The sequence below is a fragment of the Pinus tabuliformis genome, chromosome 2_1, assembly GCF_031772625.1.
Source record: "Pinus tabuliformis cultivar Carrire ecotype Pingquan chromosome 2_1, CPIR1, whole genome shotgun sequence".
Classification (NCBI taxonomy): domain Eukaryota; kingdom Viridiplantae; phylum Streptophyta; class Pinopsida; order Pinales; family Pinaceae; genus Pinus; species Pinus tabuliformis.
The window spans coordinates 324,054,947-324,343,304 of NC_142299.1; the positions used below are offsets into that span (position 1 = coordinate 324,054,947).

General features: G+C 37.5%; 3 protein-coding genes across 3 annotated transcripts; all 3 read right to left on the reverse strand.

Moving 5' to 3' along the window:
- Positions 1-59,277: 59,277 nt before the first annotated feature.
- On the reverse strand, positions 59,278-59,754 carry LOC149200151 (uncharacterized). The gene has a single exon (XM_089400867.1). It carries the CDS (start codon positions 59,752-59,754, stop codon positions 59,278-59,280), a length of 477 nt encoding a protein of 158 aa, XP_089256993.1.
- A 3,001-nt stretch (positions 59,755-62,755) lies between these two features.
- LOC149200152 (uncharacterized) lies at positions 62,756-63,553 on the reverse strand. The gene has a single exon (XM_089400869.1). It carries the CDS (start codon positions 63,551-63,553, stop codon positions 62,756-62,758), a length of 798 nt encoding a protein of 265 aa, XP_089256995.1.
- A 9,405-nt stretch (positions 63,554-72,958) lies between these two features.
- On the reverse strand, positions 72,959-180,149 carry LOC149200153 (uncharacterized). The gene is made up of 4 exons (XM_089402619.1): positions 180,080-180,149; positions 141,204-141,316; positions 75,977-77,023; positions 72,959-75,223 (listed from the first exon to the last, which is right to left on the reverse strand). The coding sequence occupies exons 3-4, from the start codon at positions 77,018-77,020 to the stop codon at positions 73,505-73,507; spliced, it is 2,763 nt and encodes a 920-aa protein (XP_089258745.1). The 5' UTR covers positions 77,021-77,023; positions 141,204-141,316; positions 180,080-180,149; the 3' UTR covers positions 72,959-73,504.
- Between the last annotated feature and the right edge of the window lie 108,209 nt (positions 180,150-288,358).

Below are 288,358 nucleotides of genomic sequence, written 5' to 3' on the forward strand. Positions count from 1 at the left end.
TGGAAGAGATTCGAAACCTGCGTAAAAGGATGGAGACAATGGAAACTGCTCAAAGGAGAGCACCTGATGAAGGAGATGCTAGTGTTGCAGAAGAATCTTTTGAGGAAGAAGAAGAGGATGAAAGCGAAGCTACCAAATTTCTCAAAATGTTGGCCAAATTAAGTGGAAGACCAAAGGTGGAAATACCTTTGTATGACAGGAATCTCAATGTAGAAGATTTGATGGACTAGATCAGTTCATTGGACAGGTATTTCAACTATAAGGAGGTTGATGACAAAAAGAAGGTGAAATTTGCAGTTACCAGATTGAAGGGTCATGCAGGTATCTCGTGGGATGAACTACAAACATCCAAAGAAAGAAAGCAGAAGCCCAAGATCAAACAATGGGATAAAATGGTGAGTAGGTTGAAAGGTAAATTCATGCCAAAAGATTATCAGTTACATCTTTTCAAACAGTTACAGAATTTGAGACAAAAGGGGATGACAGTCAAAGAATATACAGAAGAATTTTTATAAGTTGAGCATTAGATCACGACATGCAGAGGATGACGTAGAAAAGGTAGCCAGATACATCATTGGCTTGAGATATGACATACAGGATGAAATCAGCTTGCTGAGTCTAAAGACAATTGAAGATGCCTATCAAGCAACTTTGAAAGAAGAGGAGAAGATGTTGAAGAAACAAAATCAGAGAAACAGAGGGAAAATTTTAGCAAGGGGTAGAGCAACTAACATATCGAGATTTTAGCACCCTCAGGGTGAAGCAGGAGGTTCAAGTAATAGACCACCATAGAGAGGAGACTTTAGTGGAGGAATAATTGCACCTAGAGGAAGAGGTCAAGGAAGAGAAATTCAGTGTTATACATGTGGAGAATGGGGACATGGATCATGGGACTGTCCTCATAATAAAGCAACAAATCAATGGAATGTGAATGTGGTTAAGGCAAAGGAAGAAAAACCTCAAATTTCAAATAAGGAAGAATCACCCGAAGTAGGAGAATCTTTGTTATTGAAAAGGGTATTGCTTAAAGTAGAGAAAGAGACAGGAGAACTAGCTCAGAGAAAGAGTTTATTCAGAACTACATGCAAGTCCAAAGGAAAATGTTGTAAAGTGATAATTGACAGTGGAAGTACTGATAACCTGGTTTCTACAAAAATGGTGGACAAGTTAGGATTAGTGAAAACAGTACACCCTACTCCTTACAAAGTATCATGGCTGCAAAAAGGACATCAGCTTATTGTGATAGAACAATGCAAAGTAGAAATCTAGATTGGTACTTATAAGGATGTGGTATTATGTGATGTAATGCCAATGGATGTATGCCATGTATTGCTGGGAAGACCTTGGCAATTTGATCGGAAAGCTATACATGATGGGAGAAGAAACACTTATACTCTAGAGAAGGATGGGAATAAACATACACTACTGCCATTGAAGAATGAAGCAGACAAAGAAGCACCTGGAAATAGTGTTATGTTGATAAGTGGGAAAGAATTGCTGCAAGAAGTCAAGAAGAATGAACAGATACATTTTACTGTTATAAGGAGACCTAAGGTAATTTTGACTTCCACAAACTTAGATGATTTATCTGAAGAAATCAAAACTATTTTGAATGACTTTGTTGATATTATTGTGGATGAGCTAACAAATGCATTATCACCAATCAGGATTATTAGTCATCACATTGATTTAATACCTGGAGCAAGTTAGCCAAATAAAGCATCATACAGGTTAACTCCTCAAGAGAACACAGAAGTTGGGAGACAAGTGCAAGGACTGATGGATAAGGGATTAATCAGAGAGAGTCTTAGTCCATGTGTTGTACCAACAGTACTCAGTCCAAATAAAGGAGGTGAATGGCGTATGTGTATTGATTCTAGAGCCATAAACGAGATTACTATCAGGTATAGATTTCCTTTACCACACATTGATGATCTGATGGATTGTTTAAGTGGGTCAAAGTATTTTACTAAAATAGATCTGAAGAGTGGATACCATCAAATAAGGATTAGAGAAGGAGATGAATGGAAGACTGCATTTAAAACAAATAGTGGGATGTATGAGTGGTTAGTGATGCCTTTTGGACTCACTAATGCACCCAGCACATTCATGAGATTGATGAATGAAGTCTTGAAGGAATATGTAGGCAAGTTTGTCATTGTTTATCTTGATGATATTCTAGTTTTCAGTAGAAGCAAAGAAGAACATTTGGAGCATCTTAAGTTGGTTCTAAGAACTCTGCAGAAAGAGAAACTGTTGATAAATCTGAAGAAATGTAGTTTCATGAAAGAAGAATTAATCTATTTGGGGTTTGTAGTTTCTAAAGAAGGTCTAAAAATGGATCCAGAGAAAGTCCAAGCAATTTGGAACTGGCCTATTCCAAGAAACATATTTGAGGTAAGAAGCTTTCATGGTCTTGCAAGTTTTTATAGAAAATTTATCAGAAGTTTTAGTCAGATTTGTGCACCAATTATTGAAACAATCAAAGAGACTAATCATCCATTCAAGTGGACAGAAGCAGTAGACCAAAATTTTAAGTTGCTAAAGAAGAAAATTACAGAAAAACCAATTTTAGCTTTGCCTGATTTTGGAAAAGTTTTTCAAGTTGAAACTGATGCTAGTGGAGTTACAATTGGAGCAATTTTAAGTCAGGAACAAAGACCAATAGCATACTTTAGTGAGAAATTAAATGAAACTAAGAAGAAATATTCTTCTTATGATAAATAATTTTATGCTATTGTGCAAGCTTTAAAAAAATGGAGACATTATTTGCTACCAAAGGAGTTTGTATTGTTTTCTGACAATCATGCATTACAGTTCATAAACAACCAACCAAAATTGAATCAGAAGCATGCCAAGTGGGTAGAATTTTTGTAGAGTTTCATTTTTGTGATCAAACATACAAGTGGTAAGCTGAACAAAGTTTCTGATGCTTTAAGCAAGGTAAATTTCATTGTGCAAGAATTAAAAGCTGGGGTTGTAGGATTTGAAGAAATGGTTGATATGTATAAAGATGATGTAGAATTTAAAGATATTTATGCAGTTGTACAAAATCCAGCAGCTCATAATAGAAGCCAGTGGTTAGATTATCTTATCCAAGAAGGTTTACTATTTAAAGGTAACAAATTGTGCATTCCCAAATGTTCTATGAGGGAAAACATAATCAAAGAGAAACAAAGTGGAGGGTTATCTGGACACTTTGGACAAGACAAAACGTTTTCTAAGGTAAATGCTTTTTACTACTGGCCAAAGATGCAAACTAATGTTAAGAAATTTGTTGAGAAGTGTAGGATCTGTCAACATGCTAAGGGGAGAAGCCAAAATACAGGATTGTACCAGCCATTACCAATACCAGACCGGCCATAGGATGCAGTTAGTATGGATTTTGTTTTGTGATTACCTAGAACTCAAAGAGGAAATGATTCCATTTATGTTGTGGTAGATAGATTTTCTAAAATGGAACATTTCATTGCATGTAAAAAGACTAGTGATGCAACACATATTGCTAATATGTTTTTTACAGAAGTCGTAAGGTTACGTGGATTGCCTATAAGTATTGTGTCTGATAGGTATACACATTTTGTTGGGAATTTCTGGAGAACTCTTTGGAAGAAACTAGGTGCCAACCTTAGTTTCAGTTCATCATATCACTGTTGGGTCCCTATAATACTAGTGATTACCCCATTACTATTGTAGTTATACCCCTTATTAATATTGTTGTGCCCCTATTGCCCCCATATTGTTATTACTGTGCCCCATAGAATCCCTCTATTGTTATTTTTGTGGCATTATATTATTATTGTTAGGTTGGCTGGATTATAGTGTGACTCCTTAGACTCCTATATATAGAAAGGAGGTTTTTTCATTTAAATCATCCAAGAATTGTTCATTTATGTAATTTAAAGGAGGTTGCCCCCTCGAAGAGGCTGAATTCTAAGGCGTTGATCTATCTTTTCTATCTTTTCTTGAGCTAGTTTCATAACATTTGGTATCAGAGCTTTGGATTCTAGGGTTTCGCTGCTCCAAACAGGTCATCGTGGAATTTTCGCTATAACTTTTTTTATGCGATGTTTCAGAAGTTGAAAAAAAAAACCCATTTGAGAAGAAATCATGTTGAACCTCGGGTCCAAATTTCAGAGCTTTTCGCGCTATATTTGCAGAGATATGAGCTGAGGAAATTGGTCTTTTTGCAGACTCCTGAATTACATTCCAAACAGGTGACCTGGGGAAAATCATCATAACTTTCTTTCTGAGCATCGGATTGAAATTTCGTAAGAAGGTACAAAAAAAGGATGGACGGTAGTTTTCTTGTATATATTTTTCAGAGTCAAAGGTCGAAAATAGTGACACGTGGCACTTCATACAAGTTCGCTCTACTGAACTAGTCTATAATCAGGTCAGTGCGGGAGATTGTGCATAACTCTTTCTTGGAGAATCAAATTTGGATCAGACTAGTGGAATTGGAAAGAGGATACAGAAGGCTACTACAGGTCACAATTTCAGAACTGGATGATTCGAAATTACAGAGATACATCAGATTCAATATCAGGCTTCTACAAAGTGAAAAAAGGTGTGTAGTTTTTTTTTTTTTTTTTTTTTTGCGTAAGCTTGGTTTGAAGGAATTCAAAGGGCATAGTAAAGCATTATTATCGGTAATTGATGCCCCAAGGAAAAAAAATTCAAACACCTAGTAAGCAACCTGAAAGCTCTAGCATGACTTATGAAGAAGAGGAAGAAATGCAACATGATATAGCAAAATTACGAGACCAAGTGCAACAAGTGTCACTTGCACAAAAAGGAACAGAATCTAAGATGGATGGTTTAAAGAAAGATGTAGAAGCTAAGATGGATGGTTTAAAGAAAGGCGTATAATCTAAGATGGATTGTTTAAAGAAAGGCGTAGAAGCTAAGATGGACGATTTGAAGATAGATTTGAAGACAGACATGGAAGAATTGAAGAAGTTGCTACAAGAAAGGGTCACTAATGGTGAAAGGGTAGTAAAGAAAATTCATGATGAAAACAAAAGAAATGTTAATCATGATTCCATAGACTCTAATGTTGGATCAAAGACCCACCATATTCCAAAAATAGATATGAGTAAGTTTGATGGCAAGGATCCCGTAACATGGATATTACAGATGGAGCAATTCTTCGATCTCAATAATGTGCAAAACACACAAAAGGTACGTATGGCAACTTTATATTTGGAACTAAATTAGTTTGTATGGTATCAATGGCTTTTCTCTTGTAAACGATCTATCACTTGGGCAATTTTTACGGAAGAATTGATAGCACATTATGAGGATACAAAAAGCAACACTTTTTTTAGCCAATTGATAAGTCTCAAACAAAAGGGTTCAATAATGGAGCACATTGAGGAGTTCCAAAAATTGAACATAAGGGTAAAAGATATTCCAGAGGAGCATAAGATTGATGTATTCATAGGGTCTTTAAAGGATAATATCCAACATGATGTTCGCCTTTGGGAACCTGATTCATTAGAGAAGGCATTCAGGTTAGCAGGAAAAATGGAAAGCAAAATTATGGCAACCAGGAAGCATACCACCCACAACTATAAAGACGGAAGTGTTGTTGCCCCTAGCCTTCCACAACCTATAAGGTTGACACCACAAAAATTGGAAGAACAAAGAGCAAAAGGGCTTTGTTACAGTTGTGATAGCAAATACACTAAAGGTCATAAGTGTACTGAGAAGAAATTATTCTACATAGATTGTGAAGAGGAAGAAGAAAAGGAGCAAGAAAGGTCAAAAGAAGAGGATATACTCCAGGAACAAAGCCTAAATGAAGAACAAATAAATCTGACCATATCTTGTAATGCATTGGCGGGAATTACCACTCCTCAAACCATCAAGATAGAAGGACAAATCAAGAAGAAAAAGGTAATAGTGTTGATTGATTCAGGAAGCACCCACAATTTTATTCATTGTAAGGTAGAAAAAGAATTGAATTGCTTCCTATATCCAGCACCAGAGTGTCAAGTGATGATTGCAAATGGAGGAACAATAAATTGCTCTGGAAAGTGCCATAATATCAAGCTATCCATGGGAGAATATGTATTGACTAGCCCAATGCTTTCCATTCCAATGGGAGGTGCTAATGTTGTACTAGGAGTCCAATGGCTACAATCCTTGGGTACAATAGCTTTTAATTTTCAAGAACTTTTCATCAAATTTTCTACGGAAGGAAAGGAAGTTGAATTAAGGGGTATTGCAAGGAAACTAGGAAAGATAATCAGCTCTAATGGTATGACAAAGCTTCTAAAAAAGGAGCAAAGAGGTGTAATTGTACAATTATGTTCGCTAGATGTTTCCACATCAGAATCATCTATTTCTCCAGATCTCCAAAAAGTCCTGGACAATCATTCCAAGGTATTTGAGACTCCCAAAGGTCTCCCACCTATGCGTGATCATGATCATGCTATTCATCTGATTCCAGGAAGTGTTCCTCCAAACATCAGGCCATACAGATATCCCTATGTCCAAAAGAGTGAAATTGAACGTATGGTTGCAGAAATGCTAGAGGCTGGTATAATTCAACCGAGTCAAAGTTCTTTCTCTGCTCCAGTAGTATTGGTGCACAAGAAGGATGGATCATGGCGCATGTGTCCGGATTATAGGGAGCTCAACAAGCTCACTATTAAAGATAAGTTCCCCATTCCTGTCATTGATGAATTACTGGATGAATTGCATGGATCAATTTACTTCACCAAGTTGGATCTTCATTCAAGATATCATCAAATCAGAATGAAGACTTAAGACATTCTGAAAACAGAATTTAGAACTCATGAGGGTCATTATGAATTTTTGGTCATGCCTTTTGGCCTTACCAATGCACCTTCAACATTTCAAGGTTTGATGAATTCAATTTTCAAACCATTCCTTAGAAAATTTGTGTTAGTATTTTTTGATGATATACTAATCTACGACAAGTCTTGGAAGGATCATGTTGAACATGTTGACAGGGTGCTACAACTATTGGAGGAGAAACAATTATATGCAAAAAGATCCAAATGTTTCTTTGGAGTCCAGGAGGTGGAATATCTGGGTCATATTGTATCTCATGAAGGAGTTAAGGTAGACCCTAGCAAAATTAAAGCCATTAAGGAATGGAAAATCCCCACATCCATAAAGCATTTGCGAGGATTTCTCGGGTTGACAGGGTATTATCGCAAGTTTGTTAAGAATTATGGGAGAATAGCAGCACCTCTAACAACATTATTGAAGAAAGATGCATTTTCATGGACTCCGGAAGCAACAAAGGCCTTTGAACATCTTAAAGAGGCAATGTGCCAAGCACCCGTCTTAGCTACACCGGACTTCACAAAAACCTTTATTGTGGAATGTGATGCTTCAGGAAATGGAATTGGTGTTGTTCTAATGCAAGATGAAAGACCCATTGCTTTTGAAAGTCATCCAATCAAGGGAAAGTTTTTAAGCAAAGCTATTTATGAGAAGGAAATGTTGGCAATACTCCATGCACTTAAGAAATGGCGACCCTACCTAATGGGAAGACACTTCAAGGTAAAAACGGATCATGATAGCCTTAAATACTTTTTAGAACAAAGATTATCCTCTAAAGAGCAACAAAAGTGGGTCACAAAGATGTTGGGTTATGACTTTGAAATCATCTACAAAAAAGGGAAGCAAAATGTGGTGGCAGATGCACTCTCAAGAAAGGATGAGGATGTGGAAGCATTGTTGTGCGCCATTTCTATTATCCAACCAAATTGGATAAATGAAGCAAGGGAGGAATGGAAGAATGACGAAGAAGTGTGGGCACTTATTCGAAAGTTACAACAAGATTCCAGTATGTCTGATACATTTAGCTGGCAAAATGATTCGTTATGGTACAAATATCGCTTATTATTACCTCTGTAAGAATTCCCAGCTAAAACAAAAGATTCTTATGGAATTGCACACTTCTCCCTTAGGAGGGCACTCAAGATTTCTAAAAACTTACCACAGGGTTAAGAAGGAATTTTTTTGGGATGGCCTTAAATTAGATATTCAAAAGTTTGTGGCGGAATGTTTGGTTTGCCAACAAAATAAAGTTGAAACAATTAAGACACCAGGTCTATTACAACCTTTATCCATTCCAAGCCAACGTTGGGAGGAGGTTTCAATGGATTTTATCACAGGTTTACCCAAGTCTGAGGGAAAGAGTGTCATCATGGTGGTAGTTGACAGACTTACCAAGTATGCACACTTTTGTGCATTATCACATCCATTTAAAGCCAATACAGTTTCTACTGCATTTATGGAAACAATTCAAAAGCTACATGGAAACCCAAAGATTATTGTAAGTGACAGAGATCCCATTTTCACTGGAAATTTTTGGACAGAATTATTTTCTTGTCTTGGTACTTAGTTAGCTCATAGCTCATCTTATCATCCTCAATCTGATGGGCAAACTGAGATAGTAAACAAATGTTTGGAAGGATATCTTCGTTGCTTTGTATCTGATAAACAGACACAATGGGTCAAATGGTTGCCTCTGGCTGAATGGTGGTATAACACTTCCTTCCATACAGCAACAAAAATGACCCCATTTATGGCACTTTATGGGTATCAACCACCATCCATCACATCATATTTAAGAGAAAATTCTAAGGTTCAGGCAGTGGAACATCACATTGAACATCAACAACAAGTCCTCCAACTCTTAAAGCATAACCTCGTGATGGCACGAAATAGAATGAAACAACAGGTAGATCAACATCGCAGTGAAAGATGTTTTGATAAAGGTGATTGGGTATTCCTACGGCTACAACCATATAAGCAAATGCCCCTTAAGCAAGCTAAGAAGGATAATAAATTATCACCAAAGTATTATGGTCCGTACAAGGTGTTGCAAAAGATTGGTACTATGGCATACAAATTGGAGCTTCCTACAGCTTCTCGATTGCACCCAGTTTTCCATGTTTCATGTTTAAAGAAGGTTATAGGCGACAAGCTCCCAGTTCAAACAATATTGCCAGAACTTGACGAGGAAGGAAAAATTATATTGGAACCGGAAGAAGTCACAGAAACAAGAACTCGACAGCTACGAAATCAATCAATTTCAGAGTATCTTATCAAGTGGAAGAACTTATCGGTGAAGATTCCACATGGGAGGATGAAAATTTTATGCAGAAGTATCCAGAACTACTCAAGCATTGAGGACAACACTTTTTTGAAGGAGAGGGGCATGTTGGGTCCCTATAATACTAGTGATTACCCCATTACTATTGTAGTTATACCCCTTATTAATATTGTTGTGCCCCTATTGCCCCCATATTGTTATTATTGTGCCCCATAGAATCCCTCTATTGTTATTTTTGTGGATTCATATTATTATTGTTAGGTTGGCTAGATTATATTGTGACTCCTTAGACTCCTATATATAGAAAGGAGGTTTTGTCATTTGAATCGTCCAAGAATTCTTCATTTATGTAATGTAAAGGAGGTTGTCCCCTCAAAGAGGCTGAATTCTAAGGCGTTGATCTATCTTTTCTATCTTTTCTTGAGCTGGTTTCATAACAATCACCCTCAAACAGATGGAAAGACCGAAGTGGTAAACAGAAGCTTGGGAAACATATTGAGAAGTTTAGTGTATCAAAATCCTAAGAAGTGGGATTTAGCACTTGCTCAAGCTGAATTTGATTACAATGACACTCCAAACCGAAGTACTGGGATGATTACATTTTAGATTGTTTTTGAAATGAATCCAATAGGTGTTTATGAGCTCAGAAATTTGGGCAAACAGGAGACAAGAAGTGTAAAGGACGAAGAGTTTGTAGAGAAGATGCAGAGACTACAAGAAGATATCAAAGACATATTGCAGGAAAGCAGTGGCAAATACAAACAAAGAGCTGATATGAGGAGGAAAGAAAAATAATTCCAAGTGGGAGATCTAGTGATGGTGTACTTGAGAAAAGAAAGATTTCCTCTTGGGACTTATAATAAACTAAAAATGAAAAAGATAGGGCCATGCTGAATTGTGAGGAAGTTTTCAACCAATGCTTATGAAATTAAGTTGCCAGAAGATCAGAATATCACCTATCTTCAATGTTGTAGATTTATATCCATATAAGGAGACAGAGGCAGAGTTACAGAAGGAACCTACAGAAGATGAAGTTCGGACTTTAAATTGGGAAGAAAAATGCAAAAGACAGTCAAGAAAGATGTGGAAGTTGTTTTGGAGAAAAGAGTATCCAAAAGAACCAGAGGACAAGATTATTTTCAATATCTAGTCAAATGGAAGGGACAGCCAATGGAGGATACTAGTTGGTTAACAACAGTATAATTACGAAAGTATGAAGTCAATCCTGACAGTTTAATGAATGATTCTTTTCTTCCTCGGGAATCTAATGCAGGAGCATCCAGACTTAGTCAGTAATGTGATTGTATGTTCACATGTTGTGGCTAACGTGAGATGAATTTCATTGACCTGAGTGGTCAAAATCAGTTTTAGTATAGAGGGTTGGATCTCTCGAATTGATCTTTATCTCAATTATTGTAATAATTAAATCATTGTATTATTTTTAGAATAAGAGATAAGTGTTAGAATAGGTGTGTCTTAGAGCTTGAGAATAGGAATTCAATAGTTGATTTGATAAAAATAGAGATTGAGTAGTCAATGTTGTTAGGATAGGATTTGATCCATAAAAGAAAGAAAGAAAAAAATGTAAGATGGATCAGATGGAATAGGAGAAGGAGTAAGCAATTGAGAGAGAGAGATAGGGTTTGCGAGTGAAACAGAGGTCAGACAAATTGTTGTAATCGAGCGAGAGGGCCAAGACTTTGTAATTTATATGTTATTGAATAATTGATTAAGTGTGGTGTTGCGTGTTATTCCTGGTGCAGAATTTCTCTTGAATCTGTGTATCGGTGTTTTGGACCCTAATCGGGTATTATTTTCTGTTTATGCATTTTATTGATAAGTCATAGTCGGTTAGCATTAAGGGTTATTCCAGGCTTAAGCGCTAAACCTTTGTTAAAACGTATTTATTAAAAGCGCATATTAAGCACGTGAGCAATATTCCCAAGTGGTAAGTGGTATCTCGTGCGCTTAAAGAATGGTAAATGGTATTTCTCAAATTCACGCGATTAACCTAAGCTGGTGACACGTAGCACGGGAAAACCACTTTTCTCGCGCGCTCTCGACCTGATATCGATCGTGCTAGACAGCGCACGATATTGCACAGTAGTCGTTGGATCAGACGAGATCGATCGACGATGGAGATCAGCCAGACTAGTTGGCGCACGATACATCGCAATATCCATAGGATTGGGTAAACAAATCAATGGTGCAGATTGAGGCACTTGAGAGCAGAAAAGTCAAAGTGGGACTGGAGATGATTGTCAGCTTAGCGGGACCGTCGGGAGGAACTACACGTACATAATCTTATTAACGCACAACTGATTGGTTTTGAAGTGAACCATTAGTCTAATTGTAGATTACCACTTCAATTTTGGTAACAACTTCCACATCATAAGCACTCGATTTACTTTTCAAAACAATCTACCTTGATATGGTTCTTTTACAATCAATCCATGCCCAACAATATAACATATGTTCCTAGTAGTATCACATTGAGGCCTACCAAAACGTGAATTCTATTTAATTCAATTGGGAAAGCCTTCACCCAATACATGGCCCTCTTCTTTATTCACATTGCTAATTGGATTAGCAAGGGTTCCTAATGTGGTTTAATTGGAATCGTTCCACAAGCATCGATCTTACGTAACTATAATTAGAACCAGGGTCAATAAAAATAGAAATAATTTAATCACAAATATTACCTTCCATCTCAATTATGGAACCCTGATGGTCTGCCTGTCGATTGTCCAATGTTTTGTAGATCTTGGGCATACTATGTTGATATTTGTAGCTTGGGAGGCACTCCAAACCGTAGGCTAGAGGGTTTTGGAGGAATGGGATTCCCAAATGTGAATTATGGGCTAATAACCCCAAACATATGGGTGTGAAACCATGAGGAATTTGAGTGATTTAACACATGGATGTGTTAGAGGAATCTTAGAGGAGAAAGGGGCAATGAAAATCACTCAAATTGAGGTGTCAATCTTGAGATATGAATTTTTCTGTGTTGTTGATGGGTTTTTTGGCAAATAAGTCAGGTCGCATTGGTGTGTTTTTGTGCCACAAGAAATGTTAGGCGACACCACATGAAGGTTTATAAATAGGAGTGAGGAGGAGCCTAATTCCTCATCCAATCATCACACTTCTTTCTCGTGTGAAGCCAAGCAAAGAAATTCGCGATTATAGGAATTCAGGTGTGATTGCAGAAATTCGTTATTGTAGGAATTCGAGGTGTGATTGCAGGAATTCACGATTATAGGAATTCACACATGATCGCAATAATTCACGATTACAGGAATTCAAGTGTGATTACAGGAATTCACGATTACTGAAATTCATGTGTGATTGTAGGAATTCAATATTATAGGAATTTGCACGAGATTGCAGGAATTCATGATTACATAAATTCACATGTGAGTGCGAGAATTCATGATTACAAAAATTCATAGTGTGATTTCAGGAATTCATGATTGCAGAGCCAAAGGGAAGTCTTACTCAGATCCAAGGTGTTTTGGAGAGAAAAATTGAACGTCTTCAAGGAGGAAGGGTGCAGGATTGGGGTCCTAGAAGAGGACAATTTGTGGAGTCTATCAGCAGCCAAGAGGAAGGGTAATCATAGTGGTTGGATGCCCTAACCAATGAGTAGATGCTACAACATGTATTGGACACTCGTGTTCTGTTGGAGGGTAGCATGAGAGTGGACCAAGTGTAGGACTAGGAGAGACAGTTTGTTGGATCTCATAAGTCTGATCAACCAAAGGAGCAATTTTTTATAGCCCAAGTTCATCATTGGAGAAGCGAAATTTGATGGTCATAGGTGGAAACCCTCCTGTCCTATGTTAGTCTTCATTGGAGCAACGTAGGAATACTATAGTGGGAATGAGTCCCTGAGTAGCCGAGGAGCAACATTGGGCAATTGTGTGTTGTTCATAAATGGAGTTATGAAAAAATCAACAAGAGTCTCGATGTGTTGATGCATTGATGGACGAACGATCAATGAGAGAGTATATTGCTAAGCCAAGATTCAGTGTTCAGATGGACTTGGAGCATTGACAGAGGCAGATGCTGCAGATAGGGAGCCGAAATACATGGCAGATGTGTACATTGTACGACCAAGACAGTTGTGAGGAGCTCTACATTAGCTAGACGATTAAAGTATCTTGTATTGGGTATATTGGTGGTCACTACAACAGACACCAAGCCCTAGTTGTTGTATTCTTGTACTAGTGGATGTATGAGGTCCATTATCCCTAGTACAAGATCCCTAGACTGTTGTATTACTCAGTTGGATTAATATAACAAAGTTGGGTTATTGTACATAACTTGTGCAAAAAGTTGTGCATATTTTGTGCACTAGTATATTTACTGCATTTTATGTTCCTTTGTGCAAATTAGACTCATTTTGATACTTGATTTGGTAGTGTTAGTGATTTAAGACTCTATCCTAGACACCAATATCGTGGAAAAACAAAATGGTTTCATAGCTACTTTGAAGGGCCAATGAATTAGAGTATGCACATTGAAGTAGCTCAAAGGGAGTTGGATTGTCTATATCATGGAGCAAAGGATCCAGCCAAAGACATGGAGATGTGGTTAGGATATGCTACATGGTGAGATGGATTAGGAGTTTTGGTGGATCAGTGGTGAACTTTGTGCACTTTAGTATGTTGTGTGGAATTTTACAGATTGTGGACTTCCTATGTCTTGTCACAGATGGTTGGGACTACTTGAGGGTTTCTTTGGCTTGGATGAGAATAGTATGATAAAGGTGGATTCATTTGATGGACTGGAGATTATCAAGATTGGATCGTGATGTTTCATATTCAAGATGGGAGGGATGTGCATGAGTTGTGTCTGATCCAGGAGGATGAGTGCTTGCAGGAATGGGTTGCGGGGATGATGTTTTGTGTTCAACCGTAACTTTGACTGACCATGCAAGACAGAATATCAATGATAGGTTGAGCCAATGGAGATCATATAGACTCAGAGGGAGTCCAAATTTAGAGGGAGCATCCCTATGGAATTTTGAGGTCTTCATGTTCAGATGTGATGAGAAGAGGCACTACTGAGATTGCAAGGTTTGTTCTAAAGAATATGTTGTAGTGATTGTTGCCAAGTGGGCTAGTGTCACCAGTGATGATGATGATGGAAAATTCCTCGTGTTGGAAGTACCTCCCTTGCTAAGAGGGAGTGTTGATATTTGTAGCTTGGGAGGTACTCCAAACCATAGGCTAGAGGGTTTTGGAGGAATGGGCTTCACAAATGTGACTTGTGGGCTAAGAACCCAAGCTAGTGGAGTTTGCATCGAAGCATATGGATGTGAAACCATGATTCATTTGAGTGATTTGACACATGGAGGTGTCAAAGGACCCTCAGAGGAGAAAGTGGCAATGATGATCACTCAAATTTGAGGTGTCTATCATGAAATATGATTTTTTATGTGTTGTTGAGGGGTTTTGTGGCACATAAGTCAAGTCGCCTTAGTGTGTTGTTGTGCCACAATACATGTTAGGTGAAACCACATGAAAGTGTATAAACAGGAGTGAGGAGGAGCCTCATTCCTCATCCAATCATTGCACTTATTTGTCATGTGAAGCCAAGAAAAGTAATTCATGATTATAAGAATCTGGGTATGATTGCAAGAATTTGCGATTATAGGAATTTGGGCGTGATTGCAGGAATTCGCAATTATAGGAATTCACGTGTCATTACAGGAATTCGTGTGTTATTGCAGGAATTAAAAATTACAGAAACTTGCATTTGATTGCTGGAATTCACGATTATAGGAATTTGTGCATGATTGTAGGAATTTATGATTACAAAAATTCACATGTGATTGTAGGAATTCGCGACTACAAAAATTCGCAATGTAATTGTAGGAATTTGTGATTGAAAAGCCAAAGATGTTAGGTCCCTATACTACTAGTGTAACCCATTATTGTTATTAGTGCAACCCCCTTATTGTATTATTGTTCCCATATATTGACCATGTTTTTATTATTGTGCCCATGCAATATTATTGTTATGTAGGCTCTGATTGTATTGGGACCCCTTAGACTCCTATATATAGAAATGAGGTCTTGTCATTTGTATCATCAAAGAATTGTTCATTTGTGTAATGTAAAGGAGGGTTCTCCCTCAAAGTGGCTGATTTTTAAGTCGTTGATCTATCTTTTCTTATATTTTGTGAGTTAGTTGCATAACATTTGGTATCATAGCTTTGGATTTTAGGGTTTCGCTGCTTCAAACAGGTCATCATGGAATTTTCGCTATAATTGTTTTTCTATGAAGTTTCATAAGTTGAAATTAAAACCCATTTGATCTGAAATCTTGATGAACCTCGGGTCTGAATTTCATACCTTGTCTTGCTATATTGTGGGAGATATGATCCAAGGAAGTTAAGGTTTTGGCAGGCTCCCGAACTATATCGCAAACATGTGATGTGGGGAACATCGTCATAATTTTCTCTCTGAGAATCCAATTAAAATTTCGTAAAAAGTTGCATAAAGAGGACAGATTGTAATCTTTTTTATATCGTTTCTAGTTCCGAAGGTCCAAACAGTGTCACATGGCACTTCGTACAAGTTCGCTCTACTGAACCAGTCTATAATCAGGCCATCGTGGGATATTTGGAATAACTCTTTCATGGAGAATCCAATCTTGATCAGAGTTGTGGGCTTGGAAAGAATACTCAAAGGGCTACCACAGGAAGAAATTTCATAACTTGGAAATACCAAATTATAGAGATACAACAGATTCAATATCGAGCTCCTACGAAGCGAAAAAAGGTGTGTAGTCTTTTTAAAATTTTGTATAAGTTTGTTTTGAAACATTAGTTTGAAGTAATTAAAAGGGCATAGTGAAGCAAAATTATCATTAATTGATGCCATGAAGAAATAAAATCGAAACACCTAGTAAGCGACCTGAAATATCTACCATGACTCATGAAGAAGAGGAAGAAATGCAACATGATATATCAAAATTACGAGACCAAGTGCAATAAATTTTACTCTCACAAAAAGTAACAGAAGCTAAGATGGATGGTTTAAAGAAAGGCGTGGAAGCTAAGATGAATGGTGTGGAAGCTAATATTGATGGCGTGGAATCTAAGATGGATGGTTTAGAAGTAAACATTGAAGATTTTAAGAAAGACATGGAAGGTTTGAAAGGAGGTTTGGAAAGTTGCTTCAAGAAATGCTTCCTAATGGAGAAAAGGTAGTAGAGGAAACTCATCATGAGAACAAAAGAAATGTTAATAATGATTCCATAGAATCTATTGTTGGATTTAAGACCCACCATGTTCCAAATATAAATATGAGGAAGTTTGATGGAAAGGATCCCGTAACATGGATACTACATATGGAGCAATATTTTGATCTCCATAATGTGAAAAACACACAAAAGGTAGGCATTGCAACTTTATATTTAGAACCCAATCAGTTTGTATGGTATCGATGGCTTTTCTCTCATAAACAAATTGTCACTTGGTAAATTTTTATCGAGGAAATGATATCACATTATGAGCATACAAAAAGCAACACCTTCTTTAGCCAATTGATAAATCTCAAACAAAAGGGTTCAATGGTGGATCACATTGAGGGATTACAAAAATTGAATATAAGGGTAAAAGATATTCCAGAGGATCACAAAATTGATGTGTTCATAGGGACTTTAAAGGATAACATCCAACATGAGGTTCACCTTTGGGAACATGATTCATTGGAGAAGGCATTCAAGTTGGCAAGAAAAATTGAAAGAAAAATTATGGCAACAAGGAAGCCTACCACTCACAACTATAAAGATGGAAGTGTTGTTTCCCTTAGCCTTCCACAACCTACAAGGTTGGCACCACAACAATTGGAAGAAAAAAGAGCAAAATGGCTTTTCTATAGTTGTGATAGCAAATACACTAAAGGGCATAAGTGTGTTGAGAAGAAATTATTTTACATAGATTGTGAAGAGGAGGAATAAAAAGAACAAGAAACATCAAAAGAAGAGGATATACACTAGGAACCAACCCTAGAGAAAGAAGAAATGAATCTGACCATATCTTGTAATGCATTGGCATGAATTACCACTCAAACTCTCAAGATAGAAGGACATATCAAGAAGAAAAAGGTAATAGTGTTGATTGATTCAGGTAGTACCCATAATTTTATTCATTGTAAGATAGCCAAGGAATTGAATTGCTTCCTATATCCAACGATAGAGTGTCAAGTGATGGTTGCAAATGGAGGAACCATAAATTTCTCTGGAAAGTACCATAATATCAAGTTATCCATGGGAGAATATGCAATGAATAGTTCAATGTTTTCCATTCCAATGGGCGGTGCTGATATTGTACTAGGAGTCCAATGGCTACAATCTTTGGGTACGATAGCTTTTAATTTTCAAGAACTTTTATTAAAAAAAATGGGAAGGAAAGGAAGTTGAATTAAGGGGTATCATAGGGAAACCGGGAAAGATAATAAGCTCTAACAACATGACAAAGCTTCTAAAAAAAGAACAACGGGGCGTAATTGCACAATTATGTTCACTAGAGGTTCCCACATTGAAATCATCTATTTCTCCAGATCTCCAAAAAGTTTTGGACAATCATTCCAAGGTATTTGAGACTCCCAAAGGCCTCCCACCTATTTGTGATCATGATCATGCTATTCATTTGATTCCAGGAAGTGTTCCCCCAAACATCAGGCCTTATAGATATACATATGCCCAAAAGAGTGAAATTGAACGTATGGTTGCAAAAATGATAGAGGTTGGTATAATTCAACCTAGTCAAAATTCTTTCTCTGCTTCAATGGTATTGGTACACAACAAGGATGGATCATGGTGCATGTGTCTGGATTATAGGGAGCTCAACAAGCTTACTATTAAAGATAAATTTCTCATTCCCGTCATTGATGAATTATTGGATGAATTACATGGAGCAATTTACTTCACCACATTGGATCTTTGTTCAAGATATCATCAAATCAGAATGAAGATTGAAGACATTCCAAAAACCACATTTTGAACTCATGAAGGTCATCATGAATTTTTGGTCATGCCTTTTGTCCTTACCAATGCACCTTCTACATTTCAAGGTTTGATGAAATCCATTTTCAAACCCTTAGAAAATTTGTGTTAGTATTTTTTGATGATATACTAATCTACAACAAGTCTTGGAAGGATCATGTTCAACATGTTGACAGGGTGCTCAAACTATTGGAGGAGAAACAATTATATGCAAAATGCTCCAAGTTTTTCTTTGGAGTACAAGAGGTGGAATATTTGGGTCATATTGTATCTCATGAAGGTGTTAAGGTAGACCCTAGCAAAATTAAAGCCATTAAGGAACGGAAAATTCCCACATCCATAAAGCATCTGCGAGGATTTCTCGAGTTGACAGGGTATTATTACAAGTTTGTTAAGAATTATGGGAGAATAGTAGCACCTCTAACAACATTACTAAAGAAAGATGCATTTACTTGGACTCCAGAAGAAACGAAGGCCTTTGGACATCTTAAAGAGGAAATGTGCCAAGCTCCGGTCTTAGCTATGCCAGACTTCAAAAAACCTTTATTGTGGAATGTGATGCCTCGAGAAATGGAATTGGTGTTGTTTTAATGTAAGAAGAAAGACCCATTTCTTTCGTAAGTCGTCCAATCAAATAAAAGTGTTTACACAAAGCTATTTATGAGAAGGAAATGTTTGCAATACTATATGCACTTAAGAAATGGCAACCTTACCTAATGGGAAGACACTTCAAGATAAAAACAGATAATGATATTCTTAAATACTTTTTATAACAAATATTATCTTTAGAATAACAACAAAAATGTGTCACAAAGATGTAGGGTTATGAAATCATCTACAAAAAAGGGAAGAAAAATGTTGTTGCAGATGCACTCTCAATAAAGAATGAGGATGTGGAAGAATTATTTTGTGCCATTTTTATTATCCAACTAGATTGGATAAATGACGCAAGGGATGAATGGAAGAATGAAGAAGAAGTGTGGGCACTCATTCAAAAGTTGCAGCAAGATCCCAGTAAATCTGATACATTTAGCTGGAAAAATGATTTGTTATGGTACAAAGATCGCTTATACCTCTACAAGAATTCCCAACTCAAGCAAAAGATTCTTCTGGAATTGCACACCTCTCCCTTAGGAGGGCACTCAATATTTTTAAAAACTTACCACAAGGTTAAGAAGGAATTTTTTTGGGATGGCCTTAAATCTGATATTCAAAAGTTTGTGGTAGAATGTTTGGTTTTCCAACAAAATAAACTTGAGACAATTAAGACCCCAGGTCTGTTACAACCTTATCCATTCCAAGTCAACGTTGGAAGGAGGTTTCAGTGGATTTTATCACAGGTTTACCCAAGTCCGAAGGAAAGAGTATCATCATGGTGGTCGTTGATAGACTTACCAAGTATGCACAGTTTTGTGCATTATCTCATCCATTTAAAGCTAGTACAGTTGCTACTGCATTTATGGAAACAATTCAAAAGCTACATGGAAACCCAAAGATTATTGTAAGCGACAGAGATCCCATTTTCACTCGGAAATTTTGGAGAGAATAAGTTTCTTGTCTGGGTACTTAGTTAGCTCATAGCTCATATTATCATCCTCAATCTGATGGGAAAACTAAGATAGTGAACAAATTTTTGGAGGGATATCTTCGTTGCTTTGTATCTGATAAAAGAACACAATGAGTCAAGTGGTTGCTTCTAACCGAATGGCGATATAACACTTCCATCCATACTGCAGCAAAAATGACCCCATCTATGGCACTTTATGGATATATCACATCATATTTAAAAGAAAATTCTAAGGTTCAAGCAGTGGAAGATCACATCGAGCATCAACAACAAGTTCTCAAACTCTTAAAGGATAACCTCACTTTGACGTAGAGTATAATGAAACAACAAGCATATCAACATCGTAGCGAAAGAAGTTTTGATGTAGGTGACTGGGTATTTCTACAACTACAACCATACAAACAAATGTCCCTCACGCAAGCTATGAAGGATAATAAATTATCACCAAAGTATTATGGTCGATACAAGGTGTTACAAAACATTGGTAGTATGGCATACAAATTGGAGCTTCCTGCATCTTCCAGAGTGCACCCAGTTTTCCATGTTTCATGCTTAAAGAAGGTTATAGGTGAGAAGATCCCAGTTCAAACAATATTGCTAGAACTTGATGAGGAAGGAAAAATCATATTGGAACCTAAAGTAGTCACAGAAACAAGAAATCGATAGCTACGAAATCGATCAATTTCAGAGTACCTCATCAAGTGGAAGAAATTGCCCGCTGAAGATTCCATATGGGAGGATGATAATTTTATACATAAGCATTCATAACTACTCAAGTGTTCAGGAATACACTTTTTGAAGGAGAGGGGCATGTTAGTTCCCTACAGTACTAGAGTAACCCCTTATTGTTATTAGTGCAACCCTCTTATTGTATTATTGTGCCCATATAGTCCTCATGTTGTTATTATTGTGCCCCATAAAAGCCCACTATTGTTATTGTTGTGCCCCTACAATATTATTTTTATGTAGGTTGTGATTATATTGGGACCTCTTAGACACCTATATATAGAAAGGAGGTCTTTTCATTTATATCATCAAATAATTGTTCATTTGTGTAATGTAAAGGAGGTTGCCCCCTCGAAGAGGCTAATTTTGAAGTTGTTGATCTATATTTTCTTCTATTTTGTGAGATGGTTGCATAAAAAAAGAGAAGACTCGCTCAATTCCAAGGTGTTTTGAAGAGCAGAAGTGAATGTATTCAAGGGGAAGGGTGCATGATTGGGGTCCTGGAAGAGGACAATTTGTGGTGTTTGTTTGCATCCAAGAGGAAGGGTAATCATAGTGATTGGATTCCCTAACTAGTGATCAGATCCTACGACATGTATTGGACACTTGTGGTCTGTTGGAGGGTAGCACGAGAAAGGAACAAGTGTAGGCCTAAGAGAGGCAGTTTGTTGGAGCTCATAGGTCTGATCAACTAGAGGAGAAATTTTTTATAACATGTTTTCATCATTGGAGAAGTACCATTTGATGGTGATAGGCGGCAGCCCACCTGCCCTATGTTAGTCTTGATTGGAGTAGCGTAGGAAGACTATAGTGGGAAGAAGTCCTTGAGTAGTTGAGGAGAAGTAGTGGGAAGTTTGAGTTCTTCACAAATGAAGTTGTGAACAACTCAACAGGAGTCTCGATGTGTTGATGCATTGATGGACGAAAAATCAACGTGAGAACAGATTGTTGGGTCGAGATTCAGTGGCTAGATGGAAGTGGAACATTGATAGAGGCATATGTTGCAGATGGGGAGCTGAAGGACTGGTCATATGTCTACAAGGTACGACCAAGGTAGATGTGAGGAGCTCTACATCAGCTAGATGGTAAAAGTATCTTGGATTGGGTATATTGGTGGTCATTACGACAAACACCAAGTTCTAGTTGTTGTATTCTTTTACTAGTGGATGTATGAGGGCTATTATCCCTGGTATGAGAGTCATATACTGTTGTATTATTGAGTTGGATTAATATAACGAAGTTGGGTTATTGTACATAATTTGTGTAAAAAGTTGTGCACATTTTGTGCACTAGTAGATTTACTACATTTTATGTTTTGTTGTGAAAAGTAGACTCATTTGATACTTGATTTGGTAGTGCCAATGATTTAAGATTCTATCTTAGACACCCGTATTGTGGAAAAACAACATACTACGTGCCACATCTCTCACAAGTTGTGCTTCCTGTGAGTTGTACAATTTCAAACTAGTGTGTTAGTGTTGTGGGAAACCTTTTCTCAAATGTTTTTCGCCACATATCTTTCACCTATATGGGCCCTTCCCATAACTCTTTCCTCCTTCATGAGTACAATAGTATTTGCCAAGAGTGTTGAGCCTTCATTGATTCTCTTGAGTAACAGGGACTGTATGCCATTCATTAATCATTTTGTGCCTCTTTCATTTGAACTTGGAATTGTTTTTAGACTTCCAATTAGTTTTAAACTTGGGCCTACACTTGAACTGCTCATAAATCTGTTTCAACTTTCATATTGCATCCTCCAATTTTTTGGGCACGTTGAAATCAATCCTATCCTTGAAGGATGGTGGCAGTCCATTGACATATCTTGGAATCTTTGATTTTCCTCTTTAACATAAGAAACATTCCTTAATAGTTCCAAAAATTTGGGGGTGTATTCATCATTTTTCATATGGCCCTATTTAAGCTCATGGAATTCCTTTGCCTTGTTGTCGAAATATCTCTTGGATATATACTTTTTCCTGAAGTAAAGGGTGACGTGTCCTAAAGGGCCACAATCATGGATCTTTATCACATGAAATTGGAGTTAAGGCATCGTGAGCACTGAAGTTAGACGCCAAGATTATATGGCACAACCAAATGAGCCATCGAAAAGAATATTTGATAAGAGATAGGGTTGTAGTACTAAGCCCACACAATGGTTAATAAATATAAGGGAGTTCTTCCACCACACTATTATATGAGTGCTCTGCCAATATGAATGGTATTCAACCCATAATCAGGTGAAGGACGTGCCTTCATGTAAATCATATGTAAGTGTATAAATGCATGTACGTAACCCACAAACACAAGAACACTATCCTCCCAAATCTTGAGAAAGAAAAAATGCACAGGACTTACAACAATTTCTATAAGCAATATGGAAAATAGGATAGGGACTTTCCCATTCATAATCTATGAGGCTCTTTAGATGAAACTAAAGCTTGCAATAACTGAAAGGTATGCAAGCATCTTAGACTAATAATAATAAACAAAAAAAAAAGTTCAAAATAGTTTGGAGTTCTACCAGCCCCCTTGGAATGATAATTACATAAAATGAGCTCGTGAATGCATACAAGAATCCCTTCCATTACCCAAAATTATTATAGGAATTCAACATTCGTCAATGATGGAAGAAATCACATTCCTTATTAGGTCACAAACATAAACCAACACATTAAATCAATAACAATCCAAGCTTTAAGCCAACACAGTAAACACATTTGAACATCAAGTGCAAGAGCTTGAGTAACACTTATCTTATGGTCTGAAAGGTATGGAAATTGAGATCAAGACTGAAACTCTCCACCCAACCATAGACACGCTACAAATACTATAAGTTGTAGTTGTCACCCCCGAGCCAGATTCCAAAACTTGAGGTGGAGTGCTTTTAGAGGACCACACCGTTGAAACAGGATATCACAAGGCCACACTCCCTTCATCCACCAACTACACACACATAATCTTTCACACTCTTCAAACATAATCACATCAATGCCAACATGCCCAATCATAAAGAAATTTAACTCAATTTTAGGAGAAGAGAGTCCACAATAAGGAAGGTTCTTCAATGGATAATTTGTGGATGGGTCAGAGATCACTCTCCATATGGTCTATTAGTGACTCAAGCACCAAAACTTCATCCCCAAGGAAACTCCTAGTGGATCTTCAACCCTCACAAGCACCAGAGTGGCTCTCCCTGTTGTGGCCACCAGCATCCCCCCTCTTTGTTTGGTATTAGCAATAACACCAAGCAAATGGGGACCCTTAATAAAAAATCCAAAAAACATTTTATGAAATTTTTTGTATTTAACTCCCTAAAATTGTATCGCATCGCGAGAAGAGAATGAAACGTTTTCCTATGAGTATAATAAGCTGCAAAGAAGCGACGTGAAATTCATCGCATCGCATACATTATGAAGCGCTCTTAAATGAAAAAACTTAAGGAATCTCCGATGGCCGATATGCGACGTCGCATATCGCAACATCGCGTAAGCAGCACACAATGATTGAATGACTAAGCGCGATCTGCGATCTGCTGCGATCTGTGATGAATGTGATTTGCGATAAATGCGATCATGAATTTCTGCGATAACACATCTTGACGACGCGATCCGCGATGCTGCGATGCGAGTCGCAGAAATCACCCATCGCAAAATTTCCTCGCCGCAGTATTCAAGGAAAGTTGTCCGTAGACCAAAATTGGGCGCGCGCCTTAAAAGAAATTAATGATTATACGCCAAAGTATTCAAGAAGGATAGTTTTGTGTTTTTCGAAGAGTCAGTTCGTTATGGGTGTCATGATTATGCATTCATTAGAGCTTAAAGCTTTCATGTCAATCTTTATTATCATTACTCTTTTCCTTTGCGTAAACTGTAAGACAGGAAATAACATAAAACAATGTGCAAGAAAAATCTAAGGAAAAGGGGAAAGCGTCAATGCTCGGAGAACAGAGAAGAGATGCCTTCACAAACGGATGCCGCATGCAACAGGACCACAGATTCCAGAGTATCACTCAACAGATGCTGATGTCAATAGGCCATCCAAAACTCAGAATCAAAGGCGCACAAAAGCAGCATGTTTGCAAAAGATCCTGAAGCTTATGCCTGGTAAAGCAAAAAGAAAAAAGGCGCTAAAGAAGGAAAACGCACCAGAAAAGCCCGGAACAAAGAACGGAGGCAGTTTTCAATGCAGAAAATTGTTCAGAGAGCAAAGTCCCTAACTTATTCAGTCATTCGCAAGGCCGGAAACTGAAATAGCAAAAGCAGAATCAGTTTGAGAGAAATTTGGGTTATTACCAAGTATACACGCAGTGAATACACCCAGCCAGAGGAAGATTCTCGAAAATATCTTCTAGTTTACCAGAAAGTGGTGCCAGCGCTTGTTATTTCTATTTTCGTAGCTCAAACGAAAGCAGAAGATGACCAGTCGACTCTTCACAGGCGAATGTTGCATGCTTGCAGCACTAAGGAGCAAATACAGAAATGGTTAGGAATTAGATTCAATTTTTAGAAATAGTTTTGCTTTAGCAGAAGGGCGGTCATTTAAAACCGTATCCTAAATTTATGTAATTAAGTTAATTAGTTAGCGGTATTTAAACCCTTCTCAGGCATTTGGAGAAGGGTCCAGAAATTTGTCAAAAAACTTGTCCTCAGAACATGCACTTTTGCACCCTCGGAGGGGGTTTTTGATGAATGGTTGGATCGAGATTTATTAATGTTTGCATTTGCTATCTGCTACTAATGTTGCACTTCTGTACTCTTAATAGATGTAGAGCAAGGAGAGATAAATCATTGTTGCTTGAAGCTTATCAGTGGAACCAGTCATAAATGGTACTTTTATCTCTTGACCATTTCTGCTCATATTCTTAAAGTGATATACAGTTTTCAGTTGTTTATATGTTACTGCATGAATGTGTGAGTTACCATTTGGCACTTTTGTACGGTGGAGTCGTTCATTTATGTTTGATATATGAATAACTTATTATGCGATATGCTGTTCACAATTGTTTTTCTTAACTTTTTATGCAAAGTGGTTTATCTTAATTGATTTCTATTCTTATTATAGCTGAATGATCTTTATTACCAGTTATTGTTTGAAATCTCTTTAGATCGCATAATAGAAGCAATGCATCCCGGGTTAGCGTAGATTAGATGTGTTGTTTCTCATTAGATTACAATAGCATAGAGTTAGTTTAGAAGTTTGAATTAAATTAGCTTTAAGTACTCTTAGATCAGCATCATCCAACTCTACACACACACACCCTTAAATTGGGAAACTAGTCCCATTATCCCCAGTCGGACCCGCTATACCAAACAGATAAGGAGCTGCCAACCAAGGTCCAGACCGGGTGGGTATCCCCCTTGTTGTCGACCCGATTTTCGGGGCCTCAACATATTTGGCGCTAGAAGGAGGGCCCGAACTATGAATGGCACCTAAATCAAAATCTAAATACCATTCTGAGAGTAAATCGCCCTCATCAACTCCCCCGACTTCCCCAGTACGTTTAAATCCAGAGTCAGAAGTCGCTCAAGTATTAACCGCTGCTACATACCCTAATATTTCAGACCAATCTACCATTGAACCCCCTGAAGTTCAAACTCTGATTCGCAAACTCCAGGGATTTTCTATTTTTACACAGAGGTCTAATAAATCTCAAAGCAGCGTGACTTCACAGTACAATCCTGCTCATCCCCTGACCAGATTAAAGAGTGAAAAATTTGGCATCCAGCCAACTGAATTCCCTCTCCCCACCAGGAAAAGAGCAAGGAAAACACCACCAGAGTCTAACAGTGAGACTCTTTCATCTACATCGTCCATTTCAACTCCCTCACCGCGAAGTCAGCCACCCACATCTTCATTCCAAACCACTCATCCATCTTCCACAACCCCTCCTCTTCAATCATCTAAGATCATAATATCTTCATCTTCCCAGCCTCAGGGATCATCCTCTGCACTTTCATTTACTAGCAGCTCAACAATGGCCCAGTCTCCATGGAACAATCCTGGGGCAGTTTTAATGCCTCCACCCCTGAGCCAAATACCGGCCCATCCTGAGAAATGGCTACCCAAATTCAATCCAGAAGTAGGCATGCTAGCTGAAGAGCACATTAATAATTTCATGCTTTCTGTCAATCTCAACGGAGTTACCAACGAGGATGCTGTTGTACGGCTTTTTCCCTATACAATGCAAGGAACGGCCGGGTCATGGTACTTTTCATTACCTTCCAGGTCTATCACAAGTTGGGACATTTTTCAAAGTCAATTCCTTACCAAGTTTGGTGATGACAGATCAACGGCAACGTTAATCAATGACCTATCCAATCTTAAAGCCGAGGCTAGAGAACCCATCAAAGATTTCAATTTACGGTTCAATAAAATCCTCAACAAAATTCCCACTGCTTCCCAACCCAGCGAAGAAGTACGATGTGAATGGTATATTATGGCCTTACCATCAAACTTAGCAATCTTCGTGGATAGGGCAAATAAAACAACCTTAGTTGAAAACCTGACAGAGGCGATAGCAGTAGAGAAACGCGTAGTAGCCCTGGAAAAAAGATCTGCGATAGAGGAACGCAAATCTAAGAAAGTCACCTTCAAGGAAGACTCCAAGAAGAAACAAACGAAAGACCCTTTCGATTTGGAAGGATTACAAAAAGTATTAAAAACCATGTCCAATGAGATGATTGACATAAAAAAACTAGCAGAAACTTCTTCAAAAAAGCCCTACAGAACTTTTAAAAGAGGTCCTTCAATGGATGTGAAACCACCCAACGCTATCTCAAATGTCGAATCCGAAGAAGAGGAAGAAGAAGAGAGTACCACTGAAGGGCAGACTGATGACGAAGAAGTTGTGGAACTACAAGGAATGTGGGATTTCATCCTCCCACAAGAAGAAGATCAAGAAGCATTTCCGGTTAGCACACGAAGCAAAAATCAACTTGATCCTCCCCAAACTACCCCTAAGCAGAAAGGCGCAAGCCCTGCAGCAAAAGATAAAGTCGCAACAAAGAAAACGACCGCTAAAGCGACTCAATCTAGCCCAGTCCAATCAGATCAAACACCTCCATCAAGAACACTAATAGTGTCGGATGAAATGGAATACAATATTATTGATGACATGAAAAAGACTAGGGCTAATATCACTCTTTATGAATTGAGCAAATTGAAACATCAACAGAAGATAATGATGAAAGAATTACATGTCATGCCTACTACATCTTTGCCTACAGCTGTAGCTTCCCACAACATGGGAAGACCTCCAACCAACACGATCAATAAGGTTGATCCAAATGACATCGCCTTGATTGGAGGAAGATCAAGGTCTCACACTCCCCCTTTTCTTCTCACTTATGAAATTTTCAATAAAAATGTGCACAATTGTTTGGTAGATTCTGGTGCTTCAATGAATATTTTACCCAGATCAATATGTGCCAAGTTGAATGTTCAACCACAAAAATCCGCAGTGCGCATAGTTCAGCTTGATCGATCTCAAGTCGAAGTGATTGGTGAACTTAATCAAGTGACCATAAGACTGTCGTCTAACCCGAAGGTATGTCAGGTTATTGACATTCTAGTAGCTGATATCCCAGAATTCTATGACTTGATTCTTAGCAGGGATTGGTCCGAAAAACTCCATGGATACTTCTCAACCGACTGGTCGCACATGTGGTTACCCTACAATGGTAAACCGAATCAAATAAAGGTTGAACGAGAGTTACACCAGAAGTACATAGTAACGGAATTGGAGGGAGAAAATGAAGCAATAGCATACAACAGCAGTATCATAGGCAATTACTCGGTAGATTCTTTCCTCGGCAATTTCAATGCTCATACATCACCTTACTTAGAAAATTCAGTTTTGTCCCAGGTCGAAAATTTTTCCCAAACTGATAATTCAAAGTGTGTTAATTTTTTAGATAAACCTGTAAATACATCTTCGTTTTGGAAATTATATTTTGATAGCTCTAAATCTAACGAAGGAGCAGGAGCAGGATGCGTTCTGATTAGCCCAGAAGGAAATAAGACCATGCTTACGTGCAGACTTGAATTCAATTGCACAAACAATACAGCGGAATATGAGGCCTTGGTGCAAGGCCTATACAAAGCAATCGGGTTGAACGTCAAGTACCTTCAAGTCTTCGGAGACTCTGAGATTGTCGTCAAACAGGTACGTAACACCATACATTGCCTATCAGGTCATTTGAAACACTATCAATCTTTAGTACAAGATCTGACTGAGCATTTCATAGCATTCAATATTTCGTCAATCCCAAGACTCCAAAATGCGAGCGCAGACCTTTTAGCTAACGTAGCCTCTAGACTTATTCCCTCCGAAGATTTTAGTCCAGATAGATTCTCAATAGAATTAATCTTTAGACCGTCCATCCTTGACAACATTACAAACTGGAGAGTATTCAATGACGATCCTGATATTGTAAATTTCCTCACTTCTGAAGGATCCTACTCCAATCAGATAATTGACGAAGACCATCATGATCGACAAATACAACAAGATAGCACTGATAATGCTATACCTAAATCGGTGGTTAAGTTGGAAGACTTATACGATTTGAAAAGTCGGTTTAAAAGGTCTACCAATTCTAAGCTCTACAGTTCAACTCTGAACTACGAATTAGTAAACCTAGGAACCGATGATAAACCACAAAACATTAATCTAGGCCACAACCTAGCCCCTGAAGAAAAACTAGCATATATTCGTCTTTTGAGACAATACAAAAATGTTTTCGCCTGGAATTACGATGAGCTGAAGACATACGACACTTCTATCATTCAACATACTATCCCTATGATTGACAACGAAAAACCTGTCCAACAGAAACTCAGAAAAATCCTCCCCAATTTAGAAAATCAGATAAAAACTGAGCTAAATAAGTTATTAAAGGCCAGAATAATTTTCCCCGTCAGACATTCCAAATGGGTCTCCAATATGGTACCTGTTAGAAAGAAAAACGGAGATATTAGAATCTGTATCGATTTTCGGAATCTCAACAAAGCCTGTCAAAAAGACAATTTTCCCCTCCCACCTATGGAGCAGATATTACAGGCAGTAGTAGGCTCAGAATTAATGTCTTTTTTGGATGGATTTTCAGGATACAATCAAGTGCTGGTACATCCCAATGATCAGTTAAAAACCACATTCCGAACTAAATGGGGCACATACGCATATCGGAAGATGCCATTTGGTTTGATCAATGCCGGCGCTACATTTCAGAGAGCCATGGACATCGCATTCAAGGGTTTAGTCAATAAATCTGTAGTAATTTATCTGGATGATATAACAGTGTACTCCAAGAAGCGAAGCGACCATCTCAAAGACTTGAAACAAATCTTTCAACGATTTTTAAGGGATGGGATTTCACTTAACCCAAAGAAATCTTTTTTCGCATTAAGTGAAGGAAAACTTCTAGGATTCATAGTGTCAAAATCTGGTATTCACATTGAGCCTGACAGAATCAAAGAAATTTCTGAAATATCCCTACCTCATAACAAAAAAGCCATGCAATCTTTCCTTGGTCAAATCAATTTTGTGAAGAGATTTATCCCATATTTTTCACGAATTGTTTCTCCTTTGCAAACCATGATTAAAAAGAATTCAAATTTTAAATGGGGTCAAGATGAGCATGAAGCATTCAACCTGATCAAACAAGCTATCATTAACGCTCCATCTTTAGCAACCTCGAATTTTTCAGAATCTTTTATCTTATACACATTTGCCTCAGAGAAATCATATGCCGCGATTCTAACTCAAGCAAATCAAGAGAAAGCGGAAGCTCCAATCCCATTCTTTAGCTCGAATTTACAAGGTGTTGAACTCAACTATTCAGACGTGGAGAAACAAGCATATGTTGTTTTCAAAGCGATCAAATATTTCAGACCTTTCTTACTTAAAGCCCATACTAAGGTCATAGTACCGTTTCCAGCGGTAAGAAATCTTCTAATACAGAAGGATGTGGGTGAAAAAAGAGCAAATTGGATCACCGCTTTACAAGAATACAACCTTGAGATCAAACCAGCAAGCATTGTGAGAGGTCAAGGCTTCTGCAAAATGTTGGCTGGAGCATCGCAAATTCCTGAAAATTCATCTGAAGAGGTACAAATGTATGAGGTAAGCCTAAACGATGCAGAATCATTATATGCTGACACCATTTATTATCTTAAGAACGGGTATGCTCCATCACACCTGGATCACACCAAGAAAAGAGCTCTGAGATTGAAAGCTAAACAATATCAGCTCATAAATGATGTTCTATTTAAAAGGAATTACGATTCTGTGCTTCTTAGGTGTCTTGAGAAAACTGAAGCCGAAAAGGTTTTGCAGGAACTCCACGATGGACCAGCAGGCGGACACTATGCAGGAGATGCTACTGCACATAAAATCTTATGTGCAGGATATTATTGGCCCACGCTGTTCAAAGACTCACACAGTTACGTGAGGAAACGCCAAGTCTGCCAAACTACTGCAGGGAAACAAAATAAATCGTCCATGCCACTACAGCCGGTAAACATCGAGCAACCATTCAGTCAGTGGGGCTTGGACATAATAGGTGAGACTCGCTCCTCACTCTTCTAAGCAGCATAGATACATCCTCACGGCAACAGACTATTTTACTAAATGGGTAGAAGCAGTTCCTCTCAAGACAGCTAATTCTGAAAACATCATTGAATTCATAGATCAATTTATAATCACTAGGTTTGGATTGCCAATGGCTTTAATTTTTGATAATGCGTCATACTTTTCTGGGAATGCAATGACTGAGTTTGCACTTAAAAGAGGGTTCAAACTGAAATATTCGGCCAACTACTATCCGCAAGGTAATGGATTGGCTGAGTCAACAAATAAAAACCTAATCAGGATTATTAAAAGAACAGTTGACCAGAACCAAAAGAATTGGCACAAAGCTTTGGTAAATGCTTTATGGGCAGATAGAATAACGAAGAAAGCTTCAATCGGCACTTCTCCCTTTAATTTAGTTTATGGGAAAGAAGTGGTTCTTCCAACTCACTTAGTCATCCCCTCTTTGTCTTTAGTACAATACATCGATGAAGTATCTACTTCCTCCTTACAATTAAGACAAATGGAAATAATTAAATTAGAAGAATGATGAGAACAAGCTAAGAAAACCCATGCTCATCACCAAGCGCTAATAAAATCCTCTTTTGACTCGAGCATAATGACCAGAAAAAAATTTCAGATGGGAGATTTAGTTTTGAAATGGGATAACGCTAACGAAGAAAAGGGCAAACATACAAAATTTCAGAAGATGTGGCTTGGTCCTTTTCAGATTGTAGAAGTCATAGGCCCATCAACGTTTGTGTTGCAGGATTTAGCAGGTAGAAGGGATTCTTTGCCTGTTAATGGGCAGATCCTTAAAATATATTTTCCATAGAATATTATTCTTCTATTTTGTAGGATAGTTTTAGTTTTAGTTTTTCTTTTTCTTTTCTTTTCTTTCTTATAAATAAAACCAGTTGTAGATGGTTACTACAGGGGTTCACGAAAAAGACACCAATTCTCTATCAGATTTTGAGCTTTTTCGCCTGTACAAGTAGCAAAATTTTTCGAAAAATCTGATCTTTATTATTGACAGATAGAGTTAACTTTAGCCTAGATATGATACTAGTTTCAACTTCAAAAAAATTGATGAAAGCAACCATTGGCAAAAAATTGTTTTATATCAGCACAATGAAGGTATCAATAATAAAATAAATATTCTCTGTAAAACTGTTGTTTTCAAACTCTGTTATTGTCGTCCAGAGCTTTCTTAAGGAAAAACAATGACTTCCTCCCTGCTAAAGGAAATCGCAGCATTCAGAGAAACAATCCAAGAAAACACTATATCTCAAAGAATAAGAGGTCTCATCACGAGCCGGCTTATCATGATCACAGATATTATAACTTGCTGACTTTGCCAATACTGTCCACCAAAACAGGGCAACGACTCAAGATTGTTGCAATCAAAAGACAAGGGGTCTCATCACGAGCCAGCTTGTTCAGCAAAAGTGTAAATCAAGTGAATGACTGTGTCATAATTTGGCCACCAAACCAAGACATTGTTCTTTAGAGAATAAAAAAGGAAAAAGTGTCAAAATGGGTTTTTCTCTGAAAAAGTTGTAAATAGCCTTAAGCAAGATAAAGGATCATTGCTGGGTAACAGGTAACCCTGTCGAGGCTATGGACGCCTGCTGGCAGTAGAGGCTCTACCTACGACAAATGAGCATATTTTAAAAGCCAGCACACAAAGAAGACCTTATTTTATCGTTAAAAGACCAAGTAATGTCTGATGTAAATACAAGGACAAAGCCTGAGGAAGCAAACAATTGGAATAGAAAAAGGTTGAAACAAAATATCATTGATAGGATAAGGCATAATGTACTCTATCTGTCCATAACGAAATTTAGACTTATGAAAATTTTTCTGCTTTGGAAGTTAAAATTCAATAGAAAAGCAGAGATAACTGGTTCTTCCCAGTGAATCGCCATTGTTGTGGCCACCAACAACCGCCCTCTTTGTTTGTATTAGCAATAACACCAAACAAATGGGGACCCTTAATAAAAAATCCAAAAAACATTTTATGAAAATTTTTGTATTTAACTCCCTAAAACTGTATCGCATTGCGAGAAGAGAATGAAACGTTTTTCTATGAGCATAATAAGCTGCGAAGAAGCGACACGAAATTCATCGCATCGCATACATTATGAAGCGCTCTTAAATCAAAAAACTTAAGGAATCTCCGATGGCCGATATGCGACGTCGCATATCGCAACATCGCGTAAGCAGCACACAATGATTGAATGACTAAGCGCGATCTGCGATATGTGAAGAATGCAATTTGCGATAAATGCGATCATGAATTTCTGCGATAACACATCTTGACGACGCGACCCGCGATGCTGCGATGCGAGTCGCAGAAATCACCCATCGCAAAATTTCCTCGGCGCAGTATTCAAGGAAAGTTGTCCGTAGACCAAAATTGGGGGCGCGCCTTAAAAGAAATTAATGATTATACGCCAAAGTATTCAAGAAGGATAGTTTTGTGTTTTTCGAAGAGTCAGTTCGTTATGGGTGTCATGATTATGCATTCATTAGAGCTTAAAGCTTTCATGTCAATCTTTATTATCATTACTCTTTTCCTTTGCGTAAACTGTAAGACAGGAAATAACATAAAGCAATGTGCAGGAAAAATCTAAGGAAAAGGGGAAAGCGTCAATGCTCAGAGAACAGAGAAGAGATGCCTTCACAAACGGATGCCGCATGCAACAGGACCACAGATTCCAGAGTATCACTCAACAGATGCTGATGTCAATAGGCCATCCGAAACTCAGAATCAAAGGCGCACAAAAGCAGAATCAAAGGCGCGCAAAAGATCCTGAAGCTTATGCCCGGTAAAGCAAAAAGAAAAAAGGCGCTAAAGAAGGAAAACGCACCAGAAAAGCCCGGAACAAATAACGGAGGCAGTTTTCAATGCAGAAAATTGTTCAGAGAGCAAAGTCCCTAACGTATTCAGTCATTCGCAAGGCCGGAAACCGAAATAGCAAAAGCAGAATCAGTTTGAGAGAAATTTGGGTTATTACCAAGTATACACGCAGTGAATACACCCAGCCAGAGGAAGATTCTCGAAAATATCTTCTAGTTTACCAGAAAGTGGTGCCAGCGCTTGTTATTTCTATTTTCGTAGCTCAAACGAAAGCAGAAGACGACCAGCCGACTCTTCCCAGGCGAATGTTGCATGCTTGCAGCACTAAGGAGCAAATACAGAAATGGTTAGGAATTAGATTCAATTTTTAGAAATAGTTTTGCTTTAGCAGAAGGGCGGTCATTTAAAACCGTATCCTAAATTTATGTAATTAAGTTAATTAGTTAGCAGTATTTAAACCCTTCTCAGGCATTTGGAGAAGGGTCCAGAAATTTGTCAAAAAACTTGTCCTCAGAACATGCACTTTTGCACCCTCGGAGGGGGTTTTTGATGAATGGTTGGATCGAGATTTATTAATGTTTGCATTTGATATCTGCTACTGATGTTGCACTTCTGTACTCTTAGTAGATGTTAGAGCAAGGAGAGATAAATCATTGTTGCTTGAAGCTTATGAGTGGAACCAGTCATAAATGGTACTTTTATCTCTTGACCATTTCTGCTCATATTCTTAAAGTGATATATAGTTTTCAGTTGTTTATATGTTACTGCATGAATGTGTGAGTTACCATTTGGCACTTTTGTACGGTGGAGTCGTTCATTTATGTTTGATATATGAATAACTTATTATGCGATATGTTGTTCACAACTGTTTCGCTTAACTTTTTATGCAAAGTGGTTTATCTTAATTGATTTCTATTCTTATGATAGCTTAATGATCTTTATTACCAGTTATTGTTTGAAATCTCTTTAGATCGCATAATAGAAGAAATGCATCCCGGGTTAGCATAGATTAGATGTGTTGTTTCTCATTAGATTACAATAGCATAGAGTTAGTTTAGAAGTTTGAATTAAATTAGCTTTAAGTACCCTTAGATCAGCATCATCCAACTCTACACACACACACACCCTTAAATTGGGAAACTGGTCCCATTATCCCCAGTCGGACCCGCTATACCAAACGGATAAGGAGCTGCCAACCAAGGTCCGGACCGGGTGGGTATCCCCCTTGTTGTCGACCAGATTTTCGGGGCCTCAACACTCCCCAATCAAATAGAATCATCAATCCATAGGCTCCTAGTGGGTTCTTCAACCCTTCAAGAAATCCACTACTCTCTATGATGCTTATGCCCAACAAGCCTCTAAGAACGTTTTTCAGTTAGTGTTTAAGTTCTCTCCAACACTTAGCAACAACAATTCGAGATGTTGCATTCTCTGTGGTCTTCCACAACAATTCTCAATGCTCTTCTCTGCATTTTTCCTTCCTCTTTTTGTAGCTGCTTCTATGCAAGAGAGATTTATTTCTCTCTGTGTTCTCTTTTTTTTGTAAAACTCCTCGCCTGATTTTTCCTTTCTTATTCACTGGCTAAATGCCTACCTCTTCCCGAGGTTCCACACAACCCATTATAAACTTGAATCATTTTGTCTTCTATTGCTTACTATTGGAGCCTAAGGACACCTGGTCCTGTCCTTTTTTTGTTGGTTAAACTTATTACACAATCAACTCATTTAATACCACTTCAACCAACACATGTATTCCGTTAAAATGCACAAAACTTTTCTTTGGAAAACCCACTTCTTGTTGTAGAATTTTATTGATAGAGTTTTGAGAAATTAGATCAAATACAAGGAAAATTGTTTCACTTGAAAACTCACTCGTTCTCACTGCTAAACTAGCTAGAAACACCTTGCAAAACCTTGACCTCTGCTCCTACTTCCTTGCAACCTTTCTAACCCAATTTCCCTGTGAAAATCTCTTCCTATGTCCTAGCATAATCTAACCCTTATTATTTATGACAAAACTCCTAAATCATAGCGTAAGATTTCCCTATTTCTTAGCACTGATCTCCACAAGAAAGTTGATCTATTCAATGTTGTGTATAGGCTCCTCCTAGATACATTGTCACAACACGACTCTCTCACACACAAACTCATGCATACAATAATGAATAAATCTATGCCTTGTTTTATAGCTTCGATCCATGCTAAATTGGGCTAGTTCAAATTTAGAACTCGAGCTCTGGTAGTGAGTTTGAGAGTGTTACTCACTCTCCTTCCAATCATCACTAGAGTTGTTAACTCATTCTCTCTCCAATCAACATTGGATATCTAACTCACTATTCCTTCAATTAATATTGAAGACCCAACTGATTCTAATTGAACTCAATATTCCAACCAATCTTGTAGTTAAACTGATGAAGACTTCCACTTAACTGAAGCTCCAACTCTACGCATGAAATCATGATGATTATTCCCATAAACTAGAAATGAACTCACCACAACTGAAGTCTATCTCTTGAGGATAAATTGAGGTATTCACTAGCTAAGGCACAAGCCATAATACCTTGTTCACTACATTTTCAACACTCCCTCTTAGTGAGGAATGTAATTCTGGAAGAACCTCTTCCAACTGAATCTATCTTCAACACTACTACATTCTTCATTGTTGTAGTATCTCCCTCTAAACCAGAATACTTCCCTGTGGAACCTGATCTAAAGACATATTCTTTCTAACCATGATATGTGAGTCTATCACCTCATACATAAGTGTCATGTATCTTGTGTATCTCTCTGGCTACTTACTCTAGTTGAAGGTAGTACTGGGAGATTCAAATCTCTTCTGATTCTCCATAAACAAATATTTTGCCCACTTGGCTCAAACTCTCCCTATACTGGGAGTCACTGACTGAGTGACTGCCTGCACTCACCCTGGGCTAAGCTCCTCATCATTCTGCTGGTTGGCCCAATTTCCAACTAGTTGAGACTCAACTTGAGATATTGGCTAAGGCTCCATCTTGAGAGCTCTATCTTGCTCTCACTCAAGCATCACTTCTCTACTCTAAGAGATTCGTGCATTTCTTCTCAAGGCTACACCCATATCAACCTATAGTAAGCATGTATTCTTCTTCCTTACACCTATCTACTTCTTACATCCAGAAGCTAAGTGCTAGAGGTAAGCCTTACCTTTACTAAAGATGACGTCATAACTCTTGTCCTCAAGGGTAGCTACCGAAACAAGATTTTTCTTAAGGCCTGTAACATAAAGGAAATCTCTTAGATGAAGAGGATTACCCGAATCCCTCTGAAAACTGACAATACCAACTCCTCTAGTTGCATACATACCATCATCTCCTAGCTCAGTCTAAAACTACATGTCCTTCTCCTATAGGTGTTTGAAATACTTCTTTTTCTCAGTCATATGGAGGGATGCTCTTGAACCAATATATCACACGTTATTTTATATTGATATTTCCATGCAAGCAATCAATGAGAAATCTTTCTAGAACTAGGCAAAAAAGGCATCTTCCTTTGTTGATGCAACTACATGATCCTTTCTAGACTCCTCCTTTCAGTTGGGACACTTAGTAGCATAATGCCCAAACTCATGGTAACGGAAGCACTTGATATTACATAGATCATTTTCTTCTTCTCGCCCTTCGTACTAGACATGGCCTCTCCTTGGCTTTACCTGCCAAGGCAAAGTTCTCCTCGTCCTCTATCTTTGTTGATCTACCATATCTGGTCCATCTATCGATTTCTTCTTGAATGCAATCACTCCATAACCTTTCCCAACTAGGAAAAGTCTCTCTATCACTAACTCCATCCTTGAATTATACCAAGACTTATGAAGTCCTAGTAATGCAAGGCTCACAAGGTCACTTTCTGGTACAATCACATCTGCACCACCTAGCTCATCTCGAACTTGAGTGAAATTTGAAAGATATGTGGTGATGAGCTCATCTTTGCTCATCCAAATAGTTCGTAGCTTCTCTTTGAGAGCAATCTTCCTCGCATCACTGGAACCCTGATACAGATATAAGATGGATTTAAATATATTATATGTTGTCTTCTTCTCATGGATATGAAGAACAATATGGTCTCTAACCCCCTCTAGAATGGTCCTCTTCACCTTGGTGTCATTATTAGTATGTCGGGCCAACTATTGAATACCTTGAGGTGGCGTTATCACTTTCTCGATAAATTCCCCCGCCCCATTATTCAATCCTTCCATGCACAGAAATTTGAGGCTCCCTCTAAACTGTGATCTAACCTTAGTCCTAGGAATTCCATACTACTACCTAAGGAACTTCTCTGCTCTTCAAAAAACTCACAAACTAATTTATGCTCTTCACAAATCTATCTCTTTTCTTCACAAACTGATATTTGTGTGCTAATATTTATGTTGATCCCTACTCTGATACCATGTTAATTTTCCATGAAAATTCACTGCTATGATGAAGAATCATAAACTAATTTCTTTTCATCAAGACACAAAATTTCTCAACAATAGATAAGCAATGTGTTAAACACATACATGGCAGCAACAGAGTATGAATGATAAGCATGAGAATACATCTATTATTGACATGATATACATTTATAGTACATGGTGTGACCCTTGGATTCATATTCCAAGTGGTCTCTTGGACTACCTTTGGTTGTTCATCTTCCACACCAACCCTTAGAGGATTAGGTGCCCAACATTCCCCCCCTTAATCTGAAAGGATATGTATGATTCCAAGAAGAGGTCTGTAATACAAAACGTGCAAAAATGCATGGCAACACTAGGCTGAATGTGCTCTCCAAAATGTTGGTATCAAGGGAGGTGGTTTAAGGATGACCACCAACACTGAAATGCTTAGTGCAGTGCCCAGAACTCTTCCAGGTCTGGCAAGAAGCTGAGGTCTTCTGCTAGAGGAAGTGTTCCTGGTGTTTTGAAAAGGGAAAACTTCAACCATGAAAGGGAGGTCTCACCCCGCACAAAAGGGAGAACATCAATCTGAAAAGGGAGGTATCAACCTGTGATGGTTTAAGGATTACCACCAACTCTGGAATGCTTAATGTAATTCCTAAAACTCTTCCAAAACTGGCAAGAAGCTGAAGTCTTCTACTAGAGTAAGTGTCCCCAATTCTTTGAAGAGACATCACCAACTAAAGGCATGCTCAAGGGCATATTTGTCTTTGGCTAAAACTCTGAATTTGGTATGGCAGGTTGTGGTTCAGGCTCGCTTGATGTGGCTTTGAATCTTGTAGATGACCATCACTTCCCCCCTGTCAGATACAAGGTGAGATGATGGAGAAAACTCAACTGCAAGACTATTCAATATTCGAGAACAAATTCTGTTGTATGAGCGAAATATCTTCTTGGTTGTTGAAGCCCATTGCCAAGGAGCGATCCATCCAAGATGAATCCTTTTTTTTGCAGGAGGCTTGTTTCTGAAGCATCTATTTGAAGAATGAATGGTTTTATTACAGTGCTTACATGGATTAAGATTAGAGCGCTTAATAGCTCTAATAATCCATGAATTTTCTCCATTATTCAAACAATCAAATCAACAAATGACCAAAAATGCACTTGTAGAAACAATAATGTTTTTTAGAAAATTAATTTGCCAGCTTTTCAACAGGAATCAAGGCAACTTTTTTTTCTTTTTTTTTCAATGAGTATTTGATTGCTTACAAGGAGATTTTTACAGTAGAGAAAAGTCACCTTATCTCTTCCCTTAAGGACAGAACCCTCTGGAATCCTATTTTAGTCTGAGTTTTGAAGTGACAAATCTGACCCGTGTTCAGCGTTCCTCATAAACAATTTTTTTTGGACCTGTCTGCTCCTTTTATATAGAAAATTAGTCCATTGGACAGTCACTTAACTGAATGTACACACGAATGAAGAGAATTTCTCAGAGAAAGTCAAAAATTAGGGAAACAAAAAGACTTGTTTGATGATCCCATGAACGGAAAGATACTGCAAGTTGTCATGAAACAATGCGGTTTTCTGCTATCCAGGCTCATCCATGGACACTGTAGCGCTAGGGTTGCATGATTATAATGCCATTATAAAACGCCGTAGTCTTTAACGCGACTTTTTGAAAGCCTTTCCGGCGATTTTTTCCGGTGAAAATCCGGCAGTGATTTATGGAAATCCAAGTTTGATAACTAATTTCTGCACAATGAAACTGTCCCAGGGGTTTTTCAGGGTGCTGAATCCGAATATGCAGTTAAAAAACCATTTTAACTGCAACAAATCATGATTTCAGCTCAATTTCTTCCGCCGGATTCCGTCACCGGAATCTCAAAAAGTCGCATTATAGACAACTCCTTATAAAACAACCAATGGATATTGGTACTACCAAGGCGAAGCTAAATGCAAATGAGTATAAATCGCCATAGGATTTTTCAGGGCTTTGCTGCGATTTGCGTCTCAGTTTTGAGTAGCCATGGACGAATCAAAAGCAAGATTAGCACAGCCTCAGCCGGAAACTGAACCTGAGACCAAGAATGAGACTATTAATCTACGGGAGTTCCTAGACGACCTCATAGTTAAAATCCTCTACTTCACTACTACACGCCACGTTTGCAAATTCTCAACCATCTCCAAACGCTTTGTATCCAAGTGTGGCTACAGTTACCAGATCAGAAAAGTCTCCATCGGAAGGAGAAACAACTCCAACAATTGTTTCACTACCTGTGCGGTCTGGAGAATATAGGATGCACTTTTACACAGTGGGAGTCGACAGAGTTATGGATGCTCTCCCACACAGTGAGAGTCGACAGCGTTCAATATGGAGACAACGTTCGATACCAAGCAATTCAGTCTGACACACTTGGAGTAGCTAACATGTGTTGGGAAATATAGAGAAACGCTCATCAAAAAATATAGGGAAATGCTCATCTAAAACCAACACACAAATTTCTCTACCTTTTTAATGTCCCAAGCAGTTATTCCTTTGCCTCAAATTTTCCTCGTTCAGAGTCGAGAGAAGGAGTAAATGGCACCGACTCCACGGTGGAATATGTAATGCTGCAATGGTGGGTTTTGGTTGACCAATGTATGGATAAAGGCCAACGTATGGAGGAATGGGTATGGCAATGATATGGGCAGGTATGGTGGAATGGGCTACGGAAACCATGTACGGAGACAACGTTGCAGAGTGGCTGACTGGAATATGCAAAATGGAAAGCCTAGAAGCGTTGTATATGGAGATAGCGTTGCAAGGTGGTTGACTGGAATATCATAGGAACAGGATCATAAATAGTGTACCTTTTCAAACTTGCAAATAGATTTGAAATTGTCATCTGTATTTGGGCAAGTACGGTGGTATTAAAGGCGGAGAGCAAATTTAAGGTCGTATTAAGGTCGTCCTCTTTAACGTATGGTGAATGGTAAGCCTTGTTTGGGAGGAGGCTGCAATACGTATGACTTGCATTGTAAATACAGAAATCCTAAGTGGTGGTGTAACAAACGCATTCTTTAAAAATCGATGGGAGCCAAGATGGTATCACAGTTAAAAATTGAGAGTTATACAACGTATGTACCACACAAAAAACGCACCGTGGATGGGCAGGGGCAGATTGGCACTTAACACAAATTCCATAGATTGATATGGGAAATACAAGCTAGCGTTTTTGGTGGAGGGGCCGCAACGTATGCGGTGGTATACGTTATGGACAATGGCCCAAACATAGAAGACGCATTCCGAGAACCGGTGGAGAAGCACGGAAGGAATTTGAGGTATGAGTTAGCGTAGATGATCGGGCAGTATGGCAAGGCCACCAAGTGATGTCGCAACACAGTATTACAATATTAAAATCAGGAGTTGGGAGACGACTGTACATATACCTTTCACCGCACCAGTTTCTTCAAACCAAGACTGCTCTAAGGCTACACCACAAATATTTTGCGTAGGGATTTACCAATCTGGTCCATTTCTCCATAGAAACCGTGGTCTATCCTTTTTTTCAAAGACAATCTGTCAGTGGCAATGTTCAACATCCGTTGTAAACCTTCTGACACTTTTGTTTCTCTTTGTTGCGCTCTCGTTTCCGCTTACACCCTGAAATGCAAACAGATATTTTTGGTAGGAAACCAACAAACAGTGTGATAGGTAGAGAAACGGTCTGGTGCATGTTTGTGACTTGACAATTAAGGAAGGCAGTGGGACTGCCTATAGCAAGAATAATAATGGCAGTTACGGCACACATGAAGGCGGCAAAAAGACAAAGCTGACATTTAGGGAGTCCAAGAAACAAGTGACTCAAATTACTCAAATTAGAGCAGGCCATAAATTCGATTGGAGCTCTGATATCATGTTAAACACATATATGGCAACAACAGAGTATGAATGATAAGCATGAGAGTACATCTATTATTGACATGATATACATTTATAGTACATGGTGTGACCCTTGGATTCATATTCCAAGTGGTCTCTTGGACTCCCTTTGGTTGTTCAGCTTCCACACCAATCCTTAGAGGATTAGGTGTCCAACACAGCGGAATAAAATGCAGAGATAAAGATCACAATCACACAAAAGACACAAAACATTTCTTGTGAAACCCAATTAGGACAACCCACTTCTTGTTGTTTAATTTTACCAATAGAGTTTTGAGAAGTTAGATCAAGAAAAATGTTTTACTTTAAAACTCACTTTTTCTCACTACTATACTAGCTAGAAACACCTTACAAAATCTTGACCTCTGCTCCTGCTTCCTTGTAGCCTTTCTGGCTCGATTTCCCTACATTCATCTCTTCCTATTTGCTAGTGTAGTTTGACCTATTTAGGACATACCTCCTAAATCCTAGCACAAGAATTCCTATTTCTTAGTGTTAATCTCCACAAGAAAGTCACTCTATTCATTTTTGCGTATAGGATCCTCCTATATACTCTCTCATAGCAAGTCTATCACACACACAAACTCGTGCATACAAGAATGAATAAATATGTGCATTCATTCTTTTATAGATTCGATCCATGCTAAATTTGGCTAGTTCAAATTTAGAACTCGAGCTTTGAATGCAAGTTAAATGAGACTGTTACTTGCTCTCCTTCCAATCATCATTGGAGTTGTTAACTCATGTTCTCTCCAATCAACTTTGGAGATCTAACTCACTCTTCCTTCAATTAAGACTTAAAACCCAACTCATTTTAACGAAACTCGATTTTCCAACCAATCATGTAGTCAAATTGATGAATACTTCCACTTAATTGAAGCTACAAGTCTACACATGAACTCGTGATGATTATTCTGATAAAATGGAAATTAAATCACCACAACTGGAGTCTATCTCCTAAGGACAACTCGAGGTCTTCATTGGCTAAGGTGTAAGCAAGAAGACCTTATTTTCTACATTTTCAATAAGGTATACAATGCAAACATTCCTTAATTCATCCAACATATCAAAATCAGATGGTATTAATTGTTGTTCTACATGTAATTGTTTCTCCACATGTAATCCTTTTGGAAAAGGAGGATCTTTAAATGTAGAGAACTGATTCACTGTAGGGATAGAGGAAGTATGTTTTATTGTTGGATCATCTATTATTTTATTGGGAATTTCTTTCTCATTTTTCTCTTTAATGATAATAGGGGATTCTTTATTAAGTACCATTCATGATATAAGATGAATGTCATTTAGATCTATAGGGGTAATCATGTAAGTTGGAAAATTATGTAACTCAGTGTTGTAAGCGGGTTGAGCTACTTTATTATTTGGATTATTTGGATTCAAAATGGATTGTGCGGATAGTTGATTAGGTCTATGAGGAGTTTATGTAGAAGGAAAATGTAATTGTTGTGGTTGTGGGTTTTTTGTTTGCAGAGGAAGTTGATTTGGTTAAGATTTCTAAGGGTGTGGAGGATATTGAGGATGATATGGTGGATATTAAATATTTTGGGGATATTGTTGTGGATATTGAGGAAAATTTGGCATACCTCCATAATAATGCCCTCACCATCCTTGTTGCCAAGGTTGGTTCGTGTTTTTGGTGGCCATGGTTTCCAAGGTAAAGGGGTATTCCAACTCTATTGTGTATATTTCTAATATGGATTAAATTGCTAAGTAGGATCTTGGGTAATACTTGGTTGTCGTGATTGCCATGGTCTTCTTGGTATGACATAGTAAAGCTTCTCTGCAGTCTCATTTGCTCCATTGTCCCTTTGATACTACCTTTAGTCTTGGTAAGGATGGGAAATCCTTTGTTGCATGATTTTCTACACATATAACACATATTTCAATGTTATCTAAAGGAAATTCACGCAAAGGATGTTTTTTCCACATCTTGGACAAAATATTGAGAAGCATATATTTTTAATTTTTGTGTACTATGGATTTTTAATGTATCTAATTGCTCACTAAGAGTACCTAGAATATCAGTTTTAAAACTTTCAAATAAGTTACTCAATTCAACTCTATTTACTCCACCAGTTGTTGATTTAGTTATCCTAGAGATGTTGGTATCTCTGGGTCCCTTACCATATTTGAATCTTCCTCTTGAAATATGTTTGCATAATTCACAAACAACTGCAGATTTTCTCCTTTTCCCATTAGATTCAAAATATCTATTCACTCATCTCTAATGCCTCTCAGTAAATTAGTTTTTAAAGTATCAAGACTTAAACTATGTTTCTTATCTCTTTTGACATTATAATCAAATCTTTCTACATAATCCTCAAGAGATTCATCTTATATTTTACTCCCTTTAAAAATTTTCTCTTTAAGATCATGATCTATGAAGTAGTCTTTATACTTTTCGAGAAAAGTCAATGCATGTAACATCCCTAGTCAAGAATCCATCTAAAAATATATAAGACCAAGGTCATGGGACATGTATTCCAAGTTCAATGGTGGGAAAAACATCTTAGAGGGGTGTCACTTTGGTTTATTAATGGCTAAGGAAATTGGTAAAGGCTTTGGAAAGGCATGAGGCATTACATTTTATTTATGAAAATAATGAAAATTAGGAGAAAAGAAAGGTGAAATGTCACATGTTGCATGTGAGGAGGAAATTGAAGGAAAATAATGGAAAATTGAAGAAAACATAGGCCTCATTAATAAAAAGGCTTCTAAGGATCAGTTGACATACTTTTGTTAGTTCATTTTTGGAGCTATCTCCTATTCTCTCTCTCTCATACTCTTGGACACTTAGAATTTTCTTGGAGAACTCTTGGAGGATTGTGGAATACTTGGAGTTTTGGAGAAAGAAGGCAAAGGAAGAGCATGAAAGCGCAAGAGGACACCGGGATCAGCGTCTACAATAGGTTTTTCTTGCAAGTATTGAGTTGCATGTATGATTTCCTTGCTATTTTTGGCATGCATGGAATATGCATGTGGTTTCTTGGTTATGATATGTCATTGGCATGGAGGAATGTCTAGATTGACATTGAATTGATTAGCCTTGCCATTTCCTAGATAGCCATGGTGATGTGGGTTTCTTTTCTTTTTTTTTTTATTTGGTTCTCATGTTCCTTTGGTTGTGGGTTGAGTTACTAGTTCTTGGAAGCCTTGGTTGGAAAAATGCTCTGGAAGACCTTGGTGGGTTGAGTTACTAGTCCTGGAAGCCCTAGCTGGACAAATGATATGGAAGCCTGATGACAACTATGGGTTGAGTTACTAGTTCTGGAAGCCCTAGTTGGAACAAACGCTCTAGAGACCTAGACAGCTTGGGTAGAGAGCAATCTAGTGATGGTTAGTGATGTACGACCGTGTGGTGGAATCATTAGTTGAGGGTTGAGGTGGTTGGCCTCTGGAAGCACTGGTTTGGTTTTGTTGGATTTGTTCGATGAGATCCCACATTTATTCCTGGAATATGGCACAAAGGTGACTGGCCGAAAGAGAGGCTTGGTTCAGACTAGTCTATGGTCGGGTGGTTCATGGAAGTCCTAGACCTAGTTGCATTTTGCATATGTTAATAATAGATTCCTTCCTCTTGTAGTTGATGGCTAAATAGACTTGTTTATATGTGGTTTTTATGGCTATTATATCCTTGTTATTTCTATTTATTATATGTTGGTTATGAGCATGTTTTATGACAATGATGATGGATGTCTCTCATCATGTTTTGATTTGTAAATGAATGAACAATGAATATGTGACCTAATAGATGATAATGCAGCTAGCGTGATAAGGCATCAATGTTTCTTAGTGATTCTCAGATAAGTATGAGACCCCTATGCTCATATCTCTTGTTATGACCTGTAGAATGCATATTTGTGACATGTTTGACGAAATGTTTGTCATGGCTAGTAGGGGTCCAGTGAATTCTTTGTTCAAGCATTTGAAATTGTATCATTATTACTTTTTATTTATGGAAGTTTCAGGAAGTTCTAGGTAGTGAACTGAGTCCTGGCCCTGAAAAACTGGCATAGATTCTAGGGTTGCAGGCTCTGAACTAGCTGAAAAAGACCCCAATTGCTCGCATGACCTTGCTTTGAAATCAACTGGAGGGCCCCAGTCACACACATTCCCATGTCATGGGAGCGACTAATGCTATAGGGTAGTGAAGTGTCAAGTTGTCTCAGGGGTTGATCACTTGGAAGGGTTGGTTGGCTCTTGTAGGTTCTGTGACATGTGCAAAAGGCTAGATTGGTTGTGTTGTGTTGGTTCCACTTCCTTAACTATACATGGGGAGTTGAATCATATCACTTTAGCCTCTCATCGCATGTTTACCCCAGTGGACCAGTTAACTTGGGTAAATGTGGGAGGAGGGTGTTACAGAGTGGTATCATAGCATGGTTCAACACTTGGACTAGATGGGCGGAGTCTGTTTGTCATGCATGCATGTAGGTTTTATATGTGTTTGTTATGTATGCATGTTAGTGGTCATTGTTATAGTTGTGTTGACATGTAGGAGTTGATGTTGTTTTGATAGGATGTGGTTGTCATGAGTATATATCGGTTGTATATGCATTTGTTATTCATGTTAGTTTATGTATGTTGTTATGCATGCATTGTCATGGTTATAGTTATGCATGTATAGTAGGTAAGATATGCATTGTGATGGTCATTGTTGTGGTCTTTTGTTATCATGATTCTATTGGTTGTTATGATGCTTATGTGTTGACAGAGATGAAGCAGAAGATGCAGATCATCAAAGTGAGGTTGCAACACTAGACTTTGGGGTATGAATAGGTTTGTATGTTTGGAATGCATGTGTGTGGTTAATGGTTGTCATAAGAATTAGGGTCACTTATATACATGTTTTTCATTTTATTGTAGTGGTGGTTACATGTATGATAACTTCTAGTTGATTAGTGTAGTCATAGGCACATGTGTCGGATAGTCATGAATGATAGCAACTTCTTGTTATATGCATTTTTGTCATTGTTTTATGTTAGTTAAATTGATGATTATGTTATATGTTGTTTCTGAGTATGCTATATGTTAACTTGTTGATGTTATATGTTAGTTAACTTAATGATTAGGGTTATTTCATTAAGATTTTCATGTTATATGTATCGTGTTGATCTGGATTGGTTTGTGTAGATGGTTATTTTTATCACATTTAGGTGTGAGATGATATACTTGTGATGTTGTGTCGTATTAATCTGGACTGGCTTGTGCAGATGTGATAGCCTCCCCTGAGATACATTGATTTATATGTTTGATTATGTCGTCAATTTGGTTTATCTAGCATGGTATGTTTACAAGTTGATTGGATGTTTGATTAATTGCATGATATGAGTATGTGTCTATAAGATTGCATGAAGGAATGGTTTTGTTTTAATATGGTTGTACTAACAGATTATGTGCTAAGACAGTTGATATGTACTTGAGTGCAAGTGAGTGCTAGTTGTAGTGTTATGATTTATTATTATTAGTTGATTGTTGATTATTCCATGGTTAATAGTCTTAGTAAAGGTTGATTTCAATTACTAGATATAATGTCTTGATATTTGGAACATATGGTTGACATATGTGAGTAGTTGCAGAGAAACATGATTTGCATTAGTGTGACAAGGTAATAGTTGATTTGTTTATATAACTAACATTTGGGTGAGGTGACAGTGCATAGTTAGACTCAATTGCAGCAAGGAAAAGGTGAAAAAAAGGAAATTGGTTGAAAACTCCTTTGGGCTATGTTTGGAAACCACAATTCAAAATGAATGAATCCTTTGAATGCAAGAAGTCTTCTTAACCCTAATCTTGTCTGAAATTATGTGGATATATGCTATATTCATGGACATGTATTTGACATATATAACAATTGGCATCCAGTTATAGCTTGATTTGTCAAGGAATTGGAGTTCCTTGAGAAGTGTACATGTTTAGTTGCAAGGCAGCGTGCTTGGCGCAAAAGGGTAAGGTAACAAGTGTATTTTTATGTTTATTTATGTACTGATAGTTATGTGTTTATGGCAGTATGATGCAAGGGATTTGTTGGGAAAGGTTAATTGAGGTCAACTGAGGGTGAAATTGATGTTGTGGTGGAGGTGAATGGTATGGATAAAATTGATATTTGTATTGAGGATAGTGAGGGAAAGATTGAGGATATGGTGGATTTCCTTTGTAATGCTCTTGCCAACCTTGTTTCCAAGATTGGTTTTGAGATTGGGATTGAGATGGCAAAGGTTGCCAAGGCAAGGGTGTTTTCCAATTACTTTGAGATTGTTGTGCATATCCCTAAAATTGTGAAATAAGATCTTGCATCATATTAGGTTGATGACGTTGTCATAATTTTCTTAGAGCTACATAACAAGATTGTTCCATTGTTTGATTTTCTCCCTAGTAAATTGCCTTTAATCCTTGTAATGATGGACAATCTTTAGTAGTATGTGATCCTGCACGAATTTCACAAATTTTAATGTTATCAAGTGGACATTTATGAAAATCATGTTTCTTTCTACATTTAGGGCAAAATATAAATGAAGTAACATTCTCAAATTTTTGTTGGTTTTTCGTTCTTAGCATATTAATTTGTTTATTTAAATTACCAAGAATATTTAGCAAATTGTTAAGTTCAGTTTGACTTACCAATCATGATGTCGATTTATTTAATCTTGTCGTAACTGGATCTTGAGGGAATCTTCCATACTTTACTTTTCCTCTTGATATCTTCTTGCATAGTTCAAAAATCTCTTGAAATGACAATTGATAGACATCTCCTTTTCCAACCAGGTTAATAAGATCAATCCAATTATCCTTTATAGCATTTAGTAGGAAAGTTTTTAATGTGTCTAATCCTAACTTATACAATTTAGATCTTTTGATATTATAAGTAAATCTCTCCACTAAATCTTCTAGGCTTTCATCCTCTTTTTGTTTCATCTTAAAGACTTCATTTCTAAGTTCATAGTGTATGCAATAATCTTTATATTTTTCCCAAAATACTCTTTTCATATCATCCCATGTCCTTATAAAATTTGTTCCTAAAGTCATGAACCATCTAAGATCTTTATCCTTCAATGTTGCCGGAAACAAATTCAGTTTTTGAATGTGTAATGAGTAGCCATAAGATCTACGAATTATTTCAAATTAAAAAGAAAGGTTCTCGGGTCTTCTGACCTCATACCTTTGAAGTTAGGAAGTACAGATGGAGGGATGTTCTTCATATAAACATTGATATCAGTTTCTTGAATGGGAAAATCAAAAGGATCTTCTTCATTATCATCATCTTCAGTCATTTCTTCTACCTCCTTTGTCAGCTCTTCTTCTACCTGCAAAACTAGGAATTCATGATGTGGATGTGTGGCTCTTACTACACCACGTGATATAGCGGGGGTGGTATATGATTGAAGTTTTTGTTTTTTAAGAAAGAAAAAGGCTCCTATTTACACCTCCCCGACAACAATGCCAAAATGTTTGTCAATTTAATTGTCTTAAATTGCTTACATAAATTATCAACCGGAGTTGGTAAACTTGTGAAGTGTAACTGCACTATATATGCTAGTATGTTAGAATCCTCTTTTATTCATTTAGTTTATTGATGTGATGATTGAGTTTTGGAGATTACTTCTAAAGATGCTTATACTTTTATGTCCCTAATAAAGTGAACAGATTCAATCTTATGACTAAATTCTTAATCTTGATGAAATTAATAAAAACTCAAAGGAGAATCTAATTATCCAATCTAATGTTAGTTGTTAAAAGAAGAATTATTCTAACTAATGTCCTAACAGTCTTTTGCATAAAAATGGAATTGAATTCTATTGATGAAAACCATGCATCTTTTCTCTCATACTTCTAAAATGGAATTTTAAGGAAATGAAAACTTGTAAAGAAATTACTCTTTATGCTAGAAAGAAATCACCCATAAATAATCGCTCAAATTGCTGAAAATGAAATCACTCATAACTGACAATAAAAATTGCTCTAATTTTTGACAAGGAAATCAAGCATAACCTGTAATGAAATCACTCAAAGACTTGCAATCAAATCATTGATATTCTGAAAGAAAACTGCTCATAAACTGAAATGAAACTTATGAAGAGGTCTACAAAAATTATTATGTATTTAACGCCTCAAGAGAAAAGACTTAGCAAAATAAAAATGATTCTACAGCATGTGAGAAACTACATCAAATGATAAAAAGGAAAGCTACAACAACTATGTCAAATGACGAAGGAAACATGTAAAACTGGCTAATTCAAACAAATAAATAAAAACATAGAAATGGACCTTCATTGTTTGCAAGGGCCCTCCACAAACAGGAGATTTCAAAGTGCTAAACAGGCAATCAGCGACGTATCCAGATCCTCAAAATAATTTCTTCAATTAAAAGGATGAAAACATATTTTTAACATGACACTGTTGCATTCAAAAATTACACACACCTTTATGTTTCAATGGAGTGTTTATATAGTGATTACAATGTAACTTCATGGAGATTCATATGGCTAAAGATCAGAACTGAATGGACACCTGGTTGCCACGAATTTGATGAAGCACAGTCCATTCCAACCTCTGTTTGCTTGACTGGGTGTTTATTGACACATGGGTGCAATGTTTGCTCACGCAACCTGCAAAATAGGGCTCCAAAGAACCTGAAATATCTCCCAAATAGTAACGAATTCGGGAAAACTATTCTTAGAGAACATAATTGGGCCCGTTCTGAACAAAACTCATGTTTTTGTTATTCAAGATTCGCTTTCATTTGCTCAGAAAACACGTTTGAAGTTGACTGGTCAAAATTGTTGTGATTTTCCCTTGATCTTTGCCTGGAGGTCCACACGTGCGAGCTGGGTGGAATTTGACCAATACAAATCCATATTGGAGCTTCTAGAAACCAAGTCCAAGTGTCAGATTTCATTCTAGAGTGGTGCTACTACCTCAACCATGGAGGTAGCTACAGAAACTTGACAAATCTGCAACAACTTTAACTTGCTAAACTATCATTAGTAAAACCTTGCAAATTTCTTCTTAATTCATTAAAAATAATGGAAATAATAATAATAAACCATGTAAAATTATGAAAAATTGGAAGTCCAAAAGGATTTGCATGGCAAAGAGACTGCCATGAAATCTCGAAGAAGGATTAGGTTGAGATTTCCCTTGGAAGCATTGGGAACCCATGCGTATTGAGTCATGGTGTTTGTTGCTAGTCTTGTGCTTTCAGTGTTTTGGTGATTTGCTTGCACTCAATTTGTGATTTTGTTTATGTCTGGTGCATGGCCATGCCACTTTATTTGTGGTGTCGTATTTCTATTGGTTTTTCATGGTTTTGTTCTTGGTTTCTTTTGGTTCTTTCCTTTTATGTTTTGAGAGTCTTGGGTATGTCCCTGTGAGCACATCAATCCCATGCTCCTCTGGAATATATTTTACCCTTATATTCAAATTTTGGAATTCCTCAATGTACTCCACCAGTGTACCATTTTGTTTGAGATTTATAAATTGGCTAAAGAAGGTGTTGTTTTTTGTATCCTAATAATGTGTTATCATTTCCTCCATAAAAGTTGACCAAGTGAAAATTTGTTTATGAGAGAAAAGTCATCGATACCATACAAACTGATTGGGTTCCAAATATAAAGTTGCAATGCGTACCTTTTGTGTGTTTTGCACATTATGGAGATCGAAATATTGCTCCATCTGCAGTATCCATGTTACTAGATCCTTGCCATCAAACTTCCTCATACTGATCTTTGGAACATGGTGGGTCTTCAATCCAACTTTAGATTCTAGGAAATCATGATTAAAATTTCTTTTGCTCTCATCATGAGTTTCCTCTACTACCTTTTCGTGATTAGGAAGCATTTCTTGTAACAACTGTCAAACCTCCTTTCTAACCTTCCATGTCTTTCTTCAAATCTTCAATGTTTACTTCTAAACCATCCATCTTAGCTTCCACACAATTCATCTCAGCTTCCACACAATTCATCTTAGCTTCCATGTCTTTCTTTAAACCATCCATCTTAGCTTCCACACAATTCATCTTAGCTTCCATGTCTTCCTTTAAACCATCCATCTTAACTTCTGTTACTTTTTGTGAGTGAAATGTTTTGCACTTGGTCTCGTAATTTTGATATATCATGTTGCATTTCTTCCTCTTCTTCATGAGTCGTGCTATAGCTTTTAGGTTGCTTACTAGGTGTTTCTGTTTTATTTCTTTGGGGCATCAATTAATGATAATTATGCTTCAATGTGCCCTTTGAATCATTGCAAACTAATTTTTCAAACCAAACTTATGCAAATTTTTAAAAAGACTACACACCTTTTTTCGCTTTATAGGAGATTGATATTGAATCTGTTGTATCTCTGTAATTTCGGATCTCCAAGGTCTGAAATTTTGTCTTGTGATATCCCTCTGCGTCCTCTTTCCAAAACCACCAATCTGATCAAGATTTGATTCTCCAAGAAAGCGTTATGTCAAATCTCCCACGATGACCTGATTATAGACTGGTTCAGTAGAGCAAACTTGTAATAAGTTCCATGTGTCACGTTTTCGAACTTCGAACCTCAAAACGATACACAGAAAACTAAAGTCTGTTTTATTTCTGTAAATATTTACGAAATTTTAATCTGATACTCAAAGATAAAGTTATGACAATTTTCCCAAGGTCACCTATTTGAGATGTAATTTCGGATCCTGCAAAGACCCTAGCTTCCTTGGATCATATCTCTGAAAATATAGTGAGACAAGATCTGAAATTCAGACCCAATGTTCATAAAGATTTCGGCTCAAATGGGTTCTAATTTCAGCATCTGAAACTTCTAAAAAAGCAAATTATAGCGAAAATTCCACGATGACCTGTTTGAAGAAGCAAAACCCTAGAATCCAAAGCTCTGATACCAAGTGTTATGCAACCAGCTCACAAAATAGAAGAAAAGAGATATCAAGAACCTAAAAATTAGCCTCTTCGAAGGGGAAACCTCCTTTACATTACAAAAATGAACAATTCTTGGATGATACCAACGACAAAACCTACTTTCTATATATAGGAGTCTAAGGGGTCACAATATAATCAGAGCGACATAACAATAATAAAGTAAGGGCACAACAATAACAATAGTGGGCTTCTATGGGGCACAATAATAACAATATGGGGACAACATGGGCACAACAATAACAATAAGGGGAAACAATGAATATAATAATAAGGGAATACACTAGTATTACAGAGAACTAACATATGGTGTTGTGTGCATGATTGTGCAATGGTATTGTGTGCAAGTGGTGTTGTGTACATGTCATGCATGTGGTGTTGTGTACACGTTGTGCAAGTGATGCTATATACATATGGTTTTGTGTACACGTTGTGCAAGTGGTGTTGTGTACATGTGGTATTGTGTACAGGTTGTATTGTTGTACATGTGGTATTGTGTACATGTCATACATGCTATGTTGTGCACATGTGGTATTGTGTGCATGTTATACATGTTATTTTGTGTATGTGTGGTATTGTGTATGTGAATTGTGTAGTTGTGGTATCGTGACATGTGTATTCATTGCATTGTACTTGATATACGTATATGTATCATATTGTGTTGTACATCGAATGTACATGTATATCTTGTGTTGTGTCGTATACTAGGTGAAGGTGTAGGTGTTGTGTCATACATCAGATGCAGATTTATGTGTTGTGTTGTACATCAGGTGTAGGTGCATGTATTGCATGGTGTTGTATGTCGTGTGTGGTTGTATGTGTGTAATGCACACTATGTGTATATGTGTGTGATTGAAGAAAAGGCACTGGGTGTTTGTCGAGTATGGCAACTGATCCGATGTGCATACGAAAAATACATAAGATAAAGGTAGAAGCTAAGGATCGATTAAAGGATAAGTATCAATATTTTATTTTAGTTTTAATTATGCATGTAATCTATGATTATGGTTTATGATGAATACATGTGATCTATGACTCTGATTTATGATGGTTACTTGTGATCTATGATTTTGATTATGATAGTTGTGTTTTGAGCTAATTAGATGTGATATGTTTACATATGATATTTTAACCAAACAACTAATTTGACTTGTTGTGACAAGAATTGAACATAATTGCAGGTGTAACTTATTGACGAGCCACCAATGAGGTATGATTTTAGTTTATTTCGATTCGTTTTGAGTCTACTGGAATTTATGTGCTTGGTATAGGAAAGCATGAAAATACCCGGTTGGGTGGTTGAATCCGACTGCGAGAATTAGCAGCATCAGTGCAAGGAATTGAACAAGAAGGAATATGTTGGTAAAGCACTTAAATAGTAGGGTCATTGTGGGACATTGGTGCCTAATAATGTCCATTGATTTCCATGAGCATGCTATGACGGGTATGATGGTTTTGAGGAAGGGATATTCCTTGGTTTTTGGACCTTCCGATGCGAGGAAACCTTGCTAAGGGAGGGGTCGCCCGAGGGACTGTGTAGCAGAGAAGGGGATGCACCCAGAACTTGGAAGGTGTATGACTACATCAAAGGGAGTGACAGGAATGTTCAAAGAACTGTGTAGCAGAGAAGGGATGGTCGAGGATGGATTTGTTTTGGTCATTAGCATTGCTAGATGGAATCATATGCACATTGGGAGTGTGCCTTCAAACAATGAGTTGGTAACTGTTCACTCATAGGACAAGTGGTGCAGGATTGTAGCGCTAGACATTGGATGCAACTTTGACTTTGGTAGTGGGTTCTGGACCACTTGTCTGATTTCTTTTTTTGACTTGGGAAGGAGGTGAATCTTGGTATTAATTTGAGGGTGTAAGTGTGAGCCTCTGGATTCCCTTTTTGTGGATGCAAACATCGTATCATTTTATTGTTGGTTGAGAAAATGTGCATATGTGTATATGCATGTATTATTGTAAATATTGTATCAAGGTGGATTTATAAAGATCCATAGACAGTTTAATTATTTTCTATTTGAATCAAATGTGTATGAGCATATATGTGGTTATTATTGTAAATATCGTGATGAGTTGTGTTATAAAGCTCTAACAAATGGTATGATTGTCATATCTTCAACAGTGGTCACTGTAAATATTGCAACGAGTTGTGTTATAAAACTCCATAGGCAATATTTTTTATTTTCAGTGGTTTGTTGGTTTATAGGTGTCACTGAACATCAAGGACGGTGTTCCCTTAAGGGGGAGGGTTCTGTAACAACCCTGGTAAAAAATCCATGTAAAATATATAAGACCAAAGTCATGAGACACGTATTCCAAGTTGAATGGTGGTAAAAACATCCAAGTGGGGTGTCAGTTTGGTTTATTAATGGCTAAGGAAATTAGCAAAGGCAATGGAAAAAGCTTTGGAAAGGAATGAGGCATTAGTTGACATTTTTTTATGAAAATAATGGAAATTAGGAGAAAATGAAGGTGAAAGGTCACAGGTTGCATGTGAGAAGAAAATTGAAAGAAAATAATGGAAAAATGAAGAAAATAAAGGCCTCATTAATAAAAAGTCTTATAAGGATCAGTTGACATACTTTTGTCAATTCAGTTTTGGATCTCTCCCTCATACTCTTGGACACTTAGAGTTTCATTGGAGCACTCTTGGAGGGGTGTGGCATACTTGGAGTTTTGGAGCAAGAAGGAAAAGGAAGAGCAAGAAAGCACAAGAGGACATCGGGATCGACAACTACAACAGATTTTGCTTGCAGGTACCGAGTTGCATGTATGATTTCCTTGCTAGTTTTGGCATGCATGGCATATGCATGTGGTTTCTTGGTTATGATATATCATTAACATGGAGGAATGCCTAGATTAACGGTGGATTGCTTAGCTTTACCATTTCCTGTATAGCCATTAATGAGGATCAGTTGACAAAAGTCTGTCAACTGATCCTCATTAATAAAAAGTCTTATGAGGATCAGTTGACAGACTTTTGTCAATTCAGTTTTGGATCTCTCTCTCATACTCTTGGACACTTAGAGTTTCATTGGAGCACTCTTGGAGGGGTGTGGCATACTTGGAGTTTTGGAGCATGAAGGAAAAGGAAAAGCAAGAAAGCGCAAGAGGACATCGGGATCAACAACTACAACGGGTTTTGCTTGCAGGTACCGAGTTGCATGTATGATTTCCTTGCTAGTTTTGGCATGCATGGCATATGCATGTGGTTTCTTGGTTATGATCTATCATTGACATGGAGGAATGCCTATATTGACGGTGGATTGCTTAGCTTTGCCATTTCCTGAATAGCCATGGTGTTGTGGGATACTTTCCTTTTGTTTTTTGTTTGGCTCTCATATTCCTTTGGTTATGAGTTGAGTTACTAGTTCTTGGAAGCCTTTGTTGGACAAATGTGTTGGAACCCTTGTAACAACTTAGGTTGAGTTACTAGATCTAGAAGCCTTGGTTGGACAAACGCTCTGAAAGCCCTTGGTGGGTTGAGTACTAGTCCTAGAAGCCCTTTTTGGACAAACGCTCCGGAATCCCAATGAAATTTGTGAGTTGAGTTACTAGTCCTGGAACCCCGGTTGGAACAAACACGTTGGAGCCCTCAGCAACTTGGGTAGAGATCAATCTGGCGATGGTTAGTGATGTTTGACTCTGAGGTGGAATCACTAGTTGAGGGTTGAGGTGGTTGGCCTCTAGAATCCCTGGTTTGGTTTTGTTGGATGTGTTCCATGAGATCCCACAATCATGCTTGGAATATGGAATGGGGGTGACTCGCTGAAAGGGAGGTCTAGTTCAGCCTAGTCTATGGTTGGGTGGTTCGTGGAAGTCCCCGACCTAGTTGCATTTTGCATATGTTAATAAGAGATGTGTTCCTCTTGTATTTGATGGGTAAATATACTTGTTTATATGTGGATTTTATGGTTGTTATATCCTTGCTAATTTTTTTGATTATATGATGGTTATGAGCATGTTTTATGACAGTGATGATGTATGGCTCTCGTCATGTTTTGATTTGTAAATGAATGAACAATGAATATGTGACCTAATAGATGATAATGCAGCTAGTGTGATAATGCATCAATGTTTATTAGCGATTCTCATATAAGCATGAGACCCGTACACTCAGATTTTTTGTTATGACATGTAGAATTCATATTTGTGACATGTTTGACAAAATGCCTATCATGGCTAGTAGGGGGTCTAGTCAAGTCTTTTTGCAAGTATTTGCAATTGTATCATTGTTTCAATGTTACTTTTCATTTTTGGAAGTTCTGGGCAATGGCCTGAGTCCTGGCCCTTAAAAAGTAGCAAAGATTCCAGGGTCACAGGCTCTGAACTAGATGAAAAAGACCCCAGTCGCTCGCATGCCCTTGGTGTGAGAGTGACTAAAGGGCCCCAGTCGCATGCATGCCCATGTCATGGGAGTGACTAAGGCTCTAGGGCAATGAAGTGTCAAGTTGTCTTAGGGGTTGATCACCTAGAAGGGTTGGTTGGCTCCTATAGGTTCTGTGACATGTGCAAAAGGTTAGATTGGTTGTATTTTGTCGGTTCCACTTCCTTAACTGTACATGGGGAGTTGAATCAGATCGTAGTAGCCTCTCGTCGCATGTTGACCTCAACGGACCTGTTAACTTAGGTAAATGTGGGAGGAGGGTGTTACAATGTATCTCATCCCAAGTTCTAACAGAGTTTGTACATAATCCCATAAACCATCATAAAGAACCATCTTTAAGAGTAGCAAGAAATAAATTTAATTTTTCATAGCTTTGACACTACCTCAAGTTCTAAAATAAAATCTTCAGGATCTTCGGTTCTTAACCCATGAAAATTTGGTAGCACAGAGGGTGAAATATTTTACATGCTCACATTAGTTGTTGGGTCCTAAATGGGGAAGCCAAATTCTTCTTCTTCTTCTTCTTCTTCTTCTTGATGTACTTTTCTTCTTCCATTTCCTCTAGCTCCTTTTCTAGTTCTATCTTTTGTGCCAGTTCCAACTCAAGTTTCTCTTGTCCCTTCTCGCCTATTTTCATCCATTGATGATTCTGATGTATGAGAATATGGTGGTTCTTCAACTGAGCTTTCTATAATTGGTTTCTCTTCAAACGAACTTTTCCCTGTTATAGTCTCTTCAATTGGTATCTCCAATTAATGTCCACGAAGTACCTTTCATGTTGGATGTGAGTAGAAAAGCATTGCTTCTGGTGAACATTATTCTTGTTCTTGAGTTCTTTTAGTTTCCTTTAGGTACCTACTTCTACCTGCAAATTTGGGGATGCGTGATGTGGATGACGTTGTGGCTCTTACTGTGCAATGTGTTGAACTAGTTGTGGTGGTAGGTGGATGAAGTGTTGAAGTGATTCTACCTCTAACAAAAAAATTTCCTATTCATGCATCCTAATTTTCATGCTCTATTTATGTAGCTAATTTTATGCCTAAATTAGAAACCAAATTCTATGTACACTTCGCCAACAACAGTGCCAAAAATGTCAGTGAATTCTTTTTTCTTTTTTTTTTAACATCATCGGTTGCTATATTACGTTTCGAAAAAAAGAGGAGAAAATGGGACTGCTCTCCTGTAATACATGATTATTCGCCGAGTGGTGCTGGGAGTGAAAGATTTACAACATCCTCCTGATTCCCGCCACTTAGGCTTTAAGATGAAAGCTAAGCTACTGTATATCCTGACAAATTGAAAAACTAAAAAGCGACATTTGCAGAACATTTTCACTTAATATTAAGGTGATTGTTGTGCCTGACTATGATAGATAAGGAGAAGCCTGATTTGCCAAATTGATACGCCTGACTGCTCCGCACCAATGAAGAGGAGGAGCCTGATTGTTTAATTGTAGATTCTGGTTGATCTGCGACAAAACTGGAAAAGAGAACAATTCCTGAGTGGACCGAGGCTTGATCCTGATGCGGTGCCGTGGGAACTCTGCCCTTGATGCTCTATAATTGAAGGATGTTGCCCGAGTAGAGAATCCATGTGGGAGGGGTGCATACACCGAGCATATACCGAGCGTTATTTTGAGCAGAGTAAGAGAATTTTGAACGCTCCTGAGTCCTTTGTCTATCTTAATCACAATGAGAGAGTTAAGGTTCTTCGATCCTTCCGCTGCGTCTGTCCTTATTGGTTTGGTGCAAAGCTGGTTGAGAGAGATGTTGTAAACAGTCATGGCAAATATTGGATAGTCTCCACTCCGTTGCAAACTAAGCAGCCCTGCGATCTGGCACACGCCTTATTAGCCTGGTTATCTGCATCTTTGTTTAAGCTGCGTAAAACATGATGGAAGCGAAGATCTTTCATATGGTGAGCTAGACTTTGACAGCGGCTTAAAGTCTGCTGAAGGCGCACATTGAGGGGTTCTCTCTTCTGGGCCATGGAACTGATGACCATTGCTGAATCTCCAAAGATGGAGGCTGCTTCGATGCCTAGCTTCCCAAGCTGAAGAAGTCCCTGATATAGTGCCAGGGCTTCTGCCCTGTTATTGGAGATATGTCCTAAACCCCATTCATATGATAAAACAGTTTCTCCATTTTCATCGAGGATCACTCCTCCAGCCCCTGCAGCCCCTGGATTCGACTTTGAAGCTCCGTAAAAAAAAAAGACTGTACCTTTTGGAATGTTGAATCCAGGCAGCAAACTCATTTTCTTTGAGCCTTATTTTCCAGTTCTGAGGGACAGCGTTTTGTCTGTTGCTAGCTATGCTACCTGTGTGCCTGCTGTTGTGTTTGTCCAACAAGGGGCCAATGAAACTTCGTTCTTCCACACTGAGCTCGGTGATGTCTATTCCCCTCTGATTTTTGGCCGATATGATTTCAAGGGCGAGACCCCTTGCTTTACTACAGAGGCTTCTAGCATTCGATCCCTTGTCCTTAAAAAATTTTCAGTTGCGGGCCAACCATAGATTCCATACCATGGTATAAGGGAGAAGGTCCCATACCCTCTTCGCTGTGTTGTTCTTCCTTCTCTGCCAGGGGAAATTCTTTTTCCATTTGTGCAAGATTTCGCCTATGGTGATTTGGCTGGTCCAAGGAATCTGGTTGTTCTGATATAAGTTTCCCCAACATTCTGTAGCAAAGGGGCAGCCAATAAAAAGGTGAGGAATGGTTTCCTCTGCAGCCATACAATTGGGGCAGCGAGAAGGGCCGATGATGCCCCTCCTTTGCAGATTTTCAGCGGTGAGAGTCTTGCCTTTAAGTAGAGTCCACATAAAAAATTTGATTTTTGGAAGGGCCTCGGACTTCCAAACAGCCTTCCAATGATTCCAGATAGGCATCGGGTGGTTGCTGCTGCAGAGGAGATGGTGAGCAGCCTTAATGGTGTATGAAGATCCGGAAGGGTCCCAGCTGAAGCCATCTAAATCATTTTTTTTTACAGGAGCTATGCTATGCAGGTGAGATTGAAGAGCTGACAAGCTGACTTTGAGATTGTTGGGAATAGCAGGAAAGGACCATCCAGCCCAAAGATGGGTTGAAGGATCCCACTGAGAGATCTGATTCAAATGGTGGATACCAGATCTTTCGAAAAATGAGAGGATGGGGTTGACTCCTGCTTGCGTATTGATGGGTTGCTGCCCCATGATTTTGTCCGCTCCAATGTTAATGTTGGCTCCTCCCTTAGGAATTTTGGAGGTATTTTGGGCGATTATGGGAATTGCTTTCTTACATAAGCGCCAGATTTTGGTGGAGTCTCTGTTGGGGATGTCTTGATCGAGGAGTTGATGCCTTGGATAATTTAAATATTTGATTTCCAGGACCCTTTTCCACCATGCAGGAAGACCAGTTATGAGTCTCCAAACAATTTTGCCTCCAAAAGCTAAGTTGAGAAATCTAGGGGATCTGATGCCCAGACCACCTCGGTCCTGGGGCTGAATTACCTGCGTCCATCTGATCAGATTGAATTTTTTTTTATCCTGCTTCCCTCCTTGCCATAAAAAATGTCGAAGGATGCCTTCCATTTTGTGGTGAAAGGAGGCTGGGGCTTGAAGAAGAGTGAAATGGTATAGAGGCAAAGAGGATATACCAGATTTGAGAAGGATGAGGCGGCCAGCTGGGTTCAGCCACATTGAGCCCCACTACTGGACTTTCCTTTTCATCTTATCGATTATAGTGTCCCAAACTTCTGCCCTTAAGTGCCCTGCGCTTACAGGAATGCCCAGATATGAAAAATGAGACCAGTCATAGTTGCATGAGACCCCAAATGTTGCTGCTATATTGTGGAGGACCTGCACTGATGTGTTCCAGCCATAAACACAACTTTTTTGCTGGTTAACCAGGCCGCCAGAGTAATCCATGAATTTGTCCAGAAGGACTTTGAAGCACCTAGCTATTGTGATGGAGGCCCCCCCAATTAGCAGGGTATCATCAGCAAATTGCGAATGATTGATATTCTTGACTCCATTCCCAAATTTTATTCCTGTTATTAGGCCAACTCTCCGATGGAAGTCCAACAATTTGCTAAATGATTCAGCCATCAGAATGAAAAGGTAGGGTGAGAGGGGGCATCCTTGTCTAAGACCACGGGTGGATTGGAAAGCTTCTCCTGGTCTGCCATTGACAAGAGGGGTGATCCAAGGTCCGGTAATACAGGCTTTGATGAGGTTCAGAAAGCCTACGTCAAATCCCATCTTCTTCAGGACTGCAAAGAGATAGGAGTGCCTCACTCTATCAAAAGCGTTGGCCAAATCTAGTTTGAGAACAAATCCTTTCTCATTCCTGGATTGGCTCGAATGAATGGCTTCTTGTACTAGAAGAATGGAGTCAGTTATGTGGCGGTTTGCTATAAACCCCCCTTGGTTTTCAGAGATGAGGGATGGGAGAAAGGGTTTGAGGCGGGAGGCGATGACTTTGGACAGAATTTTGTAGGAAGAATTACAAAGAGATATTGGGCGGAATCTGGTAAATGAAGAGGGTCTGTTTTCTTTGGGAATAAGGGCCAGATGAGTGGCGTTGGTGAATCCCCCTACTTTGCACTTTCGTTGGGTCCACTTTAACATTTTTATCAGATCTTTTTTAATGATTCCCCAGAACGTTTGGTAAAAACATATGGGGAAGCCATCTGGGCCTGGGGCTTTATCAGGTTGAAGAGCCCAAACCGATCTTCTGACTTCTTCCTCGTCAATCTCTTTGGTTAAACTGTCATTTATTTGTTTGCTAATCCCCACAGGCAGATGTTGTAAAAGCTCATTGTAATCCTCCTGATCTTTGGTTTCTGTTAGAAGGTCTCGAAAATGCTCAGTTGCTGTCCTTCGAATGGCCTCCTGGTTTTCTTGTTTGTTTCCTTCAGCATCTATAATGTAGCTTACACTATTCCTTATCTTTCTAGCAGTTGTTTGTTTATGGAAAAACATTGTATTTCTGTCTCCTTCCTGCAGCCACAATTGCCTAGATTTTAACCTCCATTTTAATTCCTCTGCTTTTTTAACTCGGCACAGTTGTGAATAGAGGTCGTCTTCTTGTTGTTTGCTTTCTTGGGTGAGTCCAAACTCTTCTATCGCCTTTTGCGTGCTATTGAGATTATTTTTAAGCTCTTTTTTTTCCTCTTCAGGTTCTTTATAGCTTGTTTTGGCCCATTCTTTAATGGCCTGTTTGGTTCTTTTTAGTTTGGACTCCCAGATGAATCCAGGGGATCCTTCGACATGTTGTCTCTAGGTTCTGAGAACAATTTCGTTTACTGCTGGTATGTTGTTCCAAAGAGAGCTATACCTGAAGGGTATTGGCCCCAAATTGTTGTGTTTTTCCAGCGTGAGCGTGATGGGAAAGTGATCTGAAACAGGGCATGACAGAACGCTGGCATACCCAACCGAAAATCTGGAAAGCAACGAAACGTTAATTAATATTCTGTCTAAACGTTCCATGATGTTGCCTGCTCCAAACCGGCGGTTGCTCCATGTATATCTCCGATTTTTGGGAACGATATCCATTAGATCGTATTCCTGCATAATGTTTTCCAAGCGGGTTCTGTAGTGATCTGCTATGAAAGTGCCGCCTCTCTTTTCATTGGCGTGGAGGATTAGATTGAGATCGCCGCCCAATATGATGTTAGAGCACTCTTCTTCGTCAATATTAGACTTTAAATCGCTCCAGCAGCGATCCTTGTCTCTGTAATGATTGGGCACATATATATTGTAAATAATTACAGTTTGCATGTCTTCTTTGTTTTCTAAGACTGTTTTGATCCAGTGTTGGTTGATGGTTTCCGACTTGTTGTTCCATATGTTATGATTCCACATAGTGGCTATACCACCTGAAGCTCCTCTTGCTTCACTGAAACTTCCTTTAAACTGTTTCTGCTGTTCAATGATACCATTCATTTCCCGCTGGCCTTGTTTGGTTTCCTGCAGCAAAATAATTCCAGGCTTCTCTTGGTGAATGAGATCTCTGAGGGCAACTATCTTGGAGGGGTGCCCGAATCCCCTGCTGTTCCAAGACAGGATTTTTATCATTGCAGGTGTGATGTCCGGGGTGGTGCTCGCCCCCCTTGTTCCTTATTGACTGTTTCTTTGTCATGCTGACTCAGGATGAAGGATTCTATGGGTGTCTGGGTTCCCATAGCGATGTCTTTCTGCGCGTTCTCGTCCCGATGCTGCTTGGCGGATTTCCTGCCCGGACCAGGCTTCTTGTAAGTATCACTCGATCCTCCATGATCTTTAGAAGAGCTTCTGGTGATTCTGTTTATAGGAGGATCCTGAAGGGGCTGAGTGGAGGTGATCAGGGGCAGGGAGGATTTAGGAGGGCTTTGGGGGTGGCTCTCATGGGAGGGAGGGTCAAGGGAATGGCCTTCAGGGAGAGAAAGAATTGAAAAGGGGTTAGATGAAGGGGGCGGAATAGGGGAGCTGGGGGAAGATTTGGAGGGTGCATGAGGGGAGGAGGGAGGATGGCCTTCAGCTGAAGTCGATGGGTCTGCTTCATGGGTGGCTTTGACCAGGGAGGCCGATTTCTTTTTTTTTAACAACTTCCCATTGTTCCTCTTGAGGATCATTTTCTACATTAATAAGCTTAGTACATCGATTTGCAAAGTGGTCGTACTCGTGACATACCTTGCATTTGAACGGGATCTGCTCGTAGTCCAGCTGTTGAATATGGCTCCAGTCGTCCACTTTTAGCTTGATGGCTTCAGGGAGGCCTTTGCCGAGATCCACTTCCACACAGATCCGAGCACAAGCTTGCATGTTGTCCTTGGGCTCACTTCGGTCGACATATTTGCCCACTGCATTCCCTATGGCTCGAACCGAGTCATCCCCCCAGCAATGGAGGGGGAGGTGAGGGAGCCGGACCCAAACTGGGACAGCGCTGGGCACATCAAGCTCGGGATCAAAATCAGGGGTCCATTTGTTGAGATACAGGCCCCTAGAATCCATGAAATAGGGCCCGTTTCTGAAGATTAAATCCTTGTCTTCTTTGGATTCAAAGTGAAATGTAAAATACCCTTTCCCGCAGAATCTTATGGATATTTTCCCTTGTATCTTATCTGACCAGTTTCTCTCAACCCATCTCTGGACGGTTTTCGGAGAGGGCCAGAGGCCCGTGAACTGTCCAATGAGCCCTTTTTCTGCCAGCGAAAGAGCGGCCAAGCAAGTAGAGCAGGAGGCAAGTGAACTTCTTGAAGGCCATCAAGTTTCTTAACAAATTTTGAAACAGCAAGTCGTGGGCGCTGAGGAGGCAGTGATTTTACCAAGTTTGAAAAGGCCTGTTGAATGTCGTTCCCCTCCGGTGGAGCCTCCGGAGGGGCCATAGGCGATGAGTGAAGAACCAGATGGCTGTGTTGCTGAAACCCTTGGTCGCGCGCGTAGCAGCTCGAGCTCTCCCGTCTATTTCATGTTTCCAAAAATGTCAGTGAATTCTATCCTTGAGAATTATGTTACATTTAAATCATCAATCCTAGTTGGTAAACTTGTTAAGTGTAATACATAGTATTTGTAGGGTCGGGTTTCTAACTATTCTATTGAAATTTTACGTGAAAACAAAGTCTAATCTATGAAGAGTAATTTCAATTTAATTCAACATAGTCATGGTCCTAAACATTTTCAAACACTCGCCATGTAAAAAATTTCCATGAGACAATCATAAATTCAATTGGTCATATAACTTATAATTTTAATTCTACAATTGAAGATGAACAAATTTTTATTCAATCAAATGATTCGTATGAGTAACCTACACTACTTTGACACACCACACCAAGTTGTAAGTAATGTAAATGAAAGTTTTATATTAACAAGAAATTAAAGCAATGGAAATTGACTGCAATAAACAAGAACTGAAAACATTAACTAAGCAATGGAAATTAAAACTCACTACAATGAAAAAAAATTAAAAATATTAATAGGCGGCAACTCAATTGGCGATCGCCTTGTTATGAAGTATGATGTAAACCATGAGATTCAAAGTTCAAATCCCTCGTGGATCAAGCCAACAAAAACTAGAAAATATTAACTAACCATAAAAAGTAACTACAATTACACAAAACTGAAAAGGAAAAGTGCAATGCTTTCCCTCACACATGGGACCCTTCCCAACTTGGTTGTGCACTGCTACGAAAGTCGTATAAACCTTGTAATTGCTACAAAATTACACTATCAAATCACTTATAAACTAATAACAACACTTGCACAAGGAATTACTTAACCACCAATAGAGTTTATATTAAAAATATTAGAATGTTTCCCATAACAAAGACATATCTCCTATCATTGAAACAATGAACATGTATACAACTTGAAATAGAGATCATTGAGATCTTTAATGTGGGATTTTAGAACGGTTAACCATAATTTGGATCTTGTGGATCCATAAATTAAAGTTTTCAACTATTATGAGAAATTCACGGTTACACAAATGAATTCTCATATGTAATCTTGAGATCTTTTAGTTTGATTCTCATGGATTTAATCCACAGCCTCCGTTGAGAACTTTGTTCCAAATTGTGTGTTCTGCCACCGTTGTGACTTACTCTACCACCGCCTCATTATACCTTTGACTTTGCTCTCGTGCTAATGTGGAAAGCATCAAGTTAAGTATGATAGGTGGAGGAGCTGGGGATCACCATTTGCCACATCTTCCAACTTATGCTTACATTATATCATTCGTGCAACTATGTATGCCTACAACTCAACTATAGAATCAAAAACTAGCTATAAAATGATTTTATTTTTGTAGCTACAACATTTAAATTGTTTTCTCAAAAGAATATATGAAATTATAGAAAAATAGACACTTTTGTCTTGAATTTCTCTAATCTATAACCCTTCGTAACTCAAGACGTGATTTTATACCAAAATGATAGCATTGGACTGCGAGATGATGAATATCGCAGACTTCTAGATATGATAAGCAAAACAAATGGTGAAAAGATGACAAAATGAGCTCATTCTTGAGACCCAACAAAAAATTATAGTTAGATGGATGTATGACCATTTATTAAATCTTTTGTCAAAAAAAATATTCATGCTTTTTGTATCAAAAAGATATATATACTTTTAAGATTGGTGAATGCATGAGTATGTCTTTAATATTTGTGGATATACTCTCCAAAATTTGAGGGGATGTTGGAGAGATCTTTGGTATCCCCGATATTAAGGATTTTACTCATATATATATATATATATATATATATATATATATATATATATATATATATATATACATGTTATTTCTTATAAATTTCAAAATCAACGATTAATTTTACATAATAAAACATCTCTCTATGTAAAATTAATCTTGAATTCTCCAAAATTTGAGGGGATGTTGGAGAGATCTTTGGTATCCCCGATATTAAGGATTTTACTCATATATATATATATACATGTTATTGCTTATAAATTTCAAAATCAACGATTAATTTTACATAATAAAACATCTCTCTATGTAAAATTAATCCCGAATTTTGAAATTTATAAGCATTAAATACATCAATATTTGTGATGTGATTGATCTCCCTCCCTCCGCCCACTCCCCCGCTTCCCCCCCCCACCCACACACACACATATATAATTTGAAGAATTGTATTCAATGAAAAACCTCATGTTGATGTTAATTTGAGTGCATTCGTAATGTATTTGAAAATTTGCTCTCCATAAAATTCCATCATTAACCTTGGTGTTGCTATTATTGAACTATTGATACAAAATGAGATTAGTGTTCAAGTGAGTTAAATAGCAAAGAAATTAGATTAGGAAGAACCAAACACTTTTTATTTTATTTATGAGGAAAAAGTATTATTTATTTGTTCAGATATTAAATATGTATTTGACTATTAGGCTATTAGAATAAAAATATGTACATAGTTTTAATATACACAAAAAAATGTAGGTCATGCACACAACCACCACAAGCATTAATGAAAACTGTCAAACTAAAAAATGTAGGTTGTCTTATGCCAAAACCCTTGAATACATAGTGTCATCATATTACGTCCAAACTAACATGCACTAAAGCCTAGGAACCATAAGGTACAATGTCAATCATAAACACTAAGAAATAATCAACCCAACAATTGGTAGGTGAAGAAATATAAGAAAACAAAAGAATAATATCAGAGACAATGACACTAGTGGAAAAGGCTTTAAGCCATAATGTATATTCATAATTGTATATTGGTCTTCCAATGATACAAATATATAATACAATGATGAAACCACCTCATATGTTCTCACCTTGACACCTCACAAAAGAGATAAAAAATGAAGAGAGAAAATAGGATCTGGAAACTCTAGAAACATACCTAGGATAAAAACTATATCCTAATATGTGAAATGACTAAAGGTAGTACATTTGGACTTAATGATTATTTAAGTAAGAGACTAACATTTCCCGCCCCCTCCCCGGCCCACCCCCATTATAAGCCCATGCAATAATACCATAAATGCAATGTAAACTAGTATTATCTCCAAATATTCATACTAAAACTCATGTGTTGAGTTCCAATGAAGAATTACCTGAAAAAACCACCAAAACTAGATGTTGAAAACTTCAATATGAAGAGAATGAACCAAGAGAAGCGAATCGAATGCAAGTTTGACACATCCCTGAAAATGCTTGGCCACTCAATCTAATGCCAAGTTGCAATGCAAAAGGATACATCTATCCATTGTTAGGTCAAATGACCCTCCAAATGAACAAAAATGTCTACAACATTGCTCTCAATCATATATCCAATGTATGATTCAATTGCTAAATATTGAACTATAGATTTTGCAAAGTTTACTTGCCCATTTGGCAAATTTTGATGCCCACTGGAAAATTTGATGCCCATTTGGCAATTTCATTGTGTTGTTGTCGAAAATTTCAGCTTGACAACCATCTTCAATTCCATCATCAATTTCCCCCTTTATCCACTGAAAGGAGAGACCACAAGCGGTTTTTGTTTTACCACTAACCATTTGCATTTGATTTTTGGACTCCCCCCTTAAGATGTAGGAGGGTGTCACCATTGTACTCCCCCTTCCAGCCTTATGAGAGTACCATTTTCTTTTCACTTTTCGCTACACCATGTCTTTACTCGAGATTTAATTCTTCCATAAGACTTAAATAATTGTTTGATTGTTGACGACCACTCCCAATGATCAAGCCATCCATAGTCAATCTTCAATCTTGCAAGTTTTTTTCTTTTGGAGCAACTCTCTAATGGATGATTCGTCTTGCCATAATGGTGACAAGGATGGAGATCAAAACAATGATCTTCCATGTGACCAATGCAATTGCAATGTTTACAATTATCGTTTTCCTCATTGCGGCTTGATGTTTCAATTTCCAAAAAACCTCCACTAACAAACTTCATTGGTCTTGAAAATTTGGAATATGCAAGTTGTTGTTATCTTTGTAATATCCTAACCCATGTCAATTTTTGTTGCACTAGATTTCTTCCCATGGTTTGATGATTTTCTTGCAAAGAGAAACTGGATCTTCATCATGTACAACTTCCAGAATGCATTCGAGTTTCATCATTGGTCATTAGTGGTGGGGTCCCATCCAATCATCAAGGGATCCTCATCCACAATATGATCCTAGCAATAATTAGTTGGGTCAAGAGGCTTTGGGTTCCCTCAAATGGCCAGTCCTAAATTCATAAATTGATTTTCATTTCTAGTTGTGGAAAGAGGCAAATATATCCACACTCCCACCTCTAAAATTTACTTGCCTACCAAATGTTGAGCCCTTCTATCACCTTAGTAACATTATGCTCATCGAGGCCAAGAATGGCCAAGTGGATCTCTACAATTTTGCAAGGGGAGACAACCCCAAAAGTCCAAAAGTAGTTGTAAATGCTCCATCTCCCTTCGAAGCTTCCATACTTGCACAATAATCTAAAGGATAAGTTAGAACATGTTAATACATTATCATATCACAAGAAACTCCATGAAATATCTCTAGCATTAAACAACACTTTGTTGTCTAAGTTACTGGAAACGCAAATCCCCGTTTTCGAAACGGAAACAAATATGATCCTTGTCTGAAACGTCGTAAAAACGTTTTTGCATCATTTCAAAAAATCAGAAACTTCGGATTTGGAATTGGATACGTTTCCAAGGGTTTTAAATGGATCCACAAAAATCATGATCGGAATCCATCCTTAAAATGTTAAAAAGCGTGAAAATTTGTAGAGCCATAAATAAATAATAAAAATGAAGAAAATCAGATTTGCAAATAAACTCACTATAAACACAGTCTCATAACGTCTCTTCTAAATCTTTAGAAACAAGACTCCATATATTTATCAAGGATTCTTACTAATAAAAAGATAGATGTTCAAAAATACAAACATAAAGGTTTGATGAATGTATTCGTAAAGAGATTTATTTGAGCGATTAATTTTCAATTTAGTTAAAGTTTTGTTAATTGTCATTGATTTTTTTCTTGATTTCATTAATCCCTCCAATATAACAAATCTTCTCTAGCCAATCTTTTCCCTGCATATAGTGAAGAGACCAAATTGACATTGAGAAGACTGAAATGTTCAAATAGGTCTTAACATAATATCCCGATGGTCCCATGGGCCTTTTAATTGCCATACAAGGAACATAGATACCATCTGCCATACATGACACGTTATTTGAAGGAGTTGGACCCGAAAGCACAAAGGTTGTAGCATTTATGATTACATTACTAATGATGATGATAATATGTTGAATGTTATAATAATCACTAATGATGGTGATAATGTTTACGCTGAATTGATAATGAGATTAGTTTATATTGAATTCATGATGATGATTATGTATTTTTAGATATAGAATCTAGATTCTAAAAGATGAACGGTAATATGAAATTCTTATATATGTCGTTTCCTTGCCATATCGTATCCGGATTTTTGAAAATTTGCCATATCTGTTTCAAACCTTGTATCTGTATTTGTTTCAGTGCAACTTAGTTTGTTTTGCTTCTTCTATAGAAAAAAAGCTCTTCAACACAAACTAGAATCTAGGGAGAATGGATTTATATCACCTATAGGAGATAGTTGCTTAACAAGAAAGTTTTCCATGAAATGGACATATGGAGACATCATTGACATAGAGACTATAACTAGGCCCTTGTTGACTTGGCTAAGGTACAAACCAAAGGGAAATGTTTAAGGTTTCATTTTCTCACATTGGGGGCACCATAGATTTTGCACCTAACGATGTTAATCATTTATCCTCAAACCTCCCACAATAAAGAACCATGTAAAGAGCTTTCTTCAGCTCCAAGGTTGGCTTCAAAAGGTTTCACAAGAAACACAACAATGTTTTCTTCTTGGACCTAACTCACCAAAGCTTATTCAAGCTATTTTGTAATGCTAGTTTGAGACAAATCTATTTGTAGCCTAGAGCAAGCTTATAGTTAGTGAACAATGTGGCACCCTCATTTCCAATCTCACCACTATGTTTACAAAACAAGAAGGCCCAACATAGGAGGAGTATCACTTTGAGATTATGCTCTGTACACTCTCAAGGATAAACTTCTATAGATTGGCCTACCTGATTTTATGTTTATTTCCATCTAGGGGATCCATTCTCTGATTTTGTTGTTGAAGAAGTCCTTGGCTGTCTAAATAGCCCTTTTATACAGTGGCAAGGGTAAAAATCATGAAGACTCCGCGAGGAACATCTCATCATGGACTAGGGGAAACTAACATAAACAATGTTCATTTAATGATAAGTCAAGGTCATAAGAAGACATCTCTCCATGTTAGCCTCCCAAGTACTCTGAACCACAAACATATTAACTATCTTAACATGCATAGGAGTGACAACCAAGTTTTGCAAGGAAATACACTACCAGACACACTTGCATAGTGGGAACCCTTGACTAATGGTATATTTGAGTACAACTTTCAAAGCCTTATTCCCACTCATGCCCTCACCAACCATTTGGCACAAGGAGCTTGGCCCTGAATCCAAGTTTTGATAAATCCCCAACCAGCATATTCAGGAGTGTCACCTATATCCCAAGTAACGCTATGAAACGCTTAGCCATTAGCATTGTTGGCCCAAAAGATGTCCCCCGGAGCCTTTTCCATGCACTGTTGCCCCAACGTAGAAAATAGCCAAAACAAACAGTAATGGACGTGAGCCACAACCAAAAGTTTTGTTCAAATTTGTAACTTAGCTACTATCACCAAAGGATTTGTGACCCACTCATCGATTTTTTTCAACACTCTGCACCACCACTTCTCGTAAGTCCTTGAAACCCACCCTGAAATGCAAAAGGAATACCGAGGAATTTAAATTTCTGACCCAATGGAAATCAAGACAAATTCTAAACAACGTAGTAATATGGATCAGGGCGTTGACTCTGTCTATATCATCGGATTTTATGCCATCACGTATTTGAGCACGAGGCCAAACAAAATGTATCCAAACACTCTATCGTGCAGTCCCAAGAAATCTGATCCTCCAAAATGGTAAAAAAGAGTCATCCCCTGTGGTTGTTCACCATCTAGCTATCATTAAGTTCAGGGATTGGGATACCTTTAACAAGCCCTGCTCCAACCTTATGACAGATCAAATGGCCCAGGACTTTGACAACCAACACGTACAGGGTTCGAGCTAGTGGACAACCTTGCCTAATGGATCAAAACAAACCACCTCATATTTGCATTAATGGACAGGAGCATTCCACAAAGAGGATATCCACAACACCAGTGAAGGATGAGCCAACGCACGAGGCCTTAAACATCGGAATGATGAAATGGCCACTCAACATGGTCACAGGCTTCCCAATTCCACTTTTTTGTTATTAGCAAATTTTTTGTTCAGGTCATTGTGCGAGATGCATCCAAACCCCGTGGTATCAGGGAACTCCAATGATACTCCAAAACTCAAATAGCATGGAGATGCATCCCTCATGGGGTTGCCATCACGTTTTAGAGAGTTAATGATATTGGAAGCTAAAGTTATGGCTTGATGGATTCAGTACATACATAATTGTCCACTTTGAACATGAGGTTCTAGCTGGGATGAGGACATTGATGATAATGACAGATTTCTTCCACACCGTTAGCAGTAAGCACTATGTAGACGATGTAGAGATCATCATCAATAAGAATGGACTTATCATCAAGTAAGAAAGTAGAATATGAAATTTCAAGTTTCTTGACAAACCCGAAAATGAAATTTTAAATGGCTTCAGTTGGCATGGTTCCAGAGTCCATTGTGCCCAGCCTGATACAATTTGGCATATATCTACATGCATGCACATTGCACAACTGCATCTAGTTGGACTCTGTAATGTGGATTCCATATCTGAATCTCCACTGCGAAGAGCCGTTTTCTTAATAAATGCTTTCTGTTGTTTCTATTAATAATAATGTGACAAAATTTATAAGCATTTATAAACAACAAAGAAAAAATTAGGCAACAGAAAAGCAGATCTTAGAAACTCAAATAAGCGTTAGAAACTAATTTACAAATCGCTGGCTACAACAGACCAAACCTGGAACGAGAAACAAAAAGATAAAAAAAAAGTCCAAGAACATTAATTTGCCATGCCGGGGCTCACTAGAACCAAGGTCCATAACTAATCATCATAAAAACATAAAAGATACGCAGATGCAGGGGGTTCATCTTTATCATCTGTTAGACAGCCATTCCCAGCCTTTGCTTGGTAGGTCGGGCTTGGGAACAGTGAATTCCCAGCCATCATCGTTCTGCTGCTGTTCTTCCAGAGGCTTCTCTGCTTCAGAATTTCAAGTGCCGATGGAGGGAACCTGTCCTTCAGTGGCCAGGGAACGAGACTACTTGCCATTCCCTCGCCCGCCTGACCTTTGGTGTGGCCACTCTGCACTCTGAAATTGCTGGGATCAAAACATTTATCCTGTTTCCTTCTACATCTTTTTGATTTTCCGAGTAGAAATGTCTTTGAGCTTTTCCTCAAAGGGTAGGTTTACCCACTTGTACATAAGTAGCCACACTTGTATCCTAGTGACCTATAAGAATGTCACTGTTTTCTGAACTATGAGTATTCGGAGAACGCATTAGGTCATCTTGAACCAGCCTGGAGATAGATTTCATGCGGCAACCATCTGGATTCAAAGTTTTCTCACTACCCTTTCTCCGCCGTTTCGGAGAGAAAAAACCACAAGCAAAAGCCTCCAATGCTTTTGTAGTCAAGGGGCGGACCCTTGTGCTTTGCCTTCGTACATTTTCCTGTAGAATACTTTCATTGTTTTCTTGTGGCTTGATAGAATGGCTTTCATCTGGATCAGGACTTGAGGACTGTGCAATTCCTGGATTATCTAACACTTCCTGAGAATGCCCAGAATTTGCCTCAGAATAAGAAGTTTCTTCAGACTTTGAAGCTTGTGAGACTTGACTGCTTATACCTGAGACAGAATTGATCGTCATGTTTATTGGTTGATCATGGGGTAAGTTCAAATCAGGCACTATCTCAGGTGTCAATTTGCATATCCTAGAATTCTGAGAATTGTTATTGATCTTATTTCCAGAAAGCGAATCTGTACTCAGAGAAGTAGCATTGATGCTTCTCCCGGCACTTGCTTGAGTTGAAGATGGTAGGGATATGCTTATTTCTGATGGACTGGCACCTAAAAGAGGTTCAGGCTCAGGAGATTCTTCCTTGGGATCAAATTTCAGCATTGTTGTTTGATCTTTTGACTCACAATATTCTACCAAACTAGCAGCACTTTTATCCTCTTTGTATTTTATACAGGTAGTTAGTTCCCTCTGCTTCAAGGGAGAGAGCAGGCAATCCCTCTGATCAGGGGTTGGTTCCTTGCACATTCCAAAAATCTCATTCCTCTCACCCGAGCTTTCATGATCAACTACAACACGAGCTGGCTTTTCCAAATTACAGTTCAATGAATCCCCCTCTGCATAATGTGTGCAATGTTTCCATTGCTGAGATGGTAGTATTCCTAAATTGTCTGTATCTTCTGTTTCCCATGACACAGTTTGAGACCTATCAGAGCCATCATCCAGAGGCAACGTCACTGTTTCTCGTATCCTAGGTGTTCCTACTCCTTGTGATGTTAGACTGGTGTCAACAACTGTAAACATAAAGGATTGTACTTTTCTAGGTTGAAGATAGGAACAGGGATGGCCTGCATGCCCATTTTCTTTATCTGCATTCTGAGAAGTCTGGAAGCATTCTGGCTTCACTTCGACTCCTGGTATACCATGCGTGTCTAGTTCAAGCAGCCTTGGATCTGATGCCACCCAGCTTAAAACCTCACTAACAGAATCAAAATAATGAATTCCTTTTGTTAGAACTTTTCTTGAAAACTTCTGTACACCAGGGATCAGAAACACTAAAGGCTGCCTCAATTCATAGGCAGCTTTGTCGGGTTTCTCATAATGCCATCCCTTTGCCAAGAGACGAGGCCACACTGCTTCCCAAAATAAGTCGTATGCTTGAACTTTGCTAAGCCTAAAATATCCAATTACAAACTTAATAATCTCTTCAGTAGAAAGGCTGGAACATGCCTTGCCTGTAGGAATTTCATAACGAGAAGTGCTGACTGGGTTTGTCTTTGTTGGGTGTATGACAGCCGCAGTAAGATCTTCCTTGCCTTTGCCAATTCCCACGGCTCGAACAAGTGCATTTGGTCCTGCTAATGCTTTCAGCTTTGCAGCAAACTCTTCCATAGAAACTCTTCCATCATTGAATGCCTTTGTTACCTGTTTATCAGAAAAACCTGTGAGACCCTATAGCTGTAAGAACATTCAAAATATCATAATAGTAGTAAGGCAATATACTTAGCAACTGGGAGACTTTTTTTTTAAATGTGTTTCATAATTGTATTGAGCAAAAACATAAATCGAGAATATTACGAAAATAAGGACAGCAGATAGGCTATCACCACAAAATTGGATCAAGGGATAAAATATTAAAAGAAAGCCCAAAATCTAAAACCAGACTCCCAAGAACAGCAAATCCCAATGAGAGACAAAACATTGGGAGAGGCAAATGAGCTTCCCTTTACAAATCCTGGGATTTCATACAAGAAGGCTGAGCCTGGAAAAAGTAAACAAAAACATCCCTTTACAGCTTCTTGGGCAACATACAAGGGAGCAGCATATGCCTACGCAAGAAAATTCCTTAAAGTTCATAACGCAGATCTTAAAAAGCAACTCTTCTTACTCAAAGAATTGAGTTCACTTTTGTGAATGCTGTCCACATGTTTCTCATCATAGGTTAATTTTTCATTTAGGTTAATAATCTGGCCCAACTGGATTATTAAATTCAGTTCATATCTATCAGTTACAAGATGTATCATCACATCATAATGCAAACTCTATTTGCACCCCAACACTAAATTGGTGTCATGCAAATTAAAATGTCATATCAGCATTCCATTGATGTATGATTAACGACAGCATACCATTTTTACATTTACACAACAAATTGAATTTTTGACGAGAAAACTTTACCTCTGGGATCTCATGTTTCAAATGCTCGGGTATGTCAGGAATAAGGCGTGCCAACAATTCCTGTTGCCGCCATCCAGTGAAAATGCGTTGGCCTTGGATACACTTTCTGCTTCTTGTCTTTCTAGATTCCTCCCATCTGCAATATGACTCTGTATTGAAGAACTTGCCGTAATAGTGTGATAATATATCCCCCATTTCTTTAGTTTCCACAAATCTTTTCACTGCTTTAAGATTTTTCCCAAAAATATACAGCCCAAGTATGAATAAATCTTCCTCACTTTTACTCCAGGATGCACTTGGGCTGCCAGGCACTATCATGTAACCTTTTGAGCTTGCATCTTCCCCCATATTATGTATTCCTTTCTGCTGAACCTGGCAATTGGAATCAATGCAGTGCTTGTTTAAGTCCAAAAAACCAACTTTCATCTTCTTGACCATCTTCCAACCAACCCTGCCTCTTTTTCTTCGACGCCCGTGACAATAGGAAGAAGTATCAAGCACAGTCTTAGCTGCCCCAGTAGATTCTGTCAGGGTGTCCTCTGGTCTTAAGAAATCTGTCTTCAAACCTGTAATATACATATTGTCTTCTCTGAGTTGGCCACTGTTACTGATTGCATGGGTACATTGATCATTTTCCAGTTCAGATAAATCAACCTGACACAATTCACAATCTTTTTTTATGGCTCCAACTGGGGAAGACTGCTTTGAAGGGAACTCACTATCTGAGAGTGTTCCATTTCCAAAAGGTGAAAAGCAACTTATCTGCATTACTGGCACAGGTAATCCCTCCACAAACAGTAGCTCAAATTCATCAGCATTGTCATCCTTACAGTCCCTACTGTAATTTATTCCCAGTTGATCACAGCCCATTTGCAGCTTAAATGGTGACACTTTGACTTGATAATTATCTCCAATCCGGGGGGTAATATGTGGACTATCAGAGTCATCACTGGAGTAAGTAGATGCTGATGACAGTAAAGGACTTCCACATATTTCATGAATTGGCTCATTCCCATCATTGCTTTCATGAAGAGATGACTGCATTTCCTGTATTGTGAAAGCCAGTCTCTTCATCTAATGACAGTATAGAGATCTGAACAGACAAACAGTTTTTAAGGAGCCCAGCATTATCAAGTTCAAGGCCATAAACAGCAGTAGTGACACACTCAAGTACTTGAAATGGGAAATTGCTGGATAACAGAACAGACAAACTTAGATTCAACACATCAAACAGTGGTTTCATTTTCCTTTAGTCCTAGCCAAATCTGAAAGCATAATAATTGAGTTCAGAGTTAATCTACGTTTGTTTCATCATTAGCATAAGATAATCTTATTATGGTACAAATGTAAGGATCAACTCAGAAATTCATCTAATTGATTGATTGCACAGCTCATAAATCTTGGATAGACTGAGGAAATTCAATACCAAACACTGCTGTAAAAGAAGAAATTCATCTTGACTAGCAACCATGATTTCAATCTTGCAGATGACTTGGAGCTAAGAGATTGAGGGTTCTGTTGAAAATTGAGATACATAGACAGAGGTTTCAGTATTAGGGTTGGATCCTCGGAATATAAACCCATGTCATGGTCCATATGACTCCATAATAATTTCCTAGGGTAATTTTAGCCGTTAGGATTCTATGTTTATCAGGGTTACAATAATTCAACAAGATTATACAACAGCAGTGTTCATTTTTTCAACAGTAGACATCATTGAAATAGCACAAATATTTCCACCGTAATAAATATCTCTAACAGAAATATGATTCCTAACTAAGTTAGGGATGACTGCCCAACCAAACAGTAGATTCGTGCAAACAATTATCACAATATAATTCTGATTTTCAAGATCAATATTCAGCAATTCAACTACTTATCCAATCCTACTGTGCCTACACCAATCATAGTCACTGCCTAATTTCTAAGGGCAAACAGCACACTAATTACAACTCACTGTTTGATGCCCTTGGCCAACTGTGATGGTATGTGCTGTTCCAGTGGGATCCGAATTACTGCCACAGAGATCTGGCTCCTTGTTCTTTACTCCAATATATCACAACATATCATATCTCTGCTGTTTGACTCGCTGTCACATTAATCGGAATTAGGGATGACTGCAGCTGGATTTCACTGGCTCATTGTTACTGGAGATGGCTGCCCGAACTTGACTGATTGTAGAAGACCCTAATTCGTCCTTGATCCACAGAATCCGAGTTGTCCCCTGAACATAGCTGCAGAAACAGTCTGTAATAGGATTCGGCTGTCTGAGGACACCTGCAACAGAAAATTTGGCCCTGCAGCCCGGAGTCTGCCAATGGCCCTGCGGTCTGCAAACAAAATCTCAAACGTCTTGCTGCTGTACCTCTGACTGGGTCTCAGTGCCCTTCTGCTGCATTGAGACTTCCTCAGCCAGAAATCATGGTAACCAGCCCACCGAAATTCACAGAGAGAGATTTGCTGCATATGAGTCTTCCTAGAGAGATTTGATAACCAGATAAACCATCAGACCAAAATCAGAGATGCTCCAATGTTATTGTTGTGCAATTGGGAAATTGTGTATAATCTATAAGCTCAAATGCCTTGAAGTGCTTGAGAAGTAGAGGATGTTAGAACTTTAGAGAAAGGATCTCGTTTGGTTAAAAGGAACTTACCCAACCAAAAAGAAAAGGATGTTTGAAAATTTTCTTTAGTTGAGTCCATGTGATCCAATCTTTTGCTTCTAATGAGATGTCCTAGAAGGTTCTAATTTCATTAAAAAAATGCAGAGACTAGAACCAAGGGTTCTTATAGAGAGGATTTCCCTCATCAAGAATGACAAGTCACCACTAGCGGAAGTCAAAGTGGATAGAAGGTCCAACTCTGAAATGGTCCCCTTTTGGAAGGGTTTGACAGTTTATGAGGCTTTCCAAATACTCTTTGCAACACATGAGCTTTCAATTTTAGAAATAGATGGGGTAATGAGTGCTTGAAAATTAAGGCTTCACTGCACTTTTTGTTCCCATAGGGATTTCCTTGAAATGTAGTTGTGAAGCAACAACTTCCATTATCCATCATTCAAGGGAAATGATTATCCATTTGAAAAACAAATCTAGACCTTCTTTGAAACCAATGATGATCCCTAAGCCTCCATGATCCTTTCGTGTGCAACAAAAACTCCAGTTAACTTGATGGAATCACCTTCTCCCTTTCTACTTAGCACAGAGAAAGGCCCAAGGAAGCTTCTCTCTTCTTGCATAAATAGCAATCAAAGGCACCCAACAAGAGGAATAATAAACATTGGTCACCACTAGCACCTTGGTACAACTCTAATACCACATTTTTAAGGATAAAGGCCTTGTTACCCACCAAAATTGGGTGATCCCTAGGAAAAGATTTTCTCCTATTCATCTCTTCCAGCCGGCAGCCAGCAGACCGTGAGACCCACTTTGTAGTTGATGTGATGTGCATTTCATATCTCTGCCACCTGCATCAGTCATGTGTCCCCTTGCCCATTTGTCAAAAGCACATGTTGGAAGGCGGGTTTCTAATCAAAAGGTGCTTTATTCATTCTACAATCGGGTGCTTATGCTTATTTTTATTTGGGCATTTTGGCATGGATTATGGGGTAAATTGGAAGAAAGAAGGGTCTTGGCCATAGTCTTGTTCCCTCACCTTAAATGGGGGATTAATTTTCAATCCTAGTCCCCTGCGACCTCCCCTAATGGCCCTTGGCTTTAGGAAAGGACATTGGGGATCCATGATTGTAGGTGATGCGTTGAGAGCCATTGGACTCCAAACAATTATAGAGCATCATTCATAGCCATGGGCACCTTCAGCACCTACAACATTCCTCCATTTTCTTTATTATTCATGGGATTATGCACTTTGGACTAACATACCCCTAGCCGACTTAGCACTGATTACATGATGTGGCAGTTGATCCTGGGTCTAGAAGAGGTTTGTCTCATGCCTTGAGACATGGGAGGGCTAGCACCATCTATTGTTACCTTAATGTTGAAGCAGATTTAGGCTTATTCATCACTTGGAGACCCATGAGGCTTAGTTTTGTGCCCCAAACCCACATTTGGGGGCTACAGGATGATTTGCAGAGAGATTTAGAGGCCAACCCCTAGACCTTGATTTAGGAGCCCTCTACACTTGTCTTGGCACTAAAGGAGCTCAACGCATGCCCTAGAAGGGCTTATGATAGCATGACATCAACATTTCAACCCTCTTATTAGAGATTTATCTTGTTTTTACATTAGATACAAGGTTGGCTTGTGACCTTGATTAGGGATTGCCCATTATTTTATTATTGAGGGGCTTGTAGGCTATAATAGACATTAGTAGGACTTGTATTTATTAAAGATCATTTCATTTGATCTGTCATCATCATCACAATTGGAATTCAGCCTATCTAGTGAATTCACACTTGTTCTCTTGTGGAGAATTTGGATCTATTGGATGCATTTTGACATTTGGAGCTTATTCTTGGATATTTCCTGGAGCCATTCTTTGGATAATGGAAGTAATTCTTGCATGTTGTCTTGTAAGTGCACTTTATTATTGAATATCTATTTTTCTATGTCTAATGTAAGAAATTATTGATTCTAGGTCATGGTAAAATTGTGCCCTAATTTGTTGAAAATTAATTGATTTGCTATCTAGATGAATATTGTATACATTACTCATGTAGAACATGTGATGAATAGTCCTAGTGGTGAAGTCATTGTAGATCTCCCATAAAAATCCATTTTTCATTGAGTGGGTAAATGCTTGAAATTTGCTTGCTAGGGCATTAAATTCCGGCCTCCTTAATAACAAGTTTAGCTAACCTAAATCATCCTAGACTCCATTCTCCCAAGGAACAAGGCATTACTCCAACTTATTGGTGATAAATCTCATATTTTACACATCTTTTCTCGCTATTAAATTCAGTCCTTTCAAGGCTAGAGAAGAGAACTAAGGCTTGGTACAAATTTCTAAGGAAGGGTTTTGGTAGTTGGAGAGCCTAAACATTAAGAGGGTAGGGTTTGCCACAAAACCTATCAATTTGGTGGGCATCCATTCCAATTTCATCCATAAATTCTCTTGCCCTAGATGTTTTAACTTTTCCCTAAGAGGGAAACCCTAGTTTTTCTTCCCTCAACTTAACAACTTTCTTGAAGGTTTCATGAACCTTGGCTCACCAAATACACATTGCAAGAAACCCTTTCTCCTTTCCTAGACCTTGAGTTACTCCAACACTCGTCTAATCTATCGAACCCTAGGTCTTGTATCCTTATTTCTAGGACTCTTCATAGAAAGTGAATTGCTTCCTTTTTAAGCCTTGAGCTTAAATTGTGTCTTTCTTGAAGACCTCCTAGTGAGATCACTTCATGCATTCACCCTAGAATATCTTTCATAAGTGATCTCTTTCCTATCAAAACTCCTCCCATCGGTGAAAGCTCGTAAAGAGTAGGGGGTTTTGGTTGTAGTGATAGTGGGCCACTATCCCATTGTTGCTAATAGTTCTAGTTTATACCTTGTAGGGTTTCCCTCTCAAAGGCCTACTAGATTTTGCGGCAACATTTTTGGTGTCGTTGTTGAGGGAACAAAGCATGTGTTTCATCCCTAACAACAATAAAAAACCTCATTTGGCGACTCCATTGGAAGAACGAAGCCTTTGTTCTTCATTAGACCTCAAATCAAATGCTTGTAGGGTGGAGCAAGCATCCTTCAAGGCATCCTAAATTCCCCTTGGCGACTCCTGCATAAATTGATATGAGTAAGCTAATAGAATGTCTATGCTTCATAAGAGGATCCCCGCCGTGGACATCACTAGCATCCCTGGGTACCCAAATTATGTGGATCTCTGCACAGTATTTAGGGAACCCAAGTTTGATGGTGATCTATCCTCTGCAATTAATCACGTCAAAACATTTACCCAATATATTTTAGAAGCCAAGGTGGTTCATCAAGATACTCTCATATATATATATATATATATATATATATATATATATATCCCTTCAGGATAATGACTCATAGTTGCGTAATAATTGCAAGCCTAAGAGCATTCCATTTATTGAAGTACTTATCAAAAAAATTCTTTGCCACGAGGCCCTGAAATCCCAACCTGTTGAGGATACCCTTCAAATTGAAAATTGATGCCATAAAGAGGAAGAGTCCTTTCTAGATCATCAAGATGAAATCATTGATGAAGATGTTGAGGGTGATCTTGAAAGGGCGCATGGTAAGGATTTTGATGAAAGGAGCTCCTTAGAAAGTGAAGTTGCAAAGACCAGCAAGGATCATAGCCATCCACAAGTTGACGTTTCCCTCATGGACCACATAAGGGAAATCTCGGGGTATCCTTGTGATAAAGAGGTGGTACCTGATCTTCCTTATGATGACCAAGATGATGACGAGGTTTTAAATCCTAAAAATCTCCAAATACTTCAAGAGAATGTGAAAGAATGCAAGGAGTGTTGTAGGCAACTAGTCGAGGAGTGCACAGATAAGACTTTCCTATTGAATTTATGTAGTGAGCGAGGAAAGGAGCTCAATGAAATGCAACACAAATATGAAGAGAATCCTACAGGCATCCTTCTCCTAGAGCTCGCTTACAAGAACTAAGTAGTTAACATCCTTTGTGAAGTTGTACAAGAAAGACATTGCAATCCATAACATAACCACTGACAATGTTACCCCATTCCCGAAGAAATCCTAGAGCTAGATGTGCCAGAGCAGGATTGGAATTTGGTGTGACCCTAAAGAAGTCACAAACGAAGAAGATCATTGTCCCCCGAATGGGAAATCAAATGATGAATCTATGGAAGAGTTTTGGGTTGTTGGTTGGGGAATCAACTATGATGGTCAAAAAGAAGAGAGTTCTATGGAAATCTCGAGAGATGATGACCACATCAATCAACATGAGGTATCTCCACTTGCACCAAGTCATGATTTTTATCTTAACGAGTGGAAGAGCCTCTTCTTTATGTTTCAAAGCAATGTTCAGCATGCCACAATTGTTAAAGAAAAGTTTGATGACCATCTTGGGAAATTGGTGGATAGCCCTTATATAGCGAGGATTGAGAAGGATCCTCAGCCCCTTGATGTTAATGACAAAAGGTTTTTCTTCATGTTTGATCGACATAGCCCTTTGTGTACCACTGATGATGATAGCCAAGAGGACGTATGTGATGAAGCTCACTGCCCTAGTTCGAAGGAGGGGTTAACTTCCCCACCTGAAGACAGGGGAATGTGTTTTTCCCAAAGTATGACGATATCACGCCTTGCTCTTTCAATGATGATCGTGACAATGTAGTTGAGTCACCCTTATGCCCTCCTATTATCGCGACCCATTGGAATAATCTTGAGAATGATAAGCATGTGGTGGTGAGCCCCTTCCAATCTGACTCTTGCATTAAGCAATCTTGTTATTACGATCCTCCATATTAATTTTTATAGCATCAAACAGGTGTTTTAGTCTTGACTTTGGTCAGAGAGGCTAAGAAACACTAGAACTCCAGAACCCAAAAATGTTTCAAGAGAAAACACCTACAGATGGCTCAATTAAGTTAATTAATCAATAATTAAATATTTCCTAAGTCTAACTTAGGAAAAGTGATTAATTAACAGTAATTAATTGAGAAAGGTGAGATTTCTCTAGAAACTCACGTGGATCGACTCAATGATGATCTTAGTCGTTGATGAGGATTTCATCATGGTTGTTGGTGAGCCAAAGAGAGATTATAAGATGAGGTCGATGGGGTTAGAAGACACAGTTGAGAGATCGATTTCCTTGGCAGATCGAGTTATCCAGCAGCAACAGCTGAGCAGGGAGGAGTAGTTTGAGCCAGAGGGGAAGCAGAGTCAGTGAAGGGCAGAGACAACGATTCTGCAGGAGATTCAGTTCTGAAGAGGCAGCAGCTGCCAGCAAGTGACAGAAGTATTCCACAGTGAATTTGCGTAGGGGCCACGCAATAGCTTCAGTGAGAAGTTTGATTCAACTGAGAGGAATCACGATTCAGCTTCCAAAGGCCAGAAAATTTTTCCAGCGGGCTGGAGAGTCACTTCTAGCAACAGAGACAGGTAGGAAAGATTGATTAGAGGATGAATAGAGCCACACATGCGAGGGGTAGCGCAGGGATTTCCCAAGGGTTTGGATGGACAGTTTTTCTAAGGTAGCGAGTGTTATGATTGCTTGTGGAGAGAGAATTTTCTCTCTAGTATTTTTATCAGATATTTGTTGATTGGATAGGCAATTGGGCATCCATAGATTGTACTCATATTATTCCACTGTTGCATAATTATAAAACCCTCATCTGTTGTACCAGTTTTCTCGCATTGGGTTTTTCCGAGGACATTTGCCCAAAAATAACTGTGTCCAATTTTTTTGTATTTGCTCTATATCTCTCAGTTCCAGCATTTTTATTTTCCGTAGCATTTTGTGGTGAAAATTGCAATTGTGATTATATCCATTGGTTGTCGTAGCAAATAAACTGCACTTAATTTTTAATTAGTTAGAAGAATAATTTCCAGTTGCTACAATAGATTAGAAATTTCACATGGTATCAGAGCAAGTTTGACAAATTAGAGATAGAGAGGGAGAACTTTCGCAGTTCAGAGGGAGTCTGAGCAAATTTCTTCTGGGTTTACACAAACGCTGGCCAGGCAATTCGAATTGTTGGACAGGGTTTCGATTTGTTCAGAAACAGTTCCAGCAGGCAATAGTGTAGCTGAGAAGCAACTCCGGTGAGCAGAACAGAAATTTGTTGAGCAGATCTGGGCGCAGTAATTTTGCAGCAATGATTGCAAAAGCAGAATCAACACCGAGAGGAAGATAAATAACACACACACATAGATTTTTCTCAGAGGGTTTTTAGATTCAGTTTTCTGGAGGAAATCCTTGATTTCCAGTTGTAGGGGGCAGTAGCAGCCAACAAAACTGCACATTCCAAGAGTGAGTGCGAGTAGCTGAGCAAGCAGCCGAGCAGGAAAGGTGGAGATTCCTGTTTATTTTCCCAATTGTGAGTTTTGTAGAAAATGGCCTCAGTGGGACTTCGAGATCAGGATAGGCTAGATGAAGCCTCGAATTGTTGTATTTGGAAAGCTAGGATGACTTTCCTGCTAGATGAACATGGTCTGAAGACGAATGCAGAGAGAGTTGTAGCCATACCCACAGACCCGCAACAACTAGAGAATTACAATAAGGAGATGGCTAAGGCAAAGCGGTTGATCCTTGATGGCGTTCAAGATCATATAGTCTCACACTTAACGGCCAGGAATACAACCAAAGAAATGTGGGATCCTCTCACATCACTCTACCAGAATCCTTCTGAGAATCAGAAGATGTTCCTAAAGGAGAAGCTGAGAACCACTAGGATGCAGAAGGGAGAAGGAGCTACTCCCTACCTCACCAGTGTTCAGGATGTCCGGAATGAGCTTGCCGCAGTTGGAGAGACACCTCAAGACAGAGAACTGGTGCGTGTATATTGGTTAGCTCTTCTTTTGAAGTTAGAATTCCTAACATACAGATAAGGACTCCCCAAAATTATTCCATAAACATACAATGGAATGACATATGCTTCTACCTCATAAATGAAGTTTGCATTAATAGAAAATTTGAACCGACATTTTTTGTAGCACAAACATACAAAGGAATGACATATGCTTCTACCTCATCAATGATGTTTACAATAATAGAAAATTTGAACCTTTATTTCTTGTGACTTCATATACTGCATATACATCCCAATGGGTATGGATAAGGATAATCATGCACCTCTAGTACATTGTTATCAAAGTCGATGGAACAAGTCAGCCCAACTATTCTGCTACGTAAATCAATCTAACTGATGGCATAAAATGTGAAAAATGTTGTTTCATTATTGAACCAACCTTTTTTCACTGAATTGGTCGACTTTGTACAAAACCATCCAATTCTATACAATGCAACCAAGTACCCTCTAAATGTAAATTTATAAAAAAAAAAAAACAGTGGGCCAACCAAATATTCAACCCTACTAATGCTCTATAATTAATAATATGTTAAATTCTTAAAGTAAAAGTGTTGAGAATGCCACTTTTACTTAAATTTTTAACATTACATTAATTGTTTCACGATGTTTTAGTGGTTCCAACCTCATTGAATTTCATATGGAGATAGTAGAATTTTAGATCCCACTAAAAATACAACAGACTTGACAATTTTTAGGATTTCAAGATTGGTGGGATTGCAACATTTCCATTGGATTTTGTCATGTACGAGGCTACGGGCCCAACATTTAATCAAGGGCACCAAGCCCTCCATGTACCTCGATATTAGTGCCATTGATTGTTTAACTCCTTGATCATGACCTAGTAAAAATGTACCCATCACTCAAAAAAAATCTCAATTTGACATTTGTTTGCCAACTACTATGGTGGTCAGAATTCGAAGAATTTGAGTTCAGGATTTCATCCACAGTAATCATTTTTAATCGACATTTCAAGCCCAAAACAAGACCCACCATGTAATGTTCCCAATTTTGTGAATGCAAAATCACTAAGGAGTTTTGCCAATTTTTTGGAATATTAAATAAAAAGGGGAAAATATTATTTTGTGGGAGAAAGGCAAAACTATATTTTAATGGAGAATGGCGACAAAATAATATTTATTGGAGAAGGAAGGAAAATTATTATTTTAATGGACAAGGGCGGCAAAATAATATTTTATTGGAGAATGGAGGAAAATTATTATTTTATTGGAATGGCGACAAATTATTATTTTATTTAAAATAGCGGCGAAAAGTCTCCTAGTAGAAAATAGCCCCCACCAATAAAATAATAGGAAAAACGAGAATCTAGAAACTAGAGGGAGGCTCTGTGAAGAATTATAAAAGGAGGAACTCAATTGCAAATCATTCTATTCCTATCTATCTCTTGACATAGAAAAGAAGCTCAAGTGAGTTTCAAGAGTTTCAAGCAAAACTCAAAGCTAATTTCAGTAGACTTTGAGTGCCACCCGAGTTAGCTCCTTGGGAAGATTATTTCAGATCAACTGTTGTGTTTATTGCAGAGATCTAATTATCATTGTTGCAGGAGGCTCCGACATTGTGGTTATAAATTGATTGTAGGGCTATAGAAGCTACAAGAAGGCTAAGCTTATCACCATCAAATGGGCCAAATACTAAGCGTTCGAAGATTAATTTCTGAGCGAGAATCAAGGCCAGATTTCATCCAATCCATCACAGATCAGCTGCGCCGAATAGAACTGGCTAAGCCCATATTGTCTGCCATACTAGAAGGAAGTCGAATTACTCAAAACTAAGGAGAAGGTCCTGCAAGCCATTTCCAAATTTAATCTTACTCAGAGATGAGAAGTACCAAGGGAAGCGTCTGCATTTCTCCTTTGACAGTTCATTGAGGCTATTAAAGGGACAAGCTCATCTTGTATCAGCATTAGAAGAGCCGAATTTAATTGCTATTTGCTGGAGGATCGAAGTGATAAGGAGGAGGTCGTATTTCTGATTTAAATGTGCTCAGAGTCTTCAGGATGACCAGGACGAGTTTCTATCCCAAAACTAGTGCCAAGACCGATTTTAATTAAGGAGTAAATTCGTTGAAGTTGAGGCCGTATACTCATTCTTCTTATTTGCATATTTTCCAGGAGTATAGAAGCCAAACTCTTGTGCCAAAGGAACTTGAATTCTCTCCTAGTGGAGAGTTGAGTTGCCTATAAGAAGAGAGGATTGATCTTCTAGTCTACACACCAGATTTCCAAAGAGACCGAATAGTATATTTGTAGCAGTGATCATAGCTTCCAATTTAACAAGGGAGACCAAGTTCTGAATTGAAGGAGGCTATCGTTATATTCAGCGTACAGATTTGGAGACTTTTGCCAAATCCTGTAGTAGCTTGCCTACTCAGAAAGTCGAGTTAATTTCAGAGGCGCCTACAATCAGCGAGTTAATTTCTTACCAGATGGAGCTTGTTCCAGGTGTATTCTTCCCAATGGCATTGTAGAATTTGGAATTTTTGCCCCTAAAAAAGATCAGACTTTACCTTGATAAACAGTGACTTCGCTCTCAATTAGAGCTCTGATTTGCTATTATATCAGTCCACTAATTAATAGTTTATCACTGTGTATTTCTGAATTGATTATCTCTGTGTAAAATGCCTAATTTGATTTGGCATGGTACCCAATAATAATATATTCATTGCTGAAGTTAAAACTGAAGTTTATCTTGTCACCTGAAAGAGTTTGGGTGTGCTTTGACAGTACTATGATAATGCATTGGGAATTAAGTGAAGAAAATGAACCTACAGCCTTATGTTTCTAAACTGTTTGATGAAACTCATCTAAGACAAATTCAGTGAAACCAAAGATTTCAGTGGCAAAATTGGGAATGTTCCAAAGGGGAACATTACACATCATCAAGATAGAATGATTGACATGTAAAGTTTTTTCTATCTTATTTTAATGCTTATAGGGTGATATTGATGATGAGGATCCCAATATACGCAATGATTTTGATGATACATAGGTATTTGTTGTAGCATGATTTTTTATTTTTATTTTTTACTCTAAGAACTATTACCGCTCAAACTAGGAGGGGTCCTATGGAGCTACTACTAGGTCAAGTGGCAACAATGGAGAAATAGCCCACTATCACCTCAGCTACAACTCCCTGCTCTCTACGGACTTTCACCGATGGGAGGAGTCCTGATATAAGAGGAATCACAAGGATAAATAGATCAATGAATGGGTGGAGAGTGATTCCTAGAGCATATTTACAAGAGAGACTCAATTAAATGGTTTACTTGCTTAAGAAGCAAGGTGGCGGGCTCTCTAGGAAGGGGTAAGAGGATACTTAAGCCCAGGTTTGGAGAATATCCCTTGACAAGAAGCTTCCTTGACCTAAGAATCCTTGTGGAGAAATGGCTTCTATGCAATCCTTTGTGGAATTTGAGTTGTAAAGTTATGGGACCACAAAGAACCAAAGTGGACCCAAACTAGGTCAAGGATATAGAATTAATCAATACTAGAGGGGCTTGACCTGTTTAGGGAGGAGAATAAGATCAAAGGACAAATTTTCTTTGATATTGAAATGCAATAACCCAAGTGAGGACACTAACCCAAATCAACCTAGGGAAAGAGATGGTCTTATGGCTAGGGTTTGCGATATCTCGGGATTCCACCGCTGGATTTGCCTCAAACTTGGAGGACCTCTTGATAAAACCCTAGCGCAGTAGTGGACCAAAATTCAAGGGTTTTGAATGGCTACAAAGGATTTCACTTGATGCCCTAGGGTTAGGCCTAGAAATTGGAGGAGATGAAAAAAAGAGGGATAATTTTGACCAGCAAAGGGATGTGATTATCAGTGCCTTGCTTCTTGGGCTTAATGGAGTCAAGATACACCTAGATCGAGAATTTTCATGTGTTAAGGAGTCCTAAGTGACTTTCGCTAGCCTTTCAAGGTGCAACAACAAGGGCATTTAGGGATTTATACTTCGAATTGCAAAAGAGGTGAAGTTTCAAGGCTTTCAACCTATGAGGTGCCTCTAGGAACATTCACCCACTCCCTCAAAGAGCAACACATGCACTAAATCACTTATTCAAAGTCTCCAGAAGAATTTCACATTATTTTAACCCATACAAGAATAATGATAACAATACCATGCATTAGACAATTAAGATAACAAGAATAGCATTAAATTTCACTTACATGAGAGAGAGAGTATATCCATTCATCAACTTTGCATTACAAAGAAGCTCCAAAGACAATAGAAAAATTCCAAACATCATAGTGCATCAAGAAACTCCAAAAATTTCGTCCCAGAAACAAGTGCAAAAATCTCTCAAGAGATACTAATCCAATCCAAGTGATGATGAGAGAAATGAATCACCTCATTAATTTATACCATCTCTAATGAGTTCGATTTGGCTAATTGGCTTAATTAAGCCCCAAATAATAAAATAATGTACAATAATAACATCCCTTTGTGACAAGCCTGCCAAGATAGCTCAATAACATAAAAATAAGCCTCTCAAAAGGGAAAAATGATCAATATGATGAGTTGTTGGGCCATTGAGAAGGCCTAATGAAGTCCAAAGTGTGCCATGGTGAGAGAATGGACTTAAAACATAGTGGACAAGGGGTTGGCCCCTTGTTTTCCAAGCAAGTCATTGTGGTGCTCCCAAGTGGGTGTGGGGGCACAAGGACATCCTCATGGAGTTCCAAGTGGATCAAAAGTGCCTTCAAACCATCTATAAGGGCTAGGATAGTGACATAAGCCCTCCCTTTGTCTCTTGCAGTGAAACACATCCTCATATGAACCCTAGAACATCTGCCAAGTGTATGGTGCAAATGTGGATCCGGTTGGGCATGGTGAACCAGGTGCATCATCCTCATCCAAAAGGTGGAACACGAGCAATCGATGAGTGGTGTTGGGGATCCATGAAATAATCTCTGTTATGGCCAAGGCCCATGGCTCTCAACGCTCACCCTACAAGTACCAATGTGGCCCTCTGGAGGGCTAAGACCCCATATAGGGAGGCCAAGCCCCAAATGGAGACCCACCTGCAATCATACATAAGATCCAAAGCGTCGCCTTGCCCTCCAATACAAAAAATCATTAGAATAATCAAGTAAAAGAGCTTACAAGTCATGGAACCAATGGGGCACTTCATGGTGGCATGCCCTTCCATAGTGGGCTTTGGCATGTACAAGTGTCTCCAAGCTCAATAAGGGGGTTAATCAAGGACCCTATTAGGTAGTTTCAACCTTTAAAGGCGGTGAAATGTCCATGGTACATATATCAGGTGGTAGGTGGCAAATGATATAGTGATGAAACTGAACAGGGATCAAGGGAATGCTCCAAGCCACATGCCATGGTACAAGGGTAGCTATAATAAGGGAATCCCACATTTGGGTATATGAGTGTAGGAGGGAGCAAATCGTGGTACATGTGTTACCCCGGCCTTTGTTTTTCCACCCTTCTTCATATGCCTTTTTCCTTTGATTGATTTTTCTTCATAACTACTCGAGGCTTTAGGGGATGACAGCATGATGTGAAGTATGTAACAGTACGTACCCCTTTTTGACGTGGGGCATTTCATTGCCCACCAGGGGTTGGGACAATCATGGGCTTCTTAATGATGGAGGGGGTTCATCTAGCACCCATAGGAACCAAGGTGATGGCCATGGATAAGGGGTAGAGCTCATGTTTGGCTTTTGCCCATGTGCTAAATTTGTATGTCCCGGCCATCTTTTGCATTTTATGGTACATTTCCAGTTGAGAGTGGCAAAATCATGCTTTTTATTTTCGTTTTAGTTGCATCAACCTCCGAGGCATCGTTCCAAGGCCGACCCAAAGTGTGGACAAGGGGAGGGGGAGGCTAACCCTATGTAGACACATGTGGACCCGAATGGGAAAAGAGATGAACGGGGCTAAGTTGAGTGGAAGGGAGTGATCTATATGGTGTCGGGAAACGGGACCACGCAACCAAAATCAGGATTTCCCATGTCGTGCCAACCCTTAAGCTAATGGACAGTAAAGGAGATCCCACGGGACTAGGGTACAAGGCTAACCACGAAATCGGGCAATGGAGAGACAAATACAGACCTATCCCACTCTTTCCATTGAATCCCCCACCAATCCATGCCCAAAAATGCCCATGACAAGTAAGGAAAATTACTCAACTATACCAATGAAAAGCCATACCTTTGGGATCTAGAGGCCCACCTTGAAACATACAATCATAACAAATGGGTGAGGGACCACATGGTTGGCTCAAGTGGTGGAGATAATGGCACATTCAACTATCTGGTGGTTGCAAGGGGTTGATGGCTGCCAACTAAGGACCATCTAGGAGAAAAAAATTCTCCTATACAAACTACCCACAGGTGGTGGGTAACAAGACCATCTAGCCTCTTTGATTATGTATTTTTAGCTCAGAGATGTATTGCACTAAGTGCTATTTTTTTTATATGCACTCTTATTATACAAATGAGAACTTTTGCATATTTGTGTATAAATGGTTTGGATTCATATGGATGCACATGAATATATATGTTTTTCTTTAAAATTTGAAATTTTTATGTATTTTTTGGTTGACTAGTTTTTTGGTTTGATTTTTTAATTCTAAACTGGTTCCCAGTTCGAGGGGTTGACCAATTTGATGATAGATTCAATTTTGATAACATTGGTCCAATCCAAGCTTCTCAATCAACCAAGCTAAAACCAAATTTGACTATGATCCTACATCAAACAAGCAATATATTGTAGTTTAATTCACTTGAATCTAAATGTGAAAGAGTTAAGTCATCTCTCTTTCCTCCCTTGGGTTGATCCTACTCAAGGTTACCTCTCTTTAAATAATAGCATAGGTCACCTTGCCTTCAACGTCTAAGTTTTCATCCACCCTTTGATCGCCATATACAACTAACAAAGTCTTTTGTTCTTCTTCTACTAATGTTTCGACTATTTAGGCCTCAACTCAAGATGTATTTTCCAAAATTTCTCCTCTATGAGGCCATCCATATTACAATGCTTGTTAGGGTTTTATTTTTCTATTGTAACTACAACTATCTTCTTTCCTTTACCTTTCCGCTTCTTTCCACTTTTTAGGTGTTCTTGCAGCCATATATGTTTTGGCCCACTAAACTATTGTATCTTCTTATCTCCTTCAACTTATTGCAGTTGCACACAACTTCATCAATGGTCTCATCTTTAAAGATCATTACTTGTATCCTAATGTGATTGTGCAAAGCTCCCAAGTACTTAATAAGCACCTTGGACTCTTAAGATATATCTTTAACTAGGTTGCTCTTTTTTCAAAACTCCATTGTGAATTCTTGATCTAGTCGTCCTTGTCTCTGTCTAAGGTAAAGTATCTTACATTTTGTTCCTCCATATATCTAATAGGATAGAAGTGTGAATCATGTACACCTCCCATTTTGTCATCAATGGTCCATTTCATAACCTTCTAGCGATGGCAACACTTTCCTACCATGGCAAAGCATTACCTTCTAATTTTAAACAAGCAAAGGAATTTTTTTGTGTTTCATTAACCTCATGCACATTAAGATCAGCTTATAATTGTTGCAAACATTGATTCAACTTAGGTATCTATCTCACCTCATATGGATTGATGTCAATCTTTGCCACTAGTGTAAAAGGTGCTTGAATCTCATTACATTCCCTTATCGTCTTCTTTGGTTTCTCCACTTAGCTTTTTTGTCGCCTCCACCGTCTTCATTCGAACTAGAGTTGATTCTTGAAGCTTCTTTTCCATCTTTATTTGTACCAATGTGGAAGCCAAGTTAACAACATTATTATTCATATGAGTCACCCCTTTACCATCTGAGACATATCCACGACCAATTGGGCCATTAATTCTCCAAAGAGCTTATCCTAGATTATCCTATGTTGGGTCTCATTGGTCTCTTTTTTATAAACCACAGTGTAGTCTTGAGTTGGTTTTCTTCCTCAACTAGAACCAATTACAGGTTTTAAGGGAAATAACTCCATCTTCTTTCATCTTAATTAGTTTTCTCAACATGCATTTGTAAATCTCCCCAAGGTTAGGAGTTGCATTGTAATACCAATATGACCCATAATCATATGGCCTATGGCCAAAACAATTCATCAATATAGATTTTGAAATATGGAAATAGATACTGTAAAACACTATCAATATTTACTTCTTGTTCATTAATAGCGACTATTATTATTTAACTATGTCAGCAAATCTATTACACAATCACACAAACACAAAAAGCACAAGAGATACGTAGGAGAAAGCCATATGGGGGAAATTCAACTTTGAAACGCTTATTTCCTTAATATTGCTTTTACAATTACAAGGCTCTCTGGATTATAAAAACTGATGAAAATACAAACAATAAAAACTTCCAAAAATTACTACTACTTCTATCTGATTGTTCTTTCCATCTTCAACAAACCATGTCAAACATGGTGCAATCCAACATGTGGGTTCTTCTATTGTTTCTTTCATGGATTATAAAAACTAATGAAAATACAAACAATACAAACTTCCAAAAATTACTACTACTTCTATCTGATTGTTCTTTCCATCTTCCACAAACCATGTCAAACATGGTGCAATCCAACATGTGGGTTCTTCTGTTGTTTCTTTCATATATTAAACCTTTAGTGCAACCTCTACTAACTTCAAATGTAGAGACCCTCTTCCATTGCTCCATGCAACCTATATCATTGTGCCTATAAGCAAGTGGAAGGCCAACAACCTCAAGAAATTATTCAACACCATCTCTGCAAGAAGCAATTGCAATATTCTTCCTAACCAATTACAATCTTATTGGTTATTTTAAAGTTGATTTTGTTAACATAGTTTTTGTTTTGAGGCTCATTTTACCTCAAAATTTCCCTAATGAAGGACAAATGGCTATATGTACATGAAATACCTACACATACCTAGAATCCCATCTGATAGTTATGTGTTGTAAAGGGAGAAAAGGATATCACAAATGAGCTTGACATAAAACATGTGTGTGTAAGGACTTCTCTTAAGACTAGAATGTCATCCAATGCTACAAAAACTAACATCATTCATATCATTTGTGTTCACTCCTACATTCACTCTTGAGTTGAGATGTGACATAGAGGAGTGCGCATTAGTCTTCTATCTTGGAGTCGCTAGGGTTTCTTGGTCTTCTTGGAGCAACTTGGAAGCCTATGGTAAGGGTTTACCAGTGTTCCACGAAGATGCATCCCCCAGGGTAGGGGGCACGCTCCCCACGTTTCCCATGCACCTGGGATGGGTGGATGCCTAGGGAAAAGCTTCCCCATGCCCCTCTTTTGGGGAAATTCACAGATATTCAGGGGGAAACGTTTTCCTAATGTGGGGGACATGTTTTCCAAAAATGGGTGCTTATGGACGTCCCTTCAAAAAGGGCTTGGTGCCCCCCTGAATTTTGTCTAAAAACAAAAATTTATGAGTGGGAAAGTCTAATATTCAACCCTATGCCCCTGCTAATGCTATGTAATTTATGGTAATGTTAAATTCTTAGAGTAAAAGTGACTTAAATCTTTATTACAAATAATTGACTCAGTATGTTTGAGAGTGGTTCCAACCTCATTGGATTTCATATGGAGAAAGTAGAACATTAGATCCCACTCAAAATCCAACAAACTTAATAGTTTTAAGAATTTCATGATTAGGGGATTGTAGCGTTTCTATTGGATTCTATAATGTATGAGGGTATAAATCTAAGATTTAATCAAGAGCACCAAGCCCTCAATTTGTAATATCCCCATTTTTTGTTTCACTTATGATGCAGTTAGGGTGGATTCCCGGGATTTGTGTCAGCTAGGTCACAGGAGCAAGTTACATCATCAATGGGCCCAGAGGGTTTTGGAGGAGTTTTATGGGATCTGATGAGGTTCACTTGCTATATTTCATCATCAAGGTCAATTTCACATAGTTCATTCTTGGTTCCATTGCATTCTAATGACTCTTGTAAAACGAGCTCATTATCAAGCATATTTTAATTAAATATGCTAAATGTGTTATTTGGAGCAGATCATTCAAAGAAACACCTTAGTGTAAAAGCTTCTTGGAACCTGGAAGAAGAGATCTACACGATGGGATGATGAAAAGTGACTTTTAGTGGCCGCAAGAATCATAGAAGCAGATTAATCATTTCATGGGATAAAAAGTGACTTAAATAAAATAAAAGGGAGAAGCTTCTAGAATGAAAATGAAATAATGTTGATGAGAGATCCATCAAGTCTTTAAAAGAGGGGAAAACAAGTCATTGAGATATCTTGGATTTGGAATATTTTCTTTTAAGAAGTTTGAGAGCTTGGTTTCAGGTTCAGAGAGTCCTAGGACAAAAACCCTAGGGTTTCTTGTGTTGGAAAATCAAGGTATTTAAAAGATTAATATTGATCCTCATTACTTGATAATTACTAGTGATATTTGTTGGCATTTATTAATCTTTTTTACTCCTTCATCAAGCAATTATCAAAAACATGAAGATCAAAAAACACAGGGAACACAAGATATAGGCTCCACGCCAAGGCAAAACCCCACAACTGGGAAAACCCAAACAATCCTCTTCTTATAGAATTAGATCAAAATGAGACCTCTAAGACTCAAAGACCAAGTCCAAGACCTCCTCAAGCCCCAAGTCAGCCCTCCAAATGATCTCCTCCAAACAAGACAAAATCTACTAAAGTCAACGAAGGTCAAACTCTTCACAAACTACTCCAATCAAAGTCTCGGTCCTGCAACTTTAGGTTTGCAATTCGGCTTGCAATTTTCAGCCCTTGCAACTTGCCCAAAAAACCCTAACTTCTCGCACGTGTGAGAAAAGATGATTGAATCTCCATGTCTTCTTCCTTCGCTTTTGAATTGTCCTTCTCCCCTTGACTTTTGTTCTTGAAAAATCTTCTTATCTTATTGTAGATCAAATTTGTGCAAGTGCTCCAAATGAGTCGAAGTCTCATGCTATATATACATTCTTCACGAGGTCCAATAGCCCTCTTCTATGCTAACTTCGTCTTGGTAGGGCCAACTTGGTATTGGGAGTCCAAATAATGTTTCTTTCTTAATACAAATTTGCCCAAAAGGGTCTTTTACATATGACAATAATTCTTTTGACTCATGACAAACATTTCTTGACAAACTCTAGGAGCATGAAATGCATGCCTGAAAAACAATATTTGCTTTCTTCTTTTGCTTGATACATAAAATATACATAATGACATAAGTACAAAGACAATTATGAAGACCAAAATTAGTTACTTTTCCAACATCTTGGTGTGTTGGACAAAACCCCAACTCACTATTGTGGAGATTTCATTCAGAAATCTCATAGAGCTTCATCGACCTCAGTTGGTGAGCAGATCGGAAGCAAATATGTGGGTTGCTAGTGGTGATCAACCAAATCTCGAATTTGGACTTCATTTCAGTGATGTAATGGAAGATCAGGGGTTATTGTCAGCCATTTGCTGGTATTTGTAACAGATTCTCAGAACCCTATTTAATATAATAAGGCCGAATTTTGTTGAGTTTGTTGTCATTTCTCGTGTGTATTTTTGAGTTGCAACATTTAATTTAATTTTTGGGTTTTTATTGCAAATTTGACTAATTTGTTGGCAATATCTATCGTGTAAAATTCTGCACAGTTTGTGGTGTTTTTGGATGTAATTCATGGAATAATTTTGTCGAAGTAAAATCCCTAATATTTTAACGAAAATGATAAAAAAGGATATTACAGTGGTATCTGAGCTGGTTTTGCTGCTAGCCTTAGCGTTTTCTTGTCAATTTTCTGAGATCTATCAATTGTTGCAGGAGTCAAAACCAAATTCTTTGAAGCCAAGTTGCAAAAGTTGTGGTTGATTTGTTGAGCTGAATTCATTTGAGGACGATTTTTATTCCAACGGCTATGTTAGATCAGTGGAGTTGAGTCGGGTAATTCAATGGTAGTTGACCATATTCTTGGCAAAGACAAAAAAATGAGACATTCCAAATCAGGCCAAGTCTCTAGTTTTCACATCAATCTTGTCATGCCCTATGTTTTTGTTGGGCGCAATTCATTTTGTTGTGCATTAACTCCATGATCAAAGTGTGTTAGCAATGACGAAGCAGGAGTATGGTGAAATAATGCAAGTGATCTGTGCATTGGGTCTCTCGTGAAAAGATGTTGTGCGCATTTGTGGCAGACAGGGGTTGAGTTTTTGGTAGAGGTCAGATGTAGTACCTGTGGTGCGATGGTGAGGTCTGAGTATTCTTGTGCATTGGTTCAAAAGAGCTACGACCCGAGACTGTAGAGCATTGTGCGCATGCGCTAAGCACTGGAATTTGGTCTATCAATATGATGTATGAGACAACTTTGAAATGACATTGGGTATTGAAGTTGCCGCTAAATGTTATGATTCAAAGTGTGTATTGAGGTTAGAAGCAGAATTGTATTTGCATTACAGGGATTATATTGTTATAGCCATCTTATGCTACACATTGTTGGGCATGTATTTGTCATAGTATTGTCATGAGGGGCTATCAGTCTTAGTTGGATGGGCAAAGGTCTTGTAGAGAGTTCATTGCCATTGTTGTCATTATATGTTATGATTTCAGGCGTGAGCCTTGTATTGTCAATACATTATTGTTGAGTGCTAACAGAGATTTTGCTACACATTAAGTAGGGAGCAGTACAATGAATTTTGGAAGGACTTTTAATGGATGTTAGCATAAGAGGAATTTGAAAATTTGCAAATTTATTGGCTCATGGATGATTGATGGCAAAAAGCCTTAGAAGGCCTCACAAAAGCCATAAATAACTTGGAGAGAAAGCAACATTAGTTAGTATATCAAGTGTTTCTTCGAGCAAAATGTAGCAAAGAATAAAACAAATCAGTAGACCTTTCTCAAGAGGAGTCCAAACTATTCTACAACTAGAGTAGCCAAGGGATATGCAAAAAGAAAAGAAAAATAGGAAATTTTCTTTTTTCACTTGGGTCAGACTTGAAGATCATGAAAATTACAGTGAATGCCCTTCTTAAATTGGAGAAATTAGACTTACATCTTTTTGAGGTGAACCAATCAGATTGGAGTTTAAATTGGGCCCTAAAACCATCCATGTTTGCCTTGATATAGCACAAGTTCTTGAAGCACCCTTGTGAATGAGTAAGGCTTGTGGTTGCTTACTATCTTAATGAGATCATAAGGTTAATTTCACCTATACCTCCGTATAATGATGACATTATCAAGAAATTTTTCCAGTTGATAGTATAAAGCTTTCAGGAGTCGCATAATACTGTGGGTCCTACATGGGGAAAGAGGCTAAATATTTTAGAAGTCATGGTCGGAGCTATGGGTGACCATGATGCCATTTGCAAGCCGCTACAATCCAAGTTATTGGCCTTTTTGGAGGGAGGAGCAGCTTGTCTCACCTACTACTTATGAACTAGCAAAAAGGTTGGTTGAGCAGAACATAAGGCTAATCAAAAGACAGTTGACCAATGAGGAACTGATGAGGATGAAGGAGCAAATTTGTTCATCTAATCACTTGAATGGTGTTTGTGAAGACAAGGATGCAAAAGTTCAAATAGACAGCAAGAACAAATTAAGGAGGAAAAATCTTTGCTTGAACTGTAGGGGACCTTGGGACCCTAATCACTCGTGCTTGGGTGATATGTAGAGATGACAAGGGCAGAACAAGAGGGGATTCCTTTTGATAATTCTGATGAGAATGAGATGGGTTCTTCTACTATAGTTCAGTCCATTGATCATGTTGACAATAGTTCACCTATGCATCCATGTTTGATAGTTAAAAATGCCCAGCATGAGGAGGAGATAAATGAAGCTCCTAGTGACCAACAGATTGTTCCCATGTGTGAAGAAGGCCAAGGAGAAGACACCAAGGAAATCCCAACCATAATTCATGATGAATGATAGTGGGGATGAGCCACTAATGATGATCAAGCATCAAGAGCACTCAGAGGTGCATGAACATGAGGAGTATGATATACATAGTGTGCATTATGAGTCATCCTTGAAGAGCTCGTTGAAGGCTCAAGTTGGAGCCATGGTCGAGGGAGTTGAGCATCCATCTTTGGGGCCATCCATTGATGAGTTGAAAGTAGATGCAGAGGCATCTAGCATGACTACAGAACTTCCATATAATAGCGTCAAAGGAAGATTGAGAATTTCAGGACAGACTTTATGGCGATGAACAAGACCTAGAGACTCTAAGGCACCATCTTGCAACAAATTAGTAAACATAAGGAGCTTGGAGTTGTGTGTACCAAGTCAACGACCAAGCTGTCTAGTGTTGGGGAACAACTAACGTCCCTAACTAGGTAGCCAGGGAAGCATATTCTTGAGTTTCATCATAGCCCTTTTTAGAGGTACATAGACAAGGCTTATAACACTATCATCCTACCTCTGTACATTCAAGAGAGAGGAGCAGAGTTTTCTAGATGGATCTTATGGGTTGACCAGGCGAAGCAACATGAGTTCAGCATGGGGCAACATTGGAATAGTGGACTTGTTCCATACCTGTTCATGCATTCTATCCTTCCCACAAGATGGATTAGTGAGGGATTATGAGTTGATATTCTATTGATGGGGTGATTTTGGGGAGGATATTCTTAGCCAAGAGCATAGAATAGCAGGATCCCTTAGACATGACGGACACGAGATGTCCGAGTTGGCAATGGGATATAGGCCGACTGTTCATCAACATTCCAATTGCACTAGCCCAACATCAACATGGTGAGATTGACTCTTGCATGGGAACTTATACACAAGGTCCATGTCAGGGGATGGATTAGAGAGAAGTGATGAATTGGTATCCTACTAAGTGGATAATTTATGGAGCATCATCCATAACCAGGGACAAAGTATAGTTGGAGCCATGGGACATGGGCAATGATCGATGGCCAAGGTGGCCTTGAGATCCAGATGGATCTATTGGTGGCATGATGAGTCAGAAGTTTGTTTGCGATCTAGGTATCGAGGGATCCATTCATGATTGGGTGGGACAAAGGCATGATGCTACATAATTGTTCATATGGGATTATGGTATTAGTGTACAAATGCCTTTACAATTGACAGATGCAGATTGCTTGAGGGCAAGCAATCTCAGGGTATGAGGATTTGTAATATCCCCATTTTTAGTTTCCCTTATGATGCGATTAGGGTGGATTCCCGAGGTTTGTATCAGCCAAGTCACATGAGCGAGACTACACCATCAGTGGGCTCGAAGGGTTTTGGAGGATTTTTATGGTGTCTAATGGGGTTCGCTTGCTATATTTCATCATCAAGGTCAACTCCGCACAATTCGTTCTTGGTTTTGTTGCATTCCGACACCTCCCGTAAAACAAGGTTATTATTAAGCATATTTTAATTAAAGACACTAAAGGTGTTATTTGGAGTAGATTATTTGGAGAAACACCTCAGTGTAATAGCTCATTGGAACCGGGATGAAGAGATCTACAGGATGGGATGATGAAAAGTGGCTTTCTATGGCCGAAGGAAACATAAAGGCAGATTAATCATTTTTCAGGATTAAAAGTGACTTAAATAAAATAAAATAAAAGTGTCACTTAAATAAAATAAAAGGGAGAAGCTTCTGGAGTGAAAATAAAATAATAAAATTGAAGTGCTTCTAGAAGGTTGAAGAGAGATCCATCAAGTCTTTAAAAGAGGGGAAACAAGTCATTGGGATATCTTGGATTTGGAATATTTTCTTTTGAGAAGTTTGAGAACTTGGTTTCAGGTTTAGAGAGCCATAGCATGAAAACCCTTGGGTTTCTTAGTGTGCTGGACGAAACCCCAGCTCACTATTGTGGTGATTTCATTCAGAAATCTCATAGAGCTTCATTGGCATTAGTTGGTGAGCAGATATGTGGGTTGGAAGTGGGGATCACCCAGGTCTCCAATTTGGGCTTCATTTCTAGTGATGTAATGGAAAATCAAAAGCTATTGTCAGCGTTTAGCTAGTATTTGTAATAGGTTCTTAGAACCCTATTTAATATAATAAGGCTGAATTTTGTTGAGTTTGCTTACATTTCTCGCATGTATTTTTTAGTTGCAACGCTTCATTTAATTTCTGGGTTTTTATTGCAAATTTGTTTAATTTGATGGGAATATCTATCGTGCAAAAATTATGCACATTTTTATGGTGCTTTTGGATGTAATTCATGGAATAATTTTGTCGAAGTAAAATCTCTAATATTTTAACAAAAAATGATAAAAAAGAATATTACACTATGTACCTCAATGTTGGTGGCATTGAATGTTGAACTACTCTATCATGAACCTAATAAAATTGTTCCTATCACTAAAACAAAATCTGGATTTGACATGTTAAGCTATTTCCATTTTATTTTAATGTTAAGAGGGTGATATTAAATATGAGGATCCCGATATAGGTAATGATTTGATGATATGTAGGTATTTTTTGTATCATGAATTTTGTTGGACTATAGAGTCCATATAGAGCCTCTTTGTTGATGTATTTTTGGTTCAAAGATGGATTGTACTCGGTGTTATTTCAGTCATATGCACCCTTGCTATACATATGAGAAACTTTACATATTTGTGTATAGTGGTTTGGATTCACTTGGATCCACATTGTAGTGCCCTGCTCTAGTTGATAGGAGATTTACACCATCTTGTGTTGGGTTTTCCATAGGCCCTAGATCCGTTCTATGGCTAACCAGGCACACAAACACACTAGGAAGCCCCAACTTACAAGCACTTTCCACAGTAGAAATCTACAACAATGAAATCAATAAAGTACACAGATATATTGAGCCCAAAGCTCGATTTTTTATTAGTCCATCAATAAAGGAATCACGGGGCTCCCTTACCAGGGATCATGGCCCTTCAAATCACTAGTACAACTAGTACACATAGTAGACAAATAGGTTAGGGATTGAGGTTAGATCCATTAGATCCTCAATCTTCCCATCACATCAAAGAACAAATTCTTGACTTACTTGCCATATCAGTCCCTTGCTTGCAGCCCTTTCTGTCCTCTTTGCCCTTGATGTACCTGGTTGTCCTTTGCCTCCATCACATAGAGAAGTAACTCCTTTAACTCCTCTGCATAATGACTGCTCAAAATGAGTTTAGTCCTTCAAAAACACTGCATAATCAACTCTAGAACTTACAAGCACACATAGTGACTTAGATCGTTTAAGGTCACTGTATAATCAACCCTTTAACACACTGTTCACAACTCCATTAGTGAACAAACTTCAAAAAATCATCTAAGCAATTCATCTTCTTCACCATATCAGCTTTTCATATTGTCCATCTGCCTTCTCTCTCTTCTTGAGGTACTCGCTACTTCTATTCCAAATCTGATGTCAATTTTGGCCTCTCTTAAGGCTCGACCTTACCACAAAAATCCAGCGAACCTTTTGAGGCCTTTCGGCCCAACACAGTAGGTTGAACTGAGGTTTGTTAGGCCTCTTTCAAGGCTCAACCCTCCTCCCTTTGCACATAACAAAACCCTAACTTTAGACAATTTTCAGTGCCTTCCTACCCCTTGTTCTGGCTTGGACAGAACCCTCTTAGAGCACAGATCAACCACAAAATTCTCAGCCTATCTACTTCGGAATGTTGAAATTGTAGCAAGGAATGGCTTCTTTGACTTGTACCTTAGTCAAAGTTGCTAATTTGAATTCAGTCTCATAGTTTCTTGAGTTAGCTTTTAGTTAACATGTGTGATGTGGTCTATCACTGAGTTGTTGTCATTTAATTTGAGTTAGATGGCATGCAGTGAGTTGTGAACTAGTTGATGGCTAAAATTAATTATCTAGTGGAGTTAAACCCTAGTGCCTTTCAGTTAGCTATCTCTAGTTCTAGAATAGAGATAGACTTTAGAGTTCTTGACTTTAGTTAGTTTGACTTTTGTTAAATCAATTGACTCTCAATTAACTAGTTGCAGCTACTAAATTTAGCCCTAGTAGGTCATGCATTTTGAATTGCCTATTGAGATTGAATGAAGGCACAAATCTATTTATTCATTGTACACAAGTTTTTGTGTAGAGAGACTTGGGGACCAAGCAGAGCAATTTCTCTTGGGAATTGCACAAGGAAATAGGAGGAAATTCCTATTTTTTAGGGTTTGAATTGTGCAAGGAAATAAGAGCTTCCTTGCAGGTTTATTTGGCTAAGTGTTGGGCAATCTTGTGCAGAGTTGATCAGTATTGCAAGGAGTTCATGCTTGAAGCATATTCTTTGTAATATATCAAATTGCTCAATTGATTTAAGATAAGCAAGAGGGTTTTTTCCTAGTTGGGTTCCCCAGATAAATTTCTATGTGTGATTGATCTATGTGATTGTGTTTTTATTCACTGTTTTCTTACTGTAGAATTTTGGTAGAGAAATCTTGTGTCTTTTGTGATCAGTTTGCTCTCATTAGCAGTTGCAAGGTTTCAAGGATTTTCTACATAGAAAACGTAGCCTCTTTCCAACACAAACAGACCATAAAATTTTTCTCCTTCATGTTGCGACTGCTCATGAGATTTTGTGTCTCCTTCTTGGGCTAATGCAGATACAAGATGAGTTGCTATTTTGGTTATGTTCTCTCACTCATGGAAACGCTTTGCCCTCAGCCCTCCATATATCTTTTGTTCACACACGCTGAGGCATTTGGACTCCTTCAAGGGTTACAATAGCATGGTCGGATCTCCTTTGTTGGCCTAGACCAGGCCCTAAATCAAGCTCAGCCTGATCTCTAACTCTCCAAGACATCGACCCTCTTACTGCTCTCTAACCTTTGACTCGACCCTCTCAGAATAGGAGTTGCGGTCTTCTCAAGGGTATCTCAGCCTCCATGAGAAGAATTTGGCCCTCCACTAAGGCACACCCTACACAAGAGAAGTCACATCTCCCTTATGCAGACTGGACCTCTCCTTTGGCTCCTTTATTTATTATTTCTTGAGTCATTTAGGAAACCTCTAGATCTTAGGATTCTAGCCTCTCAACCCACTAGAATAAATAATTAGTTTCTTCAGGTCCTAAATCTAATGCTTTGGGTCAAAAACCCCAGCTTTGGGTAAATTTCTCAACAAACTCACTTTGATTGGTTTCCTTCTCTCTGAAATACTTTCCGAGCTACCCAAAATTCTAATAGTCCCTCTTAGTGAGGAAGGTATTTCCTTCACGCTTCCAACTCCATGACTTTCCTCGTATTCCCATGACCGTCCTCACATGAGTCATGACTTTCCTTGTGTAGCCATATCTGTCCTCGTATATGCCATGTCTTCATTATACTAGGCCTAGCTTTGTCTTGCATGGTGCATGACTGTCCTCGCAGGCAACATGTCTTTTCTTTGCACCACCATGAATGTTCTCGCGTGGTCTGTCACTATCCTTGCATCGACTGAAAACTCCTCTATCTCGTTAGAACTTGTAGATTCAAATTTCCATAGGGCAGCTGACAATCCTTCACAATATTCGTTTGAAGCTAGACTCCCTCTAAGCCTACACAACCTCCACTAGCTCACTTTGCTTCCTGCACACACTCTGATCCACCTGCCTTCAAAGTAGCTCTGATACCATGTTGGATTTTCCATAGGCCCTAGATCTGGTCTATCGCTAACCAGGCACACAGACACACTAGGAACCCCCAACTTACAACCACTATGCACAATGGAAATCTACAACAGTGAAATTAATAAAGCACACAGAGATATTGAGCCCAAAGCTCAATTTTTATTAGTCCATCAATAAAAGAATCATGGGGCTCCTGTACCAGGGATCATGTTATTATTTTTTGGATCGTATGGAGCTCAGAGGCTAAAGAAAACAAGTTCTCCAATACCCGGTAATGGTTTCGCAAGATATGGCTCTGAAACAACTTAATTAATTAATTATCCAATAATTAAATTAATGCCCAAGTCTACCTTAGGAAAATTGGTTAGTTAAAGTTAATTAATTAAGGATGTTCAAGATTTCTCTAAAGACTTTCATTGATGAAGTCTAATTGATCTTAGCCGTCGATGAGGACATAATCTTGGTCATTGAAGTCTCAACGAGAGATTATAAGAGCAACTCGAAAGGATGGAGAGAGACACATCAAGCATCAGTTTCTTGGCAGATCGAGCTACCCAATTCGCAGTTAGTGAGGGCACAGTTCAAGCCAGAGAGAGGGAGCAGCCAAAAATTCAAGAGGATTCCAGGGAATTTTCCAGTGTTTCTCCAATGTCGGATTGGTAGGAGAAAGGAGGCTGAATTATCTACAGAGAGGGTCGCAAAAGCCAGTGTGGGTTACCAAAGAGGGTTCGTTTCAATTGTAGAAGGTCGCGAGATCATCCAGGAGGCAGAGCGAATATTTTCTAGGGGCAGAGGGAGGCTAGACAACTCACTTGGAGCTAGCTATCAAGCAGTGCGAATTATCCATGCTAAGCAGTGTGAATTATAGGCAGAGCAAGTTTGTTAATGTGGGGTTCGAGCAGGCTAGTGGAGGCCAGATTGACTACTTTAGGGAGAAAATTTCTCCATTTTATTATGCCAATTGGGCATCCATATTATTGTACTCTCAAAATTTGCTGCATAGTAATAAAAATAAACCCTCGTCTGCAGCACTGGTTTTCCCTTTGAGGTTTTTCCGGGGACTCTTTTGTTCAAAATAATTGTGTCATTTTATTTGTGTGCATCTAGTTCTCAGTTCTTGATATTACTTCCGCAGTGCAATTATTTTGTGAAGAATTGTAGTGTGATTTATTTGTTAATTGCTATAAACAATTAAATTGCTAATCAATTAGGAGAATAAATTCTAGTTGCAGTAATTTCAAGGAAATCTCACATGGCAATAGAGCATCTTTTATTAAATCAGAAGCTCAGAGGCGAAAAATCAATAGACTGCGTAGTTTCAGAGGGAGATATGAAGCACATGGCTCAGATCTACACAGGCCAGGCATGGAGTGAGAATTGCAGAGGCAGAGGGTTCGATTTCCAAATCCAATCACGAGAAAAATTCGATAGCCTCTAAATCAAAATTTGCAAGCACTGTGGTTTCCGAGAAGTAGTTCCGATGTGAATATTAGCTTATTTGCTTAGTAGATCTCGATGCAGAAGATTTGCAACAAGGGCTGCAGTTGCAGATTTGCACTAGGTAGGAAGAGAAATGAACATGACAAATTATACCCAAGACTTCTCCAGTAAAAGTCTTAGAATTCTCTAGTATTGCCGCAAAGAGAATCAACATTCAGGAGGCTACACATTTGTCTTCCACATTGGAGAATGAATTCGCTTAGATAGCTTGCCTCTCTAGCTCAACTTCACAAGGTGTCTGGTATATAGACAGTGCAACGTCTGCTCATATGACAGGAGTTAGAGAATACTTCTCCAACTATAAGGAGGAGAAAATGAACTTCCATATCTAGATGGGAAACAAGAGTAAATGTACTCCACTTGGAGTAGTTACCATCAAGATTCAAAGGGAATCAGGAGCAAGCACCAGTGTTACAAATGTGTTGCATGTGCTCGGCTTGGGCATGAACCTAATTTCAGTCTCAGAACTACAGGACAAGGGATATGATGTCTACTTCATAGGGAAGAAGTTGTTCATTAAACACTAGAACTGGAAGAAGGTGAAATAGATTGGAGCTTGAAGCAACAAGTTATACAAGTTGCAGCTTGACTTTTGAAAGGAACTAGTTAGCAGCAACAATAGTGATGACATTAGCACTGGGAGAGACCTGAATGAATTATGGCATAAGAGAATGGGACATTTACACCATGGAGCACTTAGGATGCTCAAGGAGATAGTGACAAGTGTTCCAAAATTAAGCATGGAACACGATGATGTGGGGTTCCATGCAACTAGGGTTCTTGGAATAGTCATTGATCAAGGTATACTTCCATTTGGTCAGTTATATCTCTAGCAAAGCAAATGGGATGGCAGATTCACTATTTGGACGTCAAGACAACTTTCTTAAACAGGGTGATAGAGGAGGTATACATCAAACAACCAGAGGCCTTAGAGACACATGAGAGGGGGACACATGTGTGCACACTGGAGAGAGCACTATATGAGCTCAAACAAAGATCCAGGGCATGGTACGATCAGATTGACAACTACTTGCAGCAGATGGGATTTGTCAAGAGTGATGCAGATCCCAACCTTTACTATCTCATGGTAGAGGGTGAGCCACTCATCCTAGTATTGTATGTAGATGACCTCTTTCTGACAGGGTCATCAAGGCTCATATGTAGTGTCCCTTAATAATAAATAATAAATAATAATAATATAATAATAATAAATAATAAATAATATAATATAATATTAAAATACAAGAAAATAAATAATAAACAATAAATAAATAAATAGTAATAGTAAATAAATAATAATAAATAACAATACTAAAGCTCTAGATAAATATAAATATAAATAAACAGAAAAGTAGTAAAAATCAGTAAAGCTATCAAAAAGTAAAAACAAAAGAATAAAACAAGAAAGCAATAAAGTTGCATGTTGACACATGGAGTGTGTGCATGTGGTTCCCCTTCCAATGTTTGCTCTATTTAATAGGTGGTGAGGAAGATGAGAGGCATTCCATCATTCCATCATTCCATCATCCATTCTCTTGGGAGCATAAGTGTTGTGAGACAAAGGATACCCTGGCAGTAGTATGTTGATTGAGGGCTCGAGGGTGGCCAGTTATAGCAAGATTTTGTGCAATTGAGCCTACGGTTGGATGGAGAATCGTCCCCAAGACTTTGTTGCAGTTAGCAGAATTCAACTAGCGAACAACCCTGAAATCACAAGTGAGAAACATCATCGCCACAGGTAAGTTGTCTCTACTCACACTTTTGAAATTTGATGTTAATTAGTTGATAAATTGCGTGTTGATTATAAATCGCATGATTAATCTAATTAATTACATGTTTTTATTTCGGGGTTGTTACATCATAGAGGAATACAAGAGGAACTTGGCAGCAGAGTTTGAGATGAAGGATTTAGGACTGATGCATTACTTCCTAGGCCTAGAGGTATGCAAAGGGATGGGGAGATCTTCCTTGATCAAGGGGGATACACTATAGAGATTCTGAAGAGGTTCAAGATGTAGGATTGTAGGCATATGTCTATGCCTATGATTACCAACTGGAGGAAGATAGATGAATTAGAGGACAAGGACGTGGACTCGACCTTATATAGGCAACTCATTGGATCGTTCATGTATCTGGTTAACACCGAGCCAAATATCTGCTTCGTGGTCAACCCTCTCAATCAGTTTATAGTGGGACCGAAGAGAGTGCATTGGACAACAGCGAGGCATACAAAGGTATTTACGCAGCACGGTCGAGTATGGGTTGAGGTATACTCTAGGTGATGGTGTCAGGTTATGTGGTTTTACAGATGCAAATTGGGCAGGCAATTCAATGGATCAGAAGAGCACATCAGGGTGTTGCTTCAACGTTAACACCTGATTTAGTAGGAAGCAACATATTCTGGCATTGAGCTCTGCAGAAGCAGAGTACATGGTAGCTAGCATGGCCACATGTGAAGCTATTTGGCTTCGGAAGATATTAGTGAGTTTGTTCAGTCAGAAGATGGAGACAACTAATATCTACTGCGATAATCAGAGTTGCATCAGGATCTTTGAGATCCAGTGTTCCATGATAGGCTGAAGCGTATAGACATATGATACCACTTCATCAGAGATTGTGTGTAGCATGGGTCAATCCAGCTATAGAATGTTCCCAATAGTCCCACAACACAGTAAGTTGCTGATATATACACGAAAGCTCTAGGGAGAGCTAAGTTCATCTACTTCAAAGAACATATGGGCGTAGTGGAAAACACCTTCCTCGCTACAAGGGAGTATTAGTTTTTCGGTGGTATGGTAGCACCGAATAGGTGTTTTAGTCTCAGATGGTGCTGAGAGGCTAAGGAACACAAGATCACCAATACCCAGAAATAGTTTCACAAGATATGGCTCCAAAACACCTTGATTAAATTAATTAGACAATAATTAAATTATTGCTTAAGTCTAACTTAGGAAAATTGGTTAATTAAAGTTAATTAATTAAGGATGTTTGAGATTGCTCTATAGGATTTCATTGATGACGTCTAATTGATCTTAGTCGTTGATGAGGATTTAATCTTGGTCATTGAAGTCACAACAAGAGATTATAAGAGCAGCTCGAAGGGATGGAGAGAGACACAACGAGCATCAGTTTTCTGGGCAAATCAAGCTACCTAATTCGCAGTTAGTGAGGGCACATCTCGAACCAAAGGGATAATTGGAGAGAAGGAGTAGTTGAAAATTCAGGAGGATTCCGGGCAATTTTCCATTATTTCTCCAGTGCCTGATTGGTAGGAAAAAGGAGGTTGAATTATCTGTAGAGAGGGTCGTAAAAGCTAGAGCGAGTAGCTAGAAACCCCAATGCGAGTTGCCAAAGAGGGTTTGTTTCAGTTGTCAAAGGCCAAGAGATCATCCAGGAGGTGTTGGAAAATGTAACTAGGTTCGGTCTTCATTTAATGTATTTGAATCATTTTGCAATGTACTTGTCAAAAGAATAAAGAAACAAATTATTATTATTATTATTGTGACTTATTAAAGCATGGGTTTCATGCTTGGATCACCATGTTTTAGGTCAAATTCCCCATTGAGAACTTGTAGGATTTATTTTGAGTCAATAAAGTCATTGTACTTTTAAAGAGACCCTTCTTGGGCTTTTGAAACATGTAAAAAGGTTTAGTATTGAGTCAAAGATAATTTATGTATCTTCCACACCAAGTCGGCCAAGAAGAGATCAAGGCGGCCTAAGGACATCAATTCGACCTCCCTTGAAGCCTATAAATAGAAGTAAGTCGAATTCATTTGAAGCATATCATCTCAAGCTAGTTCGATATCTCTAAGGAAGTCGGAGAAGTGCGAAGTGGGTCTAATGAAGCCAAATGAAGTGCGAATTGGGTGGAGTCTAAGGAGAAGAAGAAAAACGAAATTTTGGTGCCTTTCTCCCTCTGTTTCATGCCCTAGTTTGGGAGATCGAATTCTTCCAAGTTTCGTTGATGCCGGAAGCTAGCTGATGCCGAACGATGTTACATAGTCGAAGTTGTTGGAAAAAAGGTTGAAGATTTGGGATGCTGACTTGGTGTGGAGGGAAGATTTGGTCTGTATAAGGTGAAGAGTCTCAAAGAATACTATTGAAAAGAAGAGAATTTTGATTGGGTTTTCCCTTTGAAGGGGGTTTTGCCCTGGCATAGTGCCTATATCTGGTGTCCATTGTTTATGTGTTATTGCTTTGGTAATTGCTTGATGAACTAAAAGAAAGAAAATATAAAAGAAACTTAATAAGAAGTCAAGAACATCACAAGTAATTATCAAGTATAAGAAAATCTTTTTGCCTTTCTGATTTTCTAACATGGTATCAAAGCTTTGATGAAGAAAGAAGAAAAAGGCAATCTTAAGCACTTGATCAAGGAACCATTCAAAGGGATTATCTCAGGGAAGGAGTCTAGTATATTCAAGGAAGATGTCTAACACAATCAAGGGAGAGAACAAACTTGAAGGAGCCTCAAATTATAGATCTTGAAAGAAGAGGATTGACCTAATCCTTGAAAAGAACAAAGTATTTGATTTGGTCAAAGGAAAAGTAAAGAAGCCTACAGATGACTCTAGTTATGTTGACAACGTAAAGTTCAGAGAATTAGAATTGGTGGCCATGACTCTAATGGTAGAAGGAATAAAGGACAACCTTGTCCCATCTATAGCCAACATCAATCATGCTTAGGAAATAAATGAAGCCTTGTCAAAGTTATTCACTATTAAAAACATTGGTCAAGTGGCAAGCTTGAAAAATGAACTAAGGACCACAAAGATGACTAAAGAAGATATAGTGGCCTCATTCTTTGTGAAGATAGCAACAATCAAAGATGCTCTTTTGGCCATTGATGAAATTGTTCCAGACAAAGAACTCGTGATCACTGCTCTATTAGGATTGCCACCTACTTGGGGTGCATTTGCTGCAGGACTTACCAGTTGGAAGAAGCTCCCACTTTTGAAGAACTATGGGCTCTTAACTTGTTAGGGTTGAAAGATATTTGTCTGAGATCTCGAACCTTTGAAATTTTGGAATAGTAGGGTTTGCTTTGCTAAGTTATGAAACCCTAGATATTTAGGGTTTGATTGAGCCTATAAGAAAAACATTTGTTATGTTTTTAAAGTAAGACCCTAGGAATGAAGCCCTAGGTATATATATGTGTACATTTGGTCGAAACCCTAGCTTGGTCTAATTCAGTACATGTCTAATGTATTAATGTTGTCTGGCATATGATATGCTTATGCATGATAACGAATTCCTAAATATTTGTGTTGACCTAATTATTGATGGTCATAAGTTTAATATAAGTCCTTGTCTGATATTCTCGGATGATGATATTTAGAAATCTAGGGTTTTGCAGCTAAACCCTAGTAGTAGTTAAATTCTCTAGTATGTGTGATATAACAATTTGAGATCTATTTATATAATGATTGTTGAGATTGTGAAAATAAAATTCTAGGGTTTTGGAGTTAAACCTTAGTAGAAGTAAAAATCTCTTATGTATGATGACAATGTGATAATTTGAGATTTGTGTAAGATTGTTGAAATCTGAGTTTTAGTTGTGATTGATGGTTGATTGAAAAATCTAGGGTTTGCAACTAACCCTAGTGGAAGCTAGTCATGTTGATGACTAAGCTGTGATTGGTTTTGATTGATTAATACTCTTGTATGAAATCTAGGATTTGTATGAAACCCTAGTGGGAAGTCTAACATATGAATTCTGAATGTTGTTAGATGCCTTGTAAAACTATATTTGTTTATAGGGTTTGCTATATGTTGCAAAAGGGTATGTCATATTGATTCATATTTACGCAGGAACGCAACAAATTACAGATATAACCAGAAATACAGAGATGGAGCAGAAATAATACTTCATTTCATTGACGTAAAACACTGAAATATGCTTACAAACAGAAATGGAAATAAACAATTTGATTTATATATTATCATGATGATCCACACTTTTTATGTATTTTGAGGAGACATGTATTCATGATATTATGATATTTTACCTTCATTCTGATGATGATGTTGTTGATTATGGCCTTTATATGTGATCATTTATGATGCTTATTGGATGATAGTTATATCATGTCTATCAACTTTTACTAACTACTTCCTCTGTTTGGCAAGAAAAGAGGACTATGGACACAACCCATACTATGATGGTTTGAGTCGCATTCTGATTTATATTTATGTTTTGATATTTGATATTGATGCAAATAATGGGTATGCTTATATGGATTATACTGAGCGATGTTCTCACAATTTTTTTTTCAAGCACTGATGAGTGCTAACCGAATGACCCACATAAGGGTAGTGGGGTTGTAGGTGAAGGAGACCAAACATATTTGGAGGGGTATGATTAGTCTCCTCAATCATACTTGCTAGCACTCCAATCGTGGCTTAAGATGAAGTACAGGGGTACTGATCCTTGGCATTGCACGATGTCGTGAGGCATGGACCATGGATATGGTCACTCATGAGGTACTATTGAGGGGTGCCATCGAGGAGAGCCTTGATCCTCAATCATCATGGAACTATCAACAAAAGCGAAAACGAGACTATTGAGTTTCCATTCCACTAGTACTTATTTTCCCTGCTTGAATCACAAGCGTTTGATGGTTAACCTGTGGCACCCTTGGAATGTGTGGTTCTTAAAGGGCATGAGAGTTGGCACCCTTGGCACCAGATGGAGGATAAGGAAATCTATGATTTGGTTAATTCATAAGCACTTAAGGATTGATATGTTATTGAATATCAAGTTAATCTAAAGTTTAATAAGTGATAACGAGAAAACTAAACTAAAAGAAATTGCCTAACTAATGTGAGCAAACTAAGACATAAAAATGGGTTTAATGTAAGTTAGAGCTAAGTAAATGATAGATACAAAGGTTAATTACAAGATGTCATGTTTAAAAGGGAAAATAATCTAAAGTTAAATTGATGTGGACATAAATGCATTATTAAAATAGATGGGTGCAAGAATTGAATTATTAAAATAAGTAATTCTAAGAAACTAAAATCAAAAGAACCTCACCTAATTGATAAAATTATAAAAAGATAACAAAATTTGAAGAGGAGATATTAAAGGGAGTAACTACAACTAATTGGGACTCTTGGTAGGCCACAAGAAACAAGTTGCAAAAAATAAGGAAGGGAAAAAGGGGCATAAGGGAACATCTAGGAGTAAATTTAGGAACATGTGTCTCTTGGGTGAGAGAAAATCTTTAGTTTAAATAAAATAACAAGAAATTTCGTGAGAGCAAAATTCTAGATAGGACATGTGGCTGGGTGATAATCAAATTTATGAAATTTAATAAATAGTTATTTTGCATGTGAAAAAAATTGTCACATCTAATCCTCACCTAAAAGACTCTATAAAAAGATCACTTTCTTATGAAGGGGACATGTTGGAGCTCCTTATTGTTAGATGGGCATCATAATGCATTCTAAGCTTTCTAGTGAGAACCTATAATTTGTTGTAAATTGGTGATCTTGAGCATTGTTGAAACTTGATAGTATGGTGGACAAGAATCATTGACCTGGAGAGATCAGGGTTGCAGCGCGAATTCCTACTAGCTAGTGTTATTTCTCCTCCTACCTACAACCCCACTACAGCTCGAGGAGCCAAAGGGAAGAAAAGTACCTTGCATTGGTAGGGTGGACAACCAAGTGGGTCAGCAAATTCAATTAAGCACGGTGGGAATTGCAAAAAACAAATCATTGCAACCACGACGAGCAAGGAATGAGGATCACAACAGCCTGCATTGAGGATTCTAACTTCTATTGGGTGAATAGTAACTCATGTAACTTGTTTTATGGGTTAATTGGTAAAATATTTGACCATTCTTCATTTTATTTCATGCATTATTGTTTTGTACGTTGATGTAGAATTTAATAGTGACAATGTGCTTAAGTATTGAAGTTGTAAATTTTTGCAATTATATTTATAGATGTATTTACCTGTCCTTGAAAAAAATGAGTAGAAAATTGGGGTCATATGGAGGGGCCCTACACACATGAATGTTCATTTATTTTTTTCAAAATTTGAATATTTATGTATTTATTGGTCGATTGGTTTTTTGATCCATTTTTTCTCCAGTTCCTAGTTTTGCAGTGAACTCCTTCAGCATCCTCCTAAGGCAGTGGATATGGAGGCATAGGGTCACCAGGTTTAAGGCATAGAACCATATCAGATTTCCTTGATGAAGGGTGTAGGAATGATGTGGATTCAAAAGTTTACAGGTTTCTCTATGCATGTGGGGTACCATTCAATGTTCTTCGCTCACCTTATTGGCACGAAATGGTTTCTGCCATAAATGATGCCCCTAAAGGATACAAGAGCCCTAGGTATGACAAGGCAAGAACCGTTGGACTTGATCATGAAAAAGAAAAAATATCACATTCTTTGAATAGAATGACAAGTTCTTGGACTGACCATGGGGTGTCCATTGTATCTGATGGATGGACAAATGTAAAAGGCAAGCCATTGATAAGTGTTCTTGTTGTGTCTGTTAGTGGTGCCACCTTTCTTTCAGCATATGATTACTTAGACAAGTTCAAGGCTGCCATCAACATTGCAGAACCATCACTTGAAACAATTGACCGTATTGGGCCATACAATGTCATCCAAGTTATCGCTGATAATGCTCCTAATTGTAAGGTAGCGGGAGCAATTATTGAAATTAAATACCCCAACATATTTTGGTCTGGGTGTTTGGTTCACACAATGAACCTTTTGATGCATGATATTGTTAAGAACGAAAACGAACATTACAAATGGATTGGTGATTTGTACAAAAAAGGCAAACAAATGATAAAATTTATTAGAAATCATAGCAATACCCATGGCCTTTTTCGCAGTCACTCAAGATTGGAGTTGTTGAAGATTGCGAGGACTAGATTTGGTAGCTATTACCTCACCTTCAGGCTCCTTTTGAAGGTAAGAGAGTCATTGGCTAGCATGGTATCAAGTCCACACTGGCAAGTATTAAAGGAAAGGGCTACAAATGCAGCTGACAGGCAAGGTTTTGAACGGGTGGAGGATGTTGCTCTTGATGGTATGTTTTGGTCACGTGTGAGGCAAGTATTGGATTTCACCAAGCCCATTTATCACATGATTCGGTTTGCAGATACAGATAAACCAGTGATTGGCGAGGTGTATGAGCAGATGGATACCATGTTGGGGCAAATAAAAGATATTGTTCATAACAATGATCCCAACTTGTACAAACTGATTCACGATTGTGTTTGTGTACGGTGGGATAAACTTAATGTCCCACTACATTGCTTGGTGTATATCCTTACGCCAAAATACTACTCTACATCTTGGTTGGGCAAACCTGCACCAGAGGGTGGGGTTAGTACTAAACGCCATATAGATGAAGAGGTATCTAAAGGACATTTGGAAGCATTAGAAAAGTTGATACCTAACAGGGAGGAATGTGCTAGTGTGCGTCTTGAAATAGGCAGATAATTCAGTTGCACTGGTTTGTTTGGTACCTTTCATGCAATGGAAGATAGAGACAGATTTGATGCTCTCACATGGTGGAATCATATGGCGGCCATGGACTTTTGCCAAAATTGGCAAAAAAAAGTTCTCTCACAGGTTGCAAATACTTCTTCTGCAGAGAGGTGTTGGAGCACCTACATCTTCATACATAATGTGAAAAGAAACAGACTCAATGAAAATCGGGCAGAAAGCTTGGTTTATGTGCACTACAACTTGAGGTTGTTGAGTCATTAATGTGAGCGGGCTTATGAGGATCCAACATATAAAATTTGGGACAACCACCCAGAGGATGATAATTTGGAGGATGGAACTATGCATCTTGAAGAACTGGAAGAGGAACTTATAAGAGAGGAAGATGAAGCAACAACAATGTCACCTCCACCATCTAATAGCAGTGCTCGAGTTCCGAGTCTTGTTCCTTTGTTGTCGCCACCTCCATCTACACCCTCACGTGGAGGGCATGTGCCTTCTAGTTCTGGTCGTCAGTCTGTGCGGGAGACTCCTAGAAGACCACCACGACTTGCTCATACATTAGACACTTCTCGTGGCAAGAGCCACATGTAGTAGTAGATAATAGATTTACAGTTTACTTGTCTTTTCTAGTTTCTATTAGTTTTCATAACTGTTGAGTCTTGACTCTTTCATATCATAATGATATTTTTTGTAAACAATATATGACTGTGACAATTTAAGTTTGAAGTTTGAAGTTGGCAATTATAACTCATTGGTAATGATTCTGAATTATGAATATGATGCTTCGTGAAAGTTGTTTCATTTCATTTCATATTTCATTTTATAACATTTCATTTCATGTTAGATATTATTTCTTGTAATGGTTAAACTTAGCTTACAAGTACAACTTTGGTGATCAATGATGATAAATGTTATATATTGAATTTTCAATTTTGAAAGCTTGAAGTTGAAACTTTAAGATTGATGAATCATGATTCACAAGACTCAATATGTTGTAATATGTATGTTACTAATTTGTGGACATGGTTGATGAAGATTATAACTTCTAGATGATTGATGTTATATGGTTCAATGATCAATCTATGTTTTTTTTATGTTTTTTATATCTAATTCATCATTCTACATGTTTTTGTTGACATATATGTATCAAAATATAAAATATATATATATATATATATATATATTATATAAAAATCGCTCCAGGATTCGCTCCCAAACCGGAAGCTTTTGAAAATGTCGCTCCCGCTCCCAAGTAACACTGATTGGTTCGATGACCGGTCCAATTCTGATAACATTGGTTCATTGTTCATTTTCAGATTTCTCATAACATTGGTTCATTGTTCATTTTCAATTTTAACTTTTGAGTCTTGACTCTAGATACTATTGACTTTAGATCAAGTATTTGACTCGTCACTTTTTACTATTTTTGAGTTTGAGTAATTTCAATTTACTATTCTAGTCTTCAAAATTTAGTATCTACTATTGAATCATTTATGATGTATGAATCACTGTATTTCATAATTTATTGAATTTTAATTTTAATCATGTTTATAAAAGCCCCAACATCCCCACATCCCCCCCGAATTTCCCTAAAATTTGGGGGTGCTCCAACATATCCCCCATATGCGTCTTCTCGTTCCTATGCCCCCTATCCTGGAAATTTGGTGGAACATTGGGGTTTACCCTTGGAGGTTTGAGATAAGGGTATTTTAATAAAACCCTAGGGTAGCTTTGGTGGAGAAGAAGAGCAAAGAATGCATTGTCTTGGAGGATTGTTGGAGTGATTATTGCATGTTGGAGCTCCTTGGTTGAGATCGGGTTTTCATTGTTTTCCCTAGCTAGGGTATTGGAGCACTAGTGGCTTGTACTAGCATTGAGAGAAGGCTATGGAGCCTTTATCTTTTGCATATTAATGAAGCTTCCAACTATCCAAAACTTGTGCAATTTCCATATTTGATTTTCAGCCATACACGTTCTTCGTGTATCTTTATTAACAGCTATATATATCTTGATGATTTGACATAAGTAAGAGGACAATTTGTTGAATGACTTAACATCATCATTGAAGAACTTAAGGGGTTTTTGTTGTGGTCATATTTGTTGTTTTACAACTGTTATAACTGTTGCCAAAGTGAATTTTCAGATCTGCTTTATGTGTGATAATTTGCTCTAGAGGAATGAAACTTATCTAGACAGTGTGGTATCTTCTCTCCTTGGATTACCTAGAAAATTGCGTTGTTTGAGAATAAAATATTGTCTTTTCCATTGTTGTTTTATATTGTATTTCATGACTGCCCTAAGGCTGAAAATTCAAAGAGTTCAGATCTGAGAAACCTCTAGTCAAATAGATGAACTTTTATGTTTTGTACTAAAACTCCAATTTGGAAAATTTCTATAGTAGGTGGATTGGTAAGTTCAATTTGAGGCTCAAGCTATGTGAGGAGGTTGAAACTAATAAGACTTAATTAGTTCTTGAGTTTGTATTAAAGTTAGACTATGTATTTTAATTGTAATTTACACATTACACTTTATTATTCTCTTATCTCATTGTTAAATGTGATTACTCGCCTTTTATTGTATTTTATTAGAAACTTTGTCAAACTTCATCACTCCTATAATGTTGTACTCCCATATTGAGATAATACCTATGTTGCAGGAAACGTGGGGCAGGGGTACGTTTCTGTACGGAAACTGGTACGAAACGGTGAAACGTGTTTGGTACGGCCGTGAAACGCGTTTCCGGCCGTACTGCCACGTTTCACGAAACTGAAACGTGGCCAGTATGGCCTGAAATGCGTTTCAGGGCCGTACGACTCACGTTTCAACTTTTTACTTGTGTTTTTTTAAATTGTTTTCTAATTTATTTTTAGGTTATCCTAGTGACTTCTAGTTGCTTCTAGATGCCTGTCTAAAGTTATAAAAGTGAACTTTTGCCCTGGAGTTGATATGCAGTTCATCAGGAAGTTTGAGGCATATGCAGTTCATGGTAATTCTTAAAGTAAAAGTGATATTCTCCTTTATTTTTCATTTTCATCCTTTTACTTAAATTTTTAACATTACCATGAAATAACTCAGGATGTTTGAGAGTGGTTTCGCCCTCATTGGATTTCATATGGAGAAAGTAGAAGTTTAGATCTCACTCAAAATCCAACAGACTTATCTGTTTTTCAGGATTTCACAATTGGGGGGATTGCAATGTTTCCATTGGATTTTATCATGTACTAGGGTATGGAACTTGTATTTAATCAAGAGAACCAAGCCCTCTATGCAGGGGAGACTCCCAATAATCAAGAGCATGTAGGGTACTAGGGTATGAAACTTGTATTTAATCAAGAGCACTAAGGTCGTTCGACTATGTAGGAGGAGACTTCCAATCAAGCACGAGACAAGAAATTAGAAATTTCTCGTGGCTGATTTTGGATATTTCTATTTTCATTATGTGATCATTCATGAGTAAATGTGATGTAAATTTAGAGACTTATAGTTTATGCATTGACAATTGACAATTTTATCATAATGTAATAAATTAGAGTGTATCATATATGCTTTATGATTGCACATATTTCTTAAATGTTTTAGGGAGGTCGCATTTCGTATCACTTCCCGTTTCGGAAACTCGTACTCGTTTCCCCGTTTCGTGCAACCTAGGATAATACAAATGAGTATACAACAAAGTGTACAGTGCAATAATCTCCTTTCTAATTGCATGTTTATTCTTTCTCTTGGGATTTTGCTCTTGTATGTGAATATCCAATAGTTGTCATGTGCCCATATCAAACACCTAAGGAGATAGCGTGGGTACATCCTTGGACAGGGTCTATTAATGGCCTTTGAGGGTGTAGGTGGATTGGCAAACTAGGTTTGATGTCCAATCTATGTCATGAGGTTGAAACACATGTGGGTAGGGTGGGTGCATTCCTAGAAATGTTATCAAAACTAGACTGGTTATCAAATCAATCAACTCCAAAAACCAGAACCAAACAAATGCTAGAAAAAAATAAATATATATTGAAGTACAAAACCAATCGATCAAAAACTACATAAAATATTCAAATTTTGAAACAAGAAATATTTTCATAACATCCATGTGAATCCAAACCATTATACTTTGCATATACTTGTATATATGCAAAGTTTCTCGTGTATATATCAAGTAGCTATGCATACAACCAAAATAGCATTAAGTGCAATCCATATCTGAACAAAATACATCAACAAAAATGTTCTAAATGGCCTCTAGAGTCCAAAAATAAGCATAGTACTAATTAATAACTGTAGTCTCGACACTAGACTATACGATCTAATCATATGAGAGATGCCTCAAAATGACTAAATTCAAAAATGGGATCCTAACTTGATTCCCCTGACCTTAAAGGTACCCATCCAACTCTCCAAATTAATCCTTCAATCGAACTCCTCAAATCAGCCCAACAAATTCTGCTAATCAACCCTTCAATCATCTCTCCAAATCAACCCAAGAAACTCAACTCAAAAATTCCAAATTGCTCAAATGAATTGTGTGAGTGAAATGGAAAGTGGAGAGCTCTTTAAGATAGCATTGAAGGGGGCATAGTTTTAGGTTTAATGTTTCACCTTTTTATTTAATTGGTTTTAAAAAAAATGAGTTGAAGTAGTTCCCATCATTGGTTGTACAAACCAGCTGGTTTTGGCATTTACAGCCAGCTCAAAATGAAATTAGTTGGTTTGGTACAAAACCAGCCATCACCATTTTGAACCTCAACCAGATCGATATAACCCTAGAACTAGTCCAACCGACCAATTTTGACAAAATCGACCCAATTAGGCTAACATTGGTCCCTAAAATGATATCAAAACCTAATAGCATAAGTCAGGTGTCTCCTCAAGGGTTTCAATACCCAAGAGTGTAGGGTGGGTTAGTCCATGCAAGGGGGGTCTCATGTGCCAACTTTGGTACAATGAATAGGGCATGACCAAAGAGTTGTCTATACAAGCTACACTTAAAGTAAATCTTGCATGGGTTTTTGTCCCCTTTCCAATCAATAAAAAGGAGTTTAGCCACCAATATGTCCATTGGGCTAGGGCAAGTTGGAGAGCTTTTAACCGAGTGGGCTTGTTTTCCCATAATAACACCTTAGTTTTCTAAACCAACAAAGTACTTGAACCCAGTTACAAGTTTTGGGTGATTTTGACATAATATATAACCCTTAATGATGACTCATAGATGTGTATGAAGTAGATCTTGCATGGAGTTCGGTAACGAGAAAAGCTCACCCCGATATAACTTAAACACTAATGTTGCTTTGATGCAACTTTAAAAACAAACTATCTTGCATAGGATTTTGGCAATGTAAAGATGTGGAGTAGCATGTCATGTGCATTGTTAAGAGGGGATTTGTAGCTCCCATGCACCTCCAAACAGAAACACAATGATATACTACAATAAATTCATACAACACTAACCAAACAGTATGTATTACCATTAGTGATCTCCAATGGAAATCTGTACAAAAAAATATTGATGTCCAGGATATCCTCGCTTTTGTTTCAAATCGAGACAGCGAAAGCTAACACTTACACTCAATTAACAAACCTATCCTTAGAAATCCAGTATATTTATGAAAAAACACTTTCGAAAGATAAAACCACCGTTATGAACAAAAGGAACGGGCACTATACAAATATCATAAATGCCCATAAATTACAAAATAGTTTAAACCATTTTGTAAATCGAAAGAAAATGCTTCTGCGTCCATCATATGTCAATACTCTAACAAACACTCATAGCACCTTTGCCCAGCAACAAAGTGACAGGAATTTGACACAGTGAATCATGGTTCCAATCAAGGGAATATATGAAAACACAGTTATTTCCATCCCCCATCATATGTCAATACTCTAATAAACACTCATAGCACCTTGCCCAGCAACAAAGTGACAGGAATTTGACACAGTGAATCATGGTTCCAATCAAGGGAATATATGAAAACACAGTTATTTCCATCCCACTCTTCTGATGCAATGGGCACATTCCCTTAAAAACTAAAAAGAGTATTTATATTATATAAATTTTGGCCAAAGACAAATATATTAAAAATTATATAATAATTTTTTCAAAATCTCTATTACTTTTCTCTTACCCAAAAGATATACTAAACCTTTTTCAAAATTTCTATTACTTTTTTCTTAAAGATATGCTAAACTTTCGTGAGAAGAATACTCCGGCCTTTTTCCCTCATCTAACAGATATGCTAAACTTTCTTGAGAAGCATACTGCGGCCTTTGGCCATGCTTTATCATACAGTATACAACGGGATTTCGATCCAGACGATGAGGATCTAAGCACAATACATGAACATGATAGTAATAAGTGGGGGGATAAAGTGGGTTACGGACTAATCCAGGAGTAAACAACGACGAAGCAGCGGCTGGTTTGAGGATAGAAAACAAGATATATGAAGTGTGAACGATTGATTGACCTTGACTTGCCCACAACAGAAAATACAAACACGCGTTTTAGAACTAGAAAAACAAGCGGAGTAGATCGCCACAAGAGATGCTTACCTCCCTTGATATATCTAGCCGCTGCGCCCCCACAGTAATGTTAGCGTTCTTTTATCTGACTTCTCCGCTGCGTCTGGCCAAAGCAATGGTGACGGTGAATATTGCAGAATAACGCACAACAAATGACGCAGTAAATGGATGTGAAATTTATTTATAAGTCGGCGAACTACGTTGGGTGGGATATATATTTTTTTTCAATTTATTTTTTGGGGAGTTCACACCTTTATGGAGAACATGAAAATCGTTTTACTATTTTTATGTTGTTAAATGTTTTAATATTTTTTTTGAGGCTACTTAAATTTAAATGAATATTTATATTATTTTTAATTATTTTTTTATTTTACTAACTAATATTTTTATTTAAAATTATTAATATTTGCCATATAATATTTAAAATTATTAATATTTGCCATATAAGATGCATACCATATTTATTTTAAAAGTTTATTTGATTTTAATTTTAGTATTTTATATTAAAAAACTTAAATATATTACTACTTTAAAAGTTTATTTGATTTCACTTTTATTATTTCATAGGTCAAAAAAACCTCTAAATATAAATAGATACATTTATATTATTTTTTTGATTTAATAATAAAAAAAAAAAAAATATTTTATTTTATTATTTCATAGGTAAAAAAAACCTAAATATAAATAGATAATTTATATTACTTTTTAGATTTAATAAATTTTAAAAATTATTATGATTAGTATTTAAACTATTTTCACAATTTCTCTGCATAATTTATGATAATGAAATATAATGTTCATATATTTATTTCAAAAAAAAAAAAAATTTATTTTCTTCAAGTTTTGCATTCAAAAAATAGGTTTGCACCTTAAGAGATTTGATCCCTCAAAAAAAGGTTTGCACCTTAAGAGATTTGGTCTCTTTGGGCACTTGATAGATCCGGAGTTAAGATGGATTTAGACTAGTGCAAAATCTACTCCCATACTGGGTTGTTTACATTTACATTTAGGTTTACCTTTACATTTGCGTTTATGTTTTTATTTATTTACCATAGGTCTTTTTTGAGTGTTCGTAAACCTGTTTATATTTTAAATTTATATTGTGTTTGTACATACTAATAATTAATTTTTACATTCACATTTAATTTATGTTTTTATTTATTTACCATACATCTTTTTGAGTGTTCCTAAACCTCTTTATATTTTAAATTTATATTGTGTTTATACATACTAATAATTAGATTGATTTTTAAATAGGACCGACAGTATATTAAAAATGTTAAATGTTAAACATGACGTTTACATTTACATTTACATTTTTACGTTTTTATGTGAGATCTACTCCATACTGGGTTGTTTACATTTACATTTAGGTTTACTGTTTTATGTGAGATCTACCCCCATATTGGGTTGTTTCAAAGGATTTCATTTTGTATGGCTATCCAAATTTGAAACTCAAAGGAGACACACTTAGAATCCAACATGTTAAGTGTTAATGTGACATAAGGTAGATACTATACTATCCCCGAATGCTTTTGATGCCTTAGATACTATTATGTGGTGGCTTCTTATACCATAGGGTTAATTAAAAAAAAAACTAAAGATTAATTTTTGTGATTGAATACCCCTATTATTTACAAAATATTTATATGATAAAAAAAAAAATAATAAGGGGTGGCCGAGAGGGGTACTTTATGGCCTCAAGGAGGGAAAAGTATTTACATACTCATGGGGTATAGGTCATATGGCAAATAATAAAGCATATATATATGGTCTCTACTAGAAACTTTTGTTAGCCAAAAAAAAATCTAGTGGACACACTTTCGATTATGGGAAATTGTCTCATCGAGTGAAAGGCTCCCCTCCTAATGAGTAGCAGAAGATATCCTATCTAAAGCATATTTCCATGTTCTAAGAGACTTCAATTAAGAAGCAAACAATTATGCGAACGAGGGGTGTAAATTGAAGATATGTGAATGAAAGATTAATGGCCAAATCAGGGCTGCTATAATTCTTTAATCGCAGATGAAGTCTATTAAAAATAATAGTTTTGTAAGATATTCACTTACGAAACCCCTCTTTTTGTTGCTCAATATATATGTTCCTTAGGAAAATCATATGTTTGTATAAGAAAGGAGAAAACAAATGGAAAATTTTAATTAACTAACTCTGTAATGCTTGATGTTATTTGTTTCAAACCATGCCCAAAATTATATAATACAAATGCTTTTTCTAGTTTATATATATACAATAATGATGATAAGATAAATTATTTACTATTTTTTCTAAATTATAAGTTTTCACAGTTCATCATCCATAATTTATTTCCAAAAAAAAATTGTCTGCATTATTACTTTTTATTTTAAAATATTTGTTATAATATAAATTTTCTTAATTTTTTAACAAGTTAAAATTATAGTAATTTTACATTTTCTAAAGTTTTTAAAATATAGGGTAATTTTTTTAAATAAATCAAGTAATTTTATCCACCATTATCATTATTAAAGAATATATTCAATAAATTGTTTTAATTTTTTTTTTTCCGAAGGTGGCAAAACCTATCAAACTCAGGTGTCAAACCAACAGTGAGGACAGCCATCTCTAGCTGCTATCCGCAAATGTTGGTTTGACTCATCACCGTTATCAAGGAAAACCACGCCACCAGTAATAACCCGCTGGTGGTCCGTAAGGGAGCAGGCTTTCACTCCTGCCAGATGCCTCTGGGTCTTGGGCCGTTAACCTGTTTCCTTACGTCCGAGGAAGACGAGCTCTTAGCCAAGCAGAAGCAGTTTTACGGCATACTCCAGGCCGACAATAAATTGTTTTAATATATGAGGTATAGTTTATATAAATTATAGTTAATTTTATTAATTTATCTAATAAAATAATGATTTTATGACAATGATTAATGGTTTCTAAGATTTATATGGTTTATCCAACATTAGAAAGTTAAGAAATTAATCAAAATTATTTTTATCATTTTATTTAAATGGTGAGAGAAGTTTTTTTAGATAACTATAGTTTTGCTAATATAAAAAATCAAAAAGATTGGTAGTATGACCAATATTTTGAAAATAGAATCTAAATTGAGTATAAGATGGACAATCTAAGGTAAAGTGTTTTTCATCTTCAACCATATTGCACAGTTGAGAGAACCTTTCATCCCAAAATCATTTGGGAATTAACCAATGCTCGATCTCACGATATAGCTTATGAAAATCAGTTTTTATCTTCATAGGTTCATTTTCTTTTTAATATTAGTCAAGACTTTTATTTACCCATTAAATAAAATAATGACTTATAGTATTGAGATGATATATAATTTTATAGCCTCAAGAGATCGCTGAATTGGTCAAGTACATCGCAATGCCCTTGGGATTAAGCCTTGCTAGTTTAGCCAGCTGGTATAACCCTTCTGGTGTTTATTTATTTTTATTTAATATATATTAAAAAAATATTCTAATTTTACTATAAAATTTTAAATTTATTATAATTATTTTAATTTTAAATTTATCAATAAAAAATAATAATAATAAATATTTAGAAATAATAAATTTAATGAATTAAAATTTTAAATTAATATTATCATAAATGCGAATTGAATTTAAATTTTCAAATATATTTAGAAATATTAAATTTAAAATTAAAATTAAAATTTTAAATTAATATTATCATAAATCTAGGAATATTATTATATGAATAGGTGTATTTATTTTGGAATAGGGTTTCTAATAATTTAATTTAATAATTGTTAATCTAATTATTATTAAGTGATTGGTAGGTAGTTAACCTCCTCAAAATATTTTAAAATATTTTTTATAATAATCACAAAAGTAATAGATCAAAGATTGAGATTTATCTTAAAAGTAATTAAGTCATTTTTACCATTTTAATTAAATTGATTAATTAAAACTAATGTCATATGAACATGTTATAGTTGTTTGACATGTGGTATTATTAAGTCATGGTATCTGCCCATGGTATTGTAGGAAAGACTATTTATAAATTAATAATCTCCTTAGTTAAGAATCTTGTTACATGTGTCTTTAAATGTATATATGTTTAATTCATCTATTAAAATTTTAATAATAATAATAGTCTAAAATAAATTATAAATTAGGTTTTTTTTAATCTAAATATCTTATTAGATACATATTATTAGATTTTAGACTTTTGTGATCTATATTGTGAATAATAATGTCTTTCGGCTTATTCGAACCAACTAATGTGGTTAATGTGGTTCATCCTCAAGACAAAGGTACATATTATTATTGACACTTAACTAATTAAAATGATATTTTGATTTAATGTTTATAAATTGATTTATATTTATATTTATATAGACAAATCATATTCTATATTTAATTACATTTAACATATTTTTAATATAGTAAATATCTTTATTATAAAAAGTAAGAAAACTTTCGGTAAAAATCACATCATCACAAAAGCCTAAATTCAGTCTTTATTATAATTATTTCAAATAAATATAATTGGTTGATTAAAAAATATTATTATAATATTTTATATTAAATAATGTTATTTATTTATATTTAACATAAATATTTATTATAATGGTTTGATCTTCCGGAGAAAATCACATAGAAAACAAAGGGTTGACGTGTGTCCAACCTAAATCTAGGTTCATCATCAAGACTAGGATGAGGAGCAAGATCAACTGACCTTTAATATATATCTCAGAGATGCAACGGTAAATTTCCAACGATCAAAAAATTAATAAAAATGAACATTAAAGGACAAAAATCAATTTATTTATTAGTTAATTTTGAATTTTATTTTAATTTATTTTATTTTCAATTTTAATTATTCAGAAAAATGATAGACTTTAACAATTTCTATTAATTTATTATATGACCTTAACAATTTCTAGTATTTTATTATATAATCTAATAAGATACACATATATTATCAATTAAAATTATATTAATTTCAATAATGATGGTTTTAAAATATAATATTTATCTATTAATAAAGGAAAATTATATGATAAAAATATTTTTACTAAAAAGCTAATAAATACCATAATTATAATAATACAATAATAATAATATCAACCATCGTGATTATCATGGTTGAATTATTCATATAATTTTAGAAATCTAATAAATAAATAAAATCAACTCAATGAAGGAAGCAAGGCCCTAGAACAGAACTCACATCAACAACGAAAGGAGGAAACCAAGCCCTAGAATAGAACTCACATCAACCAAGAAAGAAGAAGGAAAACAAGGGGTTAAGAAGAAAGAGAAGGGACCCACGAGCTGCTTAACTTCCATCCATCCTCCATATTAAGAGTCTGACTCCTCTTTTCAATTTCAATGGCTTCTCTTAATTTTCGGTGATGGAAATGATCAACCTTTGCGAGGACCTTAGAATCGTCTAAGCAAATATGGTGCTTCATTAACTCATCATCTTTTGCTAGAGCAGAGGAGCAGGTTCGATGCGTGCTTCTGAATCCTTTGTTAAATGGAACAACCAGTGTCACTGATGTAGGGGGTTCCACAAGAACATGGAAATAAATAAAGACCCTTCATGCATGTGAGATCAATAGGGTCTTACACAGATCTTAAAGAGCTATGAATGGTTTGTAAAGGTCTAAAGGTCGAGCCAATCTTTTCTTTCCTCATAATCCTAGTCATCTCTTTGATAAAGGGAAGCTAGACACTACAGGCCACCTCAACCTCTTTCTTAGTTCTAGGTCCGTGACTAGCTTTTAAAATGGCTTAGAAACACTTATTATAATCATTCTTCTTGAAGACATTTAAGAGATGGTTTTCCTCATCCATCAGTTGGTCTTCATCAGAAACCCTTATAGCCCTAGTAGCGCCCTAGTAGCTAGAGTATTGAGAACCCCTAGTTTATCAGTTGGAAAGTGATGAGATTTGGCATGAAGATACTGTTTGTTGGGGGTTTTCTTACGAAAACTCTGGTGGGAGAAAGAACCATCATCTTTCCTTGAGATAAGAACATCGACGAATAGTAAAAAAAAAAAACAAAAAACAAAAAATGATAAACATTATAATATCTATATTAAACATCTTACATATGAATTGAATATTTCAAGGTCTCTCTCAACCCTAAGACTAGAGAAATAGCTCCTAAGTGGCCAATCTACAATATATACTCACTTCAGAGTGTAACACAATATTCTATTTTAAGCTTAAATATGTCAACTTAGAACATTTCAAGGTAAGGAAGATCACAGCAATTCAACTACTTAGACTAAATTCAATTGAGATATTGAATATATATTGATAAAAACTAAAAAATAAAAATAAAAATTACAAATATCATATGTAATTGAAATTAAAAGTATAATTTAAACAATACAAATTTAAAAAGATTTGTATTTTCAAAAGAATAAAAAAATTTAGAATTTCTTCACGGCCTTGCCTATCAAGGTCACAAATTTGTTTGGAAAATTATTTTTCACAGGAATCTAGTGATTATTTTTTCAAAAAATCTGATCATAGGAATGTTTGAATCTTTTTTATGGTGGAAATAGATTCAACACCATCAAAAACTCCTTGGGCACCTAAAATCTTGAAGTTTGACAGCTATAACCCAAATTTCCCAAAATTTCTATCAATTTGAACAAAAATCATTTCGAATTTGTAACCTATCTAAACTACTCTCTTGATCTATCAAACTCTATCCACCTGGAGAGAAAGTCATAAATATGGTAGTTGGATGAAGTTCACAACAAACTCTATCCACCTTGTGAAAGAATCGTAAATGTGGTGGTTGGATCAAGTTCCAATAGTATCCACGGGATTCATAGAGCTCACCCTTTCTGTCTCCATGGATATCGTTTCAAGCTAGTTGTAAATAACAAAACTAAAAGAAAAACATAGATCTTCCCATAAAATCGCTGAATTAAACTTTTCGTTAATTGAAAGACAACTAAATATTGACTCGAAAATCAAAATCCTTTGTTTCTTTCCTTTATTTGTTCTCTCCCTTTTCATGAGATCTGTGTTTTTTGTTTTCCCTCCTTTTCATGAGGTTGAAGTAATGAGTAGTATTTTTTGATTTTGCATTAAAAAATGGTTTCACTACTATTACTTTTTCATTTTGGAGATTTATAGAATTTTTTTATATTTTGGTATTTCAATTTTAAAAAAAAACATTTTTTATACAATTCATGGTTTTACTCTTCAAAGAGAAGGATTAACTGGCTTTCCTAATAATCTTTGAAAAAGAAGGATTAACTAGTTTTCCTAATAATCTTTGATCGTTGTTTTGAGACATACATTCTATATTCTAATATGAAAGTGATATGTGATTATGGTAATGTATGATTATGTCTATGCTCAAAATGGAGTTGATACTAGGTTTTTTTTTAATCTCATTCTTTGAATTTGTTGTTAATATTACAAGTCATTATGGTCATGTGGTAAAAATATTTCACTTTTACCCTTGGAATTATAAATAAAATATTTCTATATATATAAAATGACCATAATAAAACATTCCAATGTTCAAAAGGAATAAGTAATTAAAAGTAAAATAATTTAGTTACTTATTAATAAGTAGGAAATGTGTCATTCATTCAATTTTTCATATAAAATGTAAACAATAGTAAAATTTTCAAAAATACAATTTAAACAATGAAAATTTATATATATATATATATATATATATATATATATATATTGTTTTTGTTTGGCTAAGAGCACGTCTTCCTCCAACCTAAGGAAATAGACCACCAACTGGTAACTACATGTGTTGTGGTTTTCCTTGAAGAACAATGATGAGTTAACTTGCATTTGTTGAGAGAGAGAGAAAAATAGACCACCAACAGGTAATGACATGTGACGTTGTTTTCCTTGAAGAACAATGATGAGTTAACTTGCATTTGTTGAGAGAGAGAGAGGGTTGATCCGTCTTAATCACAAATTTACCAAGCACTAAAAGGGATTAAATCACTTGCCATGTAAACCCTTTTTCAAGTTGTGCATTCTACAAAGAGATTTCCATATCAAGTGATCTCTTGATCCCTTTAAGCACTTGGTAGATCTGGTTAAGATGGATCTATGCTAGTTTATGAGAGTTTCTCACATATCATGTTGTTCAAAAGTTCATTACGACAAATCTCTTTCAATTAACTCTTCCACTCAATGTTTTTTTAGCAGAGTAGGTTTATCTTTTCTCCTTTGTCTAAAGAGGTGGGAATTTTTTATTTCAAGACAACATGGCCATCTAGAGTTGACTCCATAGTAGAAAATTTATTTTAAGTCAAACTAGCATTTGCTTTGTCTCTGGGCTAGGAAGAGGGTTGGGGGTAATTTTTTTTTTTTATCTTTGAGGGCTTGGGGAATTTATAAAATTCTTCTTACTTTTTAGGAGGGTTAATGAAGGAGATTGTTTTGACTTTTTGAATAGTTTTTATTGAAGTAGCCAACTCATGGCAATCAATGTAATTAAAAGGAAGTTGTTCATACTCCAACTACTTGTATAGGTTTAGTTATCCATCCATGTAAAGCCTCGAGGAGGCCTTCTTGTAGGTTTACCTCTACTCATACTTGAGCATAGGAGAGCACACCCCAACCTAGCTCACTTGTTTTCTAGAAATTTCCTTAGATTGGTATTAATTTCTTTGAAGGTTTCATCATCCTAGATATTTAGAGGTAGAGGGGAGAGAAAGACCCACATTGAAAGGATTATGGGAAGCTCCTCTACTGGATTAAAGTCTGGGTACAATATGTTTAAATACAATGCACTAGATGCTAGAAAATACGTGTCACTCGAGGAAATTATATCAAAATCCTCTTTGAATTTAAAATGAAAACCAAAATAACAAGGGGCTCAAGACACCCCATATACACCATCTGGTGGTTGGGAGGGGGGAGCAGCGTAACCAGGTCGACCAATCCTCGATCTAGACTGGGCCTCTGGCTTCATTCTCCCTAGGTTGGGCTCCTTAGCGTGGGTGACGTGTGAAAATTTCTAATGCGAAATTCTACTGCAGTAACTGATTTATTTCTCCTACTTATTTCCCACAACAAGTTATTTATGAAACCCTTCAGTAAACATTGAAATAAATGTTATTACCGTTATCACATAATTACATAGAGAAAATAACAGGATATACAAGCTCAAGAATCAATCACATCAACACAGTTTTTTTTGGACAGTTGTCCCGGGAAAAACCCGGTGTGGGAAAACCGGTGCAGCAGATGAGGGTTTATTTATTAATCTTCAGCAACAATCGATTTACAATAAATGGTTCTATAGAAAAACTGAGACACTTCTGAGAGAAACACCTGAGACAAAGTTTCTCCTCCTCCTGGAGAAGTTCTGACACCCTGGAGACCATTAACCCTCTTTTGCGTCAGCCTGCCTGAGGACTGTGTCTCCAATGGTGTTGTCTCCCTACTCTTCCCTCTGCATTGTCTCTAGAATGCCCTGCATCACCTCCTCCTGAGTCTCTTACTGTTGTTGATTCCCTCCTCTTCCTTCACCCTGCAACTCTCCCTCTGAAATCAAACTCCTTCTCTTTGAGAATCGATTTCCCTCGGGTTACTGAGTATTTTCCTGATGTGTCTCCAAATGACTCTCAAGTCTTCTCTTATACTTTTCCTATTGATGAATCAACACCGAGATTAAGTCTCAAATCAGCGGCTAAGATTAAAACAGACTTGATCCTTATCTCTTAGAAGCTGCTCACCCATATCTTTTATTAATACCCATTAATATTTTTATTTTCCTAAGTTTATACTTAGGAACCTATTAAAAATATTAATTATTTTAATAACTCTTCATCCGAGTGGAATTTCTCCAAACGATTTATGGGTCTTGGAGATCTCATGTGTTCTATCCCCTCTACAAAATTGAGCTAAAGCACATCCGATGCTACCCAAAATCAACACTCCCTCTTAGCGAGGAATGTGTTCTAGCAATCCCTCCTAATAGAAGCATCACACTGATCCACGGCATTGGTCCTCTGCGTTGTTGAGGCTCGGCCTACTGCCCCTCATCCACTGTGCTGCTGCAACCTGTACTTTTGCCCATGACACTGCAACTGTCACTGCTACATATGTACTGCAGCTCCCTCTGAATATGTTGCATCATGTTGCCCATAGCACTGCCACTGCTAACTGCTGCACTGCAACTCCTTATACTATCCACTTCTGCTACTAAAATGGATTCTTCACCATCCCCGTCTTCTCCCTGAAGTAAACAAACTTTGTTCTTCCTAGAGCCTTGGTGAGAATGTCTGCCACATGTTCTCCTGTTGGGGTGTACCTCAACTATATTGCCCCTCATTGGACACAGTCTCTCATAAAGTGACACATGATATCAATGTGATTCGACCGATCATGAAAGATTGGATTCTCAGAGAGCTTGATGCAACTCTGATTATCACACAAAATACTGGTCACTTCAATCTTTCTCCTGAATAGATTCACAAGCAATTTCATAAGCCATATGGCTTCGCACGAAGTTGTGTTAGCTGCCATATATTTAGCTTCAGTTGAGCTCAGAGCCACAAATTTTTGTTTCCTACTACATCAGGAGGTCATTCCTGATCCAATGTTGAAACAGTACCTAGTGGTACTTTTCCAATCTACTGAACTTCCAGCACAATCTATGTCAGTGAACCCACTCAACCCGATGTCATTGCCTTGGGTGTACATTAGTCCATGGTCGATTGTTCCTCATATATATATGAGAACATGCTTGGCTGCTACCCAGTGTACCCTCTTTGGTTTCACCATGAACTGACTGAGGGTGTTGACAACGTAACAAATGTTCGGCCTGGTATTGACCAAATACATCAGGAACCCTATGAGTTGCATGTACAAGGTGGGATCAACTTCTTTATCTTCAAATGCATCAATCTTCTTCCAGTTGGTGATCATTGGAGTAGCCATCGGTCTACAGTCATGTATTCTAAACCTTTTCAAAATCTCTGTAGCGTATCTCCCTTGCCCAAGGAAAATTTCACCCTTCCAACCCGAGAAATAATGCATCCGCCCCAAATCCTTCATGTCAAATTTTGTGGCTAGGTTCTCCTTGCAATCTTTGATGAGCCTGGATGAGCCTGTCAAAAAGAGATCATCCACATATAAACCAAGATTAGAGGCTCATTCTCTACCACCAAATAGTAGAGGTTAGGATCTGTGTCACTCTTGACAAATCCCATCTTCTGCAAGTAGCCATCAATTTGATCGTACCATGCTCTAGGTGTCTGTTTAAGCCTATACATAGCTTTCTTCAACCTACATACATGATATTTCTTCTCATGTGTCTCAAAACCCTCTGGTTGTTTAATGTATACTTCTTCTTCTATCACCCCGTTCAAGAACGTCGTCTTGGCATCCATCTGGTGAACGTCGTCGTGTTGCAAGGGATATCATAAATCTAATAGAATTATACCTGCTATTGGGGTGAAGGTTTTTTCGTAGTCTATCCCTTCCTTCTGAGAAAACCCCTTAGCCACAAACCTCGCTTTGTATTTTTCCACACTGCCATCTGCAACGTATTTGACTTTGTAGAGCCATCTCGACCCTACAACTGACCTATCCTGAGGCCTAGGTACCACTTCCCAGACATCATTGACCATTATGGAACTGTATTCCTCCACCATAGCATCTACCCACACTTGATGCTGAACGGCCTCCTAAAAATTGGAGGGTTCTCCAACCTGAGCCACCAAGGCTTGGTATTTGTCTGGTTGTCTACGCTCCCTTTTCTCGTTCTTGGGCACCCCAGCAAAATCCTATGCATCTCGTAGTATCTATCGAAGTTCCCAGCTTGTTTTACCACTGGTAGTGGGTATATATATTTGCTCCTCCTCCTCTTGAGGCTCCACCTCTGGGGTTTTGCCTTTAGGAGAAATATTGGTGCTGGTTTCTATTGGTTGAAGTGGCTGGACCAACGGATCATCCTTTGACTGCTCTTCGGAAGGCATTTCTCGAGATTTCCTCAAAGCTCTATCCTCCGTGAACTTTACATCCCATCAAATTACGATCTTCCTATTTCCCGGAAGATAGACTCTATATGCCTTAGCATTCTCGCTATATCCCACAAGATATCATTTCTCCGCAGTTTGATCCAATTTCTTCCTCTTTTCTTCGGGTACATGGCAGTATGTCAAACTCCCAAATATCCTTAAATGACTCACTTCAGGCTTCTTACCGGTGAAGACACTCTCTGAAGTAATCTTACCTAATGCCTAGTGAGGAGTCCTGTTCTAGACATACACTATCATGTTGCATGCTTCTGCCCATAGAAACTTGGGCATATCCTGATCATACAACATTGCCCTCACTGCTTCAACAATAGTGTGATTCTTCCTTTCTGCTACTTCATTCTACGTCAGATTATAGGGGGTTGTCCACTCTCTTCTGATGCCTTCCCTTGCACAAAACTCAATGAAGTCCTTGTCGATGTATTCACCACCATTGTCTGAGTACAATATCTTTATCTTCTTTCCTGTTAGATTCTCAACTAGAGCCTTGAACTCTTTGAATCGACCGAAAACCTCATCCTTGGTTTTTAGAAAGTAGATCCAAGTCTTTTTGGAATGGTCATCAATGAAGGTGACAAAGTATTCGGCACCACTAAGAGCTTTTGTGGACATGGGTCCACAGATATCTGAGTGTATCAATCCAAAAACGCTCTTAGCCCTATTGTTTCTTCTGGAAAATGTTGTCTTGGCGTACTTGCCTAGTGTGCATCCTCTGCATACGTCATCTCGTTCGGTACTTAATTCTGGAACTCTTGACACTGTTCTCCCGAGAATTCTTAGAGCCCCATGGTGTAAGTGTCCCATCCTCTTGTTCCATAGTTCATTCAAATACTTTTCCCCACCGCTGCCTATCAATGCCATTGGAGATTCTAACCGTAATCTATACAGCATGTTACTTCTGATTCCAATCTGGGCCTTCTTTTTCCAACTCGAGTGTTTGACATATACTTTCTCCTTAATGAAGAAAACGTCATAGCCCTTGTTTTGAAGCTGAGATACAGAGAGTAAGTTCATCCCCAATCCTGGCACATGTAGCACATTGGTTGCTCGAAGCCGATCCCGTGCTTTTGTTTGAAAGACTACAGTACCTCTTCCTACGAGGGTAGATTTTGACTTATTTCCCATGGTGATCTGGAAGTTCATCCTTTCTTCCTGATAATTTGAAAAGCATTCTCGTATTCTTGTCATATGCCAGGAAGCTATCTATATACCAAACCTCAAAGGATGCAAAACTCGCTAGGCAAGTGACTTCTTCCAGTCTGGAAGCTAACATAGAATAATCATGATCCATGTTCTTCGTGCTCTCTTCTTCCTTTGGAGATCTGCGTGAGTCCCTCTGAGTTGATGCCCCAACATCATGCTCCTGACTCATAGCAGATTCTTTAATCTTGTTGCTCGATCTCTGCTCTAATACCATGTGAAAATTTCTAATACGAAATTCTATTGCAGTAACTAATTTATTTCTCCTACTTATTTCCCACAACAAGTTATTTATGAAACCCTTCAGTAAACATTGAAATAAATTCTACTGCAGCTATCACATAATTACATAGAGAAAATAGCAGGATATACAAGCTCAAGAATCAATCACATCAACACAGTTGTTTTTGGACAATTGTCCCCGGAAAAACCCAGTGTGGGAAAACCGGTGTAGCAGATGAGGGTTTATTTATTAATCTTTAACAACAATTACTTTACAAGAAATGATTCTACAGAAAAACTGAGACACTTATGAGAGAAACACCTTAGACAAAATTTATCCTCCTCCTGGAGAAGTTCTGACACCCTGGAGACCCTTCACCCTCTTCTGCATCACTTATGCGTCACTCCGCATCAGCTTGCATGAGGACTGCGTCTCCAATGGTGTTGTCTCCCTACTCTTCCCTCTGCGTTGTCTCTCGAATGCCCTGCGTCACCTCCTCCTGAGTCTCTAACTGTTGTTGATGCCCTCCTCTTCCTTCACCCTACAACTCTCCCTCTGAAATCGAACTCCTTCACTCTGAGAATTGATTTCCCTCAGGTTACTAAGTATTTGTCTGGTGTGTCTCCAAATGAATCTCAAGTCTTCTCTTATACTTTTCCTGTTGATGAATCAACGACCGAGATTAAGTCTCTAATCAACGACTAAGATTAAAACAGACTTGATCCTCGTCTCTTCGAAGCTTCTCACCCATATCTTTATTATTACCCATTAATATTTTTATTTTCCTAAGTTTAGACTTAGGAACCTATTAAAAATATTAATTATTTTAATAACTCTTCATCTTGGTGGAATTTCTCCAAACGATTTCTTGGTCTTGGAGATCTCATGTGTTCTAGTCCCTCTACAAAACTTTGGAGCTAGAGCACATCCGATGCTACCCAAAATCAACATGACGTTCAGTTTAGAGATGGGGGGGTTTGGGATAAAATGAAACTGACCTTGCTCAATTCAAGTCCAAATTCTAGTAGTCAAACACCCTGTAAGGGGTTGCTATGCAAAGGGTTTGGAGGAAGATGGACTCAGCCCCGCGAAAAACTTGTAACCCACTCCAGTCCTACTAAATGTGATCGACTAATTAATTTGAATTTTTCTAGAAATTATAACCATATGATGGATGATATGACGATTGTTCGTATGGGTCTATTATGTCCAGTCCAACTCTACATTGGGCAGGGGAAGGCTGGTAATCATGAGGACACAAGAATCATGTGTTGGTATTCAATTCATAGCAGATAGTGGAAGGAGACCGTTACTCGTCTGGTATACTTTGACTTTGTAACAAGTCTGTCGGAGGGGCAAGATCACTGGCTGCGTCGAGTTCCCATCCTGCGGCCCTGGGCAAGAGCGAAATTAAAAGAACAGGGAGGAGAGGAGATTTTGACAGACAAAGGTAACAACAAGGCTCAAGCGAAGGGTGTAAGAAACAATGGAGGAGTGAACAGAGGTCGTGGGAGGCAGAGAAAGGTTCCCGGCTATGGGCGGCCTACCCAGCTCTTCCAGTGGGGCAGCAGGGATCGTGGGTGCAAGATGACATCGCGTATCATCGATGAAGTAGCCCAAGCATATCACGCCAGCAAATCGAACCCAGTCAAGCAATTAATTGCAGAGTGGGAGGAGGAAATCTGCCAGGCAGAGGAAAATTTCGAGTTGGACCTAGACGAGTGGCAGGAGGTAGCACCAGACCCAGGTCATACGAGAGGGAGAGTAACCCAGTATAAGCAGACTATACGTCTGTTTTGGATGATGAAAAGTATCTTAGCGAAGGCTATGGAACAGTTCCCTCCAAACCAGCATGCAGGCCCCCGGGAAAAGTCAAAGAAGTCGGAGTTTATGAAGGAATTGCAAAAAATCCAGTTTCAGTTGCAACAGTAGAGTGGAAGGTTGAGCCGGATTAAGTAGCATATCCCGTGCATTCCTCACTTGGAGCTTCCTGGTTCTACAGTGAAGGACCCCGCTCCAGTTGACTCTGTTGATGATGAACAGTGACAATGCACCCCTGATCTTTTTTGAATGTTTTTATATAGTTATAGACTTATTAGCAGTTATGTTTACAGTTATCTAGCGCATAAGAAGTATAAAGACTCTCAAGTGTATATGGCATGGCTAGACAAACCTATATTTTTGTGTTTATGGATGGCTTATTTCGCAGATAAGTGGTCAACAGACCAGGTTTCCCACCGGGCAGGTTGAGGCCACCTAACTCATGGATATATGGATGTACCCTACCTTATTTACGAAAATTAATAGAAAGGAACCACCAAGCTTACAAAAAAAAATGTAAACTAAACAACCCTATAATGCAAATTTACAAATGGATTCCACCCTTCATACAATGAAGCCACTCTATTTGAGTCGAATGGTCAAGGGTTTTGAAGCTTGAACACACCCCATGTTGAGAAATCTAATAGTTTTGTTAACTTAGCCCCGAAGGGCATTAGTAGATTAACAAGTTTTGTTTGCTACCCACATTACATCATGATGTCTAAACCTAACAAGGTAGGGCAACACCATACCTGCAAGGGGATCTCATATATAGTGTATGGATTTCACACTTGTTTCTCACCATATATTTATCCCTTCTTAAATTGTTGTGTGTGTAAAGTTTCCAAGGCACTTTCATACACAATGAACGTGGACAACATGAGGCCTCTCATTTTTTGAGATAGTTTATATGTGTTAATTAGTCTAGATGTATGAGGATAATTTAAGTGAAGTCCTTAACCTCTTAGTCTAAATCATTATTTTCTTTGATTAGACATTTTCAAACTCTTTCCTTAAATCTCATTTCTTAATTAAAACAATACTAATCTATATAGATTTATCTCTTAATTAAAAATGAATTTTAAAAATTTCTAATATTTGAATATCTAAAAATCCATTTTAAAAAGCTTACAACCTAATTAAACTTGACTTCCTCCCTTCTTAAAATACCCCTCCCTTCTTAAAATACCCCATAATAGTGGATAATAAAAGTGATTCTTATATCACCAATGGATACCAAACTTTAAAACAACTTTAAAACTCTATATATAATTATGCTCTCTTATTCCATAATTAGTTAACCCCACATATTATGACAACGATAACATGGATTCGAGATTCAAAATGTACACCAAAATGCGAAAATTCAACTCTCTTTATATATATAATTAATTATGCTCACTCGTTACATAATTCATAAAACCCACAGATTATGATAACACGGCTTCTTCCTCAAAATCTTCTGTGAACTTGAAGTTTCAGTGGTGAAATTCAAATTTTAGTGATGGGTGTAATGATGATCCAAATTAAAAACCTATTGAAGTATTTTCCCTCTCAGTACCAAGTTAATTCATCATAACCATATATGACAAGTGAGTGAAAGCGCTTTTAACAATGATGAACCAATAGTTAAGTCAAAGCACGTTCAACAAAGATGAGCTCAGCTCAAACCTGAAGGATTGAAGTTAGGTACAACTTCCAAATAATTTTGAAAAAATATATATCCCTCGGACTCTTCACCTAACCTAGTCACTTTGTATAACACAGCTATTGCTGAGAATTTTATATCACAAGGAGATTCACTGAAAAGAGCCTAAATCTGGGTGGGAAAAACTCACCCTAATCAAGGTCGACACTTGATGTCACTTTTGATGCAACTTTAAAACCATGATTTGATGCATTAAAATTTTGTTAATGTAAATACATATCATGTGCAGGGATCTTTTAACTACTCACTTATAGAACTAAACAGAGACAAAATGATACACTCCAATAGATTTGTACAACACCACAAGATCACCATGGATTACCATAAGCGGTCTCTTATGGAAGTCTCTATTAAAAGGAATGATTTGCAGAGTACCGCAGTTCTGGTTTCAAATCCAGACAGTGAAGGGCTATACTTGTATGGCTTAATCAACCTATTCCCAAAATTAGAATTTAATTGACATTTCATAAATAAAAACATTTGCAAAACCACATGAACAACAGAAACAGGTGTGGAGATACAACATAAATGTTCATAGCCTAGGCAGTTTTTTTTATTGGGTAATAGTGATAATGATTAACCAACCTATCCCCAAAATTAGAATCTAATTGACATTTCACAAACAAAAACATTTGCAAAACCACATGAACAACAGAAACAGGTGTGTGTGGAGATACAACATAAATGTCCATAGCCTAGGCAGTTTTATTGGGCAATAGTGATAATGTTTAACCAACCTATCCCTAAAATTAAAATCTAATTGACATTTGATAAACAAAAACATTTGCAAAACCACATGAACAACAGAAACAGGTGTGGAAATATAACATAAATGTTCATAACCTAGATAGTTTTATTGGGCAATAGTGATAATGATTAACCAACCTATCCCAAAATTAGAATCTAATTGGCATTTCATAAACAAAAACATTCGCAAAACCACATGAACAGAAACAGATATGTGGAGATATAACATAAATGTTCATAACCTAGACAATTTTATTGGGGACAATAGCGATAATGAAGTATCATGTACCATGAAGTTCGAAGTTTAAATTCTCCAATTTATCTTAACACTTAGAGATTATTTACCCAAATTGGAAACCAATCTAATAAAAACATAAATATTCATAAACATAAAGTGGTTTTCCCAATTTTATAAATACACAAAATCCTATGTCAATACTCTCATAAACACTCTGGTTCTTAGCTCAGCAGTAGAGAATGAGGAAATTTGACCAGCTCAATCAAAACTCAGATCAAGGGAATTTATCAAAACTCAGATCAAGGGAATTTAGGAAAACACAGCATAATTTTTTCCATGTGACTGCGGATTCAATGGAGACAGCCCCTTTGGCCATGCATTCACTGTCGGCATCTTACAGTCTACATCAAGATTCGAACCAGACAATTGGGCTCTCACTATTTGAACAAATTATTTTTCTGTTATAAACCACTTAATTATAGAGCACATAGTATAGCATCAAACAGGTCCAAAATGTCGGATTTTCAAACCACCGTAAAATATATTACATCCGATAAAACATACAGCAATTAATACCCATTTAAACAATTTTATTGTTGGGAATACCAACAAACTACCAGTGCAATAAAGTGATTTTACTCGAAACAAAATGATGACAGCGAGGATTCATAACAGTCTATTATAATTATTCATATATGCAGAAGCAACGAGAGATTTGACCATATTAGAAGAACAACATAAACAAGATAGAGGGAGCTCAACAAAAGAGACTGACCTGCCTGATATTTGCTGGTTTCTCTGGCCGCCTGTTTTGTGTTGGTGACAATAAATAGTAATAGCGTTGTCTTCGCTGCTGCGTATGGCCGATACTGAAGCCAAATCCAAGCGCTGGTAACGGCGAATATGGAATAGGAATACAACACAATTAGTGAATGAATGCTCCTTATTCAATCCATATATATATTTATATGTACGAGGCACGTTTAAAATTCACAACTTGCGGCGTAGGGCTGGGTGGGATTGTTTCTCGGAATGGTTTGTTGTTTGGAAAAGTTTTATTCCCATGGTGTTGGATAAGTTTTATTACTATGAAAGGTATATATTTCTTTTTTAAATATATGAAAATCTGTGAAGAGCTTATTTTCTGATATGTAAGGAAACATTTGAGATGGGTTAATTGTTCAAGATGTAGAGATATTTGTTAAAAAAAAAAATTATAAATTATTAGCGAGTCATTTCAAGTGACGTAGTTTTTTTTAAATAATGATGATGATTTATTTTACATTCTAGAATAGCAACTAAAAATAATTCCCTTCACTATTAAATTATAATAAGTTATCTAAATCAATATCAAAATTTTTATCTCCATTAACTTTTAGTTTAAAACTCTATCTGAAACAATATTATTTTATTTTAAAAAAATTTAAATTCGAAATATTAGTTGTTGATTTATAAAGCGTATATTTTCAAATTATAATTAAATGTAATTTTAGATTATAACTCTTAACGGATGTAATTACACCATTTTCATCCAAATCTATAGTTAGAAAGAAAAGAGTATCACATCAGCTTGAGCAAAGCAAAGGAATTATGTACTTTCCTCAAACAACTTATCTGAATCTCATATATATATATAACCAAAACATATCACCTTGTTGAGAAAGTAAATAAATATATAAATCATATAAAATTCTGGCTTGAATTTGAAAAATTAAATAATTTCTAGGTTAAATAATAATAATAATAAACCCGGATGCGGGTGAACTCCAAGATAATTAATGGTGACCTGACGGACCGACGGCGTTCGGACCTGCCAGACGGTGGATAGCGCACCATTCCAAGCTCACATGAAATGAACACAGGCCAGCCTGCAGGCAGCATTAAATGGCCACTCAGGCCGAGATCCGGGAGCAGTTGGACATAACATGGAGCCTTTCGACCCCTCTGTTTATCCTCCTTCCCTCAGCATCTGTCTGCCTCAGGCTGGAAATCCCTGCAGCAGAACTGTCACCGGGAGCCGCTGCTGGCTACTGTGCTGTATTGACCTCAGAAATGGGCATCATTACTCCCATTCCAGGCATTGCCCTTTGAATCCTGCACAGTCGCCCTCTGTTCACAACCTGTTCTCCTTCCCAGCCTTTTGTCCAGCTGAATTCCATTCTAACCACATTGATATGGTCTGTCACCGTATGAGGAGCCGCAGAGGAGGCACCCGCGGTGGCAGCGCTCGCCCACAAGCAGCGCAGAGCTCTGTTCCTGCCTCACCTCCTCATCCCCATGAGAATTCGCCCCCTCCCAGTTCGCCTCATAGACACTATCCTCAAACGCGCAGTGGTCGGGGGCAAGTGCAGGCTTCAATGGCCGCGCACAGTGATTTCCGGCTCCACACTGCTATTTCTCCTTTGCATCCCAGTTCTGTCCCTCACTCGACTCAATTCAGGTTCCAGAGTAACCTGAACAGGCCCATCATAACTGCCAATGTAACCATTGTTTTCTCTAAAGAAAGTGAGCAGCACAGTGCTCAGATGAGAAATTCTGAAGCGCAACTTCAGGAGGAGCGAAGTCAGGGAGTTGGTCTTGGTTCTGAGAAGCGCCCGAAGGATGAATGCAGGGGAGTTAGGCGTGGCGGACTACATGCAGAAGGAGATCACGCTGGCGACGTTCAGCAAACAGGTGGCAGCTCAGCCGGAGCTTCTATTACGATGGCTTTAGCTGGCAGTTCGAGCGGCACCCAGCCTGCGAGGGAGCCTCCAGGTGGCGTAGCGAAAGGTGACGCGGCGGAGGAGGATGAAGATTGGGGCTGGTATGCTTGCCTCATTGTCAAGGAGACACCTGACCAGGATGATAACAAGTGAAGCCACGTGGCATCCGTTGCCACCCACGCGCCAACTCAGATTTATGTTGCTGACGGGTTTGGTCCAGTTACTTGTTGTTTTTGTTGTCTGTCTAAACGATAAGCGGGTCTGTCATATTTTCAGTTGCATCGGGGGTGTTGTGTCAAAACTTCTTCTGGATTTTGCCTTAAAGAATGGGTCCAGGTCATATGTTTGGTTTTTCTTTGGTGTCGGTTTCAGGATATATGTATGGTTTTTGCTATGTCAAACTGGTTTCCCCAAATCTGGGGCAGTTTAGATACTCATGATGAACTTCAGTGACAACGGTTGAGGCTGGGGCCTCTTTGTAATTATATTTTTGTTTCTTTTTAATAGAATTAGCCTTACACAAAAAATAAATAAATAAATATATAAAAATAATAATAATAATTATTATTATTATTATAATAAAAAAATTATGTTTATGAATAATGAGCAAGAATCATGAACATTAAATTTCATGATTTGGAATGTTAATATGATTTTTAATAAGAATGATTACTCAATCTCACTTCAAATATATCACTTCCAAAATTAGATTTAGGTGGGAGGAGAATAATCATTTATTCTTAATCACCAAAATAAATTCAATTAAATATTAATTTTGGAGATAAACTGTATTAAAAAACTTGAATGTCCATTGTAATATGTTTGGAGATAAATTTTGTGAAAGAACTTGAATGTACAATGTTTTTAGTGGATGCTCCATCTATCATTAGGCATAATAAAAACTAAAGAATAATATCAAAAGAGAATGTTAGAGTTTGTATTTATAGAGAAATTTTAACATATGTTATAAATAAAAGTACAAATTTAGATATTTTAATAAACATTGTGAATAAAAACATAAAGAAATCTTACTATTCGTTCTCTAAAATATAAAAGAAAGACTTTTGGGATTAGATTGAAAAAGAAACACTAATAGATGTTAAAACACATTGAAGAAATAAATAAATAAAAATAAAATTAGGAAATAGTTATAAAAATATTACAACTAAAATAGATTTGCAAATTGAAAATATTATTTTAATGAAAGAAATAATATTTGTTGAAGAATTAGGAGATAAATCTAAAAATCATATATATAGATAAATCTATTAGGAAAATATACATAATTAGAAAAAGAAAACAAAAAGAACTCTTTGTAATATTATGGGACATTAATAAGAATAAATCATATGAATTTAGAAATTGAAAATAATATTACGAATAATAGAAACCATAGAAATGAGAATTAGATAAGTGAATATAGTGAGAAAACCTAAAAGCAAATCAACAGAACTATATAATGAGAGGAGTTATTGTTGTTGATTTCGAGATACTAATATATCATAAGTATTAGAGACATGTTCTTTCAAGTGGAACTTAAAATATTTTCCAATTGGCTCAATGTAGCATTTTCAATAGGAATATGGGATCTAGTAAACACCTCATGGTTTTTATATTCTTTTTAGTTAGGATCTTGGAGATTTGGTTTGTCATTCCTTGGATGTAGGGAAGAGAGATGAGAGCTAGGGGGATAAGAGGGTAGAATAGCACATTTAGAAATGTAGGCGGATCAAAGAGCTTTATGAATTTGGGATGAAGAGTACCTATTTTCTTTAAAGTATTTTGTAAGATGCTTTTCTCTTTTTCAATGAACTCGGAGGTAGAAATTCGAATGGTGTGGATGACCAGAGTTTTAAGAACCACATATTTTTGGGTAGGGTGATGGTGTGACTAGGCATGAAGATATCTATCAGTTTGGGTCCTTTTTTGTAGACTTGATGGGTTATTATACTATCAAGTTAATGTGAAATAAGGATGTTAAGAAAGGGAAGGAAGTTAATTTTCTCAATTTCCATAGTAAATTGGATGTGGGGGGAGATATTAAGATAGTTGAAGAAAGAGGTGAGGGAAAGGTGGCCATGAGGCCAAACAATGAAGGTATCATCAACTAAGTTGGTTACAAAATCGATAGGGATTTTGGAGAGGGGCTTGTATGAAGAGGTTGACAGAAGGTCATGTAAGTTGGACTCATAGGTAGAAGTGTTCATGACAACTATAACATTTCCTTTATTGGATTTTAATATAATTATATCATTTCCTTTATTGGATTTTAATATAATTATATCAACAATCATTGATACAATGAATGCAATGAAATTCTTCTTTGGAAAGATTTGGTTTAGGGGGTTTAGAACAACTAAGAATTTTAACACATTCTGGTTGACTTTCTTCAACTTCATGTAGTGGAAGATGATGAGTTATAGACTCAATAGAAAAACAAACATCTTTATCAAAATGTGATGGGGGAGAGGGAAGAATTAAATCCCTTCTGCAAGAGCAAGATGGTATAGGATCTATGGTATAGGATCTAAATTTACAGAGGAAAGATTTATGATAGTAGTAGGAAAAAAAGGTGGAACACATTGGGAGGGGGTTAAAGAGGGGTTTACCAAAGAATTTGAGAGATTAAAGTTAAGAAAGATAAGAAAATTTTAATCACCACCAAAAAAATTAGAATTAGTTGAATTATAAAAATTATTATTAATTTATTTATATTTTTCATAAAAAATATATATATATAATTTTTTTAATTATCATTTACCATAGTTATTAATATTTATCTATAAATATAAACTCTAAATTTTAATATCAGTTTATAATTTTTATTCTCAGAAAATAATAAAATATTTACTAAACATTTCAAACTTTTATACATAATTTATCTCTAAAAATAACATAAACCCTAAAAATAAACCATCAAAACTTACATTCTCAAATATAATTAATTAATTTATATTTATTTATATTGTGTATACTAATTAATTTTTAATCTCACACATATATAAAATAAAGATTATACATTTCAATTTTAATAAATAATTTCAAAATATATAGACACACTTTTTCCGCCCTATCTTATTGACGACCATCTTAACCCAACCAAAATCTGACCATGTTTTCGGTAGTTGAACTTCGAATCTTGGTTAAGTCAAGAAAAGTGTGTGCATGTCATAATCAGCAAGTGCGTCAGTTTTTAAATGTATTAAAGGTTTATATATATTTATTAATTTAATGTATCGTACAATGTACGAGTGTTTGGAAAGCATTAGGTAGATATTTGATAGGCAGAAATTTTGAAAAACTCCAAAGTAATTTATTTTTTATATATTAAATTTAATTTAATGAAAATAATAAAATAAAAGTATTATTTTTAATTAATATATATATATATGAATATGTATAATAATAATAATAGTAATATTTACTAAATGAATATTAATATATTTTTAAGTTATAGTTTAATTAGTAGTTGTTGTGAAATGAAGTATTGTGTAAATTAAGAAATTTAGGGTTCAAACTTTTAAGAGTAATTGGGTCCATGAAAAAAAAAGTCATAGACATCATAGATATAATAATAACGATCTGAATCACCCATGCTAGGAGACACTGACTCAATTATCAATTTTTTGGTTACCAAAAAAATAAATATTAAAATATAATTATTAATTATTGTATTCAAGTTTATGTGATCCATAATGAATTAAACAAAGTCTTTCGGTAGAAATCACATGAAAGAATTTTTTGGTCGACGCATTTCGAACCAACAAGTGTGGTTCATCATCAGGACAGATGAAGAGGCAGACCATGGCAAAGGCTTAAATAGAGAGCAATGTAGAGACATAATTTGCCACATTGTTCTCTATTTAAGCCTTTGCCACGGTCTACCTCTTCATCTGTGAAATTATGTCTCTACATTGCTCTCTATTTAAGCCTTTGCCATGGTCTACCTCTTCATCTCGTGGATCATCAGGACGAGATGAAGAGGTAGACCATGGCAAAGGCTTAAATAGAGAGCAATGTAGAGACATAATTTCACAGATGAAGAGGTAGACCGTGGCAAAGGCTTAAATAGAGAGCAATGTGGCAAATTATGTCTCTACATTGCTCTCTATTTAAGCCTTTGCCATGGGCTGCCTCTTCATCTGGTCCTAATGATGAACCACACTTGTTGGTTCGAAACACGTCGGCCAAAAAATTCTCTCATCTGATTTCTACCGAAAATTTTTATTTAATTATTAATTATATTAATATTTTCACTGAATTTATAATTCTCATATCTGTAATGAATAAATTTTAGTGTTGATATATATTTTTGACTTCTGTGGATGATAATCCACATTCCACTCAGGCGCCAAAATTTTTATTGTGATGGGGGATTGGCGAAGCGGAGAACTCTGAGGACACGCAGCTAGGGTTACAGCGGGGCTCTAAGTTTGCTCCCTATGGAGCGCAGCAGAGGAGGGAGCTCCACTCCCTCCTACAAGGAAGCGGTTGCCAGCAGAGGCAAGTCACCACTGGGTAATGTCAGAGGTTCTGGTGAAGAGGGGGAAAAAATAATGAAAAGGAGTCAGATGGGGCCAGGTCCAAGGAAAACAACAGCACAAAGGACAAGGAGGAAGAAGACAAAAGCCAGGGAACAAGGGACAAATATCAAAAGGGACCATGCAGGCCCAAAACGGAGATTACTCCTAGAGTAGTGTTAAATGGTCCTACTCTACAGGCGCACAAGGAACATATGGGGACTTACGCCATAATCTGCAAATTCATGGGAATATGGCCCTCTGAAAAGGCATTACAGACATGGATCAAATACCACTAGAAACCCAAAGGTAGTATTGATCTCCATCTAGGGTCAAAGGGTTTTTTTACCATAGTATTCACTAACATTGAAGATAAAGACAGAATATTCGAAGGAGGACCCTACTTTTTTGCAGCAGCGGGCCTCTATATGTGGCCATGGATGATGAACTTCGTTCTAGAAAGGGAGACATTCACCTCGGTACCTGTTTGGGTAAGGCTCTATTCCCTACCTCTCGATTACTGGAAAAATGTTTCGCTTGCTGCTATTGGCAATAAACTAGGTCATTTTGTTAAAGCTTCGGAAGCCACAAGAAGGGGTAAATATACTTCCTATGCTAGGATCTGTGTAGAAATGGATCTATCAGGCGCTCTTCCGGATGAAATCATCCTGGAGGTTTTTGATGAGGAATGGGTCCAAACGGTGGATTATGAGCATATCCCGTTCAGATGTCGTAGATGCCATGAACATGGTCACCTGATAAGAGATTGTCCTCTTAGTAAAGCAGACAACAAAGGAAAACCTAACACAGTGAAGGATACTGAAAGCTTTCAGAAAGTGGCAGGAAAGGGAAAAGGTGGCAGAAAGGGACCAAAGCAACAGCGCAACGAGGGGCAAAAGATCAACCTGAACAGGTTTCAAGTACTGGAAGAAAATGAAGAAATGACAAGTGTAGATCAAACAATGGAGGAAGGCCCAAAGGAAAAGGAGAAGGGGGAAAACTACAACATAACACAAGAGATTTGTAATAGGAAAGAGACTATGATGAGTGAGACTGAACCAGAAATGGATATGGAAATGACCCAAAGTGAAACAGATCTGGAGGACCATGAACTGCAGGAAATTCTAGAAAAGGAACACCTAGATCTGGAAGGGTTCTTGAAGCAGGGAACCACGGGAGGGATAGATTCATTACCTCAAGAGGATTGCAATAGAATACAACAGTTGTTTTTATGGAAGACTCAGGACAGAGGGTTAGAAACAGGAATAACCACTGACAAGCTGGAAAACAAAGGAGTGAAAACAATGAAACCAACCCCAGGACTAGCTACCAGAAATGCTAGTAAGAAGAGAGGCCGTAAAAAGCAGAAGGAGCTTTTGATGGAGTGTGGAAAGCTAATGATAGATTCGGGTAAGATGAAAGACCTAACCAGCTACTCCTTTACAAGTCTTTAAATATGAAATTTACATCTTGGAATATCAGAGGTCTAGGAAGTAAAAGAAAACAAAGATTGCTTAGTTATAGAATGAAACAAGATATGTCGGACATGATCTTCATCCAGGAAACGAAATGTTCCATTCAGAAAATAAGACTCATACACAGCAAATGGCTCAATAGATATGAGTTTCTAGAGGTTAAAGCTGAAAACACAACGGGGGGTATTCTCACTCTTTGGAATCCCCAAAGGGTCAGCATTTTGGATGCAGAGGCATCAAGAAATTACCTATCAGTGGTCATTCAACCAGTTGGGGTTTCGGAAACATTCCTAGTCACAAATGTTTATGGTCCTCAAAGAATAGAGGACAAACTCAAATTGTTAGAAGCCCTTATTGACCTCAGGAACAGACAGGTTGGAATTCCTTGGATCATGGGGGGAGATTTTAACATGATCAAATCTCTCTCGGAAAAAAAGGAGGTACCAGAGTGCTTAACAAAGACTCATTAGCGTTCCAATCTTTTACAGACAATATGAATTTGGTTGAGTCAGATTCAAGCAACGGCCTTTTTACATGGAACAACAAAAGAGGAGGTGAGGCACTGGTAGCGTCTAAGTTAGACAGGTTCATGATATCAGAGGAGTTGATGCTTCTAAATAGAGATATAACAGCTCGAGTGCTTCCTTTTGGAGGTTCAGATCACTGGCCGATTCAATTGGAACTCAAGGGTATAGACTCTCCCAGGAATAGACCCTTCAGATTCGAAAATATCTGGCTCTCCCACCCGGATTTCATTAGTAACATTGAAAAATGGTGGTCTGAAGACTTGCAAATCCAAGGATCTAAGATGTACCTCCTTCATAAAAGACTTAAGCACATTAAGTTCAGACTTAAGGAATGGAATCAGAAGGATTTCGGTAACATTTTTGAGGAAAAAAAATTAGTGGAAATCAAAATTCTAGAACTCAACCAGGCTCTGATAAAAGATGGATTTGACAAAGCCAAAAGTGAGCAGGCTGACAAATTCCATCTAGATTGGGAAAATTTATGCAAACAAGAGGAAATTTTTTGGAGACAAAAATCCAGAATTCAATGGCTCAAGGAAGGAGAGTGGAACACCAGATTTTTTCACAAATCCACTATGGCTAACAGAGCTCACAACAGAATCTCCATGATCAAAGATGAGGAAGGGGAAATTTAGAACACTCATAAAGATATTGAAGCTGTGCTGGTCCAACATTTCTGGAACATCACTCGGGAAAACATTCCAGATAGGGATCAGTCCATCAGGGGAATTACAAGGCATATCCCTAAACTGGTGTCCAAAGAGGACAATTTTAACCTCAATAAACCAGTGATTGAAAAGGAGGTCAGCAAGGTTCTCAAAGACATGCAGAATGGCAAAGCACCAGGCTCGGATGGTTTCAATGTGGATTTTTTAAAGCTTGTTGGCATATTGTCAAAGAGGACATTTTGAATGTGGTAGAGGATTCCAGGAGCAGCAAAACTATCTTGAAAGATCTCAAAACCTCCTTCATCTCCCTTATTCCCAAATATGACTCAGCTCAAACTACATACAAATATTGACCTATTGCCTTATGTAATGTGGTTTACAAAATAATATCCAAAGTAGTGGCTAATAGACTCAAACCTCTCGTTCCCTCACTAGTGTCTGAGGAACAATTAGGTTATGTGGAGGGAAGACAGATTCTAGACAACATTATTCAAGCTCATGAGGTGGTTCACACGCTAACCAGTAAAAAACAAGCGGGGATGATCATGCAATTGGATATTGCCAAAGCTTATGACAAGGTGAATTGGAATTATATCAAGAAGGTTCTCTCGGCCTTTGGGTTCGACCACAACTGGGTCAGATGGGTCATGGCACTGGTGTCCTCTTCCAGCTTTTCCATTCTGGTAAATGGCTCTCCCTCAGATATCTTCAATCCTTCTAGAGGCCTCAGGCAGGGAGACCCTCTCTCTCCCTTCCTCTTTATTCTCATGATGGAAGGACTTGGGCGTTCCATTAAGCAGGCCAAGGCTATGGGCAAAATCAGGGGCCTTCAAGTTTCAGAGAATGGTTCTGTGCTGACTCATCAACAATTTGTTGATGATACCTTATTGCAAGGAATTCCAACAGTCAAAGAGGCTTTGGCCTACAAGAAAATACTTAAAGATTTTGCCCTGGCTACAGGTATGGAAGTCAATCTCTCTAAGTCAAAAATCTTCTTCTTAAACACTAACATTGCTATCCAAAGAAATATCTCAAGAATTCTTGGTTTCCAAAGAGATTCCCTCCCCTCTAAATATTTAGGAATCCCTCTTACAGCCAGACCCATGCACAAGAGTATTTGGGAACCGGTTCTTAATAAGTTGAAGGACAGAGTTAAAAATTGGACCTTCCGTGCCTTGAACCTGGCCGGCAGGTTAGTTCTGACAAAGGCAGTTCTGCAATCCATCCCGGTTTTCATGTTATCAGCTCTCCCAGCTCCCAAAGGTGTCTTAGAGCAAATCAGAGACATACAAAGAGATTTCCTGTGGGGCAAGGAGGACACAAGAAAGAAATGGGCCCTGGTTTCCTGGGAAAAAATATGTAAACCCAAAAGTCATGGGGGTCTTGGCTTGGACGATCAAGAAATTCTTTGTAAAGCTCTAGGAGCCAAGCTTTGGTGGAGATGGGTGCAGGAGCCAAAAGCCCAGTGGGCCAGAATATGGAAAGAGAAATATGCCAGCTCTTGGCACACTAATAATCTCATAAGAATGTCTGGAAATATAAAAGGCTCCTACATATGGAACAGAGCCTGGGAAAACAGAAGCCTAGTTCAAAAGAACAGTTTCTGGGAAATTAGAGTAGGAGATCTTGCTCTCTTTTGGGAGGACAAATGGCAGCAAGAACCAACGCTGTTAACAGAGAATTTTGTAAGCCTCAAGCAGGAAACAGATGCCCAAGGGTTAATCAGAGTAAAGGATTTTTGGGATCTTTCTCATACCTCCGGAAAGTGGAGAAGCTGGAGAAACATTGATTGCAGAGAGGACAGCCCCCTAAAAATCAAAGCAGAGGCTCTTGGGGACTTGCTCAAGCAAAGGATGATCTTAATAACAGAGGGGCAGGATCAATTGAGATGGGGTAATAACAAGAGAGGAGCCTTTAATCTCAAGGAAGCAAAAGGTTTTCTCCTTGGGCTGGGTTCTAGTGTTCCAGACAAGACCTGGTTGCATCTCTGGAGGCAGCAAGGTTGGATGAAGATCAAGCTTTTTATGTGGTTGGTTCATCACAAGAAAATATTGACTTGGGACAACATTAGGAGAAGAGGAATTATGGGGCCTTCTAGGTGCCAGCTCTGTATGGAGCAGGAGGAGACAATGGAACATATTCTCAATAGCTGCTCGTACACAACCTGGCTGTGGGATTCGTTCTCTTCAATTTTCCACCAATCTGATAGGGACAGAGGAAGTATCATAAATACCCTAAATCACTGGAGAAGAAACTTCTCGGAGAATGAATTCCTAAATTTGGCCTGGGCCTTCATACCCTGCTTCATTATCTGGAATGTTTGGAAAGAAAGAAACAAAAGAATTTTCAAGAATGGAAAGTCTTCACCACAACATCTACTTGATCTTATCTTGAAACAGCTCAGAGAGACAGTCAGCTCTACTGTTCGCAATATCCCCAAGAATCCCCCCTCAGACGAAGAGCAGAGAATTCTCAGGCAACTGGGATTGCAAGGGATAACTCCTCAAGGTATAAACAGAAGGGATAAAACCATGGTTACAGAGAAGGACTACTGGCAACCTCCACCGAAAGGCTTTCTGAAATATAACATTGATGGGGCCTCCAAAGGCAATCCGGGAACTGCTGGTTATGGAGGAGTTTTAAGGGATGAAGAGGGCAATATTATCTTTATCTTCCACTGTCATTTAGGAAGAGCTACCAATAACATGGCCGAAGTGATGGCTCTGGAGCAGTGTCTAGAGTTTCTAACTCAGAACCATTGCTCAAATATCATTGTAGAAGCGGACTCTGAGATAACAATCAACGTTGTGAAAAGAATCAGTGGTGGTTCTCGGCCAGAAAGAGTCTCAAATCATTGGAAACTTATCCAGGTTTATCAAAGAATCCGACTACATCTACAGGACCTTTGAACTATAAGTTTCAACCATGTTCACCGTAATGCCAATAAGCTGGCGGACTTACTGGCCAATCATGGTGTGTGCAGTGCAGAAAGTGGGATTGCCAAAAAGTGGCAAGAAATTCCTCCATGTCGTCTAAAGGCCATCTGCGAGGATCAAGTTGCTGAGGACAGGGAGGTTTTCTGGTTTCAGGCTAGGTTGAATAGCACGAATTGATGTCGCCGGAATGTACAACCTCAGCCCAGCAGGATGAGCCAGGAAGGTTGGAGAGTCAATATAGGTCTCACTTTTTCCCCGGAGCATTTTGATTGGTATTCCCTAGTTTCTGGTTGGCACTCTGCGGTTTCAACTCCCAAATAAACTCGGGACCGGGTTCAGGCTTCACAGCTCGAACAGGCAGAACGGGCAGTTAATGGTGTACAGCAGTTGGCTTTCGCCCTCTTTCCGCAATCGGGCTAGAAATCCTGGCAATAGGCGGGTTTCTGGTGATCGCACGTCTGCAAAGTGGAAAGTGGTTTTGCTTTTTCGGAAGCGATCCCATAGGGCTCACGACACGTGGCATGGTGGCAGTTACGGAAACTGCCCTTCATCGCACGTTAAAGTTCAGTTGGGTTTGGCGCAACGATATGGCTCCTGGCCGTAGGATCCGGCAGCTTGGCTGGACGGTTGGGATTGACGGCGCTATTTAGTGGGGCCCGTCGGGCCTTTTCACTGTTTCCCGATGGCGCGTCATGTACTTTCCTTCCTGTGTGTTCCTTGGAGGGTCGGGGTTGACCGCTGCTGTTGGTCGGCTCTGGGGGGTGTTTTGACCGGTTTGTTTTTGTCCTTTGGGGTTTTTTCCATGTGTTTTGGGCTTTTGAGTGTTAGTTGGAGGGTCCTTGTCTTTGGCAGGATTACCTGGTCTCCTGTGTTTATCTAAATTGACAGGTTTCTGTACACTTTGTAACTTATCTTTTGAATTAATGAAATAGAAGGTTCGGCTCTTGCTTCAGCAAAAAAAGAATAAATTTTAATGTTGAGACTTGGGGTGAAATGAATTTCTAATTTTTGGAACCTGGCTGAATTTTTCTTAGAGGATCATCGCTGTGGTGATTTTTTCTTAGTGAAATTCTCCGAGAATCAAACCTATTATGGGCTTTTATCGAACTGAAGCGAATGTTGAATACATTTAAACTACAAGAGTTAAAATAATTCATTTGGTTAATTGGTCCAACTCAGGTACATAATTCACTTGGTTAATTGGCCCAACTTATAATTAGGCGTATAAGTTATTTTATTATTATTATTATTATTGGTTAAATATTTAGTTTATGATTTTTTTTTCTTTTTAATTTTTAAAATTATGAGCACTTCACCACACATATCAAAATTTTCATCTAACAAGGAGAGGCCAAGCAAAGTCACTTTAAAAAGTCTATATGCTCAAAAAAAAGAAGGAAATGGAACATAAACTAGAATTAGTTGCAATGCTTGCTAACAAATTTAGATTGTTTGAAAATAAAATGTTATGGCTCAAGACTAAACTGCAAAAAATGAAAGATAGGTTACAAGAAATGGAAAACCAAAAGAAATTAACAATTGAATAAAATTGCACCTTGAAAGACGAGATTAAAGAGTGAAAAGAAAAAATAAATAAGAATTTGGCTCTAAATAGCCAAGAGAATAAATTAGACATCAAAGAGAAAAAAAAAAACAAACTAATTGAGTCAGATCATGATTGTAATAAATGAGCCTTGAATCTTATAATTGTTGGCATAAAAGAGTAGAAATAATTGTTGCCATAAAAGAGCAGAAAGATGAAAACACGTTAGAAATAGTAAAACGAGAACTAAAAAATAAGCCACAAATTAAAACAACTTATCTCATAGAAGCAAGAAGGGCGCGTAAGATACTCGAGCATAAAGATAGTTATATCTATGTTAGGGTAAGTTCTAGAGACCATAAATTTGGCATACCCAGTAAATCTCTTAGCCTAAAAGGGACAAGAATCTTTATAAACGAGGATCTCATTCCAACAGACCAAACTTAATTAAGCAAAGGGATTCGAAAGGTAAAAGAAGCTAGAAAAGAAGGAAAATGGGCAATCATTAGAAATAGTAAAGTTATTATTAGGGATAAAGACCAAAATGAGAGTGATAAATAGGAATTTGGAAAACTTTGGATCCTCTTTCGAAACTATCACAGGGTTCCATGGCATAAAGGTCCTATGTTAAGTTGGATCTCGAGTGAAATCTATATTGTTTTCTTAGTCGAAACTTTGGAACATGAGGAGTCTAAGGTATGCCACGTAGATGGATTTGTTATATGGTCGACATGGAATAAGAAATCCTCTCGCAGATGAATTGGACGTATAGCTTGTGATATAATAAACAATGTTTCCCCTCACATCCAGCTTCGTAAGATAGAATCCCTTAATCTATACATTTGGATCGAAATAAATGACACTAACACTAAGAGTATTTATATCGCAATTTTTTATTTTGCACCTATCAACTCTACCTTCTATAAGAAAAACAACCTAGATAAGAATTGCCCCTATAATACCCTAAAACAAGATATTCATAATCTAATGAATGAAGGTAATACCCTCTTATTAGGAGACTTCAATGTTAGAACTGCAACTAGCCAAGCTATTCTTCTAAGTAATGACTCCAACTCTAATCCTTTTTAGCTAGATAAGGACCTTGACTTAGCTAGTAGATTCAAAAGAAGCTTTGAAGACCACACTGAGAATTTATTTGGTACTGAGTTAACCAGGCTATATAGTTCCCAAGATCTTATAGTTTGTAATAGCATAACCAAGTGGCCAAAGTCAAACTAGGTGACTTGTATTCGTGGGCTTGGTAGTAGTGTCATTGATTATGTGATATCTAATATCCCTTTCTCCAACCAAATTGTAAATTTTGACCTCTTAAATGACCATGAGGTTGATTTTGGTCATTGACCTTTATCATCAACTATAAACTTTGATATGCACATTAGCCGCATGTAACAGAATTATGATAGCCAAAGGCCCCCACTCTTTGATAAAAGTAAAATGGATCTATTTTTAAAGTATTTAAAAAAGGATTTATACCTTTTAACTTATAAGGATAACATTGAGAACCTCTATCATAATTTTGCTACAACCCTTTCCACTACTATCGATAAGTTCTCTGCCAAGCTGACATATAAAAAGAATAATAGAACTACCAACTCTCAGTATGATAATGATTGTAAAATTGCTAGAAAGTCGAATATGGATGCTCCTAGTGAAACCTTAATACTTGATAAGATAAATTTGTACAAATCTCTTCTTAAAAGAAAGAAAATATGTATATAAATAAGAAGAAAGAGCTACAACTTCACCTTTCTAGAGTTGATTCCAAAAATTTTTGGAGGAAAATTCTAATTCATAAAATCTGAAGAAAATAATGTGATTCCCTTAAAGAATTGGAATATCTACCTCAAAAACCTTTACGAGTCCCCTAATTCTAGGGGCAGCGTTTTGAATGCTCCTATAGAGGATGATATATTTTCTTTAGAAGACAATGAATTTGGATTTAAGCACCTCGCTAATGGAAAAGCTAAGGATATCGAAGACTATAAAGTTGAAATTCTTAAAATGGGAGGGCTTGTCCTCATCCCTCACATTCACAAGATCTTCAATTTGGTAGTGAAGAAAGGATTTCCTAAGCCTTGGACATAGAGCCTTACTGTGTCTATCCTTAAAAGTGGGGACAAAAGCATTCCCTCTAATGGCAAAACCATTATGATCAGGCATGTTTTAGCCAAGTTGTACAGACTTATTTTGGAAAAGAAGATCAGCATATGGCTTGAAAACAGTGATAAAATAGCTAAAGGCCAAGTTGGGTTTACGAGACACCATTCAATTGTTAACCATCTTGTTACTCTTAGTATCATTGCAAAGGAATGTTGTGATGATAAGACTAACCTCTTCTATTGTTTTATGGACTTTAGAAAATCTTTTGACATCGTTCCTGGGATGAAGCTTAGAAGAGGCTAGAGGAGTTAATGGTTCCTCTCAAGTTGAGTGTTGTTGTGACAAGGTTGTACGAGAACGTTATTGCTAAGCTTGATACCACTAAGAGTTTGTCAAAATAAATTAATTGCAATATCAGAGTCAAGTACCTACCCTTTTTAGCATTTATATTAATAAGCTTGAAGAGTGTTTAGATGTTGGAGGATGTGTTGGCCCCATGCTCACTAGTATTTTCATAACTCTTCTCCTTTATGCTAATGATATTGTTCTTTTGGCAAGGAGCCATGATGATCTTGAAAATCAACTAAGAATCCTCCAATATTTTTGCTCCAAGATGTGTAATGATTGTTAACATTGATAAGACTAAAGTCATGATAATTAAATCCAAAAATATTACCTATAATAGTTTCATTTACGAGAATAGCTACTTGGGGGGAGTTCCTTCATACAAATTTCTGGGAATCGACATTAATCATCAGCTCAATTGTAAGTGTACCATTGAAAAAAGGATAAGTGGAGAATGGAAAGCCTATTATGGGCTTGAAAACAATTGTAAGTCAGCAGATCTTTGGATTTGGGATAAAAAAAAGGTCCCTCTTTGAGAATTTGGTCATTCCTGTTATATTATATGGCTATAAGGTTTGGGGTTGAAGTATATCTAAAGAATCAAGAAGGAAGATTGCACAGATCCAAAAGTTTTTATAACCTACAACCTCAAGATTAAAGGATTTACTCCCTAGCCTATATTTCTTATTGAAGCTATCCTTTCCCCTATTGAAAGCATGGCTATGACCAGGTATATCATGTGTAAGAAGTTATACAACGTGGAAGCCAAAAGGTTTCCTAAAATTGTTTCTCACTCTAGCCAAAACCCCCACCTTTAGTTCAAGCAATGTTGGCATAAGGATGCCAAATCTTGGCTAGACCATTAGGGGATAAAGGAGGAGATCATACTGTAGAAGGATAATATTAAAAATCTTATTACTTCCAAATTTAAGGAGAAGTTATGGAGTAATAAAGAGTTAGACGGGAAAATGAAACTAATATATTATAAGGAGATGATCAACCCCAACCTTGAAAACCAAAACTATTTATTTGTCTTGATTAGTGTTAAGAAGAAACTGAACATTGCTAAAATAGAATTAATTCTCATAAACTTCATAGTGAAATTGGAAGTTGGTCTACTCCCAAAACTCCATAGGAAGAAAGAGTTTGTCACTTGTGTGATATTAAGAGGGTTGAAGATGAAAAGCACTTTCTCCTAGACTGCCCAGCTTATGGTCAAATTTGTTCTAATTTTCAAAATATATCACACTGCCAAGCTTCTTGAAGTTACAAAACTATGGTGATCTGGAAACACTTCTCTCACTACTCTTTGTTGATTTTAGTAGCATCGAGAGGTATTTGCACATGGCTAAAGGGTCTCAAAGTTGGCCTTAAAAGAATTGTGTAATTTTTTATTTTATTGAGACAAGTAGGCCTAAGAAAAGTCAAGTCGACCAGCCAGCGAAGGGACATGTCCCTTGTGTTGTCACACCCCCTAGACGTATATAAATATGATGTTAAGTTGCCTCATTTAGAGACCAACGAAGAGTAAGTTTGTCTATATGTTTATCATCGAGTTTAACCAACATTCTTAAAGTCGCATGAGTTAAAAGAAGAATGATTTTGACCAACAAGTTTGATCTATGTTTGACTAAACTTTAACTAGAATTGACCAAGTTGTTTTTGGACCAAGTTGAATAGAGTTGACCGAGCTATAGTTGACCATAGGAGGGTTGCACATGTGAACTGTTGACCACAAACCGCGAGGCTAAAGTTCGACGACAAACCAGTTTGATCAAGTCGAGTTGACCAACATTGAATTTCTTATTTTTGGTTGGTTTGAACAGTAGATGTTTTGACTAGGTTTGACTAGAATTAGATTTGGATTATTGGCACATATTTCTAGACAACTTGTTGATTTGTAAATCTTGTTGAAGAATAATTTCTCCTAAGAAAAGTTGTTGGGTTTTCTCCCAAGGTTGGATTTCCAAGGGTAAAAATATTGTCTCTTTTGTGCATGGTTGTTTTTCCATGATCTTTACTATTTTCGTTGCATTTACTGTTGAGATTTTTTTAAGTGTAGTTATGCAATGATAGCAGTGGCACAAAATACTAGTTGAAAATCATTAAGAAGTAATTACCTAGCAGAAAATTGTACTAGCCTTAGAATTTCAATATGGTATCAGAGCTTTGTTGAAAGAGCAACCATTGAAGTAAGCCTAAGAGACAATAACCAACACCTTGATTGGATTTTATATTTCTTGTCAAAATGGTGCCAACTCTCAAAGTAGAAGATAGGTCGGATGGTGCTACTAATTTCATATCTTGGAAGACCATGATACTCCTTATCTTAAAAGAAAATGATCTTCAAAATCATGTGAAGGAAGTCATTCCAGAGCTATAGGGAGCTGAGGAGAAAGACAAGTATAAGAAGAATGAAGACAAGGCTAAGAGAATCTTGATAGATCCTATAAAGGATCACTTGACTCCACATGTTGTTGAGTTGAAAATTGTCAAAGAAGTGTATGATGCTTTGGTATGATTGTTCCAAAGTGACAACATTAGCAGGAAACTAACCTTGAGGCATCAACTTCATAGTGTCATGATGACTAGATCAGGTTTTGTTGTCTCTTATCTTATGTGACTCTCTTAGTTGAGAGATGAACTTGGAGTTATTTGAGATACCATTGATGATGCAGATCTTGTTACAATGACTCTCAATGGATTTCCTTCCCCATGGGATCCATTTTTTTAGGGAATTTATGCACAAAAAAAGTTTCCCAAGTTTGATAAGCTATGGATTGATTGTGTCCAATAGGAGGCTAGATTATTGTCCAAGGACAACTTGCAGAGACCTTACTATGAAGAAGTTGAAGCTCTTACAGCTCATGCAAAGAAAGAAAAAAGGAAGAAGAAATTTTGGAAAGTTTGATAAGAAGAATACAAGTAGAAGATACACTCTAGTTCAAGAACAAAAGGATATGTCAAAGATCAAGTGCTACAATTGTCATGATTTTGGACACTATGAATCCTAGTACCCTCACAAGAAAAGAAAGGAAAAGCAACATGCATCAATAGTCGATGTTGATGATGATGATGAACATCAACCTCAAAAGAAGACAAAGGAATCTAAACTTGATGGGATTGCAAATGGACTTCAGAAAGAATACTTCTTTTAACATTCATTAATGATTTTTTCCCATGAAGGCCAAGGATGAGGCCTTCAGCAAGTTCTAGGAGTTCAGGACTCAAGTGGAGAACTTGACAAAGAAGAAGATCAAGATTTTGAGGTTAGATAATGGAGGAGAGTATACTTCAGAGACTTCAATGATTTTCTGCAAGGAGGCAATGATCAAGAGGGAGTTGAAAATGCCCTACAAGCCTCAACAATTTCTTCCTTGATTAAGAGATAAGTACTTCCTATCATATATTTTCTCCTTTGATTTTTTGGTCAACCTCTTGTCCTTATAGTTTGTATCCTTTATATACCAAAAAATAATTACTTGGTTATGATTTTTTCCTTTTCCATGTCCTCCTAAATGGGGTTTGCAAAAAGGAAGAACAAGTCCATTGCGAAGGCTTCCAAGGTGATGATTCATGCAACAAATAACATTGAAAAGTATAATTAGAGGTTTGTGGCAAGAGGATTCTCCCATAAAGAGGGAATAGAATACGAGGAGAGCTTTGTTATAGTTGCCAGATGATCAGGTACTTGTATGGCCTAAGGGCTCGAGCATAAACTCAGTAGGTGTGATTGGTGTTCGAAAGGGAGGATTGTACATATTGTTAAGATGTATAGGGCCATGCCAAATGATTGTAAGAGCTTCTAGTTCAGAGGGAGTAGATATTCAGATAGAGTGGAAGGAGAAACTTTCTAAGAGGATGTCATGGGTTGAGATTGTCAGACTGGATGCTCAAAGGCAAGAGGTCTCTAGGAGGATTATGCCTTCTATAAGGTGTTGAATTTCCACGACCTTAGGTCTAGGTTAGAGTCTTAAAATATCTGACACTACTAAACCAAGAATCTCAACTAGAACTACTTTGTAGAATGGAATATAAACAATTGTAAATCACACATGCACAAAATATAGACAACTTTTTACAGTTTTCAACCCAACTTCGTTATATTAAACAACATATAATACAATAGACTAGGGCTCCCATACCAAGGATAATTTCCCTCATACATCCACTAGTACAAGATACAAACTGGGGCTTGGTGTCAATACATCGACGACCAATCTGCCCTCAACAAGATACTTTTACCATCTGGCTGATGAAGTCGAGTCTCTCATCTCCCCTCGGTCATACCTTGTACCTGCCTGGTCCTTCGACTCCTGATTTGCAGCTCCTGCCTCTATCAATGCTCCAAGTCCATTTGGCCACTGAACCTCAGTTGTTAATCTGCTCTCTAGTTGTGCCTTAGTCCATTAAGGCCATAACACATCGAGACTCTCGTCGAGTTGTTCACAACTCCACTTGTGAACAACTCACGATCTTCCCACTGCTACTCCTCAGCTACTCAAGGACTTCAGCCCACTATGGTCTTCTTGTGTTGCACCGATGAAGACCAACATAGGGCACAGAGGGCTTCCACCTATCACTGCAAGATGTCCATCTCCCACAATGAACACATGCTAGGAGGATTTCCCATACACAAATCTCGGGCTCCACAAACTGAACCTGGTTGATCAGACCCTTGAGCTCAACAACTGCCTCTCTCGCAACTATCTTTGTCCATCAAGGTGTTACTCACCGAGCTCCAACTTGGACACTATCACGTTGTCCTTCAGCAGACCATAAGTGCCCAATCTCGTCCACACTTGATCCATTCTCAGGCTTCCCTCCAACAATCCACGAGTGATCAAGTCCATGTTGTAGCATTTGCACCTAGTTAGGGCATCCTCACACTTAGGAGACCCTTACACACGACTGCTAGCAAACTTCTCATCAAATGCCCTTTGCTTTTGCAATAGAGGAGTTATTGCACAAATCTAGGCTCATCAATATGTCCTCACCTAAGACACCATCAAGTCATCATACAAGAGGCCATCCACAACTCCTTTTGTTGTTGTCCTCTTGCCTCTCTTAACTTCTGGACTGATGTGCGTATTGTCACCTTGGCTGCCTGGTAGGGGTTTCCTAATAGTCCTTGTTAGGCTCCTCCAAACATCACATAAGGCCTCGTATAGTTGCTCATCAACCTATCCAAGTTTCGTCCCTTTCTTTGACCCAACGCTTTCTCCACACGCTGCCCTCCAAGTTTATTGTAATTGTTGTCTTTTGTTGTGACTAGTTAGGGCTTGTTCTTGTTGCAACAACCCTTCATCTACCCACAAAAGCAGCCTTGAATTTGTTGCGGCCTAGGCAAAGAGTAATGCATTTTTTGTGAGATGTTGTTCTAGGGATGTGGCAACCCTTAACAACTCAACGTAGAACTGTTTTGGGAGGCTAGGCCTGCAGCCTACCTCAGCTGGCTATGGCCCTCCAACAACCCACCAAAACAATGCCCTTCTAGCCCTCAAATAGATCTGCAATACTCCCAGCAGACTTGACCTTCCTCCAAGGGACCTCGACCCCTTTACCAACAACTCGAACCCTCAAAACAACAAACTCGAACCCTTAAGATAGTCCCTCCATCCACGTTGTTCCTTCCTTCTTATTTTTGCGGCTAGGGCACAAGAGAATCCTCCTCCAACGAGCCTTCTTTTTTAGAATGTGTTACACAAATGAATGACAGAAATGACTCTCCATCACCCTCTATTTATACTAAAGAGAGGGGCTCCTTCCAACATCACTCTAGGGCTACCCACCTTGCCAAACCCAAGCTGACCTTGACACATATGATGTAAACCCACTCATGACCTTCAAAAATTCATAACTCCTTAACGACAACTCAGAATTGGATGATTCTCGTTGCGTTAGAATCGTCTCGCCGAGAGATATCATCCTCATCCATCACATGTCGAAAACTCGTCATGGTTTTGGCCCAAACATCTATGGGTGCAAAACCCCAAGCTTGGGTTCTAAGCCCACAAACCTACTTGTGGCGCTTTGACCTCCAACCCTCAAACACTAGGGCTTGGAGTACCTCCCAAGCTACAAAAAAATCGACATGAGGGAACCATGCCAGAGAATAGGGTATGCTTCAATAACATAAAGAACAACAATTGCAGGAGGATTTTCTTTTGTGACAAAGGGAGCATCCAAGATTTCCATAGGAAGATCTACTTCAGTGTTAGAGGGAGCACCTGGTTAGGGTGACCAAAAAGAAATTGTGGTGATGGATCTTGTGAAGGAAGCTGACTAGTTTATGGTTGAGTTGAGGCATGCAACAAAGCATGCGTTGAGGTACCTATGTATAGAGTCGAATATGGTTTGAGATTTATCTTAGGTGGTGAAGTGAAGCTACAAGGATATACTAATTTGGATTTGGACGAGAGTGCAGAGGAAAGAAAGAGCACCTTGGGGTGTTGCTTCAACTTGGGATCAATCATGACATCCAGTTTTAACAAGAAGCAGACTTCTATTTCACTCAATATAGCAAAGGCAGAGTATATCGCAGTTAGTGTCACAAGTCAAGAAGCAATGTGGTTTTGGAAGCTACTTACAAGGATATTTGATCAAGTGCTAAAGACTTCTTCTGAGACATGGTGTAGAAGGGAGCAGTGAAGCTCTAGTACATATCCATAGAGGAGCAGATTGTAGACATTCTCACCAAGCCTCCATCTAGAGTGAAGTTTGTATACTTTAGAGACAATCTTGGTGTGATGGATAATGTCTCCCTCATTAAGAGGGAGTGTCAATGTTTCTGCATATAATATAATCAGGTAGACATTCTCCCACAGAGTCATGCTAATTTCACTAGGGGAGAATGATACATTCACCAATTGGGCCATGTTGATTTGGCTAAGGGTGAATGGCTCAGAGTGTTGATGCTTGTAAGACTGTGGAAAAATATCTCCCATATACCCATGCTAATTTAGCTAAGGTCATGTTGATTTAACTTGGGGAGACTGATACATTTACCCATGAAGCCATGTTGATTTGGCTATGGGTGAATGGCCAGGGAACCCACAACATCAAGCAAACATTCTTCCATTAGATCCATGTCGATTTGGCATCCATAAGGCCATGTTGATTTAAATCGGGAAGAATGATACATTGACTTAAGAAGCCATGTCGATTTGGTTGGACCATGTTGATTTGTCTAGGGGTGAATGGCCCAAGGGTAGATTTTCTCCTAAGAAACCATGTTGATTTGGTTTGGTCATATTGATTTGACCAAGGGATATTGATACATTTACCCATGGGGCCATGTTGATTTGGCTAGGGGTAAATGGCATGGGATACTCAAATTGCCTACTCTCGGATGGAGTGATTTATATCTATAGACATGCATGTGAGGAGACACTACATCAACATAGCAAGCTCATGAAATTTTCTAATGGAGGAGAAATTTCAGCTAAGGAGAAATATGTTTTCAGTCAAGGAGAATACCTCCCTCGCTAAGGAGTGTTGATTTTGGTAGCATTGACAGGTATTCTTGCATGGCTAAAGGGTCTTTAAGTTGGCCCTAGATGAATTATGTAAATTTTACTTTATTGAGACAAGTTGGCCCAGGAAAATTCAAGTCGACCAACCTGTGGAGGGACATGTCCCTTGGGTTTTCACACCCCCTAGACATGTATAAATTAGATTTTAAAATGCCTCATTTAGAGACCAACGAAGAGCAAGTCTTTCTCTCCCTTTATCATCAAGTTCAACTAGCATTCTTGAGGTTGCATGTGTGAAAATAAGTACAATTTCGAGTAGCAACTTTGATCTTTGTTTGAAGGAACTTTGACCAGAATTGACTAAGTCGTTTTTAGACCGAGTAATCTAGAGTTGATCGAGCTATAATTGATTGCAGGAGGGTCGCATATGTGGATTGTTGATCACAGACCGTAGAGTTTATTGCAATTGATTGTAGGCCATTTTGATCAGGTAGAGTTGACCAACATTGATTTTTTTTTGGTTGGTTTGACCAGTGTTGACCAACAAATGTTTTCACTGGTATTGGACTTGGATTATTGGCACAGATTTCTAGACAATTGTTGATTAATTTATTAACCTTGTTGAAGAATAATTTCTCCTAAGAAAACTTGTTGGGTTAACAACTTTTCTCCCACGATTGGGTTTTCCAGGGAAAAATATTATCTCTTTTGTGCATAGCTATCTTTTTTTTATCTTTACTATTTCCGCTACATTTACTATTGAGATTTTTTGAAGTGTAATTATTCAATGATAGCAGTGACATAAAATACTAGTTGAAAATCATTGGGAAGTAATTACCTAGCAGAAAATTGTACTAGCCTTAGAATTTCAACACTCTTCAAATATAGAAATAATATGTTAAATAATTTTGATTAAATTCTTACCTTCTTATAGTTGAATATACCATATTAGTCTAAGTTAATGTTAATCATTAAAAAACAAACAAACAAACAAAAAAACCTAAATATTACTTTAAAAAAAAAAAACCATTATATTAACTTTTATAAACCAATTTATATTTGCATTCAAACAAATTATATCTTATATAAAATTACATTTTAAATAATTTTGATATAATAAATATCTTAAACCTAACCTTTTAAATAATATAATTAATATGATTTCAATAATAAATTTATTTCATTTAATATCTCATATTAAATGATTGTATTGATCCATATTGTTGAAAATATCTACAAACAAACAAAAAAAATAAAAAATAAAATACCATCACACTTCTATTAACTCTTATAAGAAAGTCAACAAATAAAACATTTTGTTAATTGAAAGATGTGACTAGATATTGGATTGGGACCCCAAATCCTTTTTTTTTTACCTCTCTCATAGTATCGTTTCGTTTTCCCTCTCGAGAGGGCCTAAAGTAGCGAAGTAATATAGTTTTGACCCAGTGTAAAGAGGGTTCCATTGCTACTCCCATCGTTCATTGATGTTTTCTAGCTCCTTTTTGTTTTGGGGTTTCCTAGAAAGCATAGATAATTGAAATATTTTAGATCTTTTTAGATATCTAAATTGTTATTTTAGAGGAATAAGGTTTGATCTTGGGAGGGGAAGATTACATCGTCTCCCTAACAATATTTAATCATGTATGAGAGTTTCTTATATTTTATCTAGTCAAAAAATTGGTTGAGACAAAATTGTCACTTCTCTCTTCCTCTCTTCCTCTTAATGTTCTTGAGGAGAATAACTCTCTCCCTTTTTCTTGAGTAGACGAGAATTTTGTATTTCTGGACACTACATCTCCATCTAGAGTTGATGCCAAGACGAAAAATTTATTTTCACTCGAACTAACATTTTTCTTTATCTCATGAACAAGAAGCTTGGGTAGGGAGACATTTTAGACTTTTTTGTACAATTTTTATTAAAGTCATCATACTCATGGAAATTATTGTAATTGAAAGGAAGTTGTTCATAATCCAACTTCTAACATGGGTTTAGTTATCTATTAATATTTCTAAAGCCTTAATGAATCCTTCTTATTGGTTTACCTCTACACGCATTTGAGCATGAGAGAACATGCTCCCACCTAGGTCACTTTTTTTCCATAATTTTCTTGAGCCTTTTATTGATTATTTTGAAGGTTTCATTATCCTAGAGATTATGAGGGACAAGGGAAGGTAGGGCCCAAACCAAGATGATTGAGGAAAACTCCTCTTCTAGATCAATTTCCAAGGATAGTATGTTTAAATACAACCTACTAGATGTTAGAAACTAGGGGTCACTCCAGAAAATTAAATCACAATCTTCCTTGAATTGAAAATGAAAGCCAAAATGCCCCTTATTGCAAATGTAGAATTGATTTTTGCCCTCCATACAATGAATCCATTTCTTTTGATTGCATTGTTCAAGGGTTTTGAAGCTTGACCACATGCCATGAATTTCATGATCAAGATTTGATTAACAAACATTATCGCTTTTCTCCCTGGTCCTACAAATGGAATGGACAACTTGGGGATTTTTTCAAGCATTTTCACAAAATTTGTCTAACAATTGGAGGTCTTGCATTTCTTTAAGACCATAGTGACCAACAATTTGAAGGTAATGAGCTCATCCAATATAGGGATGGCTCCCATTTTTGTACTTGATGCCATTGATTTAAAGGCATGGATCGTCGAGAACAGGTCAAGTGTAACAACCTTGGGTTAAATTTTAATGTAATAAAGGTTAACTAAATGCAAAATAAGACCAAAGTCATGTGACATGTATTCCAAGCTGAATGTTGGGAAAAACTTTATAGTGGGCATCATTTGTTGTTTATTATGGTTAAGGAAATTGGCAAAGGCATTAGCAAAGACATTGGAATATGGCACGTGGGTGATTAGTTAAAAGAAATATTTGGTTCATCCCAATCTGTGGTCGAGTGGTACATGGGAGTCCCTGACTTAGTTGGATTTTGCATAGTTTAATAAGACTTATTTTCCTATTGTAATCTATGAGCACTTGTACTTGTTATTATGATGATTTGATGGTTGTTATGTCATGGTTGATAATTTGGTTAAATGTTGGTTATATGCATGGATATGTAATGTGCTCTAGCTATGACTTTGTTCATGATTCTATAAGTACTTGATGGTTAATGAATGCATGGACTAACAAGTGTTATCGCAGCTATTATGAGAGGGCATTAGACCTTCTTAGTGATTTCCAGATGAATTTCATACTCTCATGATCATATATGCATTCATGACCTATAGCTTACATGTTTACCATATGTTTGACAAAATGGCTGTCATGGTTAGGCCTGGTTAGGTCAAGTTAATAGCTTTGTTCTTTTTTCATTTATCATCCCAAGAAGTTACAGGAAGTTTTGGGCAGTTGTTTGGAGGTTGACCTAGAAAGGTGGCTTAGATCTCAGGACTGCACCCTTTGAATTGTAGTTTTGGGGTTATAATTGCACCCTTGTAGGCTTGTGCATGCGGTTGGAGGCCTATAACCACACCCTTGCCTTGGTATGCATGCGGTTGGGAGGTTTCTTTAGTGAAAAAGAACCCAAGCTAAGGGATTGGTCACCTAGGGTGGTCCTTTACCCCTAAGTATCTTGTAGTCCTTGAGGAAGGTCAGAAAAGTTTTAGGTTGTCAACCCCACTTCCTTAACTAGAATTAGGAGGTCAGGTTATGTCATAGTAGCCCTCAGCTCATGTTTACTCTGAAAGACTAGTTAAGGTTGGTAAATGTGGGAGGAGGCATTACAGATTGGTATCAGAGCATGGTTCAAATACTTGGATTGGATGGGCTAGATGTATGTCGATATACATGCATTGTCATGGTTTTGGTTATCGTGCATGAGGTGATTGTATGCAGTTAGTGTTATCATGCATGATGTCAATATATTGATATGATCATCTATATATGTATATCATGCTAATATGGACTGATTTTGCAGATGAGATAGCCTCCCCTGAACTTCACTTAGGTATGTTGATTATGTTTATATTTGGTTATCTGACATGGCATGTTTGTAGGAAGAATAAGATCAGAGATGACTAGCAGAATGGTGGACTACAGTTCACGTGACTCTCCTTATAGATCAGATGAGCAACAAAGAGATGAGTACTCTCCTAACATAGCAGATACCTTGAGAAGTCGAAAGGCAAAAATCAGAAGTTACAAGGCAAACAATGACAAGATAATCCAGTCATAGGAAAGACTTTCCAAAGCCCAGGAAAAGCAAGCCGAGGTCAATGCAATTACCCTTCATATCCTATTAGATTTGCAGAGATAGGAACAATCGCGGATAAGTTATGGACGGGAGGATAAGACTAATGGGGCATATGGCAGCGGATCTTTGGTCAGGGCACAAGTTGGACAGGGATGACATGGTCCAAGGTGGCAGACGATTGGATACACCTGACAGGAGAGGCAATGGTTATGGGTTTTATTCTAGTTCTGATTTAAATAGATATCATCGTTATCATTGTTATCTTCCTTACAGGAGGAGTGAGAGAGGATACTCGTCGAATATGTTCAAGAAAGCCAAGCCTCCCACATTCAATGGAGAGCTAAAGAAACCAGAAGATGCAAAAACATGGCTTCTTGGGATGAAGAAGTTCTTTCAGCTGCATTATTATACAGAGAACATGAAGGCCAAGATATCTATTTTCAGTCTAAAAGGAAAGGCAGGCATCTGGTGGGAAGATGTGAAGCGTGTCAGAGGCATCAGGACAAAGGAGTTGAGTTGGCATGAGTTTAAAAGACGTTTATGAAAGGACTTGTCAGAGAGATACTATGACGATAAGATTAAGGAGTTATATGATGGGATCTATGACATACGAGAACTATACGACTATGTTTCTAGAATTGTTGAGGTATGTGCCTTATCTCAAGGAAGAGAAGACAAAGGTTCATATATTTATCAATGGACTACCAATAGCATTCAAGGATCTGTTTGAGTATGATGATCCTTAGTCACTGGAGGAAGTCATTGGGAAGTTGAAGCATTTTTATGAGCAATTGAAGCGCAAAGTCAAGCCTAAGCGAGATTGGAAAGGGAATGAAAAAACTAAAGGAAAGTGGTCACCAAAGCAAGGAATACCTCAGGATGTAGGTGAGAAAGAGAATGTGACTCGTTACAAGAAGTTTAATGCAAAGAGAAGGGACATGGACCTCAGCTTGGATAGCAATGAAACAAAGGTAGTGGTAGAGAGCCTTTGTAGTGTTGGATTTGTGGCAAAGATCATCGCAAGAAGGATCGTCCGTTGTATCAGGGTGGTAGACCTCAAATCTACAATGCTCAGGAGACACAGATGGTCGGGGATGTGGGCCAAATCATTCCTCACATTTATGCAACATTTGATAACAAGCAGGCAGATCACCAAGCACCCATTATTGAGATGGAAGATAAACTCTATGATCGAGTTATTTCTATTTTGATTGACCCTGGATCTAGTTATAGTTATATTAATCCTGATCTGGTGGATAGGTGTGGTTTGAGAAAAGAAGTACATGCAAAGTATTGGTTGTTGCAATTGGCTAGAGGTACTAAGAAAAGAGTGCATCATTGGGTCAGAGCTTGTGCATTTGAGATGAATGGTATGTCTACATCAACACATCTAAATGTGATTCCATTGGGATCATATAGTGCGCTTTTGGGTATGGATTGGTTGTACCTTAAGAGGACCAAGGTAGCTTGTTACAAGAAGATTATTGAGTGCTTGGATGACGATGGATAAAGGAGAAACTTGCAAGGTAAGAAGAAGCCTACATCAATAAGAACCATTACAGCTATGCAAGTAAAGTGTAGTTGTTAGAAAGGGTGTGTATTGTTCGTAGTGCATGTTTCTAGTGGTAAGGGGAAGGATGTTGAGGATGATGAAGTCCTCAAGAGGTATCTGATTTTGCAGCAGTTTCAGGATGTATTTCCTAGAGATATTTCAAAGTTACCACCTCATAGGGAAGTGGATTTCTTTATTGAGTTGGTACTAGGTGAAACACCATCATCAAAGGCACCTTACAGGATGAGCACTCCAGAGTTAGTGGAACTGAAGTTGCAGTTGAAGGAAATGCTTGACAAGGGATACATTAGGCCAAGTGTGTCACATTGGGGCGCACCAGTGTTGCTTGAGAAGAAGAAGGATGATACTCTCAGGTTGTGCATTGATTATAGGCAGCTGAAAAAGGTGACGATCAAGAACATGTATCCATTGCCAAGGATTGATTACTTATTTGATCAGTTGAAGGGAGCAACCATGTTCTCAAAGATTGACTTGAGATAAGGATATCATCAAGTACACATCAAAGAAGAGGACATCTACAAGACGACATTTCGCACCAGGTATGGGCATTATGAATTTGTTGTGGTTCATTTTGGTTTGACTAATGCTCCAGCTACTTTCATGTGTTTGATGAATAGTGTGTTGTGTCCTTATCTGGACAAGTTTTTGATAATATTCATTGATGATATATTGATATATTCTAAGAATAAGGAAAATCATGTGGAACACCTAGTAGCAATGTTAAAATTGTTGAGAGAGCATCAGTTATATGCCAAGCTCAATAATTGCAGTTTCTTTCAAACATAAGTTCATTACTTAGGACGTGTTATTTCCAAGGAAGGTATAGCAATGGACCCAAAAAATATTAGAGCTATCATGGAATGGGCGGCTCCTAGGAATGCGGATGAGGTCAGATCATTCATGGGGTTAGCAGGTTATTATAGGCAGTTCATTAGGAACTTCTCACGAATTTCATATCCTATTACATCCTTGTAGAGGAAAGGAAAAAAAATTGAATGGACAAAGGAATGTGCAGCTAGTTTTGAGCAGTTGAAATAGTTGCTTACAAACGCTCTAGTTCTAAAGATTGCAGATCTAGATAAAGTGTTTGTGGTATGTACATATGATTGCAAGAGAGGACATGGTGGAGTCCCGATGAAGGAGGGACATGTGGTATGCTACGATTCAAGGAAACTAAATGAGCATAAGAAGAATTATGTGACTCATGATCTTGAGCTGACAACTATCATTCATGGATTGAAGATGTGGAGACACTATCTTCTTGGAAGGAGGTTCATTCTGATGAGTGATCATAGTAGACTAGGGTATTTGTTTGAACAACCTAATCTGAATGCCAAGTAAGCTAAATGGGTTGCTAATCTCAGTGAGTTCGACTTCGAGATGAGGTACATCAAGGGTAAGGAGAACAAGGTTGTAGATGCTCTTAGCAGAAGAGTGCAGGTAAATCACATCGCAACTATGAGTTCATATGGTACAGATTTATAGGAGCAGATCTTGCGGGCAAGGCAGCAGGATGACAGGTATCGACAACTTATGCATAGGTTACAACAACATGGTACAAGTGATCAGGATGTGGATTATCATCTCACAGCAGATAGCTTGGTCAGATTTAGGGACAAGATCTATGTGTCGGACAACAATGAACTCAAGAAGCTTATCTTGAGGGAGTTTCATGTTAAGCCATATTCAGGTCACCCGGGATATCAGAAGACTTTGATAGCTTGAAGAAGTTTTACTATTGGCTGAACTTGAAAAAGGAAGTGGTTGAGTTTGTGGCTAGATGTTTGGATTATCAACATGTAAAAGCAGAGTGCAAGCATCCAAGTGGTTTATTGTAGCCGATTTTGATTCTAAAATGGAAATGGGAGGTCATATCCATGGATTTCATTACAAGTTTTTCGAGGACACCCAGAAAGCATGATTCCATCATGGTTGTGGTTGACAGGTTGACCAAGGTAGCTCACTTCATTCTAGTGAAGTCTACTAATTTAGCTAGTGAGGTAGCTCAGGTCTTCATCAGGGAGATAGTGAGATTGCATGGTGTTCCCAAGAAGATCATATCAGACAAAGATGCCAAGTTCACTTCCAAGTTTTGAAGGATTTGTTTGTAGGTTTGGGTATGGAGTTTCCTTTCAATACAACTTATCATCCACAGATAGATGGATAGACAGAAAGGGTCAACAAGATTCTAGAGGATATGCTAAGGATGTATGTCATGCATCAACAGAGAAAGTGGGAGGAGTATCTTCCACAAGTAGAGTTTGCAAACAATAATGGGTATCAAGAGTCACTGAGGATGAGTCCATTTGAGGCTCTTTATGGGTAGAGTTATAATACTCCCATCAGATAAGTGATCCAGTGAACATGGTGTTGATTGGACTGGACATGCTAGCAAAGATGGAACAAAAAATGCAGGTTATCAAGAAGAATCTAAACGCAACATAGGACAAGCATAAGAGTTATGCAGATCAACACAAAACATTCAAGGAGTTTCAGGTTTGGGAGCATGTGTACTTGTGCATCAAACCTAAGAAGAGCTCCTTGAGGATTGGATCATGTGCCAAGTTGGCATCTCGGTATTGCGGGCCTTTTGAGATCCTTGAGAGGATTGGACAGACTTGCATTGCCACCAACAATGAAAGTCCATGATGTTTTCCATGCTTCATTGCTTAAGAGATATGTGAAAGATGTTGATCATGTGATTAGTTGGTCTATATTGCAGATGGAACCAGAAGGAGAATTCCAACTCATGCTCTGGAACCAAGCAATAAAAAAAGTTAAAGTGTAGTTGAAGCACTTTGGGCCTGATGAAGCTACATGGGAGATGGTTGATCAGATGTGGGCTATGTATCCTTCACTATTTGCTAGTGGAGGCAAATGAGTTTTGGTATATGTATATATCTATCTATGGTTGTTATTGTAAATACCGCAATGAGTTGTTTCATAAAGCTCCAATAAGTGGTATGTCTATTTTGTGTTTAGAAGGATGTTATTGTAAATACTAAATACTGCAATAGTGGTTTGTAGATTTCCGTGGTGTGGTTTTTGAGATTCTGAGCTTGGATATTCCACAGTCTGCATTTTTATGTCGTCTACGTTTTGAGTCTATAACAAGACTCATCCTCAGGACTGAATCTACAAAGAAGAGAAATGGGAGTTATAAATATGAATTGCTATGCTGCCAAGGTGGGGAGCCGACCAGCTCAAGGCGAATAATCAATTTTTTTGTTTAAACAAAATTAAATATTTGTTGAGTTGATCGAAGGCTTTGTGATTTTGTTAGTTATGCAATCTGTGCCTAACGCAGGCAAAGGATGGAGTTATATTGGAATCATGGCAATGCTTGAGGAAGGATAAATCAGATTCCCTTCTTTGTATCTTAACAATAATGGTTTGGAGATTTTTGTGGTGTGGTTTTTGAGATTCTGAGCTCGGATATTCCACAATCTGCAATTTTATGTCATCTACGTTTCGAGTCTAGAACAAGACTCATCCTCAGGACTGAATCTACAAAGAAGAGAAATGGGAGTTATAAATATGATATGTTATGCTGCCAAGGTGGGGAGTCGACCAGCTCAAGGTGAATAATCACTTTTTTTATTTAAACAGAATTAAAGATTTGTTGAGCCGATTGAAGGTTTTGTGATTTTGCTGGTTATGCAATCTGTGCCTAATGCAGGCAAAGGATGGAGTTATATTGGAATCGTGACAATGCTTGAGGAAGGATCAATCATATTCCCTTCTTTGTATCTTAACCCTCATTTTCTCGAGATCACAAACCTCCTTCCAGGTTTCCCCTCTGTACAGGGTAACAATAATGGTTTGGAGATTTCTGTGGTGTGATTTTTGAGATTCTGAGCTCAGATATTCCACAGTCTGCAATTTTATGCCGTCTACATTTCAAGTCTAGAACAAGACTCATCCTCAGGGTTGAATCTACAAAGAAGAGAAATGGGAGTTATAAATATGATCTGTTATGCTGCCAAGGTGGGGAGTCGACCAACTCAAGGTGAATAATCACTTTTTTTTTTAAAAGAGAATTAAAGATTTGTTGAGTCAGTTGAAGGCTTTGTTGTTGGTTATGCAGTTTGTGCTTAACGGAGGCAAAGGATGGAGTCATATTGGAATCGCAGAAATGCTTGAGGAAGGATAAATCATATTCCCTTCTTTGTATCTTAACCCTCATTTTCTCGAGACCACGGACCTCCTTCTAGGTCCATAGGCAGTATGTTTTGTTTTCAATGGTTTTGTTGGTCATATGTGTCATAGAACACAAAGGACAGTGTTTCCTCAAGGGGGAGGGGTCTATAACAACCCCGGGTTAAAGTTTGATGTAATAAAGGTTAATAAAGGCAAAATAAGACCAAGGTCATGGGACATGTATTCCACGCTGAATGTTGGGAAAAGCTCTATAGTGGGAATCACATGTTGTTTATTATGGTTAAGGAAATCGACAAAGGCATTGGAAAATGAAAGAGGCATATAAAGGAAATTAGGAGAAAAGGGAGATGAAGGGTCACAAATTTGCATGAGGAGGAAATAGAAGGAAAATGAAGAAAATAGAGGCCTCAATGATAAAAGGCTTCTGGAGATTAGTTCAAAACTTTTGTCTGTCTTGGTGTAGCTTTTTGTCAGTTTTTGGCTTGGACCAGTGTGGAGAGAGAGAGAGAGAGAGCTCAAGGAGGAGAAATCAAGCAAGCAAAGGAAAGCAAAGGAAGGAAAAGGAAAGAAAAGGACAAGCAAGGAAGGTTGGATCAAGCAGCTTCAACAAGAGGATTTTGCAGATAACAGGTTGCATGTGTGATTTCCTAGTTGAGGTGTGAATGCATGGTACATGCATTTTTTCATTTGTTGTCATTAGCATGGGTTTTGCCTGGTTTGACTGTGGTTTTAGCCTTGTCTTTCCATTTCCTGGATAACCATGGTGTGATGGGATTCTTTTCTGGTGGAGCTTTGGATTGTTGGAAGGTTTTAGAATCAGGTGAGGTGGTTTCAGGAAAATTCCCAAGGGTTCGGTTGGAGGTGGTTTAATCTTTGAGAAGCACTAAATAGGTGGGTGGAAATAGGCAATTTTCTCAAGGTATTGGTGAAGAAATTTTAAGGCTTCCAAGCTTGTTTTGGCCTTTGTGATCTCTTGACCGGTTTTGGTGAGATCGTAGTAACTTGAGGGTGGAGGTGGTTTAATCTCTGTGAAGCCTTGGTTGTTTATGTCTTGAGATCCCGTATTCATGCTTGGAATATGGCATGGGGATGATTGGCTGAAAGAAAGATTTGGTTCAACCCAATCTATAGTCGGGTTGTACATAGAAGTCCCTGACTTGGTTGGCTTTTGCATAAGTCAATAAGAACTATTTTCCGATTGTAATCTATGAGCACTTGTACTTGTTATTATTTTGATGGATGTTATGTCATGGTTGATAATCTGGTTATATGTTGGTTATAAGCATGGATGTGTAAAGTTCCCTAGTTATGGATTTGTTCATAATTATATAAGTACTTGATGGTTAATGAATGAAAGGGATAACAAGTTTTATTGCAGCTATTATGAGAGGGCATTAGGCCTTCTTGGTGATTTCTAGATGAAGTTTAGACTCTGATGATCAAATATGCATTCATGACTTGTAGCTTACATGTTTACCATGTGTTTGACGAAATGACTATCATGGTTAGGCCTAGTTAGGCCAGGTTCTTGTTCAAGTTTTGTATGAATAGCTTTACCCTTATGTCATTTATCATTCTCGGAAGTTACAGGTAGTTCTGGGCAGTGGTCTGGAGGTTGGCTTAGAAAGGTGGCTCAAACCTCGGTACCACACCCTCTGAACTAGAGTTTTGGGGCTATAATCACACCCTTTTAGGTTTGTGCATGTGGTTGGAAGCCTATAACCACACCCTTGCCTTGGTATGCATGTGGTTGGGAGGTTTCTTTAGTGAAAAATAGCCCCATCTCAGGGATTGGTCACCTGGGGTGGTCCTTTAGCCCCTAAGTGCCTTGTAGTCCCTAAGGAAGGTCAGAAAAGTTTCATTTTTTCGGCCCTGCTCCTTAACTGGAATTAGGAGGTCGGGTCATGTCATAGTAGCCCTCAACTCATGTTTACCCCGGCAGGTTGGTTAAAGTGGGTAAATGTGGGAGGAGGTGTTGCATCAAGTAATAAGCCTACATAGTAATTCAAACATAGATGTTGATCATTTAGGGACATCCTAGATTGTAATGAAACTTTTCTAAGTGGCCTAATCAAATTTCCATGACAACTAGGTTTTCCTCTTACCACAGAAAAACACCCAATCTTCATTCTAAACCCTAGCCAAGGAAGAACAATCAGACTGCATTTTATTTCTTCATGAACAACTATCTTAAAATCACTAAACAATTTATTAAGTTTAGGTTAATTATCCATCACATTATGGTTTTAGATTAAATCAAAGAATGTAAGTGTTGCTTAAAACAACATTGAAAAAAACTTATCATGGGAAAGGAAAGGTTAAATTAAGAAAAAATAGCTCAATAATACTTCTTGCACATGATTACTTTTAATAACAATATAAACATGTACATCGAATCAATTTGTTGAGTGGCTTTGAGATTCTCCACTTACATCATTGGATTTGTTATATCAAAATAATGAGAGCTTAGCACTATGGAGACTTTGTAGAGTTTGCCGTCAATGAGAACAGACTTATCATCATGCAAAAAATAACTTTGTGATGATGGACCCCTAATTCTTGTCCAATGGGTTCAAATCCTAATTTGGGTGCCTTTAGCTTTCCTCATCTTTGCTATTTTCATGATGTGTGTAATTTTGGCGGCCATGTGACCCTATAAATCCTTGTTGAAAGGGTTCAGCTACATCCTTTTTCTAACAACTTTGAGCTATTTTGAGGTTGCTCTCTCACATTACTTTTAAAGATAACAATTTTCCTTCCAAAGCCCCTAAAACAAGGTTATCTTAGCATGACATCTTTCTACCACAAGATCCACCTTTTATCACCTCTTGAAGTTGCACTACAAACTAAACTAAGCCTCTTATATCCTAAGGCTACATTTGTGAGGGATGAGGCATTCTTTCTCTCCCTAGGAATGTACCATCTTAATGCCACTATGAACCAACCAACTATCCTCTAAGAACTCTTTATCCATATAACACAAAAAGAAATGCCCTTTCAAAAATATCATTTAATGCATAGATATGAGTGTTTCCCAAAGTTTGTCCCTCCGTGATATTGGAGTTAACCTCTACAAAAATCACTACAATAAATGTTAGGAATAAAGTTGCGAAGGTTTTACTAATTCAAGTCACAAATCATAGAGATTTATTTTGTTGTTGCCTTACTAGTCTAGAAATCCTCCTACCAATAAATGCAAACTCTTATTCTTTACTTTAATAACTAAGATACAAATTAAATTTTTTATGTCTTGCATCAAATAACTCTACATGAAATCAAGTTGTGAGTTTAGTAAACTAGACTATGTGCCAATTCATCAACAATGGATACAATTTAGATGACATGCTTAATTGAGAGTCAATTATACCAATTTACCAACTAATAGGCAATCATGAGTTTTTTATTGGTTTTCTAGCTAAGTATTATGTTCATCAAAACACCAACAAGCTTTCTACAATAACATAAGATAATGGTCATATTTATTATATAAAGAAATGTATGAGTTCAAACTTCAAAAAACAAATAAGCATAGAGTAATTGCAATCAATAGTTATGAAAGTAGAGAGAGACAATGAAAATATGTATGTAAAAATTCTATATAATATTAACATGTATTTTAGAATTTCATTTAAATAATGTGTATTAGAAATGGATGGTAACATAAAATATACATGTTGGAACCATTTTTTTTTATAACAAAATATAAATCATACAATGTTCAATTATGCTTTAGTTGTAAATAGGAGTTCTTCTAGATATGATGACCCAAGTTCAAAATTTGGACAGGTTCATTCCCCTTGTTAACGCATTATTATAAGCAAATGTGGCATGGTGTAAGTCTTGGGAAATTTTGATGTAAAAACCACCCTCAACCACAATTCTTAGCTAACTTAGCCCCTGAGAACATTAGTCTATTGACAAATTTTGTTTGCTACCCACATTACATCACAAGGTCTAAACCCAACAAGGTGAAGCAGCTCCATCTTAGCAAAAATAGAGTATGGATTTTGTACTTGTGTCTGGCCATACATCCATCCCTGGTCAAGTGGTTGCATGTGTCAAATTTCTAAGACTTCTAAGGCAATTTCATACACATAATAGTCATTCATAACATGAGGCCTCCCTTTGTCTTGTTTTGACATTTCGTGAAATTTCTAAGAGTTTTGAGTCAATTTCATACACATAATACCCATTCATGACATGAGGTCTCCCTTTGTTTTGACATTTCATATCTTGCTCAACCTGCATCATGTAGGCCCTTGGCTTGGTCTAGATGTATGAAAGTGATCTCCCATTTTTATGTCTAGTAACTAGGTGAAATGCTTTGCCTCTTGATTTAGATTGTCAGTTTCTAATTGTTCCCAAATGCTTTGCCTCTTGATTTAGATTGTCAGTTTCTAATTGTTCCCATTAAAATATATATGCTTTGATTTACCCTTTGATTAGTTACAAATGATTTTTGGAACTCTCCAGTGTTCTCAAATCCGTCTGAGCCCACACACAAAATATCCTACTTGGTCAAACTTGATTTTCCCCTTTTCACTGAAAAGATTACAGAGTATCTAGCTTTTGTTTCAAATTCAATTTTGTCATTTTCACTGAAAAGATTGCAGAGTATCCTAGCTTTTATTTCAAACAGTCAAGGTTCACTTACACTGCTTAACCCACCTGTCTCTGGAAAGTAAAATCTAAAAGAGACCCACAAACAAAAAAACACTTTGCAAAACCACCATCATGAACAACAGAAACAGGCATGGAGACATAACATAAATGCTCATGAATCATAAAGTGGTTTTCACAATTCTGTAGATACACACAAAATCCTATGTCAATACTCTCATAAACACTTTGGTTCATAACCCAGCAGTAGAGATTGAGGAAATTTGACCAGCTCAATCAAGACTCAGGTTAAGGGAATTTGTGAAAAAACAGCATAATTTTTTCCATGACTCTGAGGATTCAATGGACACACCCCCTCTGGCCATGCATTCACTTTCGGCCTCTCACAGTCTACATCAGGATTCGAACCAGACTATTGGGATCTGACCATTTGAACAGATTCTTTTTCTGTTATAAACCACGTAATTATAATTGTAAAGCACATAGTATAGCATCAAACAGGTCAAATGCCGGATTTTGAAACCACCGAAAAACATATTACAGGCTATAAAACATACGGCAATTAATACCCATATAAGCAATTTAATTGTTCAATATACCAACAACCTACCACTGCAATAAAGCGATATAACTCGAAACAAAAGGATGACAGTGAGGATTCATAACAGTATGTTATAATCATTCGCATATCCAGAAGCAATGCGAGGTTGGACAAAACCAGAAGAACGACATAAAAAGGCGAGAGGGAGCTCAACAAAATAAACATACCTGCCTGATTTTTGCTGGTTTCTCTGGGCCCCCTGTTTTGTGTTGGTAACAATAAATAGTAATAGCGTTGTCTTCGTATGGCCGATGCCGAAGCCAAATCCAACCGATATATGAGGAATTCAACACAAATAAACAAGTCCGCTGAATGAATGGAGGGCTCCTTAATATATAGATATGTATGAGGCACGTTTAAAATTTACAAGTCAAGGAGTAGAGTGGATGGGATTGTTTCTAGCTTTTTAATTTTTGGGTATAGCTTGTTGTTTACAAAAGTTTTATTCCCATGGTGTCGGAGAGGTTTAATTATTATGAAAGGTGGATATTTTTTTTCCTGACATACTAAAAAATTCAGTATACTTAGTATACTTAAAATCATATTAAAAGATGAGTATACTTTAAAATTGTTTTTGTTTGGTTAAGGATTTAAAGAAAGAGGTTAATTGTCGAAATAGGTCAATGGCCCAAGACCCAGAGGCATCGGGCAGGAGTGAAACCCTGTCTCTTACGAATCATCAGGGGGCTATTTCAAGTGGCATGGTTTTCCTTGAATAAGGGTGCTGAGTCACCCTACATTCAAGGATAGCAGCCATAGATAGTTGTTCTCGGGGATAGCAGCCAGAGATGGTTGTCCTCACTCCTTATTTGACAACTAAGTTATGATAGATTTTTCCACCCTATAGAAAACAATATCAAAAAGTTAGTTTCAATTTAAAACTCTATATAAAGCAATATTATTGTATTTACAAATTTTCAAAATTTCAAAATAATGATTCATAATTTATAAACCATATACTTTTCTTTTATTTAAATATTTTAAGTTTTAAATTATTAATATATTAAAAAAAATTACACACTTAGAAATAATTTTAAATCACAGTGAAATGATAGTTTTTCCCCTATTCGTGAATTCAAAACACAAGACCTTAATTGCCCATAAAATAAATATACAAATTGTATATAAATTTATTTTGAATTTGAAAAATTAGATCATTTATGTATAAAAAAGAAATATTGATTGTTTATAAATTATTCATAATAACCATGTTTATAAATTATTGTTAAGAATTATGAGCTTTAATTTTTATTATTTGAAATGTTAATCTAATTTGCAATGAATAAGAATGATGATAATAAATATCTATATTAATCAAGATTTATCGGGAGTCAAAAGGGATCAAATCTTATTATATGAAAAAAAATTAGAATGCAAAACTTGGAAATAGATTTACATGTCGAGATTTAATTTTTTTTAGTGATTGATAAATTCATGATTAAATGGATCTATAGTGGTTTCCTATCTCTTTGTATAAACCATGTGTAACTTTTAGTAGTTTGAAATGTATTTTTAATTTATTATTATTAATATTTTATATTAAAAATTGAATGAATTGCAAATAACTAAATTATTTTACTTTTATTTACTTTTTTCATTTTAAGCGTTGAAATATTTTACTAAGGTAATATATATATATATATATATATATATATATATATATATAATAGAAATATAAGTTTTTTTTTTTTTGTAAAGTTATATTAAATTATATTATTTAATATATGTATAGAAATATTTTATTTATTATTGGAAGAGTGAAAGTGAAACATGAACGAATCAAGTGAGCACAATAAGAATGTCATTATTATTTTTTATAGTGTTTTTAATTAAAACTAACCAAATATGTATAATCATTTATGTTATGTTTTTATTATAGCTGACAATTTTTTTTCTTTTAAAATATTTTTTTTAAGGGATACGTGTTAACTCCAAGTTGAGTATGCATGGAGTTACACACCCCCCTCATATTGGATTGTAGAATGAGCCTCTTGGCACAAGAATGAGCCTCACAACTCAACAATATACTCAATATAAATTTAACATGTTATTAGTTGAAATTAATCGTAAGTAGGGTGGATAACAATTATTAATTTTATGCTCTGATTGGGTGCTATGACACCCTTCCGTCTATAGAAACCCTAGCTCCCCAATGGTCGCTGAGGAGGGGGTTCCTACCCCTCCACCCCCACCTTCGCACTCGTGAGGAAGCGTATGCATTTTAGGCCTTGATAGCTTCATTACCAAAGAGAGTGAAGATGACAACGTTGTCGTTGCGATTTGTCAAGTGAAACGAAGATATCAGGGATGTAGCCTTGTCGATCAACACTCGAAGGACTTCACTAGCTTATTTCGAGAGCTTTGATAGGAAAATTTATAGGTATGTGGCCTTCCCCCAGATCTATGGAAATTTGGATCGATAAGCAATGGAGGTCAATGATGAAAGGTAATATAGTCGTGTATGCAGTTGGGAATGGCATTTTTGCTTTTTTATTTGAGCTTAAAGAGGATACGGATGTGGTATCTCAAAATGGGTTGTATTTTTGTGGATCCAAGGGAATTTATTTTAAGAAATTGACCTTAGATTTCAACCCAGTTGAAGATATCCCTACATCAATTCTTGTATGGGTGAAACTTCTAAGGTTGTTGCTTTCTCGCTAAAGTGATGACTGTTTAAGGGCTACAGAGAATGGCGTGGGATGCAACATTGATAAAGCAGAGGCCAAAGGATCACAATTTGCATATGCAAAAATATTTGTGGAGGTCGATCTAGAGAAAGGATTGCCAGCTAAAATAAATCTCACTTTAAGGGATTGGAAGCATCACAAGATTTTAGATTACGAACAAATTATATTTAAATTTCGATATTGTCATGAGTATGGACATTTTTCCCATGATTGTAGTAAGATTTTGAGCTCCAAAGGAACAAATCCTCTACCTTCCAAGGAAGGGCAATGGAAAACTCAGAAGAAAGGGGGAAAGGTAGAAACATCAACACAAGAACCCAGAATATGCAAGGTAATGTGGCCTCAACCTCTTCAAATCCATTTAATGCTTTGAGAAATTAGAATGAGGACAAAACATCAGTTCCTACTGCTGAGGTTGAAAATCTAGAGGAAAATCAAGAAGAGGGACATGAGGAATCTGAGGAAGGGGAGATCAATGAAGAAAACTTGATTCAAGCTCCAGATTCGACCAAATCTACAATGCTGAAAGGAACCCTAGGGACCTCGCAGCCCCAAATCTCAAAAATCTCCAAGTGAAAGTGTCGCAAAGGAAATACTAGGAGTGATAACGCAACATATGGCTTAGAATTCTGTCTGGGCAGATGAAGGCAGTAGCCAAGAAATTGAAAGCACTAAGAAAATATCGGGAAGACTGCAGAGGAAGGTAGTTCATGAAAAAGAAGCAAAGCAAAATAAGAAACTAGGAAACCAATCAGTTATACCTGAGATCTTTAAGGGAAAAGGGAACAAAGGAAAAAATGGATCAGAGGGAGGAGGGACTCATAATCCCACTTCCAAATGATTGTGCTATCCTAGAATATACAGGATTTGTTGAATAAGGAAAAACCATGGATATTATTTTTTCAGGAAACAAAATTGGAAGAAGGAGAGGCTTTGAAGACGATATAAGCAAAATGGAAAGGCAATGTGAGAATTTCCCAAAGCTCCATAGGAGCGTAAGGAGGTTTGGGCACCTTTTGGTTGGAGAAAGTAGATTTCTCATGCATCGAGAGATTTAAGACGTAGAATTGGATTGTGGCCCATCTTCAAAATAAGGAAATTGGAGAACAGATACTAATGATAAATGTATATGCCCCTATTTTGTATAGTGATAAAATTGAATTTTAGGACTCTCTAGAATTAATGAAAGATAATGAAAGATAAGGTATGCACCAAAATGCAGTGATTGGAGGTGATTTCAATGTAACTCTAAATTCATCTGAGAAAAAAGTGGGTAGTATACTAAGGGATCCATTCAGATGGAGGAAGTAATATACGATTGGGATTTATTTGATGTAGTCCCTAAAATTGGAAAGTACACACGTACCAATTGAAGATCACGAGATAATCACATAGCGACTAGATTGGACAACTGGTTATTAAAATTGGATAGAATTATGGTCCATAACATTTGGTTATTAAAAGGCCTACACTGCTTGTCCTTTATTAATGCTTAAGGTGAATTGGATCATAGGCCAATCACCCTTCATTTGAAAAAAATTGAAACCTTGGGGCCAATCCCATTCAAATTTAATCTAGTTTGGATTCAAGAGGAAGAAGTGTTAGATTCAATAAATCAAGCCTGGTTATCTCTGATTAAAGGATCACCAAACTTTGTTTGGGCACGTAAACTTTGGTCTGTCGAAGAAGCTCTAAGGAAATGGCTAAAAGAAAAATTTAGACCTCTGGGGAAATTAAGAAGGGAGCTCATCAATCAATTAGAGGAGCATCATAGGATGATGGAAAATGTCATTGTGGAAGAAGCACATATAAAAAAGGAAAAGGAACTTACTAGGAGTATATGCACAGCAAGCAGGAACGAAGAGGAATTATGGAGATTAAAGTCAAGAAGTTTATGGTTGAAGGCGGTTGATCAGAATACCACCTTTTTCCATAAACAAGCCCAAGCTCGAGAAAATCAGAATTGAGTGAAAGAAATATCTCCGGAAGGCAGACCAAGAATCACATCCTTTGAAGATATCAAACTAGAGGCATTTAATCATTTTAAATCCTTGTATACAGATAGGGAAATCAAAAAGGATGAGGCTGATGAACTCCTCCAAAACATCGACTCGGTAATCTCACCAATGACGAATTTGGAGCTCATCAAGCCAATAGAAGAGGAAGAGGTGATGAAGGTAATGTGGTCATTAGACTTAGAAAAGGCTCCTAGACCTAATGGATTTACAATCAGTTTTATATATCCTTTTGGTTCCTTATTAAGAAATATATCTTGCAAATGTTAAACAACTCCAGAATTAAAAAGAAGTTCAGAGGTGGTATAAACTCCTCTTTCCTTGCCCTCATACCAAGAGAATCAAACCCTATTAATTTCTCAAGGTTTCGTCCAATATCTCTCTATAATGAAACATATCAAATATTAACAAAGGTGATGGAAAATCGGTTAAAGAATCTAATTTCGTCTTTCATCATTGAGAACTAAGGAGGCATCATGCAGCATAGGAACATTCTAAACAATATTTTTTTGGTGCAGGAAGAAATTCACTCGAGCAAAGAGGTAGAAGAGGCAGGGATGGTAATTAAGCTTAACATGGATAATTATTTTGATAGGGTAAATCGTTCCTTTTTATATCTAATTCTAGAAAAGCTAGGTTTTTGCAAGGAGTTCATCTAATGGATTTGAGCATGCTTTGGTGCCCCTTGGGTAGCATCGCTTGTTAATGGAAGGGCAACCCCGTTGTTTGCAGCCTTGAGAGGGATGAGACAGAGTTTCCCCCTTTACCCCCTTATTTATATTATAATGGCAGAAATTTTAATCAGGAAATTGGAAGTGACAAGAGAAGATGGAAGTCTTCTAGGGTTGAGTATAGTAAGAAATGGAAAAGAGGTCAATCACTCACAATTTGCGGATGATAATATTTTACTGGGTGGATCATAAAAAATAATAGCTCTGAGGTTTAAAAAGATATTGGATAAGTACTTATTCCCATCCGGTGGGCTTTTTGATGGAATTTCTTTGAGTCAGACCTTCAAGAGATCTCTCGTGTCTTGGGCTTTCTAGTTGCTAAAAATTGGAAATCATTCTCCTATTTAAGCATTCCAATATACCTTTGTCTGACATTTGGTGATGATTGGGAACCATTAATTTAGAAAATAATGAAAATATTCTTTTTATGGGGTGCTCAATGGTTGAATGTGACAGGGAAAAATGTGCTTATCAAATCTAAATTATCCTCTCTTCCAGTATACATTGGCTATGGACTTCTAGCCCAAAAGGAATATCTCAAAGAATAAGTAGTATGATATGGAAATTCTATCGCAAGGTGGAAAAGGAAATGAAAACTGTTTCCACTTAATTAATTGGAATATTGTATGACTACCAAAAAAATATGGAGGGTTCGCGATTAAAGACCCAAAATACATGAATTTGGCTCTAGAAGCAAATCTAGTATGGAGGATTCTTTTTTAATCCGAGGAGTGGTGGAAGCTTGCATTTATAAGGAAATATTTTCACAAGGGCATACTTCTCAGGCCAAAGGAGGAATCGTGCGAGGTAGGTGGTTCAAAAATATGGAAATTATGTAAAGTCGTAACACCTATGGTCATGTAACACTTGGGTTGGTAGGAGGGTAATGGAACAAGAATCTGTGTATGGAAGGATAAGATTCCATCCTCCTCATATATCTACGATGAATTTGACTACAGAGAATTGGCATCATGGATGGAAGAGAATGGGAAACATATGCTAGTGGATATTTCTAAATGGGATCTGGGTGGTATGTGGATAGCATGGAAATGCAACAATCTCTTGGTTCACCTCTCCTCTCAGAAGAAAGCTCTGACTAAAGCTCTTAAAGGTTCAACGCCTATAGCGACCAATAAACAGGATCGTAGAAGGATATGACATATTAACATCTAAAATTCCCCATCTGACATCATCTAGTATTTGGGGGAAGAAATGGTCGAACGATGGATTTCCCAAAATCAACACATTCTATTGTCATTTAGTTCATGGAAAAATCTTGATGGCTGAGAACCTGAAGAAAATTTCAATCCAAGGACCACCAAGGTGTGTGTTGTGCTAATAGGAGGAGGAGAATATCCAACATCTTTTTCTTAGATGCCCTTTTTCTCTTGTAGTTTGGAATTCAGCAATAATCCCTCTCAAATCCATCCAATCCATCCCCCAGTTCTGGGAAAATATGTTTTAAAGTTAGAGGCTTTAATACCCATGGAAAAGGAAGAATGATTATGTAGTCATGCAGAGGTGGGTTGCTTTACCAAAATTTATTTGTTGGTTAATTTGTTAACACATAATCAAGTTATCTTCTAGAGCCTGACCCTTTATCTGACCATATCAGCCTCGAAAGCAACACAATTGCTCTTTGAAAATATCTCAGACAAAGGCTTTGACCTAATAGAATTGGAAGAGCTCAACCCTGAGGAAAAGGAATGGTTCCAATTAATTAACCCAGTGATCATGTTGACATCTTCAGAAAACAAAAGCTTCTTCCATCGTATGTCATAAGGTTCGAAGGACAAAAATTCTAGAAATGGTCAAAAACCTCATACCAACTTCATCCATCCATGATTATCACCTTCTTTCACTAAATCCCTCACCAAATTCATCATTCCATAAGAATAATTCTTCAAGATTGTGGAGCAAATCTAACCAGCTCACAATTTGGTTTTGAGCTCTACAGTGATCCTAGGCACTCCCTTGCCTCATTCCATCCACCAACCACCTTCCATAAGCATTACATCACCTTCCAAACCCCTCCTTTTGCTCTCAGATGTATCCTATAGGAATACAGGGGATCCTATTGGAATTCAAGACATCTTGTAGGACGCATTAGGACATCTTGTAGGTTGACTTGTAGTGGCCTATTTTGAGGCCAAATTGTGGAAAAATCCCCTAGGAAGCTAGAAAAGGACCCCTACTTGCCTCCCAAGCCTTTTGACCATTCACCATCATCCCTAAGCCACCTGCCACATCACCAAAGGAAGTTAGCTTTCACACTTTCACACAAAAAAAGACAAAAAGAAAAACAGAGTTATTTTGTTCATTTACATGCACAACAGTAGAATGTTTGATGTTTCAATTTGCATGCCTAGGACAGTAGGATTTCATACATGTTAACTTAGAATTATTTTGAAGCAAAGCCTCTTAGCAGTTAGTTAGAAAAATGGTGTGTTTAAGCATTTGATTTCAGTCTTTTTCCTTACTACAATAGACAAGCTTTCTCTTAGTGTAGATTTATCTTTTCCTCATTGGTAATCAAGCTTCTTCGAAATCAATAGAAGTCTAGTTTGAAAAACCTTAGTGGTCTATCGCCAGCTTAGTAGTGACAAAGAGCGGACCCATCACATTTACTTATCTATACAACACTGTCACCTCTAAGTTTGTATGAACACTGGGTTGATAAAGTAAAGTTGGTAGCCGCAGGAGTTGCAGCATTCTTGCTGCAATACTGGTGCTCATCATAGGAGAGAGAGGAGGACCCATCAACCTTGGTTTTGCATCGAAATCCTTTTTTAATCTTCCTTTGGCATTCCTCAGCACTTTTAAAGGCTTATCGAAACTTATCGATATCACAATATTTTAAAGGTTCCTCACTTTACAAAGCTCCGATATTGCAATCTCTAATATGTCGATGTTCTGATATGCCGATATCCGGGATTTCAATATCCTCTAATCTTCAATACAGCCTGGTCCGATGTATCGCACCTCTGATATTATGATATCGTTGATATGCCAACCTCTAACATTCCAATGCGTTGATACGCTGATCTCCGAGGTTCCGATCTCCTACTACGCCAATACGCTGACCTCCTATTGCAGATGCACTAATATGATGACCTTTGATCATCGATATGCAGACCTCCAATCACCAATGTACCGATGTGTCGATCTTCGATATCCTGGACCTTTAATATTCCAGTCTTCTTTAGGATTTCAAATCCCTGATCATCGACAAGCCATAACTTTTGATCCAGGAGTCCATTTTTGGACTTCCGCATATCGTTGGAAAGATCTCCTAGAGAAATTTCCAATGGAGAGGGTATGATGTTGTGTTTGAGCACATATGATACCTTTAATATGGTTCCAATCTATATGACATTATTCTTCTCCTTGACTCTCCGGACAGCTCAAATCACAACCACCAAGGTGATCCTCTGTATGAAGCCTGTAGCTACCATGGACTTCCTCCTGGTCCATCATTGTAATCATCATTTTATGGCTTCTCCAATAAGATTTCTACTTTGATGATTCTCTACATGAAGCCTGCAACTACCATGAGATTCCTCCTAGGCCATCATTGCCAACATTTCCTGCGACAAGCATCCAAGCTAGTCTGGTTAACATCAATGCAAACACTCCAGGCAAAAGTTAGGCAATGCCAACTACCCAACATGAATGTTGACATTAATTCCAACACACTTGCAAATGCCTTCACTAGGCTAATATCCATCCAGACAATGCCAATTGTCCAACAAAATGCAAGATTCACATAAAGAGAGGGAATAAACAGATAACCAAGCATCGGTAGCAATACAGCTTCCTCTTGGACTTCACCCTACTTGTCTAAGAAGCCAAACATGGTCTCATGTAGAAGCTACCCTATAACTAAAAAGAAAACAAAGAAAAGGAAAGAAGTGGCGGTAACAAAATTAAAGAAAAGAAATTCAAGGAAAACAACTAAGAAAAGAAAAACTACTCCTAGTCCTAACCTAATCAGAGCATAGGCTAGACTCATGTGAAGTGATAATTTCAATGTAGTCACCGGATCATTGGCTGGCCCATGTATGTGAGGGAATGTATGTCAAGAAAGATATACAAGCATAACAATAAACTAGAAATATAGGACAATTCAAACCAAAATGGTCGAAGTTTGGAAGTACACGCAAAAAAGTAAGAATGAAACGCACATGTAAGACATCTTGCGGGTGCATTGTGGTGTTTGTTGGGTGTGTGTTATATTCTTTCCATGACTAGCTAGGGGATTTCAAGGGGTAGTAGCCCCATTGCACAGGATCTAGTCCAGCGGCCAGAGATTTATTTATTTTTGGACCCTATATTAGGTGGGCGGACCTACCTATGGTTTTGTGAATAGGTTTTGTACATGATTTTGGGCATGATGGTTTTCTGCCCATGGTCTTTTGTAGATTCGGTCAAGGTAACTACGATTATGTTCTAATCCAAGGTTACTGGATTGAGGTTTATGAATGCTTTGTCATGTATATATATGTATTGTAACATTGAAAGGAAGGTAATGAAAAATCAATTTGGTAGTCCTGTTTTGGGATCCAGGGGAAAATCTTTGTGTATTTGTTTTATATTCCGGTCATTGTTTATTTTCTATTTTTAGAATTCATTTGCAGGTAATTTCTGTACAGGTTTAAAACCTACATTTGGTATCAGAGTTGTTTTGGATTCAAGAGGATGCCTTTGTTGTTGAGGGGTTTTGCTCGAGCCTGTGGTAGACACTGTTCAGTGGGAGATCTACGGGATTGATTCTTGCTGGTGAAAGAAGATAGCGAGTAGTGGAAAGATAGAGATCAAGAAATTTGATGGTCAAAATTTTCAGTTGTGGAAACTCAAGATGGAGGATCTGTTGGTGGATAAAGATCAGCGATCGTGCTAGATCCTAGTAATAAACCAATGAAAATGTCAAACGAAGACTGGGCAAAGTTGAATTAGAAAGAAAAGATCACATTATGGTTGTATATCTCAGATTTAGTATTGTTGGATAAATCAAGGGAAGCTACGTTGAAGGCTTTGTGGGACAAGTTAGGGACTTTGTACCAATCTAAGTCTCTGGTGAACAAACTATTCATATGGAAAATTTGTATAACCTGAGGATGAAGGATGAAGACTTGATGAAAGAGCATCTAAACGAATTTAATATTGTGGTAAGCCAGTTGTTATCTGTTGATATTAAAATTTCAGATCAAGATAAGTGCATCAATTTATTGTGTTCTCTACCAGATTTGTGGGATAGTCTGGTTGTTGCAATAGGTATAAATACAAATACCTTGAAGTTTTATGAAAGAGTCTCATCCTTACTATTAGAGGAGTTGAGATGGAAAAATATGGAAGGCCAGAGTGGATATGCCTTATCTATACGAGGACGGTCCCAGAACAGAAACAAAAATAAGTCCTCGAGTGGGAGATCTAAATCTAGAGGGATATCTAAATCTCTAGGAAAACTTGTAAAGGTGTGCTGGAAATGTGGAAAGGAAGGGCACTTCAAAAAGGACTGTAGATTTAAAGTTCCTGAGAAAGGAAAGGGATCTGATGATGCTCCTTCGGCAGAGGCGAAAACCACCATAGATGAAGGTGGGGATGTGTACTTGGCTTCTTCTTCAAGTACACATGTAGAACATGAGGCATGGTTTCTTAACTCGGGTGCATCCTTTCACTTCTAGATTTTTGTACTGATTTTAGACATAATCAGTCCATGAACAAATCATCAAGGTCTAAAACAACCTCATGTTTGGATGGAAATATTAGGACTTTAGACTCTGGACATACCAAGCTACATGGTGTTGGTATGTCTAAAACAACCTCAAGCTTGGATGGAAATATTAGTTCGCTTGGATTTCATATCAAAACCAGTAGTTTTGATCTGTAACTTAAGAATGTCTCTGAGATGTTCATCAAAATCATAGATTGAGAAATTTGGGTAACAATCGAACTAGACTGGACCATTAGACAGTGGAGCTACTATCCCTCCAATCAATAAATCTGTAAATTTACTATGTGTGAGATCTCGTACATTACATAGGACATAGGCATTGATACCTCTATGAATTAATGCAGAGATCCCAACTCTTATACACCCAATATGTAAATAATTTGTGTCACGCTATTGGGATTTTCTCTGGATTTGTTTTGGATCAATAAGTGATATGGTTTGGGTAACTTCACAATTTTGTTGTATTTGTGACACAAATTCTTTAACTATGACTCTGCTAATAGCTTTCCACTGGAAAGAATTTAAATCAACATAGACGCTAGATGGAGAGATGACTGGTAATTTCCATGCATCTTGTGGTTTATATTCGACTACTTCTATCTCAACATCATTCACAGAAGATTTACGACAACTATCAAACAGACTATCGAGGCCAGAACTAGAATATTCTTCAAAGTTCTTTATATTTTTAAAAGAGTCTGATTTGAAGTTTTTCTTCATAACTTTATCACAAGATTTGAGATGTACCCAAATTATTGGATTTGATACTAATTTGACCAGAATGTCATAGAGACTTCCTCTGATGGAGAATGAAGCTTTCCAAGTAGAAGAGAATCTGTAACTGAGCTACAAAAACATTACACGAAATCATACATCAACCTTCAAGCAGATCCAATACCGAAATTGCTCTTTACATGGCCTCATGCCTTCGCGAGTTTGAACGGTACTCTAGGATCCCAAGTGAATTTCCGATGAACCTAAGATGAATTTCCCTCAGTCAATACAGATAATTTTTACACAGAGATGTGGCACAGATGAAAACAAAGACTTCTTTTTATTAATAGCTTTAGGAAATCACAATATAAAGCCTCGACTTAAACCAAAAATTGACTACTAAGGGTTTTATCAGTTATACTAACTCATAATAAGCTAGAAACCCAAGGCTTCCTGGCCTGTCACAGAATTTGTCTATAAAATAGAGTACTCAAAGCACTAGACTATTACCTAAGAAAGTTCAGCCACTTTAGGTTCTCACCAGGCTCACAGGTCTTGATGCGCAAGCTTCTCAAACTTTCGACTTCTAGAATTTAGATTCACTCCTAGACTCTCAGACGCTTGAAATTTCTCTCACTCAATGCCCAAGAATAAGGATAACTTCTTTATGTATAGCCTCTCCAAGAGGCCTCAGGAATCTCTTAGAGCATGACTTCTCCGACAATGCACACAGGAATCATCCTTAAAGTGGGGATTTGTACAGACCAAACTAGTTACTTTTTCGTAGATTTTTTTGGGATGTGGTTCAATCCACACCTTTAGCCAGAGAATTCCTTTGGGTCCTAAAGGAATCATTCGAAAAGAAACCATGTACAGACTCAATGTATATACATACAGACTCGAAGTCATATTAATTTTAGAGGACAAACCCCTCTCTTAGTGAAAATGCATGTTATGCTTTGTGAATCTCTGATCATAGTGCAAGGTATCCTCTGCTTTGAATAAAATTTTCACGCGCCATTGATGATGGTCATAGAGAAATATTTCCATTATATGCTTTTCATCCATGACTTCACTTTCCTACAAATATTTGATTTCTGAAAGTGGGACCTCAAGTGATTCGTATTCTCCTTCAATTATGTAAGGTTCCATTGCGCTTCTGTTAAGGCCAAATGTCTTCCACCGGTCTAATAACCATTCAGGACACTTCCAGGAGAGTGAGGAGTTTATTGCATTGAATTTTTGCAAGGTGGTATAATTATTTTACGGATTACATTTGCAAAGCCAATCCCACCATAGATTTTTGTATATTCAGCCCTCGAGAATTTGAGAGTGGGGTTCAGTCTTGGACATTCATTATGGGTCCTGGGTCTTTCAAGACGAAAGTATTGGTTTACTAAGCCACTTCTACTATTCATCTATGGCTAGATAATAATAATATCTCGAAATACAGTCTGTAAATGATTTTCTACTTTGACTTCCTTTTGAACAAATCTTTCATAGATCATGTCTGACACTTGAACCATAGATGTGGGCCTTCTTTGTATTTCAAGTACAAGATGGACTAGTGCAGAACTGGGTTGAATATTTGGGTATTGCGGAGTTGCAAGGGTTTCCACTCCATCTTGTATTTTTTTTAGGTCATGTTGTTAGTAATATGTCTAATTTGTTCCTATCCGTTGGCCCATTATGTGATAAATACTAGACATTGATCATGTTCACCTGAAATATTTTGACCATGTTCACTTGAATCTCACTCACTTGAAACACACTCACTTGAAACACACTCACTTGTTTTCAAATTTTCTTGCTCTCTTGTTTTGAATTTTTCTCGCTTGCTTTGATTTGTTTTTTTTGACTGAGCGGGAACAAACGATGACGGTTCAGAGGATAGCAGAGACAGTTTCTGATGGAGGGCAGCAAAGGAGGGAGCTCGGATCTCTCTTACAAGGACGTGGTATCCAACAAAGGTAAAACAATGGAATGTAACAACAAAGGCGTGGCTGGGGAAAAAAACAGCGATAATGCTAAGGGGACGGAGAGAACTAAGACCAAGATAAATAACAACATAAAGGATAAGGAGGAAGAAGACAAATATCTTGGGTCATGAGAACACAAGCAAAAGGGACCTTGCAAGCCTAAAGCTGCCATCACGCCAAGGGTAACATTAAATGACCCTACTCTGCAAGTGCACAGAGAACACATGGGGAACTATGCCATCATTTGTAAATTCATGGGACTATGGCCCACTGAAAAAGCCTTGCAAATGTGGATCAAGTATCATTGGAAGCCCAAAGGAAGCATTGACCTACATCTTGGCTCAAAAGGATTCTTCATGGTGGTGTTCACAAACATAGAAGACAAAGACAAAATATTCGAAGGAGGACCCTACTTTTATGCAGCGGTTGGTCTCTATATGAGGCCTTGGAGGATGAACTTCGTCCCAGAGCGGGAGACCTTCACCTCGGTTCCAGTATGGGTAAGGCTATATTCCCTACCTCTTGATTATTGGCAAACAGAATCATTAGCAACTATTGGTAATAAACTAGGACGTTTTGTCAAAGTTTCCGAAGCCACAAGAAGAAGGAAATATACTTCCTTTGCAAGAATATGTGTGGAGATGGATCTATCAGAAGCTCTTCCGGATGAAGTTATTCTGGAATTTCATGATGAGAAATGGGTGAAAATTGTGGACTATGAGGATATCCCATTCAGATGCCGTAGATGCCATGAACATGGACATCTGCTCAGGGACTACCCTCTCGGTAAAGTAGACAACAAAGAACACCTCAATACTTTGAAGGATACAAAGAGCTTTCAGAAAGTGGTAAGCAGAAGTAAAGGGGGAAAAAGGGGAATGAAGCAACAGCAGAACGAAAGGCAGAGGGTCAGCCAGAATAGGTTTCAAGTGCTGGATGAGAATGAGGATAACACGAAGGATGAACAAGCCCAGGAGAAAGATTCTAACGAAAAAGAAACAGAAGAAAATAGGAAACAATCTCAAGACATGGTATACCATAATGAGATTGTTATGAGTGAGACAGAAATGGAGATGGACCAAGAAATGACCCAAAGCGAACTAGATCTGGAAGATCATGAACTACAGGAAATCTTAGACAAGGAAAACTTGGATCTGGAAGGATTATTGAGGCAGGGATCCAAGGAAGGAATAGATCAATACCTCTAGAAGAATGCTCTAGAATACAACAATTATTTTTATGGAAAACCTAGGAAAGAGGATTGGATAAAGGTAAAAGTATTCACAAGCAGGAACACAGAGGGGTGAAAACTATGAAATCAACTCTAGGTTTAGCAACTAGAAATCTAGGTAAAAAATGGGGCAGGAAAAAGAAAAATGAACTCCTAATGGAGTGTGGAAAGCTAATGATAGATTCGGGTAAGATGAAAGACCTAACCAGTTACTCTTTCACAAATCTTTAATTACGAAGCTCATACCTTGGAATATTAGAGGTCTAGGCTGTAAAAGAAAACAAAGAATGTTAAGTCATAGAATCAAACAAGCATCACCAGATATCATCTTTATTCAAGAAACAAAATGTTCCATTCAAAAGTTAAAGCAAATCCATAGCAAATGGATGAACAGTTTTGAGTTTCTTGAAGTGAAAGCAGAAAACACAGTGGGAGGTATCCTCACTCTATGGAACCCCCAAAAAGTTAGTATTCTGGATGCGGAGGCATCAAGAAATTATCTATCTGTAATCATTCAACCAGTGGGAGTTGTGGACACTTTCCTCGCCACAAATGTCTATGGGCCGCAAAGAATAGATGAAAAACTAAGACTATTAAACTCCTTAGCACAACTCAAGAGCAGACATGTAGGAATACCTTGGGTCTTGGGAGGAGATTTTAATATGATCAAATCACTTTCGGAAAAAAAAAGAGAGAGGAGGCACCAGACTACTAAATAAGGACTCAGATCTATTCCAAACCTTTACTGATGACATGAATCTGGTGGACTCGGCAATGCAGAATGGCCTATATACTTGGAACAATAAAAGAGGAGGTGAGGCTCAGGTCGCCTCCAAGTTAGACAGATTTCTGATCTCCGAGGAGCTTATGCTAGCAAATAGAGAAATAACAGCTAAGGTTCTCCCCTTTGGAGGTTCTGATCATTGGCCGATTCAATTAGAACTCGAGGGGTTTGATTCTCCCAAGAACAGACCCTTCAGGTTTGAGAATATCTGGCTCTCCCACCCAGATTTCACTAACAACGTTGAACAATGGTGGGCAGAAGATCTTCAAATCCAGGGCACGAATATGTTCATCCTACACAAAAGACTTCAGCATATTAAATTCAGACTCAAAGAATGGAACAAGGAGGTTTTTGGCAACATTTTTGTGGAGAAAAAGGCAGTGGAAGCCAAACTACAGGAACTCAATCAAGCATTGATCACAATGGGTTTTGATAAGGACAAAAGTCAACTAGCTGACAAACACCATCAAGAATGGGAGAATTTATGCAAACAAGAAGAAATCTTTTGGAGACAAAAGTCTAGAATTCAATGGCTTAAGGAAGGGGATCGTAACACAAAATTTTTTCATAGATCCACCATAGCCAATAGGGCTCACAACAGAATCTCTGCGATTTTGAATGACAAAGGGCAGCTACAGACCTCTCACAAGAACATCGAAGAAGTGTTGGTTCAACATTTCAAAAGTATCACTAAGGAGAATAATCCAGACAGGGAGAAATACATCAGAGAAATTACAAATAACATCCCTAAGCTGGTGACTAGAGAGGACAATTTCAACTTGAACAAACCAGTCACTAAAGAGGAAGTTAGTGAGATTATCAAGGACATGCAAAATGGCAAAGCTCCAAGTCCAGATGGTTTCAATGTGGATTTTTTTAAGGCCTGCTGGAACATTGTCAAGCAAGACATCCTGAATGTTGTGGAGGATTCCAGAAGAAATAGGACTATTTTGAAAGCCCTCAACACCTCCTTCATCTCTTTGATCCCCAAACAGGATTCAGCCCTGACTGCTGATAAGTTTAGACCCATTGCCTTATGTAATGTGGTTTACAAGATTATATCCAAGATTTTGGCTAGCAGGCTCAAACCTCTTCTTCCTTCTTTAATCTCAGGTGAACAATCTGGTTATGTGGAAGGAAGAAAAATTCTTAATAATATCATTCTTGCACACGAGACAGTCCACACGCTAACCAGTAAAAAACAGGTCGGTATGATCATGCAACTAGATATTGCCAAAGCTTATGACAAAGTCAACTGGAGCTACATCAAGAGGATCCTTGCTGCATTTGGGTTTGATCATAACTGGATCAGATGGGTCATGGCTCTCGTAACATCTTCCAGCTTTTCTATTCTGGTGAATGGATCTCCCTCAGCTATCTTCACTCCTTCTAGAGGTCTCAGGCAGGGTGACCCACTCTCTCCCTTTCTTTTTATCCTCATGATGGAAGGATTGGGCAGAGCCATTAAGCAGGCTAAATTCTTGGGAAAAATTAAGGGACTTCAATTAACAGAAAATGGACAGACAATGACTCATCAACAATTTGTGGATGACACAATGCTGCATGGAATTCCCACTGTCAAAGAAGCTTCAGAGTATAAACAAATCCTGAACATTTTTTCCTTGGCCACAGGTATGGAAGTAAATCTCTCCAAATCAATTTTTTTTTTCTTGAATACTAACATTGCAATTCAGAGAAATATCTCAAGAATTCTGGGCTTCCAAAGGGATTCCCTCCCTTCAAAGTATTTGGGAATTCCCCTTACAGACAAACCCCTGCATAAGAGAATTTGGGAACCGGTACTCAATAAGATGCAGGACAAAGTTAAAAAATGGACCATCAAATCATTGAACCTGGCGGGAGATTAATTCTGACAAAGGTTGTTCTACAATCAATCCTGGTGTTCTTGTTATCAGCTCTCCCAGCCCCCAAATGGGTCTAACAACAATTCAGAAATATCGAGAGAGGCTTCCTCTGGGGCAAGGAAGAAACAAGAAAGAAATGGGCACTTGTTTCTTGGGATAAAATCTGCAAACCTAAAAGTCATGGGGGACTAGGTTTAGATGATCAGGAAATCTTAAGTAATGTGCTAGGAGCCAAACTCTGGTGGAGATGGGTTAAAGAACCAGAAGCTCAATGGGCTAAAACCTGGAAAGAAAAATATGCAAGCTCTTGGCAAACTAATGATCTTATTAGAATGTCAGGAAACATAAAGGGCTCCTACATCTGGAATAAAGCCTGGGAAAACAGATGCCTAGTACAAGACCACAGTTTCTGGGAAATCAGAGCAGGGGATCTTGCTCTCTTTTGGGAGGAAAAATGGCAACAAGAACCAATGTTGCTAAAAGAAGACTATAAAGAACTCAAGCAGGAAACAGATTCCTAGGGACTAATCAGAGTTAAAGATTTTTGGAGTCATACTTACAGCTCCAAGAAATGGAGAAATTGGAGAAGCATAGACTGTAATGACGAAAGTCCCACAAAAAAAAGCCGAGGAAATTATGAACATACTAAAACAAAGAAAAATCTTGGTTACAGAGGGGCAAGATCAATTAAGATGGGGCCTCAACAAAGAAGGCTCCTTTAATCTTAAGGAAGCTAAGAAGATTCTCATGAACATGGATTCTAGGATTGCAATGAATTCTTGGCAACAACTCTGGAGCCAGCAAGGGTGGATGAAGATCAAGCTATTCATGTGGCTAGTTCACCATAAGAAAATCTTAACTTGGGACAACATTAGGAAAAAAGGTATTATTGGGCCCTCTAGATGTCAGCTATGTGAAGCTAAAGAGGAAACAATGGAGCATATTCTTAATAGTTGCACCTTTACCACCTGGTTGTGGAACTCTTTTGCAACCATTTTTCAACAGACAGATCGAGATAAAGAAAGCATCACAAACACCCTGTTCAAGTGGAGAAGGAACTTTTCGGAAAATGAGTTTCTCAATCTGGCCTGGGCCTTCACACCTAGCTTCATCATCTGGAATGTCTAGAAAGAAAGGAATAAAAGGATTTTCAGGGATGAAAAGTCCAATCCTCTTCAACTGTTGGATCTGATCTTGAAGCATATTAGAGAGACAGTGAGCACAACTGTTCGCAATCTTCCCAAAAACATGTCCATGATAAATGAGATGAGAACCCTCAGACAACTGGGAATGCAAGAAACCATTATCAATGGACTCAGAAGAAAATAAGGAAATTTGGGAAAGGAAAAGGATTTCTGGAAACCTTCGCCGAAAGGCTACTTGAAATGCAATATAGATGGGGCTTCAAAAGGCAACCCTGGAATAGCTGGTTATGGAGGGGTGTTAAGAGATGAGGATGGAATTATAAGCTTCATTTTCCACTGCCACTTAGGTAAAGCCACAAATAACATGGCTGAATTAATGGCCTTGGAACAATGCCTGGAACTACTAAAACAAACTCATAGCTCAAATGTCATCATAGAGGCAGACTCAGAAATCTCTATAAAAGTTGTTAGAAGAATCAGTTGTGGAGCAGCGTCGGAGAAGGTCTCAAAACATTGGAGACTAATTCAAGTGTACCAGAGAATACAGAAACATCTCCAAAGTCTAAGAACTGTTAGTTTCAGACATGTCAGTCGTGAAGCCAACAAACTAGTGGATACTCTTGCCAATCAAGGAGCGTTTAATACTGTAAACAGGTTTGAGATGAACTGGAAGGAAATGTCTCTGGGAGGAGTAAAAGCTCTTTGTGAGGAACAAGAAGTGGAAGATAGAGAACTTTTCAAACATTGGGCCCGAAGGAAAGAAACTGTATGATGATGTCTAATCAAGTTCGATCACAGTTCTCCGAGAGGCATTTAGTCAGACAGGTGCTAAGTTGTCTGGTTTCTACCTGGTGGAATGAGGCCAAGCCCCTTCCTCTTCAAATTGCTAATCAGGATCTACCCACGATCTTCGGGGGTCTCCGTTGCCGGTTTTGTAAAGGGAGTGTCCGGGCTATGGCGGCTCTTGTTTCCCGGCGAAGTAGTTTCCCCTTCATTCCTCTTCCCAATCGAAAAACCAAGAGAAGGTGGTTTACGGGTGATCGCGTTGATTTTGGATGGTAAGTGGTTTAGTTTTTTTGGCAGCGATCCCATTAGACTTCTGCCACGTGGCCAACGCAGGTTTTGAAACCACCCTCCATCGCGAGATAAGTTTCGCACATTTTAGGTGGTGCGATATTTCGGGGTGTCGTCCAATCTCTTGGGGATGTGTCTACCATCAGATCTGTTGGTGCTTTTTGGTGGGGCCACGGGTCTTGGCAGGCTTTTCTCTTGAGTGGCGGGGGTGTTTGTAAGCCTTAGATTTGGCTTTTGTTTTGTTTGAGTCATCCTAAAGTATGTTGTGCACGATCTTGTTGTCTGATGTAGCGGGGTAAAGCTTTACTTTGGCATCATGCCCTTGGTTACCTTGTCGCCTCCGGGAGTTCAGGGTTTTGTATATTTTGTAAATTTTTTCTCAATATAATGAAATAGAAGGAACTATTCTTGCTTAAGCAAAAAAAAAAAAAGAATTTTTCTCGCTTGCTTGTCCTTTGATCTAGTTTCTGTAGATGTTCTCTGCTTAGGAAATCATGGATTGAATTCAGTGTTCCTTTGATGTGTTCAATGTCAAAATCAAAATTTTCAAATAATTCCTGCGATCTTACTATTTTTTCCTCACTAGCCTTCTTCACTTCTTTTGTTAGGACTTTCTTCATGGTTGCAACAACTGTTATTTGTAAGAAATTATTGTTGATCAGAAATATCTCAAATTTGTCTAATGCATTTAATGCAGCTTTAATTTCTTTATCAATAGTTGCATAGTTCATTTATAATTCCATCCATGTTCGAGATGCAAATTGGATCCTTCTTTATATTTTCCTTCATTGTTGGTTCTTATATGCTTAATTATAGCTCCCCATCCCATATTTCTTGCACATGTTTCTACTATTTTTAGTAAATCATCATCTGCAACATGAAGTATAAACAATATTTTTACTTTGGCTTTGATTTTTCTTATAACGTCTATATGCTTTTCACTCCATGGCTCTGGATCCTTTTCAATCTTTCATTCAATTTTTTTCTATCAAAAACACATTTTTTGTAGAAATGACTCACTTAATTCAAGCTGCCTAAAAATATCTACAATTGTGTTCTATCACTGATTTTATCTGGAAAATTGTCTACAAAATCGACAACATGTTGTTGCAACACAATCTGACCATTTGAGACAATATGACCAAGGAATTTGATGGATGTTTGAAATAATTCCATCTTTTTCTTGGAAATCACTAAGTCAGCATCCTTGTTCACTTGTAATAATTTTCTCGGATGTTTTATGTGTTCCTCTATGGAATTGGAAAAAACTAGAACATAATCTATATACACAATTAACTAATCAAAATAATGTTTCAAAACATTATACGTGACTCTTTGGAATTTTGCAGGTGCATTTTCAGTCCAAATGGCATGACATTCCACTCATAATGACCTTCTAGGATATTGAATGTTGTTTTGAATTTATCTTCTTCTTTCACAGCAACCTACCAAAACCCAAATTTTAAATCAAATTTTGAAAAGATCTTTGCCCTAGCGATTCTTTTCACAAGATTGGATTTATGTGGTATAGGATAGGTATCATATGCTAATACTTCATTTAGGGGCTATTAATTTATGACTATTCTTAGAACTCACCTAATTTTCCAAGAATGCTTATTTTACATAAAATCCATAGCAGTTCCATCGAATCTGGGATTCCCTAATAAGACCCTTTTTTAGGAGTCCTCTAATTTCTTCTTCACATAACTTATGGTATTGAGCATTCATTGGAATTGCTATGCTCTTGAAAGCCTTTCTTGTATATGAATCTTTATAGGGTAATTCTACAAAATATTTTTTCTTTTCCCAAAATGCTTTAGGATTTTCTGAGAAGACTTCTTCTTCATTTTTTTTCTTAGGCTAGAAATTTCTTATTTGACTTCTTATGTTTTGAGTTTTTCTTTAATCTTCATATTACTTCTCATGTTATGCAGCTCCTTTATTTTCCTTTCTTTGCTCTTATGTTTTTCAGTTCTTGAGAAGAATTGTGATGAAATATCCATATTTTCCCTCCTTAGTTCTTATTGACCAATGTGGTTCAACAACTATGAAAAAAGGTGTTCCTAGTATGCAGTCTATGTGAATTTCTGCAATCAAAAATTTTAAATCCAAACATTGTTTTCCAAAGCACAAATTCCTTTGGGGACTACATACTGCATATTCATGGATTTATTTCCAAGACCAATTACTGAGTGGTTAGTCTTGTATCAATATATTTAAGGAATGATTTCTTTGTGTAAGAGATTCAAATATGATCCTCAATCAATGAGAGCTTTTAGCTCAAAATATTGGTTGCTGATTCTTAATGTAATCTGAATATGGAACTTCTGATGTTGATGGCCAATATTCTCATTGCATTTGTTCCTTCAATATTTAATGTATGGAACACATTAATATTGGGATTTTCTCCCAAATTGGATACATCTTCTAATGGACGAGTTTGCAGGATAGCAATTTGATCCTTTAGAGCCCCAATCTCTTGTCTTTCCCAATGATATGCTATGTTAGCATCCTTTTCTTCCTTTTGAGTTTCTAGATCTGTTGTAGCGACTACAACCACCCTCCAAAATTTTTCCTTAGCCTATTTTGGAGCCTCCCCTACCAACCTTATGCAACACTTTGTCTTGCTTCGTCAAGTACTCAAGCTTCATTGTTTTCCTCGCACAAACGCAGCCTGTTGATCACAGTTGGTCCATTCCCCTCACAGGCTACTTACCTAGACTTGGTCCAGCTGCAGGCTGAGTAGCTTCCCCGTGAAAATTGTGCATTCCTGGAGGGAAACCAGCCTTCCCTCCAAGAATTGCGCAATCCTCTCTGACAACCTGCTAGGCTCTAGGATTGCGCAATCCTACCAGCCAACCCTCCTAGCAGGATTTGCGCAATTTTTTCTAGCAACAGCCTATTTAGCCCAGGGTTTGCGCAAATCTAGGCAGCATTCAGTTGCTCTTCCCAGAAATTGCACAATCCCCTTGGGCAGTCAGCCCAACTTAGAGTCAGGAATGCACATTTTTCCCAAGTAGTTGAGCACTGACATGCATGGACAGTCTGGTTGACTAGTTCTACCCAGAACCGAGGAAACTTGACTTGCATGCATGCATGACTTGATCTTCCCGGAATAACAAGAGACAACATGCAAAAGTCATCCCATGATTTAGGGAGCTATTTTAGCAGTGGGGGGTTACATGTAAAGTTGTTTTAGAAGTTTCCGTCCAAGTGTCACTTTTTCCTAGATTTGCGGCATGCACGTCATGATACCAAACTTATTTATTCGAAACATGAGAGCTCATTCATTCATGTCGATCTTGGAGCTCTAACATCCCACAACACACCCAAGACTCTTCGACACATCTGACTCAGCTATTCATGGGTAAGTGGCCCCAACTTGTCTTTTTCAGCATTTCTGTCGCTTTTTGTGTATTCGCTTGTGTGAGTGTTGTTCGTTTGATTTATTTGGATGTCCATTGTCGTTTACATACATTCTAGCTTGTCTTAGCTCTGTTTCATTTTTCGTTTCTATCTCACTGTTGTCGCATGCATGAAGTTGTTTTGCACGGACGTTTTCCCAACCGACGAAAAACCTCACCGACATGCATGTCGATCTGTTTGCTAAATCTTCCATTCATGTTTAACATGCATTGTTTATCACTTCTACTATCACTTAGTGTCACCATGCATTTAATCAACTTACTTGCTTTCAGTTGCCCATCGGCGAGTCGGGCCAACCCTGGCCTAGTCTCTACCTTCACTCAGGCTGCATTGCACAATTTGGGGGAGGAAGGCTTACCTTCCTCTCCAGATTTGCGCATTCTGGCCTAGTACTAGCCTCCTAGACTATTTTTCGCATTCTTGGAGCATAGTTGCTGCTTGGCCCAAGAATTTGCGCAAATCTATCCCTAGGCCAACAATCCTTCCCAGATGGAATTGCACATTGTGCAATCCTAACATCCAGCTTCTCAACTGATTGTGAATTTTGCAGATCCAACAACCAGTCCAGTGTCCCAGTCAGTCTAGACTTCCTTTTTCGCAATTCTGGAAGCTAGTCACCCAACCTCCCAGTGAAATTTGTGCAATCTTTTTGATCATTTTCTCAGGTATGTGTTGTTCCTTCTTGGGATTTGCTTTGTTTTCACTGACATGTTTCTTACCATGCATGTTGCTTGTTTCTAGATCTTTCAGGTGTTCATCTATCTCAATGGCTTCCAAGAGAACAGGATCTTAGGACACTAATGGTATGGCAGCTGGAGCAACAACTGAGCATATTTCCTCTGGTTTGTAGATCTATGAAGATAAGGAACTGTATCTAGACAAGGACATCAAAATGAAGTGGCAAGAGGTGAATGAAACATTCGCAGGTACTTTTGGGGAAGACCTTGAAGACCGCTAGGTGTACATGAACATTCATGAGTCTGGCTTGTACTGGATTGCATGCAAATACCTCGCGTTCCCATGCGCGGACATGATTCACTGGATCGTCTCTCACACTGACCCCAAGACGATGACCTTGAGCAGTGTTAGTGGGAAGAAGCTTGCAACCTTTTGGGCATGAGATTACAATGAGATGTATTAGATGGATGAGCCCATGACTGTCATGACCCCTCCGTTCAGCTTGCCCAACAATAGAGACGACTCCAGAGACATTTTGAAGGATTGGGTAAAGGAGCCAGTTCATTTCAAGATGACACCCAATCAGATCTATAAGACAAAGATATTGAGGAAGGCATACCAATACTTGGTCATATTCGCATGTCGACTGAGTGGCCAAGCAAGCACTGAGACCTTCCCTCAGAGTTGGGTGGTCGCGCTGGACCAACTGGCTAGAGAAGGAAGACCATGCAACTGGTCTGGCATACTGGCTCATCAACTGAAGGAGCAAATCATGAAGGATTGACAGTTGCACAAAGACATGCATGCAAAAATTTACATGTCCGCCTACATTCTAGATGCAGTCTGTGCCCGACATGGGTTCCCGGGCTTAGAGTGGGCATGGTCACCGACGGATACTGTTGTGAACACGTATTTCAAGCTATTCTATGAATGCAGTTTCAGAGGAGTAATCATATGGCTATCCGACCATCTTGTCACCCCAGTGTACCAGCTGATATTCAAACAAGATCCACCCTTCATGTCAGAAGAAGCGATGAAGGCATTGTTAGGCATTACAGATTGGTATGCCTCACCAGACGACATGTTCATCGGAGTGTTCAATGTGGGGTGTGGTGAAGTAAAATTATAAGTGCGGACACGAACGAATTCCTCTAGCCCGATATTGGGTCTAGCCACAATAGATACATTCTATGGAAGATTTCCTTAGGTTAGAATCAATCAAGAGGGCCTACCTCTTGCTCGCTTATCCTACTCGATGATGTCCTTTCTTGTTCGCTCTAGCAATCTCTTGCTTCCTTCTTCAAGTTCCTGAAACAAGTGAACAACAACAACACACAAACATAATAATAGACAAATTGAAATTCAACCTACTTAACAAGTCAAGAAGCATTAAGGCATGGATATGTAATATTACAAAACATGTACGAAATCAATCGATAATTTCATATATTAATATCAAAGAGAGATTAAAACCATTTGTCTTGATGTCGCAGCCTTCCTCTGACAAGGCTAGGTTCCCACACACTTTTGCTAGCATTCCATGATGGCTTCAAACAACAATAGTTTAAAGGCTCTTCCCTTTAGGCTTCACTCCAAACCAAAAACACTTCTCCCTCACACAACTATATGGCTACAACTAGTAGTAGCTTGCTTGTCTAATTCAAAATAGTATATTCACACTCAGCCAAAATTGTAACTATGACTAGCTTATGCTTGGGTTGAAGGGAGGTTTATATAGGAAATATGGATGGGAGATGGATCCTCTTCTCATGGGAGAAGGACTTATCCCTTTGGGTAGTTCCATCATTATAGGGGAAAGGAGCCCAAACTGTCATCCTCGACCCCATCCAGCCAAACCATTTACCAAACTTTCGTTACAGAGCTTCTAGAGCTGGAAGCTTTGGCTCTAATTTAAAAAACTTTCCATAACAGGACCAACACGACAGGAACACAACTCAGTCGCTCTGGTTGGTGTGAGGAGTAGTGCTAATCTCTGCACATCGACATGGGGGAGACAAAGGCCATTAGCGTCGGTCTTGTAAATTGGGTAAAATAGAATTTTCAGGGGAAATGGTGCAAAATGGAAATGATCTTTTCATGAAGAGGGACATAATGGGAGTTTCTTCATGAAGGCAAAGCATGCGGGGTTCATTGTAGAGGTCCTCCAGGATCAAGGAATGGGGAGTACAGGGACAATCACAAAATTTTGTGTAACAGATGTCCCCTAAAGCGTGAAGGTCGAGCTAGAGTGAGGGATGAAATTATTTATAAATCAGTGCAGGGAACTGGTCTGCCATCGGAAAACCTACAAGCAAGTACAAATACATATACATAAACTGAGATCTCTGTCAGATAATACATGAATTGTGGCATGGATATAGCCATCTAGAGAATTATCATGTAAACAAAAAACTATGCTTGCTATAAGTTTGCATGCCCCCAACATAATGAATCAATCGAGGTACATGACCCCCAAGCTTCATTTCAGTTCACTAGGCAGAGGGGATGGGATAAATGAACCTAGCTTTGAGAAGCTCTTCGACTTCACCCTTAATAGCAGCGGACTTCCTAGGGTTCACCGGGGGAAGCCAGTGGCGAACGAGCTTTGCATGTGGATACATTAGTATTTCATGCACCACAATGCTAGGATTGATGCTAGGCATTTCTTTGTAAGGCCATGCAAACACATCACGGAATTCCTGAAGTAGACGAGTATATGTCTTGATCTCATCCGGAGAACAAGATACCCCAACATGGACATGTTCAATGATATCGAGTTTGATAGAAATGTCAATTGGCATTGTTTGGGTAATATTACCCAGATTTCCTTCCGACCATACTTCATGAGTAACGGTCAGTGGTGGAAATGAGAAGAGGACTCTTCGAAAGAGGTGGACATAACTGCCGGGGAGGCAGGAACGAGGAGCGATGATGAGTATCGATCCATGGCAGTTCCTCGAGAGACATGATTTCCATGATACCTTCATCAGCGAGGAAGGTCTCGGCTAAGGGATCGAATGATTCCAAAGTGCCAAGCCAGAGGGATTGAGAGTACATATCGAGAGAGGTCTTCCTCATATGAGAATCAGAGGATGCAGAGTTCGAGGCCGAAACAATTTCCACGTAATTGACTTTGGTGGGACTAAGCGGCATAACCTCACCCCAAGTATCAACAAGATATGGCGCAGGTTTGACCCAGGGATCATATTTGACCGAGATCATGTTGATAGAAGCAACATGAGGAGGTGGGAGTGGAAAAATTCCCATAAAGTCAGAATCTTCGAAGAGACCCACCCCCACACTCTCATAGGGAGAACCAGAGTGCTTGACATACGAAAAATTGCCATCTGAGGAGGAAGAGGCAAAGAAAGACAACTGATCGATGGTGAAAATATTCCCTTGATGGGGAAAACGGATCACGCGAAACAAAGAGGAGGCCATGGCATCCATGGCATGAGTCCAACTTCGATAGAGTAGAATATTATAATTGAGATTGGCATCAACAATCTCTACTTCGACTTGCATTATCTTGCCTTCCAAGGTGATGGCAGGGTTATGTAAGACACCGAAAAGTTGTGAATTGCGCCCATCGAAAGCTTCCAAAGTGTTCGAAGACTAGTTCAGTGCAGGGGCACCAATAGCTTTCCAACATGCAGTTGACATGATGTAGGTGGAGGCACCTTTATCGATGACAGTGCGGTGGATGGTCTTCTCATTAATGATTACCTAAATAAGAAAGGAAATATGATGAGGGAGCCGTGGAACGTGGTTCTCCAGATCGAAACATATCAAATTAGAATTGGTGGGATCAATGCCCCTAATAGTTGACAACGAAGATTTCCGCTGCGATGGGCAGCTTTGGAGTACCTCGAGAGCCGACATGGCTGATGGCACCTGAGCCAAATCCTAAACAATATTGTAGTGCTGAGCGGCTTGGGCATTGGGATTATATGATTATTTCTGCAGCACACCTCGAGAGGGTGGCCGCGTAGTGGAATCAAGGTTAGGGCGCTCGATTTGTAGAGGGCCAGAACTCGGGGTAGAAGAAGAAGGCGTAGCTTCTTTTTCTTTCCCAGCTGCCAGAGTTGGAGTTTGATAATCTTTCAACTGGGTGGCCGCATTAATGGGCGTGCTCATCATGAACACTTGAGATCCAGAGGAAGCAGATCGGGGTTGGTCTACCATTAGGGTCTACTGAGATGGAAATGGCTCTTTAAGGACAACAGGGGTCCCTTTAAGCAAGCGACTAACTTGGGATCATCAAGGACAATCCTTAGTGTATTGATCCTCCTTGAAAATGAGGCAGGGATACTTAGGTTTCCGTTGCGAAGATTCACCAGCAGACGATTTGGGAGGACCCTGTTTCGGGGCATCGGCTTTAGCTTTGCCTTTGCCTTTCTTTTTTCCTTTCAAGGATTTGTCCGTTGCAGTAGACTGAACAATGTGGACCTCTAAGGTTTTACCAGGGCCAAGTGGATTTTGAGATGAACTATTAGGAGCAGCATTCAAGACCGACTTCTATTTGGAAGAAGTTTTAGCAGGGGTTTGGGATACTGAACCAATAACTCCATCAACGGGAGGAACAGTTGGTGACTTTGATGTTGCAGGATCAGATGATGGTCATGGAGTATTGGGTAACAACTCGTATAAAGTTCCAGACTGAGAGTAAACCAGATCCAAGTATTAGGCATGAACGATGGCTTTCTCTTCAGTGACACATCCAACCATAGTTATATTACGAGCAATTGGGGCTACGAATGATTTGGTAAAACATTTAGTGAGAAACTGATCAACTATCTCGAATTTGATCAGGCGACGTCTACGTCTCCATTCATGGATATGATCAGAGATGTGCATCGCAGTGTCTTTCTTAAGCGATGTGAGCAAATAGGTGTCAGTTTGAACCGACAGCTAAAAAATGCGTGAGGAAAGCCATGGCTAACGAATTGAAGTCATGGAAAGTACTTCGAGGTAGCTCGATGTACCATTTTGCTGCAACACTCGTGAGGGTTTGTTGGAAAAGACGAAGATGGATAGAATCGTCCACATACAAGTTTGACGAGCACCAAAGGTGATACGTCATCACATGGGCCTGAGGATCTTCTTTAGCTTTTCCATCGAACTTTGGGCAATCCCTTGGTATCTTGGACGACACCAGAGGCCAGTACGACAAATGAAGGATTGGATCATTCGTAAGGTGCGATATGTACAGCAACTCAAGTGTAGCCAAGAAAGGTAATTGAGTGTTAAAAGGCACGGGAGGTCGATAAGCGGGCCCATAGGGAGGAGCCCATCCCTGCTGGTAAGGATTTTGGCCCCATAGTGGGGGATTTTGGCCATATGGCATCTGAGGCTACCCCCATTGTGGATTACCTTGACCATAGGGAGGATTCTGACCTTGAATACCTTGAAACTGTCTAGGCACAGGTTGCTGATAGGCAACGTATGGGTTAAAAGGTTGTTGAGCATGTTGACCTTAGACATATGGATATGGGACCTATTGTCCTGGAACATAGGGTTGTTGAGCATATTGTCCCTAAACAAGAGGGTTCTGGACTTGTAGTCCTTGGGCATAAGGTTGATACACTTGTTGCCCTTGGACGTAGGGGTTTTGTACATGGTGCCCTTGGTCGGCAGGGTTCTGAACCTGTTGACCTAGGACAAGAAGATTCTAGGCCAGTTGCTACAGGACTTGACCTTGACCCTACCCCTGTAAGGGTTGACCTTGTTGATATGTATACAAGGGTTGTTACTGCCCTGGTTGGTTTTACTATTGCAAGGGTTGAACTTGCGGTTGCAAAATTTGTCCCTGGGGTTGCAGAGGTTGGCTCAGCAAGGGTATGGGTTGAGAGGTATGCAAAGCATATTGCATCTACTGCTGCGCAGCCTGCTGCAACTGTTGTAAGGATTGACCTTGCGGTTGTTGCAGGTGACCTTGCTGCAAGATAAATTGCCCTTGCTATTGCGTAGTGAGCCCTTGCTGCAACAAAGGTTGCCCTTGTGGTAACAAAGGTTGCCCTGGTTGTTGTAAAGGTTGTCCTTATTGTTGCAAGGGTACTTGAACAGTGCCCAGGAAATTACCGAACTAAATCTCGCTGTAGCCAGGTTGGATGTATTGCCTAGATTGGAGGGTGTAAGGTTGATTAACCAATCATTGAGAACCATATGGAACGTAAGGATTTTGGTATTGAACCTGAGCCCCATAGGGCTGCTGATACTGAACATTGGTTGATCTAGACGGATTGATGGGATTCTGAACCTGTTGGTACTGGACATTGCTTGATCCAGTATGATCAACAGGGTTATAAATAATATCAGAAGAGGGCTGGTTTATACCAAGCATGTGAGATTGTGAGCTGCTCACATTAGTGGCACTTGACACCATAGAACATTTAGGTTCTACCCACTAGGAAGTGGCACAATCTTGCCACTGACTAATGGGATAGAATAACTAACAGAGACGATATTTGAAACTGCCGGTTGAGACTAACGCGTAACTGGGATCAATGATAAAAGAGTGTTAAGAATGGTGGGTTGCACTGGGACTGAAGTAATAGCCTGTTGGGAAGTCATGTTCACGACGAACAGACCTGATGTAGGCCTGACGCTTGATGCCCTTACAGAATTATGGTAGAGTGATGAGGCACTAGGTGTTCTTGAAACTAAGTGTCCCAAAGACACGTAGCCGGGTGGCAAACTAGCGGGAATACCTTCTGAATAAGGGAAACCCTCGGGAGGGAAATGCAATTGCAATTCTTCTCCCTCAATAGTCTGTGGAGTATAAACTTCGGAATCATCCGAAGATGTGACTGGAGCATAGCCTTCGGGTTCCATGTTTGAAAACAAACGACGACGAATGGTAGAACCTGTACTAGGGAATAGTTCCAAAGGAACAACCGGCTGGTCGTACGAACTATAAGGACGCTGTGGTGATATCTCAACAACGTCAAACAGAGGGTTCAGAGGATAAAATAACCATCCCAAGCTAACTGTTAGTGTTCGGGGAGTTCTTTGGAGTTCGAATGGGATTTTTCGGAGATTCTGGGTCAAGATCAGCATATGACCCTGAATCGAAAGTAGGCGGAGGACAAGATGACAATGGTTGAACACTAAAAACAATTATGAGTTCAACAGTTTGTTCCTCAAGTGACTCCAATAACTTAGGAAACGACTCCTCAAACAATCTTTCAGATGAAGGAGAGGAAGAGGAATTGCCTGAACCAGATGGTTCAGCCACGATGACCTTGTCTTAGTCGATAGAACAAATAACTTCAAGGCTTTAAAATGTCCTTTTAAGGGAACCCACGATATGGTCAAAAAGACTAACATGATGTTTTGGATCGTGGGCAATCAATTATTAAGACACATAAAAAACTGATGTTCTTTCATTTTTTAAGAGTTGAGAAAGAAACAAATATGACTCTATCACTTTCAATTCGAAATGAACTCGAAAGGACAAGTGATCGAATGATATTTTAAGTTTAATGGGTCAAAAAGATCAGAAGACTTCTCTGGATGATCTAGGTAAACAAGATTACCAGGCAATCGTGAACTACTGAATACCTCTTGGCGAACCAAGAAGTACGAGCATGCAATCTCCTCGACTGTTGTGTTTGGTGTATCACGTTTGCAAGGCAGTCGACTCGACTTCCTAAGGATAAAAGGATTGCAACCTAGTGGGGTATCCCATTATATACTCGATGGTACGGAGAGCACAAATCCGTACTAGCACTGTCTAGTGTCGAAGCTAACGACAACTGCTAGGTTTAAAGAAACCAGAACACGTCTCTAGCCTAGACCTTCTAGATATGATCGTTAATGTCGAATGCGCCTTAGGTTAATTGAATTCATTTTAGAGTTGATCTTGAGTTAAGTTTTAGTTTTCAGGTCTTAGTGATGCTACTCGAAAAAACCTAAAATGCAACTAAATGGGACAAGATTCTTTCAATTCGATGAAATGCCTACACTAGAGAGGGTAGAAACTACTCAATCAAATGCAAACAATCAAGCAACTGAAAACGAAATGATCTATCACTACTACACTTTTTCAAAAAATAAACTAATGAAAAATGCATTCCAATTCCTAATTTCTTGACAAGCACTTATCTATTAGTCCTTTCAAAATGAAAAAATTCTCTTCCTTTTTCAAATGCTGATGCAAATCTAGTCTTTAAAAAGATGCAAATTTCGTATCACGATGATGCAACAGGCTAGAATTTCATACTTTCTCATGAAATCATGAAACAATCTTCGCATACAAACTTCCAATGAAAAAGTTCTCGAGATAATGAGCTCTTCAAGCAGATGAAAACATGAAAATAGAAGTTTATTCAGATCAATGAAACACCAACTTTACCAAACACAAGGCCAACAATGTAATCTATGCCGAAAGAGACATTCAAGCTAGTAAACGAAACTTTTTCAAACTCGTGTAAAAAAAAGGGTCAAAATCGTAAAAGGACCAAAAAGCAAATGCAAGGAGTAAACACACCTACAAACAGACGTAATGAGTCCACAAACTACTGAATGGGCGACTAACTAGACACCCTAGTGTCGTTGGCCACTCAATGACTCAATCAATCAAATAGAAAGAGGACAAGCCAATAAGAAAGAAAAACCAATACGAAAAGTAGCTTTCTAATCAGGGAGAAAAGAGTAAAAAAAGCTCACGGAGTCATGAACACAAGAGCAAAAGACACTGTCCAAGATTGGGTTCAGGCCCTAATCTTCACTTACAGGCATCGACGCGAATGCCTAACTGACAACAAGCGCCAGAGGCTGGTCGACGTGAAAGTTCCTCAGCGATTCGCGCTGGTCGATATGACTGTCAGCAGATTAAACGCACTGGCCGAGGTAACTAAGGAAAAAAAATCAAAACAGGGACCAGATCTGCTACTATGAATTTTAGACTTAGGCCAATAAACAGGAGAAAAGAAACAGAACCAAAGGGAAAACATGAAACTAGAAAAGTTCTCACGAAATCATGAAATCCGAAACAAACAAAAAGATGGGATCCCTAGTGGAGTTGCCAATTTGTGGTGAAGTAAAATTATAAGTGCGGACATGAATAAATTCCTCTAGCCCGATACTGGGTCTAGCCATAACAGATACATTCTATGGAAGCTTTCCTTAGGTTAGAATCAATCAAGAGGGCCTATCTCTTGGTCGCTTATCCTGCTTGATGATTTCCTCGCTTGCTCGCTCCAGCAATCTCTCGCTTCCTTCTTCAAGTTCCTGAAACAAGTGAACAACAACAACACACAAACATAATAATAGACAAATTGCAATTCAACCTACTTAACAAGTCAAGAAGCATTAAGACATGGATATGTAATATTACAAAACATGTAGGAAATCAATCAATAGTTGCATATATTAATATCAAAGAGAGATTACAACCATTCGTCTTGACGTCATAGTCTTCCTCTGACAAGACTAGGTTCCCACACACTTCTGCTAGCATTCCATGATGGCTTCAAGCAACAATATTTTAAAGGCTCTTCCCTTTAGGCTTCACTCCAAACCAAACACACTTCTCCCTCACACAACTAGTAGTAGCTTTCTTGTCTAATCCAAAATAGTAAATTCACACTCAGCCAAAACTGTAACTATGACTAGCTTGTGCTTGGGATGAAGGGAGGTTTATATAGGAAATATGGATGGGAGATGGATCCTCTTCTGACGGGAGAAGGACTTATCCCTTGGGTTAGTTCCATCATTATAGGGGAAGGAGCCCAAACTATCATCCTTGACCCCATTCGGCCAAACCATTTACCAAACTTCCGTTACGGAGCTTCTAAAGTTGGAAGCTTCGGATCTAATTTAAAAAACTTTCCATAATAGGACTAGCACAACTGGAACACAGCTCAGTTGCTCCGGTCGGTGTAAGGAGTAGTGCTAATCTCTGCACATCAGCGCGGGGGAGACAAAGGCCATTAGTGTCGGTCTTGTAAACTAGGCAAAACAGAAGTTTTAGGGGAAATGGTGCAAAAGGGAAATGATCTGCTCATGAAGAGGGACATAATGGGAGTTTCTTCATGAATGCAAAGCATGCAGGGTTCACTGTAGAGGTCCTCCAGGATCAAGGAATGGGGAGTACAGGGACAATCACAAAATGTTGTGTAACACTAAGCTACAGCGAAAGAAGAAGGCACCTTGTCCCACTCTTCCGTTGTGGATTGGGTTATACGAGATCTGGAGCATCAAGAAAGCGGATGTCGAAGCTGAATAGATGAAGAAGTACTCGTTCGAGCTCTGAAGCTTCAACTTGTATGACCCACATTGCACTGTGAAGTATCACTGCATGAGAGTTCATTTCAATTGGATCCATGGGGAATTTCATTGGGCCGAGGAAGACTCATGGAGGTATTGCTACAATTACTCCAGACCCAATGAATAGGTCAGTTTCACCATAGAGTGGTTAGCATGGCAGCATGAAGCAGCACCACGGAGAACACCAGTAGTAGTAGCAATAGCAGAGGCAGTAGAGCCAAGCATACCTATGTGCGATAAAGGGAAGAGAAAGATTGTCAACTGCATGGAGGAGGAACAAAGTTGCAAGTTTCGAGCATATCAACTTGTAGAACAAGCAACTATGGCTATCCAACAGAAGAGGCAGCAGCGCGACAAGATAATTGCACTAAGACAGAGGGATAAGGAGAGAATGGAATAAGCAGAGAAGGAGTTGCATGAGCAGAGGGAGCAACTCCGAAAAGAACAAGAGCTGCACCAATATGAGAAGGAAGCAAAAAAGAAGTAGATTCAGCAGGGGGCGCATCATGTGCAGACAGACAAAGCAACACCCATACAAGTAGTTGATTCTTTTGAACAGTTGGCATCAGGCAAACAGGGTGAACCCTCGCAGGGGAAAGACTTTTCTCATGAGATAGAACAAGCTCTTGAACAGTTGGATGCAGACATGGAGTAGCAGGAGTTGGAATAGGACACTAACCTCATGCCTCACCAAAGAAATATCGACTCACTTGATTCAATGCATCCAGAAGATGAGAAACTCTGAGATGACCAAGGAGGCACTGGGATCCTTGGTGGTCAACTGGAAGTAGAGATGCACAACATCTCCTTTGACGAATCTCATCACAGAGTTATGTAGTCTCAGAGACTACCGACTCTGGAAGACAAAACATCCCCTACGCAATTTGAAGAGTAAGTGATCCTGACTGATGTGCATAAGCATCCAACTGTATTGGCTGATTCAACTAGAATGTATACCGAAGCCACTAGCTCAAGTGTTCATTTTCTCATAGCTTAGAATGAGCAAATGGTGAAGGAACTACAGGTGGCTAAGCAGGGAGGAGACTTGGTGACAATGTCTGCCCAAGTTGAACTGAAGAAGGCAATAATGGATGAAGTGTTGTCCTTGGACATAGTTATGCGAGCATTGTAATCCTAGTTTGGTATCGTGCATCAAGCAATCATTCATCTCCACGGATGGCAGCAGCGATGTGTAAGAAGAGTACGCATCTTGAAGAACATGCATACTTTCATTGATAATATGCGAGCATGGACAATGAAGTACAAGGGAGCCCTGCTTCACTTGCCAAAGATGATGAAGGCCAATGCGGTCGAGCTGCAAGCACATATCCGAAGTCAGATCCGGAACTATGAAGACCTACTACAACTCATCACTAGCATACAAGCTTCCCACGCACGAGTATTCAAAAGCATGGAGGTTATAGTGCACACTCATGCGATCCCATCACTTGGGACCCTCACTCAGGCGAAGACCAAGAAGCAACTCCAATAGGAGCTTGACTCGTACTTCGACGAGCTGATGCGCACCAACACCAGCCTAGACTTGTCTATCAGTGTAGACATTGTGCACAAGTACATTGCTGGTCTGACCACACTAAAGACAATGATGCACATGCTCACAGACGAGTTGGACATAGGAGCTTGAGTAGTGTACCCATATGCTATGGAGCAAGGTTTAGGTTTCAGATGGATGTCATAGCAGAACACATGAACACTCTCAAGGACTACCAATCTTGGCATCAATATGTCACTGTTGATCAGCATGAGGATGTCGAGCAGTTGGACTTCTATGGTTGTTTAAGTCCAAATGATGTCTAGTTTGGCTTGTACAAGCCATTGTTCACATGGGTACATGTGCATTGTAATGTTGAGTCATGTCAAGTGTAAGTCAAGTGTCAAGAGTGGATGCAACAGTCATAGAGTAGGTGAAGCGTCGTGAGGGTAGTTGAATGGTCATAAAGGTGAATGTCAAGAGTCACCCCACCCTTTGCTATAAATAGTCCCTCATAACTCATTGTATAGGATTTTGGCCAGCCAAGGTTCTACTAAGACTATCTACAAGAAGGCTTGGACAGTATTATAACACACCTTGGCTTCTCAAGTGCACGGGGTTAGTACATCTCTTTGGAGGAGCAGGCGGATGTGGTTGTAATGTTCCACTGTTAGGGCTAGCAGGTTTACATGGATGTATTGTATGATTGTGACTTACACTTCTTTATATAATAAGAGCCAACACATTTTCATGCATATGTTGTTATTATAGTTGGACTGCTTTGGTTGCTTTAATGATATGTGTTGTTTAACTTACGTAATTGTGTATGAACTAATTCACATGCAAATATATGAATCTTGTTGTTAATGTGTTGCATATGTTGTTAATGTTGTCACCATCCGTGTCGACTGCTCTGTCGGACATCAAACAAACCTTTCACTTGAACCTTGCTATAACAATCATCACACTCATCTCGAACTGATCCGTGAGTGTTTTTCGTGTTATCTTACCTTATATGATGTGACTATCACATCCGAGTGGACTTCTCCACTAGAAGCTGTGCATGTCCTTTGTGTGGTGTGTTCCTAGACGAGTTGGGACTGATCCCTTTCAACCTGGAACTCACCTTCACCTTCCTCTCCCTTCGAAGTGTTGGAACCTCTCATACACCTTCCTTGACTCACTACATTGGTCACACCCTTGCTACTGACAGAGTTATCTTACTTGCCTCTGTGCGACATCGCGGTCAAGGCATTACCTTACGACCCATTGTTGGGAATCCTACACCAAACGGTCTGAGGTTTAATTTGGACTTCTTACCGGGGAGATCCCCTTGACATGTTGGCGGGTCCAGCACCGTCAACAAGATATTTCATTTATTGTTTAATATCACTTACTTCTTTCCTCAAAATACTAATTCCCTTTCTTAGATCATTCATATTTAAAGATTGTAATATTTCATTTCTATGATCTCTCATGAATGATTTAGTATTCTTTTCAAAAGAGGCATCAACAAATAAAGGCTTCTTACCTAATGATTTTGGTATTGTGTGAGCTCTTGCCATTGTTTTGATAAATGTTTCTAATAGGGATGTCTTCATTTCTCCTTGTGGTAGTGCTTTTATTTGTGCTAAAATTAGTGTATCTCCATCCTCTTTGACATGGGCCATGCATACTTTAGTTTTCCTTTCACATCATATTCTTCTTCTTCATCTTCACTGCTTGAGCTACTGTCATCTTCAGTACTACAATTGCAAATTTCTGGATCTTTGAAATTGCAAGAGTTTACAATCATTAGTGCTTCCTCTCCTAGATTAGATAATTCATCAGTATTGTAATGAAGATTAGAAGTTTCTCAACTAGAACAACATCCTTCTTGTAGTAGGTCAATTTCTTCTCTTTTAATAAAAGGAGAATGGGGACAACAATTTGTATCATGTTCATTAGAGCCACACTTATTATATTGGAAAATTCTTTGTTGTTCTACTTTTTGTTTCCTTATTTTCTCTACCTTTTGGGCTAACAACTGTCCTCCGTTTCTTTTTTAAGCTTCCCCTTTTGGAAACCTATTTGAAAGTTGGCCTGTTTCCCCACAAAACCAAGATATTTTTTTTTGGGCAGACTGATGTTTGTGAGCTCTTAACTTAATATATTCTGGGGAATAGTAATGGGTTCTCTCTACTCTCCTATATATTTTTCGTGCAGAGTTATATCTTTTAGGATAAGACTTCTTTTTGGCTCTGAATCTTTGGATTTTCTTCAATATTTTCTTAGCTTTCTTCTTTCTTCTTACAGTATCATCTATAGTTAACCCATATCTTTCACAAATGGTCTTGCTTTTAGGAAGCTTGGACATCTTTTGAATTTACTTGCTCAGCTTCATATTAGTGCATAGTCCTACTAATGCACAACTGATCAATGAATAAATTTGTCCCTAGATGAACAATTCATAGGGCTGCTTAAATACGTCACTCGTTTTTAGATATTCAACAAACTTGCTAGGAATATCAACCATATAAACCCGTGTCCACAAAAGGTTCTTACTATCTTTAACCTCATAGATTCTTTGAGTCCATTCTTTGTGGAATTCATCGTAGTGAGACATTTTCTTGTACTGTCTCTTTACAGAGCTTTGTAGAGACTTCCTTCGATAGAGAATGAAGCTTTCCAACCAGAAGATAATCTTTAACTGAGCTACAAAATATCTTAAATGAACTCGTACATGAACCTTTGAGCAGATCCATTACCCAAATCGCTCTTTACATGGCCTCTTGCGTTCGTGAGATTGAACAATACTCCATGATCTTAAGTGAAATTTCGATGAATCTTAGATAAATTTCACTCAGTTAAGACAAAGAATTTTTGCACAGAGAGATGGCACATATGAAAATGGAGACTTTTTTTATTACTAGCTTTAGGAAAGTACAATATAGATGCTTGGCTTAAACCAAATATTGACTGCTAAGGCTTTTATCAATTATACTAGCTCATAATAAGATAGAAATTGAAGGCTTTTTGGCCTGTTGAAGACTCTCTCTACAAACTAGAGTACTCAAACCATAAGACTCTTACCTAAGAAAGTGCATGCACTTGAGGTTCTCATCAGACTCACAGGTGTTGATGTGCAGGCTTCTCAAACTTTTGACTTCTAAAATCCAGACTCACTCCTAGACTCTCAGACGCTTGAACTTTCTCTCACTCTGAATGCCCAATAATGAGGATAACTCATTTATTTATAGCATCTCCAAGAGGCCTTAGGAATCTCTTAGATCATGACTTCACCAACAATCCACACAAGAATCGTCCTTAAATTGGTGATTCTGATAGACCAGACTAGTTGCTTTTTCATAGATTCTTTTGGGATGTGGGTCAATCCACACCTTTAGCCAGAGAAGTCCTCTGGGTCCCAAAGGAATCATCTAAAAAGAAACTATGTACAGACTCAAAGTAGATATATACAGACTCGAAGTAATATTAATTTGAGAGGACAAAACCCTCTCTTAGTCAAAATGCATGTTATGATTTGTGAATCTCTGATCATAGTGCAAGGTATCCCATGCTTTTGAATAATTTTTTCAGACAATAATGGGACTCCCTTACAGATTTTGTAAAGAAAGATTCATTTTCACGAGCCATTGATGATGGTCATAGATAAATGTGTCAATTGTATGACTTTCATCCATGACTTTGCTTTCCTACAAATCTCTGATTTCTAAAAGTGGGACCTCAAGTGATTCATATTCTCCTTCAATTATGAAATGGCCCATTGCACTTCTATTAAGGCCAAATGTCTTCCACCAAACTAATAACCATTCAAGATGTTTCCAAGGGAGTTAGGAGTTTACTGCTCCGATTTTTTCCAATGTGGTATAATTCTTTGACGGGTTATCTTTGCAAAGCAAATGCTACCATAGATTTTTGTATTGATTGTAGTCATAATCAGTCCCTAGGAATTTGAGAGTGGGGTTTAGTCTTGGCCTTTCATTATGGGTCGTGGGTATTTCGAGATTAAATTATTGGTGTAATAAGCCATTTCTATTATTCATATGTTTCCAGATAAGAATAATGTGTCGAAACACAGTCTATAAATGATTTTATGCTTGGACTGCCTTTTGAACATATATTTCATAGATGATGTCTGACACTTCAACCGTAGATGTGGTCCTTCTATGTATTTTAGGTACAAGATGGACTAGTACGGAACTAGACTAAATAATGACTAAATATTTGGGTACTGTGTAGTTGCCAAGTGGGTTTCTAACCCATCTTATATCTTTGCCAAGTCATATTGTCAGGAATCTGTCTGACTTGTTCTTTTCCGTTAGCCCATTCTGTGACAATTACTTGGCCATTATCATGTTCTCTAGAAATCTTTTGACCATGCTCGCTTCAATCTCGCTCGCCTGAAAAATGCTTGCTTTTTTCAATTTTTCCCACTCGCTTGTTCTCAAGTTTTACCGCTCGCTTGTTTTGAAATTTTCTCGCTCTTTTGTGCTTTGGCTTGGTTTTTTTAGACGTTCAGGTATTGAATTCAATGCTCCTTTGATGTGCTAAATGTAAAAATCAAAATTTTCAAATATTGCCTGCCATCATGCAAATTTTGCCTCAATAACCTTCTTCACTTCTTTTGTTAGGACTTTCTTCATGGCTGCAACATCTGTTCTTAGAAAAAATCTCTTATTGATTAGAAATATCTCAAATTTGTCTAATGCATTTAATGTAGCTTTAATTTCTTTATGAATAGTTGCATAGTTCATTTCTTATTCCATCCATGTTCCAGATGAAAATTGGATAACTTCTTCAACTTTTCCTTCATTGTTGGTTCTTACTTGCTTAAGTACAGTTACCCATCCCATATTGCTTGCATATGTTTCCACATTTTTTGGTAAATCATCATTTGCAACATGAAGTATAGGTAATGTTTTTACTTTGGATTTGATTTTTCTTAAAACCTCTGTATGCTTTTCACTCCATGGCTAGGGATCCTTTCTCATTCTTTCATTCAAGATTTTTTTATCAGCAACACAATTTTTTTAGAAATGACTCACATAATTCAAGCTCCCTAAAAATTTATGCTACTGTGTTCTCTTAGTAATTTTATCTAGAAATTTGTCTACAAAATCGAAAACATGTTGTTGCACTACAATGTAGCCTTTACAATTATTATCTATTTTAATAAAAAAGTTTCTTTGTGGTTTTGTTTATTGTGTGTTTACATCTTTTTCTTCTGGAATTTTAATTTTCAGATCTTTAGGGCCTCCCCCCAAAGATCCATTTCATTTTTTTAAGATCTTGGGGGCCTCCCCCCAAGATCCGGATCAATGGTATTAGATTCAAGTTACGGATCCATGGGAATGAGGGTTTGACGCATATTTCAATTTCAAAGTTTTTCAGCAATCTTCAACAAACTTCATGCACGTGCTACGACCTCCACATAACACTTTCTTGGGCAAAGTAGGAAGATTTTTTTTTTCATTTTTTTGCAGGAATTTTTTGGGCGGCGAGTTTGCAGATAAAATCTGAAACCTTTGGTGCAAAATTTACAAAAATAAATAACATATTTGGATTCTTTGCAAAATAAATCCAAATTAAAAAAAAAAAATCGACTGAATTAGAGTCCGAATGAGGGAGATATCACTGATTTAAAATCAGTTGTGTTGCATAAATTTTTCTGATGACAATTCGTGGAAGACATCTCTCCTATAATTTTTTACAGTTTTCATGCATAATTTCAGAAAAATGATTGTAGATTTGAGCTCCTCTTGAAAAATAACCCAATTAAAAAAAAAAAAAAAACATAATAATAATAATAATAATTGGTCAAATCGAAGTTCGAATGAGGGAGATATCGCTGATTTAAAATCAGTTACTTTTTCATAAATTTTGTTACGACGAGATATTTGCAATGCTAATATGAGTTTCCAAATTGTCCATATAGGAATTTAAATCACATGAGAAGATGCAGAATGGTCATTCTATTTCCAAAAACAAGTTATAATAAATATTCTGAGTTATATTGATCGAGTTATGCCCATTTTAAATTAGTTTTTATATCTGGAGTAGCGTTCGAAGTGGATTCCCTTTGGAGACGTGCCCTCCCACCCTACTTTAGTAGGCACCTGCTTCACATTCATTATTTTAAGCATAGAAGAATTTGGCGTGGGCTCTTTAGAGAAGTGCCAACACACCCTAGGCTATGTAGTCACATGCTACTTCATCAACAGTTAGCATCACGATTATGGGTCAACCACACAAAATCCTTGTCATTGAAGTCCATTTTCTAGGCTGCACACTGTTAGTATCACAGTTGGTCATAAGAAATACATGGTATCTCTACCCTCGGATCTTCATTTATCATGGTTATGGGTCATCCACAAATCCACACTTCATCGAAGTCCATTCGCTAGGTTGCACACTGTAAGTATCACAATTTGTCACAAGCATTATAGGGTATCTCTATCCTCGAATCTGTGTTCATCGCGGTTATGGGTTAACCAAACAAAACCTTTCTCTTCAGTGGCTCTTTATATTCAACAAAGGCTTCTTAGGAGGTAACTTCACGTAATGGGTACCATTTCTTCTTAAGGAGGTAGGAACGTTTTGAATGGAAAGTGGAATACACCCGTGGTATTCATCAACCCATGGTATTTATCCACTCATGGAATCTACCCATGGTATTGTATGTGGCATCCACCCATGGTATTCATCCACCCATGGTATTTATCCACCAATGGAATTTACCCATGCTATTCATTCACACATGGTATTGTAAGTGAGATCCACTCATGGTATTCAATCAACCATGGTGTCTACCCACCCATTGAATTTACCTGTGGTATTATAACTAAAAAAGACTATAAATAACAAGTCGCATTTTGTTAAAGGATAGATTTTCCACCAAAATGTAGCCTTTACATTTGTCATATGTTTTAATAATAATAAAAAATCTTTATGGTTTTCTTTATTGTGTGTTCTCCTCTTTTTCTCCTGGCATTTCATTTTTTCAGATCTTAGGGGCCTCCCCCCCACCCCCGCCCAAGATCCATTTCATTTTTTTTTAGATCTTGGGGGAAACCCCCCAAGACCCGGATCACCTCTCCGATATGGAACCAATTTGCAATATTGGGGAGTGTGTCCCTAGACCTCTCAGACATGCATGGAGGCCCTTCACCAAATAATTCATGATACAAAGGAGCAATAAAAGATTTTGCAATTGTCTCATATGAGCCTTTGAAGCCCGATTTCCAAAATATTTTATAGTAAATATGGAGAGGATCTTGCACCTCTGGGGTCCATTTCAAATTCCATCCCTCAAATTCACATTTAGCACAAACTACATCAAGGAGATAAGATGCCATATAGAACTCTGATGGTTGTCGTTTCTCAGGATTCTTGGCTACCTAAATGTTTGTCTTGAGTGCGGATGCAACAATGCTTTCTCAATTAAATATTGTTACTTTAGTGGAAACCGTGTGCATTAGAGAAACCCATGATCAAAGAAAGGTATCAATATCTAGTCTCCAATACAACTTATTCATCATGGTTTCCCTTAGCTGATACACCTTCCAGAGACCTTCTGTTTTATAAATCTGGTCTGGTCTAAGCTTAAACTTAGTGGGATCTTGCCACCATGATTTAGTATGTCCTTGATAGATTTGTTGAAGGCTGATAACCATTTGGTATTGAAAACTTCTTCCTATTAAAGAAGCTTGTAGTAGGTTTTGACATCGGTAGTAGTGAATGATGCCAAAATTTCTTGGGAATGCTTCTTGTTAGGTCCCTATACTACTAGTGTAACCCATTATTGTTATTAGTACAACCCCTTATTATATTGTTGTGCCCATGTAGTCCCCATATTGTTATTATTGTGCCCCATAGAATCCCACTATTTTTATTATTATTCCCTTACATTATTATTGTTATGTTGGCTTTGATTATATTATGACCCCTTAGACTCCTATATATAGAAAGGAGGTATTTTCATTTGTATCATCTAAGAATTGTTCATTTGTGTAATGTAAAGGAGGTTGCCCCCTCCAATAGGCTTATTTCTAAGGTGTTGATCTATATTTTCTATATTTTTGTGAGTTGGTTTCATAACATTTGGTATCAGAGCTTTGGGATTCTAGGGTTTCGCTGCTTCAAACAGGTCATCGTGGAATTTTCACTATAACTCTTTTTCTGTGATGCTTCAAAAATTAACAAAAAAACCCATTTGAAAATAAATTGTGCTGAACCTTAGGTCCGAATTTCAGAGCTTTTTGTGCTATATTTTCGGAGATATGATCTTAGGAAGTTAGGGTTTTTACAAGCTCCAGAATTTCATCTAAAACAGGTTATCGTGGAATTTTCACTATAACTCTTTTACTACAAAGTTTAAGAAGCTCAAATAAAAACCCATTTGAGAAGAAATCAGTTTGAACCTCTTCTCTGAATTGCCGATCTTTTCGTGCTATATTTTTGGAGATAGAATCTAAGGAAGTTAGGGTTTTTGCAAACCCCTGAATTACATTCCAAATAGGCGACCATGGGAAAAACATCATAACTTTCGCTCTGAGCATCATATTGAATTTTCTTAAGAAGTTACAGAAAGAGGACAAAATTTAGTTTTTCGAGTATCATTTTCAGAACCTAAGGTTGAAACAGGGACCTGTGACACGTCGTACAAGTTCGCTCTACTGAACCAGTCTATACTGAGGTCATCGTGGGAGATTTAGCATAACTTTTCGTTGGAGAATCCAATCTTGATCAGAATTGCGGGGTTAGAAATATTACTCATAGGGTTACCATAAGAAGAAGTTTCAGAACTTAAAGAGATTCGAAAGTACATAGTTACAATCATTTCAAGATCGAGCTCCTAAAATCAAGAAAAATCTAGATGAGGAAGTTTGGTGGCAAGGAACTGGTAAATTGGATACTACAGATGGAGAAATATTTTGATCTACATGGTGTACCACGGTTACAAAAGGTATGTATTGCATCTAATTATTTAGAACCAAATCAATTTTTATGGTATAAAGGGCTTTGTTCTCGTAAACAACTTGTCACGTGGTCAATTTTCACGGAGGAAATGATAGCACATTATGAGGATACAAAGAGAAGCACCTTCTTTAGCAAATTGATAAATCTCAAACAAAAGTGATAAATGGTAGAGCACATTGAGGACTTTCAAAAATTGAATATAAGGGAAAATGATATTCCAGAGAAGCAAAGGATTGATGTCTCCATAGGGACTTTAAAGGATAACATTCAACATGAGATTCATCTTCGGGAACCTGATTCATTGGAGAAGGCATTTAGGTTGGCAAGAAAAGTGGAAAGAAAAATTATGGCAACAAGGAATTCTACCCCTCACAACTATAAACATGGAAGTGTTGTTTCTCCTAGCCTTTCACAACCTACAAGGGTGACACCACAACAATAGGAAGAAAAAAGAGCAAAAAGACTTTGTTACAATTGTGATGACAAATACATTAAAGGTCATAAGTGTGCTGAGAAGAAATTATTTTACATTGATTATGAAGAGGAGGAAGAAAATGATCAAGAAACATCAAAAGAAGAGGATATACACCAGGAACCAACCACAGAGAAAGAACAAATGAATCGGACCATATCTTGTAAAGCATTGGCAAGAATTACCACTCCTCAAACTCTCAAGATAGAAGGACATATCAAGAAGAAAAAGGTTCAAGAAGTGAAAGATCACATCTAGAAAGAAGAAATGAATCTGACCATATCTTGTAATGTATTGGCCGAAATTACCACTCCTCAAATGATCAAGATAGAAGGACATATCAAGAAGAAAAATGTTCAAGAAGTGAAAGATCACATCGAGCATCAAGAAATGAATCCGACCATATCTTGTAATGCATTGGAAGAAATTGCCACTCCTCAAACTCTCAAGATAGAAGGACATATCAAGAAGAAAAATATTCAAGAAGTGAAAGATCACATCTAGCATCAACAATAAGTTCTCCAACTTTTAAAGGATAACGCCACTTTGGTGCAGAATCGAATGAAACAACAGGAAAATGAACATCGCAGTGAAAGAAGTTTTGATGTAGGTGATTGGGTATTTTTACGGCTACATCTCAAGCAAGCTATTTATGAGAAGGAAATGTTGACAATACTACATGCACTTAAGAAATGGCGAACTCACCTAATGGGAAGAAACTTCAAGGTAAAAATGGATCATGATAGTCTTAAATACTTTTTAGAACAAAGATTATCTTTAGACGAACAGAAAAATGGGTCACAAATATGTTGGGTTATGACTTTGAAATTATCTACAAAAAAGGGAAGAAAAATGTTGTTGCATATGCACTCTGAAGAAAGGATGAGGATGTGGAAGCATTGTGTTGTGCTATTTATTTATCCAACCAGATTGGATAAACGAAGCAAGTGATGAATGGAAGAAGGACGCAGAAGTGTGGTCACTCATTCAAAAGTTGCAGAAGATCTCAATTCAAGCAATATTGCCAAAACTTGACAAGGAAGGAAAAATCATATTGGAACCTGAAGCATTCACAAAACCGAGAAGTCGACAACTACAAAATCGATCAATTCCAGAGTATCTCATCAAGTGGAAGAACTTACCTGCTGAAGATTCCACATGGAAGGATGAGAATTTTATACAGAAGCATCCAGAACTACTCAAATGTTGAGGACAACACTTTTGAAGGAGAGGGGCATGTTAGGTCCCTATACTACTAGTGTAACCCCTTATTGTTATTAGTAGAAACCCCTTATTATATTGTTGTGCCCATGTAGTCCCCATATTGTTATTATTGTGCCCCATAGAAGCCCACTATTTTTATTATTGTGCCCTTACATTATTATTGTTATGTTGACTCTGATTATATTATGACCCCTTAGACTCCTATATATAGAAAGTAGGTCTTGTCATTTGTATCATCTAAGAATTTTTCATTTGTGTAATGTAAAGGAGGTTTCCCCCTCGAAGAGGCTTATTTCTAAGGCGTTGATCTATCTTTTCTATCTTTTTGTGAGCTGGTTTCATAACACTTGTTGATTACCTAGTGGTCTTCATCTACATGGTGTAATATCCAGTCTACGATTTCAGTGCATGGAAACACTAGTGGGTGTGCAACTACTTTGTGCAACCAAGACCTTTTGATATTAATGTACACCTTTAAATCCTCTTGATATTGAGGTATATCCTTGTTTGTGAATTCTGGGTAAATGTCCCACTAGGAAAATTTTGTCTTCTTGTTGATACTACAGGTAGTGTCTCAATATATAAGTAAAATTTATGGGTTGTGTACAACGCCTTGAATGTTTCTCTCAACTCCAGTGAAACTCTTGTCTGAACCCTTGCGAGAACCCTTGACCATCAGTGGTGCCATATATCTGAAGAAAGATGATATGTTGATGTAGTTTAGATAAAATGTCACCTGGAATTTCAAAAATATAGTCCCAAGACAAAGATGTTAGCATGACTAATGATAAACATCAATAATCTAGAAAAAGAAAGTGTCACTATGGGACTTTAGGAAGCAAAAGTGAAGGGTTTTGTTGGGTTATTATATCAACTTAGGAGACAATTCGCATGTTTTAAGAATAGGAGGAGTCACAATTTTGTATGCCAGAGTAGGTTGAAAGATCACAAGACAAAGTGGGTCATAGGTAGGGAGGGGTCGCAAGGTTGGTCTAAATGTGTGAGTTGTAGGGTCATACAATAGATTAGGTTTCAAGTCACACAGAGAGGGTAGGTCACAAGGGAGAATATATTGTGATGCAACAAAGAAAGACAGGGCACAAGGTCACAGGGAAGAGTGGGTCGCAAGGAGAGCTAAACTTCTCCAATGTAACCTTACGACTATGCAAATAAGGGATGGTAGGAGGAAAGGATCGCATGGTCACAAAATAGGATAGGTTGCAAGATAGTTTGACTTCTCAGTTATGACCTTATGACTAAGAGGTCAAGGATGACTTGGACGGGGTCCTAAGGTCTAGGCAAGTAATTGATTGTGATTTATGACCCAGTCGTAGGTCACAAGGTCACATGGTATGCCTCCAAGTGATTCTATGACCTTGCCTAGTTTGTGATTCATTGCCATGGGAAAGTTGCAACCTCGAGTGACAAGCGATATATACTTTGGTTCCTCTGAATCCAGTATTGGGCAAGAAATCGAAGTATTTTACCAAAAATCTTGGCTCAAACCTAAGGCTCTAAGTGAGCCAAAGCATTTAGAAGTGTTATAGGGACACAAAATGCTTTTACAAACCAATATGGATTATAGTTTTAGCTCGAATTTGGTGAAGGATTGATAATTTGGGGTGAAAATGTGAGGAATGGGTGTCACACGAAAAACACAACAAGGTGGAGACAAGGTTAATGAGTTGTTTGAGAAAAGGGTTGAATAATAGTCTCAGGTGACTAAATAATAAGGAGAGGACTTGGTAGATACAAGGTCCAAACAAATCTCTACAGTCGTGGACGGTTATATGAGGGTTTGGGGTTGAGGCCGAGGGTATGGTGAGGTGATATGATCATTTGGGTAGTAATGTGTAGGTTCATGACACGCAAAATTTCAGCTTGTAGAAGGTAATGATTACAGGGGGAAGGGAAATTTTACCTATCTAGTAGGGGCAGAAGTCGTCATCGGTCGTTGAAGCAGAGAAATTTCCCGCTCGGTAAATAGGATAATTAGGGGTAGTGGTATTTTGATATATAGGAGGGTGCATGTGTGATTAGTGGTCATAACGTGGATTGACGCAAGGAAAATGTCGCATGCAGCTAGCCGGGGTGAAATGTTGCAGGTCACATTAGTAGTGTGTGGTCGCATGTGAAATGCGATTTGAAAACGCGATCTTGTGCCTTGTAGTGAGTGTGAGTTGTTTTGGGCCCAAATCGCATGTGACTAGTACACAAGGTAGGTCACAAGTCACAAACCCATATCACAATGGGATGCTACTTATGATTCTAAAGTGCAACCTTCCGACCTCAGTCATAGGGCTATAAGAAAGGTTGCAAGTCTCAACTTTATGGTTGACCTAGACTTCACAAATGTGATTAGCAAATAGGTGAAGAACTTCGATTTTAGGATTTTAGGGTAGAATTTTCCAGCTCCTAAGAAAACCCTAGATAGGTAAATAAAGAATGAAACCCTAAGAGCCCCAAAACTAAGGATGATAGAAGGTCTAGTATAGGGGGTCTCCAAAATTTTGAATAGGAGTAAATTTTGGGGCTACTATAGTAGCTACAACAAATGGTGACTCATTGGTAGGACCCTAGAATATTTGTTTGATCTATACTTGAAATGAATTCTTACCTTTAGAAGTAATTTTCTAGACTTATGAGTCACACTGGCTTGAGGGTACAACCCCTCACTAAAAACAGTAGACCCTTCATATTGTAATTGGCTTACTTTAAACACTTCATTAGTTAGGAACAAGATCGATGACTTAAATGGGGATCCGAATAATAATGCATGAGATAAGGGTGTTTGGAATTGGAGTGGGTCTTTGGTGTTGCTCCACTTCCAACAGGCATGTTCAGTGTCCTAATGGAGTCACTTCAAGAAATCACAAATGTTGCTTCGCTTCCAATAGGCTTGTTCAGTACCATGGTGAAGTCATCTGAATTGCCTCTCTACGTAGGAAGCCTTTCTCAATCCTTTACCCTTTTATTCATTTATTTTATTTGTATGAGCACATTGGCATCATTATTGGGCATTCATTTTCCAGGGAAGATGAGGGATCCAGATTTATTTTACAGGTGAGAGAGGTTGTTTCTTATTTTATAGAGACTTGATTTATTCTTTCAAAAATAATGTACTCATGGTAAGTTTCTCGTTTTCCCTTCTTGAGCCACTAGGTCAAGTTATTGGAAACACAAACTGAATATCGAATCCAATTCAAATGATGAAGATCCCATTAAAGATAGATGGTATTTTAGATGATTAGGGTTCCCCACATAGCCTAGTCCATATTTTATTGTGGCATTGAATTATAAGATATTCTAGATCAAACAAGCGAATAGGGATCAACAACTAGCCAATGATTGAAAAACCACCCCAGTTTCTAAATAAGCTAGGATGAATAATGATATTCCATAACTCTTTATTCATAAGAAAGGCCTTTATTTATGGACAAGAGGCCTCTTAATGTGTTAAAAACAAAGCATAAAGGAACTGAAAGTGCTTTAAACAAGGCAAGAAACTAAAAGCATAAAAGAAAATTGGCAGAAAATAAAACACGTAAAAGGATGGGAAGCAACTACAAGAGCTTCTAGGCGAAGTAAGACTTGAGATCTTGACCATTCATGGGAAGAGACTTAGTATTCCCATCTAGGGTTTGGAGGTGGAAAGTATGTTGACCAAGTTTTCCCTTGATTTGGAAAGGGCCAATCCACAGGGCTTGAAATCTAGCATGTTTTCCTTTATCCTCATTGACTTTATCCCATTTCAGGACAAGGTCAACTACGTTAAACTGTTTGTTTCCTCTAAAATTCTTATCAAACCATCTCTTAATTCGACTTTGGTGTCAAGCAAAATTTTCCCGAACCTTATGTCTTTCTTCCTTGAGTTTAAGAAAGATATCAATCCTATTTTGCATGGTAGGACATTACTTACCACAGGATTATTGTGATAACTGCAAGGAAAGTAGGTACAAGTTTGGAGATAGGATGGCTTCCTTACCATACACAAGGAAGTAAGGAGAGGTACCAAGAGATGGTTTGGGGGTGACAAAATCAACCCATAAGGAATTGATTAAGGCATTATGCCATTTCTTCTGTTGCAACAACAAAAATATTCTTGCCAATGTGCATTAATTTCTTGTTTGTGGAATCAATGAAATCATTGCCTTGGGGGTAAAATTTAGCAAAATGCTTTTAAAAAGATACCATTTTCCAAAGAAAAATCATATAACCTCAATGAAAAAAAGTAAGTTGCATTATCAAAAATGAGGGAGGTAGGAACACCAAACCTGGTTATGATGTTTTAATTAATGAAATGAATTACCTCATGGTCATTGACTTGCCTTAGCAAAATGGCTTCGACCCACCTTATGAAATCATTTGTAGTTGTAAGGATATATTTGTGATGCTTTGAAGAGTGTGTTGTGATTTCCACAATGACATCTAGACCCCATTATTGAAAATTTTCCTAAAAAACAATAGGTTGGAGTGGTGCAACTAATCGTGATTCTCTACTAGCACACTTTTCATGGATAGTGCACTTCTGAGCATATGCATGGGCATATCTAAATAGTGTAGGATAGTAGTATCTGACCCTCATTATTTTGTATATTTGTGTGTCGCTGACATATTGTCCCCCTACCAACCCATAATTTAGCTCCTTCAAAACCATTTCAGCGTCATAGGGTTCCAAGAATTTAAACAACTCATTGTTACGATGTTTACAAAACTTATTGCCATGGACCAATTGGTAGGAAGTAAATTTAAGTCTAACAACCCTTTTCTATTTCGCGAAAAAGGTAGGAGACTGAGTACCTTGTCCCAAATATTGTGTTAGATCAGCATACGAAGGAGAAGATGCGTTGGATGTAGGCACTAAATCAGCCTTATACATATTTCATTCTCTTGCTCCCATCTTATTAAACCTTCATCTATTTGATCAGAAGCTTCAACAACCATCTTACATAACTCGTGTCCTTTAACAATGTGAGTAGATCTGAATTCTAGGTCATACTCTTATAAGCACATCATCCAATTTTCTCTATGTTCACTAAGCTCTTATTACATAAACAATGATCTTACTACTATTTGAGGTACAAACACTATGACATGATTCCTAAAAATGTAAGGTTTGAAGTGCTTGACAACCTTATAGAAAAGGTATGCACGCTTATCCATATCAGGATACTTGAGCTGTGATCCTTGTAAAATGGCACTCATAAAATATATAGGACGTTCATTACCTTGATCATCCTTTTGCATTAGTACGATAGCTAATGAAAAATTTGAAGCAAAAGTGTAGAGTGTAAAATCTTTATCAAAATTGGGGTTGTAAAGAGTAGGGGCTTCAACAATAAGTTGCTTGATATGTTCGAAAGCCTCCTTCTCTTCTTGGTTTCAATTTAATGATGTATCCTTTTTTTATCATATTTTGCAGTGGTTTTACTATTTGGGCGTAATTAGAAATAATCTTATGAATAAAATTGATCTTACAAAAGAACGATTGCATTTCCTTCTTATCGTTGGGATGCAAGATTTTTGTGATAGCCTTTACATGCTATCTGGCCCAAAAGATTACCCTCAAACACTGCAAATATGTTTTTCTTGGGGTTAAGTGATATCTCATATTTCTGACATCGCTCAAATATTTGTTTTAGATGATGTAGATTGTCAGATCTTTTCTTTGAGAACATAGTCACATCATCTAATTAGATTACTACACTTTGGTTGTTTTATCCCTGTAAAAACAATATCCATTGCACTTTGGAAAGTAGCTTCAATGTTTATTAGACCAAATGGCATGCGTCAAAAAGCGAACACCCCCCATTTCATTCTAAAATTTGTCTTCAACCTAGCTGGTTCAACAACCAATACTTGATTGTAACTAGAAAACCCATCGAGCAAAGAGAACATTTTAAATCGAGAGACTATTTGCAATATGCTCCATGGAGGGGACATGATAGTTATCTTTATCGAAATCCTATCTCAAGTTTCAGAAATCAACACATAAACAAATCTCATCATGCTCCATTCTTATATGTACCATGTTGGAGACCTTAGTGGAGTGCTTGACTTTGAAAATAATTTGTGCGTCCAAGAGATTCTTCAACTCTTTCTTAATGAAAGGCTCTAAAGTTGAATGTACTTTCCTCAGATTTTGTTGGAATAGTTTGACCTTATCCTTTATAGGTATGGCGTGCTAGAAATGTGGGTGTCATATGTTTTAAGGTCTTCATATATCGAAGAAAAGACATCTTGGTACTTCTTGAAAAATTCAATGAAGAATTTCCTCTCTAAGAGAGTACCAGGTACAGAGGCTAGTAAAATTTGGATCAACATCTGTTCCAAGGTTGATTTTCTCATGTGACAACATAGAACTTTGAGTCTTAGTGTTCAGAGGTCCCCAGAACTAGTTATGTAAGTCAAACAACTTTTCAAGAGTAATAACACCTTTGGGCATGGGATTTCCCTTTCACATGTCAGCTTCTTCTAGAAAGGTCTTTCCATGTTCTTCTTCATCTATTGTCATGTCTTTGAACACATCTACATTGGCCATAAAATCCACTATCTATTGATCATTATTAAACACATGAAAATTAGTGATATTGTCTGTGACAACGGGCTTATAAAAAATTTCAATAGAAAAGTCATCCCTAAGTGGCGTGAATCTAGTTGCAACGCTAGCTAAAGTATTGATGGTTGCACTATCAATCCTTGGAACTGATTTAATACCGAAAGCTTTAAAAGAAGAAATCAACCACCATACCTCTTGTTGATAGTTTTTCAGATATGGTGACAAGTAATGAATTGTGTTTCATACCTACCTTGTGATGATTCCTGACTCACTAATTACCTTTAAACATTCAACCTTGAGGTCAATGGTCTTCTTCATTCCAAATATTAGCGCCTAATACTCTATGGTGTTGTTAATGCATTGAAATTATAATCTACAAGAAATTAAAAACTTATTTTTGGGGGGTCCATCAATATAAACCTGACATCGGCTCCATCTTGAGTCTTGGACCCATCATAATATAACGTCCACATATCACTACAACTATGATCTAAGCTAAAATTATTTACATATAAAGTACATGGTTCATTACCATCAGCTGGAGGACAAGGAAGGAGTTCCAACTGCATATCTAATGAGATGAACGATTGTATGGCTTCATAAAAATCAATGTTAGATTCCAAGAAACACATTCCCAATTCCTATTACACGAAACTGATGGGCTCATTAGGTGCTTCCAAGTCGGTGACCATGTACTTCATCTATGGATTGCTATTGACTCTAATATGATTATTCTTTCCCTTGTAGGGGAGCCATAAATGTGACTAGTCTATAGTGAAATATCCTTGGAGCTTGTTGGACCAGTATCTGCTTAACAACAGTCCATATGCTTTGGGGATGTTAATGACCATAATGTCTATGAACTGATGTACTCTTGAATCGAAAGATAGTCTCATAAATACATATTCAACTCTCCAACAATGGGAACTTGAGACCTATCAAGTTGGATAATTTGTGCATCTGTCTTTTTTGGTTCAATATTGAGCTTCTTACAAATCGATAAAGGCATTTTATTGGGGGATGCACTAGAATCAACAAGACAGTTGTGGACATTACAATTAAAGATCTCAAATGTTAGCAGGAAAGGAGGGGTTGAAGATATAGAATTAGACTTTCTTGTGGTGAAAATGGATTGAATATTTATAGAAGCTTTAGATTGACTAGAGGTAGAATTTTTGGAAGAGAGAAAGACCTTACCACTAGAAGACATGTAGGTAAAGGTATTAATAATCAACTCTCTCTGAATAGCTAGCTTGGAGAGATCATAAAGTGAAAAATTTTCCTAAGTATTCTTCATATCTTCAATAACGTTGTATCCAATATTAGAAGATACAATTTCCTCATATGGTTGAGTTATGGAAATTGGTTGAGAAGACTTAGGAGCAACTTCGGGAGTGTTAGAGTTATTTTTATTGCTTTTCAAGGTACTCTTTGAGGGCTACCTGGTTTAAGAATTAGAAGTTGAAGGATGGGTAGGGTTGCTTTGAGGTAGGATCCTTCTTAACAATGCCTTCTTATTCTCCTTGATAGTGGGTTCGTCCATCAGTCCTTTACTCCTCAGATTATAAGTCTTCAAAGTTTTAGGAGGAGTGATTTTCCCCAACTGATACTTCTTGGATAGAATGAACTTAACCTCCTCGAATAACTTCAAATGTCATCACAGAGGAAACAAAATTATCATCTAGAGGAGAGGCTTCTTCCTCGTGACTCTTTGCTCCTTCATATTCTTCTCAAACTATCTAATCCCCAAGGACTTTTCTCACCACAACGGTCATATTGGGTACCCATTGTAGGAACTTCTTTTCTGAATGAGCGACCAAGTGAAAAGTGTTGTAATTATCCATACCAAGCTATTCAACATTTAGATTCACGTTAGAGATTTGAGTTGAATTCGTAGGTGGCTTGTTCATTTTCTTCAAGAAATGATTGTACAACATGATACCACATTAGCTCTCACTTGTATTTATCTTTAACTCAAAAACCTCATTAGTTATTTGCTATAAATATTTACCTAAATCTTCAAAATCAAAAGAGTATTTATCATGAGATTTACTAGATGAGGCCTGAGATTTCTGACCGACAACTTTTTCATCATCATGTGTGTCTTTCTCGAGTTCTCCAATGGACTTGAAATCTTTTTCAACCATTAGATTTGTCACAAAATTATCTACCAATGTAGTTTTTTCTCCCCACTTCACAAGCATTGCGATATCCTGGGGTAGTGCCTTGGTATAGTAATCAACAGTGTCGGTTCATGGGGAGGACATCAACTGTGAACTTGTTTAATATCGTATTAAATTGTTTATTAAAATATTTGACCTTTTCTTTCTTCCTCATTTTTATCGAACTCAATTCCATAAGAAAAATGGCAAGTGTTTTCTCTTCAGAAATTTTTTTCAAAAAAGGCCTTTCGAAAATCATCCCAACTCCAAATAGAGGCTACAGTATGTAGGGAATGATACCGTTAGCATCTTTGTTCTCTAAGGTGTGTGGAAACAACATGCATGCTACATCATCATGTTGCACCCTCATCATCTGTAATAACAGATAGAAATTGTTGATATGATCTTCAACAGTGATCTCCCTCCTGGGGTCATATTTCGAGAGATGCTTCTTTGGATGTTGGGGCATGTAATGTAGCAGTCCACGTATTTCCAAAGGAGACTGAGCCATCCAAGCCAAAGGTTGTTGTCAGTTGCTTTTGGGTTGATTGTCATCCATGTTGTCGTTGTCTTCCTCGTCACTTTATGAACCAAAGCCAAAACCTTCACTACTTTAAGGGGATTATCTTGGTTTCTAAAATTCCTTAAAACCCTTAAATTCTTGAGGTTCTTGTGAATTTTTAGATTTATCAGACCTTGAGCATTTACAAGATTCCTTTAGTTCCTTAATTCTTCAATGTTCCTTATATTCTCTTCGTTTTCGATATTGTCTCCACCCCACAGTCGTTGAATATTTTCAATGTTCTCAAGCTGTCATCAATTCCCACCTTCTAAATATCCATGGCCAAGATTTTCTTGGTTTAAACCAGCTAGACTTTTTAGCCTTCAATCGAGCATCTTTCATTAACATCAACAAAATCATCCAAGGATACATTAATCAAGTCCTCTACTGAACTTACTAGGACTCCTTTACAGGTATGGTGATTTGGATTGTACGTGTGTGCAGAAGAGAAGCTACAGTAAGGATAAGTCCTAGGATTTTGGAAAATTGACAAGTGATAGGACATCGATATTTTAGTTTTTCATAGGTGACTAAGTAGAGAACGCCTGATTTTTCAGGCAAGACGTCTTTAAGTGGAGGTGGTTCCTCAGTAGGAGGAAGAGGAGGAAGAGAAAGAGGAGGTTTATTGTTGGCTTGTTGAGAAGGTTCAAGGTAAGAACACAAATTTGAACTAGCCATACAATAAGAGGCCTTCCTTCTAGTGCCAAAAATCAGTTGACATGCTAGAAAGTTCTGCCAGCAGCAAGGGGATCTCCCCGATGTAGAATCTGAACTAGACTCTACATCTTTTGGTTTGGGAGTCCCATCTAGTATGTAGGCCTAACAACTCTCATATTGCTTATTATTTTTCTTTGGATGAAACAAATGATAATCATTAGAGAATAAAATAAAATCCTCAACAAATGTAAACAATACATTTATGGATTTCAAACATCTGAAACATTCTGCATATAACAACAACTAAGAAACATTGACATGAAGCTTAAGAGAAACAGTGTTAGCAGCAACTTCAAATAAAACCCACATTTTTTACAAAGATAAGTGTATTGATCATAAACAATTTCATAATCAATAAAATCATGAAAGCATGTAAAAGCACACAATTCAATACATGATATATGCCAAAATCAATAAAATAATTTATTCATACAAGCATAGAGTAAGAACAACACATACCATTATATCACCACAAGAGAAATCATATAATGATTAATGACACATGAGAGAATGGCAAAACTCATACTCAAAGAGCTTGAAAAGTTGAAAGACTCATAGAAAATTGTTGAAATGTGGCAACAAGAATATTCCAATTTAATTTGTCCTTGAATTAAATTGTGAATTAAAATCGAATTTAGTCTTAACAGCTACTTGGAAACAATTAATTAAGTTATTTTGACTTAATTAGTTGGAGAAATTCAAGTTAGAAGTCTTTTTTAAGTCATGCAAGAGTTATCCCTTAAATTAAGGAGATAAGATTGAGTAATATTTGAGTAGTAATTAGTTAACTCAGTTTACTGAGTTAAGTCCAGTTAAATTAGTTCCAAACTGTTTGAGGAACTAATTGTGAGTTAACAATCAGTTGATGCATGCATGCACTCAACTAGTGTACTCCAGTTAACTGAAGATTCCCTCATCAGAAACTCATGCATGTCTATTCTAAGAAAGACCCAATTGAGATTAAAGACAAGGACAGTGTATTATCAGTTGCATGTATTTTCTTATAAAGAAAACTCATGCATGCAGTCAAGGAATCATTCCTTGAGGATTGCGCAGTTCTGACAGTGTGTGAGATCAAGTGATCATCCACTGGGTAGAAGAGGTTTTCCACTTGGTTGAAGGAGAATCATCCCAGAGGAACATCACAAGGAAATAGGAGCTTGGAGGGCAGAGAGGAAGGCTTGAGAGAAGTGAAGATTTCCTGTGAGCATTTGTGAGGATTGTATTGAGAGCTGGTTAGCTATGAGAGCTAAGGATTTGTATAATTCCTATGTATTTCCACCTTGTATGATAATACAGATAGTGGGGTTTCTAGTTGAGGCTTTCCCCAAAGTATTTTCATGTGTTTCATGTGCATTGATTCTTCTTCTTATGGTTATATTGTTCAACTCGATCTTTAAGATTCCACAAATTGATAGTAAAAGTAGGTTATATCATTATACTTTGATTTATATTGCATTATGAGGTTAACCTACATTCAGAATTTCTACATGGTATCAGAGCTGGATTTGTAGAATTTTTTCACATGGTATCAGAGCTATATTTGTAGAAATTTTCTACATGGTATCGGAGCCAAGTTTAATGGAGATGTGAACTGTGTATTGAGAAGAGAATTCGAAGTTTGAAGTTCGGGGTTGCAGGTGCAAATCAAATTCATATAATTCTTCAAGGTTGGCCAATGGCGTTCTATGGCTTGAGACTCGAGTATGCCTTGGAAGTTAGCTAGAATTACATAGCATGGAAAGATAGAATGGAGGTTGTATTAGAAGACAATGGCTTGAAGGAATTCTTTGATCAAGAAATCCAAAATCCAGCTTCAACTAATGCACAAGAGTTGGCTGAGTGGAAGAAGTGTGTGGCGAAGGCGAGACAAATCATCCTTGAGGGAGTTCGAGACCATATTGTCTCGAGTCTCCATGGGAAGGATACTCCATATTTAATGTGGAAGACATTGAAGGACCTCTACTAGAACAGTAGCGACTAGAGGAAATTGGCGCTCAAGGATAAGATTTGAAGAATCAAGATGGAGAAGGGCGATACTATTTCCACATATTTGAACAAGCTCACCACCTGCAAAGATGAGCTTAGCAGTGTGGGAATAACTACTGCCGATGAAGATATGGTGAGCCTCGCTCTCATTGGCCTTCCAAAGAGTTGGAATAGATGCCAGGACTCTGTGAATGGAAGGGAGAAACTGCCAGATTGGGAACGATTGTGGTCGGATCTCATGCAGGAGGAGATTAGGAGGAGCACACGAGATGGTTCTTCATCCAAGGACGATGATGAAGAAAATCTGGCCTTAACAAGTAAGGCAAGTAAAGGGAAGGGGAAGGCTTCCCATTCCAAATCAAATTCTTCTCATGGAGGGAAGAAGGGTGACAAGTCTAAAATGAGATGCTTTAATTGTCACGAGATGGGACATTATGTGACTAATTTCCCATCGAAGAAGTCCAAGAAGGGATCCTCGGAGGGATCAGAAGGTGAGGCATTAGCCTTTCAGTTTGAAATGGACTTTACCCTCATCGCATGCATGGTATCATTGATGATGGGTTGTGTTTGGTATCTTGACAGTGGAGCCTCATTCCACATGATTAGTGATAAAAGTTTATTCAATGCCTTGGAGGAGAAAGACCTCAAGATGCACATAGAGATGGGTGACGACGAAAGGTATAGAATTTTAGGAGTGGGCACGGTTTCTTTTTAGAGGGAGCATGGAGCTCCTCTCACCTTGACAGATGTGATGTATGTGCCTGGACTAAAGAAGAACTTGGTATCAATCGAAATGTTGGAGGACAAAGGCTACGATGTTGTCTTCAGTAAAGGAAAGGCGTTCCTAAGACACATGGCGACGGGTTAGACCAAGAGAATAGGAATTCGGGTGAAAAATCTCTATAAACTAGAGGTAGATGATTGTGTAGCATTGAGTACGAAAGAAGAATTGGTGTAAAGCCAAGACATTGGCGAGTTGTGGCACAAGAGGTTGGGCCATTTGCATTATGGGGCTTTGAAGACAATGCAACAGATATCTATAGGATTTCCCAAAGGTAAACTTGAGCAAGTTGACACATGCAAAGGTTGTAACTTAGGAAATTACACCAAGTCTTCCTTTCATGATTGAGACAGTCGAGCAAATTCTATCTTAGAGTGAGTTCATACTGATGTGTGTGGACCATTCTTGACGACATCCACTGCGAAGAAAAGGTATTTTGTGATTTTCATTGATGACTATTCTCGTAAATATTAGATTTATTTCATGCAGAAGAAGGACCAAACTTTCACAAAGTTTTCTGAGTTCAAAGTTTTGGTTGAGAAAGGGTTAGGGAAGAAGATCAAGGCCTTGAGAAGTAACAACAGTGGAGAATATGTCTCTTAAGAGTTTAAGGACTTATGTGTAGTGGAAGGAATTAAACGAGAGTTGACGACACCTCATAACCCACAACAGAATGGGGTGGCCTAGAGGAAGAACAGAAGTATTATAGGGGTAGCACGGGTGATGTTGCATGACCAAGGCCTACCACTTCACTTGTAGGCATGCAACACGGCGATCTATTTGCAGAATAGAAGCCCACATCACATACTTGGGATGAAGACACCAGAGGAAGCTTTCTCCGGTAAGAGACCAGATGTGCGTCACTTCAGGATCTTTGGCTCATTGATAAATTTCCATGCGACAAAGGATGCATGGAAGAAGCTTGAGCCGACAACAGAGTTGGGGATATTTGTGGGGTACACTGATACACCTCACAACTATCGGGTGTACTTGCCTACCTGTCGGAGGACAGTGGTTCGCAAAGATCTCATGTTTGATGAGCAGAAGGCCATGCGAGTTTCCCTTGAGAGGGAGCTCCTAATATAGGCTGTGGAGGAACTGTTGGTTCCTAAGGAGGAGGAACCTCAGATTGATGCGGAGGAGCCGCATGCAGAGGTTCCAAGAGTGGAGACATCCACTCAAGTAGAGTCTTCCAGAGATGGATGGAAGCGCACAAGAGAAGCTGAAAGATTCTTGGAGGATGCAAGAGAATGTGGGAGCACCATTTTCTCAGCGCATACATAGGAGGCCACCTGAGAGGTACACTAGATACATGGCCCTTACTGGGGAATGTGTTGAGACCGAGCCATCTTCCTTTGAGGAAGCAGTGCAACAACCGATTTGGGTTGATGCTATGGTGGAGAAGTATGAATCCATAGTTCGTAAAATTGTTTGGGACGTGGTCCCGAGATCAGAGAACAAGTTAGTTGTGAGTTCCCGTTGGCTTTACAAGGTAAAGCAAGTTGCTGATGATGGGAGGATCATGTTGCTACAGTATATTTCGACAGAGGAGCAAGATGCTGACATTTTTACAAAGGCATTGTCAAAGTGTAAATTCGAGTTCCATAGAGATAGGATCGGGGTGGCAGATAATCCCTTTCTTGTTGAGAGGGAGTGTTGAAATGTGGCAACAAGAATATTCCAATTTAATTTGTCCTTGAATTAAATTGTGAATTAAAATCGAATTTAGTCTTAACAACTACTTGGAAATAATTAATTAAGTTATTTTGACTTAATTAGCTGGAGAAATTCAAGTTAGAAGTCTTTCTGAAGTCATGCAAGATTTATCCCTTAAATTAAGGAGATAAGATTGAGTTATATTTGAGTTGTAATTAGTTAACTCAGTTTACTAAGTTAAGTCCATTTAAATTAGTTCAAAACTATTTGAGGAACTAATGGTGAGTTAACAGTCAGTTGATGCATGCATGCATTCAACTAGTGTACTCCAGTTAACTGAATATTCCCACATCAGAAACTCATGCATGTCTATTCTAAGAAAGACCTAGTTGAGATTAAAGACAAGGACAATGTACTATCAATTGCATGTGTTTTCTTATAAATAAAACTCATGCATGCAGTCAAGGAATCATTCGTTGAGGATTGCGCAATTCTGACAGTGTGTGAGATTAGGTGATCATCCACTGGGTAGAAGAGGTTTTCCACTTGGTTAAAGGAGAATCATACCAGAGGAACATCACAAGGAAATAGGAGCTTGGAGGGTAGAGAGGAAGGCTTGAGAGAAGTGAAGATTTCCTGTGAGCATCTGTGAGGATTGTACTAAGAGCTAGCTAGCTGTGAGAGCTAAGGCTTTGTATAATTCCTATGTATTTCCACCTTGTATGATAATACAGATAGTGGGGTTTTTAGCTGAGGCTTTCCCCAAAGTATTTTCATGTGTTTCATGTGCATTGATTCTTCTTCTTCTGGTTATATTGTTCAGCTCTATCTTTAAGCTTCCGCAAATTGATAGTAGAAGTAGGTTATAGTATTATGTTTTGATCTATATTGCATTATCGGGTTAACCTACATTCAAATCTTCTACAAAAATTATCACATGAAAATTCCGTGACATCCATAAGTGGAAGAACAAAATCACCACTTCCATTCACCAAAGGTCTATTAGTCCTCAAAACAATGTACACCAATTTAGTCCAAAACCAAAAGTCCATTACATTGAGTCATTAAGTCATATTTATAGAAAATCGGGTCTACCCCTATGACTCTTGAGTTACCCCATGACTCTTCATATTCTCGTGTCACTCTCTACTCTAGTTCTTACTCTACTATTAACACGTTACATGAAAGAAATAAAATACTCTCAGTCTACTAGAAATAGAAAGATCTGGGACATCCAAATGCAATTCCCATGCTAGATATGTATGCCAAATCTTGTATTCCTTTGAAATACCAATGACCCTATGTTGTAATTCATCCCCATGCATGTGAAGACATTCTAGGGCATCTAGAAATAGAGTGGAATTTTTCACCTTTACTTGATCCAATAGGGTCATGAGTTTTGTGTATATCCTTATATTATCCACCACAAATTGGGAAATTTATACTTCCTTTGTAACTTGCAAGCCTTCAGTAGCATCAGCTTGCTTGAAGGGGTTCACAAATGCTTGAATATCTCCCTTGACCTCTTCGTGTGTCCTTAATTCACCCAAAGAAGGAATATAAGGGACTTTATGCACCTGAATAAGAGATTCTAGCCCACTAAGTAAATGCTTGTATGAGGTTATTACTTTGTCCAAATATTTGGCCAACTTATCATGAGAATGAACCTTGATGTGGATTGCAACTTTAGCATTTTCTATTGTTATCCAATCTTTCATTGGAAGTGCCTCTGGATATTGTGTGGTCCACTCATGTATGCTTTCCATAACTACGGTAGTAAGTTTAGGCATTTCTCCAATTTCCTTAGCTTTTGCCTACATGACTGGGAATGGTGACATGACCTTATGTAATTTCATCATCTCTTGGTAGACCAAGTCCATGGCATCTTCCAATATTTCTACTTCTTCCTGAATGGATGCTTGCAGCTCCTTGGTGTGTGAATGGGATGCAAGTAAGACCTGGTTCTCATTTTGTACTTGTGCAACTCTTTATTTAGAGGTAGCAAGCTTGGTTTGTAAATAAGAAACTTGTTTGTTAAATATACTCACATTTAGCTATGTGGATATCACAAAGGTAGTTCTAGTTGAGGAAATCATTTATGAGTTAATGGTGGTATTTATGACAATTTCCTTCTCTGTCACCGCCAATATGGGCTTAGTTGGATTCTTTGCATAGCACTTTAATCTTTCCTACAAAATCTTACATTGAACATGATCGAAAGTGAGCCTAGTAATATCTAACACGTCTTCTTCCTCTCCTTGCAGGATGCCTAATTCTTGTAGTGAGAAATGTCCACCAGTAATTGGGGTAAATGGTGGGAAATATTCTGATTGTCAAGGGGAATACATGCCACAACCCCATTTTCCTTTCGCTAATGTTTTGGAAAACCCAATATTCAATTGATAGCAAACCTCCTATAAAAACACTTTGTAAGTCACCAACATGGGGAGAATATGAGGGGGGGATTGTAAGCACCAAAAACCCTAATGCAAGTGGCCTCTCCAATAGGGAACTAATATGCAACATTAGGGAGTGTGTCACTAGCCCTCGCAGACATGCATGGAGGGTCTTCACCAAATAATGCCTAATACAAAGGAGCAATAAAATATTTCACAATTGTCTCATATGAGCCTTTGTTGCTAAGTTATAAAATATTTTATAGTTAATATGGATAGGATCTTGCAACTCCGAGGTCCATTTCAAATTCCATCCCTCAAATTCACATTTAGCATAAACTGCATCAAGGAGACAATATGCCATATAGAACTCGGACGGTTGGCCTTTCTCTGGATTCTTGGATGCCTCAATGTTTGTCTTGAGTGCATATGTGAGAATGCTTGGCAAACTAAATATTGTCCTTTAGTGGAAACTATGTGCATTAGAGGAACCCATGACCCAAGAAATGTTTCAATATTTGGTCTCCCATACAGCCTGTTCATCATGGTTTACATTAGATGATACACCTTCTAGAGGCCTTATGTTTTATAAATATGGTATGGTCTAAGCCTAAAATTAGTGGGCTCCTACCACCATGATTTCAATATGTCCTTGGTAGATTCATTGAAGGTCGATAACCATTTGGTATTGAAAGATTCATCCCATTCATGTGGCTTGTAGTAGGTTGCGAAGTCGGTAGTAGTTAATGATGCTAAAATTTCTCTAGTATGCTTTTTGATTTCCCAATGCTCTTCATCTACATGTTCTAATATCCATTCTACGGTTTCAACACATGGAAACCTTGATGGGTGTGCAACTATTTTGTGCAACCAAGACCTTTTGATATTAATGTACACCTTGAAATCATCTTAATCTTGAGGGATATACTTGTTTGTGAATTCTAAGTAAATGTCCCACCAAGGACATTTTGTCTTCTTATTGATATTGCAGGAAGTGTCTCTATATGTAGGCAGAATTGATGGGTTGTCTACAACACCTTCACTATTTCTCTTAGCTCTAGCAGAAATCTTGCCCTAACCCTTGCAAGAAACCTTGACCACCAGTGGTCCCATCTCTTCGAAGAAAGATGATACATTGATGCAGTCCATATCAATGTCACCTGGAATTTCAAAAATATGGTCCAAAGACAAAGATGTTAGCATGAATAACGATAAACATGAATAAGCTAGAAAAATGAAGTGTCACTATGGGACCTCAGGAAGCAAGAGTGAAGGGTTTTTCTAGGTCATAATCTCAACTTGTGAGATAGGTTGCATGTTTTAAGAATATGATAGGTCACAAGATTGCAAGACAAAGTGAGTCACAGGTAGGGAGAGGTTGCAAGGTTGGTCTAATTGTGTGGGTCTTAGGGTCGCATAATATATTAGGTCACGAACAGGTCACAAGGTCACAGGGGAGAGTGGGTCACAAGAAGTGCTAACCTTCTCCATTTTGACATTGTGACCATTCGACTAAGGGATGGTAGGAGAAATGGGTTGCACTGTAGCAAAATAGGATAGGTTTCAAGAGAGGTTTCCCTCTCAGTTGCAACCTTCCAACTAAGAGGTTAGGTACAATTTGGTCGGGGTCCTAAGGTATGGGAAAGTAATTGGTTGTGATTTGCAACCTAGTCGTAGGTTGTAAGGTCGCATGGTCTACCTCTAAGTGAGTCTAAAACCTCACCTAGGCTGTGATTTGCGACCATGGGTGAGTTTTGACCTCAGGCTACGAGTGATATAGCTTTGGTTCCTCTGGATCTAGGGTTTGGGTGAGAAAGAAAAGTATTTTCCCAAAAAAATTGGCTTGAACCTATGGCTTTAAGTGATACAAATTATTTAGAAGGGTTATAGGGATGCCAAATCATTTAACAAACAAATATGGCCTATAGGTTCAACTCAAATTTGATGAAGGATTGATAATTTGGGGCGCAAAAATGAGTAATGGGTGTCACATGAAAAACACAACAAGGTGGAGCAAGCATTAATGATTTTTTTTGAGTTTTTTGAGAAAAGGGTCGAATAGCAGTCTCAGATGTCTGATACGTAAGGAGAGGACTCACTAGACACAAGGTTCGAAAAAATCTCTACAGTGATGGACAGTTATATGAGGGTATGTAAAGGTAATATGAGCATTCAGGTAGGAATGTGTAGGGTCATGGCATGCATGGGATGAAAATTTTTCAACTTGAAGAAGATAATGGTTACAAGGGAAAGGGAAATGTTACCTAGTCGGTAGGGTTGCAACTTGTCGTCACTCACTGGAGCAGAAAAATCACTTGCTTGGTGATAGGGGGTAGAATGGGATAATGAGAGGGGTGATAATATTTTGATATATAGGAGGATTCATGTGTGAGGATCTGTCACAACGTGGATCAACACAAGGAAAACGTCACATGCGATTAGCTGGTCCAAAAGGTCGCAGGTCGCATTAGCAGTGTGAGGTCACATAGGGAATGCAATTTGAGAACGCGACCTTGTGACTTGTAGGGATCACAAATATGAACTGCACTAGACTTAAATCGCATGTGAACAATGCACAAGGTAGGTTGCAAGTTGAAAACCCATCTCACAGTTGGATGCTACTTAGAGTCTAAAGTGTGACCTTGCAACCTCATTCATAGGGCTATAAGAAAGGTCGCAAGTCGCAGTTTTAGGGTTGTCGTAGACTTCACAAATGCAACTAGAGAACATGTGAAGAACTTAGATTTTAGGCTTTTGGTTAGAATTTTCCAGGTCCTAAGGAAACCCTAGATAGGTAAAGAAATAATAAAACCCTAAGAGACCCAAAAACCAAGGATGATAGAAGGTCTAGTATAGGGGCTCTCCAAAATTTTGAATAGGGGTAAATTTTGGGGTTGTTGCAGTAGCTACAACAGAATCATTGTTTGGTATTGTTCATTTTAATTTCCTATGTTGTTCATTTCATTTTCATGTAGATTATCTTTTTTATAGAATCAAATTACTCTAGAATCACATGTTCTTGACTAAAGCTTAGTATACAAAGATGAATGTTAAGTTATGGGCATGGTTTCTAGTAACTTTGACATAATGGTATATTTCAACCATCCAAGATATTTAATTTCATGTGTTCATAAGTGCCCAAGTCTGTGAATCTATGTTGCAAATTGTTAAGTGTTGGATTCTTCATCCACAGGTTGTTGTGATGGTGTTTGGAATAGTTATGCAATCATAAATTGGTTCGAGATGATGTCATGTTTGGCATATGTTGTAATAACATGAAACTGATTACAAGAGTAAACTAAGGAAAAACCTTCAAATATGTTGACCAAAACCTTCATGAGAATATATGAGAATATGCATAGTGATTAACCATTCACTTCTACCTAGAGACTTTTCACACTTCATAGGTAAAGTTAGCAACACCATAATCTACAATAGTGCACGTGATATTTCTACAGATCCTTAATCTAACCATGAAAGAAATAAAAAGATAAGAATGGAAAGTATATTTACCTTGAGAAAAGTTATAATAAGGATATGGGAATGAATCTATTTGTAATGAAAAGGAGGAAAAATGAATATTTATTTGTATTAAAAAGGGAACATTCCATTGGCAAAAGGATGTCAAAAAAATGGTTTATCATCTTACCCCAACTAGCCTAGTTGCATGTCCCTTATCCAACCCCAACTATTCTAGTTATAGCACTCCCACATGGATTCATCCCCACTCAAATGGTAGGTTCCTAAACTCTCTAGGGTTATCGTAGCCCAAGGTCTTGTCCATCTATATCCACTCTATCATCTCATCTTGTTCTTCACATTTAGTTGGTGCTTTGTAGTATTGGGTCAGACACCATATAATTGGGTAGTGAAGTCATAACCTTATCTAACTTGGTCCATATAGAGTAAATAATTTTTATAAAATATATCCCTACTGAAGGATAAACTAAATAAATCTCGTTAAGTTCTTGATTTTTAAATAATTCAACAACTTTTCCAAAAAATCATGATAAACCAAGAGAGCTTCCAAACAATGAGCTCTTGCCACCTCCTGATACTTTGTTACTACAAACCTTTGGTGATGTTAGATGGTCATAGAACCTCCAAAAACCTACCTTAAACTTTGGTAATCATATCTTATCACACCTAGAAATGGGTATTCATCATTGAACATCAACGTTTCTTTTGATTCAGATTCTACATAGAAGTTTGTAGCCTTTTTCCATTGAATAAAATTAAGTGTATAGGATGTAAATGCTTATAGTTGGACATCCCTAATTTAGGGGTTTAGGTTCCAATAAGTGTTGTTGTGAAGCAAGAAATTGAATTGATACAATTCACATAGTAAATTTTGATCCTCTAAGTCAGCAAAGAAGAACATATCCATGAAGTCTTGTGGGTGTTTCACCTCATCTGGTGTAAAATTATATTGGCATATCTGGTTCTATTGAGATACAAATGGAATATTGTTAAAAATGATGGAAAACCTTTGATTAAAATCTCTCTTTCTTTAGTTTCCATTTTCATTCTAAACAATTCTAAAGTTAGAGCTTAGTGGGTATTTTCATCACTTTTGTGAAATATGTTCTTTCAAAATCATTCCAACTAGTATCAAATGCAATTGGTAAATTTAAATACCACATAGAGGTTTGTTTTTTAATATATAGTGAAACAGGAAAAAAACCACTTCTTCATGTTGTACATTCATTCATCAAACAACTAATATGAATTTTTTAATGTGGTCTTCAAGTGGTCTTGACTTATCTAGATAAAACTTGGGAAACAAATGATCTGCATTCTTAGGTTGGTCACGGACTTGACCAAGAATGGCCAATGCATATTGTTCTAACCAAGTAAGTTGGTTTTGGTTTTCAACCATGGAATTAGTACTAGAATCAAAATCTAAGGAACTTTTGGAAGGAGTATGAGTGTGGGTGGGAAGAATTGATTAAAAAACTCCAGGATGTTATCAAAAGTGTATGCAATTAAATCAACTTGTCACCCTATATGGGATTCTTATTTACTTTGGTTACATTTGTACAAGTCCTACTATGTCTTGGTAAGTCATGCATGACTAGTGATCAACTTGTCACCCTATATGGGATTCTTGTTTACTTTGGTTACATTTGTACAAGCCCTACTATGTCATGGTAAGTCATGCATGACTAGTGGAGCAATGATTCAATAGGCATATATTTAAGTAAAAAGTCAAAAAGACTAGAATTATTGGCTTGTGATAAAAAACTATTCTTAAATGCTTGGGGAAAGAAGAAAATTAATCTACATTTCAAATTCAAATTGTGTTGGCATCTCATTTTTAAACTATACCTCTATATCTTGAAAGTTTGATTTTAGGCTTGGAGTTTGTTAATGAACTTGGGGTTCCTCTTCATTTGATGGTTGGTTGCGTAGTGAAATGGGGTTAGGTTTGATCACAAAATTCCATGAAATATATTATATCTATTATCAACAATATAACTTGTTCATCCCCGCCCCCTTCCCTTGTTCTAGTTTAAACATGTTGACAGGGGAAAATGTTCTTCATCAATTACACAAGTTTACCCAAAGAAAGGACCCCACCCTACCTTTTGTAGCCCCTAGAGACAACCCTTGGGCTATGAAGAGGTCAGTTTCTAGGTCATCCATTCATTGTCTTCACAGATTTTCACATTTTGTTCAAATTAAACAAATATCTATAGATGTTGGTTGTTATTTCTGTTCAAAGACTAAACATTTAAATAAAACATAATGTAACTCTTAGGATAATTAACAACAAAAATTCAACTAGACTACATATATGTGATTACAACCTTTAATTAATGGTGTAGTGTGGTGAGTGGGACTACAAAGAATATCAGACATGATGCATAAGGATAAACAAAATCTTATGTACCAGATCTTTTATTAGAAAACATTGGAAGGAAGAAAACAAAATATTGAAATTGTGGAGTGCTTCATTAAGGTTTCTTAGATATGAATTGTTACATGTGTCTTTAGCTATTCACACAACATTGATAAATCTGTATATAAAAAGAAACCAACAACTACATTACACAAGTTTGAAAGGAGGAATTAGGTAATGTGAAATCACAAAGAAATAGAACAAATACTGCAACCATCAAATATTTGGAATCACTTGAAACTTCTTCATTAATATCTTCAAGGATCCATGTACAAAAATGCTAAAAATTAGTCTTTGAGACCAGAATTCAATCCCCTCCCCCCCCCCAACAAAGAATGAGTTCTTCTATATCCTTTTAAAGAGAAAACATCATGTCCTCAAAACAGTTACAAGTAAATGTCAGAACATACAGTGGCCTAGTTGTAGTTGTTTTATATCCAATTGTCCTAACTGACTAACTACTCTTTAACTAAAACTAACATATCATCACAAAATAAAGAACCACATGCTTAAATACTCACATGGGTAGTGGAACTCGGTCGTTGGGGCCTAGCACTAGGATCTTCAGTTTCAATTGTTGCTTGCTGAAGTAGGCTTTCACATCTTTCCCAAAGATTTATGTCCGGGATTGGACATTGAACCATCTTCTTGGACATAACCTGCAACTCTGACAACCTAGTGTAATTGGGTACAACTGCAAATAGGCTCTTCATTAGCCACAACAATTGGAAGTCTCTCTATAGAAAATTGACCACAGTCTTTCCTTTTAACACCACAGTTTTTTCCAAAGATGTATATATCCTGCATTTTGCAGTTGTCAATTGTTTTTCATAGGATTCCCATGTCATTAATCTACCATGCAAGTTCCAGCACCCTGGTAATCCATCCCTTTGTCTCTAGTCAAATCTAGAGACAAAGGAAGCAACATAACTTCTCACTGCGTCCAATTTTCTTTCAGTTTAGACACACATTTATTTTTCTTAATGGATCTAATGATTTCCATTATAACTTCAGTCCTATCAACAATCTGCATTGTTTTCAGTTCCGTTGTTGATTTCTCATTTAGAAACTTAATGATTTTCTTAGTTATTTGTGCTTCTTTAAGCATTTCATGCTTGCATAAAATTACCACTTTAGCAATTGAGGTAATGGTGACCTTCTCTACAACAAAAACCTGAAAATATCCCTAGTTGGAATGCCAATGTTGGATTATATCGTCCCAAATGACTTTCTTGGCTTCGATCAAGGACATGTTACCCTCCAATATAGTATTTAGCTCCTTGATCTCTTTCTAAGTTGTTTTATATTTTTTAGAAGTTTGCTCAATTTCGGCCTTGGCATATCTCAATTGTTTTTCTTTATTGCTCAATTGTGCTTAGGAGATTGTCAATTGGTCCTGTATTTTCTTTGCTTTGGCTTTAGAATATTGAGCTCAATCATCACCTTTGCTAGCCTTTATGAGGGATATTTTGATTCACCTAGAATTACAATGATACAGACAAAAATTTTAATGACATGGTCCAATTCTTGAATCTTCTCCTTTAAATATAAAATTTCCTTATTCTTATCAATTAGCTAGATCATTTGTTCTTTTTTTCCCTTCTTGACCAAGGATACTTTGACATCTTGTACAAGCTCTGTTACAGGGATTTTTAGCTTTTACGTCAATGTTTAAACCTCAGTTTCAACTCCTTCAATCAAGGCTTTAATTGCCTCATGATTTTAGAGGTCAATGCCTAGCTTAATAATCAACTCTTTGAAGCTTTCATTATGTAAATACAAGGCCCTTGAATATGCTTTTGTAGGTTTTAACCCTATACAAAAATTACTTGCAAACGAATTCTTAAAAACAGAGAAATATATAATGGCAAGAACATAAATCAAATATACAAAAAAAATTCCCCTAGATCCCAAAATTGGGACTACCATACTGATTATTCATTATATTCCTTTCAATGTTACAATACACACACACACACACACACATATATATACATGTTGAAGCATTCATAAACCCCAATACACTAACCATGGATTAGAACATAACCGTAGTTCCCTTGACTGTGAGGCCTTGCTTAAATCATGGTATAACATCTCGTCTTCCTATGCAAATTGATCTTGTCAGGCAGGGGCACATCGATAGTGTTGAGAGATAGATATACAATTATAAACTCACCTCTTGTAGGGAGCACTTGGGTAGTAGAGTGCAATAGAGAGAGTTTGAGCAGATTTTTCTCAAGGTCCATTGTTGAGAAAAATCTGGTTTGAGAAGTAAGTGGTGCTTACTTGATCAGCTGGTACATCATTTCCCCCTTCACCTTTCGACTTCTTTCATCAATAGATTGATAATCCTTTAATGCTGCATCTAAAATAGAAGGACTCTCTCCCACTATATATACCCTTAAGTTTATAGAGCTTGTACGTGTGATCTACTCAAGATTTGCCAAGCTCATTTAGAAACCTGGTTGATTAGAGGAGATTTTTGTCAATTTTACTTAAATTTGTTCTTCACCTTCAAGTTGCATTTTATCTCTTTTTTTTTTATTATTCCTTCTCCACAGCTATATCCATCGCCTCTGAAATATTCCTCTTTAAGGTCTTCTCTTTGGCTGAAGGTGTCTCAATCTCCATTTATGAACTAATGTACCTGTTGTAGCGGCTGCAACACCCTCCAAAATTTTGGCTTGCATCCAATTTCGGAGCCTTCCTTGGATTTTTACTTGATATTTGCAAGCACTCGAGCTCACCCCGTGAGCTCGTGTTGATTCTTTGCACCCTCCTTGCTTGATTGTTCAACAAACATCTTTTTGCATGTTGGTCATAATGTCACGCTTGCAGCCATGTTCTGGTCATGCACAAGGTCTCTCCTCGTGTGTACAAGTTTTATTTGCTGTGTAAACATCCATCACACTCACAAACATGCACTGTCACGCAAGCATCATCGCAGTCGTTAAACAATCTATCACAAGCGTCATGCTTGTCGCTCGCACCGTCGGTCAGTCACACTGAGTATGTGTTGTCTTGATGGTTTGAGGCATATTGTCAGCAAGTCATGTTGAGTGTGTGTTCGCAAGGTCACGTATGCACAGGTTCACTCACTCACACACACAATCATTTTTTGTTGAAGTTCTGACGACTGGATCAACCTCAAATAGCTGGACCCTTGTTGAGATGCATTGTGCAGTTTCAGCCCTCAGTGAACATATACTGTTGCCCAGGATTGTGTAGAGCATGAGGTTGTCCTCCAGGCAGTCTGCACTGTGCAATCCTGGAATTGATCGAACTAACTGTCACCTAGAACAATGCAGAAGTTTCTCAGCAAGCCATCTCAATCTACGTTGCCCACAAGCTAATCAACCAACCCTCTAGCTGGTCAACCAGAGAGTTTGACCAAGAAGTGACCCCAGGACTCACTCCCCTCAAAAATTGCACAAACATTGCAGACCTTGCCCACTCTGCTAACTAAAGAAATTGCGCTGACAGGCCAGAAAGACACCTTGTGTCCGTCCCTGCTTCCTTAAACAAATTGCGCAGTTTTTCCAGCCAATCGACTTGCTGCTCATCTGGAAAACTGCGCAATTTTCATGAGCAGTCAACCAATAGCCCAACATCTTGCTTAGCTCAAACACTACGATGGGATGTCCAGCATCCCAACATCCCGCTCAACCCAAAAACTGCGATGGGGTGCCCAACAGGACAACCTCCTAGAAATTGCGCAATTTTCACCAGTAGCACTCTTGCAGTCCACTGCCAGCTCCCCTAAAAAGATGTGCATTTTTTCCTAGCCCGCTGCTAGCTCCCCGGAGGAATTGCACAATTTTTGCTTCCAAGCCCCTCTGCTGCCTGCACTGCGTCCCTAAAAAAATTACGCAAATCTACCTGCCAACTGAGCCAGATCCTACGGACAGTCACTGTTGATCCAGATTTTCCATCTTAGCCTCCCAGTGATTTCTGCGCAATTTTCATCGGCAGTGCCCGGAGCCCGCATCCTAGCTTGAAATCCTCCTTGCGCAGTTTCATAGACTTGTCCTCTCTCCCAGCCACCTGCATCCCAAAGAGAATGACAATGCATCATGGTAGACTAGGAGGTTTATGTATTTCATTTCATCTCGTCATGATTGATTGCAGATACAAGTACATGAATATGACATGACGCGACAACAGACGAGGTGAACAAGGAGAGCACATGCAAAGAGATTTTTTCGCGAATGGATGAACGAATGATGCATGTGAGGATATTTTTTCATGAATGGACGATGCATGTGAGGATATTTTTTCGCAAACGGACGATCACGCGAAGCATGCCAAAGTGCAAGCGAGCGAGCGACGTGCACATGTGGCATCAAGCAAAGACCAATAACATCGAAGACTCTACACACCTTACCATGCAGAGTTGAAGCTATGATACACCAAGAGCACATCCATCATTTAGCAGCACTGCAACGTGACATGGACATCACCAGCAACATGAACATACCAGCACTGTCGTGTCGATTCGTGTCATGATTCATGTCGGCCACATCACTACTATGGGCCATACTATTGTAAATCAATGTAATGTAACGTGGAAGTCCAAGAGACCCACATGTAATCTGAAAAGTCATGAAAGTTAAACAATGATGAGGGAAGTCGAATAGTCACAAGGGCCAAGTTGTACCCTTGGCTATAAATACCCCTCATTTGTACATGCAACATACTTTTCATCTTGGCTCCTCCCACATAGCCTTGAGAGTCTGTAATATTTTCTTTGAGGAGCGAACAGTGGATCCAGCGCCCCTCTTACAGGGTTAGTGATGTATGGTGTACCGATGTATCTTGCAACTTTCGCTTAATTCAGAAACCTGATAACATGAAAGTACGTTTTCGCACATGTATTGTAATTGTTTGTGAGACTAATCTTGGAGCACTTGTAATGCATGTTGATTTAACATGTGTTAAAACAATTGAACTATTTTGGTTGCTCTAATACATATGTTTATGAAAATGTGTTGTATAAGTTGTTAACATTGTCCTGCCGTGTGGGCTGCCTCATTGGACATTAGACATAACCTTTCCATAAACTTGTTATAACGACCGTCGCACTTGCGTAGACTACTCCGTTGAGTGTTGTACATGTTATTCCTTCTCGTGTGTGTTACTGTCGCATCCGTGTGGACTGCACCGCCAGAAGTTACGCATGTCCTATTGTGTTGTGTGTCTCTAATAGAGTTGGGACTTTTCCCTTTCGACTGGAGACTCACTTCCACCCTCTCTCTTTGTGGTGAAAGAACCTTGACACAAGTAACACTAGCACTCACCAAGCACGCTAACCTTGTTGTTATAAGACAAAGAAAACCACTCTCACGTGCTAACAAGAAAGAGTTAAGGCATATCTTTAAGATAATGGCAACTGGGCCATCGTATCGGATGGGACTCCTACACCACACGTTGTGAGGTCTAGTTAGGACTTCATATCAGGGAGATCCCCTAAATATTGACGGGTCCAACACCGTCAACAATACCGTGCCTCTTGGTTTTCTTTCCATTCAATTTTAGGCCTATTCTCATGGAAATATGCATTTGAGCACACATTCTTTCTTCTATCTATGATGATATGGTGTGGATCATATTGCCATCTCTCCCCCAATTCAAAATTTAATTCCTTCATCATTTTTTCAACTTGGGAGATAGCTTGTCTAGAATTCACAATGAAGGGGCCCACAGTACTCAATAATTTAAAAATGTACCCTTTACGCCTAGGGAGACAATGGACTCAGTCAACATGTAAACTATGCCTCATAAATTCCAGGGAGAAAATCCTCATAAGCATAAAAATAGGTAACTTGTAGATATTTTCTTCAAATCGATATAACCTAATTATCATAAAGTTTTCAAACAAGTACCAATCCCCTACCATGGTATCATTACTGAGATGCAACAATTGTTTCTATTGTGGTAGAATTATTAGAGGCGGTCTACCATTCAGGATGGTATAAGCGGTTGCCATGTAAGTGGATAAAAACTGAGAGAGACCTTGATTCACATGATTTCTTTTAACTATATCTGTCCATTCAACCACTAACTTTCTCTGGTTCTTAGAATCAAAAGTACTGAGACCTAAATACTCAAACCTGTCAATATGGGTGTACGAGAAGAGATAGACTAGGATAAAAGGATATTTGAAGAAATTAGCAACATGGAATTTTTCAAACTGAAGATTGGTAGACTCTGTCAGGTATGTAGGAATATCCAGATTCTTGGTGTTGTCCAGCATATGACTCAAAAACCCTAGGGATGATTTAGTCACCTTACTTGTAACGTCCTCCTAGAGTAATATTAAGATAGAGGCTAAGACTTTCTGAGCGTCTTTAGAAAATATATGTATAAGATATGTTTCCTTTGGTTGGGGAGTGGGTGTCCCTTGAGGCGAGGTTGTTGAAAACAAGGTTTTTTTTTTTTGTTAACTGGGTGAAACCTATAGATGGGGAATCTTCATTAAACGACTTTCATTCCGAAACATCAAGTATACAAAAATATTGACGGATGTGATTTGTCTTAACTTCAAGGTCAACTTCCCCTTTAGAAGATACCACACAATTCCTTTGGGGGATGTATGAAGAAACTAGTTAGGTTACAAATTCAAGGAAGTGGTAGGCAATTGCGACTATAACATGGTACAAACATAATTCACGATTCTAAATTAGTCTTGCTTGTCCAAGAAATGGGTCCAACACTCAAAAAGGAATTTCGCGAAGTCTAGAGAACAACATGGGTCATAAATTTCTCTTTTGGTATCCATTAAAGGTTCCTAATTAGAGGTATTTGATATTACGAGATTTGGAGTGGTTTTCTAAGGTTTGTTGATATTCAAAATGATAAAATTAAGGTTTGGATCAACGTATAAATACCTATAATTGAAGCATAGTGGTGGAATTTGGGTTATACCATTCGCAAGCTGACCTAAACTTTGGGTAGTAGGGTTGCTTGCATGCTGAGAAGGACTAGAAACTTGATGGGCTAAAAACCACGAAAGGGTATATTTAAATGTTTGTATTAAGCAAGAGTGGGAATTTTAATGAAGTAAATGACAAACAGGTGGAGTGGTATGATCGAAGGTTGACACACCAAGGTGAGGTGGAAGGCTAAAGTTGCAGGCTAAATTTGTTGGCCAACTTGCTTAACAGACAGGGAGGGACCACAGGCTGGCAGTTGGAACAATTTTCTCAAAACCCTTTACCCCCCTGCGTGTAACCATCCCTCCCAACATTTACCCATTTTACAAGGTCCCAAGGTAAATGTGAGGCTAAGTGCTACTATGACATGAGTCGACCTCCAAGTTCTAGTGATGGAAGTGGAGCTTGCAATTTGACCACAAAATGACATCCATGAGAGACCACAGATCACTCAGAAGGCTGCAAACCACCCAGGTGGTCAATCCCTGAGCTTGAACCCTTTTTCATTGAACTAACTCCATAACCACACCCTTAACACGCCCTGCATGCAGTTATGAGGCTATAAGGCTATAACTGCACTCATAAGCTTTCTGCCATGTAGTTATGACCTAAATTCCCTAGTTCAGTGCTAGCAGTTTCGAGATCTAAGCCACTTTTCCAAGCTAGTCTACATACCACTACCCATAACTGTCTGTAACTTTCCAAAATCATGATTAAGGTGATAGCAATGCCAAACATTCAACCTTGAAGCAAGAACTTGACCTAGACTGCCTAGTACACATTAGAAATTTCATCAAACTTATGGTAAACATATAAGTTACAGGTCATGAATGCATATCTAATCTTAAATCTCTGAATTTCATCTGAGAATCACCAAGAATGTCTAATTCCCTCTCAAGTAGTTGCAACAACACTTGTTAGCCCATGCATTCATCAACCATTCAAGTGCTTATCAAAACATGAACAAGAGCCATAGCTGGAGAACATCATAGAACCATACTTATAAATAGAATAGTAACCATGACAAATCAGTCATCAAATCAACGTAATAACAAGTACAAGTGCTCATGGATCACAATAGGAAAATAACTCTTATTAACATATGCAAAATCCAACCAAGTTAGGGACTTCCATGAACCACTTGACCATAGATCAAGTTGAACCAAATCTTTCTTTCATCCAATCACCCTCATGCCATATTCGAAGCATGAATGTGGGATCTCATGGGATAAACCAAGGCATAACAACCAAGGAATCCATAAGTTAAACCACCTCCACCCTCAAGCTATTGTGATCTCACCTAAACTACCTCCGATATCACAAAACCAAACCCAGCTTGGATGCCCCAAAATTTCTTCACCATATATTGAGGTATTTTCCTATCTCCCCCACATGTCGAGGGCTTCCTGGAGAAAACCATCTCCACTCTCAACCCTCAAGAATTTTCCTACGACCACCTCACCAAGTTTCAAAACCTTTTAGCAATCCAAAGCTCAACCAATAATGAATCCCATCACACCGTGGCTATCCAGGAAATGGAAAGGCAAGGGTGAAACCATTGTCAAGCCAAGCAAAACCCTTGCTAATGACAACAAATAAACTAAATAAATAAATGCATGTACCATGCATTCACACCTCAGCTAGGAAATCACACATGCAACCTGTTACCTAGAAATTCCTCATGTTGAAGTTATTGATCCAACCTTCTCCTTACTTTCCTTTTCTTTCCTTTGTCTTCCTTTGATTTCCTTTCTCCAAATCCAAGTGAATGCCAAAATTCTCCAAGAATACTCTAAGTGTGAAAGAATGTATGAGAGAGAGAATGAAAGGAGAGAGCAAAACTGAATTGACCAAAGTTGTGAATTGATCCTCTGATGCCTTTTTATTATTGATGTCTCCTTTCTATTCATTTTCCTTGAATTTCCTTAGCATGAAAATTTGTGTCTCTTTACCTTCCTTTTCTCATATTTTCATTTATTTCCATAATTAAATGCCAATTAATGCCTTTGTCAATTTCCATAGCCATTAATAACTCACAAGCGATGTCCACTATGATGTTTTCCCAACATTCGGCTTGGAGTACATGTTCCATGACCTTGGTCTTATTTTTCCTTTATTATCCTTTATTACATGAAACTTTAACTAGGGGTTATTACACTACGTTACACTCGCAAGTGGTTTTTGAGAAAAGAGTCATGGGGTGGCACAATCAATTGTGGTTGTTGATCGGTTAATCGACAAAATTTGAATTCTGCTTTGCGCCGCACCTCATTTGTTTTAAATCTTGTGCAAGTAATTGGAGCCACGCAGTTGCATGTGATGCGACCCTCATACAATGTTGTCCAATTAGCCATCAGAATTGCATGATAATTAATTTCAAATAAAGTATTGTGGGTCCTACCTCCTTGAACTATGTGTCAAGCCCTAGAAAGGTGAGAACAAAAGCAATATCCATGTAACATATCCAAACCTTGGCTTTTTTGTTTTTTTTTATTGGAGAACGAAAAAAGAGCTACCATACTACCTTTCATTGTCACAAGTGGAAAGCCCTCTAGTTTATGACCCAAGTGTAGATGCTTGTTCTATGAATAATGTCTAAATGCAATTTGAATACAAATATAGAATGTAATCGTTCTTATAAATAAAATAATTTAATTATCTTAGCTAAAAGTATTAAAGCATTGAAATATATGAAGACAACATAGATGAAAAAAACAAGAAACACACAAGAATTAGCTCATTAAATAGAAAATATTTAAAATCTCCATATCCTTAACAACAAATAAAGATAGCCTAAAACATTATTAAAAACTATAGTTCCATAACTTGTTAACTCAAAAAATAAGATAAAGCAAGAACAAATATAATATGCACCAAAACAACTTAGAACAAAATAATATATCCCTATAAATTTTGAAAGCACCTAGAACAACGAGAATAATATATATTAACCATAATATCACCATAATACCCCAAAAAAATTGGGAATCAAACAATTATTAATTAATTTGAAGATAGCTTATTCAAAGCAAAAACCTCTTTCTCATGACATTCATTATATTTATATAAAATTGAGAGCATGGAAGCTGAACCATTGCATATTGTTAGATCTTAGACTTTTGTGATCCATATTGATAATGAGATTTTCTTTTGGATTGATCCATAAAACAATCTCATTAGCATTTCATGTTGTCCACTCTCTATATTCGAGCCTAATTACTAGGACAACATTTTTTGAAGTTTTTCCTATATTTCTTTTCGAGTCTCATGCATTTTCCTTATTTAAAAAAAAGCAAGGGAAAATATGTTTTTTAATTATGCTTCAATTAATTTATTTTGTAATTTATTATTGCTAAGTAAATTTGACTTAAGGAAAGAATCAAAATTAAGTGGTTTAAACAATAGTGGTTTTGGGCACATAGTTTGTGCCTATAGATTTTATGTAATGGAATCTTTAAAAGGCTAAAACAAACTAAGGCTAAGTTGGCCAGTTTGGCCCTCAGTTGACCAAGGGATTTAATAGAATTCCATTTTTCCATAGAATTGGGGTTGTCCACATTGATATATGAGAGCCTCTGTTGGGAAGGGTTTATTTTGCCTGGTGGATAGATAGATCAAAGAAGAATTTGTTTGCAAATCTAGATCCATGTAGCATGGTCTGAGTGAATGTCAGGAAGAGTAGCTATGGGCATATCATTTTTTGGAGTTCATATATACTGAGGTGTTCTGTCATGGAAGGCTTAGAGATATGCAAAAGCCACTAGTGGAGGATAATTTTTTTGTTATGCGAGCTTAAGTTAATATGAAAATAATTGTTATCACTAATTCCGGCTTTTGGAGTTTTGGTGTTTGGAGTTGATTTATAAATAGTCTTACTCGTATTCAAGTGTCCAGAAAGAAGCTTTTTTGTTAACTAATGTTTCTGGAGATAAAATACGAATCAAGCCCTAATTTTCCAAGGTTGAAAAGTTAGAGATGATGCTCTATTTCAAGTGTACTGGCAAGGGCATTGCTAGATCCGTTGGATTAGGAGGTGAAAGATGAGCAACAATGTCCATGTTGCTGCCACTGTCATGAAGAAGCAAATGGAAAAGGCCATTTATATCTCACGAACACATGGGTTGTGTGTCTGAAGTGGACTTGTATGAATCCCCAACGCGAGGATGGGGCTATGCCATGGGCTCCTTTAACATGCAACACTTAGTCATTGAGCAAAGCGAAGATTGTAGTCGCTGAATCGGTCGTAGTACTTTTGCAGTGTTTGTTTTGGTTAGAGAGACATGGGTTTTCCACTACGAGATTGGTATTTAGGGCATCGAGGACTAGCAATGCCCTTAAATTTTGAGGCATTTCAATAAGGGTTGTTTCGATTGAGGGGCATTTTCCCGTTAAAATAAAAGAGCAATTGAGCTCACCAACCATGAATTTGGGGAGGTTGGACGACTCGTCTATGTTCCACAAGCAGGTACAAGCATTAGAGAAAAACACACAGATTTTAAGGGAATGTTGTGAGATATAGAAAACATATAGTCAAGGGCTTTTGAGAGGGTTATGATGGAGGTCATTATGCATAGGTTTATAGGGAGAATAATCATATAAGTTGGATGTGGAAAGGAGAGTACAAGGTGAGAGAATGATGGCATAAATAAAGTTTTAATTTTTCAATGATAAGATGGTAAGATGCAGCGATAAAGAGGAGAAAACGAAACTGGAAGGATATTAAGGTTAGAAGATGGAAATATAAATGTCCAACAAAAAAAAATACAATTAAGTCATTTTTAAATTTCATGTAAATGGGCATATTGTTGTAAGACTTCTTAAGACATGTGTACCCATAGAAAATTGTTGGTAAAGTCTAGTGTTAGACCTAGGTGATAGGGGGCATGTTGATACCATGGGTATAAACTTTGATGGGGTTAAGGGCTAGAGTGAGTGGTGTTGACTCACTTGGTTGGTTTGAGTGGATTTGGTCAAGGGAAACCCAAGTTAAGATTTAACGGTGGATTATTAGGTACACTTGACTCGATGAATGAGTAAAAGTTCACTAAGTCAAATAGTTGTGGTTTTGGGCACACAATTTTGTGTAAGCATGGTTTTGTTCGTATGGATTTCATGTAATTGAACCTTTAAAAGGCAACGAGGAACTATACTATAATAGGACATTGAGGCGAGCAGTGAAAGCTCACTTGATAGGCTTGGCTGGGATTTGGCCAACGGATTTAACAGAACTCTATTAACTAGGATTTTCCCAGAGTTGGGGTTTTCCCATGGTAAACATTATTTTCATATATATGTTTTATGATTGTTGGTCATGTAATATTTGCAATCTTGATAAGTATTGTATGTCCCTTTGGTAATTAATTTTAACAATCATGCCCTTCATGCAACTTAGATTGGGAAAGTGTTCATTAGATTCATTTCACTTGTAGTAGTTTCTACATATTCATGGATGATCATCTTTCTAATTTTAGAACTTTGTTCTATAGTTATTTTCTAGCTTTTCATATATTTTAATGCTTCCCTTTAGCTAGAGATAAAATACATTATTTTATCCAAAATGGGTTAATTGACACTTCTACATTATTCATCTAATGTTGGTGGTCATAATCATTAACCCCATGGTAAACATTGTTTTCATATATATGTTTTATGATTGTTGGTGGCATAATGTTTGCTTTCTTGATAAGTATTTTATGTCTCTCTCGTAATTAATTTTAACGAGCATGCCCTTCATGCAACTTAGATTAGGAAAGTGTTCATTAGATTCATTTCACTTGTATTAGTTTCTACATATTCATGGATGATCATCTTTCTAATTTTAGAACTTTGTTCTATACTTCTTTTCTAACTTTTCATATATTTTAATGCTTCCCTTTAGCTGGAAATAAAATACATTATTTTATCCAAAATGGGTTAATTGACACTTCTACATTATTCATCTAATGTTGGTGATCATAATCATTTATCATTTCTTGGATATCTTCATTTATGCAATGACTCTTGTCTTTCCAATAATCAAGTTCCATGTTACTTTTGAAGATCTTTCTTTTTATTATTCTTGGAATTTTGAGAGGAGTGTCATCAAAATACTATTTCCATAATTTTAGATGATTAGTATATCATTTCCATCCTTCTTGCCTTTTTTTCTACTCTTGCAACCTATGGGATAGGGTTGTTACTTCTTCATATTCATTCCAAGAACCTGGAACATTTTGGAAAGATTCTTTTGCATTGTGTTCACATTGTCTTCAATAGTATCACCTCTAGCTTCTTTGTCGAACTATACTTAATGCTTTAGAATTTCAATCTCCTTTTAACAATCCTCTATTTCATTAACCATTTTGAGAACATTGAACTTAGTGGCTTGGGCAGTGGCCATTGCTACTAAATCTAACCCACTAACATCTAAATCACAATCTATATTATTTCTTGATTGAGCAATTATTCTCTTCTTGTGTGTTCATTTGACAATTTTATTTATCTCTTATTAAAAGAAAATCATTTCAAATGAACCACCTCATCATTTGGCTAATCTATTTCCATGAAATGTTGAAAACTCAAACCTACACGAGGTGTCAATCCTTTTTCCATGTCAATTCAAAAGGGACGACAATATTGCAACACTTTTAAAATGGTTATTTTCTTCTTAGGTGATCCAAATCCTCCCTTTCATATTCCATGAGTATCACCTTTCACCTTTGGGACTCCAAAGTTTCTTTTCAATTTTTGTGGATGTTCATTCCGATTTATACATTATTTTTGTCTTCCTATTATGTCAAACCCTTTTGAAGCCCGAAGATTTTAGCTTCTTTATCCTTGTCCTCAACTATATTTTTTCTCTAGTTTCGTTTCTACCACTTGTCTCATCATTTTTCACACTAGTTTGTAACAAAGTGCTCTTGTTTTTACTTTTTACTTAGTCTTCACATGGATTTGGTTCTTGTCCACCATCTTTTTGGGATCATGCATTTTGAATCTCTCATGTATGAATCTATAACCTTCCATGTTCTCTCTTCCATTTTTGTGAAAGCAACCCTTATAACTCTTAAAAGTGGAAAATAGTACTTATGCCTCCCAAAAACATATTTGTAATATCAAGATCATTCCAACATTGAAATATTTCTTAAAAAAATAAGCATTTAAACCAATATATATGAATAACATATGTGCCACAAGTCCATCAACATAATCCATTACATTGAGAAAAGTAGCAACAAGGAACTATGATACCCTCCAAATCATAAAGTGTAATCATTACATCATAAATATATATAAATATGGCATTGAAAACATGTCCCAAATATGTATAAAACATAAAATCCATCACAAAATATAAAAAATTCAATAGAAAAAAATGGAGCTTTCAACTAGAAAAACCAAGCACCAAAAAAATCACAATCTAAAATATGCATTTACATTAAAGTCACTTGTCTTTTTCCCTAAAAGGATCGCTAAGTAAAATTGCAAAAATACTCTTGCAATGCTCATTAATATCACAAAATATAATATGTTGTTTCTTTACCTTGACCTAAACTCTAATGAGAAATTTTTCGATTCATGGGTTTTTGAGAAACAAGTCATATTTAGGTGTAGATTTGAGTTTAGGTTTATGGGGAGGAGAATGTACCAAGTTTTCTCTAGTAAAAGTGGAAGATGAAGAAACAATAGAGTACTCATGAACTTCAAGGAAAATACAAATTATACTAACATTTTCAAGTAAAAGATTACTAGGAATAACATCCTGCACCATAGGAGAATTGATGGGTTGGTTGGTATGGTCACCCAACCCAAATTACAATTAGTTGGCACATTATTTGTAGCATCTATAGTAAGAGGGGGAGGCTTTAAGGGTGTAGGATTTCTTAGAAACAAATGACGCTTGTGACATAACTCAAGAAACTATGGGAACACAACATAAAAGTGAACAAAAAACTTGATCCTTCCATTACTTTGATGATGTCATCATTGAAGGCCACATCTATATCTACATATGCAAACCCTTATCCCTCTAAATCCCCTTGAACCAATGCCAGGAGTGTTTTCTCTATCTCAAGGTCTTGCATTTTCTGAAAGTCGTTGCCTTTAGCTTTAGTCCAAGATAGGATATAGCTACCACTCATATACATTTTGAATAAATAAATCAATTATTGAGAGACTAACCCCACAACTTTCATTTTTAAAATGAATAAAAAAATTACCCACTTTATTAATGAATTAAACAATCGAAGTCAAATAGAAAAGACGCAATAGATTTCATTCCTAGTAAAACCTCTTTCCAATCAAATGATATCCCCTATCTAATGAGAAAAACATCATTACCTAACATGACTCAATTTAGGAAAATAATTGACCACAAAGGAAAAAATATATAGATCCCTTGAATCAATCCAAATAAAGATTGAATCAAGGTTGATGGCATCTAAAATATGGCTAACCCCCATTACCAAGACAAAATTATAGGTTAAAGATCTAAATTTTATGGATTCATGCATGAGCCAACAACAACTTGACTTAATTCTAACTTGAACAAGGATGAGAGGCCCTTGGGAAGGCATGGGAAAATATTCAAGCCCAGAAACCAACAAATTTATAGATATCAGTAAAAACATTTTTTTGAGGAGATGCAAAGACATTAGATCCCCAAATATAACAAAAGAGAATGACCTCTATAACAATTGATTGAGTCAAACAAAATTAGCATTATCACCCTTTAGGAAAAGATACCCAATTCCATTGGAATGCCTTCCGTAATTTCCTACTTTCTCACAACACAAATCAAAATTGAAACTTGAAACAAACTAGGGTTAAAATGAAACAAGTATGCTCAAAGTGCATGCAAGGAGAAATACACCTAGAAACCACAATGACCATAGCACCACCAAATATTGCATGCAAGAGGAGTCGATATTTCATGGCAAGTTCTCATAACAAAATCATTACTATATGCCCAAATGAATAGAAGGTAATCCAAGAGTCAAACAATGGTGTGGGAGAAAATCATTACCAAAGGAAATCGTTATTTACATGAACACATTTCAGATTATGATATTTAAGTGAAAAAGTGTGATACTCTTACCTTGTTCAAATGTAACCTAAAATTCAATCTCAAGTTTGAATGCACATAACCACTTGGATATGGAGACTCTAGTCCAAATCACCAAGCATAGATCATGTTGTTTCTTCTAAGATTCAATCGAAGGGGTGATGGCTATACCAAATTTTCCCACCAAACTCACAATCAACCCTTTTAAACAATTCCAATCACTGAAAACTAATGCTAGAAAGAAGAATAATTATAATATGCAGGTGCAAACCCAAATGCTTAAGCAAGAAATGATACAACTAGAAAGTTAAGCTGACTTATAGGAAAATTTGGGACGTATAAAAATGATGAAATGCCCAAACCTCAACAAAACTCCCAACATAGTACAATGGTCTCAAACTTGCCACTACCTAATGGAGATCAAATGATGGAGATGAGCTATAAGCATGGTGGACCATTGTACTTAATGCATGAGCAAGTCACATTAATCAACTTCCATACGTGAGCACATAAATAAATGCCATGTTAGCCATTTAGACAAATCCAAATCCAAGTATTTCAAAAAGCATTCAAGGTGCATCTATGAATAACCTGAAGTCAAGGCATTAGCTAATAAAGAGCTAGGCATGCAAAGTCAATACTATTGGTTGATAGCACTAGGAAGCCTCAAAAGCATCAACAAACCACAATATCACCACATAACACTTAGGTTATATACCATATAAACAAAAAAGAAGTCAACATATAACTTCAAAGGACACATGGTACAAATACCAAGGCCTTTCAACCTCAAAACAATCAAATAACTGTACCTTCTCATACTTTTGAGAAACATGGACGTAATGGCATTATTTCCATATGATTATGTTTGGATAATATAGAGCTTTGGGATTTGCATCTCTAACCAAGCTTAGCAAAACCCGCAATTAGGAAAACTTGTTACATTAAATATACCATTGCCTACCTTCCACCAAATTAAATATGTGAGACATACATAACCTTTTAATATTTACCCAAATAATGTTAGGGTTCCAACAACACGGACAACAATATAAGAGTTGATATCATCGCTGTAATACTAAACATCAAATATCCATGGAATCAATTTGAGATATCAAGCTTTAATTAGTCCAATGAAACTTTCAACTTAAAATACTATAATATGCAAGAGATGCCATTACTATATATCACCAACTTGCATAAATACTTCAACCCTTGATTATCTATTCAACTAGTAACTTAGAGATTAATTAAAGTATGACTACTATTTACTCAAAATATATAAATAAATAAATAAATAAATAAATATATATATATATATATATATATAGCTCAAATAAATAAAATAAAGAACATGTGTGATAATATTAAACATTTACCCAGTACATTTCAAAATCAACTCACCATCACATAAGTCAACCACCTAAATTTTCCAAGTAATCAACTTAGGTGGGAAACATGTATGGATAATTCCAACATCATAAAATAAGGAGAATCAGGTCCTAACAAATTGTATCATATAGAAAAATAGGTCAAAAATGCCTCCGCAATGTTAACAATTTTCCACAATCATAACTCATTATTGCTAATAAAACACCTTCCATAAAGTGCATTGAAAAGCAAACATGTCATGTATATGTTTATATTAATCAGTTAACTCAATCTTACAAATGTTTAGACATAGGTTAACCCAAAACCCTATTCAAGATGACTAGAAAACCAATTAAATAAACAAAATAAAAGTGATGAACTAAGGATCATCAAATTTTGTACCAATACAAAGTTTAATTTTTTATGAACCTCAAACTCAATTGGTAATAATTCATATGGGATTAAAAAGATTTATAACACCTTACAATTAAGGCACTTAAATTGTTTTTGGTATTAAAATAGATTAAATTAAATGTTTTTCAATAGATAAATAGTAACTTAACTTTCATTAAAGATTAGTTGGAATGACTTGTCCTTTCCTATATAATATCATATGTAAATAAAGTTTCCTGAAGAGAGAGGAAAGCATATGAAGTAACATAGGAAAGCATATAACATAACAAATGACAAACATTGGGAAAGTCATTAGGAAAGTGACACCCACTTAACCCTTTAAGCCTTTAGAAGTGAAAAGAATATCATCATACAAGATTAAGAAGAATTGTAGCACCTTACAAAGAGGACACTTTATCCTTCTTGATTAAAAGTTATATTTTTTAACTATATGATTCCATTAAAGTTTCTTATGAAAGACCAATGTTTTGGTATATAATATTTTATGTAAATATCCTTTTCTTGAAAAGGAGGATAGCAAATGATGTAATAAATGACAAACTTTTGGAAAATCATGAGGAAAGTGGCACTCACCTAACTCTAACCTTTCGAAATGATTCCTTTATAGATAAAAGCATATAACTGATTACAGAAATGCTTTAGGGATAAGGGGCTCTGATATACTTTTATATTTAATTTTACCAATCACTCCCTTTCACAAATATTCCATTTTTCATATGAGAATATGGCTGGACATTGTTTTCATAGACAACAACTTTCTAATATAAATATATTTTTTCTTCTAATGTTATTTGATTTCTTCTATTAATCTTTAAGACATCCTAACATCGCTTTTTTCTTCATGATTCCTTCATCATTTCCAGTCAAATAATGATGAAATATACATGATTCAAGACAACATCTTTTATAGACTTAGATAGACAGCTTTTTAAGATATATATCTCTTTTCTTTTATAGACTTAGATAGACAGCTTTTTAAGATATATATCTCTTCTCTTATAATGTTGTTTGATTTTTTCTCTAAAAAGTACATTTCAACCTCATGTATCTCTTCATCCTTTAGAGACAAATAGCATGGGAAATACACATGTTTCAAGACATGGTTTTTTTAAGGTTATATAGTGTTAGTTTTGGATTAGTTTTTATGCTAAAAACTTTTCACTATAGGATATATGTTATATCCTATATGTTATATTTTTTTGGCGGTTTTTTTATTTGTTTTTGGTGGTTTACGATAAGCAATTTTTGTTATTAGTAGTTTTTTCTAGTACGTGGTGGTTTTTCTCATAGTTTTATAGATCTCGTCAAAGGAACTACAATTATATTCTTATCTAGGGTCAATTAATTAGGCATTTATGAATGCAACGACATGTATATAATGTATTTTAACATTATAAAGGAACCTAATGAAAATCAAATGTAGTTTTCTCGTTAGATTCCATGAAAAAATCTTTGTGTATATTTTATGTTCTCACCATTGTATATTTTCTCTTAGTTTTAAAAAGTTATTTGCAAGTATTATCTATATAGACTTAAAACCTATAGTCACACATTTAAATTATACATATTTTGGAGTATCAATGTATTTTTTAATTAGTGTATGTGTTCTACATGTTATTGTATCTTGGTTTGTTGTATTTACATGTTTTGTAAGTTAACATGCAGAATCAAACCATAACCAATTATGTGATTGAGCACGTATAAATAAACCGCAAAAGAAAATCAAGTGAGAGATTGTATCATATATAAGTTGTAATAAAAGTTTAATCGACTCGTTTATCAATAATTACATTTGTGTTGTGCAATAATTTAGTTTTATGCATTGTTGAGTTAATGTGGTAGTTTAGTTGTTATTTTGATTTAGCAATTATATGTGAATTATGTATTTTGGTTTGGTTTATGTTCTTACTGTTGATTAATGTATGATATGTGCATTAAAATGTGTTAATTTTAATTAGAATATATTAATGGTTTGCAGATTTCTGTGGTGTGGTTTTTGAGAAACTAAATTTGGATATTCCAGAGATATGGTTTTTGAGAAACTAAGTTTGGATATTCCAGAGTCTTCATCTTTAATTTATATTATTTACAACAGATCTATATATTCAAAATACATCCAAATTATTTGAAATATTAATAAAAGATAAATTTAAACCGGGAAAAAATTAAAATACTTGAAGTTGAAGGAATATTAAAAAAAAAACTCATGTAATTAAATCATAATTTGCAAAAATATATGAAAAATACAATGCATAAAAGCTATCTTTGTTAAATACAAAAGATAAAAATAAAAGCACAACATTTATGGGATATGAATATAATAAATGAAAATTATTAAAAAAAAAACATTACCACATTTTTTTTTTTCCGAGAGAAAATCCATATATGGCCGAAGCCCTCATGATTACAATATGGCCGAAGCCAGAATACAATAAGGCCGAAGCCAGACAGAATACGGCCGAAGCCGGCTGATACGGCAAAGCCGTCACATATCGCCGAAGGGAGGACCTCCGCAGGGTTCGAACACGGCTGGGGGAGCGAAAGCCATCCGCCCCCGCCGTCATATCATGCACGCTGAGTGCAACCACATTACAAATACCAGTTTTTTTTTATTAACAACATGCCAATGAAATATTCTTCAAAAATTTGTAAAGTTTTTTTCCTTATTATTTTTTAATAATTTTTTCCAGTTTATAAAAAAATATTCAAAAATGTCACGTACTTTTTAAATATTTCAACGTTTTGAACCAACTATTATGATCCAATTTATTCTTCATAACAAACCACAATAATTACTCTTACACATTGAAATATTTAAAAACGATCTCTAGAAATATCTCTACACAATGATTTCAACGTTTTGGACCCACCATTATAGTCCAATTTATTCATGACAGACCACAATAATTAGTCTTACCCATTGAAATATTTAATAACGATCTCTGGAAATGTCCGCTAAATTCTCAAATTTGAAATTTGTTTTTACATTAAATTACGTAATAAATTAATAAAAAAAATCGATAAAACAAAATTCCATCATATGTTTAGTTACTGAATTTTGATAATTTGATTAGCTAAAGATAATAATCATTGTGACGTATTGTCTTTAAAAACATAATGATGTTGTCACTAGGTCATGGTTTAACAATAAAGACAATGGTGTGTTAAGTTACCTTCTAAGGTTCAACTTTCATGAGAAAAATATTCTAATTTTGATGAAACAATATCTTTTATCACAATAATTTAATTAAAATTAAATGTTTGTGTATTTAGCTTCCTACACAAAAATAATGTTAGTTATACAACACACTATTTATGATAAATTAGTTATAATGTTTTTTTTAAATTTAAAAAAAAAAAGTTATGAAAACTTTTTTTTTATCAACGAGGAGGCATTGGAGTATGGAAACTTTATAATGATGTGAGATGAAAATTATATCACCAGAAGAACATGAGTTATAATGTTTAACTTATATTTAAAATAATCCAAAAAACTTTTTTTTATCAACAAAGACGGATTGGAGTATTAGAAGCTTTATAATGATTTAGATGAGAATTATATCACCATTAAAGTAAAAAATGAAAATATGGTTTTAATTAAACAAATAAAGTAGAAGACTAATTGATGATGATGATGGTTAACATTCACTGGGACCAAACCTTTTTTTTTTTTTTTTTTGCGTAAAGACTATTTCTATTAAGAAAAGGGAAAAAATATGTACAAAGAGGTTGAGACCTCAGAGGGGGCAGAAGCCAGCCCTCAACCAGAGATTCTGAGACATACAGATCCTTCTATCTGCCCTTTCAGGATTGAGAGACTTCGAAACATGATTTGTAAGACCCTGACATACAAGAAAGTAATCCAGTTCTGTGTCTAGCACAACGGTACTATCGCCGACTATGGCTCTGCTGATAAGCATTCTGTCATAACCGCCATATACAAAATTAAAGCAAAAACAAGGCTTGCTGAGCCATGATTTGTTGCTGCTCATCAGACGATATTGGCTCGCACCGATACAAAACAAGAACTGAGACAAGAACAGTATCCAGAGACCCAAAACATAGACGCATAACATAAAATAAAACAGAGCAGAGGCAAGAGTGCCACCAGTAGGCATTGAACCAGAATCATTAGACATGTTGCGGAGAGTCGAGCGCATCCTTGTCCACCTGGCTGGAAGAGGCAATCCATGTGACGAACTCATTATCTGCATCCCCCTCGATACCGCCATCTGGAGGAATTACCAGATTCAAGATGCTACCTGGATGATGAACCGGCTCACAAGCAAGCACCTCGCGCTGACTGGATTCTGCCGGAGGCTGAGGAGCCTCAGGAACAATGCCATCTTCCTGCATGTTGTCGTCATTGAACACGACCCCAGCCATCTCCCCCTGAAGGACACTGTCATCCTGAGACTGAGAGGTGGTGGTGTGGGCCGAGCTGCTGGGCTTATCCTCCTCCTCAGCAAGAATTACAGTGATGCTGGCTGACAACACTGGCCTATTGAGCCTGCTATGGAAGGTGAAGCGGGTTGTTTGAAAGGAGTTGTGCGGGAGAGGTCTAGCATGGCCAGAGGGCGGAGAGGACGGGGAGGCAGAAGCAATAGGGACAATGTTCTGAGGAGCAGAATGAGAGGCCCTGCCTCGATTACCAGTGTTGCCTCCACGGCGAGAGACTCCACGACGGCGAGGCATCTTCGAATTATCAGAGAAACCAGGTAAGGGAAAATGGCAGAGCCGAAGGGGGAAGGACTGAGCGCAGACGAACCAGGCAAGACTTAGAATCCAAGAGAGCTTCCAATCTGCCTGAACGAAACAGGGGTGCGGGAAGAAAATCAGGCGGAGGTGGAAAGAGCCGAGGGCAATGGCATAAACCAGACACCAGGCCATGGATAAAACATCGAGCATAGTCTCTCGAACCAAGCGCGCATTGAATACGAACTGTGCGACCATAATTCTGTACTCTGTCCAATTGATATCGCATGCCATGGAAATGTGCGATCCTCGTCCGCGAGCCAGGTGCAGGGACAGCTGCCTGCGAGGAATAAATCCTCATAAATGCGCAGCAGTAACACCCGCATCCAGGTGAGACCAAACTTTAGTGTATCAGACCTAAAGAAACGAATTATTTAGCTTGATTTAAGATTTTATTCCTATGCTCAAAAAGCTTGGAGAGAAGCCTCCTGAGCTCACTATAATTTTGACAACGTAAAAGGCTAGGAAGGTCAGTATTGCAACAAAGATTTTGAAACTGAGATCTAATGTGGTTGTACACGGGTCACTCTAAGAGGAAGTGATTTTCATCCTCGATGTTCGTATTCTCACAGAGATGGCAGAACCTTTCCATCCATGGTGTTTTAAGAACTGCCCAATGACCCGTTTCACTATGGAGCTCATGAGAGTTCGTTCTAATCTTAGCTATATTAATAAGAAAGTAACAATTACAAAAATGAAATTAGAGGCAAATAAGAATTGATTAGGGTTACATTATATGTTAAATAAAGATTATGAAATTTGTAAATAATTTTGTTATTTATAAAATTGTAAATTTTTTAATATTTTTTTATATTGAAAAGCAATTAAATTTAAATAATATTTTTGTATCATATGTTTTATTTTTAATTTGAGATTGTATAATTATATGTTCATAATTTGTAGAAATATTTTTCAAAATTTAAGAGAATGTTATAAGAAATTTGTAATATCTTAATTTTTAATTCTTTGTACATTTTATAATTGCAATTAATTATGTTAATAATGTGTGTATAAGCATGTAAATTTAAATGGGTTAAAAGATTTAGAATGGTTGTAATAATGTTTTAGTAGCAATTGATGAAGAGGTGGAGTGCCATGAGAGTTGAGGGAAGTTAGCAAAAGGGATTTATGGAATTAATCCTTGACAATAATTTTTTTATTGGGCCAAATATTTATGAAGTCTAAGATTGTCATTAGGGGAATTTTGAGGTCTAAAATGGTTCTTCTAAGAAAATTATAAAATAATAGTGGAAATAATATAACAAGATTATATTACATCATCAAATTTTAGAGGGAAAAAAGAAAAAACGATTTTTTAATCATATTTTCAACTTATCTCCCTATGGGTTTACTCAAATTTCGAGCGACAACACTAGTTGGATGAAGAATTTGATTCTTCATCCAAGGAGTACCCATGTTGCATACTTTCGATGGACCCTATTACACAAAAATGAGAAATAGATGAAAAACGAAATTGCAATCATGTTTTTTCATGTATTTCTCATTTTTCGTGTAGCAGGGTCCATCAAAAATATGCAACATGGGTACTCCTTGGATGAGGAATTAAATTTTGCATCGAATGAGTACTCTTGCTCGAAATTTGAGTAAAACTTTAGAGAGATAAGTTGAAAATACGAGTTTAAAAAGTAGTTTTATTATTTTTTAATCTTTTTACTTTTTTACTTCAAAAATGGTGAATCAGCCCCCATGGTTGACATCATCATCCTGAATCCTATTGGTTTTTATAAATTTTATTTTGGTTGTACATTTTTCTTAGGAGGTCCATTTTAGACCTCAAAATTCCCCTAATGCAACTTTCCCAAAAATTTGTCAAATGGGAAGGATATGGTAGTAACTTCCATATTTATGGAAGTGGTTGGGTTGTACCCCAATTATCTCATCCTAAGTATTGGAACAATACCATTCAAATACTTTTAAGGTTTAACAATAAACTTCTAATCCAACCATGATGAGCAGATCTAACACAAAATCCATTAAAAAAGAAACTCATGAAGGAAATTCATTGATGAGAGAGAAATGAGACAAGCTCTCATGGGGAGGTGCAAGAGAGACAAAAAAGATAAGTGTGCAATAGATAGATAAAAGAGCATGGGCATTCAAGAGCATGAGTAGAGTAGGCTTCCATGTGGAAAAGAAACATATCACAGGGTCTTGAGACATAGGAAATTGTGTGTGATTGTAACCCCCCAATTTTGTGAGAGAAGTTTGTGTTGAAGTATTTAACCAAAGCTAGAGGGCTAGGAATTGCTAAGGAATTTGTTTGAATTAAGCATGAAAAGTACTAAGAAACGAGGAGTACCAGGGGACCATTGGATTAGAGGAATCCTTTGTTGTGCAAACACATTGTGGCCACACTATGAATGACAATAGGCCCATGCTCAATACGTTGAAATACATCATATTGGTTTATGTTTATTTGAACGAGAATACCCTTCATCCTTACACCATTGATACCTAAGAGGGAATTTCCCTCTGGGTGTTGGTTGTGTAGGAGAGGTGAGAAATGGTTGGGTGGTGTTGACACTTTTCAATATGCATTAATTTTCGTAAACCATTACGGTCATACTTAATTAATTCTCCCCTAATGATACTAAAAAAGTAAAGCTAATAATAAATTTAACCTAGAAGGTGGGACCCTTCATTTAGGAAATTCTTTGCCAAAGAATACAAGACCAATATGCACCTTAGATTAACATGCTTGAAAAGTATCTTGGGTTTACACTATGAGTTATATGAATGTATGTGTCTGGCATCTCAAAGTTGAAGGCCTCCTTTTGATCATGTAACTTTGTTGGATTTATATACATGGGATCGACACACTTTATAAATAAAACATTAATGGTTGTATGATTGCATGGCCTGGTTGGAAGCTTGGACATAAATAAAATATTTGAATATGCAATACATTACATTGTGTGTGTAAAAGGGACCTATGTTAGCGATATGGAAGCCATATAAAAGCACAAGTGGTGTTGTGTGGAATGGTCACAGAGGATTATGGTCATAAGCACCATATACGTATTACATATGAAAAACATATATTGTTTGTATTTAAAAGCATAACATGTCGTCGTAGGGTATAAAGTTTAATTTAAATAATTTTGAAACTATGGCTCGATCCACCCGCCAATTGAATTGGTAATGGGTGATAGTTATTGGAAATGACCACCTACGTTTTGATTTTGTTCATATGCAACCTAACCAAGGAAATGGTATTAAATAAGAAAGATAGGTCATAAGATTCGATGCTTATGTGTAAACTAATCTGATTGTGATCAAAGCCATGCATGGTGACCTAGCAATTTACGTGTGAATTTAGTCCAACCATTGGAGATGTTTCCCATAGCATGAGTGTGCATGTTAAACATTTTTTTGGTGGTGCCATACCCTTCATATTGTTGAGACACCTCTCCTTTGGCATCAACCCTACTATACTTGTTCATTCATATTGGTTTATTTCTGCTAACAAAGTAACATGGAACAATAATTTTTACGCATTTTTTCGACTTGTCATACCACCCTTCACTCTGAATTAGTTGTTGCATTAACTCACCTTTCTCCACAACGATTTCATCTCCCGAATTTACTCTCCCATCAAGTATATGCCTTGATTTTCTTACCCCATTCTCATTCTCCTCTATGGATTTCCAAGTGTAAAATATTTGTTTCAATTTACATGGCTCAATTGTTCTTAGAAAATGTAGTGAAACCCTATTACACACTGGAAGGGAGAGGAAAAAATTTAGACATTTTTCACCATAGTTAAGTTTTCATTCAACTTCAAGGCACACCAAGTTCACGGGTATGTTTTAATCGGTTCTCCCTCATTGATGAGTTGAATGATTGTTCTGTCTTTTTCCCATTCTTGTCCCTTCTTCTTTGTTTAGGGTTTATGTTGCTTGGTACAATTTCTACCTTTTAACCCAAGGACTTTTCTTACATTTAAGCTTTCAAACTATTCCTTTTCACCGTCGTTTATAGTAAATTCTCCGTTTTAGCCCAGTGGGTCAAAAAAAGGAGGAAAAAATAATTTTTTCCTAAATATTCTTGATTGTTTTGATCTCAATTTTATATTGATTACTTATGCACTTGAGGCATAAGCCCTTGAGTACTCCCTTAAGCACAAAAGACCCGACATTACCCAAAATTGAAATATGTTTTCAAGAGGCAATCCCCCATTGTGTTTCATGCAAAAATGATTTGTTATACTCAAGCCAAATTTCTAGAATTGGGACTATACGTCAAATTTGTTGAAAGAAAATTGTTCCCTACTAAATCCTTTCCCAAACTACTTAATGTTGTGATTAGTTTCTTGTTGTTTAAATATTTAATTACTAGTAAAAAAAATAGTTTGTCAATTCTGGCTGACAAAACCATTTAACCCCAACCATATCGATGGGAGCCTTAGAGATAATTTAATCTCGAGCAACAAACCATGCGATTATACAAGTGTGCAATTATTTACCATTTTTATTTAAACCCTAACAACGCAATTCATTTTTTCATTGTTGCAACTCATTGACTGATTGTTATCGATCATATGCACCTTGTTCCTGATTACTACAATTAAATGAAAATATAAAAAGTAATAGAGGGTCTTTTCCCCTTAGTTTTTGATCTTCCTTTCAAATCTCCATTCTCTGTCTGTAAAAAAAAGGTTGTCAATTTTTCTTCTAAGAATTTCGAGTCATTGTTTGTAATGGAAAGAGCCTTGCCTCGAAATTGATTATTGCACTACACATTAAAGGGATAGATTATCAAACTCATGTTCTTTATTAAACGAACATGAGGGTCCCTTTGTGTTATAGTTCCTATATCAATTTCCCTTCGCTATATTCTTTCAACTGCATACCATACACAAAATAAAATGGGCTCTCTTCATGTCAGTTTGATTATTGTTCTATTTCTGTGTTCTTATTAAAAAAGGTGGGAAAGGAAAATATATATACAAGAACAAGAATTTGGACTCTTGCATTCCCTCTTCATTTCCATCATCATTTTATTTTTAAGAAAATTCCTAAACTCCTCACATATGGGTTAATTATGTCAACTTACTAAGCAGCAATACCCTCCTTATTTAACTCCTTTATCTGTTTATTGACTTAGATAATTGATTAATTCATTAAAGTTATATGCCTTATCTTTTATTACCTATGAAATTAAATATTATGGTTATTTCCAACATGAGTTTCTTTAACAGAAACATATGTAGAGAGAGGGTGAACATAGACAAAAATTTGGGAATAAGGAGAGACATGAGGCCTAGAGTATTAATTCATTTTGATGTAGACTCAAAAGAATTGAGGCAATTGCTTCGTACTGGCGTAGTTAAACTTTTAGGTCAGCCTATGGCCCAACCTCAACAATCCCCTATTCATCATGCACCAAGAAATGACATCCCTATGCCACCATATGTGTATGCTCCCCTTGTTGTTCCTAACAATGATGGTTCGAAAAACACAATTTCAGCACATCCTTTGCGCTTTGTTCAAGGTTGGCCTACCGCTTCATTGCTTCCTCATCCTAAAGAAAATGTCTATGATAACTTATGGTCAACCGCTTCACATGTTGTACGATCTCCACGGGTAGCACCACAACCTTCCATACATGCAATTCAGTATCCTCCAACTGTTATCACTCCAAAATTTCTTCTACGTTGTCAGAAAAAAGAAATGATAGAGGTAACCACAAACTAACTTTGGAGATCAGGATCTAGCCTTCCTAATATCAGAGAGGGCTCTCTCTTTTAATTTAACTTGTTTAGTTATTTGATCTTAGGCTTAAGGGTTATTGTACCAATTTTTAAGTCAACAGACTGGAGCAAGTAATAGAAATATTGCATTATAGGATTCATGAGATGAGCTATTGCAGTGAAGTATCTTCTTTGTCTGATTTTGTTACTTTCTTATGTGTTCCATAAACTTAAATGTTATCTAAATTTGAATGAATTAGCTGAAAATTTAACTCAAAATTTGTTTACAGTACACTATGTTTTACACAGATAATCATTTATATGTTTTCCTCTCCCATACCGGTTGACCTCTTTCATTTCCCTTCATAATTTGGCGTAAGGAACCCTTAATTGCTCCATGGAGCCGATTGGAAACCATTTCACCATCAAGCCTTTGAGATATGTAGTAACTCCTCTATCTTTCCCTGTAGACACTGTTTTTAGAACTTGATCCAGTCCTATTTGTCTGGCATTTTGACCTCATAGCCCAATGGTAAAAGCAACCCTCTTTTCATCTAAGTAAGTGATCCCACCACCCAAATTCAAATAAAAAACCCAAGAACAATCATAACTAGCCTAAGATCAAATAACTAAACAAAGTTAAATTAAAAAGAGAGAGCCCTCTCTGAGATTAGGAAGGCTAGATCCTAATCTCCAAAGTTGGTTTGTGGTTACCTCTATCATTTCTTTTTCTGGCAACTTAGAAGAAATTTTGGAGTGATAACATAATTGGCGACCATAATGGGGATTTTGATCCTCAGTCTAACAAAACTTTAAGGAAACCTTAAATTTCATCTTGAGCCCCTTAAGGTCCTTTTTAGAAGTTGTCCTTGAAAAGTTTCATAAAAAACAATTAAAAAGAAATTAAAATTCTATCTCCCAATAAGACTCACTATACCAGGGCGAATCTAGATCTGAACCCTGCTAATATAGTTGATGACCCAGATAGAATTTTAAGAAAACCAAAAAAGGTAGAAACTCAAGCAAGTAGTAGCCAGTTAGTTAAAGAAAATTCACTCCCTGAGGAGTTGTCAACTTTAGAGGAAATTCCATTTGATTTTTCATTTGACCTCTCATTGTTTAGAACAAAATCAGAGAATGCAATTCATGAAAATATGTTAGACCCTAATTTTATTCAACTCATTGAATAAAAAAAGGTGCCTATCCATCCAAATTTAGATAAACTTGTGTTGGACACTTTTGACAAGTTAGAAGCTTTAACCTCTACATTGATAAGCCATATAGATGATGCTTACCTTCAACAATCTGTTGAACTAGCTTCCCTCACTGCTACTGCCTCTGAAATTTCTGCACAATCTTCAAACACTGTAGATACACCTTCATTCACCACCACCTAACCCATTATATCCACCACAATCCATTCCCCTAAACTAGTCATTCATCAGCTTCCTATCCAACCAAACTCCTCATCCTCATCTAGTTCATCTCCATTTGTTTCAAGCCCTTCCTCAAGTACCAACACTTTACCCCCTAGTCAAGCCAGAATCCAAGCCATGGCAGATTGATATGCACCTCTAGTTTTACCTGCACAACTCCATGCCATGCCCCAATATTATCAAAGCAAAATCTTTTTGTTTGATGCTACTAGTTAGTATACTGCCCAACAGCATGTGAACAAAATGACTGACTATTTTGAGTTGCATGAGATAGATGAATCTGATTTCCAAATGAGGTTTTTTGCCCAAACATTAACTAGGGATGTTAAGAAATGGTTCAAAGCTTTGTGAACTAATCATATTGTAGATTTAGCTGCTTTTCGTAGATTATTCATTGATAGATGGGAGAGAAAGAAAAACCCACCGCATATACTTTCTGAATATGATAACATTAGAAGAGCTCATAATGAGTCAGTTCAGGATTATTGTACTAGGTTCAATAACATCTACAATGCAATCCCTACTAATATTAAGCCTCCACCTAACCTAGCATTAATCAAATTCCCTAATGTTTTTGACACTGACATGTCATACTAATTAAGGGAAAGAAACCCTGAAACATTGGAACAAATGAAAAGTATTGTTGTTAGTGTAGAGGCCAACCTATTAGGCAAGAAAGCTAGAATGAGAAATGAAAAGAGAGTTGTCATTAAAGAGGAAGCTTCCACTTATGATGGTAAAATAGATAGTTTAGCGAAGAGTGTATAGAGAATAATGGATAGATTAGAAAACATGGAAAGAAAAACTCAGTGGGAGAACCAACAACCATCCCCAATAAGAAACCCCAACTTCAGGATGAACCCTAACATTGGAAAGAATGCTATACAAAATCAGAAAATTAGGCCACCCTTCCAGGAAAACTATGTGGAGGGTTCATAGAGCCATGAAGGAGAGGATGACACCCAGATAAACTTATTAGGAATAAAAAATGAAGATGTTGTTTTTCTTACTCAAGAAGAACATGAATTGTATATGCTGCAACAATTGTAATTAGAATCTGGGGAATCCTTCGACTTTAAACAGGGTTATGAGTCAGCTATATATGAATTTCACAAATAGTATAGCTTAAGAAGTAAAAAGAACAATGAAGCTCCCACTAAAAGATCAATCCAGACCCAAACTAAAAAGATAACAGAAGCTCTTGTCACTAAAATTTTACAAATCCTTCCTAGGGGAACACAAGATACTTCTAGCCCAAAAATTGTAGATATAACTTCATCCAAAACTCAAACCGAGACAATTACTCAAAACATTCCAAATAGGAGTAATAAAAAAAAAACTGTTAAAACACAGACTGAAATGCCAAGTACTGAAAAACAAGATAAAAACACACAAATTGCATTTGTTAAGGAAGATCTTATCCAAACAAACAAAGCTCAACTGTCCTTCAACCTCAAGACTGAAATAGAAAAATTGAAAATATCAGTCCCTTTGACTGAGCTAGTGAAAAATGATTCCTATAGATCACAGATCACAGAAACTTTAAATATAGTTGTAGGGGAAGATGCAGTCAATTTGAACGATGATCAACTTGAGTTATTGTTTGGCCCTGAGGTGAATGGTACTCATCAGTAAGGAGGAATCCCTCCTTTCTACATTAGCCTAAACATTTGTGACAAAATATTACATAATGCTATGTTGAACTCAGGGGAATCCCATAACTTGATGTCAAAAGCAATCATGGAGAGACTAAACTTAGATATTACCAGACCATATAAGGATTTGTTTTCCTTTGACTCTAGTCAAGTTAAATGCCTTGGCTTGATTAAAGATTTATGTGTAACTCTAGTTCAATGCCTAGAAAAGAGTATTGTGATGAACATAGTAGTTGCAGACATCCCACCCAAATATGGAATGTTGTTATCTTGCTCATGGGGAGAAAAATTGCAAGGATCCTTGCAATTAGATATGTCATATGCCACCATATCTGTTTTTGGTCAACAAATAAAACTATATAGAGAGACCTTGATGAAATACATGGTGAGTAGTGCAGAAAAACCACAAAAATTCCATATATACTCCATGCATATGATATGGATTCTTTCTTCTTGTACAATTCAGACCATGACAAAAAGGAAATCACAACTGAAGAACAAAAATACAAAACAGACGACAGTGAAAACATTTTTCATGAGTCCCTATGGCATTTGGGATTTTATGGATCTATGAATAGGTTAGGGGCAGGAGCAGGAGTGTGGACCACAATATGGAGAATAATCATGCTGAAGGTCATGCATTTAGGTTAAATTTTAAATGCACAAATAACATGGCAGAATATGAAGCTCTAATATTAGGTTTACAAATGGTTAGAAAACTTGGAGCCAAGAGAGTTTCTATACTTGGAGACTCAGAATTGATTATTAAGAAAATTAATGGTGAACACTGTAAATAATCCCAGACTGAGTCAATATAGAGATACTGTCCTAGATTTGATTAAAGGCCTTCTGGAAACAAACTTTGCTGCCATTCCTAGAAAGCAAAATATGCAGGTCCATAGTTTGACCACTTTTGCTAGTACCTGCAAATTTCCCTTTCAGCCCAACCATCAGTACACTGTAGAAGTGAGACATAGGCCTGTCATACCAAACAATTTGAAGTATTGGTAGCTTTTCTCACAGGATTCCCAAATTTATGACTTCATGAATGCTGAAGGTGAGTTTCATAATTGTAATATAGATACAGACCATATAGTAGACAATGACATAGATAGTGGGATAGATGTAAATATTTTAGATATAGGTAAACCTACTAATTTCACTAGATTAGAAGTAGATAACTTTAAAAATGTAGAAATAGAAGAAATAATGAATGATGATCCTGAAATTTTTAATCTTATAAATAATTTTTTGCCTAAGGGACCAGTCCCCTTAGAAGATTTGTTTGATTCAAACGATGTAGCTAGGAAACCAAAAATGGAGCCTTTGAGAGAAGATATAGAAGAATGTAACATAGGAATTGAAGAAAAACCTAAACTCATTAAATTATCAAAAGCCTTACCTCCAGATGAAAAGGTTAAATACATAAATCTGTTTAAAGAGTTTCAAGATGTATTTGCGCGGAGTTATGAAGACCTAAAATCTTATGGCACCAGCATAATTCAGCACAAGATACCTATCAAAGAGGATCATAAATATTTTAAATAGAAACTTATGAGGATTAATCTAGTTCTTATGCCATCTATTGAGAAGGAGGTAAAGAGAATGTATGATGCCCAAATTATAGCTCCCATTAGATAGTCAAATTGGGTTTCAAACTTAGTCACTACTAGGAAGAAAACTGGAGAAATTAGACTTTGTGTTGATTTCAGAAATTTAAACAAGGTCTCATTAAAAGACAACTATCCTCTACTAAAAATGGACCATATACTTCAGAGGGTAGTAGGATCATCCATAATTTCACTACTTGATGGATTTTCTGGATATAACCAGATCTTAGTTCAACCAGAGGACTAAACCAAAACTACATTTACTACCGCTTGGGGTACCTTCATGTATTTGAAGATGCCTTTTGGATTAATGAACGCAGTTGCAACATTTCAAAGAGCTATGGATATAGATTTTGCCAAGGAGATCCATGATTTCTTAGTGGTTTACCAAGATGAAATCACAGTCTTCTCTAAATCTGATAATGAACACGTAGATCACCTGAGAAGAGTTTTCGTTAAATGCAGAAAATTTGGTATTTCCTTAAATCCCAAAAAGACACTCTTTGGTCTAGAAGAAGGAAAATTGTTGGGACATATAATATCCAAAGATGGAATTAGAATAGATCCCGCTAGAATAGAGTCAATCTTGACCATCACCCATCCTAGAAACATCAAAGAATTGCAGTCATTTTTAGGCAAAATTAATTTTCTTAGGAGATTCATTTCAAATTTAGCAGAATTGATTAGAGAACTAAATAAAATGTTAAGAAAAGATTCAGCACTTAAATGGACAGTGGAGGAAAAACAGTCCTTTGAAGCCATCAAGGAAGCCCTAACCAAAACTCCAGTCCTTATAAGTCCTGATTTTCAGAAAGATTTTATAATTTTTTCTTTTGCTTCAGAACACACTATTGCAGCAGTCTTGTTGCAAAAGAATGACCAGGGATATGAACAACCAATTGCATTTTTCAGTAAATCCTTAAGAGATGCCACACTCAAATACAACATAATGGAAAAACAAGCACTAGCTTTAGTAAAGGCTATCAAAGATTTCAGAGTGTATATTTTGTATTCTCACATCATTGCTTATGTTCCAAACTCAGTAGTAAAGGACATTTTGACACAAAATGGGCCTGAAGGAAAGAGAGGCAAATGGATTGCGACTATTTTGGAATATGATGTGGAAATAAATCCCACTAAACTTATCAAAGGCCAAGGTTTAGCCAAACTCATGGCTGAATCGAATTGTCAAGCCCTAGATATAAATTTCATTGATGCCCTTGATGATCAGGAAGATATTGTATCATAGATAATGCTTTGTTTTGGAAAGACAATGTTGGTATTCTTTTGAATTGTTTACTGAAAGATGAAGCTGATAAAATTATGCAAGAATTTCATGCAGGAGATTGTGGAGGACACTTGTATTGGAAGACTACTCCTAACAAAATTCTAAGGGTTGGTTTTTACTGGCCCACTCTGTTTGTAGATGTTAAGAAAAATGTGACCTCCTATCATAAGTGCCAGATATTTGAGGGAAAAAGAAAGCTTTTACCTTTACCTCTCAAACCCATCTCCACAGAAATGCCATTGCAACAATGGGGATTAGACTTCATTGGAGAAATACACCCAGCCTCCTCAGCCCAGCATAAGTGGATTTTGACAGCCACTGATTATTTTACCAAATGGATAGAAGCCATCCCTTCTAGACAAGCTACAAACTCTGTCATTATCTCCTTCCTAGAAAACAATGTCCTATCAAGATTTGGATGCCCCCAAAATCTCATTACTGATAATGTAGTTGCTTTTAAGTCCAAGAAGATGGTAGACTTCTGTAACAAATACCACATCATCCTTGGCCACTCCACTGCCTATTACCCTCAAGGTAATGGACTTGTGGAATCCTCTAACAAAATCCTTGTCAATATCATTTAGAAATTACTGGAAGACAACAAAAAGACATGGAACAAGAAGTTGGTCAATGCCTTATGGGCAGACAAACTAACTACCAAAAAGTCCATTGGTACATCTCCCTATCAGTTATTATATGGGATTGATGTTGTTTTTCCATCCTCTTTGGGAGTGCTAGTGATGAAGATCATCCAGGAGTTGCAGGTAGAACCAAATGATATCCAGAGAAGGATAAATCAGACCATACACTTGCAACAGACCAAAGAAGAAGTGTATGTAAAATCACAAGTAATCTAGGACAAAATCAAAAAGATATTTGATAAAAATACCAAAGATGATGATTTTTACATAGGTGATAAAGTTCTTAAGTGGGATTCAAGAAGAGAAGACAAGGGAAAAAATGGAAAATTTGATTTTCTGTGGCAAGGCCCTTATGTCATTTATGGTTACAGAGGTAACAATGTTTTTTTCTTGAGAGAGATAGATGGATCAGATCTACCAGGAGGACCTGTCAATGGTAAAATGCTGAAGTATTAATTTTCCACAAATTAACAATAGTACACTTTACTTTACTCATTGTATATAACAATGTAGAGTTTAGATTGGATTGGATGGTAATCTTTTGAAGTTGAAGCCCGGAAAGAAGGCCCTGAGCTTTGAAAGGTTCACCATCATAAGTATGAATAAAGCATAATCACAGAAGAACAGTTTATAAGGTAACTTCAGTCACATTTTCAGAGGCTACTGATCTTAAAGTTCTTGACATTTCACTAGGAAATGCCATCGCCATGTGGAACCACTGTTAGGGTCCTATAATAATAGGGTTCATAATTTTGAATTGGTTATGGTTAGTCTTGTAATATTGTACATACTTTTGCTTTTTGCAAAATGTTTTCCATATTAAAAAATAGAAAATGTAAAGAGGGTATGTCCTAAAGAATAATCAAAGGACAAAAAGAAAAATAAAAGATAAAAAAAGTGAAAAATATGAACCTGAAACAAAAACAGATCATGAAAGTGCGCAAATTCAAGTGCCACTGCTTTTACTTTTATGTGAAAAATAATGGTTGTGTGCAGCTTGTCATAAATGCCACAACCTATGATAGTCAAATAGCTTAATCTTGACTAATTAATGCTTTAAATTTCATGTTTATAGATAGAGAATAAAGATCTAGCCAAATTGTTTAACCTTGGCAGATCAGTAGTTAGGTAGAGAAATAAAAATGTGCTCACAGGCTTAATCTAAGCCATTGGAAGTTATAAGGTTAGACTTACATAGTTTGCTTGTCAAAAGAAAATGAAAGAAAGGGTTTGCTAGCTTAAATGCACCCAATAAAATGAAGAAAAAATGTTAGGATAAGTAAAGGATAGGAAGAAGAAGGGTTGCAGATGTACAAGGTTGTTAAATAATAAGCAAATTTTCATGCTTAATCCTATGTTTCAGTGTGCAAGAGCATTTATGAGAGTGACAGGATGTTCACTAGCTTATTTGATTAACTTCCCTTCATTTCATTCTCCCCCCCCCCCACCCACATACTTATTTACTAATTTCCCCATTATCCCCTCATTTCTTATAAAAATACCCTTTTACCTTCATTTTGACCCTTACCCCTTGGTTTCACACATTTCCCTAGTATTTTACCCTCCAAAGGTCATCCCCCTACCCAAAACCCCTTTTCCCTAGTGTGAAACCCATTCCCCAATGAAAAATCACCTTTCCCCTTATGAATTTCCATATTTTACCTAAAAACCCGTGATGAAACACCCTTATCCTAAGTTTTATCCCCCCCCCCAACATTATTTAATTAATTCCCTGAATTCATATTTTCCCAAAAAACCTTTTAATCCACCACCTTTGGTGCGAATAAGAAAACCCCGCCATAATAAACCCTGGTTAGACTCCATTAACCCTCGCTTATATATAATCCCTACCTTATTCATTAATTAATTACAATTAGTTGTAATTAATCCCCCGGGCCTTGCAAATCTTCACCCCTGTTCCCTCCATGCATCTTGACCGCGCGATAGTCGTCCAATCTTCCACCCCCAGATCTAATGGGGCGCATCCATATCGCGCTCATTCCCTCTCCGACCTTTACCAGCCCAAGAGCACGTAAGATTTGCGGTTTTGCTTGGGCCCTATTCTGCTACGTGGCAGCTCCAGGCGAAATTGCGTGCTCTCAAGGAAATACCGCCTGCCTACCAAAAGCGGTGCGATGGCCCCTAAAACCGCTTCCCCACCAAAAGCCAAAAATATTCACTGTTCATTTATGAATTCCACGCCAAATTCTAACCATTTTCGGTTAAAAGGCCGAGGAAGCCCATTTCGACTCTTTTCGCTTGTTTTCACTGTGAATGTTGCCTAAGCTTTCCTGCACCACCTTGAGCCTCTACAACTGAAATTGACCGTTGTTTACCTCCCGAACAAGATCCAGACACCCAATTCAAGCATCCAGTGCACAACTGAAGCCACTGTACCATCTACAGTCACCATTAAAACCAGTTTGTAGCCTGAACCACCAATTTCCAGGGATTTTGAGAAAAAACCGAAACGACTCTCTCAATTTGAAAGAGTACAATTAATTCAAAGATTAATTAATTGAATTTAATTTATTTTCCCCTAAATTGAAGAGTTTTTCCACTTGAATACCCAAACCCATCTTTTGCAAACTATAAATTACCCTCTCACTGCACCAGAGTTTTCAAAGCCTCATTGCTACAGCCTATACAAGCCTAATTCGCACCTTTCCCCCTAAAAATGGCATCCCACACCTCTCTGGATGTGAGACCTGTGTCAATCCCTCACCTGGACATCGACCATTTGGCACTAGTGGACAGGGATTTCCAAATTAAAGACACTGCTACCCCAGCCAACCTTCTGAGGCTCCACTGCTGGAGTAAGGACATATTCATGAACCATGCCGATGACATCCACCTTTGGGAATCCAATTTACCCAAATATATATTCCCAAAAGTCCACCCATTCCCTAATATCATACATTTGTGTCATGCCTGCTATATCCCTAGCCAAAGAGCTATTATTGCTCCAAACCAGAAACTCTTATTCACCATTACACCAGAGTCCATCAACCAAATGCTTCAAGTCCAACCTAGCCAAAATCAGACCCCTCTATCCATTGGAGACCTATTGGACTTGTATATCACCCTGGACCTGGTTAAGATAAGGAAAATCTTCCAGACTTTCATCATTGAAGACCGCCATACTCCTACAGATACCCCACCCTATGCTGCCACTATTTTTTTAGAAACAGACAGACATATAATCACCATGCTCTCATGCATCCTAGGATACACCACATATGAGCATGTGGATGAGGTCATCCTGGCCTTCCTGTTAAGTTATGGTATGTTCTATGCTTATAATAGTTTACTTCTTTTCCTTATTATATTCCACCGATTAGCAATCAAATGTACATAAAGTAAAGTGCAGATAGAACATTAAACGATCGACAGAAAACAAGCCAAGACAAGAGACACAAGATGTGTCGGCTAGCCAAGGACAAACCCCACAATGTGTGGGGAAACCCTTTGATCAAATCTTCTTTTATCTTCAATAATTCAGCAGAGAGAAATAGTACAATAAATCTGATTCATATAAGCAGTAGCAAACCCTAGATCACAGCATCAGCATTAGCGGCTTCATTATCAAACTAGGGCAGACGATATCTCACAAACTGACCGTCGGATTGACTTCATTCCACCACCAAAAGTTTCGGCTTCCAAAGGAGGTTCAGATGAACCTACAACGCAGTTCAAATGAGGATATCTTCTAGGCCACGCAAGTCAATCTTTACTTCTGCAGTTGCAGCTTAAGTTTAAGCAGTTTCCGGCTTCAAACTAGGGCAGTCGATATCTTGCAAACCGTTCGTCGGATTGACTTCATTCCACCACCAAAAGTTGCAGCTTTAAAAGGAGATTCATATGAACCTATAGCGCAGTTCCAAAGAGGAGATCTTCTAGGCCACGCAAGTCAATCTTTACTTCTGCAGTTGCAACTTCAGTTTCAGCAGTTTCCGGCTTCAAACTATGGCAATCGATATCTTGCAAACCGTTCGTCGGATTGACTTCATTCCACCACCAAAAGTTGCGGCTTTCAAAGGAGATTCAGATGAACCTACAATGCAGTTCCAAAGAGGAGATCTTCTAGGCCACGCAAGTCAATATTTACTTCTGCAGTTGCAGCTTCAAATTCAACAGCTTCCGGCTTCACATGTGTGAGAGAGAGAGACCCATTTCAGCGCAGTAGAGAAGAGACTCATATCTGCGCAGTAGAGAGAGAGAGAGATGTGATGAGATGAGTGAGTCTAAATGAGGAAAATTCCTCTTATATTTATACACAACGTTGGTGGGTGAATAGATGCGACTGTTGGGCTTCTGAGCCTACATGAGTTGTAGGTCGGCTTGATAATAATTCCATAA

Bases quoted from the DNA above. Each gene is read 5' to 3' on its own strand.
- LOC149200152 (XM_089400869.1), bottom strand. From the start codon at position 63,553: ATGATAAAAATCCTGTCTTGGAACAGCAGGGGATTCGGGCACCCCTCC.
- LOC149200153 (XM_089402619.1), bottom strand. From the start codon at position 77,020: ATGCAGTCATCTCTTCATGAAAGCAATGATGGGAATGAGCCAATTCAT. The intron at 75,224-75,976 runs GTAAAGTTTTCT...TCTGATAAACAG, and splicing joins TGAAACATGAGATCCCAGAG to GTAACAAAGGCATTCAATGA.
- LOC149200151 (XM_089400867.1), bottom strand. From the start codon at position 59,754: ATGAGTTTGCTGCCTGGATTCAACATTCCAAAAGGTACAGTCTTTTTT.